This window comes from Caretta caretta, chromosome 5, assembly GCF_965140235.1.
Source record: "Caretta caretta isolate rCarCar2 chromosome 5, rCarCar1.hap1, whole genome shotgun sequence".
Lineage (NCBI taxonomy): Eukaryota > Metazoa > Chordata > Testudines > Cheloniidae > Caretta > Caretta caretta.
In genome coordinates, this window is record NC_134210.1 from 29,565,890 (window position 1) to 29,818,779 (window position 252,890).

General features: G+C 42.5%; 1 protein-coding gene across 1 annotated transcript; it reads right to left on the bottom strand.

The window, feature by feature from the left end:
* Positions 1–320: 320 nt before the first annotated feature.
* PLCXD3 (phosphatidylinositol specific phospholipase C X domain containing 3) lies at positions 321–164,424 on the bottom strand. Its single transcript, XM_048850660.2, has 3 exons — positions 164,046–164,424; positions 68,569–69,277; positions 321–7,790 (listed from the first exon to the last, which is right to left on the bottom strand). Exons 1-3 carry the CDS (start codon positions 164,146–164,148, stop codon positions 7,634–7,636), a joined length of 969 nt encoding a protein of 322 aa, XP_048706617.2. The 5' UTR covers positions 164,149–164,424; the 3' UTR covers positions 321–7,633.
* Between the last annotated feature and the right edge of the window lie 88,466 nt (positions 164,425–252,890).

The following is a 252,890-nucleotide window of genomic DNA, read 5'->3' on the forward strand; positions in this document are numbered from 1 at the left end:
GCCAGGCAATGCACAATGGGGCAGAGAGCGGTGCAGAGCCTCAAGTTGGGGGCTGGGGGCCTCTAGTGGCTCCCCCTGCTCCCAGTGCTTTTACTCAGGAAGTGCAATGAATTCCAGCAACCCACCTTCTCCATACAGGTGTATATGAGGGAGGACAAGTCTCATCCGCTCTTGGGAGCCAGAATTGGCTCTAATCCATTTCACAGAAGTGCCCTGAAGAAGGTTCCATTGTATAATGTCTTTGGTCAGTTCTTTTTGGAAGTTCTTTGTTGCATCTAGACATAGAACTTGTGAACTGCAATGAAACCACAGCATAAGAGTACAGGTACCAGGGCTTTATTAGACATTTCACTGAATACAAAGAAACTGGGTTTTATGCTTTTCACATTCAATGCACATTCTTGTCATAAAAAAAATCACATTTGCCATACAGAACTATAGGCGATTTTTTTTTTACACAACATTTATTAAAGTACCATTGACTAGATCCTAAAAAGAGAAGGGACAGCCCTGTGAACCGCTGGTGCACAATGCACAAGGAGCTATAGGTCACCAATGTGACACACCCACATCTCACAAAATGAAATAATATCATTCCAATGCATTAGAATGCAATGCAATCATTTGGAATAGTAAGGCTTCTAGAAAGAGAATTTTAATAGGGTTAGAGGCAGTATGGCAATATTGTCAGAATAACTACCTTGCACGCTTCTAAAACTACTCATCACCGAGTCAGGCAATAACCCAACACCTGCCATGGATTTATCTTCAAGTACATTTCCCCCCAGTTTTTATAATGACACTTAAAACTAGTGCATTCTGCTTTATGTATCCCAGCTTCCCAGGTGGTGTAACACTAATCAAAACAGATTTGTTAATGTAAATACAAGTCCCAGAATCTAGGTATCTTTGCAGATCCAATTGACTTTGGTGGGACTCTGCATGTGTGAAAAAAGTTTGCCCATGTGGCTCCAACTGCAGGATTGAGGCCTATGGGCTCTAGTCCATCTCGCTGCTAGTACAGGATTACTCCCACAGATACATTTACTAGTTAGTTATTCGAGTTTTAAATGTGGAGTTACAAAGTTTAGGGCTAAATTATCTCCAACCAAGGAAGGGTGTATCTAACAGGTCAAGTATGTGGGTATGCATGGGGACTGGGTGGTGGAGGTGTGGGAAACCTGCCTGTGACAGGAGACATTAAGTCTCTCTCTGCCTTCTCCTAGCCCTGTGTCCCTTCACGGAAGTTCTTGACCAAAGCTGGAAGTTGTGCATTGAAACCAGCAACCCATATCCAGCATGGATGTGGGTTTGTTCACCTCTGCTAGTGATGTTGGGAGGGAGCTGAGGTTGAGAGTAGGATAAGGCATATTAGTGCACATGGAAGGTAAGGAGGGATGATGGACAGAGGGTAGAGAGATTGCAGAAGGGTGCTGAAATTAGATAACCAGCACTTCTGCTCAGTGCTTAATTTGTAATGAAAGATGTGCCAGGACTCAAGCAATGATTTACTTTCATAACTGATGTGGCAAGCCTAGAGGTGCTAGGGCTTAGCTCTGGCACAAATTAAGTACTACAGCTGCTTCTCCCCAACCAGCGGGGTGGGTTCTCACTGGCTTTCACCTCAGCACCCCAAACCTATTATCTGCTACTTAAGCAGGTTTGACTCTGAAGCTGTCCCCCCCCCCCCCCCATACGATATCAATTGACTGAGCAGGCCAGCACGCAGCTGTCTGGCTGGGCAGATCTGGAGTTGGACCTGTCTTGTGTCACATATTGGGTGTTGAGGACACAATCACCCTTAACATCAAGTAGAGGTGCTGCATGCAGAAACGGGAAGGGGGAACTGTATTTGATTGTGAGACATGGTTGGCTGATTCATCATATTTCTGTGTAGTGGAAAGTACTGACGCTCCCCTTCTTTCTTAGAGCATAAAGCCTTTCAACTCTGGCCTGTTGGACCTTACATCACTTTCTTAGTGAAAGCTGTACACTCAAGACAGCAGAATGCTGTCAGTGGGCAGGACTGGCCTGGGTACCTCCTTGTCCCTAACCCTCCCTCTTCAACATGTGGAATGAACCTGGATCCTGGGGCAGGTTTCGAACTGTGAACTCACAGTCATATTCCACCAGAGGACATTCTCAGTATTATCCAGCACCCAGGTATTTTCCCACCCACAGCTGAATTACCTTGGAAAATTTTGCCCTTAGTGTCATAGCTACACTAAAATCCAGAGCAAATTACATGCTCTCCATTAGATGTGCCCAATTCCCATTGACATAAATAGGAGTTGTGAGTGTATATCTGAGGGAATGATCTGGCTGATATGATATATCATACTAGGTCTTGATATTTGTGTACAGTTAATTTGATCTTAAAAATGTGCTAATCCTTATCAGTTTTTAAATGAGCTCCAAATAAGTTCAAGTTTAACTCCTTCTAAAAAGTAAAACAACCCAGTCCTGGAAAAAGCATTCAGCCACCACACAACTTGTTTTGAAATCTGAACTCATAACTACAGGGCTTAACAAAATAATGCAGCTACATTAAGGCAGGTACCATGACTGCCCTTTTCCTTTAGGATAAGTTATTTCTCACATTTTGAACACAACCCCCACCCCCACACACGCATACACACACACATACACACACAAACATGTAACCAGTACCTATAAAACAGCAGCACAGTAATAAACATAATAAATAATAATAGAGAAAAATCACTGAACTCCAAGAAACTGGTCATCAATACATTTTACATACTCTACAGCATATTTTATCCTTGTCAGTGGGTAAATGAACAATTCAGAACAATGTTGACAACTGTATATAACACAGAAGCTACCAGTGAAATATGGCAAACACATCATATAAACTATTAACTTTTGCTTCACTGAAAAGGGGTTTAGCTGTCTAAAATGGTGTTAGCTGAACTCTTGAAATCCGCATATAACCCATTCAGATGGCACTGCTCATCGCTCCATGCATTGTATTCAGAATGAAAACCATTAGAGGTATGTTCTCAGTAGACTTCTCTTTTTTGATATTTCTCAGCTAGTCTTCAGAATTTTTTATTTCCTTTCATACCATATACCACACCCTGGTCAATTTCTGCTCTTGATTAAACCAGTGTAAATCTGCAGTAACTCCTCTGAAGCCAATAGAGTTGTTTTGACAGCAGGATTTGACTCTGCATTCAGGAGGTACACACACATTGTACATACTTTTACAGAAATGAACACTATGATAATTTTAATGGAAGAATGTATGTGTAAATTACATCTATAAAAATACTGGGGCAAATTCTGCCTGCAGTTACACCAGTTGTAATATCATTGATTTCATTACTATTGATACTTCAGTGGGCTTCCATGAGGGTTCATTGGTGAAAACTGAGCAGATCCCACATACACTGGTGTAAGTCAGAAATAACTTCACTGAAGCCAATGAGTATACTGGTATGAAATAAGTGGGCCAAATTCTCACAAGGTGTAAATCAAGATAGCCTCAAGGAAATGATTGGCGCTGTGCTGATTTACACCAGCTGAGCATCTGACCCGTTGCCTTTAAGCTCTTTAATGTATGTGGTGCTCTGTTGTGATTGGTAATTTTTGCAGATCTGACTGAAAGAAAACATTAAGTAGCCATGTCATAGCATCCGAAAGATTCATATTACTTGACATGTACACACTAGACTATAGACACGAGTGGTTAAATGTGTACAAGAGGAGAAAAAAGACAATGTGATGGCAGTCGACGAATTAACATTACTAGCTCCAAAAGACAGTGAAGGATGCAAAATACAACACATGGAAAAATTATGATGCCCAGTATCTTAGGTGGGGTTTTTGCTCTTATGAGTAGATTACAGTCATTATTTCCCTTATAGGATTCCATGTGGTATGTGTGCAGAAAAACCAAAGCAGGCTATGTCAAACAACGGAACGCAGTAGGACCCAATTCTGCAGTTCTTAAGCAGACACATTTAATGTTCAAGTCAATTTTGCCTACATACAGATGGCGAGATTGGGCTCTAAGGGCTTGTTTACACATAAAAATTAATGCAGAATAAGTGAAGGTGAGAATTTAAAGCAGATTAACTATTCCTGATTAATTCCACGAGTACTTGCTCTTATTCTGGAATAAGAGTGCTGTATGGATTAAGCTAATGTGGAATAAGACACTCATGCTGGAATATAAGCATCCACACATGCAGTTAATTGGGAATAGCTATTCTGAAATAACTCCCTATGTAGACAAGCCCCAAAAGGGTCCAGTTGTATTGCACACTTCCTTTCTGGTGCGTTTGGTTTCTTGGCAAGCATCCCACAAGTACAACAATGGAAACTTTCCCCGTTAGGATGGCAGGATTAAGATGTTTGTCCACAACAGACTAGCGAACTGCACGTTACTCTATTCCCTCCCCGACAACAGTTAAAGCTAGTTTGTTTATTCACAGCCCTTGCCATTAAATTCTGTTCTTCTCCATTGGGAAGGAGATTAACAGCTGAATGAAAATGTCATTTAGCTGACAAAGTTTTTTTGTGCATTTAGCTAACAGTATAAAGATCCCTTCCCTCCCCCAGCCCAATGGAGAAACTACATAATTTGTTTATTACCCTATCTTTGCAGAGGACTTTTTTTGCTTTGCTTTTATTTTCCAGCACCCAAACAACAAATAGGACACAACTGATGCTAAGCAAACATTTTAACAATGCCAATAAGCTCAAGATACAACATAGTTATATTTATATATACTTTTTTCTTAAATACATCGAAACACCTGTTTTCAGTACATATTTATATAAATGAAACCCTTGTGGCATTTTATGTGTGCTTGACTCAGGGTTTCCAGGAGGAAATCAACATTGTGCCTCTCAGTTGTTTATAATAGAAACCCAATCACAAAATAAAAGCAAATTAGTCTTTTTTCTTTGCTCACCCTAAAGATGTTTGCACTGCTCAGATTTTTTATTTTTTTTAACATATAATATTTTTATGCAGTTAAAATGCTTTGGCCACATTTAAATAACTGAAAAATGACAAAAAGAAAAGGAGTACTTGTGGCACCTTAGAGATTAACAAATTTATTTGAGCATAAGCTTTCGTGAGCTACAGCTCACTTCTGCATGCATCCGATGAAGTGAGCTGTAGCTCACGAAAGCTTATGCTCAAATAAATTTGTTAGTCTCTAAGGTTCCACAAGTACGCCTTTTCTTTTTGCGAATACAGACTAACACGGCTGCTACTCTGAAACCTGAAAAATGACAGAAGACATTGAAAAAAAAGCAATCTGGCTCACTGAAATAATTATGAAAATAGTTTCTTAAACCATATCTCCAATAAGTAAGGAAACAAGTTCTAAATGTATATCACCAGACGCCCTGTTCAAAGGAAAGGCACTGCCTTGAGAACTGTGCAAAATGTGGCCGTTTCAGTTTGCACGGGATTCAGCAAAACTTACTTGTGCATTTCAACTCATGTAGCTCTCATCTGTTGAATTTTCCTTTGAGAGAATCTGGAAACTACTTTCATCAGAACCTACTGAGTTTCGTCTCGCTTTGTGTGAAAACCATAGCTTCCTCCATCTCCCATGGGAAGAGACAGTGTTTGTGAACCTCAGCAAATGTTTTGGTCAAGTTTTGGGTTAGTAAAGAAACCAAACTGTCCTGGTTTTGCGGTCCCATTGTGATTGGTTCTCATAGCCCTAATTGACACACAGGGATGGTTAATGAAGAAGGAGTTGTAAATTTACTTTCTACATTCTTTAACCTGTATATATACCTATAGCTAAAAATGAGGGCACAGTTCTGTGTGTGCATGTCTCTGTATTATGTACATAGAGACAATATATATATATGTGCCTTTAATGCACACATACATGCATAGACACACACTGGCACATCATCTAAATACAAAATACCAGTGAATATACCTTTTATTCCACTACTTTGGAAATGAAAAAATATCCATTCCTGGTGACGCCATTTTCATTTTCGTAACCTCAGAACATTGCATTTGCAGTTTCTATTCCTCATGTTTTATCACTTAATGGAAATTAGTAAGGGCCAAATAAAACCATCCTTAGGCCTTACTCAAGCAACTTCCATTGCTATCAAGGGGACTTCAACTGAATAAGGATGCCACCTTAACCCTCACCCTCTCAAATTTAAACTATGATATTTCAATAAGCAATTTCTCATTGTACTACTTTGGAGTCCGTATGATTTGTAGAAATTTTACTAAATGCTCTACTTTCCTCCATTGTCCACATGCACATCAGTATATATGATTAACTCTATTAATATCCAATTGTGAGTTGTTGAAACCATACAATGACTCTGCTCTCATTTTATTTTATATCTCACCAACTTTTTTACCCATTAGAGTGATATATGTTTCATTTAGAGTAGGGGGACTGGAGGGTCTGCTGTTGTAATAGCAGGTATTCTAAACCTCTTGTCATGATTTATTATTTCACAGGAATGAAAGGACCATAGATTAATGTTATTTGCTACCCACTGAACTGTTCCACTCTTTAGTAGAGCAATTTTTCACTGTTGAATTGGCACCAATTTTTTCATCAGCAGAAAACTGTTGCTCTGTGTTTATAGCTGCCTTAAAGAGAAATTGATACTGCAACTTCGTATTAAACAAGTCAACGTTTCGTCTGTATAGATTTATTCCTGCAGAAAGTAAATTTCTATAGATGAGGTCAAATCCTGCTCATCCTACTCAGATGAGTAATTCTACTGAATTAGGGCTTAATCCAAAGCCGATGAATGAAAAGCCTCCCGTTGACTTCAATGGGCTTTGCATCACATCTGTAAATGGGACTTCTCATGGGAGGGATTTTTAAAAGTGCTCAGCATTGCCGTAACTCTGCTCCTACTGAAGTCCATGGTAAAACTCCCATGGGCTTTCATGGGATTCGAGTTAGGCCAATGCTGCATACTTTTTTGACTTCAGCAAGTGCACAGCACTTCTGACAATCCTACTCCAGGTGAGCAAGGTGATCAGGATTTGGCCCATATTCTGCACAGGCTACAGAATATGGTTCTCAATATTTGCCGTCTGCTGATGATACAAGAATTGCAAGCATGACTTTATATTGAATTTATTCCCCAAATGCCAATAAACTGATGGCTGCCAATGAATGCAATCAGTTATGCCACCTAACAGATGAAGTGCGTTGAATTGAAACATTAGGGTCATATAGTGCCCTCAGTCTGCAGCAAAACATTCATGTCAGTAGGAATTCCCTGTGCAGACAGAGGGCATTATATGTCCCTCCAATCTACATAAAGCAAATTGCTTGGCACTATTCATAACCTTAGAAGTAAGACACAAATATTATATTTGGTACTTTGTGGAAAATGTGCAGTGGCTTTCTCTAGTCGACCACTAAAGAAATCCTGTTTTGCTCTTCAAATGAAAAACATGAGGGTTTATTAACGTAGAAAATTATTATAACCAATGAAAACATTTCCCTTTGCCCACCCACTACAGCCCTAAACACCTCAGAGATTCAGTGTTATAGGAAGATCTGTGTGTTACAAGATATTTTTTTCTAATACAATTGGGTTTTCCTTTCAAATCTACTCAATGAACAACAAATATATTGCAGTAGTATCAAGTAGTATCAGCTTCGCCTTCATCCAGGATATAGTTGAGTTTTATGACAGTGCTGATAAAGTCACCAAGTTCTACAAAATCAGCAGTGATAATATTGATACCACTTTCTCCTGGTTTCTGAGTTCGGACCCAATGCATCATTGCGGGAAGAGCCCTGAGGAGGAAAAGGAAGAAGAATTATTAATAAAGAAGCAAGACAAGTATTTTGGGTGGAGTTTTATAAAGCACTTAGCATTGACTTCACTTTGCTCCCCAGGGTAAAATGCCCATTGACTTCAATTAGGCCACGGCTGAGCACATTTGAAATTTTCACCCTTTCCTCCTTTAATTCCCTGTGTAGACTATGTCTTGATTATATTTCAGTTTCTTAAGGATTAATGCAAACATTTAATAGAAACATGCCATGCAATCCCACAGCAATTGGTTAGGAAGGAGAAATAACAGAGAAAACAAGTCATCGTTCATGCTAGGTTGACACATCATACAAAGCTTTGCAAAACATTCTGCTTACATAGTGGATGTTGTCTATTGTTCTCACACTTATTTCTTCATTGTTTCACTTCACAAAAACAAGACCTTTGTTTCTCTAAAGTTCCATTGCTCCTGATAGTTATTTCCCATCAGGATTTAGACTTATATTAAATCTTAGTTTGGGACACCAGAACAATGTGCTGAATATCCCTTTCTTTACAAAACTGTATATCACACGTCCAATAGTCAAGTCATGGGCTATGTTCCATCATGAGTTTGTGTCTTTATGATTAGTTAGTGGAAGAAAATAAGACTTATGGTTGTTTTTGAGACAGGGTGGAGTTATTAGGTCAGGAACCCAGAAGTGGGATATTGGACTGCAAAATGTATTTCTGTGTGTCTCTTTATAACCTAGAGCTCTCTGTGATGCCATGAAGGCTATATTATGATCTCTAATAAGCTATATATGGAGAAGATGTTTGATAGTTGATGACTCTTTAATCCTGCAGATAAAGGCATAACAAGATCCAATAGCTGGAAGCTGAAGTTAGCAAAGTTCAAATGAAATAAACGTGCACATTTTTAACAGTGAGGGTAATCAATCATTGTAGCAAATTACCAAATTGTCCAGTATTTGGAGTCTTAAAATCAAGATTAAATGTCTTTCTAAAAATATGCTCTAGTTCAACCACACATTACTGGGCTAAAAGGAGGAATGCACTGAGTAAAATCTATGACTTATGTTATGCAGGAGCTCAGACTAGATGAATGTAATAGACCCCTCTGGCCTTAAAATCTACAAATCTCTGATTCCCTCCTGGATTGCACCTGAGGTAGTAATTTTCCCTTATACAAAGCAAGTGTAAAATTCTGATCTGGTAGCAATACCAATCAGGTCTAATGTTTTGAATGTAAATTAATCTATTCCTGACCAATGGCCTTAGGCAAAATAGTAAGAAAGCATGCATAATGGGTGAAGGATACAGATTTTACTTATAAGTGACTTAACTACTTTAATTATAAAAGTATTCACTGTTGACACAAAGGTTAACCTGGATCCTATAAAATATTACAAAGAGAAAAGCACAGCACTCCCAGGCCTTGGTTCAGATCAGAAAAGCACTTAAACACATGCAAAGTCTATTCATGAAAGCATAAAATTTGATTTGATTGATTCCAGTGGGACTTAAGCAGGTGCTTAGCATGTGTTCAAGTGCTTTGCTGAATCCAGACTTAATGGAGTATCTTTGTAATTTTATTATGTATAAATCTGAAGAATTGTACTTGGTATTGTTGCATGAAGAACCACGAGAGAGACTATGAAACTGGAGAGAGACCATGTCATGATTCCAGGAACCAACATTTGAAAGGAATTGACACTAATCATTGGTGCCGACTCCATGTGTGCTCCAGGGCTGGAGCACCCATGGAAAAAAATTAGTGGGTGCTTAACACCCACTGGAAGCCAGCTCCCTCCTCACCTCCACAGCGCCTCCCACCCACTACAATCAACGGTTTCGCGGTGGTGCAGGAGGCTCTGGGAGGAAGGGGGAGGAACGGGAATGGGGCATGCTCATGGGAGAGGGAGGAAGTGGATGGGAAGAGGCGGGGCAGAGGGCGGGGCTTGGGGGAAGGGGTCTGGTGGGGGCGGGACCTGGGGCGGAGCAGCGGGTTGAGCACTCCCAGGGTCTGGAGGAAGGCGGCGCCTATGACACCAACCAGCTTTTGAGGAACTGGACAAATCATAACCAGAATGACACAGATGAACCAGAGCATGAGGAAACTGATTAAGGATGGCTCAAAAGGGGTTGAAAGCACTCAAAATGCAGTGTCATATTGAAATGTCAATATTTTGCTGAACACTGGAGGACTACATTGGGCAGAATTCCCAGGGAGGGCTTTAAACGGACTTTCCTTTTAATTCTAGCTTCCTATTTGAGCTCAGAAAGTCTTTTAGACTTAAAAGTGAGGGACCTGATTCTGTCTCTAACTAGTTTGATATAGGTTCTTTATTTCTTAAGTGCTCATCTGCCTTTGATATTTATTTCTTCTTGAGGCGTAACATCTTCTCTTTGTGGCATCCCATTTGTTTGCTGTGAAACTGATGATAATTTTGTAATTCTGTTCCCAACCCAAGAGTTTTCTGATCATCTAATCCAGTGGTTTTCAAATTTATTTGATCATGCCCCCACTTTGTTTTATCTGTAGTAGTTTATGCCCTGGCCAGACAGGTACATATACCGATAAAAAAAAAAAATCAACAAGCTACTGTCTCTAAATATTACAAACAGAAATGCATTGATTCAAAACAGAGCCAACAATCCACTGTAATATGAGCAAAAACAAAACTGCGATTGTGGTTGAGCTTACAATTAAATATGCATACCGTGACTTAGCAAACAGATTAATGTACAGATGGCAATGGCTTTGTATAATACTGTGCAAGGGTAATAGAAATCTGTCAAAATGCACAGTACCATCTAGAGTCAAATGCACAGCACTATTTGAGGACCTGATATATCAGGAGGAATCAGATTTGCTAGTTATTTATTGCTGTGGGTAAAATGTGTGCCATACGTTTTTTTTCTAAAGCTTCTCCCCCTCTCCCCCCGTGAATACAGTCAGCGCCCCCCACAGGGGGGCCTGTGCGTCAGTTTGAGAACCTCTGATGTAACCTATGTAATAAGGTGCCTATCACCTTGATATTTATAATCAGTGTTCTTTTTCTCTTGCCAGGTTCAAATCAATCTAACATTTACTAGACAGGTTTACTTTAGGCTAGTATTCCATTTCAGGCTCACCTGAGCTGGTGTGCCTTGACATGAGACTCTTTCAGGTTCAGTGCTGGTAGCTAGCGGATTTCATTTAATATTTCAGACTGAACTTCATTGCACCATCCCCAGTCACATACTGTCAGATAAACTGATAAGGATCTTTGGTTGATGGATCTAGAGCAGTGGTTCTCAACTTATTTATGCAGCCCATAATGTGTTACCTGGGCTGCAGGGGCCAGGTGGCAGAGTAGTGGCAGCCCAGAACTTGCCATGCGGGGCTGTCTGACTGCCTGCCCCAGACCCAGGACCCCCATTGTGGGGCTGCCTTGGACCCCACAGGGCTGGCCGTGAGCCCCAGACCTTGCAGGGTGGGCCAGCAGCCCCAGACCCCTGACCCCACGGGTCAGGTGCCCCAGACCCCATGGGGCCACAGGCAGCCCCAGACTCCAGACCCCCCAACTCCGCAGGGCCAGCTGGCAGCCTTGACCCCTGGACACCCGCCACATGGGGTGGGCCGGCAGCCCTGACCCTGGCACTCTGAGCGGTGGGCAGCTGGGATCCCAGACCCTGCCACGTGGGCGGCCTTTAGCACACGGCTGAGCTGGGCCACAGCTGTGTGCTAATTGGGCCGTGGGTTGAGAACTGCTGATCTAGAGATCTTGCAAACATAAATCATATATAGATTAGATTAGACAGCAAATAAAATAAAATAAAATAAAATAAATCTTTGCCTAGCAAAGCACAAGATTTCTCCATATTAATGCACAGAAAAAATAAAAGCAGCAAAATACATGGGGCCCAAATTCTGTGCTGGTGTAACTCCACTGACCTCAAGAATTAGGCTTAGGGTATTTTACAAAAGTCTCTTTCGTTAACACTGCATATGATGAGAAGTTCACATAAAGGGCAGTACATTTCCCTCTTCCCATAATGCCACCTTGAAAACGGCTCTACATCCGGGGTTGCAAGAAACTGTGTGCATTGTTTTGCTTTAGTACAAACACTCACACATGTTAACAGCAATTATGGGAATAATCCTGGTTTAATATTCCTCTGGGTCTCTTTCTAATGGCAATACAAAACTTGTTTACCCTTCACTGTAATTTCCAGCATGCCTCAAACTAGTACTGTAATTGTCCTCATTAAGGGTTTTAGTCAGGAAAATGCAGACCATGCTGTGTGGCAGCCACCCACAAGTTTTTACACTCACAGAAACCCAGTAGATAGCATGGCATTAGTGTATATTCTCTTAGGCTATGTCTACACTTCGCACCTTTTAGTGACACAGCTGTGCCGCTACAGCTGTGCGGCTAAAAGGTGCACAGTGTAGCCGTTCTTTGTCAGCAGGAAAGACCTCTTGCGCCGACAAAAAACTTCCATCCCCAACGAGAGCTCTCCTGCCGACAAAGCGCTGTTCACACTGGTGCTTTTCGTCGGTAAAACTTTTGTCGTTCAGGGTGTGTTTTTTTCACACCCCTGAATGACAAGTTTTACTGACGAAAATCCAGTGTAAACAAAGCCTTAATCTCTCTAACAAAGTGGATTTTGTTCATGGGCATAAACAATTCTCTCCCCCTATAAATGCACTGTAGCCAACCATGGACCCCACCCCCCTGCAGTTGCATCTATGTAAGCAGACCCCTTTGGCCACTGGGAGTCTGCCTCAAGGATTTTACTGTCCATGCACCTGCAGTATCAGGGCCAAAGCTTCCTAACCTTACACTGGAAAGAGTGACAGAATGGTCTGAGAACAGGTCTCCGCCCCAAAAATTCACAAGTACTGATCTCAGCTCTCACACAGGCCTTGTTGACACACAAAAGTTATACTGCTTAAGCTCTATTGGCACAGTTAAGGTGGTACAATCATTATGGAGGCAGCTATATCAGTACCACACAGGAAGTGGAATCAGATATACTGGTACAAGTAAAACTGTGTCTACACTAGAAGTTGTACTGGTATTACTATTTAGGTAAAAAAGAACCATACCCCTACTTAAAATAGTTATATTGGTACCAAAACTACGTAGACCAGAACAGTGCTACCTCTCCATAGCCTTGGAAAAACCTTAAATCTCTTAAACTCACTTCTCCTCAGTTTCCCTATTTCCCTATCTGTCAAATGCTGCCGTGACAACCAATAATATTACTTGATGAGTAAATCAGACTGCTTGCTTGCCTGACAGGGCTGTTGTGCGATTTAATTACTGGCAGTAAATGTTCCAAAGTGCTTAGAAGATGAAAAGCCCCATGTGAGTTTGATTGCTGCTGTAAATTAATGGCCAAGTAGTTGGAAGTTCTGACACATGCAAATTAGTTATCTGCACATTTCAAAAAGTTTGGTGGTGCATTTCTATTTGGATAAGCCTTGAAAAGTTAGCACAAATTTCTGCAAATTATCTGTATATCATGATGCCTCCCTTTTAAAATGATCTATTAAGAATAATTAGCTAAGCCTTGCTGACTCACTGGCTGAGGAATTTGCTATGGAATCCACTCCTTGCAATGGAGTTATGCTGCAGAATTTCAGTTTCTTTTTTTTTTTTCAAAGAATCTTCCGGTCCTTATGGTTGTAAAAATAACCTTGATAACATGGACCACATGAACAAACTGATGCAGTGTTGCCTGCCTTAGGCTACATACAGCCAGCTGAAATAATAGCTCTGAGAGACTGTGCTGCACGATCCAGTAATAGGGTTGCCAACATTCCGAATGCAGAAAACTGAACACCCTTGCCCAGCCCCTGCCCTGCCCCTTCCCAAGGCCACGCCCCTACCCTACCCCTTTTCAGAAGCCGCACCCCCTGCTCACTCCATCCCCACTTCTTCCATTGCTCGCTCTCCCTCACCCTCACTCGCTCATTTTCACCAGGCTGGGCAGGGGGTTGGGGTGTGGGTGGGGATGAGGGCTCTGGCTGGGGCTGCATGCTCTGGGCTGGGGCCCGAGGGATAGGATGTGGGAGGGGGTATGGGCTCAAGGCTGGGGCCAGAAATGAGGGGCTCAGGGTGCGGGGGGACTCTGGGTGGGGGGCTGGGGTGCGGAGGGGGTTAGGTCTTTGGCTGGGGGTGCGGGCTCTGGGTTGGGGCTGGGGATGAGGTGTGCGGGGGGTGGGCTCTGGCTAGGAATGAGGGGTTCAGAGTGCGGGAGGGGGTGCGGGCTCTGGGAGGGAGTTTGGGTGCAGGAGGAGGCTCAGGGCAGGGGCAGGGGGTTGGGGTGTGGATGGAGTTCAGGTTGCAGGTTCTGGACCACGCTTACCTCAGGAGGCTCCTGGAAGTGGCCGGAATTTCCCTCTGGCTCCTAGGCTGAGGTGCGGCCAGGCAGCTCCGCGTGCTGCCCTCATCCGCAAGTGCCACCCCTGCAGCTCCCATTGGCCGTGGTTCCCAGCCAATGGGAGCTGCAGAGCTGGCCCTTGGGATGGGAGCAGTGCACAGAGCCCGTGTGGCTGCACCTCTGCCCTGGAGCCGGAGGGAAATGCCAGCATCTGTGTGGAACCAGGGCAGGCAGGGAGACTGCCTCAGCCCTGCTGCACAGCCGACTGGACTTTTAACAGCCTGGTCAGCAGTCCTGACCGGAGCCGGCAGGTTCCCTCTTCGACCAGGAGTTCCAGTTGAAAACCGGACACCTGGCAACCCTATCCAGTAAGTGAACAGAAAAGAGAAATACCTTCCTTCAGTCCCATAAACCTTATGCACTAGGCCTCACTCTGACCTGACTCACCCCTCTTTTGCACTGGTGTAACTCCATTGAGTTCAGTGGGATTATGCCTGAGTTGCACCACTGTGAGGTCAAAATCAGTTCCTGTGGCAGGGTGCCATGTTGTTTGGTGAACAAAGGATGAAATACAACTCAGCTTCCCCAGTGCAGGTCTGTATTGGTGTTCTAGGAAAAAGAAAGAAGAATGCCTACAGGAAGGAAGAGGTCCAGGCTGACAGGCTACCCTACTGTGTTGAACACGTGACTGATAGAGTGTCTATTACTTTGGGTGGTCTGTTCCCTTGTTTTGATTTCAGATTATGAAATTATCCTTAGAGAAAAACCCTTGCTGAATGTTCCACTGTATTATTTCTGCTGAGTCATTCCACCGGCTCAAAAGTGTGCTGTAAATAAACACACGCTGCTGCACGTCTGTGGTCACTCACTTCTCTCCTGAAAGAGGAAAAACCATTTCTTCAACTCCAATGCTTCCTGTGAAACAATGCTCCGATTTGCCTCTTGCTTTCACCCAGGTAAATCAGGAGTAGCTGGTTTGAAGACAATGGAGATAAGACTGGTATGAAAGCAAGAGGAGAATCGGGTCCAAACAAATCATTCATAGGCCGTTTCAAAGCCGAAGAACATTGTGTAACTTAAACAAAAACCAGAATGGACTAGCACAGGGGTTCCCAAACTTGGTTCACGTCTTGTTCAGGGTAAGCCCCTGGCGGGCCGTGAGACGCTTTGTTTACCTGACTGTCCGCAGGTACAGCCACTCGCAGCTCCCAGACCCAGTGGCTGCAGTTCGCCATTCCCCGGCCATTGGGAGCTGGGGAAGCCGTGAACCAAGTTTGGGAACCCCTGGACTAGCATCATGTCAAATCTTATTAAAAAGAACTTCACATAACTTCAGTTAAGGGAGCAAAACTGAAATCCCCTTGTGCTGCCTTTCAGACACTGAACTAAAATACGACAGAAGAAGAACTAAAATACGACAAAGCTAACTGCATTACAATTTGGTAAAAAGAAAATCTGCTTTTGGCCTGTTTTAGCTCAGAGGGAATTTTTATGTCTGAGTCATAAAACTCTGACGATGTGACAGAACGTTAATGATTGCAGTGTTCGATCATGGGGCCTCCTGTGGCGAAACATCCATTCCTCTCAGCAGAGCCTTTAAGGGAGGAGAGGGAAAAAAAGCAGCACTGTAAACGCAAAACAAAAGAGCTTTTATTGCTACTAATGAGAGTTTCATTGCTAAAGAGAAGACAGTAGGTTTTCTTTCAGATTGTAAGGAACCACTACAATGACTAATCCAGAAAGGGAGAAGTGGTTTCATGTGCAGATTGCAAAACCGTCTATCAGTAAGTGCCCCAGTTATCAACAGTCACTCTGAACCGTGAAGCTATTCCATTTGCTCAGGACAAAAATGAGATTTACATGTTGCGATAGAATTTTCAGTGTCTTTCTTCCCTCTCCAATCTCCCTTTCCTACAAGAAATGCTCATTTGCAAGACAATAATTGATCCTTTGCATCACTGCCTAGTGATAAGAGCACAGGAGCTGCTGTTAAGAACTCCTTAGTTCAAATAATTGAACTGCCTGGACTGATTTGCCAGTTTTAGGCCAGTTTGTAAAAATATCCACTAGTTTTGGGTGCCCAAATTGACACATGCTGGGTCTAATTTTCAGTGGTGCCAAGCACATGCAATTCAGTTGACTTCAGTGGGATCTGGGGTGCTCTGTGTATCTCCATCCTATGAATCTCAAATTGGGCACCCAAAATTGGACACACACAGAATTAGCAGAATAGTTAGGTCTTAAACTCTCTGGGTGGGATTTTCAAGAATGCTCAAGTGTTAGACAAACGTGGCTTCCTTGATGTCAATGCTGGGGCCACCGATTAGTGTTGCCAACCCTCCAGGATTGTCCTGGAGTCTCTAGGAATTAAAGATTAATCTTTAATTAAAGTTTGTTATGTGAGGAAACCTCCAGGAATATGTCCAACCAAAATTGGCAACCCTACTACAGATGAGGCTCTGCATTGGTCATGCTCTACCTGGTAAAAAGATACACCACCAGCAATACTGTGCAGTACTGCAGGAAGTTCTCTTTCAATGCTCCCATTTGGGCAATACCCCTCCACAGTTACCCACCCCTACTGCAGGCTTTGGCTTAAAGCTACATTTAAACCCTTCCTGTCTATACAGTACTTTGAAGTACTATCTATAAAGGCCAATTATCATTGCTACATATATTTGACTTGTTGTTCCTTCTCTTCTACTGATCTCAATGTGCAGGGCTAACAGTGGAAGATCAGTTTAATAAAATAATAACTATTACCACAGTCTGCCTGATCTGCGCAGTGCTATGTAATTTATTTGCTAATATAATTTTCCTGACCAGTACTACTTTGATATGTCTGGAAATCCCTCTGTGAACCTTTTGGAGCTGCAACCACATATATCCTCAGAATCATTCCCTGGGGTGGTAATCATGAAAATGTCAGAATGCAAACGGTTAATCTCAGTTCCCCAGCAGCTCAGATTCCATAGTTTTTCCTTTGTCATTTGGTAGTATCATACAAGTCTGCCTAGGTCTCCATGAGAAGGGGCTGAAAGTGTTACAAAGCTATCTGAAACATTTTAATGGGCTATGCCAATCCTTCTGGGCATTGAGGTGCATTGTATTTTTAGAACACTGGCTGAAATGAATTTGGTACATTATTCATTCAATCTCACAGGACCCTGCTGGGAGTCAGTTTTTCAGGATCTTGAATGAAAGTGTTACACTGTTCATGAGTTGGCAAGATGCAAGCGCTGGCTGCACTAGCATCCAATAGCCTGTGCATTTATTCCACTGAAATGCTTATCTATAATTCAGTGGTTTTCCAATTGCTGTATAAAGTTTGGAAACACATTTAACTAGAGTGTGCAGACTAAAATTTTGGGGCCAGATGAATATTTTAGTATGATTGATCACAGCGCTATAGTCTTTCCAGAATCAATGGGGCCAGTTTTCTTTGTACTTCAGGCCAGTTTTTGGTTTTGAAACGAACACCGTGAACTTAAAAGTCAGCTTTCTGTCTCCACCTGCAAAGGCAGGGAATGGTAACATTTTAGTAGTATTTACTGAACCAATATCCTTACTCTTGCAAAAAGTGCAATGGGATATTTAATAGCAACAAATGTTGACCCTCTAGGCTAGTGGCTTGTTCTCAGTATCTTGCTTTTATTCCTGATTCTGTTTTTGGAATGTTAGGCTTTTAGAGCAACAGGGAGGCAAGCTGTGTATCTAAGGGTGTGAGCAATTTCACAGCTAGGAAAGGTTTCAGCAAGCCTGGGGCTATGATTATAGAAACACTCATTAAAGTAACAACACTAGCCTGGAAAAATAAACTCAATTTTTAGTGAACGATCAAGCATTAATCCTTAGGCCACAGAGCTTGTGTCAGGGGTTCTGTGTTCCAAACCTGGCTCTTCCAATGACTGTATCATTATGGACAAGTTGCTTAACTGCTCTGTGTCTTAATTTTCCAATCTTTTCCTCAACTGAGGACAGTTCATCCCTCCGAATGGTGTAATGAGGCTTAATTCATTAACTTGTTTCCAATTATTTCATAATTAGCCATTCAGTTAAGAGAGCTGACTGTGAATCAGCTTGGATTCCTCCCATCCCACTCATGGCTCTTTAAACATTACCTGCAGAGGTATCACTGCACACGTTTGCTCAGGTAGAGGTACCTCGTAATTGTTGAGGTGCTTGAGAAGGCAATGTGCTCTGGATCTAGTACCTGCCTAGCTGCTGAAGGAATGTTGTTGTTTGTTTATTAGCAGTAATAATTCATAGAATAGTGAAGTTATTTTTGGAATCAGGACTCGTTCGGTCATATTTTACATGGATTTTCACACTCTTTGCTGAGGAAATCTCTATCAGCAGTAAAGAAAATATTCAACTTTTGTTTAGTCTCAGTTTTACATTTTCTCTTTCTACTATTTGAAAAAAGTTATTAAGGTTCAGTTAAAAACTCAGGCTTTGGAGTTTACTGCAATATGGGAAGTGCTTTGTTGAAGGTATACAGTTGATTTATTAAATGCAGACATAAGAATGGCCCTACTGGGTCAGACCAAAGGTCCATCTAGCCTGGTATCCTGTCTTCTGACAGTGGCCAATGACAGGTGCCCCAAAGGGAATGAACAGAACAGGTAATCATCAAGTGATCCATTCCCAGCTTCTGGCAAACAGAGGCTAAGGACGCCATCCCTGCCCATCCTGGCTAATAGCCATCGATGTACCTGTCCTTCATGAACTTATCTAGTTCTTTTTTTAACCCTGTTATAGCCTTGGCCTTCACAACATCCTCTGGCAAAGGCTGACTGTGCGTTGTGTGAAGAAATTTCCTTTTATTTGTTTTAAACCTGGTGCCAATTAATTTCATTTGGTGGCCCCTAGTTCTTGTGTTAAGAGAAGGAGTAAATAACACTTCCTTATTTATTTTCTTCACGCCAGTCATGATTTTATAGACCTCTATCATATCCCCCCTTAGTCGTCTTTTTTCCAAGCTGAAAAGTCCCAGTCTTATTAATCTCTCCTCATAAAAGATGATTCATGTTATCTTTACTGGACCTTTCACAGACCTGCATTCACCACCATCAGTCATATTTCTGGGAGTTGTCAGGCAGGGCTTTGGCTCAGCAGGTTGTATCCTATTTAACTTGTAGGCTGCTGACTGTGGGTTGGTTTATCTTTACTCAACTTTTCTTGGCTGTGTTCTACCTCAGAGACTTGTGTTGGCACGAGAGAGAGTATCCACCTGCAGAATTCACACCTAGATTTAAAAATCCCTGTAGTTTAGTGGTGTTTGGATTCTGGGTTTTGGTTTGGGTCCATCTATTAATAAGTACCTTTCTTTTCCTACAGATTCATGGTAGTATTTGCACAAGGTTTGGAAATAGATTTATCTAATTGTTCCATCAAACCGTTAAGATGCAATTTCCAGCTCTACTGTTATGCAGCACTAGTCAGAGATCCTGTAGGGCACCCCCTGCTGGTTGCCAATGAGACTGCTGTGAGGAAAAACCAGCCTCTGGGTTCCTGGGTGTTTTAAGCTTCCCTGGTCTCAGCAGGCTGCAGCACTGTTTCCCCTCATGGCCTCTCTGGCACATTTCCTGGGCACTGACCATGAGTCTGCTACCCCATCAGAGAAATGGAGCCCCTCAGCCCATCTGTCTTGTCCCCAGGACCAGTGCTGATTCCCAAGACACCCCAGTTGCATAAATACACCCTGCTCCTAGAACCCTACCAAAGGAGTGAGCCTTCTGGTTTACCGTTTAACTCTCTCAGGAGGGAAGTGGCAGTTGGGAAGCATATAACACACGCAGAGACAGATTTCATAGCTTCTAACACCGCCTCTCTTTTATATTTAAGAGATAAAGCACAAGAGAGTACAGATCACATAGAATGCACCAAACATCCCAACCACAATGTCCCTCAGTAGCTCACCATTTCCTTGGAAGACCATCTGTGTCAGGAAGATGAATGGTACCCAGAAGAGCAGCTCCAGGCCTTTTTACAACTTTTAGCCCCCTTTCTCAGGTCACATCCTGCTCAGCCTCAACAAGTGACCACAGAATCCCACAAGTTGACTTCCTTCCAAAGGCAACTTCTCCCTTGCTAAACCAGCTTTCTTGGGTGGGAGTCAGTCTATTATTCCAAACTATTCCATATTCCACTGCTTTAACCCAATGGAGCAGATACTCATTTTGGAGCTGGCCTTTCAGCGTGAGATGGAGCCAGATGCAAACCCACAACCTTCAGGAGAGTAGTTGAGGGCCATTCAACAGCCACACCCCAGATTAGTGGGAGTTCTTTATGTTATTATGTCTAGAGTTCCTCTTACACACTGCCCAGTGGCTCATAGCTTTACTTATTTGCATTTTAAAATCTTGCATGTATAAACAACCCAGAAACAATATCTGTAAAGCACAAGAAAATGGTAATAGAAATATAGCATGTCATGTAGACAGACAGTTAGGTTGTGATAGTGAGCCACTGGTCTGAGTTAGGGGCAGCATGGAGCTCCTTAGGTACATCTACACAGAGATTAAAAAAACATGGCTGGCCTGGATCAGCCAACTCGGGCTTGCGGGGCTCGGGCTGCAGGGCTTAGAATTGCTGTGTAGACTGTTCAGGCTCACTGGAACCTGAGCTCTGGGACCACAATTTTTAGACAGCTATAGTCATGCTGTGGGTCTTTTATCCATGTGTAGATTCTTACTCCTGGGGGAATTCTGTGTTACTGTGCACATGCAGAATTAAAGAGCCCCACAGATTTTTATTTTTTTGCACAGAAAAAAGCTTCTGCCAAAATGTTGCTGCAGTTCCGCCTTTTGCCCATCAGAGGGTGCTGTGGCACAAGAACAGCAGCACCTCCCAGAAGAAAATAACTTCTGCAGTTCTGCCTTTTGTCCACCAGAGGGTGCTGTGGGGATAGAACAAAGCAGCAACTCTGGGCCAGCTAAGGAAGAGAAAGCCTGCCTTCTTCACGGTGCCTGTCAGGCCAGGTCAGGAGACAGGGTTTATGGGGAGTCAGACAGTGTGGGGTGCTAAGGGGTCAGACAGGGGCTCGTAAGGGCTAGTGGGGGAAGACAGGCTGAATGGAAGTGGAGGCACACGGCCACAGGGGGAGGGAGGTGCGGGGCCACATGCTGATGGGGGAGGGGGTGCAGAGCTACAGAGGAACAGGGGAGTGGCTGGATGGGGTTACAGACAAGGGGACAAGGGGAGGGGCACAGGGACACATAGGGACAGGGGAGTAGCTGAGTAGGGGCACAAAGACACATGGGGATGGGGGAGGGATACAGGGACATGTAGGAACAGGGGAGTGGCTGGGTGGGAACACAGAAACACATGGGAACAGGGGAGGGGGTACAGAGCCACATAGGGACAGGGGGAAGGGGTACAGGCCCACATGGAGATGTGGGGAGTGGGTGTCTGAGTGGGGGTGGAGGGACACATGTGGACAGGAGATGCAAGGACACATGGGGGTGCAAGAACACATGGGGACAGGGGAAAATGTGCCTGACTGAATGGGAGAGGCTAGGGGGAAGTTCCTTAACAATCCCCCAAAAAACCTGTTCCATACTTTTCCCACCCATACCCAATAACCCTCCAAGTTCACACCCAGGTTCCTTCCCAGCAATTTACTTCCCTCCATTACCCCTGACTCCCCCAAGCCTTTGCACTGCTTCTGAGAGGTGTGGGAAATACAGCTCTGTATTGTAGTTTAAATACAGAATTATTACTCAGAGTTCTGTATTAATATGCCTAGTAAGGAATCTATTTGTCAAAAAACATTTCCTGAATCTTTTGTTGTTGTCGTATTGTTACAGACATACTTGCTGACAGGTATTTTGAAATAAATTACCAAAATAATTGAAACAGGTGTGATTATATTGTGTTATTTTGGCAAACAAAATATGCAGAATTTTGCAAAATTTTAAAATATTGTGTGCAGAATTTTTAATTTTTTGTGCCAGAATTCCATCAGGAGTAGTAGATGTAGCCCTTGAAGTACACTTTCTCCCAAAGGAGCTTGGTGCACAGGGGTATTATGCAGAGTACATCAGCCTGTAGACTGATGTAGCCTGTGCCCTTTGGTGTGTGATGGGGAAAGAGCCAGACACTTTCCTCCCCTCCAATCCCTTTTGGGATGCTGTGCACCCCTAGGAGCCCATGGAGGGAACACTGCTTGAGTGCATGGGTGGCCCTTACACATGTGTTATGCAAGGGGGGTGGGGAAGGTTTCTTGCACTCTTCTTCCACACTACCACCCTAGCAGCATAAGGGTCATGCACAATCTGGCTGGCCCAAAAAATGGACAGTACATGATTGACATTGACAGATCTAGGAAACAAGATAAAGTGGCCTCACTAAGAGGTCTACATTTTCATTCTGAATGGAAACTTTGTTTAGTTTTTCCAAAAACCCTGGGAAGATTTGAATTGTCCACTCCCCTCCTCCCCCGCTACTTGTCCTTTTTGTTTTTTCATAGAGTGCCAAAGTTATAGTATTTTTCGTCTCCTTTTGCTATGGTGTAACTTTTCCAAAGGTGGAGAAGTTTGGAAAAGTTAGTGCAGAAATAAAAAAAAGAGGAAACAAAGAAAGGAAAAAGGAAAACGTGAAAGAAAAACCTCTAGTCATCACTGATTCTATTGTGTTCAGTGAGGTGTGGGGGGGAAATAGGATGGGGGAGAAAAAAACCGTGAAAATCCTGAGAGTGAGAGTCCTGCACTTAGGACGGAAGAATCCAATGCACCGCTACAGACTAGGGACCAAATGGCTCGGCAGCAGTTCTGCAGAAAAGGACCTAGGCGTTACAGTGGCCGAGAAGCTGGATATGAGTCAACAGTGTGCCCTTGTTGCCAAGAAGGCCAATGGCATTTTGGGATGTATAAGTAGGGGCACTGCCAGCAGATCGAAGGACGTGATCGTTCCCCTCTATTCAACATTGGTGAGGCCTCATCTGGAGTACTGTGTCCAGTTTTGGGCCCCACACTACAAGAAGGATGTGGAAAAATTGGAGAGAGTCCAGCGGAGGGCAACAAAAATGATTAGGGGACTGGAACACATGACTTATGAGGAGAGGCTGAGGGAACTGGGATTGTTTAGTCTACAGAAGAGAAGAATGAGGGGGGATTTGATAGCTGCTTTCAACTACCTGAAAGGGGGTTCCAAAGAGGATGGTTCTAGACTATTCTCAGTGGTGGAAGAGGACAGGACAAGGAGTAATGGTCTCAAGTTGCAGTGGGGGAGGTTTAGGTTGGATATTAGGAAAAACTTTTTCACTAGGAGGATGGTGAAGCACTGGAATGCGTTACCTAGGGAGGTGGTGGAATCTCCTTCCTTAGAAGTTTTTAAGGTCAGGCTTGACAAAGCCCTGGATGGGATGATTTAATTGGGGATCGGTCCTGCTTTGAGCAGAGGGTTGGACTAGATGACCTCCTGAGATCCCTTCCAACCCTGATATTCTATGATTCTATGATTCCTGACACAAATATTCATTTTTGACAAATTGCATTTTCTGATAGGAAAATTTCTCAGTCGAAAAATTTCAACTGTGGAGCTAGTTGCACTGATGCATTGTGGCAAGACGGCTATATATAAGGAGAAAGGAGTGACCCTTGGTGCCCAGCATCTGTCACAGAGAGGTCTCTTCAAGCAAACCCTTGGAAAGGTAAAGAGGGTGCCCAAAATAGAGCTAGGTGAATAAGTCATTTTTCAGTTCAGTTGCAATTTCAAACAACTGGGGAAAAAAATTGTTCAGGTCAAACCAAATTTGAAATGTTTCAAATTTTTTGGTGAAACGGAAGTGTCCATTTCACATGTGTTCCACAGGGAGGTTTCAATCCTGGTTCTGCCACATCCCATATAGGTGCTCTAACCTCTCGGCTGAAAGTTATGGCAGAGGCGATAGTGGCATTGGCACCAGCACCTCTTCCTTCTCCAGCCATTTTGTGAATGGCTGAAACTATTCAAGTCAAATTTGCAACTAGTTTTTGGGTCAATTGAAACCACATTTTTCATCATATAAACTATTTGTCTGCAAAAATGTGCCTACCTCTAGTCCATACTAGGAGAAAAGGTGGATTTTTACTATGTGTCAGCTAACGTATAGAAGAATCCTAGTGAAGACAAGGCCGTTAGTAGTCTTCACATGTGGTGGCAAGCCAAGGTAAACAATGGCATGAAAGCTAGAAACAGCCTTGTCTTCACTAGGATTTTAGCATGTGTTAGCTAGCATGTGGTAAAAGACACACCTTTTCCCCAAATTAACAGAAGGTCTCAGTGTGGGGAGAAAGCTAAGGCTGAGTTTTATGCTGTTGTGACTACCAATAAAGAAAGCCAAAGGCCAGACAGAGATTAAGCTTGAACTGTGCACTGACTGCATTGTGTTCAGGGCAGGGTGGGAACCTCAGCTGTTCACAGCGCACATTCCTTAGTACCCAATTCCCAACCTCCATGCCTGCCGCTGCTGGGTATCTGCTGGAGTTTTCCCAACAAATTACTGACCGGGCTCAACGCTGCTTAGTTTATGAGAACTGACAACAGTGCTGCCTGAGGTGGTACAGCTGCAGGCAGTGATAGATCTGAGTGCCTCTGTGTCTCTGTTATTTTCTTCCCCCTCCTCTGCCCCTTTCCCTCCAAAAACCCCCACAACCACCGCACACACAGAATATGAAGGTTCTCCGGCTTCTCCCTTGCAGTGAGAATTAAAAATGCATTGATATCCTCCTGCTCTGAGGTATGTGCATTTGCCTTTGGCTTGATGGACTAGTCAGTGGAAAATTGAGAGCAGGAACAAACTGACAGTTAACCAGGTGGATGCAAAACAGAGCACTGATGTGAGAATTAATAAAACTGAAACTAGCTAGCCCTGGGATCAGAATGCACATATGTCACTGAGCAGTCAAGAGACACTCAAAAAAAACAGCACAGGTGTTTGACATTAGTATACAGAATGACAATGTAAATGATATGCAAGACGAGAACAGAGTGACAGTGATAGTAGATAGAATGGATTATATCACATGACCATGGTCTGACACTGACCTGAAAAGGACAAGTCATTATCATCATTTTGAAAACACTTATTTTCTCACTGTTTAAAATAATTCTCTGGAACTTAAAACTAAAAAGCTTCCTTATGAAAGTGCTTAGCCGTTTTGTAACCACAGCCTTGCAAAATCTTACTTCTCTGGGTGAAACACCTCCTCTTTGATAGGCAAATAAAAAACCTCATCATCACGGTAAGAGAGAGGGGGATTGAAGTTTGTACATTTTGGTCTGGGCTGGAAAATCATCATGACAGCTTTGCACAGACTTCATTGCAGTATTCCCAGCTCCTGAAATTGTATTGAGAGTCTCCTGATTTTTGGTGCTTTTCTTAAAGCGTCTCAGTTTTCATTAAAAGGAGAAGGTGGTTGTTAGCCCTTTTGGTCCTGGAGAAAAGCAGGAAAAGGTGAAGCCTCAAAGTCTCAAGACCCAAGGAGGCAAATAAAAGACACTCAAATCATTATTTTTTTAAAAAAAATCTTATTATTTTTGGGGCCTAATTCATGATTTTTGAATATTTGAAGTTGGCAACACCACTACTGTGAATTATTTGTTTTGTTTAATATAGAAAAAATTACAAGGATGTTACAAACACCTATAAAAGGAAAACATAAAAAGATACTTTTGGGTGACATCTAGGTCTCTCCGTGCTCCTTTCACTTTAACATAATAAAAAGACACAACGATGGAAGAGCACAGAAGCATGTGTTAGATGTAATGTGGCTGCTCTTTAAACTGCATTTCAAGCAGCACAAGTGCTTCCCTGGCAGGCATTTAAAGAACCGTAAAGGGAATCAAACAATTGTTTAATTCCTCTTCTGATCCCTCATGAAGAGGGAAGAGAGTCTTGCACCTGTATACACATCTATGCTCACAATCCCACAACATACACTCATTGATTTTTTTGGGAGGGGGCAAAATCCTTGCTAGCTGCTTTGGCAAGCTACCTAATTAGTATCTACACAACAGATTCCAGGAATGTCACTCTCTGGGTCACACCAAAGCCTAAAATTTCTGATGAATCAGTGTGAAGTGATAGCAACAGCGAATAGCATGGTTGGGAGCTCTTTGTGTTTAGAATATCACCAGATTTCATCCCTAGGTCTTGCAGTCTGTCACCATCCTGTTTTAAAGTTCTCAGCCATTTTGACTGTAACAATCTTGGGGTTCATTAAATAACAAACCAGTGAACGAGAAAGGAATAAAGCTTCAATAAAACAAACTTAAGAGTATCTCTGTCGAATTGCTGCACAAAGCCATGCAGTGTTCCCAACCCCCGCGTTCAGGGCACATCTCCAAATTCCTATGTTCATAATACTGTGCCTTATGCAGGAGCATCTTGAAATTATAATCTTCTACAAACATCTCTCTATATTGACTTTATGAATTACACCTTTGTGGTGTACAGCTACAGCAAAGCATGTATTTATGCCATGCCAAGAATTCTAGACCATTGTGATATCAGAAGTAACTCAACCAGTCACCATTTTTACTGTACAGCTAATTTGTATGCAACAATTTCAATGGCTGTATGAGGGAGACTGAACAAATGATGGATTATTTGGCCCAACTACCACACCCATGCACCCAACACCCACCCACCCAAATCAACACAGATCTCCCTGCACAAGCTGCCAGACACAAATCAACACAACCACTCACACAACAACACAATCAGTAGACACAATAACCCCCAAATCTCATTAGCTGAGAGGGTAGTTAAAAAGTACCGAAGGAAGTGTAAGGAAGAGGCTAGCAGAATTCAGGGGAAGTATGATCTCTCCCTGTCCCTGGAGGAATGGCTGAGGACAAAGGAAAACTGTAGATAGAGTTATGGAAAGGGGATTGGGATGGTGGTTTGGTGGAGGTAATATAAATAAAACTCATGGAGGAGCCAGCAAACAGAGGTGTCCAATGCTGTTTGTATGGGATCTCAAGACAGGAGTGGAGCTTGCCCTGCTACAGTCTCCTACAGTGCAAGAGAGCGTCCTAGCCAGTGGGCTATGGGATATTGTGGTATGGGCTTTCTCAATCTCCCCTGTTGAAACTGTTCTATTGTGTATAAATAATTAAAGCATCATTGGAACAGGGTCTTGAACCTGGGTGAGTGTCCTAATCACTGGCCTATAGAGTCACTCTCTTTTCTTGTCCCAGTGAATGACTGTGGTGGAAGGAGGGGTCCTTGGAGATCACAAGGAAGGAATTATTTATCTGCACTAGTCCCATCCACAGTCTTGGAACGTAACTCAGCTAACAGTGAAATGTTGACTGAACTCCTCATTAGTACTATTTTTTCCTTTTTATTGTTATGTACCACCACCAGTAAAGTGCAGCAGCTAATGGGGAGGCAGACTTTATTTGGGAAACTTCTGGCTGTCTGGAATATCATTAAACTGCACTGGCTATAACAGTATTTCACATGCAGCTGTGCAGTTTCCCCTAAAAGAGATATTACAATAATGCTAAGTGACTTAATTAGATAAACTATGGTTTTGTCAATCTCATACAGTGTGCAGACTGCAAAATAAATTAGTTTCACCAGCTACCTGCAGATCAGTTGAAAATGCTTCAGTCTCACCCATATCTGATTCCTTTCCATAGCAAAATGGAGCAAAGCAACCTTTTACCCCCACCAAATAAAATTGCTTGAAGTGGTTTTAATTCCACAAAATGAAGTCGGTTGAATTTGTGTTTGCAGCATTACAAGATGGGAGACAAAGAAAGAATGAAACATGCCAAGCTAGGTTGAAATGTTCAGTACTTAAGGCCCTTGGTTATTGCTATTGACTGATTTTACACAAAAAAACTCCATTTTTTGTAAAGGTAGTATTTAGGTTTTACCTATTTTAACCCAAATTTTGGCTTTTGTAGGACCGAGACATTTTTCAAAGGGGAAACAGACAGGGCTGTGCTGAAGGGCTGGCAGGCTCCGCAGCAGAAGGCCCAGTATTTATTCAGGGGAAGTATGTGTTGCAGCCTTCTGCTCCTCACCTGCTCCAGGCCCTTCAGCATTGCTTTGTTTGTTTCTTCTGTGCAATGGGGAAGCAAGACAGTCTGGGAGCTGAGTCCTGGCAGCTGAGACTGCCCTACTGATGCTGCGACAGGCCCGCAGGGAGTGGAAGGGTGCCATCCATGAAAACTGGCCCCTGCTGGGTGGAGCCTGCCCCTGCCCCTTCAGCATAGCCTCATCTCCTGTGTGTGTGGTGGTGGGGCAGGGGGAGCTCCTGTAAGTTGAAACTGTCTAGAAGGCTTCCTCATTTGCTTTGTGGTAGATAGCCCCCTGGGGGCACACCAGGCAACACTCCACCCAGTGCCCTTCATTTTTGGTTTTTACCGATTCTCGCCCCTGCCCATGCATTTTTAAAATTTTTAAATAAAACTCCCAATAAATTCCAGGGAAATTAAAGCAAACAACTGAAACAAAGGGCGTTACCAATGCTGCATACAGCCACTTACTATGGCAGCATGCCTAGGTTTTTAATATATTTTTTTAAACCAATATAAAGCAACCATGCGATTCCCAGAGGCTCACAACAATTTAAACAATTAAAAACAGATACAACTGTAACAATCCACATTGGCAAATTGATACTAAAAAGCACTCCTACCTCCTCAAAGGGGAAACAAACAAACCCAAACCCTTCCAGCTCAACCATCTCTTCAGAGAAAGTGTCAGTAAATAGATGGGTCTTGCAATGTTCCCCGAAGGCCAACAAACACTAGCTCTGTTAGATTAAAGGAGAAAAGCAAATTCCAGAAATGAGAGAATTCCTAGCCTCCAAGGTAGGGCCTGTCAGCCCTAACTTTCCAGCGGATTTCAACTGTCAGGGCAAAGGACTGGGGCAACCTCCGAGAGCCTCAGAACCCAACCACAATGGGCTTTTTAGATGAAGAATCAGCACTTTGAATGAAACTGGGAGCAAGTGCAGATTTTGGAGTACAGATGAAATGTGCTCCATATGTAAAACACCACTAAGTAGAAGACAACGAAGTAAACCAACTTGGAGGTGAAGTTGGTCTGGAAAGCTATGGCAAGAATCATCAGCCAAAAGAAAAAAGTAGATGGAAAAAACTACCCTTGATAACTGCTGCTATCCGGACATCCAGAAGAAGTAGAGAATGTAAAAGCCCCTCATGTTACACACTTGAGTAACAAAAGGTGGGCATAACCCCTCAGCTGAGGGTCTAGATATCCACCTCTGCCATTTCCACTTGCTGTTTTCTGCCATTTCACCAATACCAGCTCTTTCTTATGTGGATTGAATGCCCTCCACTTCCTTCTCATCCAAGCCCCTACATCTCAGCTAGACACTGGAGAAACTAGCTGAGTGCTAGGTCAAGGTCTGATGACACATATTAGAGATATGAGGACCATCATTATACTGTCATAGAATCATAGAATATCAGTGTTGGAAGGGACCTCCGGAGGTTATCTAGTCCAACCCCCTGCTCAAAGCAGGACCAATCCCCAACTAAATCATCCCAGCCAGGGCTTTGTCAAGCCTGACCTTAAAATCCTCTAAGAAAGGAGATTCCATCTCCTCCCTAGGTAACGCATTCCAGTGCTTCACCACCCTCCTAGTGAAATAATTTTTCCAACTATCCAACCTAAACCTCCCCCACTGCAACTTGAGACCATTGCTCCTTGTTCTGTCATCTGCTACCACTGAGGACAGTGTAAATCCATCCTCTTTGGAACCTCCTTTCAGGTAGTTGAAAGCAGCTATCAAATCCCCCCTCATTCTTCTCTTCTGCAGACTAAATAATCCCAGTCCCCTCAGTCTCTCCTCATATTCATGTGCTCCAGCACCCTAATCATTTTTGTTGCCCTCCTCTGGACTTTTTTCCAATTTTTCCATATCCTTCTTGTAGTGTGGGGCCCAAAACTGGACACAGTACTCCAGATGAGGCCTCACCAATGCCAAATAGAGGGGAATGATCACGTCCCTCCATCTGCTGGCAATGCTCCTACCAATACAGCCCAAAATGCCGTTAGCCTTCTTGGCAACAAGGGCACACTGTTGACTCAAGGGCACACTGTTGACTCACTGTCACCCATAGCATCTCTTTAGTCTCCCTTTAGGCCTAATGTACAACCTGAACAATAGGGAGGATCTGCCATTCAGCACCAATAGTGAGCCCATTGTGTCGCCACACATTTTACTAAGCAAGGGGTGTATTTGCAGGTCACAGGCCAAAGCTCTCAAGCACTCCTGACAAGAATTTGACATCACTGAGGTGGCTAATCTGAGCCATTTCTCTAAATAGAAAACTACTCACAGTGAAGGGTCATGGTTGCAGGGCTAGCACCTCTGTCCCCTTCCTGGTGTCACTGAGGCTCTCCTCCAGTGTCCTCTCCTTTGGTTGAGTCCCACAATTTGCCCACTCTCAGACCAGGCGCTGGCCTACAGTATTCTATGGATCAAAGGTGCTTTCATAGCAAATCTGACTGGCTTTGGGTACCTGCAGTTCTTTCCTTTGGAAGCTTGTGACCAGTGATGAATACAGTGACCAGACAACCTTCTTAACCCAAAGTATTGTTTAATCTTAACTGTAGGAACAAAGCATATAGGGAAAAGGATTTTAAAACAACAAACTGTCCATGTGCATGTCTACCTTCCCTAAAACTGTACCACCCCATGAACTATTTCAGCTCTTGATAGAGGGAGACATTTTAACTGATTGTAGTTCATTTAATCTGCTGGCTCCCAGCACTGACTTTGTGTGGCCAAACAGTTTGGTAATTTCACTAGATCCTGCAGGTCAAGCCTTAAATTCAGCTGGAGCTGTCTGGAGTGGAGCTCCAGTAAATATTTTCACACCCCCTGGAGTTTTGTTGAGGGATAGGGGTAGGGGCAGGGCATGGGGGGCTCCAGGGCAATACACTATGAGAATTTAAGCCCTCCTGGAGGTAGAATCTTCATAGCTAATCGCCCGAGCACTGTCTCAATCATCTGAAGTCTTTACCGGGGAGATGGTTTATGTTAAGCAATTCTCTATTCTTCTTACTTTTTTTCTTTTAGCCCGCTATTAAATTAAACCAACATATACATACCATAAATATTGTGATAACTAGGTCATATTCCCAAATTATTACAAAGCAGCCACACATCTGTCACAGAGGAAAACCCTTGATTCTGTATCCAAGTGGGGAACCCTGGACTCACTAGGCTGCCTACCTCCCAGAATAGTCCAGCTAATCAGGACTTACTGGGAAAAAGTCTCCTAGTACTGGAAAGATCAACAGAGTGTGTCAAATTGTAATAATAGCAAGAATTCTTTTACTAGCTGATGCAGAATCAAATTTGATGGAAACATGTTAATGTTAATTCCAGATCTTGCTTTGTCTCAATTTCACGTTAGTGGCTAAAGCAAGTTTTCTGTTCAACTGCCTTATGAAATGCTTATATCCTTCTGCCCAAGTTCTTGGTTTAACTTGCACCCACATAGCACCTATGATCTCACATTGGTGGGTCCTCTAATCCTGCAAACATATTGGGCACATGACTCAGTTGCTAACAATATAAGCAAAAATGAGGTGGGATGTAAGGTGATTAAAAAATACCCTACATAATTTAAAGAGTAAACGCTACATAATTCTACAAATTATGCTCAGTTCTGAGAATGAGAGAGCAGATTTATAGAAATACATGGGCAAGTAGAGAACATTAAGGAATGTCTGTGGTTGCCCCTAGAAACTCTAGAGGGACATATGTAAACGTCATCGTTGTTGCTAAAGAAGTTTTGATTATGCTTTTGCAGTGCCTGTATTCCAGCAGGCAAATCAACCTGAAATGGCAATCTTCCTGTGCTCCCAACATCTCCCTCTTCCTTTCCTTCTTAAATGCAACTATTTATAAAGCAAAAGGTTCTCCTTCCTCAACTATTGCTTAACACTTTCCATTTTCGAAGTATTTCACAATCATTAAGAAATTAACCCTCACAAAATACCTGAGAAGTATTCCCACCTGTTTTACAGATGAAAAACAGAAACAGAGAGGTTAAGGGCCTAATCTTGCAGATATTCTGCTTGCTTAACTCCCGACGAAGGCATTGAGAGTTCTGCATGTGGATCAGAACTAAAGTGACTTGCTCAAGGCGAACGAGAGACAGTCAGTGTAGGAACTAGGGATAGAGATCAGAAGTCCTGTACTCAGACAACAAAACATTCGTTCCCCTTTTGTATTCCTTGATAAGGTGTTTCCTGGAAAGACCTCTTGGGGCATATCAACACTGCAGCTGGGAGTGTGCCTCCCAGCCCAAGTCGACAGACGTGCACTAGCTCTGCCCTAGCTAGTGCACTAAAAGTAAGTGTGGACTCTGTGGCACAGGTAGCACCACAGCCTAGTTGCCCAACTACAAGCCCACCTGAACTCCTGGATCTGTTCTCTAGTGGCTGGTCTGAGCTGCCATCCATCCCACAACATCTGCACTGCTATTTTTAGTGCACTACCTGGAACAGAGCTAACATGTGTCTGTTTGCCTGGGCTGGGAGGCTCGCTCCCATGCAGTGTGGACATAGCCTTGGTCAAATCATTCTGCAGCCCTCTTGGCCACATTAATCTGGCCACATTCTTTCATTTTAAAAAACAAATAAGTACATATGCATGGCCATTCTGGGTCAGATCAATAGTCCATTTAGCCCAGTATTCTGTCTCTGACAGTAGCCAGTGCCAGATGCTTCACAGGGAATGAACGGGGCAACTTCAAGTGATCCATCCCCTGTCATCCAGTCCCATCTTCTGGAAGTTGGAGGTTTAGGGACACCCATAGCATGCAGTTGCGTCATTGACAATCTTGCCTAGTAGCCATTGATGGAACTGTCCTCCACGAATGTAACTAATTCTTTTTTAAATCCAGTTATACTTCTGAGCTTCACAACATCGCCCGGCAACAAGTTCCACAAGTTGACTGTGCGCTGTGTTTAGGAGTACTTTGTTTGTTTTAAATCTGCTGTCTATTAATTTCATTTGGTGACCCCTACTTCTTGTGGTAGGTGAAAGGGTAAACAACATTTCCCTATTCACTTTCTCCATTCATGATTTTATAGACCACTCCGATATCTCCCTTAATTGTCTCTTCCCTAAGATGAACAGTCCCAGTGTTTTTAATCTCTGCTCATACAGAAGCTGTTTCATCCCTTAATAATTTTTGTTGCCCTTCTTTGTACCTTTTCCATTCTAATGTATCTTTTTTCAGATGGGTCAACCAAAACTGCACACTGTATTGAAGGTTTGGGCATACCATGGATTTATATAATGACATTATGATATTTTCTGTTTTATTAGGAACCATTAGGAAAGGGTCTGCTAGCCTTTTTTTGACTGCTGCTGCACACTGAGCTGATGTTTTCAAAGAATTATCCATGATGACTCCAATATCTCTTTTTTGAGTGGTAACAGCTAATTTAGAACTCATCATTTTGTATGTATAGTTGGGACTATTTTTCCAATGTGCATTATTTTGAACTTATCAACATTGAATTTCATCAGCCATTTTGTTACCCAGTCACCCACTTTAGTGAAATCCCTTTGTAACTTGTTGCAGTCAGTTTTGGATTTAACTATCTTTAGTGATTTTGAATTGTCTGCAAATTTTGCCACCTCACTGTTCGCCCCCTTTTCCAGATCATTTATGAATATGTTAAACAGCTCAGATCCCAGTACAGATCCTTGGGGCATCCTGCTATTTGCCTCTTCCCATTGTGAAAACTGACCATTTATTCCTACCCTTTATGCCCTATCTTTTAGCCAGTTACTGATCCATGAGAGGACCTTGTCTCTTATCCCATGACTGCTTAGTTTGCTTAAAAGCTTTGGTGAGGGTGTGACATTCTATAGTTCAGGGGAGCACCCTGTATCCCCCATATTCCTCATTTATCTATAATTGTGATATTGCATATAAAGCATGCCTTGTGACGTATCAGGAGAAAGAACAATGTCTTTCAGCAGGTCATAACCTATCTAAATATGCATATCAAATTATAAGAACTGTGTTGTATGGTTTTCACTAAAATATGCTGTGAGCCTGGGAAGTGTTCAGATACTAGCTCTCCAGAGACAATGAAAAGGGAAGAGGTAACCAACACCTAGGTGAGTGCTGAACAGACACCACCAGCCATTGTCCACCAGAGGAGTTTCAATTCAATGACTCACTCACAAGAGACACACCGGGATATTGCTTCACCTGGTGACTCAGCAAGGCCCACCAGACATGCCTGGACTTGTGTTCTCCAAGCACATGGACTCAGGGTATAAAAACAGAACACAAGGGCCCACTGCTTGGCCTTTCTCCTCCCCGCCCCTACACTGCAAGCAACAAGGAACCTAGGAAGACTGAATACTCCATTAGAGGGGACTGGTCCAGGTTTCAAGGGTGAAACCTGTGTACTATGAACTGCAATATCCAGTGGGATGAGAAAAACTGCTTAATCTAGTTGTTGACCAGTCTGATAGGGTTAAGAGTTTAGACTGCACGCTTATATTTTATTTTATTTTGGTAACCACTCTGACTTTTTGCCTGTCACTTACAATCACTTAAAATCTATCTTTTGTAGTCAATAAGCCTGTTTTATTGCTTATCTTTACCAGTGAGTTTGCCTGAAGTGTTTGGTAAATCTGCTCAGGCTGGTGTATATCCACTTTCCTTTGATGAAGTGGTGAACCAATAAATAAACTTGCACTGCTTATCTTGAGCAGTGCAAGATGGTATATTCCTGAGATACAAGGCTGGGAGCTGGGGGGATTTGGCAGTTGCCTTTCTGTGTGTGATCCAAGAGTGGCTCTGGGAGCATTCATGCAATCTAGCTGGGTGTGGGGATTCACATGCTGGTGTGCTGAGTGATAACAGCGCCTGGAGGGATTTGTTTCTTGTCACTAGCAAATCATTGTGAGAGACAGCCCAGGCTGGAGAGTTAAGGGGGCACAGAGGTCCCACAATCCTAGTCTGCACCCAGGGGATCCTGTTACAGGGGGACCTTGTCAAAGTTTTTCTGAAAGTCCAAGTGTACTATAGCCACTGGATTACCCTTATCCATATGCTTGTTGACTCCCCCAAGGAATTCTAATAGATTGGTGATGCATGATTTCCCCTCACAAAAGCTGTGTTGACTCTTCCCCAACATATAGTGTTTATCTATGTGTTTGATAATTTTGTTCTTTACTATAGTTTCAACCAATTTGCCAGGTACTGAAGTTAGGCTTACTGGCCTGTAACTGCCAGGATCCCCTCTGGAGCCTTTTAAAAAGATTGACATTCATTAGCTATCCTCCAGTCATCTGGTACAGAGGCTGACTGAAGTGATAGTTACATACCAAAGTTAGTAGTTCTGCAATTTCATATCTGAGTTATTTCAGAACTCTTGGGTGAACACCATCTGGTCCTGATGACTTATTACTGTATAATTTATCAATTTGTTCCAAAACCTCCTCTGCTGACATTTAGATTTGGTTCATCTTCCTTTTGCCTTTTACCCTGTGGGGTGGGGAGTGAGGTATGTTCTGTCAATGGTGCATTAATGTCTCAAAGATTTTGCAAGTGCTTCTTTCCCTTCTTGGTTTTGCAAATCATAAGCAATTGCCTCAGTTTGCCCTTTTACCCTCAGTTCAGAGCCTCTTTTGTCTCACATTAAAGGTTTACTGGTCTTTTCCCAGCTCATTTATTTCCAGACTTGAGTCTTGGGTTATTTTCATATATATTAATATGAGAGCCAGATTGATTGGATGCTGTGCAGGTGTGCCTCTCCCGTCTTTTGCCCCTGGGCTGGCTGCATTGTGGCTGGACAGCAAGGCTCTGTTCTCTCTGCATGCTCCTTCAAACTGCCTGAAAGGAGACAATGAAGAATGGGGCTGGTTTGTGGCCTTGCTCACTTGTTTACCGGCAGCAGCAGAGCTAGTTGGGTGGGAGAGAAAGCACAGGGAAGCATTCTCAAAGGTAGGGTAGCTGCTATACCAATCTTTCTAGCCAAGCTTTTATACTGTGCCTGTCACCATAATATCTGGGCTCCCAGGGTTCTCTGCATGGAAGCCCCCAGGAGGAATTGTGGCCAATTCAGACTGTGGGGAGTACTCACACCCTTCCAAAATGCCTAAATGCCCACTCTTACCTTCAGGGAGCTAGGGTTCATTCAGTCCAACAGAGATAATCATCTGAAGAGCTTGAATAAGAATAGATAGATTACTCAGAGAGGAGAAGTTTCAGAGTAACAGCCGAGTTAGTCTGTATTCACAAAAAGAAAAGGAGTACTTGTGGCACCTTAGAGACTAACCAATTTATTTGAGTATAAGCTTTCGTGAGCTACAGCTCACTTCATCGGATGCATACCGTGGAAAGTGTAGAAGATCTTTTTATAAACACAAAGCATGAAAAAATACCTCCCCCCACCCCACTCTCCTGCTGGTAATAGCTTATCTAAAGTGATCACTCTCCTTACAACGTGTATGATAATCAAGTTGGGCCATTTCCAGCACAAATCCAGGTTTTCTCACACACCCCCACCCCCACACAAACCCACTCTCCTGATGGTAATAGCTTATCTAAAGTGACCACTCTCCTTACAATGTGTATGATAATCAAGGTGGGCCATTTCCAGCACAAATCCAGGGTTTAACAAGAATGTCTGGGGGCGGGGGGGAGTAGGAAAAAACAAGGGGAAATAGGTTACCTTGCATAATGACTTAGCCACTTCCAGTCTCTATTCAAGCCTAAGTTAATTGTATCAAATTTGCAAATGAATTCCAATTCAACAGTTTCTCGCTGGAGTCTGGATTTGAAGTTTTTTTGTTGTAATATCGCAACTTTCATGTCTGTAATCGCGTGACCAGAGAGATTGAAGTGTTCTCCGACTGGTTTATGAATGTTATAATTCTTGACATCTGATCTGTGTCCATTTGTGCCCCATCATCTCAGGCATTGGCATCCTGACAGCAGGATTGTCTGGCAATGTAGACTCCCTCCTCAGGCCCTACGCTACCAGCACTCCCAGCTACCTTCGAGACACCACTGACTTCCTGAGGAAACTACAATCCATTGGTGATCTTCCTGATAACACCATCCTGACCACTATGGATGTAGAAGCCCTCTACACCAACATTCCACACAAAGATGGACTACAAGCCGTCAAGAACACTATCCCCGATAATGTCACGGCTAACCTGGTGGCTGAACTTTGTGACTTTGTCCTTACCCATAACTATTTTACATTTGGGGACAATGTATACCTTCAGATCAGCGTCACTGCTATGGGTACCCGCATGGCCCCACAGTATGCCAACATTTTTATGGCTGACTTAGAACAACGCTTCCTCAGCTCTTGTCCTCTAACGCCCCTACTCTACTTGCGCTATATAAATGACATCTTCATCATCTGGACCCATGGAAAAGAAGCCCTTGAGGAATTCCAACATGATTTTAACAATTTCCATCCCACCATCAACCTCAGCCTGGTCCAGTCCACACAAGAGATCCACTTCCTGGACACTACAGTGCTAATAAACGATGGTCACATAAACACCACCCTATACCGGAAACCTACTGACCGCTATTCCTACCTACATGCCTCCAGCTTTCACCCTGACTACACCACACGATCCATCGTCTACAGCCAAGCTCTGCGATACAACCACATTTGCTCCAACCCCTCAGACAGAGACAAACACCTACAAGATCTCTATCAAGCATTCTTACAACTACAATATCCACCTGCAGAAGTGAAGAAACAGATTGATAGAGCCAGAAGAGTTCCCAGAAGTCACCTACTACAGGACAGTCCTAACAAAGAAAATAACAGAACTCCACTAGCCGTCACCTTCAGCCCCCAACTAAAACCCCTCCAACGCATTATTAAGGATCTACAACCTATCCTGAAGGATGACCCAACACTCTCACAAATCTTGAGAGACAGGCCAGTCCTTGCCTACAGACAGCCCCCCAACCTGAAGCAAATACTCACCAGCAACCACATACCACACAACAGAACCACTAACCCAGGAACCTATCCTTGCAACAAAGCCCGTTGCCAACTGTGCCCATGTATCTATTCAGGGGACACCATCACAGGGCCTAATAACATCAGCCACACTATCAGAGGCTCGTTCACCTGCACATCCACCAATGTGATAATGCCATCATGTGCCAGCAATGCCCCTCTGCCAAGTACACTGGTCAGACTGGACAGTCTCCACGTAAAAGAATAAATGGACACAAATCAGATGTCAAGAATTATAACATTCATAAACCAGTTGGAGAACACTTCAATCTCTCTGGTCACGTGATTACAGACATGAAAGTTGCGATATTACAACAAAAAAACTTCAAATCCAGACTCCAGCGAGAAACTGTTGAATTGGAATTCATTTGCAAATTTGATACAATTAACTTAGGCTTGAATAGACACTGGGAGTGGCTAAGTCACTATGCAAGGTAACCTATTTCCCCTTGTTTTTTCCTACCCCTCCCCCCCCCCCAGACGTTCATGTTAAACCCTGGATTTGTGCTGGAAATGGCCCACCTTGATTATCATACACATTGTAAGGAGAGTGGTCACTTTAGATCAGCTATTACCAGCAGGAGAGTGGGGTGAGGGGAGGTATTTTTTCATGCTTTGTGTGTATAAAAAGATCTTCTACACTTTCCACAGTATGCATCCGATGAATTGAGCTGTAGCTCACGAAAGCTTATGCTCAAATAAATTGGTTAGTCTCTAAGGTGCCACAAGTACTCCTTTTCTTTTTTCAGAGAGGAGAGTTAATGAAATGGTGGCCTCTATGATTTGATTTAATAAATGTTTACATGTAATTTTACACCCCATTATGGATGAAAAATGAGCCTTGGAGAATCAGACTAGGAAAAAATAAAATACTTCTCCCAATATAAAGATGACCTAAGTTAATAATAATCCTTTCAGAACAGGGGTATTCATCGAATAGTACCACGTATTATTCACTGCAACCACCTGAAGCCACAAGATCTCATTGACAGATATGAGATCAGCTCGTGTCACCCATGATATCATTGTTGATCTTCTTATCTGTCCTGTTAAAAGATTAATTAACAGCAGACTAAGAGCCATCATTCCTAGCTTTTCATTCATCCCTACAGTCAGCAATAATGAAATGTTTAGATGACATCTGAATTGAAGACAGTATAGTATGATTGACTAGCAATTTTTAGATCTCTTATAAAGCCAAGTAATCTCCACCAGGCTCTTTCATGTTGCATATCTCTAAAATTATTGCATCTAAATTACATCTACCATCATATTGACTTCCTTGATTTCAAATAATTGTAAATTTTAACAGGGCATTTGGGTTGAATTCACTTTCAATGACGAAGATGGGTTGAACTGGAATTAATAAAAAAATTACAAGAATTGGTATTAAGTTTTGACTTATTTTTCCTGGTTTAAAGAGCCTGGAAAATGTGCTTCTGTGTGAAACTTATATTAAAGTCGCTCACCCTCAGACCTCATTTGTTATTTCTCTGCTGCTTACTATGTGTTCACAAGATGAAGTACCTTTGTTAATAATCGGGTTTAGTTGCTGAAGATGGTCATATTTTCCCTGTTTCAACTAGACAGTCACTTTGGTATTAAATAGAGATAGCTGAAAACCAGAATTTCAGTTTTGAAATTCTAACATTTCAAAGTTTTTCTGAACTGAAACAAAAATCCAAAATCTTGAAATTTCCAGCAAAATAAAAATTCTGAAATACTTCACTTAAGATCTACCAAAAGGTTCTTTTGGTAATGTTGAAGTAGTAATATTAAGGGGAATACACACACTCACAAGGATTACCCCAGGAACTATACATTGGAAACCTCTCAGAGATAGCATGTATACAATGGAGGCTGTTTGACTCATATCACAGCAAAAGATCTTTCCAGCAAGCTGGAAGAAGCTATAAAAGAGGGAAGTGACATCATCACTTGGCCTCACTCCCTCCACAACTCAACACCTGGAAGCACTTCCGGAGGGAAACTACTTTGCATGAGGGAGGGTTGTCCCAGGCTGGAAAGGAGTTCCACCTGTGTATGGAGGATCTGTAAGCTGCTTGTACTATCAGGGTGAGACATTGCTTAATTCAAATCCTGTCTAGTTAATAGAACTCAGGTAACCAACTTTGATCTGTATGCTATTACTTATCACTTAAAATCTATCTTTCTGGGGTTAATAAATCTGTTTTATCTAAAACAGTGTGTTGTTTGAAGTGCAAAGGGAAATCTGCTCAGGAACAGGGGCTGGTGCAGGTCCTCTACACATTGTGGGAGGGGCAGACTGGGTAATAAACTTACACTAGTTAGGCTTCTGACTAGGGCAGGATGGCACAGATCTGAGGTGCTAGGCTGGGGAGCTGGGGGAAATTGGTTGGAGCCTCTCTATCATTGGTTCATGAGTGGCTGGCGAAAGCGTTCATGTAACTGAGCTAGGTATGTCCCTGCCTGTGAATGGCTGTGTGAGTGCAGGACCTGGCGGGGTCTGCAGCTTGTCACAATATCACAGTGTGAGAGAGAGCCCACATTGGTCAGACAGAGGGCTTAGCAGTACCCCAGTTCCAGGTTGCACTCCGGTGAACCCATCACAGTCATCCAGTCCCAGCTTCTGGAAGTTGGAGGCTTAGGGACACCCACAGCATAGGACTGCATCCTTGATGATCTTGTCTAATAGGTCATTGATGATAGGTTATCGATGGACCTATCCTCCATGAACATATTTAATTTGTTATTGAAACCACTTATACTTTTGGCCGTCAGAACATCCCATGGCAACCTGTTTCACTGGTTGATTGTGCATTGTGTGTAGGAGTACTTCCTTTTGTTTGTTTTAAACCTGCTGCCTATTAATAATATATTATACCCCCAAATAATGAAGCAGGAGTGGGGTTGAGCGAGAACACGATATTACACAGGAGACAACCAAAATTACAACTGAAATCTGATTAGAACAAAACAGAGGTGGGTGTCTGCGAGCTTCGACAGCAAAGGTGTCATCACCTGTTCTTTCAAAGTGTGCTGGCAGTGATGGCAAGTGTGGTCACAGCATAGATATCCATCAGCACAAAGCTCAGGGAGGAGGTCTCAGCCATAGCCAGTGCCTGAGCCATTCAGGACTTGAAATGCCAGCCAGGCCAACTTAAAAAAAATCAAACTGTTACTTTATATGAAATCAATGGAAGAAAAGTGGGGTGGACATAATATGATTACAGCTGCTCAGTCCTGTGAACAGGCACTCTGCGATCTACACTAGCTGCAAGCAGCAGAGAAGTCCTGCTGAGAGCTTTATTCAGAGGGAATTACAATAGCTGAGCTTGGTGATCAGGAGGGCATGTGCTGCTTTTCAAGGTCATTGCAGGATAAGGAAAAGTGATGCCTGCGCTGGAAAATTCAGATTCACGTAATAGCAACATTTAGCTCTCATTTGAAATAGCATGGAAAAAATAATGCAAAAGGTACATCAATTGTCTTGCTACTTCCCGGAGTGTTCCCTCCATCCGTGGGGACACAATAAAGAGAATCTCCTTGTCCTGACAGATCCCTCTCAACAGCTGGAGGTAATGTCTTTCAGATCTAATGCAGGCAGAGATCTGTATCATTCAGGCACTTTGCCAGTGTAGAAAAAGGTCATGGAGCAAGAGGTGTACAATTAAGTATCATTAGCCTATTAATATAGTCTATCCGTGGTTAGAAATGACCTCACCAAGACACTTAGTGTATACATTGAAAATGGGAGATAAGATAGAAGCTTTAAGGTCACCACATTTCAAATTCTTCAGTGATGGCCCATAATCATCCATTGCCACCAACTCATTTCAGTTTTTTTTTACCTCTAGATCAGGGAGTCAAACATGCAGGCTGAAAATGGCTCACATGATATATTTATTATGCCTGCATGACTGTGATGCTCCCCAAGGATACTCCAGGTGTGAAGCACCTCATCACCCCCTGCCTTTCGCAAGAAGCAGTCATGTCTGTGCCAGCTGTGAATCAGATCCCTGAAACTACCAGCCTCTGGCAGCACATATCCTGCCTTCAAGACCTCCACAGACCTCGTTCACTCTATGTAGGTAGCGATAGACTCACACCAACCCCCAATCCTCAGAACATTCCCTGCAGCATTCAGCCCCTTGTCCACGAACACTCATAGAATTATATTACAGCATATACCAGCTTGCAAGATTCAGCTAAGGACCATCACTTTGCTTAACAACACAGCACTTAGACATATTTATAGTGAAAATAAGGATAAGTCTATTATGAAAGTCTATTATGCATCCGATGAAGTGAGCTGTAGCTCACGAAAGCTTATGCTCAAATGAATTGGTTAGTCTCTAAGGTGCCACAACTACTCCTTTTCTTTTTGCGAATACAGACTAACACAGCTGTTACTCTGAAACCTATGAAAGAACAGAGATTCAAGTGACAGTGAGTAAGAATATTGGAAACACAGTTCCATATAAAACAAAATTGCATTACAGTTTCCAGAGACTAAACTTAACTGACAGGTTAACATCCTGTCTAGATCAAAGTTAGCTCAAGTAACAGCAGCGAAGCTGGGGCAGCATACGCAGCGGCTGCTTGAATATGCACCTAGGGTGGTACAGAGTATCAGGTGGACATGGGTGGGCAGAGCTAGCTTTTGCAGCTACCCTTGCATTGTTACTCAAGCTAGCTTTAGCTAGCTCCAGTATGTCTACACATGTTGCAATCACACCTCTCAATTGCAGTGTAGAGCCGGTAGGAAACAGTGGTCACGTGACTTGCCCAAGGTCACAGAGCAATCAGTAACACAGCTTGAAATCCACAGCTCCTAAATGCTAGTCCAGTGCCTGATCTGCTGGATAACCATATCTCAACATAAGCATGAACACTAAATAGCAGAGCTATTGTACTATTTAGAAGTACGTCTGAAACACAAATGGCATCAGAGCTTAATGCCTTACAGCACGTATTACAATATCAGTCATCTTAAGCTTCCCAGAGTATAACATTCCTTCTGATGAGGCTCTATAAACATTATTTTTGGTGGGATAGTGCTTGCATCTCACCATGGCTTGCAACTGCTTCTGACCAATCAGTTTGCTTCATTTCATATTGCCATTTTATGATATGATATATTCTAAATGACAGTTGCTTGGTTACTAAAACTCTTATGTCAACAGCTACAATATTAAAATCCTGCCAAAGGTCAAATCTCACTGAATGATCAGAAAGTGTCTTAATATATATATATATTATACTTTCTGTCTTAAGTGTGTGTATATATATTATCTATATTTATTATTTGTCTTAACATCTGATATAAACATTGAAAGACATTTCACGGTAATTGCTTGTACATCTGTTACAGCCACAGTGTAATATTGTATCATAAGTGAAATACTGTCATTGTAATTGTGGAAGCATTTCCATTAACAACTTTTAATGCAGTTTATATCTTGGCTATAAAATTCATTCCTAGCAGATAACTGAATAACAAAGCTTTTGGCTAGGAGGAAATTTGTTGAGTAAATAAAATCAGGTTAGCTATTTCTGAGCTCTAAGCGGGAAGGAAATCACCGTAAGCTTTATGTTCATATAAAGAATGATACTTAATGAATTCAATCGTACAAAGGTAAATATTATTGTCTCTGACCTAATGGAAGAAAATATTGCACAAATGATGGCATTCTGCTGGCTGCTGTGTTTGTAAGATTCATGTATAATAATGCAACATCATGCTCTCCTGCATGACTCATCTGCATGGTTGCCTGTGCTATTTACCAGTTCATTTATTGCTGGGGTGACCAGACGTCCTGTTTTTAAAGGGACAGTCTTGTATTTAAGCCTTCCTGCAGGTGTCCCGACTTTTTCTTAAAAATGGGCAAATTGTCCCGTATTTTCTGTCTCCCTGCCATCAGTACTGGTGGGTCCTATTGCTGGCCAGATCCCTGGTTGCCAGCCCACCAGTGGTGAACGGGGGAGGGGGGTACAGTGGCCAACCCTAGGGGCGGGTGTGCAAGGCTGGTGGCGAGGCCAAGCTGCAGTGCGTGGGGGTGGCCGCTCCCCTTGCTGGTCTGTCAGCGGAGGTCCTGTTGTGTGTCTTGGCCAGCAGGACCTTGTTCTGTTTCTGGCCGGCACTGGCTACATACTGCAGCAGCCAGTGAGTGCAGGTACGCGCCAGATGGTGGCTAGTTATGTGTCACCTGTGCTGCCCACCCACCGAACCTTTACATGCTCCCTCTCTTGCTTTGCCTCTTCCTGCTTTGCCCATTCACCCCTCCCCACAGCCATGCTGCTCCTCCATACCTCCTGCTGTTCCCGGCAAGGCACGTCCCGCTCCCAGCGCTGTACAGAGAACCAGCCCCTGGTCAGAGACCTCAGCTCACCAACAGCCTGGCCAGCAGGCTCCTTCCTTCTCCCACTGCCTCTGGCTGGGCCAGTGCCTGGGGAAAGCCCAAGACCCTCCAGCCCAGGGCGCTGGCCAGGAGGAGCTGAGCCCTGCGTGTGCCAAAGCCCCGCTCAGCCCTGGCACGGGACAGCCTCTCCACCCCTCAGCTAAGTTCTGGAGTGTGTGGGGGGGGTGTGGGGGGTGGAGTGATTTCCAGCCTGTTTGCACCCCGATCCTGCAGGCTCCACAGCAACTCCCAGGCAGGGGCTTAGCACCCTCTTCATCCACCCGCCCTGTCCTTGGTCTTGCCCTCAGGAAGCATGGGGCTGCTCTGTCCCCTAGGCACCCTCCCCTGCTGAGCTACCTCTCTGGGCAGGTTTACCGAAGCCCCTGCAGTCAGGTTCCCTGGGCCTTGGTGCATAGTGCATCCTTAGGGCTTAACCCCTTCCTGCCCATGCTGTAGCTGTAGACAGCTGGGTTATGTCGGTGGCCAGCAGCAGCCTGGAGGTGTTAGCTGCCATTAGAGACTGTGTGGGCAGGAAGGGACAAGCTGCTTCCAGCCACAGCGGCGTGGGGGGTGGGGTAGGAATGAACTCTGCAAAGACATGGGCCAGGACATCCCTCCCCAACCCCCGACTGGAAGTAGCTCCCATCCCTTCCCTCTCACACAGTGCTGAAAGGCTGCTGCTGACCACACTGTGGTGTGAACCCTGGCAGAAATCTGGGGTGGAGGGCATGTGACCCTGCATGCCTCCATCCACGTGTTGCCTCAGGAAGACATGGCACCAGGTAACAGAAGAGAGGGGTCTGTCCCGGGGACGCAGCCAGGTATGGAAGGCGAAGAACACCAGGCAGGGAGGGTTGGGTCAGTCGGTCGGTCACCTTCCCCCTCTCCCCCCATAAGAGAGGGGTGTACGGGAGTGAGTGTGTGTGTGTGTGTGTGACCTCTCCCCAATGTGAACCCTAAAGCCTTAAAGATAAAAAGGTAAATAAAAATAATCCATCTATGCAGTATTTCTTTTTAACAGGGGCTCAGTCAAGTTGATGTTAATTTGAACATTTGTACTGCATAGTTCTGATTGATTGCCATTGAACTCACTTGAATATGAGTCATTTTACCAGGTGTCCCGTATTCAGCATAGGGAAATATGGTCACCCTATTCATTGCACCAAATACTGGCTTGCCTTTCTTCCATTAAATAACAGGGATCTGCCAATGTCCCTGTGTCACTTCCTGTGTACATCATTCACCTGCCTAGCTCCAAGTATATTCTGAGTAATTAAGAGCTTACTCAGGATATGTACATAGGCTGTTTGAAAGGATGTGGGAGCCTTTCATAGGCAAAACTGGTTTCAGGTTTGGATATGGCCCCAAACTTCAGAGAAGACTTAAGCTAGCTTGAAGCATATTACTAGTGGCCTCAGAGCCTACTTCATACAATCCTCCTCACCTTTAGCTGTCTTCTGATCAGACAGTCTAGCAGCTATTTAGCTCCATTCTCCCCCCAACTTCAGAGATGGTTTCAGCACTTAGAATCATAGAATCTCAGGGTTGGAAGGAAGCTCAGGAGGTCATCTAGTCCAACCCTCTGCTCAAACCAGGACCAATCCCCAACTAAATCATCCCAGCCAGGACTTTGTCAAGCCTGACCTTAAAAACCTCAAAGAAAGGAGATTCCACCACCTCCCTAGGTAATGCATTCCAGTGCTTCACCACTCTCCTAGTGAAAAAGTTTTTCCTAATATCCAACCTAAACCTTCCCCGCTGCAACTTGAGACCATTACTCCTTGTTCTGTCATCTGCCACTGCTGAGAACAATCTAGATCCATCCTCTTTGGAACCCTCCTTCAGGTAGTTGAAAGTAGCTATCAAATCCCACCTCATTCTTCTCTTCTGTAGACTAAACAATCCCAGTTCCCTCAGCCTCTCCTCATAACTCATGTGTTCCAGTCCCCTAATCATTTTTGTTGCCCTCCGCTCTTTCCAGTTTTTCCACATCCTTCTGGTAGTGTGGGGGCCCAAAACTGGACACAGTACTCCAGATGAGGCCTCACCAATGTCAAACAGAGGGGAACGATCACGTTCCTCGATCTGCTGGCAATGCCCCTACTTATACAGCCCAAAATGCCATTGGCCTTCTTGGCAACAAGGGCACACTGTTGACTCATATCCAGTTTCTCATCCACTGTAACCCCTTGGTTGTTTTCTGCAGAACTGCTGCCTAGCCATTCGGTCCCTAGTCTGTAGTGGTGCATGGGATTCTTCCATCCTAAGTGCAAGACTCTGCACGTGTCCTTGTTGCAACTCATCAGATTTCTTTTGGCCCAGTCCTCTAATTTGTCTAGGTCCTTCTGTATCCTATCCCTACCCTCCAGCGTATCTACCACTCCTCCCAATTTAGTGTCATCTGCAAACTTGCTGAGGGTGCAGTCCACACCATCCTCCAGATCATTAATGTGAGACATCAAGTGAGACAATGCTGATCAATAAGATGTACCAACTGTTTTTCGTAACCTACCATATCGCCACATAGCAGTGCCCCAGCATCCCTTGTAGATCAGCATTTCTCTTTCTCTCCACACCCCGCCACCCACCCATTCTCCTTTGGGCTCTGTTCAGCATGCATTATCATGCATGTGCTTAGCCAGCAGTGGTGAAACTCAAGGGTTTGTGTGAAAAAGAGGTTGTCTCTCTCCCCAGCTCAGATTGGCTGCATCCTAACATCCAGTGGCTTATTTACTAGGCTGAATCTACAGCCTGCTCTGTTCCCTGGAGAAAGAAAAGAGGAAAGCAAAACTCAGACAAGCCACCTTCCCCTGGCACAGTCAAAGAGGGTGAGAAGAAATTCCAGTCCTTCTGTGTGAACTGTGCATAAGGTCCTGGTTTCCACAATGTTGACCTGTGGAGAGTCTATAAACAACCCTGGTTCCTCCATGGGCAGTGAAGGAAGAAATCTTGGCTCCTGCTCCTTTGGCATGGAAGAGAGAGAGAGAACCCCCCTTAGTTCCACTGCAGAGGAGGCAAGAATCTGTGGATAAATAGCTATGTTTCGTGGACTGAAAAGGGGAAGAGACTCCTACAGCATGCCTTTCTCAATCTCCAAAAAGCACCGGGTCTTGGTGGCTGCTGTGAGTCTCCCAATTCCATTGAGAAGAAGAGAGCATAGATAATGGGCTTATAGGAGTCAAAAAGAAAGGAAAGAATGGCTGATTTCACTGGTGATGCAAAAGAAGCAAACTTGTGATTGAGAGATGAACAGGGAAGACAAGAGCAGATAATGCTGGGGGGAGAAATAGCTCTGCCAGCTTTATGGCACCAAAGGAATTCTCTGCTTGCCATTTCTAGCCAGTTTCCATCCATTTCATACCACTCAAGCAGCACAGAGGGCATGTAGGAAACCAGCAAATCCAGTCCACTGCATTTTTTTTGAGTGGGTGCCAGTAAGTCTAGAAGTAAACAAGCCCACTGGTCAGAAAATGGCAATAACACTTATGTATCTAGTTAATTACATGGCCCTGTAGCATCTGTGTCACCTCTTGTGGGCCTGTACTAATGTAACATTGTGGCTACATGGCATCCTCAAAGTCATATGATCCCTTGTTATTACAGTGGTATGGCATCACAACTTCTTTTTAAAGGTCAACATTTTAAAGTTTAAAATCAATATGCCGAGCTGAATTACTTGAAATTTGGTGTGCCTCAGCAGGGTACAAGGTAGGGTTAGTGAGCCAAATTTGGGGTCATTTGAACTGAGGGTTGTGGAGATATAAGCCCTGAAAAAATAGCCATTTTTCTAAGAGTTTATAGGATTGTGAGGGTTTTTTGTTGTTGTTGTTTTTTGTGGAGCTAGAGCTTAAACTTGATGTGATGAGGGTCAAAATGGCCTCACTCTGTTGAGTTTTACCCAAGGCAGTGCATGGCCCCCACTAAGTCTTTGAGAGGACCCAAACTGAGAATGGTATTGAAGAAAATGTACATTTTTTTATAGAGCACATTCACCAATACAGAAAAACAGCTGGAGGGTTTTCATTCTCGCCATTTTATATGCTTTAAAGCTCAACTCTTTTAAGTGCTCTAAAATGCAATGGTTAATCGGATTGCTTTGAAATTTGGTGCACTTTATGGGGGCATGCAGGAAATTAGCAATTCAAATTTGGGGTCAAATGACCAAGGGGTTCCCAAGTTACAGGCGCCACAAAACCAGTTTTCTTCTACTGCCTTGTACTATTAAACTGAGAGGTACCATGACTGGATGAATGATAATCACAGACCTCACTGAGACAGATGGCTGTGAACTCGCTCTGCAGTTAATATAATTAAGGATACAACAACAAGTCCCCATCTTAGATAAAAAGAGTTTTGGACTGAGCAGCTGGAGGTTGCTACAATTCCAGGAGGAATGCAATCAAAGTCTTTGGGGGGAAAATAGACATGTGAAGGCTTCTGAGGAGGGGAGGAGTATTAGGGGGTGGAGAAGTGGGGGAATACAGGGAGAAGGGTTTGAGGCTGCAGTGAGGGGAGGGATTTATAAGGAAGGGGATAAATGGAATTGGATGATAGGCATAAAATTAGAAAGGCCAAGGCAAAAAAATGAAATTAAACTAGCTAGAGACATAAAGGGTAACAAGAAAACATTCTACAAATACATTAGAAGTAAGAGGAAGACCAAGGATAGGGTAGGCTCATTACTCAATAAGAGGGGAAAAACAATAACAGAAAATGTGGAAGTGGCAGAAATGCTAAGTGACACTTTTGTTTCAGTTTTAACCAAAAAGGTTAGTAGTGATTGGATGTCTAACATAGTAAATGCCAGTGAAAATGAGGTAGGATCAGAGGCTAAAATAGGGAAAAAACAAGTTAAAAATTATTTAGATAAGTTAGATGTCTTCAAGTCACCAGCACCTGATGAAATACATCCTCAAATACTCAAGGAGCTGATTGAGGCCATATCTGAGCCATTAGCGACTATCTTTGAGAAGTTTCAGAGTAGCAGCCGTGTTAATCTGTATTCTCAAAAAGAAAAGGAGTACTTGTGGCACCTTAGAGACTAACAAATTTATTTAAGCATAAGCTTTCGTGAGCATCGGATGCATCCGATGAAGTGAGCTGTAGCTCACGAAAGCTTATGCTTAAATAAATTTGTTAGTCTCTAAGGTGCCACAAGTACTTCTTATCTTTGAGAAGTCATGGAAGATGGGAGAGATTGTAGAGGACTGGAAAAGGGCAAATATAGTGCCCATATATAAAAAGAGAAATAAGAACAACGCAGGGAATTATAGACCAGTCATCTTAACTTCAGTACCCAGAAAGATAATGGAGCAAATAATTATGCAATCAATTTGCAAACACCTAGAAAATAGTAATGTGACAAGTAACAGTCAGTATGGATTAGTCAAGAACAAATCATGTCAAACCAACCTAATAGCTTTCTTTGACAGGGTAACAAGAGTTGTGGATAGGGGGGAACTGGTAGATGTGGTATATCTTGACTTTATTAAGGCTTTTGATACTGTCTCGCATGACCCTCTCATAAACGAACTAGGGAATTACACCCTACATGGAGCTACTATAAGGTGGGTGCATAACAGATTGGAAAACCATTCCCAGAAAGTAGTTATCAATGGTTTACAGTCAAGCTGGAAGGACATATTGAGTGGGGGCCTAAAAGGGTCAGTTCTGCATCTGGTTCTGTTCCATAAATTCAACAATAATTTAGATAATGGCACAGAGTACACTGATAAAGTTTTCAGATGATACCAAGCTGGGAGGGGTTGCAAGTGATTTGGAAGATAGGATTAAAATTCAAAATGATCTGGACAAACTGGAGAAATGGTCTGAAGTAAATAGGATGAAATTCAATATGGACAAATGCAAAGTACTCCACTTAGGAAGGAACAATCAGCTCCACACATACAAAAACTGCCTATGAAGGAGTACTGCTGAAAGGGATCTGGGCGTCATAGTGGATCATAACCTAAATATCAGTGAACAGTGGAGCACTGTTGCAAAAAACGCAAACATCATTCTGGGATGTATTAGCAAAAGTGTTGTAAGCAAGATAGGAGAAGTAAGTCTTCCATTCTACTCTGTGCTGATTAGGCCTTAGCTACAGTATTGTGTCCAGTTCTGGGTGCCACATTTCAGGAAAGAGTTGGACAAATTGGAGAAAGTCCAGAGGAGAACAAAAATGATTAAAGGTCTAGAAAATGACCTATGAGGGAAGAGTGAAAAAATTTGTTTAGGCTTGAGAAGAGAAGACTGACAGGGGACATGGTAACAGTTTTCAAGTACATAAAAGGTTGTTACAAGGAGGAGGGAGGTAAATTGTTCTCCTTACCTCTGAAGATAGGACAAGAAGCAATGGGCTTAAATTGCAGCAAGGGAGGTTTAGGTTGGACATTAGGAAAAACTTCCTGTCAGGGTAGTTAAGCACTGGAATAAATTGCCTAGGGAGGTTGTGGAATCTCCATCATTGGAGAATTTTAAGAGCAGGTTAGACAAACCCCTGTCAGGGATGGTCTAGATAAGTGGTTCTCAAAGCCTGTCCGCCGCTTGTTCAGGGAAAGCCCCTGGCATGCAGGACCGGTTTGTTTACTTGCTGCGTCCGCAGGTTTGGCTGATCGCGGCTCCCACTGGCCGCGGTTCGCCGCTCCAGGCCAATGGGGGCCGCGGGAAGGGCGGCCAGCATGTCCCTTGGCCCGCGCCACTTCCCACAGCCCCCATTGGCCTGGAGCGGTGAACCGCGGCCAGTGGGAGCTGCGATCAACCGAACCTGCTCACGTGGCAGGTAAACAAACCAGTCCGGCGTGGCAGGGGCTTTCCCTGAATAGGCGGCAGACCAGCTTTGAGAACCGCTGTCTAGATAATACTTAATCCTGCCATGAATGCAGGGGACTGAACTAGAGGACCTCTTGAGGTCCCTTCCTGTCCTACAATTCTGTGATTCTATGACAGCGGAGAAGAAAGAGGTTGGGAACTCAGGTGAGGGAGGCATGGCATCTCCCCAACCTTCCTGCAGCCTCAGCTCTGCCATTGTACCTCAACCTCTCTGCAACCCACAGGTCTGCCAATGCACTACAACTACTCGGCCAGCGTGCCCCAACATCTATTCACCCCACAGATCTGCCAATGTGCCCCAACTCAGGCACAAATCCTGCACCCATCAACCATTTCACTTGTGAGCTCTTTGGGGCAGGGACTGTCTCTGTTATTACAGTGATGCAGCGGTGCCATCTTAATTAAGGTTGTGTCACAATTTCTGTTTAAAAGGTTAACCTTTCTAAGTTCTCTAAAATCAACATACTTAGACTGATTCCTTTGAAATTTGATGTGTTTCAGGAGAGAGGAGGATAAGGTTAATGACCCAAATTTGGGGTCATTTACCCACGTGACCTTTCTTCTCTTCCGCTGGAGCTGGCAGTAGCCAATGGGAATTATTTACATATGCTCTAGGTGCAGTTAGGATGTTAGGTGTATCTACACTATGTCGTGGAGGCAATAGTGGGACCTGCTTGGTAAAAGTGTGTTTGTGATATGAGGACATTTGTGGATTACTTTGAGGTGTGGGACAGAGCTGTGATTCTGAGATGAGGAGATCTCTGTTTTCTACTCTCTCATCTGTGAGCAAAGAGAAGAGCTGCATGTCTACCTTCAGGATTCAGTCTGCATCATTTCAGTGCAGAACTGTGTATGTTACACAATTAGAATGGCACAGAGGTTTATTACAAAGGGTATGGACAGCAGCTAACTGGGATATGAGAGCTGTCTAAGCATTTGTTATCTGCACGCACACCAATAACATGAATGTGGTCAGTGTCAGGTGCAGCTGTATTGAATGTTGGAGGCAGCAGTTAGCTCCGCTTGGTTGAGGTGTGTTGGTGAGATCTGTGAATCACTTTGGGGTGTGTGATAGAGTGTGGCTGTGATACGAGGAGATCTCGGTTTTCCATCTTCTCATGTGTGTGAGGAAAGCCATAAGATACGTGTGTGCCTTTGGGATGCATATGCATCATTTCTATGCAGAACTCTGCAGGGTTGTGCTGGTAGCAGGGCCTAGGGCTTCTATTATAAAGGACAGTGTCGGCAGTCACTGAGGTGGAATCGGAGAGGATTCTACTGCTTTAATGGGGGTTAAGTGAAAGTGTAGGTTAAGATGGTATCCTGGGAAGAAGCGTAAGGGAGTTGTAAAAGGCTTTGAAGTTGTTCTTAAAGTGTACGTGTGGTATACTTTCTGGGGAGTTGGCTAGGTGTGGGAATGTATGCTGGGATCTGGAACCTCCTGAATTTTAAAGTGCCTATGGCCACTGTATCTACTCTGTGCATATTGAGGCATTGCTGAAAGAGGGTACTGGACAGGTGGCATGGGCCACTTTATCCTTTAAGAGTGTTAGATGGAATCTTGTGGGTGAGAGTGAATGGGCTGTAAAAGGAGGTGAAGACCTTGTACCATTTTTCAATGCTGGGGTTGGTATGTGGGTTAACGGGGCATATTCGTGTATTGCTGAAAGAGGACAGAGTTAAGGTTACATGGGCAATGTGAAATGTGCGTTTCCTGATTTATAGAAGTTTGAGTTTTGCTCAACTAAATGTTCTGCAAGGGGATAAACTGCCATCAAGCAACCCGAACTTTGCATTAACAGTTTTTGTCATTGATTTAATGGTTTGCCTAAGCCAGTGTTGGATTTCTTTCATACTGGAGGAAGCCATTATCAACCATAAATGAAATCCATCTTGAGACTAAATCTGAAAAGGTTTTTTCTGTTAATCTTAGCGTTCATCTTGTAACTCACAATTGAAAAAGGGTAAGACTAAGCAGGCAATGACTTGTCTCTTTCACAGGATGTACAAACAGCTAGATGAGCCCAGACTGGTATACAGATAAATGCACTTATCCTTGAGGTCAGCACTTGTCAGCATTTATTAGCTGTAGAATTATCAGAGTTATCTAAGGGTATGTCTACAGTACGAAATTACGTCGAATTTATAGAAGTCAGTTTTTTAGAAATCATTTTTATATAGTCGATTGTGTCCCTCCCCCACACAAAATGCTCTAAGTGCATTAATTCAGCGGAGTGCTTCCACAGTACCAAGGCTAGTGTCGACTTCTGGAGCGTTGCACTGTGGGTGGCTATCCCATAGTTCCTGCAGTCCCTGCCGCCCACTGGAATTCTGGATTGCAATCCCAATGCCTAATGGGGCAAAAACATTGTCGCGGGTGGTTCTGGGTACATGTCGTCAGGCCCTCCCTCCGTGAAAGCAACGGCAGAAAATTGTTTTGCGCCTTTTTTCCTGAGTTACCTGTGCAGATACCATACCACGGTGAGCATGGAGCCCGCTCAGCTCACTGTCACCGTGTGTCTCCTGGGTGCTGGCAGACGCGGTACTGCATTGCTACCTAGCAGCAGCTCATTGCCTTGTGGCAGCAGACAGTGCAATAGGCCTGATAACCACCGTCACCAGGTCCGAGGTTCTCTTGGCCTCCTCAGTAAGGTCGGTTAGGAGTGCCTGGGCAGACATGGGCGCAGGGACTAAAACAGAGTGACTCGACCAGGTCATTCTCTTTAGTCCTGCTGGCAGCCGTATTGCACCGTCTTCTGGCGAGGAGCCAGGTGATGAGGATGGCTAGTAGTCCTATTGCACCATCTTCTGCCAAGCAGCCAGGAGATGAGAATGGCTAGCAGTCCTACTGCACCATCTGCTGCCAGCCAAAGATGTAGAAGATAGATGGAGTGGATCAAAACAAGAAATAGACCAGATTTGTTGTGTATTCATTTGCTCCCCCTTCCTTCCTCCCTCCGTGAAATCAACAGCCAACAATTGTTTCAGTAAGGTCTGTCAGGGGCACATTGAAAACTTTAATGGAGACTCAGTACTGCCTGGAATACTGTGGGGAGACTGGGTTGAGCATTGGCCTGCTAAACCCAGGATTTTGAGTTCAATCCTTGAGGGGGCCATTCTGTGTGACAGTTGTTTTTGCTTCTCCTTGATGTAAAGCCACCCCCTTTGTTGATTTTAATTCCCTATAAGCCAACCCTGTAAGCCATGTCGTCAGTCGCCCCTCCCTCCATCAGAGCAACGGCAGACAATTTTTCCGCGCTTTTTTTCTGTGCAGATGCCATACCATGGCAAGCATGGAGCCCGCTCAGATCACTTTGGCAATTAGGAACACATTAAACACCCCGCACATTATCCAGCAGTATATGCAGCACCAGAACCTGCCAAAGCAACACTGGGAAAGTAGGCGACGTCAGCGTGGTGACGAGAGTGATGAGGACATAGACACAGACTTCTCTCAAAGTATGGGCTCTAGCAATGTGGGCATCATGGTGCTAATGGGGCAGTTTCATGCTGTGGAACGCCGATTCTGGGTCTGGGAAACAAGCACAGACTAGTGGGACCGCATAGTGTTGCAGGTCTGGGATGATTCCCAGTGGCTGCAAAATTTTTGTTTAAGGGCACTTTCATGGAACTTTGTGACTTGCTTTCCCCTGCCCTGAAGTGCCAGAATACCAAGATGAGAGCAGCCCTCACAGTTCACAAGCAAGTGGCAATAGCCCTGTGGAAGCTTGCAACGCCAGACAGCTACCGGTCAGTTGGGAATCAATTTGGAGTGGGCAAATCTACTGTGGGGGCTGCTGTGATGCGAGTAGCCAACGCAACCAAAGATCTGCTGATATCAAGGGCAGTGACCCTGGGAAATGTGCAGGTCATAGTGCATGGCTTTGCTGCAATGGGATTCCCTAACTGTAGTGGGGCCATAGACGGAACCCATATCCCTATCTTGGCATCGGAGCACCAAGCCGGCAAGTACATAAACCGCAAGGGGTACTTTTCAATAGTGCTGCAAGCACTGGTGGCTCACAAGGGATGTTTCACCAACATCAACATGGGATGGTTGGGAAAGGTACATGATGCTCGCATCTTCAGGAACTCTGGTCTGTTTCAAAAGCTGCAGGAAGGGACTTTCTTCCCAGACCAGAAAATAACCATTGGGGATGTTGAAATGCCTATAGTTATCCTTGGGGACCCAGCCTACCCCTTAATGTCATGGCTCATGAAGCCAGACACAGGCAGCTTAGACAGTAGTCAGGACCTGTTCAACTACAGGCTGAGCAAGTGCAGAATGGTGGTAGAATGTGCATTTGGACATTTAAAAGCACGCTGGCGCAGTTTACTGACTCGCTTAGACCTCAGCAAAACCAATATTCCCATTTTTATTACTGCTTGCTGTGGGCTCCACAATATGTGTGAGAGTAAGGGGGAGATGTTTATGGTGGGGTGGGAGGTTGAGGCAAATCGCCTGGCCACTGGTTACGTGCAGCCAGACACCAGGGTGGTTAGAAGAGCACAGGAGGGCGCAGTGCGCATCAGAGAAGCTTTGAAAACCAGTTTCATGACTGGCCAGGCTACAGTGTGAAAGTTCTGTTTGTTTCTCTTTGATGAACCCCGCCCCCCCTTGCCCTTGGCTCACTCTACTTCCCTGTAAGCCAACCACCCTCCCCTCCCCCCTTCGATCAGCGCTTGCAGAGGCAATAAAGTCATTGTTGCTTCACATTCATGCATTCTTTATTAATTCATCACACAAATAGGGGGATAACTGCCAAGGTAGCCCAGGAGGGGTGGTGGAGGAGGGAAGGACAAGGCCACACAGCACTTTAAAACTTATTGAATGCCAGCCTTCTGTTGCTTGGGCAATCCTCTGGGGTGGAGTGATGGGAGGCCCCCCTACCGCGTTCTTGGGCATCTGGGTGAGGAGGCTATGGAAGTTGGGGAGGAAGGTGGTTGGTTATACAGGGGCTGTAGCGGCGGTCTGTGCTCCTGCTGCCTTTCCTGCAGCTCAACCATACGCTGGAGCATATTAGTTTGATCCTCCAGCAGCCTCAGCATTGAATCCTGCCTCCTCTCATCATGCTGCCACCACCTATCAGCTTCAGCCCTCTCTTCAGCCCGCCACCTCTCCTCCTGGTCATTTTGTGCTTTCCTGCACTCTGACATTGTCTGCCTCCATGCATTCGTCTGTGCTCGGTCAGTGTGGGAGGACAGCATGAGGTTAGAGAATATTTCATCGTGAGTGCGTTTTTTTTGCCTTCTAATTTTCGCTAGCCTCTGGGAAGGAGAAGATCCTGTGATCCTTGAAACACATGCAGCTGGTGGAGAAAATAAAAGTGACAGTGGTATTTAAAAAGATACATTTTATAGAACAATGGGTACAGTCTTTCACGGTAAACCTTGCTGTTAATGTTACATACATAGCACATGTGCTTTCGTTACAAGGTCGCATTTTGCCTCCCCCCACCATGTGGCTAACCCCTCACCCCTCCCCGTGGCTAACAGCGGGGAACATTTCTGTTCAGCCACAGGCAAACAGCCCAGCAGGAACAGGCACCTCTGAACGTCCCCTTAAGAAAAGCACCCTATTTCAAGCAGGTGACCATGAATGATATCACTCTCCTGAGGATAACACAGAGAGATAAAGAACGGATCTTGTTTGAACGCCAGCAAACATACACTGCAATGCTTTGTTCTGCAATGATTCCCAGCTACGTGCTACTGGCCTGGCATGGTAAAGTGTCCTATCATAGTGGATGGAATAAGGCTGCCCTCCCTAGAAACCTTCTGCAAAGGCTTTGGGAGTACATCCAGGAGAGCTTTATGGAGATGTCCCTGGAGGATTTCTGCTCCATCCCCAGACACGTTAACAGACTTTTCCAGTGCCTGTACTGGCCGCGAATGCCAGGGCAAATTAATCATTAAACACGCTTGCTTTTAAACCATGTATAGTATTTTAAAAGGTACACTCACCAGAGGTCCCTTCTCCACCTGGCGGGTCCGGGAGGCAGCCTTGGGTGGGTTCGGGGGGTACTGGCTCCAGGTCCAGGATGAGAAACCATTCCTGGCTGTTGGGAAAACCAGTCTCTCCGCTTGCTTGCTGTGAGCTATCTACAACCTCATCATCATCATCTTCCTCGTTCCGCAAACCTGCTTCCGTGTTGCCTCCCTCTCCACTGAAGGAGTCAAAGCACAGGGTTGGGGTAGTGGTGGCTGAACCCCCTAAAATGGCATGCAGCTCATCATAGAAGTGGCATGTTTGGGGCTCTGACCCAGAGCGGCCGTTTGCCTCTCTGTTTTTCTGGTAGGCTTGCCTCAGTTCCTTAAGTTTCACGTGGCACTGCTTCGGGTCCCTGTTATGGCCTCTGTCCTTCATGCCCTGGGAGATTTTGACAAAAGTTTTGGCATTTCAAAAACTGGAACGGAGTTCTGATAGCACGGATTCCTCTCCCCATACAGTGATCAGATCCCGTACCTCCCGTTCAGTCCATGCTGGAGCTCTTTTGCGATTCTGGGACTCCATCATGGTCACCTCTGCTGATAAGCTCTGCACTCACCTGCAGCTTGCCACGCTGGCCCAACAGGAAATGAGATTCAAAAGTTCACGGGCCTTTTCCTGTCTACCTGGCCAGTGCATCTGAGTTGAGAGCGCTGTCCAGAGTGGTCACAATGGAGCACTCTTGGATAGCTCCCGGAGGCCAAAACCATCTAATTGCATTCACACTACCCCCAATTTCGACCCAGCAAGGCCAATTTCAGCACTAATCCCCTTGTCGGGGGTGGAGTAAAGAAATAGATTTTAAGAGCCCTTTAAGTCGAAAAAAAGTGCTTCGTAGTGTGGACGTGTGCAGGGTTAAATCGATTTAATGCTGCTAAATTTGACCTCAACTCCTAGTGTAGACCAGGGCTAAGTAATATTGAAGAGAGTAAAGAAAGCACAACTGCTTTAAAATGCCCATTTGCAGTTTCACTGCCTCAGCCATGTGTATTGAGGTATGCATGACCTCATCTTTGAGACAAGCATATGCTTGGGACAAGATAAACCCGAGTGAAAGAAAAGTTATTTTTGATAACGAAAAATATTTACCCCTATCCCTATACTCAGGGATAACAAGTGCTTAGATATTACTGTGATGGGGTCATATAAAAACCTATATAAGTACATAAGATCTAACAAAAGTGTTGCAAAACAAGTGTTTCTATGTCTAATGTTCTTATAAATCACACACATACCACAAAAGGTATATGTGTGTGTGTGGGGGGGGGGGATGGAATCCTATGATACTAACACTTTGACTGTTGAGCTCTAAAACAATTTCCCCTTGGTTGTAAAACTGATTGGTTATTAGTATGTGTTCAGATGCCTAACAAAGCTTTCCACATATAAGGCTTTTAAAAAAATCATTGTGTTTTTGTATTCTGCTGCATTCATTTATACTGTTCCAGATGCATTGAACATGAGAACAAAACACTGAAGAGGGAAAACTGTGTTGATCCACTTATACACAGAAGCTATGGTGATGAGCACGAGAGAAATACCCTGAACTACAATAAAATGAACATTGGGACATATCCCAGAAAGTGCCGTGCAACTGCCACTATTCGTGTTTGTGTTCCAGTAGTGCCCACCAAGCGCACTTGCTCTCTCTCTTTCCCCCTCACTCACTCTCTCTAAGAGCCAGTCCCTGCTGGAAGAATTTACAGTCTAAATAGTCAGAACAGCCACAAGGAGAAAGGAATATTAAGAATTTGGCTCTTTGCGTAGTTTTAGAAAATATATTCAGATGCCAGGGACTTGAACTTCTGCTTTGGCTTCATAAAAATGGCTAAGGACCACCAATCTTGGTCAACAAAAATGAGGGTAGAGAGGTAGTGCGTGTGTAGAAGCCTCAGGTCCCAAGCAGGCAGGTTGATATGCAAGACACCAATGTAATCAGTAAATCAGGTCAAAAATGGTAACTTTTTTTTTTTTATACAGAAAATTAAAAAAATATATTTTTTTTCTTGCTTCAAGGTTTGGGTTACAAACAGCAAAAGCCTGCACCTCCAGCAGCATAGAAAGCTATGCTAGGATGAGAAATGACTTGGAGGTATGGCAGTGCCACCTACTGACTGGTGAACACCACTTCTTGCAGCACATGGGATTTTTCTTTGAATGACTCCCACCTACATGCCAACTAGGTCTGACCCTACTTAGCTTGTGACAGCAGTCAGAGATGGTCCCTCTGCAGGCAGCCTCTCTTGGCCCAGTTACCCTCTTTCTCCTTTCTTAGGCTTTGGTTTTATCGAAGGTTCTTATGTGTTTTTGTTTTGCTTTGCCTTGGTTGCTAAGGAGGAATGGTACATTTTTAGTGTGGTAGGCAAGGATTTAGTCACGTGTCTGCTGAGGGATGCATTATCCTTAGAGATTAATTTGGAAATAAAGTATTACTTTTACAGAGATGGATGGATTTGTGTCTTATTTTCTGTTCTCCAGTCCAGGAACATTAAAAGTACCTCAACATTCCTGCATTCTCTAAGGGAGCTATGTTATTCCACCCTACATTCTTCAACTTCAGAGACAGCAAGGGTAAGAACAGCTCCAATGTCATTTACCAGGCTCAGATAAAATTGGCAATTTCACCAAAAGTCAGAAAACAAAATAGATACACATAAAGCTGTACTTTACATGAATAAAAAAGACGGTTTCACAACTGTCTTTCAGATGTGCTAAAGGCAGCTGTTTCACTGTCAAGTTAATTCAATAAGCAAAGGGAACGTAATTCATTTGGTGTGTTCTGTTTGCTAACCAAAGAATATTTCTTGGCATGTAAACTGTGCATGACAGAATGTTAAGCCTGAAAACATATTGTTAGTTCTCAAAGTTTTTATCAGCTCCAAGGAACAATGTATAATCATGTGAACAATTCTTTTAATTAAACCACTGAAGGCCAATGCTGCTGTATAAAATTCCAAGCTGCACTGAGTGTGTGGTCATATGAGGGAGCTCATAAGAAAAGACTCCCCCCGCCACCCCATCTCTGTGTAGGGGAACAGGGACAGGTGATATTATAAATTTCTCCTTCTTTCAAATTATTGTCCCACTGAGAGTCATATGCAATATCAACAGCAAAGCCTCTAAGCAAATAGCGTATCTGTTATAGATAAACTTCTTTTACCTAGGCTACCATAATCCTCCCATATTGTACATCTGCTACAATGCCAAAGGGAGTGGTGGGGGAACAAAACCATTTTCCATTCTGAGAAGGATTGATCAGCATCTCTCTATAGCTTCATCTGCACTAGGGGGCTTGTTCTGTTGCATCTTGAACAAGTGGGGCTGCTCCAGGGCAAGCTACAATGGTGAAGGGCATCTATACCAGCCGTCTTGTCTTGGCTGCAAAGAGCTGCACTGTATCTACATGCAGCACTCACCTATGGTTGCCACCTTTCCAATTCCTGGTAACCTGACCCCCAAGGCCCTGCCCCTGCCCTGTCTCTTCTTCCCAAGACACCACCCCCTGCTCCATCTCTTCCCCAGAGGCCCCACCTTCTGCTCCGCTTCTTCCCCCAAGGCCCTGCCCCCATCACTTACTCCTCTCCCTCTCACCCCCCCCCCCCGTCACTCACTGGATCATCTCAAGGAGCCTGCCTGCAGATAGGAGGTGGCCCTGGCTGAGCAGGGGCTGGCATGGGTTAATGACCTGGCACCTCCTCCCACGCCATGGCAGCTGGGCTTTTGGTTGGGTGCCATTTAGGGTTACTAGGTCCCTGAAAACTGGGCACCTGGCAACCCTAAATGGCACCTGGATACAGAAGCCAAAAACTGGACTGGCTAGGTAAAAATTAGATGGGTGGCAACCTTATACGCACTGCAAGCACTGGAAGTCTCTATGGTTTGCTGCCCCTATCCCACTATTCGCAGCACACTCCATGGAGTAGGTGCACACAGGAAATGGTATACACCATCTGTTCTGTTCACAGTGCAGATGCCAAGGCAAAAGGGCAACAGACTCACCTTCTGAGTAGGCCATCGCTGAACCGACTCCAGGCCTAGATGCTTGAGGACTATTGGAGGAGCACTGCTATTCTTGTGTAGGGGCGATGCACCAGTAAATAGGAGCTGGATTTAATTATTGTCATTCACTTATTCCAATTTTTTTAAGTTCAATATTTTTTCCTATTCTTGTTTTAATACTCATTGTTTTGCTTTGTTTTGTAGTTAAATGACTGCTCCCTTTTCTCTTGTGGTCCCCTGTGGGAGACGGAGATTAAAATGGTCTGGGTGTGCAATGGCAGGGAGGCTATCCCTGCCAGCTCCTCAGTGGTGCCCAGTTGGCAACCTCTGCCCCAATCCTTCACTTCATGCAGTGGGGGCCCAGAGGACGGACTGGTTGTTGGTGGGATGAGTGGTGTCTGGTGTAGTGGGGAGCTAAATGAATCTACTAGGGGATAGTGGGGAAAGGATTGTGTGCTGTGTATCCTTTAACTCATGACCCTTTCTTTGTTTTCCAGATCTCAGGAGGATGGGAGACGCTGTGATGCAGCGTCTAAGCCCAGTAAATAAGTACTTGTGCATATGCACCCTAGGTTAGCTGCTATCCTTTGATGTTTGTGCTTTGCAGATAAATCCCCATAGGACCAAACAAAGTTTACAGTTTTACCTGCCCTAAATAATAACAAAGTTGTATTTTCCAGCCTGTCTTTACTGCTTTGGAAAATTGGGGTGGGGATGGAGAGAAAGAAGTGGGCAACTGTGGAGGAGGGACAGAACCAAGCAGATACCAGACATGTTTGTCTCCGGTTGTTGCAGACCTGTCCTGAATGGGGGACGTGCACTGCTAAGACTAGCTGAGTAGTCAATGGCTCTTGGGTCTACAAGCAGCCAATAGGTAAGTGGCAGAACGGTCTGAGCTACCAAAGCAGTCACTGAAACATGGGCAGGAGCACTGTGGGATTACACTAGGATGACAAACTGCATGGTTGTTGCTGCTAAGCCAGTGTTTGCTCTCTGCACTGGCAGTGCAACAGTAGAGTCATATGGTGGTGGATAAATGCCAGGCTTAGCCTTGTCCGGAGCAAGCACAAGCACAGTGGTGGTGTAAATAATTATGTGCAGATGCAAGCTCTTTTGTGGGTGCTACATGATGGGATACAAGCGTGCTGGGTGTTGTGTTACTGTTGGCGATGTCAGAATGCTCCAGCATCAACAAGGAGATGCTTCAGTGCTTAACTACCGAGCATGCATATTACAGCTTCCATCAACTTCATGAAAAAACTCGTACAGATACAGACAGACATCATCTTCCTTTCCAAATGCAAACAGATGGACATCATACCAAAAGAACTAAGGGTAAAAAATCCATTACAATCTACATATTACATAGACTATGCTGAGAGATTGTGCCACACACTCTCAAAGAAACTGTGAAACCACCTGATCAACATCCTATACAGCAAACAGGGAAAGATTAAGAATCAGCTCTCAAAACTGGATACTCTCATAAAAAACCAACCTTCCACACAAACTTCCTCATGGATAGATTTTACAAAAACTAGACAAGCCATTTACAACACAAACTTTGCTTCTCTACAAAGGAAAAAGGACACTAAACTATCTAAAATACTACATGCCACAAGGAGCCACAACAGTGGTTCCCTTAACCCACCCAACAATATTGTTAATCTTTCAAGATATACTCTTAGCCCGGCAGAAGAGTCTGTCCTATCTCCTTTTGTCCCTCCAGGCCCATGAACATGATACAGTTCTGTGGTGACCTAGAATCCTACTTTCGACGTCTCCAACTCAAAGAATATTTCCAACACACCTCTGAACAACATACTAACCCACAGAATCCTTCCTACCAACACTACAAAAAGAAGGATTCTGGGTGGACTCCTCCTGGTCGAAACAACAGACTGGACTACTACACAGATTTCTTCCGTCAACGTGCATGGGCTGAAATTGTGGAAAAGCAGCATCACTTGCCCCATAACCTCAGCCATGCTGTACACAATGTCATCAACAGCCTCAGGAACAACTCTGACATCATAATCAAAAAGGCTGACAAAGGAGGTGCTGTCGTCATCATGAATAAGTTGGAATATGAACAAGAGGCTGCTAGGCAGCTCTCTAACTCCACATTCTACAGGCCATTATCCTCTGATCCCACTGAGGATTACCAAAAGAAACTACAGAATCTGCTCAAGAAACTCCCTGAAAAAGCACAGGAACAGATCTGTGCAGACACATGCCTAGAACCCCGACCAGGGGTATTCTATCTGCTTCCCAAGATCCATAAACCTGGGACCCCTGGACGCCCCATCATCTCAGGCATTGGCACCTTGACAGCAGGATTGTCTGGCTATACGGACTCTCTCCTCAGGCCCTACACTCCCAGCACTCCCAGCTATCTTCAAGACACCACTGACTTCCTGAGGAAATACAATCCATTGGTGATCTTCCAGAAAACGCCCTCTTGGACACTATGGATGTAGAAGCCCTCTACACCAACATTCCACACAAAGGTGGACTACAAGCCGTCAGGAACAGTATCTCCGATAATGTCACGGCAAACCTGGTGGCTGAACTCTGTGACTTTGTCCTCACCCACAACTATTTCACATTTGGGGAGAATGTATACCTTCAAATCAGCGGCACTGCTATGGGTACCCGCATGGCCCCACAGTATGCCAATGTTTTTATGGCTGACTTAGAACAACACTGCCTTAGCTCTCGTCCCCTAACACCCCTACTCTACTTGCGCTACATTGATGACATCTTCATCATCTGGACCCATGGAAAAGAAGCCCTTGAGGAATTCCACCATGATTTCAACAATTTCCATCCCACCATCTACCTCAGCCTAGACCAATCCACACAAACGGTCCATTTCCTGGACACTACTGTGCTAATAAGTGATGGTCACATAAACACCACCCTATACCGGAAACCTACTGACCGCTATACTTACCTACATGCCTCCAGCTTCCATCCAGGACACACCACACAATCCATTGTCTACAGCCAAGCTCTAAGATACAACTGCATTTGCTCCAATCCCTCAGACAGAGACAAACACCTACAAGATTTCTATCAAGCATTCTTACAACTACAATACCCACCTGCTGAAGTGAAAAAACAGATTGACAGAGCCAGAAGAGTACCCAGAAGTCACCTACTACAGGACAGGCTCAACAAAGAAAATAACAGAATGCCACAAGCCATCACCTTCAGCCCCCAACTAAAACCTCTCCAGCGCATCATCAAAGATTTACAACCTATCCTGAAGGACAACCCATCACTCTCACAGATCTTGGGAGACAGACCAGTCCTCGCTTACAGACAGCCACCCAACCTGAAGCAAATACTCATCAGCAACCACACACCACACAACAAAAACACTAACCCAAGAACCTATCCTTGCAACAAAGCCCGATGCCAACTCTGTCCACATATTTATTCAAGTGACACCATCATAGGACCTAATTACATTAGCCACGCCATCAGGGGCTCCTTCACCTGCACATCTACCAATGTGACATATGCCATCATGTGCCAGCAATGCCCCTCTGCCATGTACATTGGCCAAACTGGACAGTCTCTATGCAAAAGAATAAATGGACACAAATCTGACATCAGGAATCAAAACATTCAAAAACCGGTAGGAGAACACTTCAACCGCTCTGGCCACTCAGTAAAAGATTTAAGGGTGGCAATTTTGCAACAGAAAAGCTTCAAAAACAGACTCCAACGAGAAACAGCTGAGCTTGAATTAATATGCAAACAAGATACTATTAACTTGTGTTTGAATAGAGACTGGGAGTGGGTGGGTCATTACACATATTGACTCTATTTCCTTAAGTTAAGTATCCTCACACTTTCTTGTCAACTGTATAAATGGGCCATCTTGATTATCACTACAAAAGTTTTTTTCTCCTCCTGATAATAACTCATCTTAACTAATTAGCCTCTTATAACTTGTATGGTAACTTATCCAACTTCTATCTCTCTCTCTCTCTCTCTTACTATATGTTCCATTTTATGCATCCGATGAAGTGGGCTGTAGCCCACGAAAGCTTACGCTCTAATAAATTTGTTAGTCTCTAAGGTGCCACAAGTACTCCTGTCCTTTTTGAGGAAAGAGAGTGTGTGTGTGTGTGTGTGTGTGTGCACATGCATGCTGTTTTTACTATATAAATTAACCAGTACTGAGAACACATAGTTGCTGTCTACATACCACACCATAATCTGAACTACGCAGCCACTCAGAAAAGGGCAGAGTAAAGTTTTTGCAATTAATTAGAATGTGCCTTACTGCATTGGGGTAATGAGCCTTGCATACATGCATCACATGCAGTACGGATTGCATGCTTATAAATAGTAAAATTCGAATGCAGAGATCGTGAGAAGAGTTCTATACTTAGTTGTATTGTTTTGCTTCCTTGGATTGCTCATCTATCTATTTTTGAACAGGATCACAGTCACATGGGCTACAGCTTTGGAATATTTGATCTTCATTTTCAAAGCAGTTATCACAGTGAGTTCAGTGCTATTAACTGTGTAGATCTCACATACACTCCCATCGGCTGTATCCTGCTACACAGTATTTTTGCATAACTAATGACATTTCCTGGCAGGCAATATGTAATAGTTCTAAAACATCTTGAAAGTTTGTTTCTCTTGCAGTTGTTACAAGAGGGATTGGGGGAATAAATCTTTCAGAACAGTTTGGATCCACACCTACGGCTCGTGGGAAAATCTCAATTATGGTTTTGAAAGCCATGATCGCCAGATATTCCTGCCCAATTACTTTTTGACATTTCAAATAGGTTAATTAGTGATAGATTCAAATTCCATGCATAAATGAGATGCTGAGAACATAGAGATTCAGATTATACAAATCTCAACCAATCATTAAAATCTGGACTCCATTCATTCCCTATTTTCTTTCAAACAACTACAAAAAAGACCATTCTGAGCAGGAGGAAACAAAAACAGATTCTTGCACGTCCCCCGCATTGCACTTCAATTTTAAAAAAACATTATTCCAGTAATGAGTGAGAGACTGGTGGTTTGTCGCTTGTGCTACTGAAAGTTCAACAGTAAAAGCCTCTGACAAAGCAAAGGAAAGAAACATGGTACAACTAGACACACAGTAAAGGTACATCTACACTATGATAAATGACTCGCTGCACAGCCACAGCTGGCTGGGTCCACTGACTTGGCTTACGCGGCTCAGGCTGTGCGGCTATAAAGTTGCAGTGTAGAAGTGCGGGCTCAAGCTGGAGCCTAGGCTCTGAGATCCAGCCAGTGGGGAGGGGCTCAGAGCCTGGGCTCCAGCCTGAGCCCAAATGTCTACACAGCAAGACTTTTAGCTCCACAAGACCAAGCCCTGTGAGCTCATATCACCTGACCCAGGCTCTGAGACTCAGTGCCACCGTTTTTTTTTAATCGCAGTATAGATGTACCCTCAGAGACATTCCCTTCCCCAAGGAGCTGACAGATTTTATATAGGTGAAGCATGTAGCAGTATCTGTGGGTCAGGTTGCACAAGCATTTCTGTTCTGAAGTCATTTTCATTTACAGTACTTATATCATTTTTTTGCTGTCTCATCATTTTGGCTGAAGTTTAACCTTGTTTTTCCCTGCCTGAATTTGTTTTGGAAAGCTGTCATAAAAACAGTTCATCCTCTTTCAACAAGGAGGGAGGGTTTGGGGGTGTGCACCACAATTATTTGGGAAAAGCGGGTTCATCCATTCATTCAGCCATTCATCATATGGAAGGAGACAGTATTCCCTCTGGACCTTCCCAAGATATGCACATCTTTGCAAAGAGAACAAAACATTAACATAGATTCATAGATATTTAGGTCAGAAGGGACCATTATGATCATCTAGTCTGACGTCCTGCACAACGCAGGCCACAGAATTTCACCCACCACTCCAATAGCACAGATATAGGTGTGAGGTTTTTTTGTAGGAGTCCACAAATCGTAGTTTAAGGACTTCAAGGAGCAGAGAATCCTCCAGCAAGTGACCCGTGCCCCATGCTACAGAGGAAGGCGAAAAACCTCCAGGGCCTCTTCCAATCTGCCCTGGAGGAAAATTCCTCCTCCAGGAACAGACCATTGTTCCTCATTACAACTGTTTTGTTTTGCAATGTGCCTTAGGGTAGGCCTGCACTGCAACTGAAAGCACCTAGGGATCAAAGCTAGCCTAGGTACCAAGAGCCAGGAAGCCACAACAGCGTGGATTTCACGATGGGCTAAGTACTCAGGGTCCCGGGCAGGTACATACTCAAGTGGTGAGCCCTTCCTGAAGTCTGTGCTGCCACAGCTTCATCACTATTGGTACATGAGCTAGTTAGATTACAGCTAGCTCCAGTAGGTTGACACATGATGCAATCACTTCTGATTCCAGTGTAGACATGCCACAATGGTAGTGTGGTGGCCACCTGAAATTTGGCAGGCACATAGCCACAGAGAGGTGCCTTGGTGAAAATTGGTTGTGATTTGTCCAGTCAGAAATTTCTTATATGCGCACAGATTTTTATAATGTAACAGCTAATAACCTGTCAACCTTCTGTTCACTTTGTGCATGCATTAGATCCACAGGGAATCTTACCCCTTTCTATATGATGAATGCCTGAGTGTTTGGGAAGGAAATAGACTCTAAAAAGAGTCCAGCCACATTTGATATGATGTGTGAAGTTAAACAAAGAAGGATGTGTGGCTCCGTCCTATGTCAGTCCATTGGATGTGTGAAGGTTTGTAAAGAAGAAAATTTTACACTGCCTGGCTTTGTTAAGAAACAGAAATTGATCCCTCTTTCTCCTGTACCTGGAACCAGTGCCCAGAGCCAATAACTAAACCCAGGCTGAGTTCAGTTATTGCATAGATTTGCCCATATCTAAAAAGCACATTTTCTGAATAAATGTTTGCAGTGTTAAATGGTAAGAAACAAAATGTGGGGGAAAAAAAGTATCCAGAAACAATCAGGACTTTGTTTACGCTTTAGTGCAAATTCTCTTTCCAGGTAAAAGCACTCATCTTTCATTATTGTTTCCTTTAAATGCTTTAGGATACCTTTGAACTTTGACTCTAATTCATCATAGCAGAGAAAAAAGAAATGCTAAACCTTCCATAACAGGAGCGATAAAAGCAGAGTTAATGAGCACAATCAGTCTGAACACACAGTGCTTTCGAGAAACTTACCTTTCTGTGATTGTTTCTCTGAGTCCACTAGTAACACCCTTAACCACAGTACTAGCTTTGGGGGTCAGCACCACTTGAGATATAAAAAAGGAGCCCTTCTTTCTTCTCTCAATGATTGATGCCTGAAGAAACTGAATCAGTTTTTCTGGGTCTGTTGTGTTTGCCCAAGGAGCTGGCATCATCTGCCCTGGCCAAAGAAATGGTACCTCAAGAGCCACTGGACTATGATAAAATACCAACACTTGGTAATCCTTCTCCCACAGGTACTGGAGACTTACTTCTTGGGCAAATATAGCCGGGCACATTTTATTCCCAAACGTGCCTTTGAGCATTTGGACCAGGTTCTCATGATGATATTTCTGCATCCCATAGAAATGATTGAAGTCCAAGAAGACCACTTCTTTATGGTGGTCAGTCAGAAATGCATTGATCTCTTCAAGGCCCTCATTGACTTTGGCACTAAATAACCCATGAGCAAAGTAAAGTTCATTGTCAGGGTCTCTGGGTTTAGTGGAAATTCTGAGATCAAAATATCGTACACCTGCACCCAGCTGGCTAGTAAAGTTCATCGTCTGTGTTGCCAACCACTTTCTCATCAACTTTTTAGCCACAGTCCCAAATACGGAGACAAAATTCTGGACAGTTTCTGGTTGTTCAGGTCCAACTGGAGAGGCTTCGTCGATGTAGAAGCTAAAGGAGTCATGAGACCCTACAAATATAACAAAGCAAAATCAATGTTGCATTCATACACTTAAAGTTATAAATACTCCTCCCTTTCAGGATAATCTAATTTTCTGGTTAGCACACAGATACTCTAAAATTGGCCTTTTCCTCCCAACCCCTTCCCCCCGTACATTATTTTCATTGAATCAATATTCACGTGTGTTGAAAGTAAATGAATTTAGGAGGGCTAAATGAAATGTGTATTAGTTTAATGAGTACCTCTTACTTTTATGCCCTTAGTACTACTGAAGTCAATGGGCCTGATTCTTAGTGTAAGTCAGGAGTAGCTCCACAAGTCAGTCAACTTGTAGAAGTGTGTAATACCTATGTAAATGAGAAGAGAATTAGGCCCAATCAGTGTGTTCACTTGACTAATGGTTAGCTGGATCAGGACCTTTGTGATGAGCAAAAATACATATCCTTGACATTTTACAAAAGCTAAAGTTTTCAATAGCCCTGAAGTGACTTAGGAGCATAGGTCACATTTTCAAAAACACCTAAGTCCCACTGACTTTCAGTCAGGAGCCTAAACCAGTTACTTCTCAAAATTATATCCCAAACCTTTGCACTCATGGGAGAAACAGTGTAAGAATGATAGTTTAATAGTTATAGCTGATGCAGACACTGTATTCCATTGCTTAGAATGAGGAGGTTCATTGTGTACTTTGAACAATGATGAATTGTATTGTACCTTTTTGTGTGCCGAAGTTAATTGCATTGCACATTTTTTAAAATTTGTACTATCAAAAAAGGTCAACGACACCCTCACTTTGCACTGCACTGTTTCCTTAGTTTCAAGGATTTGTCTTTATTTTGCAATATTCACTTATTTTGTCTAGTTTGCAGCCACTTTGTATGAAAATTGAAACTAAAGTTAAGGGTGTTAGCATTGAATAAGTTTTCTATAAGGGAACTATATCTTGCATTGCAAGGAGAAGCACGTGATCTAGTAGGTCTTTTTCATTCTTAAGTACTGTGATGCAGTCTAACGGGGTAGGTGACAGTCTACACTAATATGGTCAACACTGTTACAAAATTGTGAAATGTTGTATAAATATGCCTTGTGAAGCATCACTGGAAAAGTTCTAATCTGCTAAATATTATTATCTTGTTAGAATGTGTATATCGATGCTGTGTGTGGAGTTATGAAAATTTGCTCTGAGTTTGTAACTCAAACATGTTGTGGGTCTGAGAAACACCCACAGGCTAGCTCTTTAGAAATAACAAAGAGGTGTAAACAAGGACGTCTGCATGTCATCCCTTAAGACCCCTCAGACAGCATGTAGGCAAAGGTGCAAGCTAGAATCCACAATTCAGATGAAGGACTGATGGCAGAGCACATATACCATGGAACTGCCTGACCTGTAACACAGCCAGGATTTTTTTCCAGAAAAAGGGTCAAGATATAAAAAGGGGAAATAAAGGCCTCTGGCCACCTCCTTCCTACCCCATCTCTGAACTGTTAATTCTGACAAGGGAAGTTTTGAACAAAAGGACTGAGGTCCCCAAAGCTACTTGGACAACCCAGAGAGACTTACAGAAAACTAGCAGATTTAACATTCCTGCTAACATTTTGGACTACATACTCTGATACAACTGTAATGTGTTTCATCTGCCTTAACCTTTTCATAACGCTCATTTCTTTTCTTAGTTAAGTCTTTAGTTAGTTTACTAAAGGATTGGCTACAACGTTGTTTTTGGTGTAAGGTCCTTAGCATCCATTGACTTGGGGCTGGAAGAACCTAATGTGTGGTGATTTTCATCACAGAAGTCCAGTTTGTCCGAGTGGTAATATGGGCTGCTGGAGGGTCTGAAGGGACTGCTTGTGGCTCCATATTAAGCTAGTATAGTGATCCAGGAGCACACATTTGTTGCTGGTTTGTTAAATCTGATTATAGGACAAACACCAGTGTGCGAGTGTCTGCCCAGTTTTTGTTAGTCTGACCTGAAATTGGTTCTCTCAGCTGTGATCCACAACAAGTACAGTAATAAGGTTGACAGGTGTCCCGTTTTCAACCCTGCTCCCCACACCCCCTCTCACACCCCAATCCCTGCCCCATTCTTGAGCCCTCTCCCACACCCAAACTTCCTCCTGGAGCCTGCACCCTCTCCCACACCCAAACTCCCTGCCCCAGCCCTAAGCCCCCGCCAGCACCCAAACTCTTTCCTGGAGCCCGCTCCCCGGACCCTCTCCCACACTGAACCCCCCCGACCAAGCCTGGAGCCCCCTCCTGCACCCTGAACCCCTCATTTCTGGCCCCTAGCTCAGAGCCCATACCCCCTCCCACACTCCGAACCTGTTGGCTCCACCCCCCAGCCTGAAACCCCCTCCTGCACTCCAAATCCCTCATCCCCAGCCCCACCCCAGAACCCACACCCCAATCCCCTGCCCTAGCCCAGAGCCCGCACCCCCAGCTGGAACCCTCACCCCCTCCTGCACCGCAACCCCGTCCCAGCCCCGTGAAAATGAGTGAGGGAGGGAGGGCAGGAAGAATGGACTGAGCAGGGGGAAGGGCCTCAGAGAAGGGGTGGGGCCGGGGTGAGGCAAGGGTATTTGGTTTCGTGAGATTAGAAAGTTGGCAACCCTATACAGTGACAGCTACCAATAGCTTTTGGTTCTTCATCACAAAATGCACAAAAATTTACCCCTCTTTCCTACTGTCATACTGCATCCTATCACCTTGCCTGGGATGGGTTTATGGAGCCCAAGCACAGCAGGCAACACTGTGGGTGAAATTCATCAGAGCACAAAGGGCCTGCATCCAGACCTATCCTGCATTTTGTGCAAATCTTTTTGAAGTCAATGGGACTTTTGTGCCTGGAATGAGCTGCAGCACTGGAATCATAAAATTTCAGGCCAAAAGGGGCCACCAGATCAACTAGCCTGTACTCTGACCTCCTTATATCACAGGCCACCAACTCCACCCAGCAACTGCACACTGGACCCAACTGAAATTAGACCAAAGTATTACAGCCCACAGGAGACTAGAGTTATGTGCCACATACAGAGAATGAGAGGGACCAAGGTGCACAAGTGCCTAAGGCCCCCAAAATGGCAGGGAAAAGATTCAGTGAGATATACCCAAATAATCCCGGCAAGTGACCAGCAGCCATGCACTGGAGATGAAACTGAAAAAACCCCAAGGTCACTGCCAATCTGATCTAGGGGCAAATTCCTTCCTGATTTAGCACATGGTGATCAGTTAAACCCTGGACATGTGGGCAAAAATGAGCCAGCCAACCCCCTGAGAGAGAGAGAATGCTCAATGCCACTTCTGGACCTCCCCATCCAATGTCCCATCTCCAGCTGTGGCCATCTTTCATGTTTAAGAGGAAAGAGATACAAAACAAAAAAACCAGACGGTATTGGGGAAGGGGGTGGCCAGATGTAACCCTCAGGAGCTTTTAGGAATATAAAACTAGGCTCCAAGTAGTTCAAATTCCTAGCATCAAGGGTGGGATTTTCATCAACGCCTAAGTGTCAACGACTTTGAAAGCATGAAAGCTGTGGCAAACAACGTATCAAGGTTAAAGAAGTCCCCCAATCTGCTCATTTCTGGATACCATACTAGCTAAACCATGATGAACCTTACACATTGCAATGACAGATGAAAGGTTTTCTTCTTTACATGGAAAAAAGAAAATTATTATTGCCCATCTCAAGCTTTGGCTGAATCCATCTGTGTGCCAAAGAATACTTTCATCCAATATTAAAACCACCTCAACTAAACAACTCCCTGAAAGTCCCATTGTTTTCCCTTATTGTCTTAACTGCCTCTATCAACTGCATTTTATTTTAAATAAATTGCGAGTTGTGATTAAACTTTTTTCTGATAAGTGTTCCTTTGAAACCATATTCCTTGCACAGCATGGTTAGATCATAGAGATGTATGTGATTACACAGAAATACCCTAAAAGACTAGATCTGCATACAGCATTTTAATGCTAAATCAAATGGATACCACCAGATTAGAGCAGCGATTCGTGTTTCAACATATTACAGGAAAAATAAATGGAGTACATTAAAGGTTCCGCTCAGGCTAGCATGTATTAATCTTAATAAACTTATAAGAGATTAAAACAAACTTCTTATTTAAGACTAGATTTAGGTTATTGATACTATCCTGGAATGGATCATGTGAACATTGACTACCATGTATATCCTTAAACCAAAAAAAAGTCCCTTTGATTTCAGTAGGATTCTGTATGGAAGTAAGGAGATCTACAGTAGCAGCTGATTGCAGGATTAAGCCCCAAATTTGTGGGAAGATAGGAACAGACCAATGGTCTAGTTCAGTGGTTTTCAAACTTTTTTTCTGGTGACCCAGTTGAAGAAAATTGTTGATGCTCGTGACGCAACAGAGCTGAGGATGAGGGGTTTGGGAGGGGTTCAGGGATGGGGCAGAGGTAGGGGTGCGGGGGTGAAGGCTGAGGGGTGGGGCCATGAATGAGGGGTTCAGGGTATGACCCACAGTTTGAAAACCACTGGACTTGTTAGTCTGCTAGGTTGCCTCTGGTATCCTGATGTTCCAGAGGAAGGCATACAACTCCCAAAATATACCTGGTCAGTATAAAACAGTCATTATTTAAATTGCTAGAGCCAAGAGGAACAGCACAAAAGTCTCATTGCAGAAGACTACACTTGTCAATATACACTATTTAACTTTTGTAAAGCAATCACAAACAATACAGAGGACGAGGGGGACATTCATTTCACAGCTGGCAAGCTTCTGAATATTTTCAGCCAGGGAAATTTAGAAAAGTAATTTTTGTACTTTTAATATCTTTATGCACAGGCTGGAGTCCAGAGAGCTGGGACTTTTGGGGGCAGGGACAACAGGAGAGGAGAGTGCCATAAGTTTAGAGACACTGTGTCATGTTGTGCAGATTGGACAGGAGGAAGTTATTAAAAGGTATCAAAAGACAAATGAAATCAATCTGTACTGTTTGGTTTGCTGATTGACACTATGCTTTGAGCAGATGTGATCATATCTGGAGCTGACCATGATGATATAAATATTATTCCTAGTTTGAGAGTATAACTGACTCATAACATCCATAGGTATAAGTGATTTGAACATTTCCTTCCAATCTGATTTATCATGCACTTGTCAACATCAACATTTCTCTGTCTTCATCTTGGACTTTTACCTTTACAAATCTACTCATATGATTTTGAGATTCCAACATCTTTGCACCTGGTAGAAAAGTTATCTTATGGTCCTCGTTGCCATCACATCTAATTGTCGATATTCCTGATGATGAGAGGATCTCTTACAACCATCACCTTTATTATACAGCAAACTGGGTTCCATTCTATTGTAAAGATTACCTCGGTGGGTGAGGAATCCGCCTCCCCCTTCTTCCACTAGGAAGTGGGTCTTTAGGGACAACTGTATGTCAGTGTTCTTTCTGTCAACCATGACAGTGGCTTCCATAACTGAAGGAAGGATGCTGCCATTTCTGAGGTAAGGTTTCTCTGGGGTACATTAGATGAAACAATGGTAGATTGTATTTTTAAATCTTTCTCTGTCTTGCTCATCCTCCCCTTTAGTGTCCCATGCTTCAAGGAAGTGTATTTGCACTCCTGGAGGCAGAAAGTGGAAGCACAGTTCAACTGACAGAGCACAGGACTGGAAACCTGCCACTCCCTGAGTTCTAATCCTTGTTCTACCACTGACTTGCTGTGTGGTCTTGGACTAGTCACCTATTCTTCAACTGCACTCTAAGGACCAAAAATCCCCAGCCTTGCTACAAGTTCTCTGTGACGCTCCAGTTTCTTTTCAAGACCTTTGGGGTGCATTATGTTAGTAACTGCTAGGGCCTTGAAGACAACTTCCTGCACATGGAAGGCTGCTGATCTGCACCCTTATAATTTGTGTCACAGTCATGCCTACAGGCCTCAACCAATATTGGGCTCCATTCTATAGGTAAACAACAGGAAGCAAGAGAATCTCTGCTCCAAAGAGTTTACAATTTAAACAGACAAGATTGACAACTGGGGGCGGGAGGCACAGAGAAGCAAAGTGACTTGCCCCAAGTCACACAGCAGGAGACCCAGGAACGAAAACCACATCTTATTGCTAGCCTACTATCATATCCATTCGACCATATCACAAGGACCAATTTTCCTGCAACATATATTCTGCCATAGGCTGCCTCCAAGAAGGGTTAGGTAATGGAGTGGCAGCAGGTCAGTATAGTGCTCACTGGCAGGCTTTTTAAGTTGCAAAGGAGAAGATCTGACACTCGCTCTTTATCTTTCACTCAGAACAAATTCTTTTTTTATATTGACTCACTCTATTTCCATCTCAACCTTTTCTCTCATGCACATACATCTTCTCACTGCTCTGCCAACTTTTTATACCTTTTTTCACTACAATCACTCAGTTCCCTCACAATCAGTCTCATCAAGGATTGGCTTCTGTTCCTACATTTACAGCTCTTAATCAGTCACTCCAATTTTACTCAGCAGTGGTAACGTTTTCATAATTCTCATTTCAAAATAGCTAGTCAGAAAGAAACTTGAAAAATAAAATGCTTACTCACTGATTCCCACTCAGCCAAACTCCTTTTTAGCAGGGAGTCACCCTGTGTATGTTTTTGATGCTGGCCTCTCAGCTTTAGAAGTAATTGCAAATGATGGCCCAAGTGTTTGCAGCATGCACAGTTAAAAAAATAAAGCGGTCAATTTCAACCACTAAGACATTAAGCTTTGATGTACTTACAGGTAGTCAAGCATTATTTAGATATTCAAGAGTAAAGTGCACAGTGACATCTAGCTTGCAGGCAAAAAGCTTCTGGTACTTTCATTAAGGAAATGGTCTTAGTTTTCTATAGTGAATTCTTTTTACAGGACAACTGGGACTATGCAGCCTCATTAACATATTTATAGAATCCCTAGAGGATTATACTCCCCCATTTAAAAAATAATTGGACTCAATGGTGGGAAAAGGACCCTAAGGGAGAATGTATTTCAGTTTAGAAGTTGTTTCTTTAGCTCCCTAGAGATTTACTGAAATACTGCTAGCCTACTGAAAAGGAGTACTTGTGGCACCTTAGAGACTAACCAATTTATTTGAGCATGAGCTTTCATGAGCTACAGCTCACTTCATCGGATGCATACCGTGGAAACTACAGCAGACTATATATACACAGAGAATATGAAACAATACCTCCTCCCACCCCACTGTCCTGCTGGTAATAGCTTATCTAAAGTGATCATCAGGTTGGGCCATTTCCAGCACAAATCCAGGTTTTCTCACCCTCCACCCCCCCCACACAAATTCACTCTCCTGCTGGTGATAGCCCATCCAAAGTGACAACTCTTTACACAATGTGCATGATAATCAAGTTGGGCCATTTCCTGCACAAATCCAGGTTCTCTCACCCCCTCACCCCCTTCCCCAAAACCACACACACAAACTCACTATCCTGCTGGTAATAGCTCATCCAAAATAGCCTACTGTTTCCTGGCTCCCAGCATTGTCCCGTCATTCATAAAAAGGGCAAGCATAAATGGACTTTGGTATGTCTCTCTCCCTTCACCACCCCTCGGCAAATGCTTAGATCCTCTTGCTTAATGGGGGTCTGGTGACTCCCAACTAGAATAGTTGTCCTGAAATGAAATACTTCTTCAAAGCAGTGCCAGACTCCATCATATCCTCAGTAGTGTTCTCAAGACTCACAGGTCATAGCAAGGCACAAGTAGGATACACAGCTTTCACGCATTTTCTGACACCATAATCCTCAAATTTTTTTCAGAGTCACTGCTTCCCAGGATACGGTCTCCCCATGGGTGACGCGTGAACACCCCATTCGGGGAAGCTCACCCTGGGCCTCAGCCCTGCTCCTTCCACCCAAGGCCCCGACCCTCCCCTGCTGGAGCCCTGAGCTCCCCACCGCGGCTGGAGGAGCCCTGCCCCAGCCAGCCCAAGTCCCAGCTGGACAGGCACCCCAGGCCCAGAGCGCTCGGTGTGACTGGGGCAAGTGTTGGGGCCACCAAGTCCTGGGCAGGTGGCAGGCTCACCCTAGCCCCAGCCCCCACCCACTTGAGGCAAGAGGCTGAGTAAGGATGGCAAGAAGAACAGGGACACCATGGGGGAAGAGCAGGATGCAGAAGAGGGCCTTGGGGCGGAGCATGGGCAGGGTCACGCCTGGCTACTCTCTGCCCATGAGTTTCCTATCCTGTAAATTTGGCCTACATACTTTATTCCTATATGTTAAAGTTAAAAATTACTTAGATAAATAGATATCTTCAGGTCAGCAGGGCCTGATGAAATACATCCTAAAATACTCTAACTGAGGAGATACCTGAATCATTAGTGATTATCTTCAAATACTCATGGGAGATGGGAGAGATTCCAGAGGACTGAAGAGGGAAAATATAGTGCCAATCTAGAAAAAAGGAATAAGGACAATCCAGGGAATTACAGACCAGTCATCTTAACTTCAGTACTCAGAAAGATAATGGAGCAAATAATCAAGCAATCAATTTGCAAATACCTAGAAGATAATAAGGTGGTAAGTAACAGTCTGCATGGATTTGTCAAAAACAAATCATGTCAAACCAACCTAATAGCTTTCTTGGACAGGATAACACACCTTGTCGATAAGGGGGAAGTGGTAGATGTGATATACCTTGACTTTAGTAAGGCTTTTGATACTGTCTTGCATGACTTTCTCATACACAATTTAGGGAAAAATAGACTAGATGGAGCTCCTGCAGGGTGCGAGTATAAATGGTTGGAAAACTGTTCCCAGAGAGAAGTAATCTAGAATTGAGTGGGGGCCTGCAGGGACCAGATCTGGGTCTAGTTCTGTTGAATATCTTCATCAATGATTTAGATAAATGGCACAGATTTAGATAAATGGCACACTGATAAAGTTTGCAGATGATGCCAAGCTGGGAGGTGTTACTAGTGCTTTGGAGGATAGGACTAAAATTCAAAATGATCTGGACAAACTGGAGAAATGATCTGAAGTAAATAGGATGAAATTCAATAAGGAAAAATGCAAAGTACTCCATTTAGGAAGGAACAGTCAGTTGCACACATACAAAATGGAAAATGACTGTCTAGGAAGGAGTACTGGGGAAATGGATCTAGGGGTTATAGTGTATCACAAGCTAAATATAAGTCATCAGTATAACACTGTTGCAAAAAAGCGAACATCATTCTGGGACGTATCAGCAGGAGTATTGTAAGTACTGTAATTATTTCGTTCTACTCTCCACTGATAAGGCTTCAAGTGGAGTATCGTGTCCAATTCTCAGTGCCACATTTCAGGAAAGATGCAGATAAACTGGAGAAAGTCCAGAGAAGAGCAACAAAAATGATTAAAGGTCTAGAAAACATGACCTATGAGGGAAGATTGAAAAATTGGGTTTGTTTAGCCTGGAGAACAGAAGACTGAGGGGGGAAATGGTAACAGTTTTCAAGTACATAAAAGACTGTTACAGGGAGGATGGTGAAACATTGTTCTCATTAACCTCTGAGGAAACGACAAGAAGAAATGGGCTTAAATTGCAGCAAGGGAAGTTTAGGTTGGACATTAGGAAAATCTCCTTAACTGTAAGGGCAGTTAAGCACTGGAACAAATTGCTTAGAGAGGCTGTGAATCTCCATCACTGGAGGTTTTTGAGAACAGGTTAGACAAACTCCTGTCAGGAATGGTCTAGTTATTACTCAGTCCTGCCTTGAGTGCAGGAAACTGGACTACATGACCCATTGCGGTCCCTTCCAGTCCTGCCCCTCTCTGATTCTATGCACACATTTACATTTATCCATATTAAAATGTGTATTGTTTCCTTGCACTCGGTTTACCAAGCAATCCAGCTCACTCCGAATCAGTGACCTATCCTCTTGATTATTTACCACTCCCTTAATTTTTACATCATCTTCAGACTTCATCAGAGATGATTTTATATTTTCTTCCAGGTCCTTGATAAAGATATTAAACAGTATAGGGCCAAGAAGTGATCCCTGTGGGACCCCGTTGGAAACAGACCCACTTGATGATTCCCACTTCAGAATTACAGTTTGAGACCTAGCAGTTAGCCAGCTTCTAATCTATTTAATGTATGCCATGTTAATTTCATATTGTTCTAGCTTTTTAACCAAAATATCATGCGAGACCAAGTCAGATGCCTCACAAAATTGAGAATCAAGTTAGTTTGACAGGATCTGTTTTCCATAAACCCATGTTGATTAATTACATTACCTTCCTTTCATTAATCAAGTCCCAAATCAGCCATTCCATTATCTTGCCTGGGATCGAAGTCAGACTGCCAGGACTATAAATTACCCTGGTCATCCTATTATCCTTTTTAAATACTGGCATAACATGGACTTTCTTCCAGTTTTCTGGAACTTCCCCAGTATTCCAAGACTTACTGAATAATCAACACTAACGGCCCAGTAAGCTCATCAGCGAGGTCTTTTAAAACTCTGGGATGCAAGTTATCTGGACCTGCTGATTTTAAAATGTCTAACTTTAGTAGCTTCTGCTGAACAACCTCCTCAGATACTAACGAAATGGTAAGAGTGTTATCATCATCATTAGCTATGACTACCTCATCTGTTATCCCCCCAAATTCAGAATATTTATGCATCACTGCAAGCTTTTCTACATTATTATTTATAAACTTACCATTTCCATCTAGTAGTGGACCAATACAATTGTTAGGATTCTTCTTGCTCTTAATATACTTAAAAAAAAATCTCCTTATTGTCCTTAAATCTACAGGCTATAGATTTTTCCTGCTGTCACTTTCTTCCATTATCATTTTTCTTCAATGCCTTTCTTCTGATTTATATTTATTACCATCAACTTCCGTTTTCTTCTATTTATTATACATATATTTTAATTTTTTTATAACTATTTTCACTTCCCCTCTAAACCAGGTCATTTTTTTTAACAATATGGCTGTCTTCCTTGATTGTGGCTTTTTGAGCATCTAGTAAAGTGTTCTTAAACAATTCCCAATTATCATTCATATTTTTCTGATTACATTCTTTCTCCCAGTTGACTTGGCTCATAATTGTTTTCAGCTTTGTGAAATTCACTCCTTTAAGGCACCTAATATATGGACTTTATTCACCTAAGCTACTGTTAATTTTTAGTTCTGTGATCAATTCTCCTCTTTATTAGTCTAAGTTACAGCTGCCTCCAAGAGCTGCCCTGTGGCTGCATGCAGTACTGCCAGGAATCTCCCTATCCGTGCCTGCTGCAAACCTGCCCCCCAACTCCCCTACAGGGGATGGTTAATGAAATGTGTATTTGAGATACACCCCCACACTTAATTTACCTAAAAAGTGTGTGGATCCATGCGTGCAAGAGAGACAGATTGGGGGGAAGGTCTTTAGGTCTGTCCCAATTCCTACTGCAGAAGCAAAGCTCAGTTACTTGTTTCCTTGAACCGTAAATCAGCTTATATCACAGTTCACATTTTCAAGGTTACCTTTGCAAGGAAGAGGGCCAGAAACTTCCTTTGTAAACAAGTTAATAAATAAAAGAAAGCAAGCTGAGATTCTCCTTTGTATTTATAGCTCTCCAAGTAGGGTGCACATGCCACAACTACGGGTTTCATGAGACCAACTGCTGAGGCAATTTAAAAAAAAAGGCAATATAAACTCATACAGCCCTCCTGACAGCAGGTTTCCCTGCCTCCTTTGATAATTCCTTAGTCATTGGTCTCTTGTAATTATTTGTATAGGAGGAAGTGTTGAAATGTTTTCTATGAAATTTCACAAAGTTAAAAAGATATCCCTGCGTGTAGATACCCTCCCACCTCTTCCCAGTCAACCCACCACCCACAGACAGATTTCAGTTTAGAACTTGTACAGATAAATGAAAGCATGATGGAAGATTATTTCAAAGGCAAGCCCTTTTTGGGTGCTTCAGCATAGAATGGTTAATTTCACCAAATGTGGGCTACACATTAAGAACCCTATTCTACATTCTTTACTCAGGCGAATGTCCTTTAACTTCAGTTAACAGACCAAGGATAGCAGGATTAGGCCTTAACACAGAATCAATGTAGAACTGACTAATCGGCATGTTGAATCAGCTCATTAGAGACTGCATGCTGTCCTAGTACATGAACAAAGCAGGTGCTCCTTATGAGGGAACAAGATAAACTCCTATGGGAATGAGGCTTCTAACTCCTACTTATGCCACTGAAAAGTGCCCCACTGTAAAAGACAAGTAGATTTTCCATGAAAATTTTCATAGCATTTCTCAGTTTCTTAATTAGATGAAAGATTTAATTTCAGTTTTCAAAACCAAAATAAAATTGTTTTTTAGTTTCTCCTCCCCCACCCCCCTTTGCAGTGGACAAAAGGAAGAGTAAGGAAAAGAAATCTTTGTCTTTATTTTTTAAAGTTTTTTTCCTACTTTTCATTTCCTTTTCCATTCCCCCCAGTCCCCCCAATTTTCCAGGGGAATAATTTCTGATGCTTTAAATAAAGACCCCCGTCCCAAGTGTATAAATAAATAATAATAAAACAATTTTAAAAATGAAAATGTAGCTAACATTTACTGCAGACAGAGTTGAGCAAAAATATTGTCATAGATTCCTGTTTGGAAACATTACTTTCTGACTGAAGGTAAGAAAACAGCAAGAACTGAGCCTACATGGTTACCACCAGCTCAGGGCTTGTTGGTGTAAGTTTGCTGATGGACGCTGCACAGACAGACAGTCAGAAAGGTAGAGAGCAAGCAAGAGGAGAAAGCAGATGCCTATGGGTTTCATGGAGTCTGTGTGAGGGGGAAAGAAGTGCTTGAGAGGGGATTGAGGAGTAAGCGATGCCCCACTGCTCCCTGCGTTGGAGAGTGGAGCAGTTAGCTAGGGAGATGCAGATTAGTGACTTGGAATTTTAGCAAACATTAAAACTACAGGCATTTAATAACACTGTTACGATATACATTTAAAGCACTTTATACATCAGCTAAAAGAGTGAACAAACAAACAGAAAATTATTTCCTGCAGCATGAAGTGTGTCCTATGACTCGGAAGAGGAGAAATGAGCATGTAGTGTAGGAGGTTGATTGAGATCACCTGTAGGAGTAGAGAGTAACATCCCTCTAAGGGAAGGAAAGTAAGTTAAGAGGTGAGAGGACTGAAAACAACAGTATGGTTTTCATCTCTCCTATTCAAGTGTAAAAGGCCATCTCCCTCAGAGGAAGTTCCCGCATCCAAGGCCCAATTTCCCCCTTTTCAACAAGACTAGAAGTAGAGTTATGGTTCTGGAGGTCTTCACCCAAGGAGAGAAGTGGGTGCTATTCTGCATATAGGTCATCCTGTGTGCGGAGTCCTGCAGCTTGTGTGCTCTTCTGCCACTGCTCCCTCAGGGAGGGCTCTGTGCGTGCTGATGGTGAGACGGAGCAAGGTCTCCAGTTCATCCCACAGGTGTTTCAGAGTGCTGGGATGACCACCCTGCTCTCATCAGCACCTCAACTAGCATACCTTCCCCACAGGTAATCAGGTGTAAAGGTCCGGGCCCTTGCAACCTCAGTGCAGTGGGCTCACCCACATAATGAGTGGGACCTCTTCCCTCTTCATCTCTCTCTCTCTCTCTGCACTGTTCCCTAAGAAATTAAAATCTGCCTACTACACATTTCCAACCTCAACAAAACTTTCTAATAACATCCACGGACAAACCAACTGACCTGTGTGTATATAAAATCTCCTCACTGTACTTTCCACTTTATGCATCTGATGAAGTGAGCTGTAGCTCATGAAAGCTAATGCTCAAATAAATTGGTTAGTCTCTAAGGTGCCACAAGTACTCCTTTTCTTTTTGCGAATACAGACTAACACGGCTGCTACTCTGCAACCGACCTTGTTTCATATGAGCATGAATGAATACAGAGCAAGTTGCAAACAAGTGAATCCATGTTCAGGTTCCAATTCACCAAATACTTTTCCCCAGGACTCACCCAGCTATGGACCTGAATATAGCAGAGCACAAAAGAAACCGTGCTCTCTCATCGCCCTAGAACATGGTGGGGCTGAACAGGGAACACATTGTCAAGTTTATAGGAAGGGACTCAGAAAATAATTTAGAATTCATGGAAACTGACACTTAAGTTATCTACCAGTACAACATTGCGGCTAAAGGGATTAACACAGTCCTTTGATACATGAACAGGAGAATCTTGAGTAGGTGAGTAGGGGTAGGAGAGGTTGTTTTAGAGACCATTACTGGATACTGTCCAGTTCTGTTGTTCACACATAGAAAAGGATGTTAAAAATTGGGAAAGGTTCAGAAAAGAGACACAAGAATAATCTGGAGAAATGGAAAACCAACCACACAGTGGACAAATTTAAGAAGCTTATTTACCTTATCTAAGATAAAGTTAAGAGGTGACTTGATCATGGTCTATAAGTATATACATATTGCAAGAAATCATATAGTAGATGGCTCTTTAATCTAGTAGACAAAGGTACAATGAGATCCAAGGACTGCAAGCTGAAGCGAAGGAAATTCAGATTAGAAACAATGCTCAAATTTCTACCACAGAGTAGTTAACCATTGGAATAATTTACAGTAGAACCTCAATTACAAACACCTCGGGAATGGAGGTTGTTCGCGACTCTGAACAAAACATTATGGTTGTTCTTTCAAAAGTCTACAACTGAACATTGACTTAATACTGCTTTGAATCTTTGTGTGTGTGTGTGTGTGTGTGTGTGCGCGCGTGTGCGCGTGCGCGGCCTGAGTAGATACTTCTGATTCCAAATGAGGTATGTGGTTGACTGGTCAGTTTGTAACTCTGATGTTCACAACTCTGAGGTTCTATTGTACCAATGGATGTGGTGGATTCTCCTTCACCAGAAGTCTTTAAATTAAGATCGGCTATCTTTCTAAAAGATGATGTAGTGTCAACCAAAAGTTATGGGCTTGATGCAGGAAATTACTGGGTGAAATTCCATCGCTTGTGTTATGAAGGTCAGATAGGAGATCATAATGGGCCCTTCTGGCCTAAAATATCAAAATTTCAGCACACCATATGAAGATTTAACTGTATGTTTGATACGAAAATTAAAGTGCATCACATTCCTCACTACTTTTTTCAGTGTATTACAGCTCACCCAGATCTGAATTTAGGGGCCCAAATACAACTCCCCTTTGAAGTTAACCACAAGGGGCCAGATCCTCAGCAGGCACAAATCAGCATAGCTCCTTTAATGAGGAACTTTCCCAAATCTTTGCAAGCCTTGCGGCATACATCCTTTTTCAGAAGAGCAAACAAACCTGAGTTTGTTATTATTCCTTTCTCTGTTAAAACTCAATGCTGTTTGTTCAGATGTACCAGGGGGGGAAAAAACATTTACCAGATCTGAAAGTCTGGTTAAGTAGTAGTCTCATACAGCAAAGTACCATATTAGCTATTTTTTCTTTTAGTTCAAGGAATAGCATATAAAATGTGAATGGTCTGTGGCAGGGAAAAATAGCAAGGGGGATATCCACCGCTAAGCATAAAATTCATGAGCAAGCAACCATTTAGGGTACGTTTTACTCTAGTATCAGTGATCCAGGCTAAAAATATCATCACCATCCATGTCATAGAATCATAGAATCACAGAATATCAGGGTTGGAAGGGACCTCAGGAGGTCATCTAGTCCAACCCCCTGCTCAAAGCAGGACCCATCCCCAACTAAATCATCCCAGCCAAGGCTTTGTCAAACCTGACCTTAAAAACTTCTAGGGAAGGAGATTCCACCACCTCCCTAGGTAACGCATTCCAGTGTTTCACCACCCTCCTAGTGAAAAAGTTTTTCCTAATATCCAACCTAAATCTCCCCCACTGCAACTTGAGACCATTACTCCTTGTTCTGTCATCAGCTACCACTGAGAACAGTCTAGAGCCATCCTCTTTGGAACCCCTTTTCAGGTAGTTGAAAGCAGCTATCAAATCCCCCCTCATTCTTCTCTTCTGCAGACTAAACAATCCCAGTTCCCTCAGCCTCTCCTCATAACTCATGTGTTCCAGTCCCCTAATCATTTTTGTTGCCCTCCGCTGGACTCTTTCCAATTTTTCCACATCCTTCTTGTAGTGTGGGGCCCAAAACTGGACACAGTACTCCAGATGAGGCCTCACCAATGTCGAATAGAGGGGAACGATCACGTCCCTCGATCTGCTGGCAGTGCCCCTACTTATACATCCCAAAATGCCATTGGCCTTCTTGGCAACAAGGGCACACTGCTGACTCATATCCAACTTCTCATCCACTGTAACCCCTAGGTCCTTTTCTGCAGAACTGCTGCCTAGCCATTCGGTCCCTAGTCTGTAGTGTTGCATTGGATTCTTCCGTCCTAAGTGCAGGACACTGCACTTATCCTTATTGAACCTCATCAGATTTCTTTTGGCCCAATCCTCCAATTTGTTTAGGTCCCTCGGTATCCTATCCCTGCCCTCCAGCGTGTCTACCACTCCTCCCAATTTAGTATCATCCGCAAATTTGCTGAGAGTGCAATCCACACCATCCTCCAGATCATTTAGGAAGATATTGAACAAAACCGGCCCCAGGACCGACCCCTGGGGCACTCCACTTGATACCAGCTGCCAACTAGACATGGAGCCATTGATCACTACCCGTTGAGCCCGACAATCTAGCCAGCTTTCTACCCACCTTATAGTGCATTCATCCAGCCCATACTTCTTTAACTTGCTGGCAAGAATACTGTGGGAGACCATGTCAAAAGCTTTGCTAAAGTCAAGGAACAACACGTCCACTGCTTTCCCTTCATCCACAGAGCCAGTTATCTTGTCATAGAAGGCAATTAGAGTAGTCAGGCATGACTTGCCCTTGGTGAATCCATGCTGACTGTTCCTGATCACTTTCATCTCCTCTAAGTGCTTCAGGATTGATTCCTTGAGGACCTGCTCCATGATTTTTCCAGGGACTGAGATGAGGCTGACTGGCCTGTAGTTCCCAGGATCCTCCTTCTTCCCTTTTTTAAAGATGGGCACTACATTAGCCTTTTCCCAGTCATCTGGGACCTCCCCCGATCGCCATGAGTTTTCAAAGATAATGGTCATACTTCTTGGGGCAAACAGCAGTGCTTGAGTTTTGAGCTTATACCTTCGAGAGTAGCATTAAGCGATGATGACCCAAAGTGGCTTTGTTCTGCTAAGCATGAGAAATGGCATCACTCCGCAATCCTAGTGCCTTCCTATTATAATTCTTGCTCAGAACCCTGATGCTACCCACTGACAAGACAGCCTTGAAGGGCAGTATGTCATGTGAGAGGCTTTAAAAACAAAATTCTATATTGATCTGTTACTATCCTCCCTTCTTCACACAGATACACATAAAACCCTATTTATGATATGACCCAGGATGACTTAGCCTTTGTACTCTTAAAAATATCAAATCAAAGACATCCCCTTAGCCCTGAGCTGCTATTTGTTTGATTTCCTTTCATGAATAGCAACAGTCCTTACTAGTGTTTGTACTAGTACTACTTGTACCACTATGGAGAGAAATTTCCCATTAAATACATTGCTTCTGATTATATGGTTTCCTCACAAAACCTCCTTTCTTGCCAATTACTGGATCTATTGTTGTAAAGGGATATTTTGCAACCATGGATTATGCATCCCATTTCACCTCTATTACAGACAGTACAGTCCTTTCCTAATCCAAGGCTGTCTTGGATGTATATTTTTAGCTTCACTATGGACTTTATTTAATTAGGCCTCTTTCCTTTTCTATCACTGTAACATATTCTATTAAATCTTTAAGTGACCCTAAAGTATATAACTCATGTTGCTCCCTACTACAATGCAATACCGATATTATGCTGTGGACTACAGTACCGTGGGCACTTTTAAGAGCTAGATATTTGATTGCCACAGTAACTTTAAACAAACATATTTTGCATTCTGAATAAAGGGAATATGGGAAATACTCTTATAAACTGACCTCTACTTTTTTTTTTTAAGCACAATGCACAATTTCAAATAGATAAATGATTTTTTAAATAAAAATAGATAAAATATGTAAGCAGTGTCAGGATGAGCTCCACCCTGACATCTGGTGGTGAGGTGTGGCAAGTTGTGGAAAAGAACTTCAGGGGCTGATCTCATTTGCATAGGCACACCCACCCCACCTAGAATGAGGCCATAGCTGCCGAAATGGTCACTTTGGCTGCTGTGGGATCCCCAGTGTCTCTGTTATTGGGGCAGGAAGAATAAATTGTTATTACCCTGATTATGGGAACTGTGCTTGGAACTGTACTTGGCCTTTTGTTATGATGAAGGGACTCACCATCAACTAAGTGACACTCGCTAGGCAAGGGTCATGGGTTCCAAAACTCTGTGAATTGAGAGAGGCTGGGGACAAGTATTAATACTTGGTGGTATGGGCCCCTTGGTGAGGGCCTTACATGCTAATTGCACTTCTTCCTCTCTCCACTGTGGAATATCAGAGCTAATTTTGATTTCATTAGGAGTCTAGTTACAGGCTGCTGAGCTCACTTTGGGCTAACAGTGCACCAGCACTGAGGCTCCCCTACTACAAGCTGAATTCACCAAAGAGCTGAACTGACTAAGAGCTGAAATCACTGAGCGTTGTGTTAAGTAGTGGGGGAGCCTGAAGATATATTGTGGAGCAGTTTGCGGGATGGCTGGAGTGCCTTGTGCACAGGCTGGTGGAGCAGTTCGTGGGACGGCGGGAGCTGCTGGTGGGACGCGGAGCAGAGCTGAGCGAAGGAGTTTGTGGGGCGGCTGGCGGAGCGGAGCAATGCGAAGGCCTATGGAGCTGTGGGGTGGTCAGCTTCAGATCACGTAAGGTGCCTCTTACCCCTGCCCCATCTCCACCCAGGTTGGGAGGTAAAGCTCCGCAGATAAACTTTCAAACTCTGGGGCTGCCCTGACCAGGGACAGAGACTTTTGGGTCACTGGACTTTTGGGACTTTGGGTGATTTGGAGTTGCTGGACTCAAGAACCAAAGGGAAAGGGGCATGCCCCAATTTGCTTGGGGTGGGGTTTTTTTGCTCATGGGTTGTGTTATGAATCTTGTTGGTGGTGTTTCCCCAACATAATGCCACATTGTTTCTCTCTGTTATTAAAAGGCTTTTTGCTACACTCAGACTACGTGCTTGCGAGAGGGGAAGTATTGCCTCTTGGAGGCGCCCAGCGGGGGTGGTATATATTTGTCCCAGGTCAATGGTTGGGGGCTCGAGCCGGTTTGCATTTTGTTATTGGAATGGATCCCCTAGATATTGAACCCGGCCCTTGTTGCTGCCAACTCTGACGGGCAGAAGGGTTACAAATATATTCTCATTTTTGGTAGAATCACATGTTCTCTGATTGACTTCCAGTGGAGCTGCAGGTGCTTAGAACCTCTGAAAATTATGCTTGGTATTTTGGTGGGCTTAAGTTAAATTTGAGATTTACACACCCTCTTAACATGGATAATAGTTTTATTTTTTTGATGCTAGTTCAAATCCCTTGTAAAAAAATGAGGTTTGCAGAGTTAAGGATGACAACTGGCCAATAACGAACCCAAGTAGAAGCTAACAAGTTTTCACATTTTTATCCGTTAGATTGCAACCTAGATAAAAAGAAAAGATGGTAGGCATGGCTGGATTAAATGAGATTGTATGTAAAGCCAGTGAAAGAGGGATTCGATGCATTAAAAGTGGATTTTCTATGACTCTTAGTGTATCTCCACACTGCAATTGAGGCAGGTGATTGTAGCATGTGTAGACGTAGCCAAGACAGCTTTAATCTAGTTAACTCCTGTGCAGTGAAGCCCCAACAGCATGAGCTTCCTAAAGGTGCAAGCCCACCAGGGACCCTGAGTGATTACTTGGGTGGGTACCTCACTGCTATTGGTACATGAGCTAGCTAGATTAACACTACCTTGGGTATGTCTCCATGTGCTGACATCACACACCCCAACTGCAGTGAAAACATACCATCTATGTCTCTGTAAGAAAGCCACTGCAGTCTGAAATTCATCTCCAGGAAATTTTTAAAGGCAAGATTTTTAGATTGTTTGTATAAGCTTCAAACTCTTCTGCAAGGAAGCCTTCCATGCAAAGAATAAGGATTCCTGCAGCACCTTAATGCATGTACTGAGTCTGACCACTGGTGTAACAGTGCCTGGGGATAGGTTGGCCTCGGGATGCCGTTGACAGAGTTCTCTATTACCAGGAAGAGACGTAGGCTAGATTTCTATGTGCATTTTCTCAGTCACTGAGCCAGTAAGGGCAAAACCAAGTAGTTCACTTGATCCTTGTGGAAGGAAATTGGGAGACCAAGTAGGGAACATGCTAATGTAGTGCCAATCTTTAAAAAAGGGAAGAAGGAGGATCCTGGGAACGACAGGCCAGTCAGCCTCACCTCAGTCCCTGGAAAAATCATGGAGCAGGTCCTCAAGGAATCAATCCTGAAGCACTTGCATGAGAGGAAAGTGATCAGGAACAGCCACCATGGATTCACCAAGGGAAGGTCATGCCTGACTAATCTAATCGCCTTTTATGATGAGATTACTGGCTCTGTGGATGAAGGGAAAGCAGTGGATGTATTGTTTCTTGACTTTAGCAAAGCTTTCGACACGGTCTCCCACAGTATTCTTGTCAGCAAGTTAAGGAAGTATGGGCTGGATGAATGCCCTATAAGGTGGGTAGAAAGCTGGCTAGATTGTCGGGCTCAACGGGTAGTGATCAATGGCTCCATGTCTAGTTGGCAGCCGGTGTCAAGTGGAGTGCCCCAGGGGTCGGTCCTGGGGCCGGTTTTGTTCAATATCTTCATAAATGATCTGGAGGATGGTGTAGATTGCACTCTGAGCAAATTTGCGGATGATACGAAACTGGGAGGAGTGGTAGATACGCTGGAGGGGAGGGATAGGATACAGAAGGACCTAGACAAATTGGAGGACTGGGCCAAAAGAAATCTGATGAGGTTCAATAAGGATAAGTGCAGGGTCCTGCACTTAGGACGGAAGAATCCAATGCACCGCTACAGACTAGGGGCTGAATGGCTAGGCAGCAGTTCTGCGGAAAAGGACCTAGGGGTGACAGTGGACGAGAAGTTGGATATGAGTCAGCAGTGTGCCCTTGTTGCCAAGAAGGCCAATGGCATTTTGGGATGTATAAGTAGGGGCACTGCCAGCAGATCGAGAGACGTGATCGTTCCCCTCTATTCGACATTGGTGAGGCCTCATCTGGAGTACTGCGTCCAGTTTTGGGCCCCACACTACAAGAAGGATGTGGATAAATTGGAGAGAGTCCAGGGAAGGGCAACAAAAATGATTAGGGGGTCTAGAACACATGACTTATGAGGAGAGGCTGAGGGAGCTGGGATTGTTTAGCCTGCAGAAGAGAAGAATGAGGGGGGATTTGATAGCTGCTTTCAACTACCTGAAAGGGGGTTCCAAAGAGGATGGCTCTAGACTGTTCTCAATGGTAGCAGATGACAGAACGAGGAGTAATGGTCTCAAGCTGCAGTGGGGGAGGTTTAGATTGGATATTAGGAAAAACTTTTTCACTAAGAGGGTGGTGAAACACTGGAATGCGTTACCTAGGGAGGTGGTAGAATCTCCTTCCTTAGAGGTTTTTAAGGTCAGGTTGACAAAGCCCTGGCTGGGATGATTTAACTGGGAATTGGTCCTGCTTCGAGCAGGGGGTTGGACTAGATGACCTCCTGAGGTCCCTTCCAACTCTGATATTCTATGATTCTATAGATAGGGTCCTACCAAATTCACGTCTATTTTGGTAAATTTCACTCTCATAGGATTTAAAAATGTTTCCATTTCATGATTTCAGATATTTAAATCTGAAATTTCACAGTGTTGTAACCGTGGGGGTCCCGATCCAAAAGTAGGTCCCATCCCTCCCCAGCCCAGCTGGGACTAGTAGCTGGAGCCTGGCACAAGGTAGGATCCCCTGGCTGGGACATCCCGACCCTCGCCCCTCCTCAGGCGCTAAAGGGGCCTAGGGCTGGCTGTGACCATGGTGCCCCCCCCCAACCACATCACCCACCCATAAAGCCAACCCTGGCCCCTACAAAAAGCGATACCCCCCCTCCCCCGCACCATGCAATCCTTACTTCTGGCACTGCCTTCAGAGCTGGGTGCACAGCCAGCAGCCGCCATACTATATTCTCCAGCCGCGCAACTCTGAAGGCAGTTCCAAAGGAAGGGTGGAAACACCTCCGCCCCCTACAACAGCCAGATTTCAAGGTGGAGAACAGATTTCATGGTCCTTGATGCGTTCTTCATGGCCGTGAATTTGGTAGGGCCCTGGCTACAGAGCAAGTCTTCCAGTGATTCCACATTTCCTGTACAGTTTTGAGGCAGACTTTGGTTCACTATGACACACTTCCTGCTGGGGCAAAAATAAAGAAGTGCAGGTCTGGGCATTTGCAGGCTGCAGCTACACAGAATAGTAGAAGGTTTTGTTACCCCATTATTGTATGTGGCTACTGTTCATAATAAAGGGTTTATCTTGACAGCACTCTGCTCATCAGTAAGATACTACAGGGAAGAATTCTCCTTTCTGAAGTTGGTTCACAAAAGTTCCATGAACAAATCCTTCCTATCGATCCATTTCTACCATGATGCCTACACAAAACTAGCTGACAGACAATGGCAAGGTTGATAGGACACTGAGGTTAATTCATCGGGGGGTGGAAAGGGGTGGGGAAGAGAACTACAATTAATATAGTTTATTGTGAAGACATGGCCAATCATCACCTTCACCACTTCACACGTATGTTGTACCCTTTATTTGCCTGGTGTTTTTACACTGGAAGCTCTTCTGCCAGGGACTATGTCTTATTTTAAGGTTTGCCCTCTGCCTAGCACATTTTAGGTGTTATCAGAAACAAAATAGCCGCTTTAGCCATGATACGTATATTAGAAACATCTCTAGTAGAAACTGTAAAACCAGGACCCTATATGTATGTTGCAGGAGGAAAAGGATTAAGACGGAGTAGTCAATAGGCAGACTGCTGGCCAAATCCGGACCAGTAGATGCTTTTGAACAGACCTACCCCCAATTTTTTATTTACTTATCTTTATTATTTTCTCTGGAGTCTGGACCTTGATTATACCTTGACCAAGAAATCTAGACCTTGACAAAAATTGGACTACCCCTGGGTTAAGACAACCATGGAACATCACATGAAATGATCTTTGCCACAAAATAATCACCTGCAACCTGCTGTTACCAGGACTAGAAGACAATAGGCAAAAAGTCCATTGCAAGTGGCATGAAAGTGGCATGGATTTGTGTAGGACAGAAGTTGAGTAATGCATACAATATGAAAAAGAAACCTTGAGTACAAATAAAAAACAAAAACACAATCATTTGATGACTACTCAATGGGAACAAGTGACAGGTGACTTGTGCTACTTAATTTTCCATAACTGAGGTGTGGGTAGCGGTGAAAGTAGATTAAAACAGAAAGGGGAATGCTCACTGCACATCGAAAGTGGGAGACATGGGGAGCACTACTTAGCCAAGCCAGGGAGGAGTGAGTGAGCTCCTCTCAGCCTTTATTTCAGCCTCTGGACATGGAGAAATCATGGCACCGGACCACAGGAATTGTCAAACTGGATCCGACCCTCTAGCCCAGTGTCCAATCTCTGACAAGATGCAGGAACAACAGGCAGATGAGGGATAATCTGCCTCCATATTAGGTCTCATCCAGATCTCTAATAGTTAGAGATTGGCTTAAACCCTGAAGCATGCGGTTTAATATCCCTTCCAAAATTTTCATCATCATTAATTATAACTCTGGATATTCTTGATAGCCATATAAATATCCAGAATCAGAGGGGTAGCCCTGTTAGTCTGAATCTGTAAAAGCGGCAAAGAGTCCTGTGGCACCTTATAGTGTAACAGACGTATTGGAGCATAAGCTTTCGTGGGTGAATACCCTCTTCGTCAGATGCATGTAGTGGAAATTCCCAGAGGCCGGCATAAATATGCAAGCAAGAATCAGGCTATGGATAACGAGGTCAGTTCAATCAGGGAGGATGAGGCCCTCTTCTAGCAGTTGAGGTGTGAACACCAAGGGAGGAGAAACTGCTTTTGTAGTTGGCTAGTGTCATAAATATAAAGGGAAGGGTAAACCCCTTTGAAATCCCTCCTGGCCAGGGGAAAGCTCCTCTCACCTGTAAAGGGTTAAGAAGCTAAAGGTAACCTCGCTGGCACCTGACCAAAATGACCAATGAGGAGACAAGATACTTAAAAAAGCTGGGAGGAGGGAGAGAAACAGAGGGTCTGTGTCTGTCTGTAGTCGTCTTGGCCAGGGACAGAACAGGAATGGAGGCTTAGAACTTTTAGTAAGTAATCTAGCTAGGTATGTGTTAGATTATGATTTCTTTAAATGGCTGAGAAAAGAATTGTGCTGAATAGAATAACTATTTCTGTCTGTGTATCTTTTTTGTAACTTAAGGTTTTGCCTAGAGGGGTTCTCTATGTTTTGGAATCTAATTACCCTGTAAGATATCTACCATCCTGATTTTACAGGGGGGATTTCTTTATTTCTATTTACTTCTATTTTTTATTAAAAGTCTTCTTGTAAAAAACTGAATGCTTTTTCATTGTTCTCAGATCCAAGGGTTTGGGTCTGTGGTCACCTATGCAAATTGGTGAGGCTTTTTATCCAACATTTCCCAGGAGAGGGGGGGTGCAAGTGTTGGGAGGATTGTTCATTGTTCTTAAGATCCAAGGGTCTGGGTCTGTAGTCACCTAGGCAAATTGGTGAGGCTTTTTACCAAACCTTGTCCAGGAAGTGGGGTGCAAGGTTCTGGGGAAGTATTTTGGGGGGAAAGACGCGTCCAAACAGCTCTTCCCCAGTAACCAGTATTAGTTTGGTGGTGGTAGCGGCCATTCCAAGGATAACGGGTGTAATATTTTGTACCTTGGGGAAGTTTTGACCTAAGCTGGTAAAGATAAGCTTAGGAGGTTTTTCATGCAGGTCCCCACATCTGTACCCTAGAGTTCAGAGTGGGGGAGGAACCTTGACAGCTAGCCATTCACAGTCTGTGTTTAATCCTGAGCTGATAGTGTCAAATTTGCAAATGAACTGAAGCTCAGCAGTTTCTCCTTGAAGTATGGTTCTGAAGTATTTTGCTACCTTTAAGTCTGCTATTGTGTGTCCAGCGAGGTTGAAGTGTTCTCCCATAGGTTTTTGTATATTGCCATTCCTAATATCTGATTTGTGTCCATTTATCCTTTTACGCATGGACTGTCCAGTTTGGCCGATGTACATAGCAGAAGGGCATTGCTGGCCCATGATGGTGTATATTACACTGGTGGACGTGCAGGTGAATGAGCCAGTGGTGGTGTGACTGATCTGGTTAAGTCCTGTAATGGTGTCGCTGGTGTAGATATGTGGGCAGAGTTGGCACTGAGATTTGTTGCATGGATTGGTTCCTGAGTTAGAGTTACTGTGGTGCGGTGTGTAGTTGCTGGTGAGAATATGCTTCAGGTTGGTAGGTTGTCTGTGGGTGAGGACTGGCCTGCCTCCCAAGGCCTGTGAAAGTGAGGGATCATTGTCCGGGATGGGTTGTAGATCACTGACGATGCGTTGGAGAGGTTTTAGCTGAGGACCATATGTGATGGCCAGTGGAGTTCTGTTGGTTTCTTTCTTGGGCTTGTCTTGCAGCTTCTGGGTACACATTTGGCTGCACATCCACCAATGTAATATACGCCATCATGTGCCAGCAATGCCCTCTGCTATGTACATCGGCCAAACTGGACAGTCTCTACGTAAAAGGATAAATTGACACAAATCAGATATTAGGAATGACAATATACAAAAACCTGTAGGAGAACACTTCAGTCTCCCTGGACACACAATAGCAGATTTAAAGGTAGCCATCCTGCAGCAAAAAAACTTCAGGACCAGATTTCAAGGAGAAACTGCTGAGCTTCAGTTCATTTGCAAATTTGACACCATCATTTCAGGATTAAACAAAGACTCTGAATGGCTCGCCAACTACAAAAGCAGTTTCTCCTCCCTTTGTGTTCACACCTCAGCTGCTAGAAGAGGGCCTCATCCTCCCTGATTGAACTAACCTCGTTATCCCTAGCCTGATTCTTGCTTGCATATTTATACCTGCCTCTGGGAATTTCCACTACATGCATCCAACGAAGTGGGTATTAACCCACGAAAGCTCATGCTCCAATACGTCTGTTAGTCTATAAGGTGCCACAGGACTCTTTGCCGCTTATATAAATATCCAATTACTTTTGAGCCTGAAGGCCCAGGATTTGACAAAGAATGGAAGGGATTTTTTTTTATTTATCAAACTACAAAAGATCTCGAGAGGTTTCTCAAACAATATTCTGTGAACATAAGAGTAGCTTTGATGCTATTTCAACTAGCAGATTAAAATAAAAACCACCTTGTAAAATAGTTAAAATATTGAGAAAGCTAGTGACAGAGGAATAATAGACAGGATTGTAAAACAAGTCAAGCAGCGACTTGCATCGCTTGGTGTACATTCTCTATGCCCCAAGGAATATGAGGAAAACAATTATTATTTCATTTTGAAAAACATCAGTGCAACAAGAAAACATTCACAAAATGTAAAGGGATTGACTTCAACTGAGTAATGCCAATTTATACTAGCTGAAGATCTGGTCAATAACATTTAATAAGCAGTCAAGTACAGAAAGCACTTAAGATTAATTGAATGAGCACTCAGCTGACCGAGTTTGCTCAGGTTTCTGAAAACATGTAGTTCACATTGGGCATGTTCATGGCTTAATACAAACATTAGCTCAGTTGCTTCCTGCTAAAATTACATCAACATATCATTTGCATAATCAGAAATATACACTTACAGGGGTGCTGGAACAATTTGTACAGCGTGTGTGGGGGGAGGTTGCTGAGAGCCATTGGAACCAAACTCTAAACCCTGTACATGATGGAAACCACTTCAAGCCAGGGGGTGCTAATGCACCCCTGGCATGTACATGCAATTTGATGCCTATCCTTATCCTCCCATCACATTGATTTTAGCTACTTAATTCTGGTCTCAACTGTTAACATATAGACTTGTAAATATATTTTCAAGACTTTTCAAAGCAACTGAGTCACTTACATTCAAGACTGAAATAAACTATACCCCACAGGTTCTCTCTGGTCACACCTGCTAACATGTCTCTCTCCAGCATGAGTATGTTGTGGCTGTAGTATGATGCTGCCTGGGGTTGGAAACTTTGACAATGCTGGTGTCCGCAGTAATCCTGAAACTGGCAACTTTGGGGGATGCTGATATTTGGTAGGATTCTGCTGACACCAATACAAGTTCTTTTGTTGTTCCTTGCTAATTGAACTGTCACTTTTCCCTTTAGCATAATAAAGCATAGATCACCAGCAGAATTATTACAGCCAAAACTAGCATGGGGTCTTCTTTCCTCTACAGCTCACCAAGGCAAGCTCAGGTATTTCAGGTCAAGTCACTGGCAGGGATCTGCCCACACCCCAGACTGTCAGTTTGCTACCCTGTTGCAATAGTAAAGACTATGGCTGTTTTTTAATTGTTGTGCTGCTCTTATTAAGGCGAGGTGACCTTGTACTTAACAATTAAGTTATTTTTATTAACGTCATATTGTGCTGTAAGCTGCAGCCTGCCACTTACTCTGTTCTATCCCTTGCAGTCCAGAAACCTGCCTTGCAAAATGGTGGATGACCTTTGGTCTCTGCAGCCACTCTCCCAATCTTTACAGAACAAGAGCAGCTGCTCTACAGAGTTCTATTCTGAGCTGGTTCACGCTGAAAAGTTACATCAGCATAGCTACGTCTCTCAGGGGTGTGAAAAATCCACACCCGAGAGATAAAGCCAACCTAACCCCTGGTGTAGACAGCACTAGGTTGACAGAAGAATTCTTCCATTGATGTAGCTGCCACCTCTTGGGGAGGTGGATTACCTATACTGAGGGGAGCACCCCTCCCGGTGCTGTAGTGTCTATGCTGAAGTGTTACAACTGTGCCACTGTAGCATTTTAAATATAGACATAGCATCAGGTGCCAGACTGGAGAATGTCTGTCATAGTCAAAAAAATTTCCTGTTTGCCTTTCTTCCAGTTGCTGTACAGTAAGTCACAAATTTGCTTCATTTTGAGTAACTTTTAGGTTTTGTGAAAAATAAAGCCCTTGTTGGTCTGCCCATAAACATTTGTGCTGTAGAAGCCAATCATATTACTTGTAAACTTCTAAAATCCAACACTGCCAGATACAAATCTGTATTGTCAAGTTTAGCTTTCTCTGCAAAGATTTTACACTGCTAGAATAACTCCAAGACATTCCATTGTGTTCCGTGCATAGACAAGATTGGTAGCAGGCCTCTGGTCTTGCCTTTGCATGAAGGGCCTCTTTCTGAAAACCTTTACTCATCCAACTACCGTATTCTTGTCAGAGTAGTCTCACTGGTTTCAAGAATGAGAGCTTCATGCATAGCTCTTGTGCTTATCATATGGTTAACATCTGTACTTAACACTGGTCTCTTTTACAGAGTTGCCAGGAACAAAGCTTATTAAAATAGGAACTAAATTTGTAATACTGCACAGCAACAGTCAAATCATACTGAAATCCCATCATGTGTTAGTTAAAGTGACTTTGAGATGCTCTCAGATTTCCTCTGGTTTTACAAAACTGAGTTTGAGAGGGAAGCATTGGAGAGATCCTTCTGACCCTAATAAGCCTGATTAATGAAAATGAGCTTGCTGAACAAACTATAGGGAAATCAGTGGGATTGCTTGTGTGAGTAAGGATTTACAGTATCAGTTATATACACAGGTTTCAGAGTAGCAGCCGTGTTAGTCTGTATTCGCAAAAAGAAAAGGAGTATTTGTGGCACCTTAGAGACTAACAAATTTATTTGAGCATATATCCACAGTAACTGTTTCCTCAACATCCTCAAATAGCTGTATGTATTAAGCATTACAGCTGTGAATATTTCCACAGCAGCAAGATAGCGGATGCCTGTTTCTGAGAATTTCAGTGGTGAATCCATTTTAAGTTAGGGTTTGTTTTGCAAATAAGTTTCTCTACTATCTAATGAGGACACTTTAAAGTGTTAAACTACAGTGCCAGCTTTTGATCTCATGTTGGTTTAAATCCAGAGTAGCTCCGTGGAGTTACCCTCCTTCAGACTTAATAGCATAAGTGAGATAAGAATTTGCTCCCCTGGGCTATAAGAGAAATTGTTTGTTTATTAAGTGGTATGGAAATGAACATTTGGTTTAAGGCACATTGGGTAAAATTTTCAAAAGCATCGAGGGTCCAGATCCACAGCAGTACTTTTGTATTGCTCCATTCACCACTGCAATGCCTCACCCCTAGGTGTCCTGCTGCCTAGTGGAGCCCTCAGCCCTGGGGTAGGTGCCCAGGCTCCTCTGACAATGCATGGGGACAGCTGGGCGCCTACGAAAGGCATCCTTAGAGGCCTGCATGATGAGTGGGGAAGCTGCCTAAACCAGCCAGGAGTGAAATGCAGAGGAAAGAGGAGGGGCTTTGGGGCAGGAAACTTAGGCACCAAAGTGGCTGACTGGTGCCTGAGAGAGACACCTTCCTCCACTTAGGATCCTCAGGTGTGAACCCCTTCCTGGAGTTAGGGGCCTAAGCCAGGTCAGCCACTCAGGTAGCACGTGCCCAGTTTTCCCATCCCATTTATAAAAAAAAACAGAGGCAAAGACACTCCACAATATCCCAGGGCACTAACCTGGGATGAGAGATTCAAATCTCTACTCTGCATGGCCTGGAGCAGGGAGCTGAACTCTCCCTGAAGTCTCTCAGAGGCCAGGTGAGACTCATCCACACTCTCTCTCCCCGTTCAAAAAAAGTTTTGAAAAATTCCCCACCTGCTCATATTGGCCGCCGTCCTCCCCCACCCCCCTTAACAGCTGTCTTGTGTGCAGGTGTACTGCCTCCCCTCACGCCCCCTCCTCCATCCAGCCCTTATGATGCAGAATGAAATGGGTATCAAGCCCTAGGCACACAGAGCATGCCCACACAACCTGGGCCCACTGGTGAAACAGGCATTCCACCACCTGGTTTGAGAATCCCGCTTCTGGGCCATCAGGACTTCAACTTGAGCTAGGGCTCCGAGCAATTTGTTAGCTGAGGGGTGACATCAGAACTTAGGTGGCTTTGCAAATGGTGACCAGCAGGGACTTAGGCAGCAGCCGAATGTCACTTTTGAGAATGTCGGTGGTGCCCAACGGTGAGACAAATGTATGTAAAAGGGAATTTAGGCATCTAAGTACCTTTATGAATCTGGACCTAAATGACTTAGGAACACTCAAAGGTGACAAGCACTTCAGCACCTAAAGCTCATGGACTTCAATAAGACAGTTTCCCAAAAGCCAGATTTTCAAAGATACTTAGAAGCCTGAAGATGTAAATGGACACAAAAATGCAAATAAATTACCTAATGATTTTCTAAATCACCAAAGCAGGCTAGGTGCCTAACTCCCATTGAAATTATCATTATGTTTAAGGAATGATATACATTTTTGCCTTAATGTTTTCTTCTTTAAAACTGGTATTCAGTGCAAATAGATGTAAATGGATACTGCATTCTTTCTGCTTATAAAGTGCAGACAAGAAGAGAGCACTTTGTCAGAGTACAAAAAGTAAGTCATAAATAATGTGATTTTACACTATATGGAAAGCTTCTGTTGCATTAATGACTTTTGTATCATACAAACACACACAAAGATGCAAGTCTGCTTCATAACAAGCACATCACAAATTTTCTAAACTGTGATTATAAAATATGAATTACAGCTTATCAAAAGTATGTCACTAACTCAATGTCCATAATGGCTGATTGCTAACCGAGATGCAGAATTAGTGTCTTCCTGTACATTTTGTTTTTTCATTAATATGCTGGGAGTCTTCAAAATATTCTTTATGGTAAAACACATGTTCCTGCTGGTTTATATTTCAGTGCTGTTGCTATTAACAAAAGATTACAGGTTAGCTGATTCTAAAGGCAGGAACTGCCTTACCACAGAATGTTGATCTTGTCTTTCTAAAATGTTCAAATGCCCCCACTGCCAGTAAGCCTCTATATTCTAGTCACATTAGCACAGCACAGGCTCCTAGACCAACATCCTACAACAAGGCCATCTCGCAGTGTTTGTGGCAATGCTTCATTCTGGGCAAACTGAATATTACCCAGCAACATTAATGGAGGGAGGGGAGGAGGAGGTATTTTTTCATGCTTTGTGTGTATATAATAAGATCTTCTAAACTTTCCACAGTATGCATCCGATGAAGTGAGCTGTAGCTCACGAAAGCTTATGCTCAAATAAATTGTTAGTCTCTAAGGTGCCACAAGTACTCCTTTTCCTTCAGCTTTATGCAAATAGTAATAAAAAAATACATCACAATGTGCAAATATAATCAGTGCTTGTTAGTTACAGCTGTGCAGCTTTTCAGCTGTGTAATAGGTGTTGGGGTCTTTGGAGCCAGGGATGGCAGTTGCCTCACCCTCTCAGATTTCCCATGTTCCCTAAACATCCCTTCGCTTAGCTGCAACCCCTACCCATGGTTCAGAGAAATTTAGCTTGTAACCCATAGCCCTCAATTGCCAAAGTGCTGCCTTTCTGCAAGGGAATTTTCACTTGGGCAATGGGATTGCTCACAGTGCAGAAGTTCAGGGCTAGTCTGCAGAAACTCAGAAGGATCCTGTTAAACGCAGAAGACAGCATCATAGGAACAAGCATCGGAAAACCACTGAAGCACAGGATTCCTCTTGCCCGAGAGGTATAGCACAATATGCAGACCAGAAAGACGCTGGCAAAATAACAGCTGGGTGAGCTGAAGATGGCAGCAAAATGGCCACTTTTGTGGATAAAATCAACATAAATAGTTTTTATTTTTTAAAAGTATGCTATAGAGCCTCTTGAGTGAGCACGTTTGTGCATTATACACATTATCTTGACTGTACCATGAATTTCAGCACCACTACAGGCTCGCTCTTACCTAGCACTTTTCATCTGTAGATCTCAAAGCACTTTACAAAAGGAAAAAAATGGAGATACAGAGAGGTGAAGTGATCTGCCCAAAGTCCCCCAGCAGACAAGTGGCAGAGGTGGGAGTAAACTCCGGTCTCAGGTCCAGTCTAATGCACTAGTCACTGGCCAAACTGCCTCCCAACCTAGAACTACTGTAGTCAGTTCCCATAAAAGTAAGAATCCCAACTAAACAAAAACCTCAGACTCTGGCGAAGTTCAGAGGTGGATATGAATTGTGAGGCTTGCACCCGTTTTTCAACATTGAGTCAGATAAGCTTCCATATATTGAGATGTTTACAGGAATATTAGAACTGCAACTCTGGAAATGTTCCCAAGAAAGCTCAAAAATAAGTAAGCAAAAGTCAACTGGTTTCATGTTATGCTGCAACTTCAACAAAACTCAGACCATGTTCACTGAAAGATTTGTTGAGATTTGACACTCTTTCAAGTGCTTCGGAGTCTAAATGAGAACATCTCTGGGTTGATTTCTGGTTTTGGAGTAAAATCAGGCAAAAGATAGATTTGCATTGTTTTATCATAAAACTATGTGAAACTCAATGGATTTGACTGAGTAGTTTCTCTTTAAGATTTTGCATTCATCTGAACCCAAGCCGAAAGTGAAACTTTGGAGGTGCATGAAACCCTGTGAATAGAAAAAAAAGCTAATGTACTCAATGCTTTTTTTGCCTCTGTCTTCACGAACAAGGTCAGCTCCCAGACTGCTGCGCTCGGCATCACAACATGGGGAATAGAAGGCCAGCCCTCTGTGGAGAAACAGATGGTTAGGGACTATTTAGAAAAGCTGGACGTGCACAAGTCCATGGGGCCGGACGAGTTGCATCCGAGAGTGCTAAAGGAATTGGCGGCTGTGATTGCAGAGCCATTGGCCATTATCTTTGAAAACTCGTGGCGAACGGGGTAAGTCCCAGATGACTGGAAAAAGGCTAATGTAGTGCCAATCTTTAAAAAAGGGAAGAAGGAGGATCCTGGGAACTACCTCACCTCAGTCCCCGGAAAAATCATGGAGCAGGTCCTCAAAGAATCAATCCTGAAGCACTTATATGAGAGGAAAGTAATCAGGAACAGTCAGCATGGATTCACCAAGGGAAGGTCATGCCTGACTAATCTAATTGCCTTCTGTGATGAGATTACTGGTTCTGTGGATGAAGGGAAAGCAGTGGATGTATTGTTTCTTGACTTTAGCAAAGCTTTTGACACGGTCTCCCACAGTATTCTTGTCAGCAAGTTAAGGAAGTATGGGCTGGATGAATGCACTATAAGGTGGGTAGAAAGTTGGCTAGATTGTCGGGCTCAACGGGTAGTCATCAATGGCTCCATGTCTAGTTGGCAGCCGGTGCCAAGTGGAGTGCCCCAGGGGTTGGTCCTGGGGCCGGTTTTGTTCAATATCTTCATAAATGATCTGGAGGATGGTGTGGATTGCACTCTCAGCAAATTTGCGGATGATACTAAACTGGGAGGAGTGGTAGATACGCTGGAGGGGAGGGATAGGATACAGAGGGACCTAGACAAATTGGAGGATTGGGCCAAAAGAAATCTGATGAGGTTCAATAAGGATAAGTGCAGTGTCCTGCACTTAGGACAGAAGAACCCAATGCACAGCTACAGACTAGGGACCGAATGGCTAGGCAGCAGTTCTGCGGAAAAGGACGTAGGGGTGACAGTGGACGAGAAGCTGGATACGAGTCAGCAGTGTGCCCTTGTTGCCAAGCAGGCCAATGGCATTTTGGGATGTATAAGTAGGGGCATAGCGAGCAGTTTGAGGGACGTGATCGTCCCCCTCTACTCGACATTGGTGAGGCCTCATCTGGAGTACTGTGTCCAGTTTTGGGCCCCACACTACAAGAAGGATGTGGATAAATTGGAGAGAGTCCAGCGAAGGGCAACAAAAATGATTAGAGGTCTGGAACACATGACTTATGAGGAGAGGCTGAGGGAACTGGGATTGTTTAGTCTGCAGAAGAGAAGAATGAGGGGGGATTTGATAGCTGCTTTCAACTACCTGAGAGGTGGTTGCAGAGAGGATGGTTCTAGACTATTCTCAGTGGTAGAAGAGGACAGGACAAGGAGTAATGGTCTCAAGTTGCAGTGGGGGAGGTTTAGGTTGGATATTAGGAAAAACTTTTTCACTAGGAGGGTGCTGAAACACTGGAATGCGTTACCTAGGGAGGTGGTAGAATCTCCTTCCTTAGAAGTTTTTAAGGTCAGGCTTGACAAAGCCCTGGCTGGGATGATTTAATTGGGGATTGGTCCTGCTTTGAGCAGGGGGTTGGACTAGATGACCTCCTGAGGTCCCTTCCAACCCTGATATTCTATGATTCTATGAAACCACTGAATTTTGCAAGCTCTCAGTCTAAACACATGATGAAAATACAGTGCTGTCCTCAGTCTATTTAAAGTACTGCCAATTGAGCTGTCCAAAGTATATAAATAAATTCCAGCTCCTTCCCAAAGCGAAGATGCAGGCTGGTTCTTGTCTTACTTGAACTACGTAGTTCACTCTATCCCAAATCAGAGAGAGAGAGAGTTTCCTTACTAAAACATACACCGAAACAGTGTCTCACAAAAGGATCTCTCAGAGGCACTCTGATATAGTAATATATTGCAATAATCTTACTGGGTGCTTGCATATACAATAAACTAAGGAGAGCATTGATCATTTTTTACTACCATCTCTCGCACATGCACAAGGTAGTAAATGATGCGCTCCAAGAACAAATTAGATTGAGTGAGATATTCACACTACCCAACTAAGGCCAATTTAATAAGCACACATTCATAGTAATAAATAATGGGTGAAACTCTGCAGTTCCCCTTAGGGCTTTATGCTCCCATTTCTGCCATGAGGTAACAGGGTAAGAAGGCCCTGAAACCCTAAAAAAAAGCCCATCTCCTGCTTCACAGGAATTTCTGGAAGCCCCTCCATAGCAGTTCCACGAGTTTTCAGTATCCCACCCTCGAACTGGTTGGCCAAAACTTAAGCACACAGGACATATCTTCTGAACCTGATCCTCAGATGACACACTGGCAAATAGGAAAGTAGAACCCTTCAAACTTCTTTCCCACTCTGTTGAAGCTACTACAGCCCAGTGACTACAGTAGACTCTGCAGCTCCTTATGAGCCCACATGAGAGCAAGTGGGAATAAGATGATCCATGCAGCAGCAGATCACTTGTTCCTGCCCCTCCTGAAATTCATTCCCACCTGTTCCCCCTCCCGCCCCACACTCCCACTGGCATGCTGCTGTGGTGGAGCCCTCTGGCAAGTTGTGCGCCATAGTTAGGGAGGGAGTCCCCATTGCACGGTGCCCTGGAGGCCTGCGTGCCCGCCATTGTGCAGCAAAACAGCACTGGTTCTCTGCCAAGGGAGCCTCTAGAGGTGGCAGGGGCAGATTTTGCCCCTCAGCGCAGGCAGAAGAAGAAGAAAAAGAAGAGTGAACAAAACAGCCATAACACCTACACCCACCACGGAACAGCTTCGCCAGTAAGTGAACTTGGTTTCTTATCAAATCCTCACTCTGTCAAATCATCTGTTCCAGCCATTCATCAGCTCATTCCAATCATCTGTTCACATAAGCAAAGGCTGTTTTGAACCTTTCTGCCCTCTACTGTGGCAGTCCAATGCCCAGTAAAGGTAGCTCCCCTCTGGAAAGGGGACAACTGCACAGTACAGTGCTGGAGGGAGAAAATTAGAGTCTAGAAGCCTCAATGTAATGTCCTCCCCTTTCTGTGCGTCATAAAGAATAATGTTCAGAATAATTACTACACTAGGGATGTTAAAATGTTAACTTGTACAGTAGTCTAGGGCGCATGTAGTTTTGATTGACATTTTGGCTAGAAAGTGAATCTTACTTAGCAATCTCCGTTTGCTGAATTAAAGTACTAATAAAGGCAGTTTGATAAAGTGATGTCTCCCTATTTGAAAATGAGCCAAAGGAAACAAATGTTCTTATGACTTTGCTCCTGCAACTACAAAATGATATTTAGATAGATAAGATTTCATGGTTCTCAGTGTGGGTGGATTTCAATCCTTAGCATTAAAAGCTAAATATAATGATTAGGAAGTCTTCATAGAATGTAAGCTGTGTAACAGTCCTCAGTGAGAAACACATGCTGCCTTCAAGATCTGCAATGTACTGGATGCTCCATCTCCTTATGTTGATCTGCACTTCTATCACCACTGTCACTGAAGTATATGAGTACCTCGGACATGAATGAATATATCCAGATGGGGAAGGGAAGTATTATCACCATTACACAGATGGGGAACTCAGGTACAGAGAGGCTAAGTGACTTGCCCAAAGTCAGAGAGGAAATGTGTCGATGAGCCAGGAACTGAACCCAAGATTTCAGAGTCTTAGTCTTGTTCTTTAAACCACAAGTTACGGTTGCTAGTCACTTTAACCAAAATTTTCACAGGTGGCCACTAATTCTGCATTCCTAGTTTTTGGGCTGTTCAACTTGAATCACCTGGAGCATGAATTTTAGAAGTGCTGAACGCTCAACTGCAAATGAAGTCAAAAGGTTCTGAGAATGCTCAGTAGCTCTGGAAATAAGGCTATGTAGTGTAGAAGGAGCATATGGCTAGGAGTCAGCAAGTCCTGTGTCCTAATCCCAGCCCTGCCAAGAATTAGCTGTGTGGCCTTGACCAGGTCACTTTGCCTTTCTTCTCAGTTTCCACATCTATAGAATGAGAATAAATATCACAAATTTACCTACCTCTCAGAAACATTGACACCATTAAGTAATGTCTATCCAGCACTGCATTAAAAAAAAATCCCAAACCTAATCTGAAAATTCAGGCCCAGGAAGTCTCTAATTGTGCACCCAAAATTGGTAGAGACTTTTTGAAAATATTGTCCTAAATTTCTCTGTGCCTCAGTTCCACTGCCTGTAAAAATCTTACAGGGTTGTTGTTATAACAAAAATGATAAATGCATTTGTTAAGGTTTGTTATTTTTTCTATTGTGATAGTGCCAAGAAGTCCCAAACAAATGGACAGGATGCTAAGTACTGTACAGACATGTAATGTAAAGCCCATACTTTTGTGACAGGGTGCAACCTGGACTGTGGGACTGCTGAGCCCTCTCTCCCACCAACCTGGGCTCTCTCTCACACTGTGATGCTGTTGGCAAGCTACAAATCGCTGGCAGGCATGCATTTACAAAGAGATCCACAGGAAGGGACACACCCAACTGAGTTACATGAATGCTCCTCCCAACCACTCATGGGAATCATCAACTGAGAGGTTAATGTTCAACAGATTAAGACTTTCAAAATGATACCTAACAAAGCTTACTTTGTACAAAACATACAATTATATGAGAGTGGGAAAATGGTGGTCGAGGAGGCTACAACTTTCCTCTAAGATCTTGCAATCCAAATATAAAATGAAAGACAACAGGTGAAAGTAAATAGATGAGGGAACCCCAACAGAACAGTAAGACAAATTACCAACAGTACAACAAACAGTGCTCATCAGCTGCTTAACCATTGTTGAGTTGCGTAGCTCCACTTCATGGCATAGGCAAGTTTGAAGAAAGAGAATGTTGTGGCTTTGCTGATTTGAAGGTGCTCCTCTCACACAAAAAAGAGAGCAGCATGAGAGAAAGGGTGACAGCACTTGTGGGAAAATTTGCATAATACACAATGGAGGCAGCCATTGATGATGGAAAGGAGGCAAGGATCGATGGCTCAATAGCACATTAGAGATAATAAGTAGACCAAGGCTAAACCATGAAGGGTCCTAAAGTGAATACAAGCAGTTTGTGTTTGATGTGGGGGTAAAAAGAGAAGAGTGCAAAGATGTGGGTGGTGCATGGATGGTAAAGCTCAGATACCACAGTGATGAGCACCACAGAAAAGCCTTAGGAAATTAATTCCTTATTGAGTGTAGGGTTTGTATGGCATATGGCCACATGTTGAATGGAAGATAAAAAGAAACACTGAAGAACTGACTTATTTCTTAAGCATTGTCCTTTTTGTGCGCTGAATAAGGTAGGGGTACTGTGAGAGAAAGATAATAAAGATAATATGTGATCATGTAATTAAAGGCTGTATCATAATGCACAAGGGGGCAATTAAATTTTCACAGGCAACCTCTCGCAAGCATCCCCTGACCAAGTGCATGTGCCTGCACTCACACCCATAGTTTGTGGTGGGTCTTCAGTGACTCAGTCCTCCGGTCAAGTTACTCACAGTCTGTGCAAAATACAAGTCAAACCCCTTCTGGGGTAAACAGTCCAGCAGGGGCCTATCCCAGTATCCCTTGGCTGGAAAGTCTTTGTAGCCCTCCCTAGGCTCAGCTCACAATCAGTTTAATAGTCCCCCAATCCTGGTATGGGGCCATGCCCCCAGGACCTCCTCCCTGCAGACTCTTTGCCCTCTCTGGGCCTTTCTGACCCCAGCTCTCCAGCCAGGACACTAAACAGTTCAGTTCCCATCCGGAGGGGTGTGGGGGAGAGAGGCAGGATGGATCAAAGTCCAATATAATCCAATGTCACTGACCCCCTTTGGAGGATCTTCAATCCCCTCTCCTGGGCCTGGTCCAGGGCTTAAGTCACTTCCCCAGTGGCTGGCTGTCACTTCCCCATACCTGCCCCCTATTCCAGGTCCCAACCCAGGGACTCTACGAATAGTAGTCACTCACTGTGTCCCTTTGACCACTCATGATGCTACAACATTTCCCTGGGCCCCTTCCTTGCAGCCCCTTCACCATCTTCGCTCTTACCTTAGTGCTTACAGTTGCTAAGTCCCAGCAGCCAGCCAAGAACTCTTTCTCTACTCTCTCAATCCCTGCCAGAAACTGCTCTATCCAGGGTCCTGTAGCTTCTTCAACCAGCCAGGAACCCTAAGCACACTCCTCCAGCTCCAGGCACCAACTGCCCTCTGAGCTGCACTGCAGCTCCTCTTATATGGGCCTGCTGGGCCTGGAATGGCTGCCCCCTGCTCTGTTTGGCTGCATGAGGGATTCAATTCCACTGCTCCTTTCTGGGACAGGGTGTGGTAAGACCATGAAGCCTCCCATAAGGGGTCACACTGGCATTTTCAAATTTCTGAGTGCTTGCTTTGCAATCTTAACATTCTTTTAATGAAGTTTTCTCCATGCAATAATATCCTGTTATCAGGAGATTAAAATACCAGGATATTGATCACTCTACTTCTCCTAGATCCTTGCTAGGCTGACGGGGGAGGGGTTGAGAGAGAATTGGTCAGCAGAAAAGCAGATGTTGGCGCTGATCATTATCTTGTCGTGTGGTCCTCCATTACAACAAACTCAAAAAGATTACAAAAAATGGACAAAGTGTTATAGCAATAGAAAAGTTCAAGGACAAAGAAATGCAGCTCAGACTGCACTTAGCAACTATTTCAGTGTTTTACAGAGTAAGGCTGATGAAAGTCTGGAAGACAGATGGTGAAACTGGAAGAAGACAGTAGTCAAGACATCAGAGGAGATAGTGGGCGTCCAAAGAGGATGGAAGAAAGATGCATGGATTATATCTGGAACATGGACAGCAACTGAGAAGCTGAAAATTATGAAGAAAAAAAAGGAATAGTGCAAGACACTGACAGAACTCAGAGGCAGATGCTAAATATAGCAAAAAAGACAAAGAAATGAAGAGAGGCAGGCAAGATAGAAATGCCTGGGTTCAGAAGGTGGCTGCGGAAGCAGGCGCATAGAGGGGCGACATCAAGCAGCTGTATAGAATAGTGAAAGATCTCTCACAAATAACCAGACTGCCACATGGACAGATATTGAAAACACATGAACAACAAGACAGATGATGGACAGAACATTTCCATTCCATATTAAACTGTCCAGAACTGACAATCATGCACAGGTCTAAGAGAAATGCCAATGCTAATTTAAAAAAGAAGAGGAACCAACATCACCTGATGAAATTAAAGAGTTACCAAAGGTCTCAAATAGGGGAAAGCTCCTGGGGTTGACAGTACTCAACTAAAAGGCGGGAGGTGGGTTAATTCTGATTGAGCAGCTAACCGATAAAGTTTAAGTGCCACAAGACTGGAAAGTCTATCATCATGCCATTGTCAAAAAAGGGTGACTTTGCTCAGAATTGGTAGCAGTACAATACCTCTCCAGTTCATGCACTGAGTAAAGTATCTGCTACTCTTATGCTGAATAGAATAAAGGTGACAGTGGACAAAATACTGTGGACAAGAAGAACAGGCTGGATTCCATCAAGGCAGATCACTTTGTGAACCCATTCACTGTTTGGCAGATCATCAAAAAGTTATTGCTTGGCAAAAACTATCTTAATAAATTTTGACTTTAAGAAAGTGTTCCTTAGTGTCCACAGAGATACCCAATGGAATATGGCCAGGAGCTATAGGATACCAGACAAGCTGATCAGCATAATAGAGAGATTATAATATGAAAGATCAGATACAGGCCTGGGTGAGTGGTTCGATACTATGACTGGTGTTAGACAAAGGTGTGCGTTGTACCAATCCTCTTTGCATTATCAGTAGGCTGGTTGATGAAGTGGACAACAAAGGCATTGTGGAGAGTGTAAAATGGTTAGTGGAGATGAGTTACATGACCTTGACTTTTACTAAATAGGACGTGGAATAGAAAGATTGCCCTTACATCTAAAGGTAGAACTAGAAACAGCAAAAATTGGATTGAAAGTAAATGTAGAGAAATCCAACATTATAAAGGTAGGAAATTAGAGAACAGATGCAAAGGTGTATGTCGATGGAAAAGAAATCGAAAGGGTAGAAAAGTTCTGCTGTTTAAACTACATGATGACATTTGAAGGTGGCTGCAATAAAGGATATTCTTACAAGATTAGCAAAAAAACTTTTGGAAGGATGAACAGCATCTGGTCAAACAGAGGTCTCCACACCAAATTAAAAGGTCAGATTATGTCATGTGACTGTAGCAAGCATGTTACTATATGGAGCAGAGATTTTGCTAATGATAGTGGCTTAAAAAAAAAAGATTGGAGGCTGCCCATCACAGATGGCTGAGGAAGACATTACACGGCATAACAACAAACATGAGAGTAAGGGAGCTGACAGAGCAGGACGTTAGCAAATATCAAAGAAAGAAGGCTCAGGTGGTTTGGATATATATGCCATACAGAAGATTGGAGACATGCTAAGCACTGATTTGGTTGCATGAAGGAAGGAGAAGGCAAGGAAGGCCAAGAAAAAAACTGGCAGAAGATAGTGACAGAGGAGGATACTGAATGCATCCTGGCATCACCTGTGAAGAAATATCACAACTAAACAGGCAATCAGTGGACAAACTGGACTGCCCAATGGGTCAACAGCACAGGAGAAACTCAGGTCCAGGATAAGGACAACATGAGTTGAGAGGTAGAGGCTTCCTGTAGCTCTTAAAGCTTGTGAAAAATACATCATAAATACAACGGTCATTGTCAAGTGGATATAATACTATTATTACAACTCACTGCCTGCTCTCATCTCTTGGGAAGAACTGCTGTATAATGACAAACAGCTGTCACATTCCACCTCACAGGTGGCTACATTTCAGTGAAGAGGGTAGCAACTCTTGTATGAACAGTTTAAAAAACAAACCTCACTCTGCATATGTCCTTTTCAGTGTTAATCACGTGTTAACAACCAAACTTTTAATTCAATCAGAAAGATGTGGAGTTGGTTTCATTCTGGAGTTGAAATTACATCCCGTGGGTCATCATTATGTGGCCAAGCTGTGTAAGGAGATGTTTGGCCAGGAGTATGGAAACCTAGGAGCAAAAGGATAAGGTATTTCTACAGATGTCTTCGGAATTGTTGGTCCCATTCTGTTGCCACACAGCTTGCTTGGTAGAAAATCGAAACCCATTATATAGAATCTTGCCCTATTTTTTCCCCTATATGGGAGAGGAAGTGTAAGCTTGTAGTTAAGGCACTGGATTTGGACACAGGAGATTTAGATCCCCATCTCTGCACAAACATCTTGTGTGATCTTGGGAAAGTCACTAAATCTCTCTGCACTTCTGCTCCTCATCTAATGGAGAGAATAAATTATAATACATTTCTCTTCTCCAACCCTTTGTCTGTCTTATTGATTTAAATGGTGAACTCTTCAGAGCAGGGAGTGTCATTCGATAAGTATTTGTACAGTGCTAGCACTGTATGATAGGTAGGTGCTACTGTAATACAAAATAACTAACAATAATATCTGCAATTAGAAAAGGTGAATCAGGAAATAAGTCAAAATTTCTGAGCCCCCACTCCATTTCTTTCGAATTCAATGAATATATTTTTTAAAAAAAAGCAAACCTGCATGCAATTTGGGCCTGATCCAAACCCCACTGAAATGAATGGAAAGACTCCCATTAACTCCACTTGTCTTTGGATCGGGCCTTCTAAGTGTTTTAATTTCTTTCTTGTACAGTTGGAGGTTAATAAAAAAAGCAAACTTCTTACACCTCTAATATTTCCTGAATTGGGAGAAGCCTTTTCATTAAGGTGTTCCCATTAACTCTTTATCAACAGGAGACAAATCCAGCAGCCAGACCCCTACTGGGTTAGAAATACCACTTGGCAATCTGCTGTTTATTACTCTTCCCATCTACCAACTACACACCCATTAATCTCAGACTACACTCTGTATGTAGCCCTAAATATTAGATGAAAGCCTTTTCTCCTGGTATAAGAAGCAAAGAATCTCTCTCCATAGCGTTCCAAAGAACACCAGGAGGAATGCTGAGGCTCGAGCTCCGGTTCACATACAATGGCGAGCAAGGGGCATGCCCTCCTAGTTGCCTCACACATGTGCTGCTGGAGGCACATGCAGCTTGTGATCAAAGAAGAAGCAAATCACAGTCAGCAGCCCTCTGAGCCATCTTGTTCTGCATCTGCAAGATGGCTCTTGTTTGGAGCCCAAGGCCAGCAGCGTTCTGTTCTTACTCACCCTCCCTCCTGCTCTATACTTTTCCTTGACATGAGTGAAAAATTCTTCCCTTTGAATTTTTGTGAGTCTTTTGTTGTAATGACACCATGTGTTAGTGGACTGGCTTTTTGTTATTTAAAAAAAAAAAAATTAACACACACCAAACAAGGGGGAGGGAATAACTTTTTACTAGGAAAACAGTGTGTGCATACATACAAAGGTTATTATTTTCTCTCGCTCTCATGTGTGCGCACGCGCGCATGCACAAATATCCAGACTTTGCTTGAATGGACTCCTTGTTTTCTCCCAGTACGGTGCTGCAGACACACTGAGTCTCAATTCTAAGAAATTCAAGGAAGGTCAGTTGTGACTTGTGCCTTCTGTAGGCTGAATTAACAACAAGCCTAGCTTATTGCCTTGTAAAGAATAATTCTTGGTGACAGAGTATTTTCAAATAGAAGTTTATTTCTATCTAGTTTGCAGTCTCTTTCATTAAAGGGCTGCACACAAATCTGCTCATCCTAGTTCCCAACATAAAGATATTTACTGGTACATTCCAAACACACCTAGGGGTAGGGAGTGTAAATGGGGAGAAAGGGAGCAGACTCCTTAAATCAAGGACATTCTGAGTAGAACTAGTTGAAAATTTTCAGATGGACACTTCAGAAAAATGCTGACTTGGTAGAATTGAAGCCTTCTGTGGAAATGTGTCAATTCTGTCAAAACTTTCAATAGTTTCTAGGCAGCCAGCCAACCAACCTGGACTCCCCCACTAGCTGCCTCATAGAAATGTAGGCCTAGAATGGACCTTGGTAGGTCCATCTAGTCCAGTCCCCTGCACTGAGGCAGGGCTAAATATTATCTCCAGACCATCCCTGACAGGTGTTTGTCTAACCTGTTCTTAAAAACCTACGATGCCGATTCCACAACTTCCCTAGGCAATTTGTTCCAGTGCTTAACTACCCTGATAGTTAAGTTTTTCCTAATGTCTAACCTAAATCTCCTTTGCTGCAATTTAAACCCATTATTTCTTATCCTGTCCTCAGTGGTTAAGGAGAACAATTTATCGCCTTTCTCTTTACAAAGACTACCTGACTCCCTGAGAAGTCAGCTCCTTGGAAAAATTGGACTACGTGGGGAGGCAGCTTCTCAGGGAGCCCCTTCCCCAACTCCACAGGGAGCGGGAAAGCCCATGAAGGCAGCTGCCCATGCAGTCAGGCAGCCATGAGCAAGCCCAAAAGTTTTGTTTTCATTCTCCTGAAACAAAATTTTTCAGAAATTTCCCCCGCCCCCACAAAAAGTTTCTAGTTTTTGACTTTTCATCCTGATTTGGGACAAAGTCTTTAAGATGACTAATTCTCCATCAGAAATAATGCACAAAACTGATGGGGAAGACATGTTCCATCGCTGTGCAAACACTGATATAAGGCTGCTAAATACACTGGAGTGAGGGGGAATAGTTCTAACATACCTTGCTTTCCGTAGGATTGTCTGAGTGTATGCATGTAGCTATTAGGACTTCATAATGCAAGCCTTTAAAGTGAGGGGTCAATCCGAGACAGAGTGAAACACCTTTGCGTTAAGGGGGTTTGATAGCCTGAAGCTTGAGCATTACAAAAGGTGTTTAAAGTCAATCTCAGACTGACCTCTTCCATTAACCACTAAACAAACACACACTTGTCTATATACAGATGTTGCACTCACTGTACTTAAAATGTGATTAAGCGGATTTAAACTGGTGCAAATAACCAGTTTACTTTACATTGGTTTAAACTTGGTTTATATTGGTATAGCTTGAACATGCAATGCAAGCTAAACTGATACAAGCCAGGTTTAAATTGATGGAAGAGTGTCCACAGACAAATTTGTACCTGTTTAATTAAATCGGTTTTAAAAACTCATCTTTTAGTTAAAGCAGTGCTACTTTCCATGTAAACCAGGCCTAGGAGTCAAGTGTCCTTCGGTGTTCCCCCTCCCCCACTCCTAAAGTATGGAAGGTGTGGCTATAACAAGTGGTGGTGTTTAACAATATTCTGTAATGTTGGCTGAATGAGCCTATTGACAGCCTTTAGTGTCTGTTGTGATGAGACATAGTTCCAGGTTAAGATGCACTGTAATGCACCTAAATTTGTGTTAATGAAAAGACAGCAAGTTTCTTAAGGATATACTAACAAGTTGCTGGGAAGGAACTCGCCACTGTTAAAAACCTGAGTAGTAAATTAAGTCAACCACACCAACTCTGACAACTATCTGCAATGGAAACATAGCCACTGGAGTTTGAAAATCAAGTGAGGCCAAATGTTCTTTAGGATTTTTCAGCCACCTCTAGGGAAGATTGAGACTGACATTTCCTGTCCTAGGATGGTAGCATTTTTCTGCATAAAAACCCCAAATGCAAGCATCAGTGAAAAGAAGGATATGGGGTTTATTTTATAAGACAGAGAGAAATGCAGGTCTAAAAATACAGGGAAATTTTAAGTCAAGCAACACTTGTGAATCAGAACTCTGACAGATACATATTGTTAACTTCAGAGATTACAGAAAAAAAATTGATTTATATTCAAAAATAGGAAAAGCTACTATTTAATTACTTTACTGACTTGTCTTCAGGCAAAAGCATTTACTAAGTAAATAAAATATTTCAGTGTAGAGCTATGATTTCTTATGGCTCTCGCTTTGGTCATGTTGACAAATAAAACTGGCACAAACCTCAAAACCTGGGAGGCAAACAAAGTTATCTCATTAAAGCACACCATATTAACTTGCAGCCATCAACCCTGCTGCATGCTGCGCTATGAATAAATTAAATTTGAATTCAGAAGCATTCTGGCTGGCTGTGTCTGACAAGCAATAGAACTGTACAAACTTCACCAATCATTTCAGCTTGTGTAACAGAGAGTCACAGGGAAGACAGAAAGGAGGCAAAAGGAACAGAGTTGATTTCTCTCCTCGGGCATTGGTACAGCTGTAACTCAAAACACATGAAACAGCTTTGTATTAATATGATGTTGAACATACAAAGCTGAACTTATCTCTGGTACAATAACCAACAATAAAACAGATATTTCAGAGAATGACCATGATCAGTGTCTTTTTCTGGTTGAACAAAACAGCAACTAACAATGCCCACTTTAGAGGAAATGTGATTTGGACATGAAATGTACTAAAACTGGCCCTGTAACAGCTCAGACAGGCAGCAGAATCAGATCACACACTGTGCCAGCCACTGGATAATGGATTTCCCCATCATCTTAAATTCATTGGGTTGGATTCTTATCTTCACCAAGCCCCTTTACTCCACCCTGATGTTAAGGAGGCTTTAAAGTGGGCATAAATTATATTTTGCCTGCTTCAATGAAAATTACTTTCCAACAAGTATAAGGCCCATCCGTGGTGTACAGCAGATACACTATCTGAGTGGAGTAAAGGGCTTAGTGCAGGGGTTGGCAACCTACGGCACGCGAGCCAATTTTTAATGGCACGCTGCTGTCTGCCAGACCCGGGCAGACAGCAGCATGCACTAAAAATCCTGCCCGGCCTGGCCCGGCCCACTCTTTTCCGCCCCCCGTCCACCACTCTCTCCTTGCAGGGCAGACAAGCTTCCCCCAGCGTGCTGGGTTCCTACCCCTCCTTCTCTCCCTCCCGGTGGCTGATCAGGTGACGGCCCTTGCTATGAAGGGGGAGAGGGAAAGGCAGAGCCGCAGCACACTCTCTGCTCCGGGGACCTTGGGGAAGGGGGTGGAACCAGGGCATATCCCCTCCAGCCCCCTGCTGTGAGCACCCCCATGACCCCAGCCCACACCCCCAGCCCTCTGCCCTGACCCCTGCACCCCTCTCCACACCCCAGCCCTCCCCTCACACACACCCAGCCCTCTGCCCTCACCCCTGCACCCCTCACACACCCTAGCTCCATGCCCTGACCCCCCCCCAACCCCAGCCCTGACTCTGGCACCCCCCACACATACCCAGCCCCCCCACAGCCCATGCCCTGACTCTTGCACCCTCCGCATCCCCACTCCCACCCTGAGCACCAAACTGGAGCTCCTACACACAACCCATTCCCACCTGCACCCCTCGCACCAAAAGGGAGCTGCCCAGGTAAGCGCTCCACACCCAAACCTCCTGCCCCAACCCTGAGCCTCCTCCCTCATTCTAGCTCCTGGCCAGACCCCGCACCCCAACCTGCTCCTTCACCCCCAGCCCTGTTCTCAGCACACTCCCACCCTCATCTCAGTGCAGAGAGAGGAAGAGAATGGCTAGAACCAGGGAGAAGGTAGGTACCCACTCTATGTGGACAGGGCCAGGACTCCAGACCAGCAGCAGGCTGAGCAGGGCCAGCAGCCGGGACAGTGGCAGACAGGAGCCGGCAGACAGAACCCCAGACCGACAGCGGGCTGAGCAGCAGTGGGCTGAGCTGCTCAGCCCGCTGCTGGTCTGCGGTCCCGGCCACTGGTCCCACTCAGCCTGCTGCCAGTCTGGGGTTCTGGCTGCTGGCCCCTTGCCAGCTGGGGTCCTGGCTGCAGGCCCTGCTCAGCCCACTGCCGGTGTAGGTGAACGGAACCCCAGACCAGCAACGGGCTGAGCGGGCCAGCGGTGTAAGATCAGCATTTTAAATTTAATTTTAAATGAAGCTTCTTAAACATTTTGAAAACCTTGTTTACATACGACAATAGTTTAGTTATATAGTATATAGACTTATAGAGAGAGACCTTCTAAAAAACATTAAAATGTATTATTGGCATGTGAAACCTTAAATTAAAGTGAATAAAAGAAGACTTGGCACACCATTTCTAAAAGGTTGCTGACCCCTGGCTTAGTGTAAATGACAGTCAGGTTTTGGGTCCAGTTCTATCATCTGATACACAGGCATAACTCTTACTGAGGTCAACAGGAGTGAATAGCACCCACTTATGTCAACAGAGGTTGCACCTGGGGGCAGAACTGGTCCCTTAGTGTTATATATGAACACATTTCTGAATACATACATATACTCTTGAATTTGTGAATTTCAGTTGGGTTAAACCCAATTTAACAAGCTAGCTTCGCTTTCCTTCATCATAATAAAAACAAGAATGAGCAGACAAGTGTGACAGCCACTATCTTGGTGAACACCAGGGGTTGAACTGGAAACCTCGAAAGCTAAAAACACAAGTCAGCTTGAACGAAAGTGGGTTACACAAGGATAATATTGTTGCAATCCACTCATGATAAATATAAGAAATATAATATCAATGGAGTAATGCCAAGACTGACAATTCACAGGAAACAGATCTTGCTGGCCTCCTGGCCAGTTTGGTACAACAGCAGCAGCATTATGGAAAGAATAAATAAGAATCAAAATTTAAAAAGAGAAGACCGTTTAAAAAGAGGTGTAATTATGCCTAGAACTACACAAAACCCTTTTCTTTTAATAAATCTAGTGTGTTGGCCTCTGGCAAAATAAGATTCCATGGTATTATATTTATTTCAATGTGCAGGCACATTAAGTCACATGCTGTCAGACGGTTTCAGGGATAAAAGCATGCTAAATTCTAATTAGCAAGTTTAAATTGACGGGAAATTAAAAATTGACCCCTTTTATTCATCAATATTTTAAAGCCATATTAGGCTCCATTCAGTAGAGAATGCCCTAAGGAGGCACGCAAGGCTGTCTTATAGAACAATTGAAGGGAAACCGGGATGGATAAGATGCATCAACTTTAATGTGAAGGAAGTACTGTAGCCTAAACTCAGGCCCACTGTGTAAATGGTTCCAAAATTAGAGCTATTCTGCACCTGTATTCCACAGCTAGAGAACTCCATTTACCTAATTGCCATGGGAAGTATTCCCAGGCAAGTAAGGAGCCCATTCATATCTCCAGAATGAAAGCTTTATTTCAAAAGCAATTAAGAGATTTCCAAAGCAGTATCAGAGGGAAATTAACAAAACTCTCATGCTGTGGACAGTTGTGAAACTATCCAGACCATGTACATTTTACAATGATCTCACAAGGGGAAAGAAAAGTATCAAGCTATCACTCTGGCTCTCTGCTATCTGCACTGGCTCCTAATTAGATGAGATTCTGGGTAAAGATTTCTGTCCTGATACACAAACCTCTCCAGGGGATTGTCCCTTCTGAGATCACCTTTCCTTACAAACTAGAGCCTTCCAGAAGTCCTTCCATTCCACCAGAACAATAGAAAGGAGGTTTATAGATTCAAAAGACAGATTTTTCACAGGAGCTGGACATAGACTATGAAGTTTATGACTATATGAACTTATGAATTCCAGTTTGATTTCATGAACTCTGTATGGTATAGCCTTACTGAGATATTTCACTATAGATTGACATCCTCCCTCTTGTGGTAAGAGGAAGGGGTATGGTACATGGTGTCTGTCCTTGAATGGAAGAGACCTTAATGACCTTAACTCACATGACTGGAGTACTGTCATGGGATAGATATAAACTGTTCAGGAAGGACAGGCAGGGCAGAAAAGGTGGGGGAGTTGCACTGTATGTAAGGGAGCAGTATGACTGCTCAGAGCTCAAGTATGAAACTGCAGAAAAACCTGAGTGTCTCTGGATTAAGTTTAGAAGTGTGAGCAACAAGGGTGATGTCGTGGTGGGAGTCTGCTATTGACCACCAGACCAGGGGGATGAGGTGGACAAGGCTTTCTTCTGGCAACTCACGGAAGTTACTAGATCGCAGGCCCTGGTTCTCATGGGAGACTTCAATCACCCTGATATCTGCTGGGAGAGCAACATAGCAGTGCACAGACAATCCAGGAAGTTTTTGGAAAGTGTAGGGGACAATTTCCTGGTGCAAGTACTGGAGGAACCAACTAGGGGCAGAGCTCTTCTTGACCTGCTGCTCACAAACTGGGAAGAATTAGTAGGGGAAGCAAAAGTGGATGGGAACCTGGGAGGCAGTGACCATGAGATGGTCGAGTTCAGGATCCTGACACAGGAAAGAAAGGAGAGCAGCGGAATATGGACCCTGGACTTCAGGAAAGCAGACTTCGACTCCCTCAGGGAACTGTTGGGCAGGATCCCCTGGGAGAATAACATGAGGGGGAAAGGAGTCCAGGAGAGCTGGCTGTATTTTAAAGAATCCTTATTGAGGTTAAGGGACAAACCATCCCGATGTGTAGAAAGAATAGTAAATATGGCAGGCGACCAGCTTGGCTTAACAGTCAAATCCTTGCTGATCTTAAACACAAAAAAGAAGCTTACAAGAAGTGGAAGATTGGACAAATGACCAGGGAAGAGTATAAAAATATTGCTCGGGTATGCAGGAGTGAAATCAGGAAGGCCAAATCACACCTGGAGTTGCAGCTAGCAAGAGATGTTAAGAGTAACAAGAAGGGTTTCTTCAGGTATGTTGGCAACAAGAAGAAAGTCAAGGAAAGTGTGGGGCCCTTACTGAATGAGGGAGGCAACCTAGTGAGAGAGGATGTGGAAAAAGCTAATGTACTCAATGCTTTTTTTGCCTCTGTCTTCATGAACAAGGTCAGCTCCCAGACTACTGCACTGGGCAGCACAGCATGGGGAGGAGGTGACCAACCCTCTGTGGAGAAAGAAGTGGTTTAGAAAAGCTGGACGTGCACAAGTCCATGAGGCCAGATGAGCTGCATCCAAGAGTGCTAAAGGAGTTGGCGGATGTTATTGCAGAGCCATTGGCCATTATCTTTGAAAACTCATGGCAATCCGGGGAAGTCCCAGACGACTGGAAAAAGGCTAATGTAGTGCCCATCTTTAAAAAAGGGAAGAAGGAGGATCCTGGGAACTACAGGCCAGTCAGCCTCACCTCAGTCCCTGGAAAAATCATGGAGCAGGTCCTCAAGGAATCAATTCTGAAGCACTTACATGAGAGGAAAGTGATCAGGAACAGTCAGCATGGATTCACCAAGGGCAAGTCATGCCTGACTAATCTAATTGCCTTCTGTGACGAGATAACTGGCTCTGAAGATGAGGGGAAAGCAGTGGACGTGTTGTTCCTTGACTTCAGCAAAGCTTTTGACATGGTCTCCTGCAGTATTCTTGCCAGCAAGTTAAAGAAGTATGGGCTGGATGAATGGACTATAAGGTGGATAGAAAGTTGGCTAGATTGTCGGGCTCAACGGGTAGTGATCAATGGCTCCATGTCTAGTTGGCAGCTGGTATCAAGTGGAGTGCCCCAAGGGTCGGTCCTCGGGCTGGTTTTGTTCAATATCTTCATAAATAATCTGGAGGATGGTGTGGATTGCACCCTCAGCAAGTTTGCAGATGACACGAAACTGGGAGGAGAGGTAGATACGCAGGAGGGTAGAGATAGGATACAGAGGGCCCTAGACAAATTGGAGGATTGGGCCAAAAGAAATCTGATGAGGTTCAACAAGGACAAGTGCAGAGTCCTGCACTTAGGACGGAAGAATCCCATGCACCACTACAGACTTAGGACCGGGTGGCTCGGCAGCAGTTCAGAAAAGGACCTAGGGGTTACAGTGGACGAGAAGCTGGATAGGAGTCAACAGTGTGCCCTTGTTGCCAAGAAGGCCAATGGCATTTTGGGATGTATAAGTAGGGGCACTGCCAGCAGATCGAGGGACGTGATTGTTCCCCTCTATTCGACATTGGTGAGGCCTCATCTGGAGTACTGTGTCCAGTTTTGGGCCCCACGCTACAAGAAGGATGTGGAAAAATTGGAAAGAGTCCAGCAGAGGGCAACAAAAATGATTAGGGGACTGGAACACATGACTTATGAGGAGAGGCTGAGGGAACTGGGATTGTTTATCTGCAGAAGAGAAGAATGAGGGGGTATTTGATAGCTGCTTTTAACTACCTGAAAGGGGGTTCCAAAGAGGATGGATCAAGACTGTTCTCAGTGGTAGCTGATGACAGAACAAGGAGTAATGGTCTCAAGTTGCAGTGGGGGAGGTTTAGGTTGGATATTAGGAAAAACTTTTTCACTAGGAGGGTGGTGAAGCACTGGAATGGGTTACCTAGAGAGGTGGTGGAATCTCCTTCCTTAGAGATTTTCAAGATCAGGTTTGACAAAGCCCTGGCTGGGATGATTTAATTGGGGATTGGTCCTGATTTGAGCAGGGGGGTGGGCTAGATAACCTCCTGAGGTCCCTTCCAACCCTGATAGTCTATGATTCTATGACCATCAACAATTTACTAATATTGCCCTAGCAGGACAATGGAACCACCTGTTAATGACTCATAACTATTGTAACAAACACAGGAGGAGGCTTTCAGCTCCTTTTACAACAAATAGAGGATCAGAGAATGGAAAAACCCCAGAGGAAGGACAGAAAGAGAATGTGTTTGAATCTACCGTTAAAAGGAGAATCTAATACAGTGGCCTAAAGTGCCCATCCACAAGTGGGAGCTCAGCCAGAGCTGTCATGGAGCTAACTCCTGCCCAAAATGCAAATGGTCATGGCACAAATCTTATTTCTTCAATTTTGCTTTACCTCATTAATTCCTTCAGACATAGCTTGATTTGTTTACAGGTTTGTCTGGAAAGCAAAAAAGAAAATAATTAAAATTTCTCTCTATTTTTAAATACTTGGGAGGTGTCTAGATATTACAGTAATGGAGTTATACAAGTAACAGATATGGATGTCAGACTTCAATGCATATTTCAGAGTGAAAACAATGGGTTTGATTATGATACTGAGTGCAGAGAGCCCTTAACACACGGTTTAAATGGTGTGTAGGGCCTTGCATAGACCCTCTACTACAATGGAATTGCACTTAGTAAGAGGAAGGGCTGTGTGTGACATTTGACCAACTAAGAAGGGTGGATATGTTTACACACCAGGTCAAAATCACGCATTTCTGGCCACAGAAGGATGAGCTCTCTTCTCTACGCTGTTTGCAATTCATTAAGTTACTTTTCCAGAAGTTAGCTCTACCCCCTGAGCAGCATGAGCACCAAGAACACAAAAGTAGCAGCTGCTCACCCATCACACAAATGTAACCCTCAGCCTTTGCTACCTTTGCCCTTGCAACTAAAAACTTAATTTTTGACAAAAGAAAGAGACACAAAAAATCTGAGAGACCAATTGCTTGGGAAGAGGAGGTTACTCACCTTGTTCAGTAACTGTGGTTCTTCATAGATATGCCTCCCTATAGGTCCACCACTTCAGTTAGTTCAGGTGCACATGCACCTCTCAAGCCCTTGATCCGAGGTTTTCCATTAGCAGTGCATGAGCACCAAGCTCCATTTGGCCTGTACGTGAGCGCTATACAACCTTGTGCCACACACACCTCAGTGCCTTCTCTATCCAAATGTCCAACGAAGTACAGTCCAAAGCAGCGGGGAAGGAGAGTGGGTAGTGGAGCACCCAGAGAGGGGCATATCTCAAAGACCCACAGTTACAGCACAAAATGAGTAACCTCTTCTTCGAGTAGTGTCCCTGTGGGTGCTCCACTTTAGGTGATTCCTGAGCAGTATCCCTGCAGGGAGGAGAGATCTTCGCAACTGAGTCTAAGACTGATGACAACATAGCAGAACCAAGCACCACATCAGATCTGCCAGTGTGGACCACAGTATAGTGTTTAGAAAAAGTATGCCCTGAGGCCCATGTAGCAGCTCTGCATATCTCAGACACTGGAATGTCCTTGATGAAAGCTGTAGAAGTTGCCTGTGCTCTGGTAGAGAGTGTGCTATCATCCTTTGGGGAGGTACTGCACCAGCTGCATTGTAGCAAGCAATGATACACTCAGATTGTGGTCCCCTTGGACCTTTCTGCGATGGAGACAACAGCGTAGGTGATTTATCGAGATAGGACAAAAATTTTGGGAAAGGCCAATGCCCATCTCACATCTAAAGTATGAAAGGAGGTCTCATGTTGAGATTTATGTGGTTTAGGAAAGATACCGATAGGTGAATGACCTGGTTAAAATGAAAATCTGACAGCACTTCAGGTAGGAATTTAGGGTGAGGCCATAAAAAGATTTGTTCTTGAAAAATACTATAAATGGAGGGTCTGCCATCAAGGGCCCAATCTCCCCAGCCCTGCAAGCTGACATGATAGCTACTAGAAAGGCTACCTTCATAGATAAGTGAAGCAAGGAGCACATTGCCATAGGTTCAAATGGAGGTCCTATGGAGGCATCTAAGTACAAAGCTGAGATCCCAAGAAGTAGGAGGATCCTTAACCAGGGGGTACAGGTTCCCTATACCCTTAATAAATCTTGAGGACATAAGGTGAGCAAAGATAGAAAACCCTTCTAGTGCAGGATGAAAGGCTGCTACTGTGGCCAGATAAACCTTAATAGAGCTAGAGCTTGATTTCTTCAAGTCCAGCAGGTAATCAAAGATGGCTGAAAGAAAAGAGGATTCTGCCACTCAACAGTGACGGTGACACCAGTGATTGAACCTTTTCTATTTCAGACGGTAAATAGTTCAAGTAAACTCCCTTCTACTGTTTAGTAATACTTTTTGAGCAGGTGGATTCTAATACTAGGAACCATATAAAATCATACTTGGAAGTGGAGGACCCCTAGGCTGGGGTGAAGCATGCAACTTGTGTTCTGGGAGAGGAGATGAGGGATGGTCAGAAGCTTAACTGCCAGGTGGACATACAGGTGAAGCAGGTAAGGATACGAAGTCTGTCTCAGTCAGGGAAATACTATAAGGATAACCCTGGTCTTGTCCTGTCTGATCTTGTTTATCAGAGTTAGTATTAGTGGTGTTGGAGGGAATGCATAGAAGGGACCCTTAGTCCAGGAAAGGGGAAAACCATTCCCTAAAAAGAGTGGTGACCTAGCCTCCTCTTGAGCAGAGTAGGGGGGCACTTCTTGTTGCAGAATATGGCGCATAGGTTCATCTGTGGAAGTCCCCACCTTTGCAATATCCCATGGAGAGTTTGAGAGTTCAACTCCCATTCGTAGTCCTGGAAGAAATATTGGCTAATCATATCAGCTGTGTCATTCTGGACTCTAGAAAAGTAAGTGATGGAGTGGTGTATAGCCCAACTCTAGTGGGCTATACACCAGTTCCATAACTTTATAGCTTTGGCACCAAGGGAGCGGAATCTTCCTTCTCCCTGTTTGTTGATATAGAACATGAAAGCAACATTATCCATCATGATCCTGAATGGGCTTGCCCTTGATGAGGGGTAGGAACTGAAATCAGACATTCCTGACTGCCTTGAGTTCCAACGGGTTGATATGGAGACCGGTTTCCTGAGGTGCCTATCTGTCCTGAGTTGTGAGGGCATTGATATATGCTCCCCACCATAACAGTGATGCATCTGTTGTCACACAGTCATTGTTTGAGCTGGACCATTAAAAGGGACACACAAGCAGACATTGACGGAAAAATCAACTCAAACTAGGGAGTTTTTATCCACTTATCTGTTGCCCCCACCACTCTGATAACCCTTTAGACTGCTGTAAAAAGCTGCAGGATGGGTCTTCAGTTCCCAAGCCTTATGCCAAAGGTCCCCAAATTGTGGGGTGCACCCCCCTAAGGGGGCACAGAGAAACATTCAGGGAGGCATGGCAGAGCCTGAGCCAGCCCCCCTGTGGGGTGGGGAGGAAGCACCACCCAGTCCCACTCTACTCCAACTCTGCCCACAACCTCAGCCCCAGCCCCAACCTGCAGTTCCACGCACAGCTCTCGTCCCAGCCCTGCCCCCAGCCTCGGCCTCCTTAGCCCGTCTGCCTTCCCTTTCTCCTGATCCCTGCCTCAGCAGGGGAGGGGCACAGACAGGGGTTCGGCGACAATCCTGAAAAGTTTAGGGGTCACTACCTTATGCAGAGTATTCTTCCACCCTTGCCTCTGGGGAGACCCCCAGTGTTCTAGCCAGCTATTGGGGCTGAGTTTTGGAAAGAGGATTTGATCTACAGTGGCCTGCCTAAATTACTAGGTCCCTAACAAAATGCAATCTGACTTTTCCCCCCCTCTGATCAGAGCTCATCACTGGTTATCATGAACATGTAATCATGGAAATAAGTGCAGATGGTAAGTAAGCCTGATATAGATGGTGCCATTCTAGAGGAGTTGTATGTCTTGGGCATCCCAGTCCTTCATAGGTGGCACTGGGGGCCTGCTGGAGCCATGCGTCTCCAAAATGCTCCAGGATCTCCTGGCCCCGCTGTATCAGAGAAAGAGTCCTTTGCTTCCACAGTACCAAGTTGAGCAGTTGAAGCCTCCAACACTGTAGACTCAGTGGGAGATTGGGCCTTTTGGGAGCTGGCTTCTTGTGGTGGGAGACAGAGCTCCACTTCTTCGCAGCTTTCCCTGAGTCCTCCCACTCTTAGGCAAGACACTGGGTGCCTAATCTGCCCAGAGACAGATGTATGCGGGGGAGGGGTGTCCTGACTGACTCTGAAGAAGGTTGAAGAGAGTGCTCCATCATCAAAACCCTCAATTTGGTCTCTCAACTCTTCTGTGCTCTAGATTTGAGAGCTAGGCAAAAAAAAAAAAAGTTCCACTTTGGGGAGATATGAGACTCTCACAAGAAACAAATACACTTACAGTGGCTGTCGCTGACTGGGATAGCCTCCAGACAAGAGAGAGAATGTTTGAAGTCTGGTGAGCCAGGCATGCCCAGAAAGGCCAAATAAGTGCCCCAGCAAAAAAAAAAAAAAAGAAGAAGAAGAAGAGGGAAGTGGGGGAGGAGAAAGGAGAGGGAAAAAACAAGCCTCTCACTACTAACTAATTCTATACTAACAAACAAAACAAAAAATACCCTTAGAACACGCTGAGGCAGGCACAAGGTGGACATGCTAGAGCTCCGTCTCAGGCCAAGGCAGTAGAGAAGGAATGGAGGACAGTTTGCCTGCACAGCTCTATGTACCCTCGTGTGCAGCACAAGGTTGTATAGAACACACACACAGGCAAAACGGACACTGCTAATGAAAAATCTCCTATCACGGGCTTGAAAGGCCCATGCCCACCTGAAATAATTGAAGTGGAGAACCCACAGGGACACTACTAAAAGAAGAATATAAAGAGTTTGGTATATTGCTACATTAGGCATATTTCCTCTGAGAAAAAAGGTGTGTGGTGGTGTGGAAATATTTCCTTTAAAAGAATAAAACTATTTATTACATATTAGTGTGCTTCTTACCTGCGCCTGGATCTCAGAGGTGCTAAATTTACAACAGGGTTCATAGATTGCGATGGTAAATATTCTTTTTATTGAACAGCAAAGTAACCACCACCATAAAGTTCCTGAGCAGATATCACTTGTGCACACTCTTTTTAAAAAAAGTTCCCAAATGAGGCTATTTATCAGAGCAAGACACATCTGCCTAATGGCCTACACACCACTTGATGGCACTATGGAGAATGAAACCTGTGTTGGTAGAATAAGGGAATAGAGACTAAAGGAGAGGGAAAAAAAGGAGGCAATGACAACTAGTTTTGAATAGGATCATTCATTCTGAGTAAATGCTACAGAAGAGCCATGTAACCAGATCACATCTTTCTAGCAATTAAACCTCTCTCTTTTATTGTCTGTCTCTTCTGGCACTTGACTTGTCATACAGAAAATATATTCATTACGATCAGAATTACTGTATCACACCCATAGCTTGTGCAAATTATAAATTGCGTTCACTCCAGCTTCATCCATCACCATCTTTCAGTATAACAGTTAACTGTAAGGGCAAAGCCAAGGGAAAGAACATTTGACAGCCATAAAGTGAGGCCATAAAACAATTGTAATATCCCTACTGTATTAGGCCATCAATAGAGTGACAGCACAGTGTCCTTCCCTATTGTCATTGGCAAGCAAACTTTTTTCATCATCCTCCAACGGTGATCCATGGTCCTGATAGGAAAGAGTTGACTTGACCTCAAAAGGAAATAATGGTTGGCAAGGAAAACCTCTATTCCTCCTACTGCTAATGCTGGTCCAAGAACGGTCTCAGAGTACGGCCAGCTTCTTGCTGAAGGAGATCATTCATCCTGCCCTTGTTCTAAGGAATTTATTCTCTCATTGAGAGTGCTTGCAGGGGAAATGTACACTGATAACTCATGTTCCTGTTTATGTGGGTTTCATCCATTCATTTCTGGTACATAGTTATTAGAAGTATCATTAGGTGCCCACTGCTATGTAATTTAGATGCCCTCAAATGGGGGATTCAATCCCCAAAGTAACATTATATTGCACGGTTACTTTTTCAAGCAGTTGCTAAAAAATAATGAAACTGTCAAAATTCAGAGAGTTTAAAATAACTTGACTAACATGCACTGCAGTGCATGCTACTTATGTCTGGGAATTGCAAGGATAGCTATAGTGCAGTACAAGAGGCAAGTTCCCTTTCATCCCTTTGTCACTTGAGAATTGACAGCAGGAGGATGTACAAGTTTGACCTGCTCGCCACAAGGAGTCTTTTTTGAACAAGAGATTTCAAAGAGTTTTTAATATTGGTTGGGTTTTTTTTTTTAATCCAAGTTGCTGGCAGACAGAACATTTTGGGGGCCAGAAAAGGACCCACAGACGTGTCCTGACCATAAAATGCTAATAATACTTGCACTCACAGTTGAGAAGATATTATAAGGCTCTATTTTCAGGTGGATAAACAAATTTTTGGGAGTGGAAAAGGAAGTTAGCCTTTCAGTTGATATTTTTCCATGCTTATTCTCAGCTCAAAAAGGTGAAAGCTCCTACTGTATGAGCTAGTGTATAAATCAGAGCTAAGCACATTGAATCCGTCTGTGCTTATTTCCATGATTACATATTCAAATTAACCAGTGATAAACGGCAATAAAAAAAAAAGTTAGAACGCATTTTGTTAGGGACCTATGCATAGGACAAAAGTAATTTAGGCAGGCCACTGTGGATCAAAATCGTCTTTCCAAAACACAACCCCCGTAGCTGGACAGGACTTTGGGAGGTCTCTCCAGGGGCAAAGGTGGAAGAATATTCTACATGAGGTCTTAGAACAGAAGATCCATCCTGCAGCTTCTACAGCAGTGTAAAGGGTTATCACCGTGGTGGTGGTCGTCAGGGGTGGGGACGGACAGATAAGTGGATCCACCTAGAGGGGATTCATTCCCTTCGGTCCCCACCCCCAACTTTCCCCCAAAGGGTGATGGTGTGTGGCTGTGCTGGGAGACCTCGCTGAACTAGGCTGTGGCCAGAAAAGGATACAGGATTCTGGCCTGAGTTAGATCAGTGGTAATTATCACACATAGGATCCTATCATAAGCTGCACGCAAAATGCCTTACAAACCTGAAACTAAGATCTGCCCAGATAAGCATGTACACGACGAATTTAAGGTCCCCAATTCAGCAGATCACTTAAGCACATACTTAACTTTGAAGTCATTGGATGTTAAGCACATGCTTAAGTGCTCAGCTGAATCAAGGTCTAAATCAATGGGACTTGTACTTGCTTATCGGAGACCAAACCCCGACTCAAATTTCTACCCAGATTGAGAGAAATATCAATTCAGAGTTTTCAGGTTTCAGAGTAACAGCTCAACACAACCAGCACCAGCAACACAGAGCCCTAGTGTAGACAGGGCTTAAATATCTGGGCTAAAAAAAATCTAATAATCAACCACTAATAACAAGTCATTACACAAGAGGGGCCTCCACATTATGCAAAGCCAGTGTCCTCAGAAGAGATCACCACAAGAGATACAAATAACTGCAGGGCCAGATGTCTCTTCTGAGTGCACAAGGTTTCCTCACGTAACTCCTAGCTGCATTAATGAGAATTACAGACATAGGGTGTGATTCTCAAAAATGCTCAGCACTGCTCTAACTCTGCTCCCATTGAAGTCAAAGATTAAATTCCCACTGAGAGCTGAATTGTGTGAATGCTGAGTGCTTTTGAAAATCCCACCTATGATATCTACACGCTCATATGAAAATAGACCCTCATGGCTCTAAAACCTGAACAAGAACCAGCAGAAACCCAGCATGGGGGTTCTACATTTACCATTTTAAATTACTACAGGAGAATCTTGCACTAGAATGTTTGACCATCTGGAGGTAAGCACCTGACAAGCTTGAAGAATAAGTGCAGATTATGTCACTCATTTTCTTCCTGGGCATGTATTTCCATTATTGCATGTAGTAAACAGGGAATTAAAGGCATTCTCTCTCTCTCACACACACACAATCTTGTGCTGATTACCGTTAAGTAGCAGAAAGGTTCAATGCTTTAATGATGGCATTTATTTATTTACATTTGCATTACAAGAAAGTGTAATTGTTTATATTTTCAGTCAGTATACCTAATATATTTCAAAAACTTTAAGTGGTATAAATTCAACATTTTGGAATTAACAACATTCATCCTCATGAATTTTTTAGGTGCTTAAGTCATCCCTGAGTGTTTTGCCTGATGCTTAAAAACTTGATAAAACTGATTGAAGCATTTACTGTTGGCTTCAAGGCTTCTGTATCTGATACAAGCTTGATCGATCAAGCTGGCAAAGCGAGTTTAGTGAAATAGCCCTAACCACACAGGTTGGTTTTTCCATTTGACGTCGTTTCAGTACGTATTTTAGCCTGAATGGAGGATGTTGTGTCTGCTTGGCTCACACAATTGTTTGGTGAATAGGATCTGATTGATATACAGGGCCTGTTGATATACTGCTGCCTGTTCTCCAGTGAGCAGGGACGACTCTGCCAATTTTGCTGCCCCAGGCAGTTGCCGCCAAATTGCCACCGCCGCCAAAGCGGCAGAGCTGCCACCAAATTGCCGCAGCGCCCGGGAGAGTGGCAGGGCTGCTGCCCAAAAGCTGCCACGGCGGGAAGAGTGGTGGAGCTGCCACTGAATTGCCACCATGGGACACAGACTGCTGCCCCATTCTGAATGCCGCCCCAGGCACTTGCTTGGAAAGCTGCCAGTGAGTAATCCTTACAGCAAGTATCTCCAAGTAGGCCCACGGGGACTATTTACATTAGCTCACATATTACTCATGGAAGGAAAGGTTGTTAATATCATGTCCTTGAATGGAACAATTATGTCATTACATCCAATAAACCTTTTCTTCTCCTCTTATATTTTTAAATTAACACTTTTCTGTTTCAAGTCATTCCCACTCACTGAACTAGGATCATGGACTTACCTCTTTTCATCCTTTCCTTGCTTCTATTTTCAATATAAAATAAAAAAAAAAAAGTGTCCAGGCATTGAAATTTGAGCCACGTAGCATACCTTAAGCACATAGCCAGTCTGATCAGTCATGGTACCAGAAGGGTCAATCCTTGACATCAGTTTTCCTTGCCAGCTTATATTTCTTTACACTGAATAGAAGCTATTGCTAAATACATTCTTTAATGTTACAACCAATTTAAAAAAAAAAAAACTTCTTAGTACATATATGGGCTCACTCTAAATTGTCCACATTAGGTTAGCTGATGAGGATACCTAAGCAGACATGTTTCTCAGCCCTCTCCCTCGCGCCCCACCCCCCAAAAAGAGGAAAGCAAGGGAGGCTGCCTAACTCTAAGCTACAAATAATTTTATTTAGTTTTTAAAGGCTGTAGATGAAGTTTCAGTAAATAGACAGCAAGAGTATGTAGAAAAGAAAAGGGCTAAAAGTTGTGGGAAATTGACTATTTGATTAATATAAAGGAAAAATGAATAAAAGCTGGGGAAAAAAGAAAAGAATAAAGAAAAGCAGGTTATAAGAAAACAAGTGCAGAGATGGATAAAAAAAAGCTTGTTTTATTAAGTCCTTAAAAAAAAATCTCATCTTGATAAGTCTAGAAGTAACTAGGTCTACCTAGAAATTCTTCACTTCTCAATTAAGGCCACTATTTTCACAAATGGGCACGTAAATGTAGACTCCTAAATCCATTCTTGCACACCCAAATAAGTCATTTAAGGACCAGGAAATGTTAGAGAAGAAAATTCTCACTTTCCTGGGAGCATCTATGAAGAGATCAATTAGCCCACACAGGTTTAAATCTTTATTGAAGGGAGCAGCAAAAAATTGTTTCAGGATGCATATAGCCATCTCTTCTTTTACATCCCTGTTGCCAGTTCCTTCTTCTTTAGATTTACAAGACATTACAGGATACTGGTTTGAATTCTGACTGACTTATCTTGGAAGCCTACAAAGTGGCAGATGGCTGCCATACTACCAAGGTCTCAAGGACAGTGGAGAACAACATCTGCTTCTTTTTGATGGACCACTGAGTCGGAGCTAACAGATTTTATAGTCTGTTCTATGAAGCATTTGCCGTTACGGAAGGCAGTAGATGGCAGAATCCATTTCTACATGTGATCACGCATCATTCTAAGCACACACATTTTCTGGTGAAATAGCACCTGAAAAGTAGTGAGGTCTGGAGGGGAGAGAGTGGGGGAGGGAATGGGATTGCATGGGGGAAATTACCAGATCACAGTTTTTTGGTTGCAGATCCACAATAAGGATCCACCATTGCACCACAGTCTTAGCAGGTTGATCTGGCAGTTACTGCCTAAAACATCCTGACACAAAAACTCTATTTAAAAATAATCTAAAAGCAGTAATATTGATTTTTATGCTATCCAGTAGCTAGTAAAGATGGCAGGTAGCCCTCCCTTCTGGCACTTTGTAAGTGGTTGGTGCCACCCTTCCAGAAGCCACACTTTCTGATTTTAAATCCATAGTTACATAAAGCAGGGATATGCCCCCGAGAGTGATTTGATACATTCCAAGTGCCTTGCAAAAGGGGCCTACCCCAAATCTAGTCATTTTGAAATAAAAAAAGTTAAACTTTGTTTTAAAAGAGCTGTGGTTGAAAAAAAAAGTGTTACAGTGGAGTCCAGTAACCCACTCTTCCCAGTCCTCCAAAGGGTTACCCTTCCTTTACCAAAATTCTACAACTTCTAGGTTTGCCAGTCTTTGGATTGTTCTAGAAGACACGGTCCCCTTCCTGGAGGAGTCTCATGTAGCTGGAGGAGGATAAAGCTACTTCAAGCTTTAAACCTGGAGACTTATGAAACATAGTGGCTTGCCTGGGATTTAAACAGAATGGAATGTTGCCTTTATGATCCTAGTATAGGCTTCATTCAAAGCTCAATTAAGGCAATGGGACTCTTTCCAGTGGACTTTGGATCAGCCCCTATTCATAGGAGTTTAAGGCCAGAAATCAAACACATGCCATAGAATAATTTCACCCAGTAATTCCTGCACCAGACCTATAACGTCTGGTTGTGCTAAAGTATATCTTTTACAAAGATGTCTAATCTTGATTTAAAGACTTCAAGTGATGGAGAATTCATCTCTTCCCATAGTAAATTATTCTAATGGTTAATGAGCCTTGCTGTTAAAAGCTTATACTTTATTTCCACTTTCACTATATATGTGACTGAAGTGACATTTATATTTCACTGCTCTTGCTTCCTCCACAGCATGCTGTGTTAGTTATTATCTTACTGGAACACCATCCTGATAAATATTGTTTATATTCTTTAATTAGATTCAGTAACACTTTTGTATTTTGTGAGGGGGAAAACAGTTTTCCAGCAATTCTAGTAGTATTCTGAACCTACAGTACCTCTGTGATAATGAGTCTCTCACTTTTTGGTTTTGCTGTGCCAACTGACTGTGTTCGAATTTCAAAGGTAAAGATTAAAAAGGCAACAACTTAATACACATGGAATAAGTTAGTATATGAAGTTAGAAAACTTCGTGCACTACAGCAAAGCAACTTTCAAAGAGTAATATTTGGTAGAAACAGTGCTAGAGCAAGCTTGTGGATATATTCAGACAATCAGTGTTGCAGATGGATTACGATACACTGGTCAGCCCCAAAGCCAAGGAATCATGGTCAAACACTTGACGAATACTGGACCTTAAAAAACAAATGAAAAATGGAAAGAGAAAGAACAGTATGCTGGCTCTGTCATTGCCAAGACAGCCCATGCCAACATTCTGTACTCAAGAACTGACGAGGGGGGCAAAAAGTTATATGATTCGAAAACACACACAGAACAGGGAACTACATGATGAACGTGAAGGATAAGACATGTATTGGAACATGGAATGTAAGAACGTACCATGCTTGGAGTTTCAAGACTGCAAAAAATAAGAAAATGACTAAGGCAAGAAAAGAAAAGGAGTACTTGTGGCACCTTCGAGACTAACCAATTTATTTGAGCATAAGCTTTCGTGAGCTACAGCTCACTTCATAGAATGCATACTGTGGAAAATACAGAAGATGTTTTTATACACACAAATCATGAAAAAATGGGTGTTTTATCACTACAAAAGATTTTCTCTCCCCCCACCCCACTCTCCTGCTGGTAATAGCTTATGTAAAGTGATCACTCTCCTTACAATGTGTAGGATAATCAAGGTGGGCCATTTCCAGCATAAACAGAGACTGGGAGTGGCTAAGTCATTATGCAAGGTAACCTATTTCCCCTTGTTTTCCTAACCAACCACCCCCCTCCCCCCGTTCCTCAGATGTTCTTGTTAAACCCTGGATTTGTGCTGGAAATGGCCCACCTTGATTATCATACACATTGTAAGGAGAGTGATCACTTTACATAAGCTATTACCAGCAGGAGAGTGGGGTGGGGGGAGAGAAAATCTTTTGTAGTGATAAAACACCCATTTTTTCATGATTTGTGTGTATAAAAACATCTTTTGTATTTTCCACAGTACGCATTCTATGAAGTGAGCTGTAGCTCACGAAAGCTTATGCTCAAATAAATTGGTTAATCTCTAAGGTGCCACAAGTACTCCTTTTCTTTTTGCAAATACAGACTAACACGGCTGTTACTCTGAAATAAGGCAAGAAATAATGCTGTTACAGAAGATTCAAGCAAAATCATTGTGATGGTTTGGACACATGTTAAGAATGACCATGGACAAGATATTCTACATGGCAATACATACCAATCTGCAAGGAACTAGAAACAGAGGATGCGTTGGTGAAGAATGACAGAGAGAAAATGTTTAAAGACGAAGCTGAGAAACTGGTATGAGATAGAAAGTGGTGAAAAAAACACTTCATTCGGCCCCATTTGTTGCTATTGAGCTGACAGACAGGGACCAAAGAGAAAAATTTAGTATACATCATCCTGAACTAAGTCGTGAACCTGGGAACATGTCACATGATAAACAATGTGCCATCACACGGTGCACAGGGGTTAAAGTATAGGAAAGCAGTAGGGAATGCAGCTTCCCCTGCTCTCCTAAAAGCAGGAGGAAGCTCTCCCTTCTTTGCCTGAATTAACTAAGCAGTTCCTCACCACAGCTCCCCCATTCTGGCTGGTGCAATGGGAACTCCTTGTTTCTATCTACTTTAACCATGGATGACACAAAGAGCATGATAACAATCTCCACTTGACCCAGAAGCACAGCAGCTACAAGAATAATAAAGGTCATATGTTCCACCATTGGTGTTTCTCTTGCAAAAGTGGCAACCAGCCATGTCAGAACTGCCAGCACAGATTACCTGGTAGATCAATCAGGAAATGTATCTAACACAAGATTACCGGTCCTTTTACTTTGTTGTTGCTTTAATAGACTGATTTCTAGTGTGACACATTATACAGTTATGCACTATTCTTATGCAGAGAGATTATTATAGTTGTGGAGTGCAGAATAGTAAGAATGATCCATTTTAGACGGAGAGTGCAATTGCCATGTATAGAAGTGTCAAATTTCCAACAAAAGGCATAATGTACTTTAACAACTGTAGGGTGTGGAATATATTAGGAATTATATGTCTGTGTAGGCAGTATGAATAGTATGAAAATAGTAAAATACACTGGTAATAGTTGGAGTTTTTTTACTTTCTTTACAGATTTCTCAAAAGCTCACGAAACTACTATCACTGCATCAGAGACCTCTAAAGGAGAAGAGGGTAATGGGATACTGTACAGTAATAACTTCCTGCCATGCCTCATAGCATTTTCATGTACACTTTCAGGAATGAGTGTATGCAAAAATACACTGCTAAAGAAAAAATCCTATTTTAATTTAATCTGTATTAAAAAGATAGATGGTCTCACTGTTCCTCCCTCCCCAACACCCAAATCTCTGGTTTCTCCTTATGTTAGGGAGATTTTTATATTACATTAAGGGACAGAACACATTTCCTAGATCCATACATGGTGATTTCTCTGTTGAATCATCTTTTCTCTCGACCCTCTGGAGATCTCTCCATGTGGTCCAGGCTTGGAGACAGGACAGACAGAAAAGCTATCTTTCCCCTCCCCACCCCTTCCAATTCAGCTTGCATAGACAAAAGTGATATTGCAGTCTGCATAATCTCAGGATCTCTAGGGAAAGGAGCCTCAAGCAACCTGGTTCTGATGAAACTGCACTGCCAGGGTAGATTCTCTACCAAGAGGCAGAGCCAGTGCAAAGGCACAGGGTCAACATTCAGATGACCCTGGAATCTTACAATGCCTATTAAAAATGCTAAAATACATACAGGTGGCATTGTATTTCTAAATAGACAGCATACAGTGTCTTTATTTATTTTTTTTAAACAATGACACCACACTATTAATGCATTTCCCCCAAAACCACTGCATACACACAGAGAAGTTAGATAAAAACAAATATTCTTGCTGGAAGGTTGCAATATAACATGACTTTGTTTCTTAGAATTCAGAACAATCACACACAAGAGCCCCCAAACAGAGAGAAACAAAGCAGGCTGCTCCCTAAAACACAGAGGCACAACTCAATCCACCTTACTCTAGGCTGGCTGCACATTCACCAATGCTATGCCCAGTTTGTTCACTTCTCAACAGAGCTCTGTAGCCTGCAAGCAGGACCTCTGAAATTTAAAGTGACAAGCTACAATGTCAGCACAGTTTTTAAAATATACCACAATGGCTGTTTTAGCTTACAAACTAAAGCCCTGATTCAGCAAAATATTAGAGTGCTTTGCTCAATTAGAGCATTAATCATTTGGGGCCAGATTGTAAATGATCAACTCCTATTTGTGGGTAGTTATTTGCCACATGAGTATTACCACCAACGGGATTACTCGGGTCAGTAACTGCTCCCCAGTGGCAGTCATAGGTTCACAATCTGGCCCTTAACGAGTAAGGACAGCTGCATAATTATTGGCCTCTTATTCAATTAAGGCTCAACTCAGCACAGAATAGTCAGGTTTGGGCCATGTAGAAAAACTCCAAGGTCACTAATCTCGGCTCTCAACCAGACCGAGTTACTCAGCACAAAACTTGACCTGGGAGCAGAATCACTTTCTGGCAGAAAGTAAGATGCCTCCTGCAGACAGCAGGTCTGTGCTGGACAAGTCAGATTAAAGCATTCTCTCCCACTCTCACCTCAGACTTTTTATACTGAGTCAGCAAGACAAAAATTCCCTTGCCTTCTGCACTATCAGGATTAGGTTTTTTTAAAGGGAATAGTTGCTGTAGTTCAATGATTTGCATTATCTATCTTCCACTGATGCAGATTTCTCTTTCTTAGTCAGAGACAGGCACAGAGTGGTCAATCTCTAAATTAATTCCTTAAAAGAATTTTTGCCAGCAGGTGACCTCATTCTGACTGAAGGTAATAGAATGCTGAGCAACATTCCTTTTTTTAAACATTGTCTAAGAACATTCCAAGAAAAGTTTTCTTACTAATAAACCATCATTTTCCTGTCAGTCACATTTAAATAGTCAACTTCCTGGAGGCAAACGGATGCTCAGTGGAGACTGACACTGTCACAGAGAATTATACTCCAGATTCAGGATAGCTAAACAGATCCATATGATCCAGAGAAGAGAAAGTCAGCTGGAGAAAACTGAAAGTGCATTGGAAGACTGAAGGGGATGAGGTTGATGTCAGAGAACAACCTCTAAAAGGCTGGAGATCTTTAGTTGGGCTTCAGATAAGCATCCCAATGGAATACTTTGAATATATAGTTACTCTGAATGAGGTATATTGAAGAATCACTAGGTATCAGCTTGGATTTCTTAGAGTCAGAGATGAGAATTGGAAAAAAAAAAATCTGTTATGTCGTCTAGTGCAGTGTTTCCCAAACTTGGGACGCCGCTTATTCAGGGAAAGCCCCCGGCGGGCCGGGCCGGTTTGTTTACCTACTGCGTCCACCGGTTTGGCTGATCGCGGCTCCCACTGGCCACAGTTCGCTGCTGCAGGCCAATGGAGGCTGTGGGAAGCGGAGCAGTCCGAGGGACGTACCAGCCGCCGCTTCCCGCAGCCCCCACTGGCCTGGGGCGGCGAACTGCAGCCAGTGGGAGCCGCGATCGGCCAAACCTACAGATGCGGCAGGTAAACAAACCGGCCCGGCGCACCAGGGGCTTTCCCTGAACAAGGGGCGTCCCAAGATTGGGAAACACTGATCTAGTGCATATACCTACCAAATGCAATAAATCCTTATTTTGTTTTTACCAGTGTTTTGTGCTATCCAGTTTTACAGGAACTAAGCAATACTGCTTCCACCACTTCCCCGAGAGAGAGACTATTAAACCTAATACATCTCCTTGTCAGCATATTTTCCTGATCAGAGTAGACTTTAACTGTCATTACTGAATAGACTTCTATTAAAAAGAAGTTTAAATGAAAAGTATGGTTGAAAGAATGGGCAGCTCTCAGAAGTTCTTTTTAAATGTGATGTGATCTCACACTCCAGAATATTGTAATGGTTTTATACCCATATTAGTGACAGGTTTCAGAGTAACAGCCGTGTTAGTCTGTATTCGCAAAAAGAAAAGGAGTACTTGTGGCACCTTAGAGACTAACCAATTTATTTGAGCATAAGCTTTCGTGAGCTACATCCGATGAAGTGAGCTGTAGCTCACGAAAGCTCATGCTCAAATAAATTGGTTAGTCTCTAAGGTGCCACAAGTACTCCTTTTCTTTTTCCACATTAGTGAGGGGCAGTACACAGGAGAAGAAGAAAGCGGGTTGTCTGTGCCATACAATAGAAAAAGCATAATGGAAAACAAACTAAAATGCATTCCAATTAGTTATTCCTTTCCTTAACTTGCAGCATTCTTAAAACACGAAACTATGACATTTTTATTCATATAAGAACAATCGGAAGAAAAAGGCATGTCCCTCATCTGACGCATGAAAAAAGTTTATTTTCCAATTTATTAAACTCCCCTATTGACACTTCCAGGGGCATGGTCAAAATATAAAAACCAGATACAATTAAATCTTCAAATGACAGTGTCAAACAAACACTCTTCCTATCAGACAAAAACCTATAGATGACCTTCATGCTGCACTGCTAGGCTAACACACTGGAGCAGCTGGGGAAGCAAATTCCAAAGGAGAGGTAAAATCAGCAGAACAAGTGCTAACATTGGCAGCTGCCTAGCATCCAAAGAGTCCTGGAAAAGGACAAAATGGCCTGGGAAGAGTCCAAAAAAGAAGTTCCTCCGGGCTGTGGCAGTGCTACATAAGGCTGAGAAAATTACATTCTCCCTTTGAAGCAATGAGAGGATGACTGATATGAACAGGAGGTGGCTGTTGATGGAGCTGGGTTCGCACTACTTGACCAGGATGTCATGCATGTGGGAGAAACTAGGGTTTCAGTCTAGATAATTCTCATATGTCCTCTCCAAATATGTAGGTCCGGCTGTGGATGTCTGAATTAGACAGGCACACTATTGCCAGCTGCCAACCTCAAGTATTCAAAAGTCCTGAGCTAGGCCCCTCAATCATAAGATTTAATAAAAAATAATACATATTGGCTTCTTTTTATTTACTTTCTGGATTTTGAGTCTTTGAGGTTTATATTTTCAGGTTGTCCTCTGCAACCAGGAAGGACAGAAAAAAAAAGGGGGGGGGAGCCAAAATTATCACATGATTCCAGGAACTGGAGCTTTTTTAATTTATTTAAAAAAAACCCAAATATCAAGATGAAAATCACAAGGGTTGGCAACACTGTCAGGAGCCAGCGATAGGCAAGCCGAGGTTCATGCAGGAGTCTATACAGGAAGAAAAAATGAAAACACCCAAAGCTCTTCCCCAGGGCCTGTATGTTGATGGTGCTGTTTTTTTTCTGCCACAGGGAGTAGGTAAGGAAGATAGCAAATGACCAGCTTCTCCTGATCACAAGATAAAAAAAAAAAATGAAGTGTTGCATTTGGTCTGGGAATTACACCTTCTCCATTCTCTATTAGGAACCAAACAGGCAGCTGTCAGTTCAACCTAGTACTGGCTGTAACTAGATTAGAACAGCCTGTTAGCTCCCTCCAAGATGGCTTGACTCAGGGTGAGGGGAAGCAGAAGAACAGGACAAGAAATTAGCTCTCAACTCTTACCTCTCTCCCTCTTAGCAATTCTAACTCATCTTAACCCTTTGTTAAATCTATGCCAACTGTGCATAGCAATACTGCACAACTTGAAAACAGCCTAAGAAGAACCAATTGCTCACGATTTGTGAGATGCATGATTACAGATTTCATATGCTGCAGAAGCTGCACTACTAAGCAGACAAACTGACACCTTCAAAATTGACCAGCCATGCCAATCCTCCCTTTTGTTCAGTGACTCGCGCCACTGGCACTGCAGGGAACTAGGCCCACATTAGCCATTCCTTCCCACTAGAGGGGGTCCCCAGTATACATCTCCCCTTTATCGGTCATTTCACGTATCCATTCCTCATCAATAGGGAAACGTGTTCCAATTCATGTCAGTCCCGATCCGCATATCCGTTGCTTCACCTTTTGTGTGGCTTTTCTTTGTGTGCTTCCCCATCGCATTCAGGAGGTGCTGGGAGGAGGGAGGAGCAGGGATGGGGCACACTCAGAGAAGGGGCTGGAACTGGGAGAGAAGAGGTGGGGCGCAGATGGATGGGGGGCAGGAAGAGGTGGGGCAATCCATTATTTCTTAGGGGGGGAAATTCCCCAGTATCTGTCATTTCAGTATCCGTCGCCCATTTCAAGAACGCAACCCCAGTGCATACCAGGGACCCCAGTACCACATACCTCACTGACCCCAGGTTCGCAGCCCACCAATTTAGCATCCATTTACACCAGTTAACATTCCCATCATGTCCGATGAAGACTGCCCCATCAGCAACTGGCTCATTGATAGGGGCTGTGGAACTCCCTACTTTAGCTGAAGAACTTTGACATTTTGAGAAAAAAGAAATGAAAAGACTGTGTGGCCTTTGGCCATCACTTGACTCCATAGGCACTTTTTGTACTTGTAATACAGAATCTGAATATTTTCTGCCACTATTTAACTATAAGAGATTATACTGAATTAAGGTTTACAGAGCCATTTTGTATGACTGCCAGAACACCAGTTACATGCTAGAGGTATAATAAAAAAAAAAAAAATATATTGTCTTCTACTGAACATTAATTGGTTGCAGATAAAAGCGAGCCAGCAATTTAAAACCAGAAAGTGCATAACTTAAAGCTACACCTGGATTTTGCACAGAACAGGAATTATTTAAAGGTGAGAGTAGTTCAGTTGCCTCTATACCGCTCCTTTTAAAAATCACGAGTAATTTTCATAATCCAATAAACCTACAGCCTCCCTAGCAACATCTCAGCTAATCTGCAGTGTCCTGTCTGACTATGATGTGCAGTGTGGAGTTAAATTTGGAACCTGTGCAGTGGAAAGTATTCAACTTTCTGAAAAGATTTTATCTGATGGTTTACTCATTCAGGGAGTATGTAAGCCAGTCAGATTTTAAATTAGATGAGGAAAAGGTTAAACATCTTTTATCACAAGTGAGGATATTAAATCAGGTGGGTAGGCCACTGAACACTGTTCCGTTAATTGGCTTTAGGTTGCATTACCAGAAAACCATCATGTGATTTAAAGCCAAAAATTTAAAGATGACAGAATTTGTACTTTTAAAAAGATTTAAAATATATTTAGTTTCATATTGAAATAATGTCAGCTCTTAAATGGATTTATCATTCTACTCCACTTCAGGAGGAGGGACATTTAAGCAATAGTGACGCATTTAGGAAACTTTGGACCTGATCTTATGACATGCTGAGCACTCTCAATTCCCATAGGAGCTGAGAGCACAGAGTACCTATCAGGAATGAGGCCTGTCATCTGTTGAACAATGATCAATTAGGGGAGAAATAGCCTTAACTTTTCCTCAAGCCCTAGAAGACAATCATTTGACAGGTAGAGAATATCTGAGAAAGGGATGATTATTGCTATTATAAATGTAAAAGTTAGAGTTTGATTTAAATATCCTTTCATGTAACTAAACAAACAGAAATTGTTTCCTCTCTTCATACAACCCACTGCCTTTTAGAGCACAACATGCATTCTGCTACCTAGCTATATCCAATTAGGAAATCGCATTCTTGCTATAAAAAATCCTGAACATGATCTTAGTGATTTGGCCTAAAGAGATGTACAGCACCATTACAAAATTATGCCACCAGCACATACGCATTTGTACATGAAAATATATGCACAAGCTGTTCCTCACCAAAACCCCTAGAGCAGCTGTTCTCAAACTGTGGTTTGGGACCCCAAAGTGGGTTGTGACCCTGTTTTAATGGGATTGCCAGAGCTGGCGTTTAGACTTTCTGGGGTTCAGGACCAAAGCTTGGGCCCCACTGCCCAGAGCCAAAGCTGAAGCCCAAGCCCCACTGCCTGGGACTGAAATCCCCAGCTTCAGCTCTGGGTGGCAGGGATCAGGTTACAGGCCCCCCACATAGGGCTGAAGCTCTTGGGCTTCAACTTTGGCCCCCTCCCAGGGCAGTGGGGCTCAGGCTTTGGCTTTGGCTCCCCCACCCAGGTTGGAGAGGCTCAGGCTTCGGTCCCCCTGCTAGGGTCATGTAGTAATTTTCATTGTCAGAAGGAGTTCACAGTGCAATGAAGTTTGAGAACTGCTGCGAGTAGAGGAAACTACCAAGGATTCCAATTACTGACTTGCTACATGAGGAGAGGGGGGGGAAAATGTTACATTGCATTTGTTTCCACTGATTTATTGCTGTCATGACAATATTACTATATAACTGATTGCTGAGTTCTTTGACACTATAGATGTATTCCAGCTAAAGATAGGCCCAAACCAAAATCCCTAATCATAGGTCAACTGAAAATCCTGCTTCCAAACATGTCCTACATACTAGGAAAGTTGAGACTGAAATCCAATCTTTACAATTTAGATTCATCTCTCTTTCAAAATATATTCTTGTGAATTTCAATGGGGCTCCAAGCTGGAATTAAGGACTGTACATGAGGATCTGTTTGCAGGACAGGACTCTAAAATTATAACTCTTTTGAGCACAGAATGAGCTAGGATAGAGGTTATTCTCACTGGAACAGATGGCCTATTAAATCTAAGCAGTATATAATCAAAAGTGTCTTAAAAGCAGAAACCAAATTATATTTAATTAAAAGCAGGAAGAAACCCCTCCTCCCCCCTCCCCCGCCCCGCCATTAGAGCATTGAACATGATGAATAAGACTTTTAAATAGAAAAAGCTCTCTGCAAACCCACGGTTGTAGTTCCCATAACCTTAACTTGTTTGCTTTCTATAAAGTAGGATTTTATCATCATTATATGGCACACTTATTTTGAGCACTTAAATTATGCATGTGTGGCAATACAAATACAATGTAGCAAAACAAATATTTTGTATGAAAGGTGTGATACAACTTTAAAAAGTTACAATACACAATTACAATTGCAGAGTTACATCGTAGCAGAGGAAAAGAGGAGTTTGGATGCACAGACAAAGGAGTAAAGATGTTTTCAGCCATGATTTGAAAGGAGATGGGAAGTCAATGAGGTAGGAAGACAGGAATAATACTGGCTAACATTATGAGATTTTATGGAGGGTCAGAGAAGAAGCCAATTCTACCGGAACTAAGTCAGCGAATACGGAGTGGACAGAGACAGAGATGCATTAAATAGGCAGCTCTTATTTAAGAGAAGTAAGGTAGTTCTGAATCAGAGCGGACAGTAGATGGGGAGCTAATGAAGGAGGCTGAGGTGATTCTGCTTTTTTAGGAGATCTGAGGAGGCAGGCTTCATCATTCAGAGCATGCTGGAGTCTGGAGAGCTGGGACTCAGAGAGACGATTGAGAACGGAGATTAATGTCGAAGGCAACAGAAAAATAAGCCCTGGCTCAGGATTTCAGCAGAGGTGGAAATTGCGGTAATGGCAGAAGGAGAGGTGTTGACAGACTGTTTACAAACAGGGCAGACGTGAGAAGAGTACAAGAACAGAGGAGCGAGAACAAGGTTACAATTAGTAGAAACAAAGGGGGGGGAAGGGTCAAGGAAGAAGAGAGAGTTATTTTTGAAGATGATCATTCATTTATTGTCTTGAAACAAGAAAGCACTTCCCCGGGACAAGAGTAAATTGAGACAAAGCCATAGCATAGACTGAAAAGGAAGGAATGATTGTAATATAACAGAAATATATGTATCACTTGATCACCTCAGTGCAAGAATGGTAGTTAACATTAAAGGTAAGAATAAATGGGGAAACTATGTATGTGTCAAGTTTCTAAAAAAGTATGAATTATCTGCTATTCAAGCTCAAAGCAAAACATCTGAACAATATTTAGTAGCCGATTCCCCCCCCCCCTTCCATTCTTTGGAAATCTCAAAAATGGCTCAACAATTTGTCTTAAAACTTTCCAAGAAGTTTCCTCACTTGGCTGACAATATGTATGAGAAATGTCCACTCAAGAGGTAATATTTTTCAACAGTTATAAGACAAGTAATATAAAGGACTGAAATTAAAGTGTCATCTGAAACAGAGCTACAGTGCGGTTCATGCAATGCTACATAATGCATAAAAACCAGGTAAAATACAGCTACAGTAATACAGGCGGCCTATTCAATGAAGAACCAAATTAGGCATAACAGCAGCCATACTGCGTCAGACCAAAGGTCCATCTAGCCCAGTATCCTGTCTTCCAACAATGGCCAATGCCAGGTGCCCCAGAGGGAATTAACAGAACAGGTAATCATCAAGTGATTCATCCCGTCGCCCATTCCTAACTTCTGGCAAACAGAGGATAGGGACACCATCCCTGCCCATCCTGGCTAATAGCTATTGATGGACCTGTCCTCCATGCACTTATCTAGTTCTTTTTTGAACCCTGTTATAATCTTGGCCTTCACAACATCCTCTGGCAAGGAGTTCCACAGATTGACAGTGCATTGTGTGAAAAAATAATTCCTTTTGTTCATTTTAAACCTGCTGCCTATCAATTTCATTTGGTGACCCCTAGTTCTTGTGTTATGAGGAGGAGCAAATAACACTTCCTTATTTACTTTCTCCACACCAGTTATGATTTTACATATATTTTATATTCAATCAAATCCCCACTTAGTCATCTCTTTTCCAAGCTGAAAAGTCCCAGTCTTATTAATTTCTCCTCATATGGAAGCCATTCCCTACCCCAATAATTTTTGTTGCCCTTTTCTGAACCTTTTCCAATTTCAATATATCTTTTTTGAGATGGGGCAACCACATCAGCACCCAATATTCAAGATTTGGGAGTACAATGCATTTATATAGAGGCAATATGATATTTTTCATCTTATCATTAGTCCCTTTCTTAATGATTCCCAACATTCTGTTCGCTTTTGTGACTGCCCCTGCACATTGAGTGGATATTTTCAGAGAACTATCCACAATGACTCCAAGATCTCTTTCTTGAGTGGTAACAGCTAATTTAGACCCCATCATTTTATATGTATAGTTGGGATGTTTTCCAATGTGCATTACTTTGCATTTATCGACACTGAATTTCATATGCCATTTTGTTGCCCAGTCACCCAAGTTTTGAGAGCTCCTTTTGTAGCTCTTTGCAGTCTCCTGGGACTTAACTATCTTGAATAGTTTTATATCATCTGCAAATTTTGCCACCTCACTGTTTACCCCTTTTTCTAGATCATTTATGAATATGTTGACTAGGACTAGCCCCAGTACAGATCCCTGGAGGACACCACTATCCACCTCTCTCCATTCTGAAAATGGATCATTTATTCCTACCCTTTGTTTCCTATCTTTTAAGCAGTTACCGATCCCTGAGAGGACCTTCCCTCTCATCCCAAGAGAGCTTACTTTGCTTAAGAGCTTTTGGCGAGGGAACCTTGTCAAAGGCTTTCTGAAAATCTGAGTACACTATGTTCACTGGATCCCCCTTGTCCACAGGCCTGCAGACCCCCTCAAAGAATTCTAGTAGATTGGTGAGGCATGATTTTCCTTTACAAAAAACACGTTGACTCTTCCCCAACAAATTATGTTAATCTATGGGTCTGACAATTTTGTTCTTTACTATAGTTTCAACCAGTTTGCCCAGTACTGAAGTCAGGCTTACCAGCCTGTAACTGCCAGGATCACCACTGGAACCATTTTTAAAAATTAGCATCACATCAGCTTCTATATCAAAGGACTGGAGGATACCTAATTTAAATGATAGGTTACAGACTACAGTTAGTAGTTCTGCAATTTCACATTTGAGTTCCTTCAGAACTCTCGGGTAAATACCATCTGGTCCCGGTGATTTATTACCGTTTAATTTAGCAATTTGCTCTAAAACCTCCTCTAATGGCATCTCAATCTGGGACAGTTCCTCAGATTTGTCACCTAAAAAGAATAGCTCCAATATGGGAATCTCCCTCACATTCTCAGCCATGAAGACTGATTCAAAGAATTCATTTAGTTTCTCTGCAATGGCTTGATCGTCCTTGAGTGCTCCTTCAGCATCTCAATCATCCAGTGGCCCCATTGGTTGTTTAGCAGGCTTGCTGCTTCTGATGTACTTAAAAAAAAAGTTTGCTATTACTTAAGAGTCTTTGGCTAGCTGTTCTTTAAACTCTTTTTTGGCCTTCCTAATTATATTTTGACACTTCAATTGCCAGAGTTTATGCTCCTTCTATTTTCCTCACTAGAATTTAACTTCCACTTTTTAAAAGGATGCCTTTTTGCCTCTCACTGCTTCTTTTACTTAGGTTCCCCTTCCTATGTTATTTAATTTGGGGTATACATTTAAGCTGAGCCTCTATTATGGTGTCTTAAGTTTCCATGCAGCTTGCAGGGATTTCACTTTCAGCACTGTACCTTTTAATTTCTGTTTAACTAACTTCCTCATTTTTGTGTTGTCCCCCTTTCTGAAATTAAAAGCTATAGTGTTGGGCCACTGTGGTGTTTTCCCTGCCCACCAGAGTGATGTTAAATTTAATTATATTATGGTCACTATTACCAAGCGGTCCAGCTATGTTCACCTCTCGGACCAGATCCCATGCTCCACTTAGGACTAAATCAAGAATTGCCTCTCTTCTTGTGGGTTCCAGGTCTAGCTGCTCCAAGAAACAATCATTTAAGCACCTCGAGTTCCCAGTCTTGTGTCTGTCATTATCCAAGCATGTGACGGCTGGCATAATATAAGAAACAAATAATGCTGCAAATTATGATGTGTACAGGAGGCCCCTCCCCCGAAACTGTTTGAAATTTACTTAGAACACATGGAACAAAGGATGAAGGAATGGCTTCTAAAGAAGTATATCATTACTAGATGTTCAAAATGTAGGGTATTCCTCAGTAAAAAGAATATGAACTTCAAGCATCCCTATTATTCTTGAGCTCCCATTCATTTCCCACAATGCATAAATATTCTTTCCAAAACACACAAAATACCAGAAACAAATTAAATCAGTAAAATAAGAGAAAGATTATTAGTATGAGCTTGAAATGGCTACACAGCTCAAGGAATGAAGGAGATGTGAGTTATGCCAATCATACCAAACCAGTCCAGTAGAACTTTTATATCTCACTCTTCTATATGTTTTTCTATGCCATGCTCATCTGACTGCCTTCCAGTAGTGCATTAGACAACATGACTACACATCTGTCACATTTGTTCTCTCATCCTCTCTCCAGAGGGAGCAGCAGGTGTAGTGGAGTATGGTTTTGTTTTGTTTGTTTATTATTACATAAATAGACCTGTTCCTCTGTGTTTATCTTAGAGAAAGCAATTTGCACTTTTTGAAACAGAAAGTGGCGAGATTTGTGATGGTCATTAGTTTCTAGGGGCGTTCAGTCCAGTGTCCTGGACTACCCTCCAAAGGTTCTGTATCCTTCACAGACAAGCTTTACTCATATTGCTGAGAGTTCCATTGTGCCAAAGGAGTGAAGTTGGTGACCACAGTCTTCGTCCCAGAGCTTTAGACAGTCTTTTAGGTAACTGGGCCTCGGCCATGGAGCACTTTGAAGATAAGGACCAATACCTAGAACTTGATTCAAAGTTCTATGGGAAGCCAAGGTACAGCACAGAAGACAGATGTGATATGTTCATGGTAGCTTGTGTTGCAAGAGAAGTGCTGCAGCATTTTGTATTAGTTGGAGTTAGTTCCAAGTGCTGAATGTTTCACGCCCAGATATATCACATTGCTGTAGTCCACCAGAGATGCCAGCTATTTGTCAGTCAGAATGGGACATTCTCCTAGCCACCTAGAGATAGTAGAAAGCATTACTCCCAACTGTTACAATATGAGAGCTCAGCATCAGCAAAGAATGTGTACTCCTAGACTACTGACTGAATTGACCAACTGTAGATGTAAACTTTCAATCAGAGGAGATTGCACTGTGGCTATAAACTCCTCAGAATATTGTCCTCTGCACATCAGCATCACCTCTGTTTTGTTGGATTCAGCTTCAAGCAGCTCTTTTTCATCTTCCATGAGCAGATCTTGTTCAAGCACTGAACCATCTTGGTGCTAGTTGTGGTGAAGGATAGGTAGTGTCAGGGGCAAAGCTGACTCCCAGCCTGGTCAGAACCCAGCAAGTTCAGTTGGACCCAATGAGCCCCCTCCAAGTGGCCGTGCTTCCTGATTGTGCATGGGAGCCATCAGTTTGCTACTTGAGTCTTGCAGCAGCAACTCAATGTCAGCCACACCTACAGCTGCACTTGCCCTGCTCTCAGTTCTGCTTCCTGTCATTGCTCCAAGCCCTGCTCCTGCTCCAGCTCCAGACTACATGCTCCATTCCAGTTTCTGATTCCTGGCTACACCCAGACATTGACTCTGGCTTACCTTTAGGCTTTGATTCTAACTCTGGTTCTAACCTTCAGCTTGGCACCTTGAGCCTGACTCTGGCTTCACCCTTGAATCAGTGCCTGATTTCTGGATCTACACTTGCCATTACCCAAATTGCCATCACAACCACCTGGCAAGCTTCTGGTCCATCCATTAGGTAGGCTGCCCATGCCCCGTCAGCTTACAGGTAGAGCTGTGTCTCATCTGCATATTGCTGGCATTTGAGTCCATGGAATCTGACCAGTTCACCTAGTAGTCACATACAGATGTTGATGAGGACCAAAGAGAATTGATCTTTGTGGAACCCCAAAAGTGAGGGGTTTAGTAGTGGAGGTGTAGTTTCACATCACATCATTGGTGTTAGGATATAGATATTCAGGCCTGTCTGCAAAGGCCTGTACTTTAAGAATTTAGGTGTATTCTTATCACTTGGCTAATTATAGAGGTATAAAAGAAAGAATCAAAATCACTATCTGCTGGTGTAAGGGCCTTCTCTTACTGTGACAGTCTGAGGCCCTGTTCTTAGGCTAAGGCCTTTGGCTAAGCAGCAGAGGCAGCCATAAGCTGGGAAGCGAACGGTCACATCCTCACATTCCAAACTAGTCACATTGAAATAAGGTGCTATTGGGCTGTTAGGCACTATCAGGACAGGATTGTATTCCTATCACCTCCAGAGAAAGGGAAGTGCCTAGAAAATGTAAAAGGAAACTTAGTTTGATAGCATCCTGTCTGGCAAGAACTCACTTATCAATAGCTGGGATGTGAAACCCTCACTTCTGTATTGTCTTGTCATTATAGTTTCCACTTTGCTATTGTTTGTCTGTATAATCTCTGTCTGGTTCTGTGATTGTTCCTGTCTGCTGTATAATTAATTTTGCTGGGTGTAAACTAATTAAGGTGGTGGGATATAATTGGGTACATAATCATGTTACAATATGTTAGGATTGGTTAGTTAAATTTCAGGAACATGGTTGGTTAAGGTATAGCAAAGCAGAAGTCAAGTTTTACTATATAGTCTGCAGTCAATCAGGAAGTGAGTGAGTGGGCGTGGGTGGGAGGGGATGGGTGTGTGGGTGGGGGAGGGAGATGAGAACAGGGAATGGGGGTGTGGAAATTGGAATCATGTTTTGCTAAAGGGGGAAATAGGACCAGAGAATGGGGGTAAGGAAATTGGAATAATGTTTGGCTAAGGGCAGGAATGGGAACAGGGACACAGGTGTAAGGCTCTGTGGTGTCAGAGCTGGGAAGGAGGATACTAAGGAAGGAAACTGGAATCATGCTTGCTGGAAGTTCACCCTAATAAACATCGAATTGTTTGCACCTTTGGACTTCGGGTATTGTTGCTCTCTGTTCATGCGAGAAGGACCAGGGAAGTAAGTGGGTGAAGGAATAAGCCCCTTAACAATTGGGTGCATCCCTCCAAGAAGAACTCAAACCATTTTATTACCTTACCCTGGACCCTGCCACCCCTCTCAGGAAGACAGCAATATCTCATGCTTAACAGTGTTGAACACAGCAGAGAGGTCCAGAAGCTGAGACTAGATGCCTGCTGTGTTCCCTCTAAGCTGCGCAGTCGGGCGGCCACCCAGGAGTGATGCAAGTGCTAATTGAATGGAGAGTAAGCTTATTAAATCTGTGAATGACATCAAGCTGGGAGGGGTTGCTAGCAGACTGGAGAATAGAATTAGAATCTGAAAGGACTTTAACAAGTAAGAAAACTGGTCTGAAATCAACAAGATGAAATTCAATAAAGACAAGTGTGAAGTACTATACTTGGGAAAGGGGTGGGGGGAAATCAAATGCAGAAATACAAAATGGAGAATAACTGTCTGGGCGTAATACTGGTGAAAAGTATCTGAGAGTGACAGTAGATCACATACTGAATATGATTCAACATGATACAGTTCAAAAACGGTTAATATACTCCAGAATTATGTTAGTAGGGGTGTTGTAAGATAGATACATGAGGTAATTGTCCCACTCTACCTCTTGCTGGTGAAGACTCAGCTGGAGTACTGTGTCCAGTTTCCATTTTAGGAAAGATGTAGACAAACTGGAGAGAGTCCAGAGGAGAGCAACAAAAGTGATAAAAGGTTTAGAAAACCTGATCTATAAAGGAAAGGGTAAAAAGAACTTGGCATATTTAATCTTGAGAAAAGATGACTTGAGGGCGGACCTGATAATAGTCTTCAAATATGTTAAGGACTGTAATAAAGAGGATGGAGAACAACTGATCTCCTTGTGCACTGAAGGTAGGACAAGTAGTAATCAGTTTAACCTGCAGCAAGAGATTTAGGTTGGATATTAGGAAAAATCTTTTAACTATAAAGATAGTTAACCAGTGGAACAGGTTTCCAGGGGAGATTGTCTAACCTGTTCTTAAAAACCTCTGATGACAGGGATTCCACAAACACCTGTCAGGGATGATCTTAGGTATATGTGGTCTTGGACTGAATCAGTGGATCTCAACCAGGGTACATGAACTTATCTAGAGATGTGTCTAGTTTTACAATGGCTACATAAAATGCACTAGCAATGTCAGTACAAACTAAAATTTCATACAGACAATGACTTGTTTATTCTGCTCTCTGTAGTATACACTGAAATGTAAGTATAATATTTATACTCCAATTGATTTTATAATTATATGGTGAACATTAGAAAATATGCAATTTTTCAGTAATAGTGTGCTGTGATACTTTTGTATTTTTATGTCCGATTTTGTAAGCAAGTAGTTTTTAAATGAGGTGAAACTTGGAGTACACAAGACAGGTCAGACTCCTGAAAGGGGTACGGTAGTCTGGCAAGGTTGAGAGCCATTGGACTAGATGACCTCTCAAGGTCCCTTCCAGCCCTACATTCTTATGATTCTATAAATTCTGACAATGACACACGTTATTAAATCATAAGATTTTTTATAAAGACTGTTTCTTATCTCTTTCTTTACTTGTGAAGCCACAAGTCTAACTGTGCAAGACTTGTAGTGGCAAATGTAGCTCTGAAACTGAGGAGCCTTTGCTTTTCCGTGTACTGCACCTTTATTTTCTCTCAGCTCTTTCCTCCCGTGCCCTTATACTCTAAATCCCGTAGTTGCTGCCACATTTCTCACGTTTCTCCTTTAATAATGAGAAAGTGGATCTTTTCTGAATAAAAAGTAAGTCTCATTCAGAGAGCACACAGTGCATGTCTCATCCAAAAGTGCACTGAGTTCTCAGAACAAAATGGCTACTAAACGAGGTACCGAATATTTGTACGCAGAAGTTTAAAAAGAGAGGGTCACAAAACAAGAAGAATAAAATTTCTCACACATACAATTAAATACAGATACGTTTAACCCTACTCTAAAATAGCCTATTAAAAAAACCACATAATAGTGTCACAGCATTAAAGAGAAAGACTTGAAGACTAGAAAAGGAAGCATTGTAAGTATCTTGTCTGACCTCCAGCGCAACACAGGCCAGAAGCCTTCCCTGAATTAACTGCTGCTTCAAGTTCGACGGCTGTGCTTGAACTAGAGCATCTCTCTTAGAAATAGATCCAATCATAATGTAAAAATTTTCAATGATAGAGAATCTACTACAACCGTCATTAAGTTTTTCCAGTGTTTAATTACCCTTACTATTAGACATTTACCCCTTATTTCTAATTTCAATTTGTCTAGCTTCAGCTTCCAGCATTGCATCTTGTTACGCTTTTGTCTGCTACATTGAAGAGCCCTTAATTATCAAATTTCAGTTCCCCATGTAGTTCTAGACAGAAGATTAAAAGGCATCTTGATCACTTTGATAAGCTATATAGGTTGACCTCCTGGAGTCTCACTATAATACACATTTTGCAATCTTCTGCTCATTTTTGTGGCTCTTCTCTGAACTCGCTCCAATTTGTCAAAATCCTTCTTGAAGTGTGGACTCTTGAATCATCAACCTCCCCTCTTTACCACCTGTTTTTTATTTATTTATACACACACACACCACAGCTACTTTTACTTCCCTTCTAAGTCAAGCTGGTCTTTTCAAGGTGGAAGCATGTATTCTGTGTGTCCCTCTCACTGGAAAGCTACAAATTTCCATTTTCCAGTGGCGCAAAAACAGTGCCAAAGTATCCACCCCTGGCCTCATGTAGCCATCAACATATTATTAATACAAGTTTAGCAGCACAATTCTAACCCCCCCCCACCACCACCAAAAGCTTCATTAGTCAGTGTTAAAGATATAGTACCCTACCTTCTTTTAAAATAAACAACCTTAATCCCTCAAAAAAATTATGCAACTTTTCTTAAGATCAACTGATTCGGGTATTTTTTTAAAATAAAGAGAGATTGCAGAAGGGGTAGGAGAAGTATAAATTTCAAAGCTCAGAACATCTCTAGCGTAGTGTAGTCTTCAGAAATAGGTCACCTTTAAAAAACATCAAAGCCTAAACATGGCCACAGAGAACATCTTACCAGCAGTTCCTCCTTATCCAAACTGAGGACATTCCAGCTCTGCCTCCTCTAGTAATTGCAACTGTAACAGTATGGCATAGAAATGAGATGTGTCCTTTAGGTGGGTGGTTTCCACAGAATTTAGGGCTTTTCAGGTCAAACCAATTACTTGGAAACCAAAAGGCAGCCAGAGAAGATCACAGTGTGCTGGTCTCATGTGTTCCCAGTGAGAAGCCATGGTGACATATTCAGCACTATCCACACAGATTTAAGGTGTGAACTGCATTGCAGCTGACTAATCTCAAAAAGTGAGATGGATGAGGGTAGCAAGATCTGCACCTGCTAAAAAATGGTTCAACCTCCAACAGTCCCAGCTACCCACGAGCCTGTATCATTCAAGGGCAGCTGAAGACCTTACACTGTGTACTTGAGTTACCAACATCAGGCACACACACTCAGTCAGAAGGGAGGTATATAGACACCACGTATAAACCTTAAACATGTCACTAATGCAGGACCAAATATTGCTCATGCCAGGTCTTAGTCCAGACTAATTTTGGTGGGACAATTACACAAACTGGGGGGTAAGGCAGAACAGAAAAGATCTTGTGATATGTTATATTTAAGGCAGCTCAGAGATTCAGAATATTAGAAGTAGCTCAAGAGAGATAGATTAATAAGCAGAGTGCAGGTGAGGTGGTAAAAGCTACACGGCAAATTAATTTATCCCATGACTAGCACCTCTGCACTGCATGTGTACATGCAATACCTCAAGTCACATTAAAACTAGCTACACATTCACTGATATGTGTATATAATTAGTGGGCGATTTCTTAAGGGCATGCTTTCTATTGCTGAGTGCTTACTTTGTTGCAGAACATTTGTATCCAGAACCCAGATAACAAGCTTTGGGCACATTTATATTGTTGAATAAATAAGTACAATATTTAATCTAGTTCTACTGGTTTGCAGACACAAAGATTCAAACCACCACCTAGACTGGTTATCTAACAGTATTCTTTACACTGGCATTATCAAAGGCAGAGAAAGTGACCTAGACTACTTTTTTTAAAACCAGGTACAAAGTCCATTTTACTTTACCTTTACTACCAAACAAGACAGAGTTGTTTTGGAAACAGACTTATAACTTCAGTTGGGTGGATCTTCTAATATGAATGGTAAATTAACAGTATCAGAGGAGGTATAAACTAGGACAGACTCAGAGGAATATATCCATTCCGAGGGCTCCATGCAGTTACCAACAGGAGATGAAATGTGCGTATTTTGCTTTCCAGTAGTTTGAGATTATTTTCAACTTATTACAAGTTGCAAGTTCCCTCTCCTGAGTATGATACTAGTGGAAAATTATAATTAGGTATGTTAGCATAGAGTCTTTCAGAACAAAATAGATATAGACTTCACCACAAAATGCTGGAGGAAACGCCATGGTATAGGGGATCGTCTTAATATTTGCTGGGATCATCCCAAATTGAAAGGTTTCTGGTTGTTAGAAAGTTGACCCACCAGTTATTTCAGGGATATATCTCCTAGTTTACCATTACTGTGGTGTAAGAGAAGTGTCCTGATTTTAGGAAATCAAACAGATACCCAGTTAGAATTATTGAGACCGCAGCCAGCTAATCTATTTAAAACAAGGTAGTGGCAAAATCTAATACCGACTCTAGGAATGTGATTGACAAGAATTTAAGTAGTGAAAAATTGAATGAATCACTCCATGTATTAGATTAATAAGTGACAGAGCAAATGTGATAATCTTGTAAAAGATAACTAAAACAATTACTGTAACTCAAACTATACTGCGGATTGAATACATCTGTAAAATAGATTGTTGAAGGGAAACAATAACAGTTATATACATGCCTATGCAATTAAAACACTGTATCTAATTCCAAGCAACAAGAAATTGTACTGATACTTGCTAATAAATCAACAGGTTTCCTATTACACTGGAGCATCTTTTGTATTGGATAAGTTATTATAAATCTATTAGGGAAGTGAAGGTAATGTTAATATTTTGCTTCTTGTGACAACAGCGTAGGAATAAATATTCAGGCTCTGAATTAAACTCTAATCTACTCTGCTGTTTAAAATCAATACTTCACCAGTTGCCAAAGAAGTTTAGTTCCAATCCGAAAGAATAAAACTGCCTCTATTTACCAGAAAATGAAGACAGGAGGGAAATAAATTGAGTTGCAAGAGATTTTACCCATTAGTGACTACATTTTGATTTCCTAAGACTTAAGAATTCACAAGTTTAAAAACCAAGAAGATTTGTAGTTTTTGCATCTGCACATTTCCTTACATAGCGGAAGTACACCTGTCCAAATATTTAACAGTTATGTGCACTCAGATTTAAGTGTTAAAATGTGTATGTACTGGGAAGAATTTGCAAGACGGCAATATGAGCTCCTGGAAGTTAATTTCTTCTCAATGAAGTCCTATGTTTGACTTTCAAGTAAAGCCTATGCAGTGTCGTAGTAGCCATGTTGGTCCCAGGATATTCAAGAGACTAGGTGAGAAAAGTAATAGTTTTGATTGGAGCAACTTCTGTTGGTGAGAGAAAGCTTGTCTCTCTCACCAACAGATGTTGCGCCAATAAAATATATTACCTCTCCCCCCTTGGCTCTTTGAAGTCTGTCAGTTATGGAAATAATTCCATGGAAATAAATGTTGGATACAATATCAACAGCAGACTTTATGATTACAATTTTGGAAGTGCTTAAGTGTGCTAAGCTCTTTCCAAACACTAAGGAAGACACACACTGATCCACAAATGTACTTAGGCACCTAAGCCCGAGACATAGATGCCTAAATCCCAGTTTTAAGAAGGGTTGCCAATTTTGGTTGGATGTATTCCTGAAGGTTTCATCACATGACAATCTTTAATTAAAGATTAATCTTTAAATCCTGGAGTGCTTACAACCTTGTTTTATGCTGCACTGAAAACCACAAAACTGCCACTCAGCTACCCTCTAACCCTGTAGGTGCCTAAATTTTCAGGATGAAAATTCCCTTGGTACCTACATTTCTGGCTCTGGGCATGCACACTACTGCCTCCCTGTAGCATCCAGATGCTTATCTTCCACCTAAGCCCCAGAGAGGGCCATGAACCAAGAGAAGATAGGAAGTTGCAGGCCTGTCTTGTCCATGGGGCCCCAATCTGGCAGGCATACAGAGATTGCCTATTATATTACATTGCATTCAAAATTAGGGTAGTGCCCACATTATTACTTTCAGCCTAGTGGTTAGAGCACTCACCTGTGATTTGGGAGACCCAAGTTCAATTCTCCCCTCTCCGCCTGAGGGAGAGAAAGGAGGTGATCCCTGTTCAAAGCCTATGTCTCTCAGGAGAGTGTTCTAGTCATTGATGGACATGGGATATTCTGAGGTCATGTTCCCTGAATCTCTCCTGTTGCAGCTGTTTCACTATGGATCAGTAATTAGTTACTTGAGGAGGGAGACTGAATCCTGGGTCTCCAACCTACTATGCTACAGAGTCATTCTCTCTATGGCCCAATGACTAAGTCTTTATATCAAGTTGAACAACTTCAACAGGAGAGACCGTGAGAGGCTCACATCAGAACATGCCACAGCTCAGTGGCTAGTACAGTCTACTGAGATGTGGGAGACCTGGATTCAAATCCTGTCTCCTCATCAAAGGAGGGAACTGAACCCAAATCCCAGTTGACTTCTCTAGCCACTGGCCTAAAAGATGTAAAAAGAGCAGCAGTGGCCCCACCTCCAGCTGCTTTGCGTGGTGTGAAGTAAGTATGAACTTGTTCTCACAAGAAATTACTTAAGTACCTAAGCTACCTGACTTCAAAAGAGGAGTTCCCAGGTGGGGATTGCAAGCAGAAATTGGTGACTCCCAGCAGCCTGGACTTCCAAGATAAATTCTGTCAGAGGGTGCTCCATCAGCAATCCGATGTGTCACACTGCCTAGCCAGTTTCCATTATCTCAAAAACACACCCAAGCTGTTTGCCTTTCATAATATGTACCTTTTACCAAACATTTCTTCTGCAAACCAGACATTATACAGACATCTTGCAGCAGAAGCTCTCCACACACCTTCGCCTCTTCATACAGCTTACCTTGTGAGCTCCTCCCTCTAGCTTCCTGTTTCTTCTACTTACATCCTCCCAATTCTATCATTAGCTCAGTAATTACCACCCTGGCACTCATAATCCCCCAATAGAAAGTGACTAACAGCCTCCAGCTGGACTTACAACCTTCTTCATGCCATAGCTAGAACTATCACATACCTCCCTGCCTCCTTCAACTGAGAACCTCTCTTGCCTCCTAGGGGTCTTCTTCACTGTTTAAGCCCTACCCTCTTTATGAGGTTGGAGTTCTAATGGGGCTTCTTCTGCCCTTTCAGATCAGCCTTCCATAGGCCACCGGTGACGGTTTCCTGCCTTCCACCCACAAAAAGTACACCTGAAGATAGATGTTTCCACCACACATTTGTCTCAGCCTGTAGGTCATAGCTAGTTACACCCCACTGACCTTAACTCTGCTTTCTTTTACCCCTGACTTGTAAACAGCCAAGTAAGTTGCCCCTCTAGAGATGCAATACCTTGGTCTCGGTCCTCCTCTCTCTTATCTTGTCCCTGACTCAGAACTATCATAGTAAGTTTGCCCATGGAGGCCTCATTATTAGGACCCTTCTCCCTCTCTGTAGCATGCCCCCTCTCTCAGGCCTTGCTCACAGTTTGTTCCTCCTGGGAATCAGCCAAGCCTCTGCCCTCCTTCTTCTCTAGGTGTCCCTGCTCTAGTACTTCCTGATCCACTGCCCCCTTCTCAAATTTATCTCCACCCCACCCAAGTCCTTGTTAATATACATCTAAGGTGCTTTTGTATTATCCCTGGAGGGCTATATCATAGAATCATAGAATATCAGGGTTGGAAGGTCAGGAGGTCATCTAGTCCAACCCCCTGCTCAAAGCAGGACCAATCCCCAACTAAATCATCCCAGCCAGGGCTTTGTCAAGCCTGATCTTAAAAACTTCTAAGGAAGAAGATTCCACCACCTCCCTAGGTAACGCATTCCAGTGTTTCACCACGCTCCTAGTGAAAAAGTTTTTCCTAATATCCAACCTAAACCTCCCCCACTGTAACTATATGGAGGGTCTTCATTCAGAATTACGCATTCAGGCCCATTTATTGGGGTCTCCCCCTCCATCTTTTATCCTTCTTACTCAAGAAGTCTAGTCTATCCCTATCATGACCACACTGGGTAATGACTTTATTACACCTACTCTCTGCAACTTAAGTCTTCCTTCCACCTCTACAGGGAGGACAGCCAGAGGGTAAGTTTTCTTTTCCCCCATGCACACAGTGGATGGTTATTGTCACCTCTCTCTGTTGCCAGTGCGGTTTAACTTACAACTAGGGAACATGCAGTTGCTGAGTCTACCACTCCCTTTGTGGCTCTCCAGGTTACTCAGATGGGAACAGTCTTTATCCCAGACCCACCTTGTACCACTTGCCTATCCACAGAGCTCCATGAACCCACAGTCCATGTATAGGCAGTTTCTGTGTCCTTTCCCCCTGTCCACTGGTAACAGACTACTGTACGGGCAATTGCGGCACCCTTGTTCACCCCTTACATCTTCTTGCCAGGTTTTCATGAAGGAGGTTTCTCAACCTTCTTTCCCCTTCCCTGGTTGTGGGGGGAAAGGAGGGGATAGAGTTTTCTACATGGGAAGTCTGCTTCCACATACTCCTCTATTAGTTTCACCACAGCCTCTAATGATTCTAATGATTCTGGCTGATGCCTCTGAACCTAGATTTGCATGGCCTCGAGGAAACTTTGCAAAAAACTGTTTGTTCTAGGCCAATAAAGTCCATTAGAGCCTCTTTGTCTTTCCTCTGCCTGCCTGCCTACCCAGGAGTGCTATTCTCTCCATCTGCTGGGTCTTCTGCATCTCCATCTGTTACTTGGCTAGCCAGAGTAGCATTTCCTCCCTCGCATCCAGAACCCACTACCCTCACGTGGGTCACGTTCCCTCAAACCAAGAGTGTTAAGGACCCTAGACTAACCCCCACTTGTCACAGGGTGCTCCCTCAGCTACCTGGTGTGTCACGCTGTCTAGCCAGTTTCTATCCTCTCACAGTCCTGAACTCACCCAACCTGCTTGCCTTTCACCTCTTATACCTTTTATTGCACAGTTCTTTTGCAAACAGAACATGACACTAGCCTATTGCAGCAGGGGCTTTCCACACAGCTTCTTTCCTTCATACAGCTAACTTTCTGAGCTCCTCCTCCTTGCTTCCTGTTCCTGCTACTTATATCCTTTCAATTACTTCATTAGCCTAGTAACTACCACCCAGGTGCTCATACCCGCCCCCCAGTGATCAGGGTGCTGCTGCTAGCAGTCTGTCACAGAGGGGTGGGGCTTAGGACACAGTCCTTTCATCAGCATCTCCCATTGACTAGTTCAGGTGGCTCACTGTCTAGCATGCTGGCTTTTGTGGCTCTCTCTCCCCATTCATTGCACAGGAAGCCTAATCCAGACTTTGTGGATCCCATTGTTGTTCCAGTGATTTCCAAAGTACCTAAAAGTTAGGCATTGTGACGCTGAGCATCACAATGCTTATGTCCCTTTGTGGATCTGGGCCACAGTCGTGTCCCAGGCTTCCTAAAGATGATACTCTTTGAAAAAATAAGTATCATTAGCTAACACCAGCATTTCAAAATTAGAGATTTGGATAACCAGATGTGCTTTGGGATTGTTAATGCTTTATAGGAGCAAAGGGCCAAATTTCAGAGGGTTTGATCTTGTGCCAATGAAGTCCATGGGAGTTTTGCATTAACTTTAATGAGAGCAGGATCAAGTACATAGTTCTTAAATGAGCAAGAGCTCCTTTTGAAATCAATGGGAATTTTGTTCAATTAAAGACCACAGAATTTGCTCCATAGTTGTTAATAATATTGGTGCTGTCTGGCACGGTTAGCAGATTCAGCAAAGCAGTCATAGATCAAACATACATGGAGACTGAATCACCCTCGCATTCCTAGAAATAGCTGTTCCTAAAGAGTGTTGACGCATGTTAGCAGGGAGGAAACTTGCATTGTTACTGACTGTGCTGCACCTGATCTCTGGACAAAGCTACATGAGGAAAATTAGTACCAATTTTACTGCGACATTTCAGCTGCAGTTGCTGGAAAATGGCATGAAATTTCTTAGCACAGATGCCCCATTAAAATCTTAAGGCTCTTGTGATGTCAGCCAAGTAACCACTACCCTTCATGAGTATCAAATGTAATTTAATATGTATGGAAATAAATAAATTTGATGATCTGCTCAAAACTGACACAAATATCTCTTTAAAAAAAAACAAGCCCTGTATTTTGAAGGGAAACTTGGTCTGTAAATGTCCCTATACATTTAAAGTTAACTTATTTATCATTATATGCAACACACTGTGACAACAACAACAACCAAAAGCTATTAACAAAAAATAATAAGCAAGTTTTTTATAACACAAGCACAATCTGACCTAGTGATTGGTACTTCATAGATTTCCATAGCTGGATATTAACGCCAATACCAAAAATGCTGCAGAAGGTAAGCCATTTAGGCATTTTGTATTGTGAAGACAGTGGGAGACCCAGGCAAACACACCACAAAAATAGAGGCACAAACTGTAAAGAAGAAGAAACTACTATGATGTGTAAAAACAGAAGCAAAAGACAGAGGGACACTAGTAAACAACAGTTGCAATTACATTGACGAAGTACCTTTGACTGGTGATACAAATGTCATAGCACTGGCAGCTAGTGTTTAGGGCTTGCAGGAAATGAGGTAAGAAATGTTGACATTTATCATAAGTGTTTACTGGGACACCTAAAAGCCATTATAATTTACATTAGATTGTTAGAGCCCTAGTACAGTACCAAAGGACATATCAGAAAATTTCCCACAAATCAGGCTTCCTGTTAATCCCAGAACCATCAGGTTGATCTAGGTTTACCACCTTGATTAGCATTTCAGACTGCGACACCAATTTGGGCATCATTTTAGTGTATTGTTAAATAGAATCTTTTGATGAAAAAAAGAGAAGGAGGTGGGGAACAATTGCTCTAATAATCATGGCAAATCACGCATTGTGAGCTGTCATTCTTTACCTTATTCGGTTCAGGGACCAGACTGACATTTTACATGAGATGTTTTTGAAATGCTACAGAAAATGAAGTCACATACTGAAACACAGTATTTACTCTCTCTCTCTCTCTCTCTCACACACACACACACACACACACACACCATAACTCACAGTCAAAACTGGGATTTTCAGATATGCCCAGGGAAATTAATTGCCATCCATTGAAATTCAATGTGAATTGGGCACCTAACTCTCTTAAAGTCCTTTGAAATTCCTAGAATACAAGATTACTTTACACCAGTAGTTTATCATGATTTTAAGTGATAGTGCATTTTACTCTTGTATTGCCCCTTTTACTCTGGTAAAGTAACACAAAGAAACAGTATTTCTCAAGGAAACGGTGTGTGTGTGTGTGTGTGTGTGGAGTAAGAGAACTACCTCCACATACCCACAGAATATGTATTTGTTTGGAAACAGCCATATACAGCAGTAAATAAATATTATGCAGCCAGTGTTCCTGTCTGTACAGGGGCAATGCGATGGAATAAGGTACCATAATTTAAGAGAGAGACGTAACAGTAGCATGGACTACGCTAGTTTACCTCCTCAGTAGTTCACCACCATTCATGTGCCATATAGAGAGAAGCGCTATTTTCAGAGAGCTTTACTATTTTCACAATTTCATCTCCTTAGCTGTGTTTAAAATCAGTGGATTTATGCCAGTCCTTTTACAACGTAATTGTGGCATCCGAATGACTCATTTAGAGAAGACTAACCCCTGTTCTACACAACAGGGTTAGGTTGACTTAGCTGTGGATGTGTCTTCACTTAAATTTGGCTCCCGCTGGCATAAGTGCCTCTCTACACCAATTTAGTAACACCACCTCCCCAAGTGGCATACAGTCACAGTTGATCTCATTTGTCAACACAGTGCCAGTGTAAACATTGTATTGCTTATGTCAACTGTTACTGGCCTCTAGGAGCCATCCCACAATGTCCCCACACTGACAATACAATTGATACAAGCACTCCTGGTGAGGATGTACACTGCCGACACAAGGAGCCAAGCATGCACGCACACAAGCAATGTAACAGTTATGGTGGCTGTAAGCTGACGTAAGTTAGTTGACATAATTTTGTAGTGTAGACATGGCCTAGCAGAAGAAGACATTTAGAACTAGTCAGTCCAACATATCCATACCTCCCCCGCACCACCATTTTTAATGGCAGTGGGTTTAAGTTTGTCCATTGGGGATACTAGCTGGAATGGGTGGGAGGAGAGGGATTCTTTCATGATCTTTTAAAGAACGGAAGCAAAAATTGTAATCAGACTGACAAGATCATTTTGAACATTTGTGTATAGCAAACTAATTGCATGACATATAAAGAAAGAGGGATACATCCTAAGTTACACTGAAATGCCTGACAAAGCCAGGCTATACCTATATATGTAATATCACTTTAATAATAAAAATGCATGTCACTAATGCCCATTAGATGCTTAATCTCATTTGGTTTTCAAGCATCCAAGTCAATACAAAATCATGTACTCATGTAACCACAAGGCACTCATTTCTGGTGTTATCCCTAAAGAGTTCATTTCTTTAGAAATCTTATAAGCATGAGTAGCACAGTGTTAAGTGACACACCCTGCAGACTATCATCTTCTGCTGCAGCAAATTTAGTTTGTCAGATATTCCACATGTGCAGCCCTTTAATACGACAAGTAGCTACAGGGATTCAAAGGCTGTGGGTTGAACCGTTGGTCAGGTACTTGAGGAACAGCTTCAAAAAGAGAGAAAAGGGGTGAGGGAGATTATTGGGTTTTTTAAAAATTCAGACTAATGCAACTGGCAAATAAACATGTTGCAGCCCAGTGAGCTGTTAACACTCTGATAGGGCAATTAATTTATTAGCATTTAATAGTCACCAGTTAGCATTTGCTGAATACGAATGCTTTTTATTTTTTGGTAATTGTTTTGGTGGTATTGCTTCTCCCCCCTGCCGAACATTCTGCCACACCAATCCATTTCAGTCACGTAATTATTGAGAGAACACATTAGCATTTCCAAAGATCTGTCTGGTTTTTACCTTTGCTCTGTCTGGCTGCAAACCCTCACTGAACAATGAGAGTTCAGAAGCAGGCAAATGTGGCATATTCCTACTACAGCTCCTATAAAATGACAGCCCAGTACTTCTCACCAGCTCTTGTGGATTTTGAACAACAGCGTCCAATATACTATAAAGCCCTTATATGCTCTCACAAAACTGGTACCCTGCATTTGACACTGCCTTGGCAGTCGAGAGGGTGTAATAATGATACTGCTTTAATAGTCCTAAATAAGTTCTCTTTCAATTTCCAAAGCTGAAGATGCTTTGCTAATTACAGCTCATTGATCTGTTGGAGATGGAGGCGCGGGGGGGGGGGGGCTGAGCATTAAGGATAGTCAAACAGTTTAGCACTCCAGATTGTGCCGGTCATTTAAAAAGTTAAGACAAAGTAATGTTTCCTGTGTCCTGGGCTGTATGAGCTTCCAACCCATAGTGAGTCTTTTACAGAAGGATGTGGTAAGCATGCAGTGTCTTTCTTTCCCTCAGTCAAACTGACCTGAAGAAAGTAAGGCTTGTCTCTCTCACCAAACCCAAGTTGGTCCAATAAAAGACCCACCTTGTCGCTCTAACATCCTAGGACCAGCATAGCTACAAGACGACTGCATACAGGAACCTTTACACATACTTCATGCAAGCATCAAGCACAGAACAGGAGTTCACAGCAATTGCTGGCTCGCTCTCCCACAGCCACACAAACACACGCGCTTCTGCATTTCATTGAATAGCTGGTTCCCGTGCACATCTGCACCAGATCACCCCAGGGCCAACATGTCAAGCAGCCCTGCCGGGGAGAGCAGCTTTGCTGCGGCTGGGGGGCTACCCCGAACTTTCCTCGCCTCTTCTCGCCGGGAGGGGCTGAGTCTCTTTAAGGGAGACTCGAGGAGAATATTAATGGCTCTGGGAGGGTCTGGCAAAGAAATCGCCAGATCCATCCAATTCAGTGTCAACAAGGAGGAGGTGAATGGCCGTGGTGGAGGGAGGATAGGGACCTGAGCTGCAAAACCATGGCGGGGGGGGGGGGACATAAGGGCACGGAGAAGGGAAATGAGGGGGGGACAGACCCGGCTCCACAGGCACAAAGGCTGCTCAGAAAAGCAGTCACCTTGCAAGCAGCGCTCCGGGAGAGATTTCACCCCTCAACCCACCGAGGCAAGAAGTGGAAATGCAAGAGCTCGCCCCATTTCTCAGCGAAGGAGGCTTTTCTTGGCACATGCTAGTTCATATCGCCATGTAATAAACATGACGGGGATGGGGGGGGGGGGGGACAAACCGCCCCGCGTAGCTGCGGTCTCCTACCTGGGATGGCTAGGTTGGTGAGGGGGAGGCTGTGGATGCTTTCTGGCAAAGTTGCCATCCAGTCTGCGGATGGCAGCTCACTCTTCCCTTGGGATGAAGCCATGCTGCGGCTGCGGCTGCTGCTGCTGCTGCTGCCTTGGCCACCGGAGCCCTCCTCACTCCTCTGCCGGGCAGCCTGACTGCCTGTAATCCCCGGCTCGCTCCTCCCGCCCTGCCGGCGTTGACACTCCGCTCTGCGCCACACCCACGGGATGGCGCAGACACATGCTCGGGAGTCCACACGCTCCCGCCACGCAGCCCCCGGGCTCGGCTGGAGCTTGTGCGCTTGGTCACCGCGCCGGCTTGAACGCCTGCCCTTCCACCAGCCACTTTGCCTTGCATGTTAACTGGGTCCACGCTGCTCCCATATGCCTCTCGCTGCCCCCCCCCCCACTTTGTTTGCTGTTTCGGCCTGACTCGCTGGAACCAATTTGCCCTGCTTCTGATTGGGATTTTTGCTCATTCATGTTTCATCAATGGCGCATAATACTTCCTCCCTCAGGGGCTTGTTTATTTTTCTCGTCTGTTTCCCCCTGTTCCTCACAGAGGCTTCTGCTTCTGGGGCTGGCCCTCTCCAGAAGCATGATTTTCATCTCCCTCAATCTGTCTCCTCACAGTGGGCTTCTTCCTTTATTTAAAAATAAGAAGCTGACATCATCCTCTTTTGTTCTTTGATCTTTAGGGCACAACTCAGGGTTGCCTCTTCTGCACTTCATTCTGCGATTAAAAGGATGATCTAAGTGTCTGTTTTACATCGAGAGGGGTGGTGTATGTTCATGAATGAACTCAAATACCCCTTTCAATATATGGATGTGTATAGCAGTTTAGGTGGGGGATGGAGACATAACTAGGACACCCCCCTCTACACTTGGGCATGGACACTAGTGGGGAGTGTTTAAACAGGAGCAGGCATGAAGCCATCAGCCCTTAAAAACCTCCATCTAGCACACATAGAAGGTTTCAGCAACACAGGCTATCCACAAGTGCATAGAAACATAGAAATGCAGGGCTGGAAAGGACCTTAAGAGGTCACCTAACCCCAGTGAAGGGGGCTGGCAGGACCATACATAGACCATCCCTGACAGGTGTTTGTCTAACCTGTCCTCAAACACCTCCAATGATGGAATTTCCACAACTTCCCTTAAAAGCCTCTTCTAGAGCTTAACTACCCTTAAAAAGTTTTGTCTAGTATCTAACCAAATCTATCTTGCTGCAGCTTAAGGATGTTACTTCTTGTCCTACCTTCAGTACACATGGAGAACAATTGATCACCATCCTCTTTGTAATATATGTGAAGACTGTTATCAGGTCTCCCTTCAAGTCTTCTTTTCTCAAAACTAAACATGCCCCGGTTTTTAACCTTTCTTCACGTATAAGGTTTTCTGAACCTTTTGTCACTTTTGTTGCTCTCCTCTGGATTCTCTCCAAGTTGTCCACATCTTTCTTAAAAGTGTGGTGCCCAGAGCTGGACACAATACTCCAGCTGAGACCTCAGTAGAGACCAAGTAGAGCACAACAATTACCTCCTGTGTCTTACATACAACACTCTTGTTAGCACACTCCAAAATGATATTAGCTTTGTTTGCAGCTACATCACATTGTTGACTCATATTCAATTTGTCATCCACTATTATCACCAGATTCTGTTCACTAGTTCAGCCACTTAACCAGTTATTCCCCATTTTGCAATTGTGTAGTGTTTTGTTATGGAAGGGCTGTCCTCTGCTCCCTACACTGGCCCCCCGACAGTACAGAGTTAAATTCAAGGTCTTGGTCCTTATTTTCAAGTGCTCTTTGGCCTGGACCCAGCACATCTAAAATATCACACAAAGCTTTGGGATGAACTGGGATCAATGACTTGGCTTTTCAGACACAATGGAACTTTCTAGTTTCTATCCTAAAGGTCAAGCTCAACTGTGCCGGGGACAGAGCATTCTCAGGGGCCAGCCTGAAATTTTGTAACAAACTCCCCCACAAAGTGAGAGGGAACCAACCAAACAAACCTCATCAATTTCCATGCTAAGTGGAATGTGCACGTCTCTGACACAAACACAGAGCAGCATGTACATCAAAACTAGCAGCAAGTCACAACCCTACCAAAAACAAAATACTACAACACATACACAATTCTCCCCCTTGGGAGTGAATGAACCAAACATGATTGTGGTCAGTCACACTACTTAATGCACTACTGGAAGACGCTCAGATATTGCAGTGATAGTTTAAGAACCTATATAAACTAGACTAGTAGTGAGGTGACCTAACTCAGGTCTCTGGTCCCCTATGACACAGATGGAACATGTTTTGTCTTGGCCATTTGCAACAACTGCCTGATGGGGAGCAGTAATGTAACAAGGGACTGATAAATACTACTAGCAGGAAATTGAACTTCCTGTCCTGGCTTCAGTGACATGCCCTGTGCCAGAGTTACAAATTCCCTGTCACATGAGAAATTTTAGTGTTCACTGACTCCAGTAATTACTGGAGTCTTGTTTTAAAAAATTCACATGAAAATAAAACAAACTCAGCTAAAAGTAACAGTCACAGTCTAGTCTGTTAACAGTTTCTGTCTTAGATCCTGTCAGTGGCTTTCTGATCCCATGGCCACTTGTTCTCAAAATAGCTCTTTCTGCAGCACGCTCTTCAGTGCTCAGGTAGATCAGCCACATGGACTTCATCTTTTCTATTCCTGGTGTTTTTCTTAGTAACTGGGGGTGCATGTGTTAGTTCTACCAATACAAGAGCAAAGTCAGTAGGCCTCTGTGTCCTTGTTTCAATGTCTTCTCCTCCTCTAGGACACACTGTCAGGGATAGTTATGACAGGTGGCTTGGGCATGCATGGTATATCTATTCTCTTGGTAAACTGCCAGCTTCTTTTTGTTTGGATTTTAACTTTCTCTCCTACTTGCAATGGGAGTAATTGTTGAGCATTTTTGTCATAGTATTTCTTCTGGTTCTAAATTCCTTTTGTAGCTACTTCCAAGTTAAGTGCCTTCACTTCAGGAAGATTATTAAACTTAGGCTGAATGACAAATGTTTGAATAGTGCCACTCAACTGGTACGCCTACTAAAGCATCTGAGGATGTTGCAAATTTTTTCTGACAATTCTAAATATTGAATGCATTATCTCTTTTTATTTTTATCTAGTTCTTGATATTTGTTTTGACTTCTCTGCTAGCTCATTTGACTGTAATAATAATAGTAAAGGCTTGATGTGATGTGTTTTGAACTGATAGGTGAAAGGAAATTATTGAAATGAACCACTTGGACCATTATAGGTTATCAACTTCTCTGGAATCTAATGGTGAGGAAACTGATGTATAATGTGGCATTGCATTGTTACTCAATGTGGCAGGCAACAACTCAGTTTCAAAAAACAAAAACAACCCTGAGAAGTAGTTACTCGTTTAAGTCAAATTCACACTACAGATAAGACAAGCATCTCTCTAGGCCCAAGAACAGTGGAGCAACTTCTTGGCATATGGAGCATTTAAAAAACATTTAAATAAAAAAAATGGATGCTTTTGTTTTAACACCCACAAGAAGGTATTCAATAGAAGTAGATCTCAAGGAGGGATTTGAATAAAGAGAAGGTATTGAACTGATGCTCCACCCCAGGAAAGATGTTTGATCTGTAGTGAGCAGTATAGAAAAGAAGTGTAGAGACATTTGTGGGATGAGTGGGCAAACAGGCATCCAGGCTACCATGTTTCTCTCCAATATAAGCAATTCTTTACTCTTTGCTGGTTAATGTGCAAATCCATTCCTTCCAAAGTAACTGGCCTTATTATACGCCATAAATGAACACAAAAGTCCATATGGTCCATGCTGTGACACAAAACAACAAACTGCACTCTATAGCTAAAGACAAGGTATCATTTTGCATCATCTTAGAGTGACATGAAAGAAGATACAATATAATACTACACATTTTCAAACTGGTGCTTTAAGTTTTGTAATCAATACAATCCATGACAGGAGGGGTGAAGGGTAAAGTTTTTATCAAACACAGGCTTGGTCACATTACTCAAAAGTTACAAATGAATTGTGCTGGGCAACTCAAAAAGTACTGATAAATCTTTATATCACTCCAGCGTATATTCTGTAGATGACATTTTCTTACAGAAAAATGATTTTATAAAGAGTTTAGAAAAGTTAAACATACAATTGGTACTAGTGCTTGTATCTTTCCACCTGTAAAACCCAGGAGACCATGAGTTGAACTGTATAGAACTCCTGGCAAGAAAAAAACAAAACAAAACACCTTCAGAAGCTTTTTTCTATATCTAAAGATGACAGGGTTTGTCTGTTATTTTGGACTTTCCAGGGCTGGAAGTCATTGTTTTCTGTCTCATTGGAGAGGCATGAATCTCCCCCTTTGCAGTGGTATAAAATCGCTGGCTAAAGCTTTCACAAGCCATTAGTGATTTGAGTGCCTCAATTTTTGGCTGCCCAACTTGAGACATCTTAAAGGGGCCTGATTTTCAGACCATCAGTACTTGGCACTTTTTAAAAATCAGGTCCCTTTAAGGGGTCTCAAATTAAACATCCTTGAAAATCTTTGTCCCTGTTTCTAGTCCACTGCAATTCTTAAATCTGTCACTGTCTCAGGACTGACTATTTCCTGACCTGCACCGTGGATCAGTGTAATTTGGAGGGAGAGGGGAAGGAGAGGAATTCCGCAAGTAGTAATCATTTGCCTGGTAGCTTGAAGAAATATTTCTGTGGAAGGTTGATTAGAAGTAAAATGATGGCTGTTTGAAGCTGCTCAGAAGTTTGGAATGTCAGAATAAGGACTTGTCTACACATTAACTTGCACCAGCGTGGTAACACCAAAACACACTCCTGGGCAGACATTATTTCAATTTAAGAGTGACTTATTCTGGTTTAGCTTAAACCTGTACCTAACTAATTTAATATAAACTGAAATAAGCCTGGTTTGCATGTGACAGAGTGCTAGCTAGCATCCAGGTCACTTAGGTAATTGTATAACAGAGAAGATTACAGACTTATTTCAAAGCAATTAACGTGTTATGGTGGCAGTCCGGGGAGATCCCAGATGACTGGAAAAAGGCTAATGTAGTGCCCATTTTAAAAAGGGAAGGAGGAGGATGCAGGGAACTATAGGCCAATCAGCCTCACCTCAGTCCCTGGAAAAAATCATGGAGCAGGTCCTCAAGGAATCAATTTTGAAGCACTTCAAGGAGAGGAAGTGATCAGGAACAGACAACATGGATTTACCAAGCGCAAGTCATGCCTGACTAACCTAATTGCCTTCTATGATGAGATAACTGGTTCTGTGGATGAGGGGAAAGTAGTGGACGTGTTATTCCTTGACTTCAGCAAAGCATATGATACGGTCTCCCATAGTATTCTTGCCAGCAAGTTAAAGAAGTATGGGCTGGATGAATGGACTATAAGGTGGATAGAAAGCTGGCTAGATCATCAGGCTCAATGGGTAGTGATCAATGGCTCCATGTCTAGTTGGCAGCTGGTGTCAAGCGGAGTGCCCCAAGGGTCAGTCCTGGCGCCGGTTTTGTTCAATATCTTCATTAATGATCTGGAGAATGGCATGGACTGCACCCTCAGCAAGTTTGCAGATGACACTAAACTGGGAGGAGTGGTAGATACGCTGGAGGGTAGGGATAGGATACAGAGGGATGTAGACAAATTAGAGGATTGGGCCAAAAGAAATCTGAGGAGGTTCAACAAGGACAAGTTCAGAGACCTCGGAAGAATTCCATACACTGCTACAGACTAGGGACTGAGTGGCTAGGCAGCAGTTCTGCAGAAAAGGACCTAGGAGTTACAGTGGACAAGAAGCTGGATGTGAGTCAACAGTGTGCCCTTGTTGCCAAGAAGGCAAATGGCATTTTGGGCTGTATAAGTAGGAACATTGCCACATGTGATCATTCCCCTCTATTTGGCACTGGTGAGGCCTCATCTGGAGTACTGTGTCCAGTTTTGGACCCCACACTACAAGAAGGATGTGGAAAAATTGGAAAGAGTCCAGCAGAGGGCAACAAAAATGATTAGGGGGCTGGAGCACATGATTTATGAGGAGAAGATGAGGGAACTGGGATTATTTAGCCCTCAGAAGAGAAGAATGAGGGAGGATTTGATAGCTGCTTTCAGCTACCTGAAAGGGGGTTCCAAAGAGGATGGATCTAGGCTATTCTCAGTGGTAGCAGATGACAGAACAAGGAGTAATGGTCTCACGTTGCAGTGGGGGAGGTTTAGGTTGGATATTAGGAAAAACTTTTTTTACTAGGAGGGTGGTGAAGCACTGGAATGGGTTACCTAGAAAGGTGGTGGAATCTCCTTCCTTAGAGGTTTTCAAGATCAGGTTTGACAAAACCTTAGCTGGGATGATTTAGTTGGGGATGGGTCCTGCTTTGAGCAGGCTGTTAGACTAGATGACCTCCTGAGGTCCCTTCCAACCCTGATATGCTATGAGATTATTGACACTTGGGGGCAATGGTTGGGCTAATGAGGCAATAAGCTCAATAAGGGGAATATGTATAGTGGAAGGTACAAGAAAAGGGTGGGGGGGAAGCTCAGAGAGTGAGCTGAGTGCAATATAAAAAGCTGGGTGGGATGCTCCTCCTAACACATGCCTGCACTATGTTTTATAATGATTGGAATCTAAAGATTAAAGGTACACATGGGAAAAAGAAGTGGAGTGTGTGTGTATGTGGTGAATGAATGAGAGACCATGCAAATGGGCCAGGCAGCATGGCACACCATATAGTGAAGGGAGCACCCTGTGATATTGCATCTGTTCAACTAAATAGGTTTTAAAAAGCAATCAAAAAACTTTCAGTTAAACAGATGTCTACATGCAAACAAGCTTTGAGTCTCAAAGGAGGTGGATTCAGGGAGAGAGCCATATTAAAATAGTGTGAGTGATTGTGAAAAAAAAGTAAGTTAAGGGAATCTCCACATATCTAGAAATACAATTCCTGGTCAGTTTAATACCAACTATGTTAGACTCAGATATGCCAAGGAATGAATGACCATGAAGACTGAACTACCCTTTCACTACTAGTAGTATTCCCTCCGAAACAGGGCTGTAAGCATGCTGGTTAGTAGTAAGTGCCCCTGCCTATTCTGGAGCAGTTGTGTAGAAAAATGGAATATTTCAGGCAGTAAAAATGTCAGTTTAGCACTTTCTAGCAGTAATACATGCATTTAATGAAAATGGTTCCTGTAGTTTTAGTTCTAGTAAAAGTAGCATTTTATGATAAAACTTCACTGATAAACTTTGTTATTTTAGCTACCAGAGATGGTCTTTTCACATGTCCTTGGGTTTAGGAAATGGCTTCTATTTTAGTCACGTGAAAAACAGAAGTAACAAGATCCTTTGCTTTAATCACCTTAAAGTACACTTCTACTCTGAAAAGTGACTCTGGAAAAATGGCCTTGGGGGGCACTGGCTCTCATTTGAGAAATTAAATGTGCTCAGTTTACAAATAAAAATAGTTATCTAAATACCAATTTTACAGACTCAAAACTGTTTTATGAGCACCACCGATCAGAAAAAAAATTGGCGTTTTTCCTACTTTTCACTGGAATTTCAGTGTTTGGATTTTTCTGGCTCAAATTCTGGAACTCAGGTTGTTTTCTCTCCTTCTCATATCTCATGTCTATTAATAAAAGTCCTCTGCAGAACAAACTTTACACCAGTGTACTCCACGGTCTTCAAATTATTCCCTCAGTGACACCCAGGCAATACCATTGCCTATAACTAATTGGAACTTAATTATCAATTATGTTGTTGCCACACACACAAATCCAAATAATTGTCTCTCAGTTTCACTGCTCTGTACAGCAAACAGGAGTAAAATGCTATTTTCATCCCCCAAGTGAGAAAATATAACTCTGAATACAGTCACAGGAAGCAGACCTGCTGAGTATGAAGGTGCCATTTTGACAGTCACAATAACGATGTGTAGGAGGGGCCACACAGTCTTTTTACAGATCTCTTTATAGCCTTACTTTGCATTCGTTAAGAATGCAGCATTAACTAACATTACTTTTTTCCAAATAATATGCAGCAGTTCTGAAGGAACAAAAAAACGCCCAAAGCAATTAATCCGGTCTTCCTTCTATAAGGAAGATTTGTATACAGCTTATATGTGTCTCTTGCATTGTGATCTGAATGCGTAAACTTTTAAGTTAGCAGCTGAGTTATTCACTATACTACCATGAAAAGGTGTCCACCTAGTTCCTGTTGAATTTGAAAAGATGCCACATCTGTCCTATGCAGTGCTGTTGTAGCTGGGTTGATCCCAGGATGTTAAAGAGACAAGGTGGGTGAGGTAATACAGTATCTTTTTATTGGTCCAACTTCAGCTGGTGAGAGACAAGCTTTTGAGTTTGCACAACTCTGTGCAAACTTAAAAGATGAAGGAGCTTCAGTTATCACCTAAAATGTATTATTTGAATTGATGACTGGGAATGTGACACTGCTGCAAAATGGATTATATTTTTTTGGTTTTCCATGGGGAAAAAAGAAATCAGTAATGCTGGTACTTCTGCAAATAATGTAACTGAATTATTGACTGCAAAGAGGGAAAAAATCACTCAGAGCCCTATTCTCCAATTAATGTGACCATGTAAAGAATTTAAGTATAGATTTGGGTGGGAAGGATTTAGCAAAGGAGAGAAGTTTTGGAAGTTTGCCATGTGACCCATCAACCTGAAATTTAGTGTAATGCCAACAAATACATTTTCTCATAAATAAAAGCATGTGTGGCTTAGTTAAAGAACTTGTTTAACACCTTGTTTTCAAACATGTTGATTTCAGCAAGTTCTCAAAAAATTAAGGATGTCAAACAAAAATGAGATCCAGACCAGAAAATAGTACAGCAGCTGAACTAGCCATGGGCAGCTCAGACACAGATTCCATAGCCATCATCAAGGCAGCCAGCCTAAAAACTAGAGCTCTCCCCCCGCCCCACCGTAGAAAATGTCTATCCTTTGTCCAAGAAACCTCCCCCCTCAAAGCAATGCCCCCAATTTTTCAGTTTTGAAAAAAAAATATTAAACCTTTTCAAGAACATACATTTTCTTTTTGGCAAAATCACTTTTTGATTAAATGGAAAATGTACCTAAGACACCAAAAACCATTCACAAAATACCGGACATGATCATAGGAAGTGTAGTCCAGCGAAGGAATCTAAATTCTCTAGCACCTATTCCCACCTGCTGGGATCCTACCATTGTGGATTTTATCTAGCAGCAGATGAAATGGAAAAGATAAGAACAATTTAAAAAGTGTTGAAAATGTGAGAAGACAGCGTCAGTCAAAAACCAAGTGACAATATTTACTTTGTTATTGCATTATGGTTAGAAAAAAAAATCAATGAGAAGAGTAGGGCTCAGATGCAGAAGGTTTTTAGACATGGATAGCATAGATTGCTCATAATTCATTTGTACTATCAGTTTAAGATATAGCTCAGTCATTTTGGATACCTACACAATGTTAGACAATTGTGAAAAAGTGTCTACACAGACTTCTTAATAGAGAAATTATTTTCTGCATAAACCAATTTAGTTAAATGGGAAAATTATACAAAACATTCTGAACAATTATAAAAATGCAAGTCTTTGATATGACAGCTGGTGTATATTTCTTTTACCATCAAGACATTCTGCATAACACCTTGTAATTAATCTTAATTATGATTGAATGTCATATATGCTATATTGTGATTATTTATGCAGTTCTGATTGTTTTAGTGTAGGATCATTGCAAAAATATCAAATAGCAAAAATATTCATGGGTTTCATAGATATGAATCAGGAGGTAGGATTAGCTAGACCTATAATGTGTAATAAGGCTTTTCTTAGGACTTAATTAAATATGCATTGGACTCAAAGTCCCTTTAATTTAAGGTTGTTTTTACCTCATTGCCAGTTGATCAGAGAAAACCAAATGTGGTGTGTTATTACAACTTTTATTCAAGAGCACTACCAACAAAATTTAAAAAAATTCTTATATTTCCCTAAATTATTAAACAATATGATCATTAATACTGATTTACAATATAAACTGAGTTAGTCCAATCAAGGAGTTAACAATAATACAACTTAAAACTGGGTAATTATAAAGAGAACAACTTAAGACCAACAAATGATGAAGTTATTGTATGAACACAACCAGTAATCAAATCACAAAATTAACCTAACACAAATGATTAAATGACTTAATCTTCCTATCTCTATGCAGTTTATACTTTCCCTTGTGGAAAGGAAGGTTAAGTTTTAAATCTTTATGTATCCCAGATGACTCTTAGAAACCTATGATAAGATTTGCTTCAAACCTATGCTTGTGAATACCCAATGGTAGGTTACACTATGGGCTTATATGCACATGCAATTACTATTAATGGCCACCTGTTTCCCCCCTCCCACCCCCCAAAGGCTAGGACAGGTGTCTCCTGGCAGGTGTCACTGCATAGGTGTGTCCTATTAAGGAGACAAAAAGAATAAAAAGTTATTTAGAAAAAGTATCTGGACTTTAGCTTGCTTGTCTTGTGGAATGTCAAAGTCAGTCAGTAACTGGTTTGGAGAACTAGGCAAAGTCTTCGAGCTCAGGTACCATCATGCTAGCGGGCATCATTCTCGGGTCAGCTGGCCGATATGTAATATCTTTGTCTCTACTCTCCTTGGCAGAGAAAGGAGTATCAGCCAAGTTGTCATTGTGGTGACACTTCTTCCCCATTTACCTGGTCTTGTATGGGTGAAACACAGGCTGGGATCATCCCACAAGACCTCCCTGTAATCTTCTGATTGAATCAGGAGATCACAAGTTTCTCACTCCAACTGCTTTGTCCAGTCCTGCTGATGTCATTGTGACTCTTGGTCCACTTTTGGGGCTCTCCTTTTAGGGTACCACTTCTTAGTCACTTCCACCACTCTGCGTTTATTTGGGACAAACAACACTGAGGGAATAATAGAAGGTGATGATTGCATCAATATGGTCTGTATCCCTTGTTTTAAAGGTGAAAAACAGACTCTTCAATGGCCTCTTGACTATCGAACCTGTTGTCTTCCTGGTCATAACTTATGAGCCATTGCCCTTTGACTTACCAAACAAAAAGAATACAAAAGTAGTTCCTTACTACTCACATCTCATGCTTTACTTCCTCAAGATGGAGAAAGGCTCATACATAAAATAAGAACTGGCAAAACTGTCACCACATTTGGGAAACTTGGTGAAAGGTCACCTCACTCTGTCAAGGCTCAAAGTCAGTCTGCTTCAAAGCTACTTATTAAATCCATTAAAATATAACAAATTAAAGTTTATACTAGTTTCTACATGACTATAGGCTATATATATCCTGCAAATGGCTAAAAGAAGGGATCTCTAAGGGGGACTTGAACAGAAAGTACAAAAGATATTGAAAGCAAAGAGATACTTAATGACTACTTAAACAATTAATGGGATAATTCATTATCACTTCTTTGTTTTTTGAGGCATGATCCAAAGTCAGTTGAGGTCAATGAAAATATTTCTATTGACTTCAGTGGGATTTGGGTCAGTCCCTTAGTGAAAAGCATGTATCAGTTCCTAAGAGAAGATAGAGGAGATTTGAGAGCAATTAAACTATCTCCTAAGCTTTCAAGGGATGGATTTGACAATGATACAACTTTTCTAGCTCTAATGTCATTGATCCTAATTAAGAAATATAATGGATTCCTGGCATATCAGATATGGGCTGTATTAATATTGGTCAATTTCATTCTTTGTGTCCTAGAGTTATGCTTCATGACAGATGTATTTCTGTATCCTGGATTAAGATCCCCAGAGTCTAAAGAGCAGGTATCAGTTTAATAGCAGATATATCTCTAATCTATAATGTAAGATTTCAAGGGACAGATTTGACAATCTGATATGTCTTTTTGAGAGGGCCAGGCAGAGGCTCCAACAGTTCTTTCCAGCCTGTTTATTGTAAAGGAGGCTCTGACTGGATCATATGCAGCAGGACTCAATCCATCCTTTAGCTTTTTTCATATGTCCCCATGAATGCACTGAAGAAATAGGGTAACTGAAGGCACTCCCTTGACACTTGCCACGTATTCTCTGACCATCATCTAACTACACAATGAGGCTATAAGCCTTGGACCCTGACCCCATTAACCTATACTGAAACCATCAACTTTTCCAGGCCCTTCTTGTGGGCTCTGGATTCTGCTACCCAGACCTGACCTTCATTGGAGTCCATGTATGGGCAATCCCATCAGAAGTGGCCCAGTTGCCTGCAAGGGAAGCAGTTGCCAGATAGTGGAGAGGCTTCAGCTGTTTGTACTCTCATGTTTGATGTGGGGAACCACCTTCCTGTCCCAGCTCTCTGTGGGGGCAAACTCCTGAGGTCAGTCTGTGCTTGATAGGCCACTTTGGATTGGGCAGCCCGGTTCCTTTAGCCCCTTCCATTCTTGCTCTTCCTTCAGTTGTCTGAGTTGGGCTGGGTTCCCTCTTGGTGTTTATCAAAACACTTGTGGTCAGCATGTAGTTGTAGGTCGGTATCACTGCTTCTGATGGAGTTCCTAGTTGATATCATACCACCAACTCCCAAACTTCAGGCAGGAGAATCTGGAGGAATTATTTCAACACTACCTTCTCTGCCAGCTGTATTCCTGTCCTTTCCTCAGTCTGGAATCACTGCAATCAATATTCCTTTCGGACCTGGTCTGCCACTGTAGTTGGAGCTTTGGTTGAAAAGCTCTCTCCCTGGAACCTGTGGCAGGTGAGTCTTGTCAGAGATGCCAAAAGCACCCAAGATGGCCACCTTTAGTAGGGAATAGTCCTGTGAGGCTGTCACATCAAGGCTTTGGTATATAGCCAGTCACATGGGGGACGATTAGGATCACCTAGCTTTCCATCCACCAGCCAACAGGCCACTGTGGTGACCCTCTCAAATGTCACCAGGTGTGCTTCAGGCTCATCTTCCAGTCCCACTTTTGTCAGTTTTAGGGAGGAGGTTTGGAACCACGTTGGGTGGCATGTTTTGGGGTTGCAGCAGTGTTACCACCTGTTGCACCAGCTGTTGCTGCTGCTCTGTGTTATGTGGTCAGCTCCCTAATAAGCTGTTGTTGCTACAGAGCCTGTTGTTGCTGTTGTGTCATCAGTTGCTGCAGTAACTGGTTCTTTTATTGTTGCTGTTAATTCTCCATGAACCATTCTAACAACCTGTCGAGATCCATCTCTATGATCCTCATTTTTTTTTTAAATACCTGCAGTTTCCTTTATGCCCGAGTGCCTGCTGCCCCCATTCTCCTCCAATTTTTGTAGTGAGTCAGTCTGATAGCCAGCTAGCCTAGTGGTCAGGCAGTGCCTCCACTGTTCTTTCCAAACTGGTTATTTTTGAGGGGGCCCTGGATGGGCCTCAATCCTTCCAGAATACCTTTTGCAGGAGAGCAACGTAGGGGGACATGAGCCAACCCATGTCACTAGGTCCCAACCCAGGGCCTTAGAGGAGTGTTAGTATCCAGACCACTCATTAGTCCAGCACAAGTTATGCTGCCCCTTTGGTTGCTTCCTACCAGGCTGTGGCTTCTCTGTTGTGTGCATGGTAATAGACCTAGGAGTCTCCACTTAGTCTGCCAGTGGGACCACGTCCCATTCTTTGCAATCTCTTTGGAGTTTCCAACTCTCAAGGCCGTGGAGGGAGGGAAATCTGGGTCACTGCTTCCAGAGGATCCTTAATAGTGCTGTAGCTACTTCTCTCACAGCTCTAGGCAACAGCATCACTTCCTGGTACAGACTATAGCTTCTTGTCCCCTTCCCCAGGGCAACCAGTGTCTTTTTAAACTATCCCTCCATCTGGAGCACACCCTGCAGCTGCTGAGGGATAGGGCCGCTCTAGCCCAGTACTGCTCTATGATTTGCCCTGGTTTAGCATGGGGTCTTTGGTTCTAATTAAGGAGCGTGGTGGATAATATCTAGCCCATCAGATATGAATTGTACACTACCTTAGGTAATGATATTGGTCAGTTTCATTCTTACTATCCTAGCTTCATGACAGATGTATTTTGATATCCTGCATTAGGATACCCAAAGGATCTCTATTTGCATGGTAATGAAGCAATGACAAAAGATGCTGAAAACAGTCAATGGGACTGATGAGATTTTATGCAAACCACCTAAATCAATATGCTGCTCACAATCCACAAGTGAAAGTGCATATTGGGAGTGACAATACCCTTTATATTAAATACACACTATAATCAATATGACCAGCTTCATTAGTCTAGTTTGCCCCCACTCAGTTGCAGAATGGATATAACAGAATGCAGGAGCACTGTCTGGTCCTTGGTGTAATAGATGACTCCAGCTTCACTTCCCCACTCCTTTTGCAGGTGCTTTGAAGAAGGTGTGAGCCAGGGAGAAAGGGCACAGGGGTGCATAAGGGTTACAGGGACACTTGTTCAAAGAGTGTCATGTAAGGTCTCTCCTGAAAGTCTGTCACACTGGTTCTTGTAATCACTGAAATGTATGCAAGGAGCTATGTATATATACACACTGAAAATTATATTCTGAAGGTCTGTTACTTGGGGCTGGTCACCAATGGGTGAGAAGCTTTTTTTTTTTTAAAAAAAGGAGAGCAATGTTTATCGGTCTGGCTACAGATAAATTGAATATTCGTTCACAACAAACACCCATTGACAGTGAGCTGAATGCTAATGAAGGGATTGTGAGAACGTCCAGAGAGGGAAGGGAATTTACAAGAAGAAATACACCAGCAGGAGGGAGTTCTGTTTACAAGGGAAGACAATGGTCCTTTGGACAACAACTGTCAATACAGAGCTACACTTGAGAACCTTTATGGAAGAAAAAAGCAGAGAGCCTGGCTTGTTTCATGAAAAAGGGGCCACTGCCTACCTTGCTGAAAAAACACAGGTGAGCAATACTAGGTGCTAGAAGGAATGATTTTTTTATGTAACTGTTTTCAGTACGTCCATCTGCTTGCTTCTTCTTGAGTCTGTTCTTTGTTAAATAAACTTCTTCTTGTGTTGACTACCAACATATCTAAGTGTCATGTGTTGAGTGGCACAGTGATTCTGAGGTGTAATTGGTAAGCAGGGCTGTACTATTCCTCTGGAAGGCGAGACTCTGAATTCTGAGAGTGTCCAATGGAACAGGGCCTGGAAACTCCAAGAGGACGCTTGGAATGTGCTTATTGCCAACTGGTAGAGAGAATGGGGCCTGCGGAGGCCTGGAGGGGTGTGTTGTTGGGCAGCTGACCCATGGCAGGTGCAGACAAGGCTTCCTCACACCAAGGGTAAGTGGTAGCAAGGTGCCTCACAAGCCCAAGTAGCCCCAGGATGCCTCACAGAAGGGCTATAAATGTGGCTGCCTGGGAGGCAGAGGCGAGAATACCTTTGAAAAGACAGTTTGAAGGAGTTGCCTCACTGCCAGTGCCTCCTTGTGGCTGGGCATGGTGTGGCAGCTCTCTCTCCACTGGGGTCTGCCGCCTCTGGCTGCGCCGCCTCTGGCTGCTCCACCTCTGTAGTGGCCTCACTGTTCCTGTGACTTGGTTCACCATCCAGGTCACTTCAAAGCCTCTCCCCTTCCAGGGTAGTCTGTCAACAAAAAGCAAAGGGAGTTAACACAAACAAACTGAGTTAGTATGAGAGAGAAGGGAACACCTCCCTCTCAGGGAGTATCAGGATCAGGTCATCCCTTCCCTATGGGAGTTTCAGGCAGCTGTCATCAGGGAAGTTCCTGCCTTCCCTTGGCCTGTCCTCAGGAGCAGAGGGTTTCAGGTCTTCTCTTCCCTGCTCTGCTCACAGGTGAGCTGTTCTGCTTCCCTCTTTACTCCTTCTCCAGCCTATGGATGTCTTGCAGGTGTGACAGAGGAGCTGGCTGAGCTCAGAGCAGCTCCTTAACCCCTGGTTGTCCAGTGAGAGTTGTGTACCCTATCACAACAGGGGGCACAGGAATGACCTGAACTTCAAGCTGGGTTGTTTCTCTGGTTAGTTTTATGGTCTCCCAGCTACCCCAGCCTTGTGCTGCATCCCTTGCCTATGAGAAGGATTGCAAAGGTTGGGCTAAGCAGTGAAGCCCTCTGTACCCGTGTGTTAATTGGAACTGGAAATATTTGCTGTTATAATCAAAGAGAACTGAGTGGGAAAGCGACCAAGCCAGAACAAAGAAAGGAAGAACACAGCAGAATGGATTCTGGGAAGGAACAGAGGAAGAAGATCCCTTATAGCAATGGAGAAAGCTGGTGGCCATGCAGATTCCTTTAGATCTGCCTGCTAGTGTTCTTAACATGCCTGCAGCCTGTTAAAAGGACTTGATGGAGTTGCCTGAATGACTGTTCCCTCCTCTCTGAAAGGTCTTAAAGGGCAGTACTGAGCAATTGCTTTTCTGCACTGAGATGTGTCCCATGCAGGATTTCCCGTGTGTACAGGAGACCAGTAGGAATTTAGGGAGGGGGCAGGAGCTGGTGAGGGATGTGCATTGTCCTACAACTCATGGCAAATCTGATGAAGAGTTCATATAGCCTCAAGGTGTAATAACTTAAAATTATGAGTCCTCTTTGTGCTGGGGAATTCTCCTACAAGAAGGATTGCAGGGGCAACTGTGGGGAAAGGATTCCCTGGCAATGTGAGTTTGAGCAATGCTGCCCAGAAACCAGAAGGGATTCAGAGGAACTCTGATCCAATGGGGAAGCTCAGGTCCTACACACACAGGCAGCTTTAGTCTTCTGCAGATCCCTTGGCATTGGCACAAATTAGCAGTGATTTGTGGGTTTTGGGGAAGAACCCATGTTGGTTGGTCTTGGGAAAAACTCTACAATGGGAATCTGTTTTCCTCTTTATCCAGGGCTCTTTCCCCATGGTTTTTCCTGCAGGAAGGTGTAATCTGGGCCTCTGCAACCTAAGAAAGCATAATTAAGTTTGCTCCCTCAGTGGAGCACCTTAAGGAGGCTAGGAGGGAAGTATGTCCAGGACAGTTATAAAGGAAGGTGCAGATTGCCTAGTCTCACTCTGTACTGCAATGTTCCAGTAAGGGCATGGAAGCCCTTCCCCATTCCATATGTCAGCAGTAGTGCTGGGAAGGTCAGCCCTGCTCCTTGACCCCCAATTGCTTAGGGCATGGGCACAGAGGAGGAGCTTGACTTGCCACTCCCTCACAGGGGTTGTGCTTTACTGAGACACACCTCCCTTTCCAAGTTTCCCATAGTAGACTACAGCTGTGCTTCACCTCTGATGTGAGCCACTGGCTAAACATTGGCCCATACAATAGATTAAGGTATGTTTACCAGTCTAATTCAGGGGTTCTCAAACTGGCGGTTGGGACCCCTCAGGGGGTTGTGAGGTTATTACATAGAGGTCACAAGCTGTCAGCCTCTACCATTTATAATGGTGTCTAATTAGTAACCAGCATTACTTCTCTGGTTCATAGTGACCTGGGTGCATGCTCCCAAAGTTCATAACCATTTTATTTAAAATTCAGCAGCCCTAATGCAAACCAAACATTTCTGCTTATGGAATGCCTGAAATGCTGCATCTCATACCAGTTTTTTGCTCAAGTAAAACATTTTCATTTAAATGCAGAGTAGTTTTGGATTTTAAAGATAATTAAATGTTGAAAATGTAATCATTCATCTGACAGATAATAAAAGAGATGAAGAATTTCTAATACAATCCTTATAGTATTTGAATTCATTATTTTGGCAATATAAGCTATACACTTCAGCCATTGTGCTGCCCAGGACTTGCCTACCACCCAATAGAAAGACAGGCATTAAATAGGCCATAGGAGACTTCTCCTAATGTTTCCTGCAACCATTAGAAACCAGTTCAGAATAAAAAACTCAAACTATGAAAACTACTGAGTTGAAACAAAGGAACTGCCTATTCTGCTCTTGAGGAGAAAGCCCAAAGCCTGTTCCCAGTTCATGTCATGTAAGAAATGCTGAAGGCATATAGACCAAGTTACAGTAGAGTTAATTTGCTAATTTTTGCTGGAAGTCCTTGACAATAGAGTATAAAATGGCCTGATTTTCAGCTGCAGCTGACTAAGCACCTGCAGTTTTCATTGAAGCCATGAGCCTTGTGAATTTCACTCTCAGAGCCCAATCCTGACAGTATTCCTTGCATGGAACTACCATTGGGCTCCTGAATCAAAAATAAGTAAAACTTTAACTAGGAATGCAAACCAATTTGAGTGTCTGCAAATTATCTTGAACTTTTTTTTAGTTTTAGTTGTATTTAAACCCACCCTCATTAGATGCACTAGTTTTTAGGCAGGATAAAGGCCCAAGTGCAGCAAAGTACATCTATATGGTCTTGCATCCAGCAATGGGACTTAAGCCTGTGTTTAACGTTAATCACATGCATGAAAACTTTGCTGCATCAGAGCTTAACAGCACAAAAAGATTGAACTGCTAAAGCTACTTTTAAATAGTACAGGTATTTTTGATACTTATTTTCTTATGTGTTTAGTTGGTTGAACCAGGATAGTACTATACTGTGCAACACTAACTGTATCATGTCAACTCCAGGTACTGCAAAGGTCAAGAGTATAGCTAGGCTGGGCAGAATTAAATATTTTTAAAATCAACATGGATATTATCTGTCAATTTTAAGCACTTTATTTGTATCAGTTTAAATTTTCAGTTTCAGGAAACTATTAGTGGGCCAGACAATTTAATGAAAATGGATATTGAGATGCAAAAAGCTTTTTAACCATGAAAAAACAAATTGTCAACATCCCATGTCAAAATATACAAGTAACGGTCCTTAATTCAAACTAATAACTTCTCAAGCAGCATTTTACTTACTGTGCCTATCTGTAAGTTTTGATTTTTATCAGTGGAAATATTTTTCATTGCTTTGTGTGTGTGCGGTGAAATTTACCAGGAAATGTTGGTTAATGTCAAAGTTTAATCCTTCCAAGCCTGCTTCTAGAGGAAACAGACAAAGATGCCTAAAGTACATTGAATGCAGCCACTAAAAGGCACTTCCATTGTCAATGGTAGCAATTTACATAACAAAAAACAAAAGCCATAATTAAAACATGGTCTTGTTTGTGGAAAGCCATAGAATGTCAGTTCCGATTGTTACAGAAAGCTCAAGTTTGGTCAGGATAGCTGTGCCGTTACCAAGAAACAGTTATCAGTCTGAAGTGTATTTCCTGTTTAGTTAGGCAGGCTTAACTTCAAGTATATCTGTAAATTTGAGTTAGCTGAGGATGGAATGGAAACTTGTTAGATAGTAAATCTGCAGGCATATTGCTGGGTGATTTAGAAGTTAGCACATAGCCTGCAAACTAAGACTGTAGAGTCCTATTCCTGATTCTTACCCCCCAATTCTGGAGCAGTTACTCATGCAGAATAGTGGTAGCTCCAGCATATATTTCTATTTTAGTTAATTGCGGATGGTCATTTGCACTAAATGTTTCACTTCCACATCACACTTGTGCATGCTGTCTTTTTTAGGTTCTGCAAAAGGGTATTTACCAGTAAGAGCTACAACAAATCTGTATCTGAAGAGACAGGAGGCAGATATGAACACAGAAAAGAAGATGAATGGGAGAAAGATATGGCCTGAACCATATTATTATTGCTTTTTAACCAGCCTTTATAAACTAACCATGGCCCCAGAAAAAAGTACATGTATTTAAAAATATTTCAGGATATACTAAACAAACAGTCCTGTCAGATAAGTTTAAGTTAGTCAGTTTAAAAAAAAAAAAATCAAGTTGACAATGTCTCTAAGTTCCAAGACAATATATACTATTTCATGGCTTTTATCTGCTTTAGCACTCTAGGTATCTTATAACAGGAGAGTTAAAATCCATTAGAATTAGGGCTGTTGATTAATCAGTTAACTCAGATGATTAACTAAAAAAACACAATCACAATTGCAGTTTTAATCACACTCAAATAGAATACCAATTGAAATTTATTAAATTTTGGGGGTTTTCCCACATTTTCATATATACTGTATTCTGTGTTGTAATTGAAATCAGTATTTTTTTTACAAATATTTGCACTGTAAACAAAATAGTATTTTTCAATTCAGCTAAGACAAGTACTGTAGTTCACTCTTTATCATGAAAGTGCAGCTTACAAATGTATTATGTACAAAAACTGCACTAAAAATAGAAGTAAAATTCTAGTCCACAAGTCCACTCAGTCCTACTTCTTGTTCAGACAATCGTTCTGTCATAAATATAAAGGGACCAGTAACCACCTTTCTGTATACAGTGCTATAAAATCCCTCCTGGGCAGAGGCAAAATCCTTTCACCTGTAAAGGGTTAAGAAGTTATCACCTCACTGGCACCTGACCCAAAATGACCAATGAGGGGACAAGATACTTTCAAATCTAGGGGGTGGAAAAAGGGTTGTCTGATGCTTTTACTGGGAACAGATCAGGAATGCAAGCCTTATAATGCCTGTAAAGTGAGTAAGTAATCTAGCTAGAAAATATGTCAGATTTTCTTTTGTTTAATGGCTTGTAAAATAAGGTGTGCTGGAGGGAATGTATATTCCTGTTTGTGTCTTTTTGTAACTTAAGGTTTTGCCTAGAGGGACTCTGTTTTGAATCTGATTACCCTGTAAAGTATTTACCATCCTGATTTTACAGAGGTGATTCTTTTACCTTTTCTTTAAATAAAATTCTTCTTTTAAGAACCTGGTTGCTTTTTCATTGTTCTTAAGATCCAAGGGTTTGGGTCTGTGTTCACCTGTTCCAATTGGCGAGGATATTATCAAGCCTTCCCCAGGAAAGGGCGTGTAGGGCTTGGGAGGGATGGGGGGAGAAAGAAGTCTCCAAGTGGGCTCTTTCCCTGTTCTTTGTGAACATGCTTGGTGGTGGCAGTGTACGGTTCAAGGACAAGGCAAAGTTTGTACCTTGGGGGGGGTTAACTTAAGCTGGTAAGAATAAGCTTAGGGGTTTTCATGCAGGTCCCCACATCTGTACCCTAGAGTTCAGAGTGGGGAAGGAACCTTGATACGCTCAGACAAACAAGTTTACATTTGCAGGAGATAATGCTGCCCACTTCTTATTCACAATGTCACCTAAAAGTGAGAGCAAGCTGTTGTAGCTGGCATTGCAAGATATTTACTTGCCGGATGGGACATATGAAGGTTTAGCATATCTGGCAAGTAAATATCTTTCCATGCCGACTACAACAGCTTGCTCTCACTTTTAGGGGACATTGTAAATCAGAAGTGGGCAGCATATCTCCTGCAAATGTAAACTTGATTGTCTGAGTGATTGGCTGAACAAGAAGTAGGACTGTGTGGACTTGCAGACTAAAATTGTACTTTAATTTCAGTGCAGTGTTTGTACATAATACTACATTTGTAAGTTGTACTTTCATGATAAAGAGATTGAACTACAGTATTTGTCTTAGGTGAATTGAAAATTATTATTTCTTTTGTTTTACAGTGCAAATATGTCATAAAAATATAAAGTGACCACTGTACACTTCATATTCTGTTCTAATAGAAATATATTTGAAAATTTAAATAAATGGTATTCTATTGTTTAATAGTGCAATTAATAATTAATTTTTAATTGCTTGACAGCTCTAATTAGAACATATAACAAAATACGTACACCTTACCTAAACACTGGTAATGCTTCTGAAAGATCTCTCATTCCGAGATAGCTGTTTTCTACTGTACATACAATTGGTGTCTTCCAGATACATAGCATGATGTTGATTTTAATGTTGCTGGTATAGAATTAGAATTGTACAGTTCAATCAGTTTTACACTTTATCATGCCATCAGTGTTCAGACAAAACCTGCTATTGATTTTTTGCTTAAAAATAGAAGGCACAATTGATTGGGACCTCTAGGCAGTCCTGAAATACAAATTAATAATAATAAATCCCTTTGTAAATAAGCAATCAGGTTTTATCACTAGGTTGAGGTCTCCCCTTTTACCCATTATTTAAAACAGACAACGGAATGAAGTATATTTTCCATAGTGCAGAAGATGTATTTTCAGAGCTCTTTATTAATAAAAATAGCATGTACCAGCCTCCCCCTTAAGATTCAGCAAAATGGAAGTCTCAAAATAATATTTCCATTGCCCTGCCTGGATGCAGTGTTAGATCAACACTAGTAACATAGTAGCATACCCAATTTGGTTTTATTCATGGACATACTTACACTGTAACAGTTTGTTGGGCATGATTCCCTATGCACTTTTCTTTGCTGTGATAAAATCACAACTGGATTTCCTTTACATAAGAAGATCCATCTTTCCTTATCTCCAGGCATTGCTCGGCCTTAATAAATAGCCAGGACAAGTTTACTCAAATGAGTGGCTCTGACCTGAACACATTAGTTTTAGAAATCACAGTCCCATAGTCCCATTTCCCTTTGTTCTCATTCTGAGCACAGAGATGGGGTACTGCTTACAGCTGCTATCTGGGAGATTTTGGGTGATAGCATGAGCTACAATGTAGTGTTGCTGAAATAGTTCATAAGAGAAAATGAAACTCATAGCTACTGTTGGGGGGTTGAAGTCCAAACCTGGCAGCACTGCCTAATGGTGGTGATCTGGGCCACATTGTTCCATGGCAAGAGCCAGTGGTAGGGGAACCCAGCTCTCTATTCTACTGGGTTCCAGTTGAGGACCCTGTGAATAGCAGCTCAGATATGTGGCACACTCTTGCAACCCTTTCCTGTGAGAAGTTCACACCTCCATCATTTGCAGCAGGCCTTTGACACGTGGCACTCCCCGCAAATTAGAAGAGGGCCTTTGTCTCATGAAACTCCATTCAGATTTAGCTGAGCTGTAAATTGGGAAAAATTGTAGTTTCCGTTCTCACTTGGCTCCTTCAGGGAAATTTTGGCAATCTGAAAGAGTCATTAATTTGGGGGTCCAGTCCCTCAGGATACAGCATGATGAAGAGGGATTCCCTGGCTTTCCATGGCTTCAGTTAATTTGCCTAGTAAATTTGTTGTTCCCCCCACCCCCAGTTGTCTGATTAACTAGTCCACGGTTCCTACCTTCACTACCTCATAAGGGCCTTGCCACTTGGCCATCAGCTTTGATTCAGAGCTTGGAAGAAACAGCAGAACACTGACACCCAGCTGGAAGGCATGCAGTTGTGCCCTTTTATTATAATGTTGCTGTTATTGTTCCTGTGTTTCTTTGAGGTTCTCTAATGTAGGCCTCCATAGCCCTCTCTCTCACGTAACTTCAAAACATATTGTACAAGGTTTTAGCTCTTGGAGCCTGACTTTCTCATGTCTCCTGCACCAGGCCAAGCATGCCTCTTGGCTGTCACCTGTATACAAGTTTAAACGGTGAAAACCTTGTTGAAGCTTGCAGTACTTCCCTAATGGCAAAATGTAGGGTAAGGAGTAGTTGGTCCCAATGTTGAGGGTCCTGGGTACTGACTTTAAAGAGAATGCTCAAGAGAGTCTGATTTTTTCACGAGGCCATCTGTCTGCAGGTGGTACATGGATGTACATAATGCTTTGACTTTCAGTAGGCCACAGATCTCTCTGATCAGCCAGGATGTGAAATGTGTTCCCTGGTCTGTCAGGATCTCTTTGGGTATCCCTACCTGCCCAAAGATCTTCAGTTGGTCACTAGCAATAGTCTTGGCATTTGTTGACCAAAATGGGATGGCTTCCAGGTATTGAGTGGCATAATTCACAAGTATATGCTGCTCTCTGGAAGCACTGTTCTCTAGAGGGCCTATAAGGTCAATTCCTATTCATTCAAAGGGGGTCTCCACCCAGGGAACGGGTACTAGTGGAGTCTGCGGGACTCCCTTACAGGCCACTAATGGGTATTCAGGAATATGATGCACAGAAATTTTCAACTTCTTTAAGGACCCCCAGCCAAAAGTATCAGGCCAGGATCCTAGACTGTCTTATCCTTCCCAAGGTGTCCCACAGCTGGGATTGCGTGTGCTAGATGTAGGAGCTTGTGACAATATACCTGGGACACAAGTAATTACATCCATATCTCCTGTGTTGGCTTACACAGTAGAACAAAGACAAATGAAGGGTACTGCAATGCCCTCAGGGGATCCACCTCCTTGTTGTCTGTCACTGCTACTTGCTTGAAGGCCTGGCTCAAAGTGCCATAGTTTCTGTGCTCTGTGAGGAAACCTAAGAAGCCTGTTAGCCTCTCTGGGTCCAGTTGCAGAGGGGGCATCACATTTGGGCCTGTGGAAGCCGCTCCCCCCCCCCCAAAAATCTTCTGCATTGCCTGAATCTACTACAGAGTCAGTGGTTTCAATTATGCCTATGGCAAGGGTTGCCTCTCTCACCACTCTTTTTCCTTTCTATTCACTTCTCTCTGCAGGACTTTTCCTTCTAGGCCAGGAGGACCCCTAACAGGACCCATAACATTTCTTCTGGAGTGTCTTCCTCAGGCTCTAGCACTAAGGGAAGTTTCTGTAAAGCTTTAGTGAAATATATCCAGTCTTGGCTTAATATCCCTGGATAGGAGAGATCCAGAGACATGCATACCTTCATCTGTCCTGGGTTCCCATCAACTGTCAATGTCACGATCATGTTGGGATACTGTACAATATCTCAATGGATGCATTTAATGCAGATTTACCCCTTTGCCAGCTTCCCTACTGGTCCCACTACCCCCATCCAGACAAATGTCTGGACAGACTCTGAATCTACAAGGGCCAGTGTTCCTTGGTCATTCACCTCTACTGGAGTCATGAGTTTCCGTGGGGCTTTTTTTCTGGGCCCTATTTTCTCCTGTCCACACCTGCCCAAAATTACACTCCATGTATGGGAGTCGCTAAACCTGTGTCCCTGTTGTCCACAGGAGGAACAGACTATCAAGTCTGTGCCTTGTCATCTTTTCTGAACTTCACTGGGTCCTCATTCCTGTGTTGGCATGGGGTGTGGGGCCGGTGGGGTATTTAAAGTCATGGACCTGCTATCTAGGGGAAAATCTTGACCTGTCACCTATCCTGCCCAAAAACCAGTCAGGTGTTTGGGTTTTCTTGGGGCTTACCAAATATGGGCCACCCCCACCCTTGGATACTTGGTCAGTTTCCTTTTCCAGTGTACATGGAGTGGGTACTTCTGCAGCAGAGGGCCCCCAGATGGCTTGAGGAGCCATGTAGTCCTCTAAGGCAAGAGACATCTGCTAGGGTTACCAGTTGGTGTCTGGAAACCCAGTCTTGGCCTTGTCAGAATGAAAGAATCTGTACAAACTATTCTAAAAGAATGGGTCCTGCTATCTGGGGTCCTGTTTGAGACACTGGCTTTAACCAGCACCTGCAGAAGTCCTTTAGCCTTTGGATGATGGCTTGTGGCGGTGTTTTGGGGTAGAACTTGTGGTGGAAATGCTGATGGTGGGTTTTGTCATGTGTACCGAGCCAGTCCAATATGACAGCCGTCACCTGTTTATAGTATTTGGCTGTGGCATTGTCAAGCCCCTGGCATGCTGCATGGGCTTTTCCAGTGAGGAGTGGAGTGAACTCGATTGCCCACTGGGCTGGGGGGACACTGAGAGGCTGACAACCCTTTCAAAAATTACCAGTAATTACTCTGGGTCATCTGTCATTATCTTGGGACAGCAAGTTGGAGTGGTTCCGTGAAGTGTTGGGGACCCATTTCCTGTAGTGTTGGGCTCCAGAAAAGTAGCAGCCAGTACCAGGGCCAGCATCTATTGTAACAACTGTTGCTTGTGCAATGCCATCTGTTCAAACAGTTGCTGCTGTGCTTGCAAGTCAGCCAGTCATTGCAGGTGCTGATTCACCTCTCTAGGTCTTTTGCCATATATATACACACACCAGAAGAAAAAAGTGTGTAGGGGTGGTGGGGCTTGTTTGTTTTCTGAGCTTCCCTTTTTTTGCAGGGACAGTTAAAGTCAACCACACTTCTGGTACTGCTCTTGGAGCAGTCTTGAGGTGGTCTCAGCTTTCTCCTATATGGTCTCCCTCTAGTCATCTCAAATTAGCCCAGTCCATAGGCCCTTAAACTCCAGGGCTTGCAGTCTTCAGTCTTCCATTGTCTCCCTGTCACTTTCTTGGAGGGGCAACAGCTTCACATCAGGCCACCTCTACTATTCCAGGCCATTCTGCATCCCCATCTCTCTCTGTTCCCCTTCCTTTATAGCTGGGCTTGTTTTCCTTATTGGTGCTAACTGTGGGTACTTGCTTCCATGATTAGTGGTCCTGGCAGCTGTGCTGGGGTGTGGTCAGCCTGGTTGCCTGGAAGTCAGGGAAGAATCTCCTTTCCCTTCTGCCTATGCTCAATATGGGATTTGTAAAGGCCATTATAAGGTAACTTTCTCAGTGAGCTACTTCTGAGTCCTCACTTCAGCAAGGTTCTTAAGCACATACCTAACTGTAAGCATGTGAGTAGTTCCCTTGAGTGGAACTACTCATACATGAAGATAGGCATGCGCTTAAGAATCTTGCTGAACTGGGCCATTCGTCCTCTTATTATCCCACCCTAAAATTAAGAAGTCCAGCTTTCTGGAACGTTACCTTCTCTCTCTCAAGACCCTACACAGCAAAACAATTGCAGGGCAAACAAAAAAATAAGTAGAAAAATGTGAAAGCAGTGGCTTTCTAAAGTTGCCCAGTGTGCTACTAATGGACAGCTGTTTCACAGACTAAGAAGTGATTACCAGGCCTTTAAAAAAAAAAAAAAAAAAAAGAGAAGAGAAGAAGAAGGTCAAATCCTTGGTTAAATATGGTGGGATAAACCAGACTATTCCTTTCATTGAGGATCTGCTATTTGGTAAAATGGAAGTCCTGCTAGCAGTAGAAGGAATTTCTCATGCCCCTTATATATTCAGTGCATTAAAGAAATGTTTAAAAAAGTAAAAGTAAAAAGATAAAGTAGAACTGCATTCTTTGCTAAAACCTCATGTATGAATCAGGGAGCAAGAGAAAGACAACAATGGAAGAACCTCCTTTTAAATCTGTTCTTTTAATCTACCTATGCCATGATGCCTACAAGACACATGACAATGGTTAGGTAGCTGATGTGCTGTACGCACTAGCAATCATGTAATGTCTCACTGTTACCTTATGCTCTCCCTCTCTCTCATATTTACCAGTTGTCTCCTGTCCTATACTAATGCCTGTAAACTCTTTGGAGTTGGGACTTTACATTATATATACATTCAATGCATAGCACAACAGAGTCCTGATCAGAAACTTCTAAGTGCTACTGTAATACAAATAAATAATTGTAACAGGGTCCACTCACCACTGTGGCACTTCCTGCTGGTCATCTTGGGAATTAGCTCTGCATGTTAGTGTGCCCTCTTCAGGTGGTGGCTTGTCACCATCACTCCTGCTTTAGGACCCATGTCTCTCCAAGGAGCACAGCCACACTCTGTGCTCCCCCTTTCCAGGGGACCTGCAGTCTGCTCTTCAGCCATTTCCCTTAATAGCTAGTGTAGCAAATTGCCTGGCCATTTCCTCATGGCCCTAGCATCCTCTTTGCCCTTGCCTCAGGGCCTAAGTCTGCAAACCCCAGCAGCCAGCCAGGAGCTGTCTCTCACTCCCCCAGATCCTGCTCATAGCACTGCTCTGGCCAGGGTGCTGGCATTTCTCTCAGCCCTCCAGAGACACAGTCCTTCCTCCCTGATCTCCCAGAAGAGACCTGCCCTCCTGTGCCTAGCAGCTCCCTTTTTATATGGGCCTGATTGGTTGCTCCCTTCAGCCCTTCTCTGATTGGCTGCCTGCGGCACAGCTCCTTCTAACCCTTTTTCTGCCAGTGAGGGGCAGCCACCCAATCAGAAGAATTAATAATTTTGCCTATTTTTTTCTAGGTGGTAATATCTAGGGGTGAAGTCTTGGCCCTATTGAAGTTAATGGGAGTTTTGCCATTGACTTAACGAGATTTCACCCTAATTAATACATTCTAAATAGCCTGGGACCTACCTATCTGAGAGACCATACTTCTCCCCGTGCAATAATACTGCTACAGCAGCACTTGAGCTGGAATTCCCTCAGTATAATAGAAAGAGAACCACCAGCAGAACATTGTCCACAAGGTTCCCTTTGTTCATCCCACAACATCCCCAATCTGTTGACCTTCCAGTCATACTGCAGAAGCTATCTCTTCTCCCTGGGGTTTGAGAAGGTGAAGCCTCATGAGGGGGGGTAGCCGTAATGGTAGGAATTTGGAAGTGGTTTTTAAAAATATGCATGATTTCTTTTTTGTTGCCAGAGCTATTGTAGGCTATTAAGGATAAAAGTTAGTCATTTTAGGACTGTATATTTAAAAATGTATCAGGAGTGCCTAGGGCCCTGGGATAGGAGCTCCTTTTTATTGGTTGTATAAATCAACCAAAATAATAAGTGAGGAAATTATGAGATCTGTAAATCAGCAATTGTATTGGATAAAATGTTAATGGACTCTGAAATTTAGGACACACCAAACTTGTGAAGAAAGCATTTTTTCCATTTCCCTGTTGTGGAGAACATAAGAACAGTCATACTGGATCAGACCAAAGATCCATCTTGCCCAGTACCCTGTCTTCTGACAGTGGCCAATGCCAGGTGCCTCAGAGGTAATAAACAGAACAGGTAATCATCAAGCGATCCATTCCATCATCCATTCCCAGCTTCTGGCAAACAGAGGCTAGGGACACCATCCTTGCCCATCCTGGCTAATAGCTATTGATGGACCTATCCTCCATGAATTTATCTAGTTCTTTTTTGAACCCTGTTATAGTCTTGGCCTTTGCAATGTCCTCTGGCAAAGAGTTCCACAGCTTGACTGTGCGTTGTTTGAAGAAACACTTCCTTTTGTTTTAAACTTACTGATGATTAATTTCATTTGGTGACCCCTAGTTCTTTTGTTATGAGAAGGAGTAAATTCTTTACATTGTCCACACCAGTCATGGCTGTATAGACCTCTATCATATCCCCCTTTGGTAGTCTCCTTTCCAAGCTGAAAAGTCCTAATCTTATTAATCTCTCCTCATATGGAAACTGTTCCATATCCCTAATAATTTTTGTTGCCCTTTTCTGAACCTTTTCCAATTCCAATATATCTTTTTTGAGATGAGGCGACCACATCTGCACACAGTATTCAAGACGTGGGCATACCATGGATTTATACAGAGGCAATATGATATTTTCTGTCTTGTTATCTATCCCTTTCTTAATGATTCCCAACATTCTGTTCACTTTTTTGACTGCCACTGAGTGGATGTTTTCAGAGAACTATGAACCACAATGACTCCAAGATCTCTTTCTTGAGTGGTAACAGATAATTTAGACCCCATCATTTTATATGTATAGCTGGGCTTATGTTTACCAATGTGCATTACCCTGCATTTATCAACATTGAATTTCATCTGCCATTTGGTTGCCCAGTCACCCAGTTTTGTGAGATCCTTTTGTAGCTCTTTGCAGTCTGCCTGGATCTTAACTATCTTAAGTAGTTTTGTATCACCTGCAAATTTTCCCACTTCACTGTTTACCCCCTTTTCCAGATCATTTATGAATATGTTGAATAGTACTGGTCCCAGTACAGACCCCTGGGGACACCACTATTTACCTCTCTCCATTCTGAAAACTGAACATTTTTTCCTATTGTTTGTTTCATACCTTTTGACCAGCTATTAATCCATGAGAGGACCTTCCCTCTTACCTCATGACAGCTTACTTTGTTAAGCGCCTTTGGTGAGGGACCTTGTCAAAGGCTTTCTGAAAATCTAAGTACAGTATATCCACTGGATCACTGTTGTCCACAGGCCTGCAGACTCCTTCAAAGAATTCTAGTAGATTGGTGAGGCATGATTTCCCTTTACAAAAACCATGTTGACTCTTCCCCAACAAATTATGTTCATCTATGTGTCTGACCATTCTGTTCTTTACTATAGTTTCAACCAGTTTGCCCAGTACTGAAGTTAAGCTTACCGGCCTATAATTGCTGGGATCACCTCTGGAGCCCTTTCTAAAAATTGGTGTCACATTAGCTATCCTCCAGTCATTTGGTACAGAAGCTGATTTAAATGATAGGTTACAAACCACTGTTAGTAGTTCTGCAATTTCACATTTGAGTTCCTTCAGAACTCTAGGATGAATATCATCTGGTCCTGGTGATTTATTACTGTTTAATTTATTAATTTGTTCCAAAATCTCCTCTAATGACACCTCAATCTGGGACAGTTCCTCAGATTTGTCACCTAAAAAGAATGGCTCCAATTTGGGAATCTCCCTCACATCTTCAGCCATGAAGACTGATGCAAAGAATTAATTTAGTTTCTCTGCAGTGGCTTTATCGTGCTTGAGTGCTCCTTTAGTACCTCAATCGTCCAGTGGTCCCACTGGTTGTTTAGCAGGCTTCCTGTTTCCGACGTAATTAAAAAAATTTTTTTGCTATTACTTTTTGAATCTTTGGCTAGCTGTTCTTCAAATTCTTTTTTGGCCTTCCTAATTATATTTTTACATGTCAATTACCAGAGTTTATGCTCCTTTCTATTTTCCTCACTAGGATTTAACTTCTACTTTTTTAAAGGATGCCTTTTTGCCTCTCACTGCTTCTTTTATTTCTTTTACACGGTGGCACTTTTGTGGTTCCCTTACCGTTTTGTTTTTAAATTTGGGATATACATTTAAGTTGAGCCTCTATTATGGTGCCTTTAAAAAGTTTCCATGCAACTTGCAGGGATTTCAGTTTTGGCGCTGTACCCTTTAATTTCTGTTTAACTAACTTCCTCATTTTTGTGTAGTTCCCCTTTCTGAAATTAAATGCTGCCATGTTGGGCTGCTGTGATATTTTCCCCGTCACAGGGATGTTAAATTTTATTATATTATGGTCACTATAACCACAGGGTCCAGCTATATTCACCTTTCAGACCAGATCCTGTGATCCACTTAGGACTAAATCAAGAATTGCCTCTCCTCTTGTGCGTTCCAGGACTAGCTGCTCCAAGAAGCAGTCATTTAAGGTGTCAAGAAACTTTATCTCGGCATCCTGACAGAGAGACTCAGCAAGCTACACCAGCTGTTGGGCCTGCATGGAGTTCTACAAGGACAGAAACTATGAGAAAACTGCTGGAAGGAAATACTGAAAGTCAACTAAGTGTAAAAAGAAAAGGAGTACTTGTGGCACCTTAGAGACTAACCAATTGGTTAGTCTCTAAGGTGCCACAAGTACTCCTTTTCTTTTTGCGAATACGGACTAACACGGCTGTTACTCTGAAACCTGTCAACTAAGTGTGTGCTCTGTGATTCTACGCATCACACTGAAGCATAAATTCATTCAAGAAATTAAACACTTTCATGTTTCTTACTGAAGATCCAGTTTAAATGAGACTGAAAAAGTCTCTTCTCCTCAAGTCCAATTCTTATTTTTATAGAAGAGCTTTTGGTAGCAAAAATACTTGTTTCATAAAGCATTCTTCGTAAAGCTCCACAAACATTGCGGGTGAGCTCTAGGCACTGCCCCAATGTTCTGTTAAAAAAAACAGAGTTGTTATGCCCTAAATCCAGACTTTGCCTAATTGTTCTCTTCTGTCTTACAACATGCAGTAAAATTGTGCTTACAATAATCACGCTTAGAAGGAAGGGTCTTTGTTCCCCAGAAAAGCTCTAGCAGATATACATAATGTAACTTCATTTCCGTTTTTGTTAAATTACATCAATATTTTAAATATCCTGAGTACAAAACACTTTGTTTCTCTGTTATTACAAAGCCTAAAGGAAAATGCTGGAAGCTGTCCTTATTTCCTTAGCAACAGAATCAGGTGTGATTTATAATACCATGCCTCCCAACAGCTGTCTCTAGGCAACAAACTAAACTGTAAAGCTAACTGTTGTATGCACAGTATGTAAATGTAGTTGAGGAAAGGCAATGGAACAAAAATACAGGTGGCATCAAACTGGAAACAAAAAATCTAAATAAGCAAGAAAGAGATGAAAATAAACTAATTCAGATAGTGTAAGCACCTCAGTTTAGTCTGCCAAATGCTCTATATATGAAGAAAAAAGCATTCAAAATCAACCAGTCAGCATTTAGTTTACTCCCAGAAATCTGAGTTCCTACTTTCCTAGCCTCTGTCCTGGCTCACCATGTGATAACATGGTGTTTTCTGAACAGTAATTTAGAACATTCATGTGAAAAAGGGGAATAGTGTCACATCAGAGAATAATTTCCATAATGGGTCACCATTAAAAAGTCAGCATTTGCCAACAGTTGCCATACTGCATACTTGAGATATCACAGTTATTTCCAGTTCTAAGTGTAAAGTGTTACTTTTGCATCTCATATATCACAGTGTTGCAAGTGTTGGTAAATGTTGGGTTTCTAACAGCAACTGTAACATTAGTGAGGGTTGCCAGATGGTGCTATTCCAGGTAGTACTAGAAGTTTGTGTAAAGGACAGCACAGACAACTAGTACTTGGAGAAATGTTCACTGTTAGTTGTGGTGCAATTCACTTTAGAAGTGGAGCATATCAATGCTTAAATCTATTCTTTCTGCTTTAGTTTCTCTAAGAGCTTGGCTAAATGGACATTTAGTTCATGGCAAGCTGGGGTGTAAATCTATGCACACTAGCATGCCACACATTAAGTATCCATGTGGACTCTGCTACTGCATTTAGTGCACTTTGATCTACCCCACTTTGAAATGTGAATAAAGTGCATGAGGGAACTTTAAGTGTGCACCAGAAGGGTCAACATGTACACTTCATGTTCAGCATGCTAGTGTGGGTTAGATTTACACCCCAGCTTTCCCTGAACTAAGCATTCATTTAGATATGTCCTAATGGAATCATTTTTGAGTGCAGAGCTGCTGCCTACAGATTATACCCACACAAGCGAACAAAACATTACATGGTGTCAAAATATTACAGCCAACACTAACTTACCCCAGATTCACATCAGGAATTTAGGTGTTGCAACACTGAGTGTTGCAATGTGTAACTTTCGGGCACCCAGAAAAATCAGTAGAACAATGATGAGATCCACAAAGCCTGAGTTTGGCACCTAGGCTCCCTGTACAATGAATGGAACTTCATTGTCTCTGCCTGAGGGCTGGGCTGGTCCAAGAAGCAAATATGCATTCCTTTGTCTATGGCAGACCTGTTTACCAACTCCTCCTGATATGCCTGGTTTAAACACACTTTAGTTATAATTCCAGCATACATCCATAACTCTTAATACACTCCATGTGTATACATCATGCAATAATATTAATGATCAGTGAGATATTCATTTTCAAGTGATACCTCCTCACAAAGCATATTTTGAGTTGTAAGATGTGGGGACACAAGGACCCTTGCTCCACTTGGTCCCTCCCTCCCAAGATGTTGGGAGAATATAGTGATTGCTCCCTCCTTTCACCTGTACAGACAGAAATAACCCAGTGGGGTGCAAGAGAGTGAGGAGGCAGGATCCCGTGCTGTCCACATTCCCCAGCCCATGGAGCAGGCCAAGTCCTCTGCAAGAAGCAGGCAGCTAGGGAGCTCCAGGGGGAAACTCCATGCCAGTGTCTACATGGTTCTGTCTGGTTCTGAATGAACTTGCACACCATGAAATGAGTAGTTTGGGGAAGTGTTCTCTCAGCATCACCACACCAAACATATCAATTATTAAGGCAGAATGACTTAACAAAGCAATTTACCTCAATAATGGGAATTATATTAGTCCAATATATTCTCTCCCTGTCCTACTGGGATCTTTGCTACTGCAGTGTCATTTTTAATTTGCAGAATATTTTTCTTTAAGTTCATTGTACTTCAAAGCCAGTAATTTTGAACATTAAAGAGTTGACTGCAAGAGGCTTTGACTTTCCTTCTGAAGTGCTTCTGCTCTAACAATGCTTCACATTCGGAGGAAACTTAGCAGCAGCCAGTAGTCACGACAAAACCATTTTATTAGAACACATAAAAAAGACAGGGTTCAGTCTATTGTTTAAAGTCAAAGATTCTTTGTCAGAATCTTTATTCAAAATGTGCAAGTCAGAATACATCATTTATCTTTGCTGTCAAATCATTCTTTCCTTCATTAGAATATTCTTTCCTTTAGGTGGGGATTGGTCTGTGATTTTACTGCAATGCCAGCTTAGGTTTTTTGGAGGTCTGCAAAAAGCCAGGTAATTAGAATTACATTTATATCACTGACCCATCTGGCAGCATCTGTCATGGCTTTATTCCAACCCAGCTAACCACTGCACATTTTTGTTAGTACAACTGTGTTTACCATCACTTTCAAGCTTTCAATTTTTCACTACTATGGGTTCTATTTAAACAGCTTAACTATGCAGTGGAGCCTTCTTTGTGGGATATCTCTTTAAATAAATTTGCACAACAGCAGGGCTGTCTCCTCCCACTTCCTTGTAAATATGTTCACATCACTTGGATCTTGTTCTCTTGTTGAGTGGTTGTCCACCTCCCCACCCACTGAAACTTCAGTGCAGGGTTAGTCCTTGGAAAAATGTATTACTGGGTGCTGATTGTGGAAAAACATCTTATTTTATTGTGTATTCACCCTTAAAACATTTATCACTGTGGGTTTTACCCTAATGAATTTCTCTCATTGTTTCCTTTCTGAGTGAGCGTTCTCATTACAAAATTCGTAACCTCTGAGTATGTTACGATCTAAGGCCCTGATACAGTGAAGTATCAGTTTCAGTGGGCTTTAAGTATATGATCAGTTTCAGTGGGCTTTGGATCAGGCCCTATCTGTGTAACTTTAAGCATGTGAACAGTTCCCTTAAGGTCAGTGGGGCTGTTGATTTGCTTAAACTTTCATCCTTGCTTATGTACCTTGCTAATTCTGATCTGCACTTCGTGACTTGGGCCAGTCTCCAAATACCTGTAGCAATGTACATTACTTACTGAAGACGGTGTCACAAAGAATTATAATAAAGGCGATAATCAAGGATCACCAGTGCCTTCCCCTACAAGTGAAGGAAATTTTGCATGTGCCCACCTGATACTAATTGATGATTGCTGCTTAGCACTTCATGGGAAGTGTCACAGGGCAGGTACACCTGTCAGCTGCAGGGCTATGATGCCCTTCCGAAAGGGTGAGTCCAAATGATTGCCCTTAGCCTCAGGGTTGCATAGCCTAGTGGCCAGAGTCAATATAGCTGCCATCCCTTGCAGGGCTGCATGGTCAATATGGCTGCCTTCCCTTGTAGGACTGTATTGCCTAGTGGCCAGGTGGAAACTTTCCCTCCCTACCTCACTGGGTCCCAGCCCAGGGCCTGTCAGCAGTGAATGGATTCACCAATAGGTCAGCGGGGATCTGTCCAAAACATGCTGCCTTTGTCCCAGTTCCACAACCAGATCAATGTCTAGTCTCCTTGGACAAATGTTTTCCAGAGCTGCCGTCCACAGGTCTCCTGGGTCTCTGGGGTCATTTGTGGGCGAAACTCCCAATGGTTCCATCTCCTCTTGGGCTTCTGTGGGCAGCTAGGTATCAGCCTGGGTCTCGGCACACCTGCCCTCTGGGGTTCCAGCAGCTCCCAGGAGGGACCCTGCAGTGTGTGTCCTCCTTCCTCAGCAATCAGGGAAGACTGACCAGGGCTGCTCCCTTTTATACTGAGGCTCCAGTTGGAGCATGCCCAGCAGTGGTGAGGGGGTGTGGCTTCCTCAGTCCACAATATGAGATTAACCCCTTCTTGCCCAGTGCAAGGCAGGTATACCCCATCACAGGAATATAAAAAAAAACCAGACCCTTACACCAATGTAAATCAGGAAAACTCCATTGAACCAATGAGATAAGAGGGATGATCCTCTCATGGATTAGTAAGTAGTTAAAACAGTGGTTCTCAACCAGGCGTACATGTACCCCTGAGTGTATGCAGTGGTCTTCCATGGAGTACCTCAACTCATCTAGCTATTTGCCTAGTTTTACAACAGGCTACATAAAAAGCACTAGTGAAGTCAGTACAAACTAAAATTTCATACAAAGATGTGTTTATACTGCTCTATATACCATACACTGAAATGTAAGTACAACATTTATATTCCAGTTGATTTGTTTTATAATTATATGGTAAAAATGAGAAAGTCAGTAATTTGTCAGTAATCGTGTGCTGTGACACTTTTGTATTTTTATGTCTGATTTTGTAAGCAAGTAGTTTTTAAGTGAGGTGAAACTTGGAGGTACGCAAGACAAATCAGACTCCTGAAAGGGGTAAAGTAGTCTGTAAAGATTAAGAGCCACTGGGTTAAAAGATAGGAAAGAAGGGTAGGAATAAAAGGTCACTTTTCACAAAGGAGAGAGGTCCACCAAAGATCTGTGCTGGGATCAGTGCTGTTCAACATATTCATAAATGATCTGGAAAAAGGGGTAAATAGTGAGGTGCTGAAGTTTGCAGATGATACAAAATTACTCAAGATAGGTTAAATCCAAAACAGACTGCACGGCGTTACAAAAGGATCTTGCAAAACTGGGTGACTTGGCAACAAAATGGCAGATGAAATTCAACGTTGATAAATGCAAAATAGTGCACATTGGAAAACATAATCCCAACCATACATACAAAATGATGGGGTCTAAACTAGCTCTTACCACTCAAGAAAGAGATCTTGATCTTGGAGTCATTGCGGATAGTTCTCTGAAGACATCTGCTCAATGTGCAGCACCAGTCAAAAAAGCTAATGGAATGTCAGACACCATTAGGAAAGGACAGATAATAAGACAGAAAATATCATAATGCCACTGTATACATCCATGGTATGCGCACAGTTTGAATATTGCATGAAGTTCTGCTCACCAAATCTCAAAAGAGGGATATTAGAATTGGAAAAGATATAGAGAAGGGCAACAAACATGATTAAGGGTTTGGAACAGCTTCCACATGAGGAGAGACTAGAAAGACTGGGACTGTTCAGCTTGGAAAAGAGACGACTAAGGGGGGCGGGGTATGATAATGGTCTATAAAATCATGAATGGTGTGGAGAAAAAGTGTTATTTACCCTTTCACATAACACAAGGGCCAAAAGTCACCCAGTGAAATTAATAGGCGGCAGGTTTAAAACAAACATAAGGAAGTTCTTTACACAACACACAATCAAGCTGTGGAACTCATTACCAGGGAATGCTGTGAAGGCCAAAAGTATAACTGGATTAAAAAAATTAGGTAATTTAATGGAGGATCAGTCCATCAATGGCTGTGAGCCAGGATGGTTGGGGACACAACCCCATTCTCTGGATGTCTTTTAGCCTCTGACTGTGAGATGTTAGGACTGGGTGACAGGGGATGGATCACTCAATAATTGCCCTGTTCTGTTCATTCCCTCTGAAGCACCTGGCATTTGCCACTGTCAGAAGACAGGATACTGGGCTAGATGGACCACTGGTCTGATCCAGTATGGTTCCTATGAGTTGCACTGGTGTAAAACCAATTTAAGAGGAAAATCTGACCCTAGTCACAACTAACAGAAGTAAAGAGTTAATTATTTCATTGTTTCCTTCAATATTCAGCTCTCCCTGTGAGCCCATTAGTTTTGTTTTGTCTTAGAGAGAAACATGAGCAGACTTTCACATCTCAAGAGCTATCATCTAAAAGTGCCTCTCTTTTTCTCAATAAGGACTTTTAATAGCATCTAAAGAACTGCCATGCAGAATAAGAGAAAATGTTAAAATGAAGCTTTACTTATAAAGTTTCAAATGCTTTACCAGTTACCTTCTTTAAATATGTTTATTTATGAAAAGGTTTTCATAGTGGTCATTGACAATGGGAATAAATCAGTGTAATTTATGGAACCCCTGAACCACATTGTTTAGGTTTGGAATGGTAAAAAAAGACTTCTAAAACATCTTAACTCTCTCTGGGCCAAACCCCCTTCATTATGATGCTACCTTCCTTTTAGGCTACTTTGAAATGCTTTTATAAAGGTGTTATAAAAAGTTTAAAGTGTCATTATATTATTTGGCACCAGTCCCCCTTTTGTTACCAGTATTTATGCCTGTTATGCATTTGCTTGCCCTTGGCAAGCTCCGACTTTTGAATGTCATGATTTTATTTAGCTTTAGTATTTTAATCAAAGAGAACAGCCTGTGATTGGTAAATGTAAGCTTTTATTTTAATCTTTCGACTCTTATTCATAAATATGCAGCTTTTCACTGCTTAAGTTTTTCCAGTGTTTGTTAAAAAAGAACACAACAACAGGTAGATTATTGTAATAACTCAAGAACACAACTGATTCACTACTGGATTATTCCAGATTTAATCCATTTGGAGAAATTCAGTGGTGAATCAGGCCATTAGTGGATATGCTTGTTTACCAGTTGTTATTGGCCAATGGGTGGAAGAAGCCATTTTCTTTACACCACTATTTTGCATTAACTCTCTCATACCAACTTATAAACAAACATACCATAGTGCAACATGTAACCCACATATGAAAAAGTTCATCATCTCATAACACTAAGTGAATGTGATTTTTTCTAAAATAATCACCCACCCAATAAACATTTATGGAAATTTTCTTTGCTAAAATGTGATAAATAGAATTGATGGTGCCAGATAACCTTCATCTTTACAAATTGGAGGCCTCACACAAAACATGACCAGCTCATGGAAGAAATTACGTATAAATTAAATTGCTCCTCCCAAACACATGTAAGGCCACTTGAAGAGTTAAAATCCCATGCAAATAACTGGTGACCTATGATGGAAAGGTCAGATTTCTATGTATTTTTAAGTAGCCCACAATGCATGAGTGTAACAAACCTCTATATTCCAGCTCAATGGGTACATGTAAATTAATGTTAGGCAAGTGGCCTGTTACACCCTGAATAAAACAGCAATGACATATCACGTTGCTTTAACCTTTGAAGAACCTCCTCTTTTGTTTCTGGTGGCCTTGAATCCTACATTCTCCTCTTTCCTCCTCTTACTCTTGATCTAGAAATGGAATGTTGACTGTAAAATAGCTGAGCATGGCATTTCTGAGACTGAATTCTTAAACCCTAAAACATCTGTTCCAGGAGCAGTTAGGAACACAGCTGGCTTCATTCATCTTTTTTGTGGCTTTTTTCTTGGCTGTCTATGAACTGTCTCTCTCTTTTCTGCCATTGCCCCTGGATGCCATGCATATTCGTTTTCTTTTTATGAGAATTTTTCTCCATTTTATGTGACTGAAAAATAGTGCCTTAAAAATAATCCCACAGAGTCTTCGGTAAGACTACTAATAAGATAGTTATTCATATCCATATTTTAAGCGTAAATGTACGTTAGCCCTAGAGCGCCAACTATCCAATCCATATGAAAAATCCTTCTGTGAGAAGAATCTGCCTTTCCATTATGAAGCCAACTAAGCCATTGCTTTAAGACGACTAATAAGATAGTTATTCATATCCATATTTTAAGCATAAATGTACGTTAGCCCTAGAGCTCTAACTATCCAATCCATATGAAAAACACTTCTGTGAGACGAGTGCCTTCTCATTATGGAGCCAACTAAGCCATTGCTTTAAGAATAAGGGTCCCAAGTAGGGGCATTAACCCGTAAAGAATTACTGTGGTTCTATTTAAAATTTCCTCAAGCAGCACTAAAGTATTATTAATAGCTATGTGCTCTGTGATTCCACAAAACTGATTAACAGTCATTGTAAGCACACCAAACTAGCCTATTTGTCTCTTCTTTAACACATGCAGACATAATTTTCATTTGATTCTTTAGTTGAAGAATTGTACTCAGCTGCCACTTTTATTCTCCACCCACATAGTCAATATAATTGCCATCTTTTAAAAGCAAATATTGTACCTTTCCAGTTACATCATTTTTCATTTAGCAAATTAAATCAATTGAAACTTGTAACTGATTAAACAGATTACAGTTACTTTACCATTTTCTAATGTCTTCCCCATAAGATACTCTCACATGTATTTATTAAGAGCAAAATGGCTTGTGCAGCACTTAAGTGGAGTTTTAAAAAGGAAATAAGAAGGATTTGAGACATGAAAAAGAGTCTGGCTACATATACCCTCCCCATAGATTTCAATTCCTTGTGATTTCATAATCCCACTGGTTCTCCAGTCGTCTATAGAATTTTTAAAAAAGATTCAGGATCTGATATTTCTCATTTTAAAAAATCTGAATGCTTTTGGGCCTCTTTTACAAACTGTTTTTCTTTGCAGAACTCATTAAAGATATGTTTTTTGTCATCTTGTTCATTCCAAATACTGCAAATAAATAAATAGATCCAAACCTCACCTCCTCAAACACATGAACGTCGATTGTTTCTTTACAGAACATTTTCGGACACGCTGAAGCGTGACCAAAGGTAAAGGCAAAGAGCCTGGCTAAATACATATATCAAGTAGTGTCTTAGCTTGCGCAGCATGGTTTATTTTTACAACGCAGAGAAAATGTTACTTTTCGCTGTGGGGTTTGTACTAAAAAGGGAATGATTTGTCCTTTTTCCCCCTGGGAAATATTGCATGTTATTGTGCTCCATGTAAAGGACAATAATGACTTTCCAAGCATCTCTAGGATTGTGATTTGCATTTTAAGCTACTCTACAATTAATTATGTAAATGAAATAAAATAAAATATAAATGACAATGTTCTGTGTCAGGAAAATATACAGTCAGCTTGTGACTGCTTGGGGGTATCATACATGGGAACAACATGTACAAGTTCCTTTTGGAAATGCAGCATGATCTTCCTCACCCCACCAACACCAGGCTTAGATGGCCAGCCAGTATATGGTAGCAGTGGTGTGGGGTGAAGGAAATAGCCCTGGACTGGATGGGAGACTCCCACTTTTTGTGCCACTCTCAACCAGGAGCTTTGGTCTCCTGATTTGGGGCCAAATGGAAAGGCTCCCATTGACTTCAGTGGGTTTTGGGTAAGGTCCTGAGGGAGCTGTGGAGTGATGGCTAAGTGCTCTAGGTGTCTGTGGTTCAGGTTTGCTATAGGTAGGCTCTCTGAGATTGGAATCCTCCAGGAGCATAGAGCAGAGTATATGGCCATATAATTGTAGCTAGAGCAGCACTGGGCAATATGACATAGGACAATATAATAACTAGATTTCTATGGCCATGGGCTGGTTGGGAACTACACTGTAAATGCGGTTTTAGCACCTCCAGGTGCTCATTATAGATTATGTGGCATAGAGAGGGACTCTTGCACAAAGTTTCTGAGTTCCAACAGATCTCTAAGGTGAAGGAGATGCTCTCCATTGTCACTGGGTGGCAGGGCACTTCCCCTGTCACAGTTCACGGCCAATAGGAGCTGCGAAGTTGGCGCTCGGGGCAGGGGCAGCACGCGGAGACACACCCACCCCCAGGGACCGCAGGGATGTGCCGGCCGCTTCTGGGAGCGGCACAGGGTAGAGGGAGAGAGGCAAAGCGGGCAGGGAGCCACCTTAGCCCTGCTGCTGGCACGTCTCTGCACACCCCTTCAGGGGATGGGGGCAGCAGGTCACCATGCGCTGTCCAGAGTGGGGGCTTCCTGGGAGTTTCCGGGAGCCGGCCTGCCTGAACCCTGCTGCGCCGCTGGTTGAGACTCGGGGCAGGTTGTCAGATGAGATTTGTCCTGCATTTTGGGGGCCGCCCCGTCCTTGCGGCCCCCGGGCCACTGCATGGTTTGTTTCATGGTAAATCTGCTCCTGGTATTGAGCTAACGCTTATTAACTCTTTATTTTAAGGGACATTTTAGGGAAACACCATTTCCCTTAGCATATCATGTATTTTTCTCTCAAGTGTACATTTTTACTGCCCTCAGATATACAATGCAATTAACATAAGCTTCAATTTAATGTTTAAAATGGTACGTATGATCAGTTTTAATACATTTCAATACATCTGAAAATAAGGGGTAAATCAATGAAATAAGGGGCAGTTCCTTAAAACAAGGGATGGGTGGTCATCCTACGATAAACATGATAAACTCTTCAGATAGGAGAAAGGATTTCTTTGCCAGCGCTGCCAGAAACAGTGCAAATAGCCTAGGCATAATTTTTGTAAGTTATCAAGGTCAATACAGCAGTCCCCCGAAGGGCAGGCCAGTACAGGGGTATGACAGTAAGAATCCCCCTCCATGCCCATGCTCCTGCCTGGTGCTCTGAATCCTCTGCTGCTGATCTCTGCCAGCAATGGCATGTGAGTCAATGCTTGCCAAAAACAGCCATAAGAAAATAGCACAACTCCATGTCCAAACTTTCCATTCTCCTCTACAGGATGCGACTATATTGGAGGAGGAAGAGGAGAGAAACAGGAGCTATGGATGGGACTGCAACTGCCAGCAGGAGAGGCCAATTGCTGTTGAAGAGAAAGCTCCAGGTGAGCAGAAAAGAAGGGAATTGGGGGGCAGCAGGGGGACTAGCCACTAGCCAGCATTTCCCGGGGAAAAGAACAGATGAGAAACAAGCTGCCCAGGAGCAAGTGCAGGGACCAAGTGGTAAGGAAATATGCAGTGGAAAGGAAGAAGCAGCATCAGGGGGAGAGGAGGAACAGGAGAGATGGGATGGGGAGATGAAAGGAAGAGCTAGATGAGACAGCATGGTTGGCTTTTTCCCCCCCAAAGTAGAAAACACTCCACTGAAGACAGCTTAAAATACAAATAGTGGATTCATTTCCCTGCTCAAAACCCATAATACTCCTACAACGAGAATGAACTGTTTAAGGGCAGTCACTGTATTTTTCATGTAAGCAGCAACTGCAGTTGTCATGGGGATGATGTGCTATCAGAAAGGGGATAATACTTGGGAGGAAAGCTCCCTCATGGGAAAGACCCACAGAATGTAAAAAAAAAGTGAGAATCTTTAAGTAATTTTAAAACTATCTTATAGAATTTAATACAGGATCATAATTTAATCTAGAATTCTAGAGGATAGTTTAAAAAACTCATAGAAAGAATGGATTGCAGAGTACTTTCCATAGAACCTGTTGCTTTCACTTGTACTAAGTTCTATTTGTCTTTTCTGTAAGGGGCAGATACATGACATGGTCCCTCTATTAAGAGGTGATCCATGCTATGACAAAGTTTGAGATTCACAGTTTAAAGCAATGCAATGGAAATACACGAATGAATGAGTCAGCTTGACTCTATCTCTTTTAGGGTTATGTACATGGCCCATGTGTGCCTGTTTTGTCCTATGTAGACTTTGCTAGTTTCATTGATGACATGGTTTTCTTTAGATTGTGAGTTCATTCAACCTGAAGATAAACATAACTTCTTGGAGAGAAACATAGACAATACATAGATGTGACATCTCCTCCCTCGCTTCTTTAACCTTTTTGAATCTGAGGGATGGGGCAATACCTGATAGAATACATTCTGTAATACACAACATGACTCAGGATGGAATGGATCTTGAATGCCAAGGTGGCAGTTTGTGTGCAAAAGCATCTCATGAAGGAAACAAGAAATGGATAGCTAAGCAGAAAAATTGCAGAAATCAGTTAAAGTGTAATATTTTACATGCTAAAATATAGATCAAGATGCTGTTATATTTGTAACAACCTGCTGCTATAATCTGCCCCCTGAAGCACACCACACATCACTGCATAATTTAGAATTAGCAATACTGCACTTGTGTCGTGCATCATGGATTAGCATTTGGTTCTAGAAATCAAAAGACCATATAGACTGTTTAATGTAAGAAATGCCAGGAAATGCAAAAGATATCTGAACCCATGAGTCATAGCTCTTATTTACTAACCTGATCTTTAGCCATTTTCACTTCAAGGCACTCTAATATCCCTGGAGGATATTCTGCTTGCAGCTACACCAGTGTGAATTGAGAACCACTGCAGTGAATTCAATAGAGTTATTCCAGGCAGACATCAGTGAAACTGAGCAGAACCTGGCCCACCATGCTAATTCATAGAGTCACAGATTTTGTAGGGCCATAAGACAGCATTAGTAAATCTTCTAGTCAGCCCTGTACAAAACAGGCTATGGCCTGTTATTTTTATTCCTGTACTGAGCCCAGCAACTTGTGTCTGACTGGAAGCCAGGGTTGATTTGAAGACGTCAGGAGATGGAAAATCCACCACTTCCTTTGGCAGCTTCTTTAGTGTTTAGAAACCCTCCTCAACTTTGTCTGCATCCGAGTGATTCTCTTGACTGTTACAGTTTTTCTTTTTCTGTGGAGAGAGGGATTCATTTATACCATGAAGATTATGTGGAACCCTCCAAGTGAAATATTTTGTCTGATTTTTTTTGTCAGTTTTCCCAAGTTTTGATCCATATCCCTGGTTCTGGTTTGGTTTTTTGACTTGCATACATTTTTTTAAAATGCAGGTCAGTGGGAACAAAGGGGGGCCCCAGCATTAGGAGAAAGTCATTCTGATTTGTATATAGTATTTCACAGCATCCAGAAGCATGCTGGTTGTGTCACAGAAGACAAAGAAAGACACAGTCTCTTCCCCGAAGAGCATACAGTATAAATACTAGCTGTAGCATGATGTGTGAGGGTGAAGAACACTAGAGAGATGGAGGGAGACAGGATAAGGTTTACAACAGATCAGAGAATTTAAGCTTTATCATTTGGAAATCATCAATGTGATTACTTGGCTCGGTAGCCTCTTAATTCTCCATACTCGGTTCAACTGTGGCCCCCTTTATGCACCATTCAGGAGTCTGTAAAGCAGCTGGCATATAGCTCTATGCTACCCCACCCTCATGGACCACCGAGAAGGGTGTGTGTTGGGGTGGGGCCAAGGGAGGGCATAGCTGGGCGCTAAGCTCCAGTTATTATTGGGTTCAAGAATAGCACCATGTGGCCCTTGCAGTCACTCATTGCTCAAGCTTACATCAGGGGCCCTGCAGGTCCCATGCAGGGCCAAGAAAACATAAAGATGGCCTGTGTTCCTCTGCTGAATGAATCTGGCCCTAACAATTCAACATGCTCACGGTCTAAGATATGATGGTCAGGTATGATGTCTAGGTCTAACATATGGTGATCAGGACTACACACAGTAGGAGGTCTAACCATCTTCTTATTTCATAGGATTTAAGTCTTTGCATATATAAAGACTCCAGGCCAAATGTTGAATCCTTACCCACTTTTTAACTTAGTCCTTACTTAATCAGCCTGTACTTCCCAGTTTCTATGGGAGTTTTGACAGAAATGTGGCGATAAATGAATAAGGGCTTCACATTTTGGCAAAGCAATCTGAGAACCCCAGCTTCCTTGAGTGTGATGAAAAGCATTTAGATCTTATAACTCCCGAATGTCCCTACAGCACCTCTCTATTTAAAAGTTCATTCCTCTTTTTTTTATCCTTCTCTCCAGGATTTACTTTATACATGCATGCTGCTTTTCTTAAATTAATTGTACATTTTATTTATTTGAAGAGCCCCATCTCTTGCTGCCAGTCACTGTCGGTGGTTTAATACGTCTTGCTAGTGCCTTAAGTCCTAGTATTAACCTCATTGCTAAGTAGTAGCTAATCTTTTTGCAACAAAAGAGTTAGCAGAACTTGTCATACAGTAAATCATAGTCTACATGACACACTTCTATCTGAAATTTGCATCTTAAAGAAGGAGTTACTCAAACTATTGTATATTTGATTTTCTTGGTCCCCAGCTCTAAGTGATCAGACAAAATGGTACTGAATTAACAGTAAGCAACCTCAAAATGGAAAGGATGTTTTTTAAAATCTTGGTGTATATGGGTGACGTGGGAGCTTGTCCACCAGATAGCTGATATCCTCTGGGTCCTCCATGGATGGCTCCTGTCCAGATCCTGGGGTGGGGCAGCAGGGGCTTTGTATCCTCAAAGTCTGGACTGTACAGTTCAAGAGCGAGGCAGAAGGGAAAATCAGCTAGTCCTCTTCTTTCTGGTGCTGCTTGTAGCCACTGCATAGGCCCCCACCTTCTCTTTAATTTCCTTTATGAGTATTTGCTTAAATCAGCTGTTACACTGGATTTACATCATTGTAACTGAGAGCAGAATTTGGCCCTTTGTCTTCTCAAGATTCTACACTGACAATGTGGCTCAAGATATCTGTCAGGACACAACATCTGTCTGTCTTAAGTACCTATAAAATGTCAATCACTCTGCAGGCATCCCTTTTTAGATGTACTTGAGGCCCTAACCTTACTATCCAGTTTTGCAGGCACCCAGATATCATGATGATGAGTGCGGTAAGAAGATCTAGATAACAGTAACATAGAAATGTATTGCAAAGCTTTTCATGTGTGATCTTCCAGTACACATACAATAGCTCATCTGCCTGGGACATGTCTGCTTACCAGAGTGATATGCGGCTTTAATAGGATTTTTTGTTTTGAAGAGTTAAGACAATATTATAACCTCAAATTCATCCTCCTTTGTACTTTAATGCCAAATGAATTGATTTGAAAATGCAAGTAGCGACCTTCCATTTGTGCTTGATACTTGCAAGAGATTCTCAGTGCCGACGCACAAATTAAAAAGCTGGATATTCTTAATCACACAGAGAGGGAGTTAAAGACTTTCCCGCAATTCTGTCCATTGACAGTGAAAAATGAAAGAGGACGCCACATTTGAATAGAATGTATTACAACAACTGAGCTGGAGAGCAGTTAGCATTAAGGAAGGAAGTGGAGTGTTCTTGTTATCTAGTGTTACTTCGTATTACAAGCCACAGCCTTTTAAATTCCTGCAAATAGGAAAAAATACAGTTCAGTTAAAACGTGTGTAGCATGCTGTTTTCCATTTGTTTATTTTTTCCTTCTTTTCTTATATTTTTGTTCTGGTTCTGTGAGCATAAATTATATGTAACTATTTTCTTCATTTCTGTTTGTTCAACTCATACTATTCTAATCCACATGGCTGGTAACTGCTTCTAAGGGTCACTATGGCAGCTGGGGTTCAGGGGTCATGGCTGGCACATGCTACAACCCCTTTGCACAGCTCCACTGCCACACAAAGGGCATAAAGGTGCCGTAACTAGGCTGAGGGTTTCCCTAGAGTAAGAGAATAGATTGACGGTGTAAAAGCAGCATTAATCATAGAAATGTAAGGCTGAAAGGGACTTGGAGAGTGTGACAGGTTGGACCCCCCATTCTGGGATGCCACCTGATGTACTGGGATTTCACTGAGCCTCTCCTGCTCAACAAGCCTGAGTTCCCTCTCCCTGCTTTGCTGAATTAGGTTCTCTGGCCTCTTGCAGCATGCACACACAGCTAGGATCACACCCCACTGCAGACACAGACTGAAGTCAGCTATGTGTAAAAGGACTCCCTCAGCACTCATGTGCACTCCCCTTTTGGGAGATAAACCCAAAATAATATTGTCTTGCACGTTACAGAAAAATCTGCACAGCGCAAGCTCATAAAAATCCACCCTCTTCCTCAATGGGAAGAGAGATGTGCACGACTTCTTGTCCCCTCTCCCCAGTTAGAAATTACATAAACTGGGTTTCATAATAAACAAGAAATAAGTTTATTAACTACAAAAGGTAGATTTTAAGTGGTTAAAGGGATAGCAAACAGAACAAAGCAGATTACCTTAGTAAATAAACAAAAGCCGTAAACTGAGTTTAACACACTAGATAGATAGGATACAAATTAGCAAATTCTCACCCTGAGTGATAAACAGGCTGGCAGATTCTTAAGGCACAAGTTGCCTTGGCTTTCCCAGGTTTTCTTACACAGGCTAAAAGTCCTTCCAGCCTGGGACCATCACTTCCCACAGTTCAGTCTTTGTTCTGCAGATAATTTCAGGTGTGGTGTTGTAGAAAGAGTGAAGTCCCCTCCTGTTGTCATTGTCCCTCATTTATATCTCTCCCCCCCCCTCCAACTTGCTGGAAAGCATTTTTGCTATGACCTGGGTCAAACAGTTCCCATTGTATAGAGCTATCTGAACCTGGGTCAAACAGTTCCCATTGTGTAGTGCTATCTCTGAGAGGTTTCTATTGCACACAGTTCCTGGGGTAATCCTTATGCTTGTGTGCATTTCTTCAATAAGCCATTAATATTGTTTGGCCTCATCCAATATAGCACATTTGAAATACATAGACATGGTCAATATTCCCAGCTTCAGATACAAAAATGATACATTCATACAAACTGGATAAACACATTCAGTAAATCCTAAACTTTCCAGTGATACCTCACGTGAGCCATCTTGCATAAAGTATATTTTAGTTATACCATATTCATGTCATAACCATATTTCCATGAAGAATATGGAGGGTAACATCACAGAGCGGTCATCAAGTCCAGCCCCCAGCGTAGAGGCAGGACCAAGTAAGCCTTGACCATTCCTGACAAGTGTTTGTCAAACTTGTTCTTAAGAAGCTCTGACGGCAGGGATTCCACTATCTATTCCAAAGCTTATAGTTAGAATTTTTTTCCTAATATCCACCCTAATTCTCCCTTTCTGCAGATTAAGCCAATTACTTCTTGTCTTACCTTACTGGCCATGGAGAACAATTGATCACTGACTTCTTTATCTGAAGACATATCAGGGTCCCCCTCAGTCTTCTTTTCACAACAATAAACATACCCAGGTTTTGGTTTTTTAAAGTCAGTTTTTCTAAACCTTTAATCATTTTTGTTGCTCTCCTTGGGACTCTTTCCAATTTGTCTACATCTTTCTTAGAGTGTGGCACCCAGAATTTGACACAGTATTCCATCTGAGGCCTCACCAGTGCTCAATAGTGTGGGCCAATTACTTCCCATGTCTCACACACAACACCCCTCTTAATACACCCCAGAGTATTGGTTCTACACCACCCACTTCTTGCCCTCCAGGTATAGGAGGATGGTCAGTGCATGCCCCGTGCTAGGAAACCCCAGCTGCCAATGACGCTTAGCACACCCATTATAAGTCCTGTGGTTTAGAGTATCGCTAGTTGAATAAACTGAAATGAAGAAAATATTTTTTCTGCCCCGGCAGAAGAGGCTATTTCTGTTAAAAGCTGGTTTATCCCATCAGCAAACTCTGGTACCAGGTGCTTAATCAGTGGCTACTAACAGGTCAGTGGTTTGACTTCCTTTAAAACCTGGGCAGCAAACATAGGCTGCTTGGATATTATTTTATTTATTTAAATGATATAACAGATTATTGTATGTTTAGGCCTTAAGCTAGTTGTCAATTTCAAATTAAATGGGTTTATTTTTAAAAAAAGAAAATGGATTTAAAAAAATTAAAAAACAAATCAGATTTAGATATTAAAAAAAGCATTGATCTTTATCCACACTGGTTTTTGCACTATTTCAGCAAATTTATGGAAATAAGCTATACTGATATAAGCATATTTATACTGGTATAACTGTCCACCCTAGAAGGTTTCACTGATTTCATTATATCTGTTTCTAAAGAGATTTAGTCAAATCAATACAAAAAGGGTGCAGGCAAGACTGAAGTCAGAACTGGACCCAGTGACTTGACAGAGAAAACACTGTAAGCCAGAAATGGTCAGTTTTAGGATTGTAGCTATACACTGATTTCTGTATTATTAACAAGGAACTTATCTCAGCAAGAGAATGTTGGGGAAAAGGAGTTCTTTCTGCTAAAGGCAAGAATGGGCTTGGAGTCTATCCTAGTCAATGCTAGTGTCAGAAATTCTGCTCTCACGCTGCTATCAATCAAATTACATTAGTGTAAAACCAGCATAGCTGAGATCAGAATCACACCCACAGCTTGTTAATGAATTGCAAGTCACATATTTAGTTCCTAAATGCACACACTTCTTGGTGACATTTCAGGGTTCTCTCGCTCTAGTCTTTGGATCAAATTCTGACTCCAGCAGGCACCAGCCATCCCAGCCAGAAGGGGATGGCCCTACCCATCAAGATCTGGGTGCATGTGCAGGTGGGAGCATGATGCATGCTCGTGGGTGAGGGGGAGGGGTAACAGGTATTACCCTCCATGATCTGCTGTGATTACTGAGAAGGATTGTGCCAATCAAGGTTTCTATACCACCACACCCCAGCTCAGTACTTATGCAGAACAATCTGTCCCTAGGTGCAGTGAATCAATACAGCTGTAGGGTCAGAAATGTGCTGATGATACTGATATATTCCCAACCTTCTGTCCAAGCCATTAGGAGTCTTCACTTTTCTTAATAAGCAGTTTTTGCACTGAAGGAGCACTAGCCCCTGGATACACAAGTCCTATTGAAACCCCATTTTGATTCTGTTCAATTAATTTCCTTGCTGTCAGTTTAAAATTCTCAGAGCTGTTGTTATAAGATTACTATATTGGTGTATTGCATTTCTCAAATGAAAACTACCTAAGTGCGAGTCATCAACATAGTGCACATCCCCTTGATTTACTAGCCAGACACCACTCCTGCCACTGCTAACTGCGTTTGGATTGCAACGTTGACCTGGTTTCATCCAGAAGTCCCTGCTACTTCATTCACTGTAATTATTAGTCTGCCTTTTCCTTAGTTGTATCTTAGCCATTTTCACTCCTGTGTATTAGTTTTTCACCTTAAAATTAATTCTGTTGGCAATGAGTGAGATACTTCATCTCAGATGGTGAAGAGAGCTGACTGCAGACCAACTGGACATAAAATTCTGACTGAAGAAGCCCCACTGCAGCACACAGGTTAAAATCAGAAACCTGCCCTTTTTAGTCCAAATGTGCCTAGCGCATTCTCTTGATCCCTCCCTTCCCTGATTTGCTTACATTTCGAATCCCTTTATGACATCACATTATGAAGCCATGGCACATTCCCTCCAGTCCCCTGTTCATGGTGTATCACATACAATAAACATTAAACACAATGGCCAGATTCTTTATTGCCTTGCACCTGTGTAGTCATTTTACACTTTTTTGCACAGGTAAAGCGTAAGGCATAAAGTACAAGGCAGTGAGGAAGCAGACCCTCCATTGCTATTACAGACAATGGGCCAATGTTGTAAACTGGCAGAGCGTTGCAGAATCTGGACAAATACACTCAAGCCTTGAATTTTCATAAGGTGCACAAGGTGGTTATGCTCTAGCACATGTTAGCAGAGGATACACATGGTCCCAAGTAAGATTAAGCCCTTAGCATTATCCTCCCTGCTAAGGAGAAACAAGTCTCAAGCTCCTTAAGTTTCCCTTTCTTGACTCAGGGATGCAGGTTTAAAAATGGAGGTTAGGCACAGAATATCTGAAAATGAAGGAACTTAGCTTGCAAGTTAGAGTCTTACTTCCCTGTCTGACCTCATTCCTGCTACTAGGCAGGACTACTTTGGTAGTCTTGCAGTACTGTGCACACTAATGCAGATTTGGATTCCCCTTCTCTCCCTTTTCTTCCCCTCACTGTAAGCTGCCACTTGCCTATGCAATACTCTGTACCTGTGCTGTTCAGGACCATTCCTTATGTACTGGAACAACATTATTGTTTATATCCATAATCTTGATGAGCCCAAATCTGCTCTCATTTACCGGTATGCAGCTCAGAATCAATGAGAGCTGCACCAAGGTGACTGAAAGCAAAATTTGGCTAGTCTTGCTTAACAGTATCAGTGAGCAAACCTCCATCATCCAAGTTAAGTCACCTTTATTATCTCAGTTCTATTTATATCAGCTATTTTACAGAGAATGATTGCAAAAAGCAACACCAACCCTCTCCTCTGCCCCGGGTAGTACCAGTATGTTAACTGGTGGAACCATTCACACAACAGATTACTGTTTAGTCTCACACGTATTGCATTTTAATCTAGCCTGCATCTTTGTGTTTGCCAATAGATAGCAGAGACATGTTCTACAGTTATATGAGCAACAGCCCGAGGGGCGTTTTATGTTCCACAAACTATAGGAAGAAAAACAGTTAGGAGAAAGTGGCTTTTTTATTTGCATCCAAACCAGTGGAGAAACTTCAACTGGGATCTTAAAGGGTTTAAAATAACCTTTTACTATGTTAAGTTTAAGTGGAGGCCAGGCTTGGTCCTTGGTTAAACACACAAAACCCCTTAAACAGAAGGTTTTTAAATGGACTCCTCCCAAAATAAAGTCTCTTAGAATCAAGAATTGTGTTCAGGACCCAACTGAAGTTATGACAAAGGATATCATTTCTCTTATATAGCCCAGTACTCAGTAGTGTTGAAATGTCCAGAAAACTTTCAAAATACTTTCTCCTAATCACACAGTGAAATAATTAATCTGATTCTCATCTGACTTGCATCAGTTTTATACCAGTGTAATGCTAGTGACTTCAGTGTAGTTACTTATGATTTACACTGATGTCACCAGATGAGAATCTGGCCCAATGCTCCCAGAGTAATAGGAGTTTAGAGCAAATCCTCAGGTTGTAAATCACCATAGCTCCATTTGTTTCAATGAAGCTATGCTGATTTACACCAATGACAGATCTAGTCCTTAAAGCATATTGCTGCTTTTATAAAATTGATTTAGGAATAATCTACTGTTGCATCATGTTTCATATGTTTTAAATATACAGTGTTGTAACATATGCTTTAGTCTGTAAACAGTTGCTTCAGAATCATAAGTTTAGGACATCAACAATACATGTGTAGGCATGATCTGTAGCAGCTGTCACTACCTCATTCAAAGAGTTTAGGGGCAGAACGGACGATTAAATCAGCTAGTTTATCTTCCCGTATATCACTGGCCATTAAATGTCACCCAGTTACCCGTCTTGAGCCCAGTAACCTGCATCTGGCTAATGCATATCTTCCAGAAAGGTATACAGTCTTGATTAGAAGACATCAGGAGATGGAGAACCCACCACTGTCAGTGGCAGTTTGTTCCAAAGGTTAATCCCCTCACAATTAATGTGTGCCTTATTTCCTATTTGAATTTGGCTGGCTTCAGCTTCCAGCCATTGGTTCTTTTTCATCCTTTCTCCACTAGATTAAAAAGCCCTTTAGTACCCAGTAATTTCTCCCCATGAAGGTACTTGCGCATTATAATCAAGTATCCTCCTAATCTTCTTTTTGTTAAAATAGAGATTGAGCTCTTTTAGTGTCTCACCGTGAGGCATTTTCTCCAGCCCTTAATTTCTGTGGTTCTTTTCTGCACCCCTCTCCAATTTTTCCAACATTATTTTAAAAATGTAGACACCAGAACTAGATGCAACATTCCACTAGCAGTCTCACGCAATGCCAGATACAGAGGTAAAATCCACTTCCCTACCTCTACTCCCACATTTATACATCCAAGCATTGCATTAGCCCTTTTAGCCACAGCATCACACTGGGAAGTCATGTTGAGTTGATTGTCCACTATGACCTCTACCTACATCTTTTTCAGAGTCCCTGCTTGCCTAGATACAATCCCCCATTCTGTAGGTCTGGCCTGCATTCCTCCTTCCTAGATGTATAACTTTGCATTTGTTATATTAAAAATACATTTTGTTTGAAAGGGCCCAGTTTACCAAGGAATCCAGATTGCTGTGTGTGACTGTCCTGGCCTCCTCATTATTTACCACTCCGTGTGATATTTGTACGTTTTATCCACAGTGATTTTATAATTACTTTCTGATCACTGATGAAAATGTTGAATAGCACTGGGCCTTATACCAATCCCTGCAGAACCCCTCTAGAAACACCCCTGTTAGATGATGAGTCCCCCTTCTGTTTAGGGGGGCTCTATATCTGGTATCAGATATGGAGGACAAGGGAAGAAGTGTTGTGATGTCCCTTGGATTTGCCATGTTTCCTTTTTGCTTGAAGAGAGAGGAGATTTCTAGTATATGAAATAAACTGTTCTATAGTTCTTGATAACTCAACCATGAGATCGTGAATATATATGTAACAGAGAACAGGATGAGTTAGTTATGCCCTAAGCACCTATCTCAGTAGTGTGTAGAAAGAAAAATTGTGTAGTTATGGGGCACTTCAGTTTAGGAGACATATGCTGGAAGTCTCATGGAGTCAATAGTAGAACATCATTACAGTTTTAAAAATTATAGATCATGCTAACACAAAAAGGTATTGCACCCAACACAAAATAGTTGCCTAGGCATCAGTAATCATGATCTAATTCCATTCAATACAGAGAAACAGGACAGTCCTCGCCAATAATATATATACGCACTTGGTGCTCCAAAAAGGCTAGTTTCCCAAAACTGAGGAAAATTATGAGAGAAATTGATTGGGAGGAAAAATTTAGACAGAAAAATGTGGACAGTTTATTAGATTGACAAAAAGCCATGATCCCACACTCAATAAAGTGGACAACCTAGGCTAAAAGCCCATTCTGGTTCAGTGGCGATGTGAAGGCAGCAATTAGAAATAAAAAAGCAAATATATAACAAATGAAAAAAAGACAAATAGACAGTAATTAGTATAAATTAGAAGTTGTGAAGCATAGAAAATTGATAAGGGATGCCAAATCCATCTGAGGAAAGTCTATAGCTGACATGACTTAAGACAATGAGCTTTTAAAGTATTAGGAACAAAAGACATCCTAGCAATGATATAGGCCCATTACTAGATAGTGATGATAAAATTGTTGATACAGAAAAAGTGGAAGAATCAGTATTTCCATTCTATCCTATATTTGGAAAGAAGCAGGATGATGTATTTGTATCAAATGAGGATGATGCAGGAGTACTTTTCATTCCATTAGTATTAAGGAGGATGTAAAAACATCATCTATTGGGGATAAACATTTTTGAATCAGTAGACCTGGATAACTTGTATGCAAGAGGTTCTAAAAGAATTGACTAAGATCTCTGGCCCTGATCTTAACTGTAGTTAGTTTAATAAAATCTTGGAATTCCATGGAAATTCCAGAAGACTGGAAGAGTGTTAATATTGTGCAAATATTCAAAAAGGGCAAGTGAAATTATATGGATAACTATAGGCCTGACATCAGTCGTGGGCAAAATAATGGAAAAACTGGTATGGGATTCAGTTGATAAAGAGTAGGAATATAAATTATATTCAACACAGTTTTATGGAAAATAAATCTTGTAAAACAAACCTGATTTCATTCTTTCAGGATGTTACAAATTTAGTAGACATAATGTAAAAGGAAGACAAGGTAGGTGAGGTAGTATCTTCTATTGGACCAACTTCTTCTGATGGAAGGGATAAGCTTTTGAGCTTCCCAGAGCTCTCTTCAGGTCTGGAAAAGTTACCCAGAGTACCTGAGTATATTACAAGCATAAGCACAGGCTGTAGGAGACCACTTTGAATGAAGTGGGCAATTAAGGGTTGGCAAGCAGTGGCTTGTGCTACAAATTGTTGAAATGAGCCATAAAACCAGTGTCTCTGTTGAGTCCATGGTTTTTGGTGTCGAGCAGAGTTACGAATTTAAGTTCCTAGGCTTGGTTTTTGAAGGTGTTATGCAGGTTTCCCTTGAGGACAAGGACTGAGAGGGCAAATATGAGTGATCACTTTGTGAAAAGTGATATGGTGGTATTGTCTTCTTTTTCTATCAGAGTTCATTTGAGAGCATAGTGATTGTATGGTTTCATCCACATAATAGTTGTTGGGGCATTTGATGCACTGGATGAGGTACACAACATGTTGTGGTAGACGTGTAGAACCCATTAATCTTGAAAGGGATGCTGTGGGGGGTATTGATGGTTATAAAAATTGAGATATGTCGGCTGATTTTGCACCTGTTGCTATGGCAGGGTCAGGTGCAACTTAGAGTTGGTGTCTCCTAATTTGTGGGGAGCTTGCTTCTGATTATGAGCTTGGCAAGATGGATGGGGGGAGGTTGTTTGAAGGCCAGGAAAGGGTGCTGGGAAAAGATTTCCTTCAGGATGTAGTCCCCATCAAATATGGCTTGTAACTGTTTGATGATACCCCTGTATGGGTTCCACTGTGGGGTGGTAAGTGCAAACAGCTGTAGAAGTAATATACTTAGTACTGTAGGACACGGATTTTTTTTAAAATGACCACTATACAATATCAATAAAGCACATGTTAAATGGATTAAGAGCTGGCTCACTGAGTGATCTCAAAAAATCAGCTGGAATGATTATAGAATGGGGGGGGGGCGTGTTTCTAGTGGAGGTGCTTCAGGGATCAGTATTAAGCCTGATGCTTGATTCTAGCTGGAGATACAGCCACGGGGGTCAGTTTATAGTGGGAGAAAGTGGTGGTATTTTCCTGCATTTCACCCACAATACCAAACTCCATCACAATACCTGGGCAGCAGAACGTTTCTGCTCAGATAATAAGTAGTGAAATAGTTCCCCTAAGCATTACAAAAGCAACATCAGCTGTAGCTCCCAGAGAGCCTATGCACATCAGATTGCTCAAAAGTTCAACAAATCAGCTCAGATGTGAAAAGAATTCCAGTGTGCATAGCACAGAGGTAGTGGCAGCTGATGACATCAGTAGAAGCAGCTATAGAGACAGACATGATGCATGTGGAAGATTAGCAGATAGCAGAAATGCATTGCAGAGTTCTCAGAGAGATAACTAAAAATATTTGAGTTGATTCTGTCATATGAGAAAAAATGCTCACCTGACAGCTGCAAACATGAATATACATGGTTTAAGTGTACCTGTTCTGCATATCCAGTATCAATTCTGTTGTACCTATGCATGCCAATCAACTCTCTAATATTACTCAAGTTGAAACACCTGGATACAAGAAAGAGACTTGTTTCATAAACACAACTTTATAAGAAAACAGCAATTATATATATATATATTTTAAAAAGAGACTGACTAGCTATAAACAAGACGAAAAGCTTCATACCTCTTAAATTATAGGAGAAATCTAATTTTTACACTTGAGTGAGAACAGATGACAACTTGCCACTATTTTAGATGTACATAATGAGGAAAATGAGCCTGAATCCACACCTCTCAATGGGAGTCTTGCCATTGAGAGCAAGACCAAGTTGCAAAACCCAGCCCTCAGAGAAAAACATTTTTATTATACTTAGTCTATGATATTGCTGATCAGATAGCTTGTTTAATGCATTCAATTACCATATTGACAGGCTTGAGTGATTGCATTCCTAGATTGTGGTCTCTAAAAGAGAGAAAGCAATGTTAATATTACAAAGTAGCCTTGGATTGAATGATTCTTTTAAAATCTTACATTTACACTTGATGCTACAGTCCTGTTCACATTCAAATTGATATTCTGAACAAGGAATATTGAAATTGTGAGTAAGTCTCAAAATGGTGTCTTCCCTGATAAAAAACAGTAAAGAGCCCGCACTCTGATCTGATTGCAGGGCTTCCATACACTTGCTATATGACTTGTTTCAGTTAAAATAGCTGGGAAAGTTTAAAGCTGCTGGCTGAAATCTTGGTGCCAGTGAAATAATAGGATTTTTACCATTGACTGCAAAGGGCCAGGATTTACTATTTAAAATATTTTAAAATACAATCATTTAATGTTGATTTTTTACAATATTTATTTATTTATTTTTTTGTAAAAAAGCTAGACTCTAGTTCGAACAGGAATTAATTCAGGGAAGTTATATGGCCTGTGTTATACAGGAGATCAGACTAGATGATCACAATGGTAACTTCTGGCCTTAGAATTTATGCAGCTACCTCATTGATTAACTGCTTTATTACTAAGCCTAAAACTTAATTTTAAAGCCTCCATTGGCAGCTGGCAAAGCGTGATGCTGAGGTGTAATTTAGCCCTGAGACTAGTGTAAATTGTGCTTTGGGGCTGGCCTGATAGCCAGTGAGCCCAGGATTAGGGAGCTGCAAAGGAGTCCCAAACCCAACTTTGTGCCCACTTCCCGGCTCTATCTTCCCACAAAGCCATGCTGGGCTGGTATCAAAGATCAAATTTTAGGCAGATTAAGAGATTAGGAGAAAAACCTATGGCCTGATACCACTCATAACACACTATTACAAAGTGTGGTAAAAGAACCATATCAACTCTGTATTAAGGTGGAAATCGCTGGAAACCAGGATACCTGGAAGAAATCACTAGAATATACAAGTAATTTATAGGCCAATTTTGCACTGCAGTGAGTGCCCGTGACTACCATAGAGCTCAGTATCAGCACCCAAAACTAAACTCATCCCTGTAGAAGGGTGAAGGTACAAGAGGTCTGTTGGATAGCTTGGCTGATGAGGTTATAGTTTTTACACAGAGCTTAATTCTCTTTACTGTATCAGATTGCTTGGGTATAATCCCTGAATATTCCATTCATTTGATAACCACAGCTGGTTTACTCCTCGTGATGTGACTCTTATTTTGATTTCATAGTCACACCTGCTATTTGTGATGATTTGTAAACATTTGCCTGGAGTTGTACATTAATATCCAAAACAGTGAAACTTTTGACCAAATTGACTTCAAAACAAATCACAAAAGTTACAATGAATCTGAATTTGAGAAGGAATTGGTTTTATTCCCTTCCTCTGACCAAAAGGGTTTGTTCTCACATAGGCTATGTATACACTGCAAGGGAAGGTGTGATTGTAGCATAGGTAGGTATTCCAGTGCTAAATTTAATCTAGCTAGCATGGGTAACAACAGTGGGGTAGACGTGGCAACAAGGACTTTAGCACCGGTTGCCATCACGTCTATACTACTATTGTTACTAGGGCTGTCAAGTGGTTAAAAAATTAATTGTGCAATTAAAATGATTAATCACGCGATTAAAACAATTAATCGCAATTCATTGGACTGTTAAAGAATAATAGAATACCATTTATTTAAATATTTTTGGATGTTTTCTACATTTTCAAATATATTCATTTCATTTACCACACAGAATACAACGTGTACAGTGCTAACTTTATATTATTATTTTTATTATATTTGCACAGTAAAAAGAAATAGTATTTTTCAATTCACCTAAGACAAATAATGTAGTGCAATCTCTTTATCATGAAAGTTGAACTTACAAATGTAGAATTATGTACAAAAAAAACTGCACTCAAAAATAAAACAATATAAAACTTTAGAGCCTACAAGTCCACTCAGTCTTACTTCTTGTTCAGTCAATCAAACAAGTTTGTTTACATTTGCAGGAGATAATCCTGCCCACTTCTTGTTTACAGTATCACCTGAAAGTGAGAACAGGTGTTCGCATGGCACTGTTGTAGCCAGTGTCGCAAGATATTTATGTGACAGATGCACTAAAGATTCATATGTTCCTTCATACTTTGGCCACCATGTATTCTGCAGACTGAGCAAGAGCTGGGATCAGGCCTGCCAGCATCAGAATAGACATACCCAATATGTTCATGTTTTAGCAGCATTTTGTCAGTCGTATCATTTTCCGGGACATAGGAAAGTATATGAGAGATGCACCATTAAAATTACCGCTGTGATAAATAATTTCTTCTGGCATGGGTTGGATAGGAGGGGGAAGAGTTAAACATTCCCTGTGTTCAAGTGACACTGCCAAGGGTGGTAGGCATAAAATTAGACCTAGCAGCTTTGTTTTGGTTCACAGTTATCTGATGTGCAGCCTGATGCATCCGCCTTTGGCTCGGTTTCCTCCCAGAGTAGTATCCTTGCACATTATTTCAAATACAGAAATACAGTCACAGTTTAAGGCTAGAAGGGACCACCAGATAATCTCTTCGGATTGTCACAGGCCATCAACACCATTCAGCACCCACACATTAAACCCACAAGCAAAATTAGACCAAAGTATTATAGCCCACAAGAGATTAGACTATTATATGCCACTGACAAATGTTCCACAAATGCTGCTTGCTCTGAAGAACTGAGCAGTGGAGGATGGATACAGCAAGCGTAAGTGTCCCTCTGGTTCAGTCTTATAGTCCTCTCCTCTAAGACACTGGTTTTGCGGCTCCTCAGCTTCTTTGCACACACAAGGCTAGACTCGAAACTGTCCTTATGGTTCCTCTCCTAAGCTGGGAGTTTCCCCTAGCCCGCTTCCTGGAGCTCAGGTTACGGTTTGGACCACTAATAACCTTCTCTTTTGGGCACATGTTCCCCTAGTCCTCCTTCACAGAGCTGGGGATGAGGTTCAAGCTGGCAGTGTTGCCTTCCTTTGACTAGGAGTCTCCCTAGCTCTCCTCCATGGAGGTGGGGTTATGGTTCAAGCCAGCTGAAGGGCTTTAGCCAGCTTTGCCATCAGCTAGGCACCTTTTCCCAATTAGTCCTCCAGCTTAGGGGGTGCAGCAGGCAAGCCTTCTCCTGCTGATGTCTATCTTGCTATGAGGGAGGAAAAGCATATATGCTGGTCCCCTTCCCAAAGGTCATTCCAATTGGTTGGGAGACAGGAGCCTTGCCTCACCCACCCTGCAAGGCTCCAGGGCTCCTGAAAGCTACAATAACATTTTTTTTCCCCAAGCACTATTTATTCCTGAGACCATTTCCTCATTCCCCATATCTCCTTGGACTTTGTACATCAGACCAACCCAACTTTTTCTCCGCATCCTGTCCTGAGGTGACGTGTACTCAGTCAATATGGGGATAGTTGAAATCCCCCAGTATTACTGAGTTTTTTATTTTTATAGCCTATCTAATCTCCCTGAGCATTTCACAGTCACTATCACCATCCTGGTCAGGTGGTCAGTAATATATCCTTACTGCTATATTCTTATTATTCAAGCATGGAATTACTATCCATAGAGATTCTGTGGTAGTTTGGTTCATTTCAGAATTAGGGTCAGATTAGCTACAGCAGTGCAGGCCTAGTGCTAATAATCTCCCCCAACCCCCAAGAAACTTTCATCTTTCCTTCTCAGGATCACTTTTTTCCCCTCAAGACACAGCAGACAGAAGTTTTATTCTTACATTCTTTTGTAGTTAAGGATTTCATGCTCCATGACTGAAAATTAAATGCAGCATGAAATGTACTTTTCACCCTGACGTTGAACTTGATCAGATAGAATCAGCATAGAAATTACTTTTATTGAGAGCAGGACTCCATTTGGTTAAAAAAAAATCACAGCTGTACTTTGCTCTGAAGGATTTTATTTCCATCTGATTTAATACAGATATAATATTACCAAAGGATTGCCATTTCAGAAATATACATTATGGAAAAAAAATGTATTCCATTAATGTATTGCTTAAACCCTGCCTCAGGTGACTCAATAAAAAGAAACCGTGTCTGTGCAGCAGCTCTTTGACTAAGACATTGACTATATTTACAAGAAGTGAGACATAGGTTTTATTATGTTTTCAGGAATAGTGTTCAGAGACTCACTCAGATAAGAGGCCTTAAACAAAATAGGTCGTTAATTTTGTTTTCCTTCAAAAAAAAAATCCATCCCTAGAATATGCCAGGAGGGGATGAGAAAAGACTGGGAGGAAACCGGAAGAGAGAGATTGATTCTGATCTCACAGTAGTGTAAATCAAGGTAACTCCATTGAAGTCAGTGGGTTACAGAGATGTAAAATTAGTGTGTGAACAGAATCTAGCTCAGTAGGTTCAAAGGCAGACATTTCTGGGAGGCAGAGGCGTTAGGGTGTGGCCATGCTCAGAAGAACTTTCCTCTTGGGCCTAGAGGTTCTCAAACTGTGGTCCATGAGCTCCATTCAGGTGGTCCAGATAGTTCCCTCTAAGGTGCGCGCCTGGGAGGCCACAGATGAAAGGATGAAGGACCACCCACTTTATTAGTGGAGCCGTGCAGGCGTGGCTCCACTAATTAGATGCCTGGACCTGGAGAAGACACACATGTAAGGTGAGGTGGTGGCCTTGAGGGGGAATAAGGGGTAGGTGCGAGAGGGCAGTGGGGTGAGAAGAGAGTGTGGGGAGAATTTGGGGCCTGCAGGGCTGTGGAGGCCAGAGAAAGAGGAGACTTTTCCTAGCTCCACGGTTGCGGCTGCCTGGGAGAGACCCTCCTCCTTCCCAGCCCCAGCTCTGTGGCTTCTGTGGCGGTGGAGAGACCCTCCTCCTTCCCAGCCCCAGCTCTGTGGCTGCTGTGGCGGTGGAGAGACCCTCCTCCTTCCCAGCCCCAGCTCTGTGGCTGCTGTGGCGGTGGAGAGATCCTCCTCCTTCCCAGCCCCAGCTCTGTGGCTGCTGTGGCGGTGGAGAGATCCTCCTCCTTCCCAGCCCCAGCTGGGAAAAAGGTTGAGAACCACTGCTCTAGGCCATATACAGCATCAGGCAGCGCTGAGACAACCAAAACCAGAGCAATAGGCAAGCTGAAAGGAAGCACAGAGTGCTGAAACAAGGCCAAGAGGAGATTGGGTCACAAAGTTGTTTAACATGTTTGTTTGTAAGGAAACCAGTTGCCATACTACCTCAAGACACAATCTCGTCACATCCAAAAAACTCTGAACACAGCAGCAGAGGAGTAGAGAGGTGAAGGGTCAGAGTGGTACCCAGATCTCACCAAAGTTACTCATCACACCTGGTGTCCTGGGTGAAATGAGCTCCCATGTCAGCATGGCTAACTGGTGTCCATGGGCCATAAGACCATCCTCGTAGTAGACAATAATTGGCACTAACTGACATACTCGTGGCAATCTGAGCAGAGATTACTGTCCCGTTACAAACCAGTGGTCCTTGCTTGATAAGATACATTGCCTGATGGATAAGTGGGGAAGCTTGCACTACTCCTGCCTACATTGTACCAGCAGAAGCACTTGGGTTTCTAATGCTATCATCTGGTGCATCTTAAAAACTATTCACGTACAGTAAAACGAACTGCCATGACATACTGTCAGACTGTCACAATTGTAGTAAATAAATGACTGATTTGTAATGAACATAAAGCAGAATGATAAAAGAATGAAAAGTGAGGCCTTCTGTAAAGTATAATGAATCACTTCTGATGAGGTACTATAGAGCATATGAAAATTTGGCTGCATGCCAGAATAACGCAAAGCTGACTTGAACAGCAAGTGGCAAGAGCATCTTTAAAAATCTTTAATATTATCATCATAATTTAAAAGTGATCCCCGTAGAAAATGATAGAAAATAACTAGAAATAGAATTTAGGCTGAGAAAGTGTTGTTTATTCTCCAACCATCTCTTCTGAAACCATAACAGTTGAAGGACCAATCCTGGAAACATTTTTACATTTGTGCACTTCACTTTTCACATGTGAGCAGTCCTGTTGAAGTCAATGGGATGATTCACATGTATAAAGTTACACATGTGGGTGATTCTTTGGAGAATCAGAGCCTGCATGAGTAATGCTGCTATTATTCGGATGAAAGCTGAATAAAATTGTCACTGGAATATTGTTGCAGAAATCATAACCTAAAGAATACTACTGCTTGCTTTGTGACATCTATGCAAAAAACAAAACAAAAAACCAGCTGTTCAGTGTTATGTGCCAACAAGCCGATCTGTTTGTTACTATGAAATATTGTAGCGTGTCCTTAGCAAGATCAGTAAATATGACAATATCCTCATGGGAGATCTAGATGCCCAGGCTGGTGATAATACTGGATATGAAAACACTGAAGGCACATGTGGTATCCCAGGACAGACTGATAATGGAGAATGTTCTGCATAGGCTTCAGAGTTCAGCAATCTTCGCATTGGGGGGTACACTATTTCCATACAAGGAAGGACATAAACTGAAATGGAGATCAAATGATGGCTTCACCCAGAAACGGCTAGACTTTATTCACATTAATAGGTGCTGGAGAAGATTGCTGGTGGATGCCAGGGAGTATACCACTGCTGGTGGACATGGCCACCATTTTGTTATTGGGACAATCAAATCAAACAAAAGAATGCAAGGCAGAGGATATGTATGACACTAGAAAGTTAATAGATCCAGCAGTGAAGGCACATTTTAAGCTTCAACTTACCAATAGAGTTGAAAAGTTAAAGACACTGTTGGATATCAGAGGAACAATGCCCAGTTTTTCCAAAGAAGCAAGTGTGAATGCAGCCAAGACTACAGTGGGGGCGAGAGGACATTAGAAGGAAGAATGGCCCCAACCAAAAACATGGAGGCTTGCTGAGGAGAAGAAAGAATTGAAGAAGAGAATTCAGCAACAAGAAAGCACTAGAAGAGCTATTCTGCAGCAAGAATGTGGACAAAGGCACGGAAGTTAATAGATCAGCAAGAACGGATGGAAAGCAAAGCAAAAGAAGCTGAGGAGGCATATAAGAAGGGATTCTAAAAAGCTTTTTCTAGTAACTAAACAAATGACATCACGATTCTTTAGCCATTGTGAAGGGCTGAGATGGTATAGTTTTAACAGATAAAGGACAGAGAGGCTGTTAAATGGAAAATTGCCAGGCTGTGCTTAACCAGCCAGAACCACTAGCACATTGAGAGGTGTGAAGAAATAGTGAAAATATCACTAGAATTAATCAACTTTGAGGAAGTAACTAAGGCTATAAACCAGCTGAAGAATGGTAAAGCACCAGGTAATGATAAGTTAGATGGTGAAATGTTAAAAGCTGGGGAGGAAGTGATGTTGAATCACACATGTGCAGGTTGTAGAGAATGGTTTGAGAAAAGGAGATCTGTCTTACAGATTGGCGAAGAGGTGTTGCCTGCAAAATCCCTAGAGAGGAGGGCCAGCTTATTTGTGATAATCGAAGCAGGGTGACACTTCTATGTATACCCGGAAAAGTGCTTTGCATTACCATTTGGAATAGGATGAAAACTGCTCTTGAAAAAGTACTCAGGGAAGAATAGGCTGGATTTCAGTGTACTCAGTCATGTTGAGACCAGATTTTCAGCTTGAGAAGACTTATTCAGAAAGCCTTAGAATGCCAGCAGAAGATGATTTTTAAACTTGATTTTACGAAAGTAGTTTCTACAGAGAAGCCTTGTGATCCTGAAACACTACGGAATTCCGGAAGACAATGTTAATAATTTGATAAACGTGAACTGCGGCCACTAGGAGCTGCAGGCGGCTGCCTGCGGATGGTCAATGTAAACAAACTGTTTAATGGCCGGCCAGCAGATTACCCTGACAGGCCACGTGCAGACCACGGGCTGCAGGTTGCCCACCACTCATATAGACTGTAAGAGGGAATAGTTATTAAATATGGGTAATAAGCAAATGCATCTGCATTCTCCCACTATGAAAGTCCCTCTTTAAAGGATATGGACATTATTCGCAAAAAGAAAAGGAGTACTTGTGGCACCTTAGAGACTAACAAATTTATTTGAGCATAAGCTTTTGTGAGCTTTTCGGATGCACGATGAAGTGAGCTTTAGCTCACGAAAGCTTATGCTCAAATAAATTTGTTAGTCTCTAAGGTGCCACAAGTACTCCTTTTCTTTTTGCAAATACAGACTAACACGGCTGCTACTCTGAAACATGGAAATTATTATCTTCTTAAGACATAAATGTGTAAGATTCCTATGTGCTGGGAATGCTAAGAAATCATATATGTCTGTCTATTCAGAACTGATGTTTATGGTGTAAAGAAGAACAGCCAGTAGGCTCTCATATTAAGCACATGATAATGACACTTAACTAAATATTGGTTTGGCTGTTTATAAATTGACAAATTCAGTCTTTATGGACAACCAACATTACTGAAATATCTGTGTCATAAATATAAAGGGAAGGGTAAACACCTTTAAATCCCTCCTGGCCAGAGGATAAACCCTTTCACCTGTAAAGAGTTAAGAAGCTAAGACAACCTCACTGGCACCTGACCAAAATGACCAATGAGGAGACAAGATACTTTCAAAGCTGGAGGGGGGAGGGAACAAAGGGTTCTCTCTGTCTGTGTTGTTTTTGCCGGGACCAGAGCAGGAATGCAGGTAAGAACTCCTGTAAAAAGTCAGTAAGCAATCTGGTTAGATATGCATTAGATTCTGTTTTGTTTGAATGGCTGATAAAATAAGTTGTGCTGAATGGAATGTATATTCCTGTTTTTGTGTCTTTTTGTAATTTAAGGTTTAGCCTAGAGGGATTCTCTATGTTTTGGATCTGATTACCCTGTAAGGTATTTACCATCCTGGTTTTACAGAGGTGATTCTTTTACTTTTTCTTTAATTAAAATTCTTCTTTTAAGAACATGATTGCTTTTTCATTGTTCTTAAGAGCCAAGGGTTTGGGTCTGTGTTCACCTATGCAAATTGGTGAGGATTTTATTCAAGCCTTCCCCAGGAAAGGGGGTGTAGGGCTTGGGGGGATTTAGGGGGGAAAGATGTTTCCAAGTGGGCTCTTTCCCTGTTATATTTGTTAGACGCTTGGTGGTGGCAGCAAAAAAGTCCAGGGACAAAAGGTAAAATAGTTTGTACCTTGGGGAACTTTTATCTTAAGCTGGTAAAAATAAGCTTAGGGGGTTTTTCATGCAGGTCCCCACATCTGTATCCTAGAGTTCAGAGTAGAGAAGGAACCTTGACAATCTGATTGGAAAAAGTAACTAGAAGAGCCAAGTTCCGCTCTTCTTTACATCAGTGCAACGACACTGAAGTTAGTGGGGATGCACTGCTACATGATAAAACTGAATGTGATGTATTTGGCATGCCATGTGTCATAAATATAAAGGGAAGGGTAAACCCCTTTGAAATCCCTCCTGGCCAGGGGAAAGCTCCTCTCACCTGTAAAGGGTTAAGAAGCTAAAGGTAACCTCGCTGGCACCTGACCAAAATGACCAATGAGGAGACAAGATACTTTCAAAAGCTGGGAGGAGGGAGAGAAACAAAGGGTCTGTGTGTCTGGCTATATTCTGTCTTTGTCGGGGATAGACCAGGAATGGAGTCTTAGAACTTTTAGTAAGTAATCTAGCTAGGTACGTGTTAGATTATGATTTCTTTAATTGGCTGAGAAAAGAACTGTGCTGAATAGAATAACTATTTCTGTCTGTGTATCTTTTTTGTAACTTAAGGTTTTGCCTAGAGGGGTTCTCTATGTTTTTGAATCTAATTACCCTGTAAGGTATCTACCATCCTGATTTTACAGGGGGGATTTCTTTATTTCTATTTACTTCTATTTTTATTAAAAGTCTTCTTGTAAGAAAACTGAATGCTTTTTCATTGTTCTCAGATCCAAGGGTTTGGGTCTGTGGTCACCTATGCAAATTGGTGAGGCTTTTTATCCAACATTTCCCAGGAAAGGGGGGGTGCAAGTGTTGGGAGGATTGTTCATTGTTCTTAAGATCCAAGGGTTTGGGTCTGTGGTCACCTATGCAAATTGGTGAGGCTTTTTATCCAACATTTCCCAGGAAAAGGGGGGTGCAAGTGTTGGGAGGATTGTTCATTGTTCTTAAGATCCAAGGGTCTGGGTCTGTAGTCACCTAGGCAAATTAGTGAGGCTTTTTACCAAACCTTGTCCAGGAAGTGGGGTGCAAGGTTTTGGGAAGTATTTTGGGGGGAAAGACGTGTCCAAACAGCTCTTCCCCAGTAACCAGTATTAGTTTGGTGGTGGTAGCGGCCAATCCAAGGACAAAGGGTGGAATATTTTGTACCTTGGGGAAGTTTTGACCTAAGCTGGTAAAGATAAGCTTAGGAGGTTTTTCATGCAGGTCCCCACATCTGTACCCTAGAGTTCAGAGTGGGGGAGGAACCTTGACACCATGCCAAGCCAAAAGTGGTTTCACAAGCCAATATATTAAACATACACACACACAAATCCCCAAAGATGTGTGTCTTTGATATTTTGAAGATGCAAACATTTCCAAAACAATTTGCACATAAAATGTTGCCAGGGTCTAGTTTTTAGGCATGAAGTCATGAACACATGAACACATGAAGTGCATGTATTTAAAAGCATTCATCAAGTTTTTTTAAAAAATAATTATAAAAATTTACATTTCTCATGAGAAAAATATTCTAAATTATAATCTAAACAGGGTGAACTTTTAAAATCTTTGGATACTTTATATTACGGTTTGATTTGTAAAAAGTTTAAAAAGGGTCACTAAACGATAAATAGATGATTTAATAGCGTGTTACACATATGAATAGTTTGTGTTATAGACTGTTATAACTACATCTAGAGAAGGTTATTGATCATTAGAAGCCATGGTTGTAGACAATATATTGACCTGTGGACTAACAATTTATAACAATTAACCCCTTATTAAAACATCTACTAATCATTAACCTTATAAACGGCTTATAAATAGAACCTTAATATAAAGTGTCACCAACTCATTTTAAGCTGTACTTTCCCTGCAGAAAGATTAAGGCACCAGTAGAAATCAGTATTCCAAACAAGTTGCCACTATTACTCTCCACACACACATTTTATAATGTGTTTCAGGTTTTAGAATAATGGAGCTGCCCAAAGGCTGTAGTTCATGGGTTTGTTTCCTTGATGTAATAGTTATGGCTCCCTTCAACTCTGGCCCAGCTGGCATTTCCCAAAAGGTTTTGCTGGCAGCTGGACAAATTTGATCTTTCATCATCTATTAAAAAACATAGATCACTAGTGTTTAATCCTTCCAATTTATCTTTTTTAAATAGAAGTTGAAAGATCTAAGTGTCCAAGCTGCCAGAGAAGCCATGGCAACCATGAGCACTCACAATGACGAGTTTGCTCACAGCCTGGGCATTTTTGATCTTTCGGCTTTTGTTAAAAAGAGATGGATTGATTGGGAGTACCCAGAATACCTAATATATGATGAAAGACCGAAATGGGCTGTGTGCCAAAGAAGCCATGTTGGAAGGAAGCTTCACATCTTTCTACATGTGGAAGAGGAGGGTCCCAATTGGAATTCACTGAGCACATGAAATGGCAGGGTAAGAAGTAAGAAAAAGGATATGCCACTAGATTTATGTTTCTTCACGGTCTTCAAGATGGTTTTTGCAAATGGGGCAAGATCTGTTACACCAGCGTAAATCTGGAGTAACTTCACTAACACCATTAAGATGAAATTTTGAAACCAAAAGTAAAATAAAAATCAATGCTATTTTTTTCTTGACATGATACAAGGCAGAATAACATGGCTTTTTACAATAGGTCTCACTATTGGATCATCTTGCATTAGTGCTCTTTCAGGGCCTGATCCTCCACCAATTTGCACCTTGTGTAGTCATTTACACCTATGTAAAATAAGGATAAAATGCTACTTCAATCAGATTTCTCCACTCACAACAGCCGTAGCACTTTATATCTACTTTACACTCTATGCACACTTTAAAAATGCTTGCAATCTCTTACATTAGGCTCCAATATTTAATACCACATGGGGCCTGACTCAGCTGACAATGGGTCCTATGATTTGCAATGAGAGAAGGAACAGTCCCATGATGACTTCTTTTCCAAGTAAGATGGGCACATTTTTTATGTTCAGAAAATGATACAATAAGTCATTTATTTTCAAGCACATGTCACAATTCCCTCCTGATGAGAAGTGCTTCTTATCTTTCATGTTTTTAGAGAACTGAGCTGAGAAAAAAGTGTGTGCCATTTTCTTTAAGGGGGACAAAAAAATTTCCTCATTTTAATACAATGGTCTTGTGATTTCATATATTAGTACTTCAGAATAAATATATACAAACCCCTGAGGGTGTATTTAGTCTTGAACCCACTTCACCTAGGACAAGCTGATCCAATTTTTACTTTGTGACCTGAACTAGAATTTTGCATTCCAGGAGAGAGAGAGAGAGAGTACCTTCAGCGCAGAGCATAATATACATGGTACATATGGGAGTGGGGTTTATCTTTAAATAAAGGCAACTACCAGATGTGCTAAGGAGAGGAAATATAGTGCCAGAAGAACTTCAGCAATAACAATTAATACATGAAGGTACCTGATCTGAAGCTTTTAGCGGGAGAAAATAATTATTTTCATTAATTTATTGTGTCCTACTCCTCTACTCCTGTCCCCCCCAGGGAAGGGTTAACGAATAATAATCCAAAATACATTTTAAAAATCCCAACAAAAATTGTGTTGTGAACAGAACACATGCACAACAAGATCAAGCCCCAAATAGACAAGGAAAGAGTGGTAGGAAACAACGAAAATAAGTGGTGCTAAGCTTGGGCTCTGTTCACAACATGACTTTTGCTGGGATATTTTTCATTTCATGCTCTTTCCTTTCCATTTTGTTCTGTTCCATGTTTATGGTTTTTAGGCTGTTGTTAATCAACTCTTCTCTACGGGGAATGGGCGTCAGGGGTAAAAGGCTTTTTGGAAGAGGTACCCAGAAAGCACAGTACACAGATTTTGTCCAAGTAGCATCATGAAAACAGGACATGAAGTATCCACCTTATTAGTACAAATGTATTCATTGTAGAATGATTACATTCCACAGGGACATACAAATTCAGAAAAATAGTTACTTTCTCCAGCTAAAAGCTCCAGGTCAGGTACCTTACATAAGAACATAAGAATGGTCCATCCAGCCCAGTATCCTGTCTACCAATAGTGGCCAATGCCAGGTGCCCCAGAGGGAGTGAACCTGGGATGTTAGATGGGGTGGGATCTGAGTTACCCAGGAAAGAATTTTCTGCAGTATCTGGCTGGTGAATCTTGCACATATGCTCAGGGTTTAGCTGATTGCCATATTTGGGGTCGGGAAGGAATTTTCCTCCAGGGCATATTGGAAGAGGCCCTGGAGGTTTTTCGCCTTCCTCTGTAGCATGGGGCACTGATCACTTGCTGGAAGATTCTTTGCTCCTTGAAGTCTTTAAGCCACGATTTGAGGACTTCAATAGCTCAGACATAGGTGAGGTTTTTCGCAGGAGTGGGTGGGTGAGATTCTGTGGCCTGCGTTGTGCAGGAGGTCAGACTAGATGATCATAATGGTCCCTTCTGACCTTAGTATCTATGAATCTAACAGGTGATGATCAAGTGATCTCTCTCCTGCCATCCATCTCCACCCTCTGACAAACAGAGGCTAGGGACACCATTCCTTACCTATCCTGGCTAATAGCCATTAATGGACTTCACCTCCATGAATTTATCCAGTTCTCTTTGAAACCCTGTTATAGTCCTAGCCTTCACAACCTCCTCAGGCAAGGAGTTCCACAGGCTGACTGTGCACTTAGTGAAGAAGAACTTCCTTTTATTTGTTTTAAACCTGCTACCCATTAATTTCATTTGGTGGCCCCTAGTTCTTATATTATGGGAACAAGTAAATAACTTTTCCTTATTCACTTTCTCCACACCACTCATGATTTTATATACCTCTATCATATCCCCCCTTCGTCTCCTCTTTTCCAAGCTGAAAGTCCTAGCCTCTTTAATCTCTCCTCATATGGGACCCGTTCCAAACCCCTAATCATTTTAGTTGCCCTTTTCTGAACCTTTTCTAATGCCAGTATATCTTTTTTGAGATGAAGGGAACTGATCTGTATGCAGTATTCAAGATGAGGGCATACCATGGATTTATATAAGTGCAATAAGATACTCTGTCTTATTCTCTCTCCCTTTTTTTAACGATTCCTAACATCCCGTTTGCTTTTTTGGCTGCCGCTGCACACTGCATGGACGTCTTCAGAGAACTATCCACACTGACTCCAGGATCTTTCTCCTGATTAGTTGTAGCCAAATTAACTCCCATCATATTGTATGTATAATTGGGGTTATTTTTTCCAATGTGCATTACTTTACATTTATCCACATTAAATTTCATTTGCCATTTTGTTGCCCAATCACTTAGTTTTGTGAGATCTTTTTGAAGTTCTTCACAGTCTGTTTTGGTCCTAACTATCTTGAGCAGTTTAGTATCATCTGCAAATTTTGCAGCCTTGCTGTTTACCCCTTTCTCCAGATCATTTACCAATAGGTTGAATAAGATTGGTCCTAGGACTGACCCTTGGGGAACACCATTAGTTACCCCTCTCCATTCTGAAAATTTACCATATATTCCCACCCTTTGTTCCCTGTCTTTTAACCAGTTCTCAATCCATGAAAGGATCTTCCCTCTTATCCCATGACAACTTAATTTACGTAAGAGCCTTTGGTGAGGGACCTTGTCAAAGGCTTTCTGGAAATCTAAGTACACTACGTCCACTGGATTCCCCCTTGTCCACATGTTTGTTGACCCCCTCAAAGAACTCTAATAGATTAGTAAGATATGATCTCCCTTTACAGAAACCATGTTGACTTTTGCGCAACAATTTATGTTCTTCTACATGTCTGACAATTTTATTCTTTACTACTGTTTCAACTAATTTGCCCGGTACCGACGTTAGATTTACCGGTCTGTAATTGCCAAGATCACCTCTAGAGCCCTTCTTAAATATTGGCCTTACATTAGCTATCTTCCAGTCACTGGGTACAGTAGCTGATTTAAAGGACAGGTTACAAACCATAGTTAATAGTTCCACAATTTCACATTTGAGTTCTTTCAGAACTCTTGGGTGAATGCCATCTGGTCCCAGTGACTTGTTATGTTAAGTTTCTCAATTAATTCCAAAACCTCCTGTAGTGACACTTCAATCTGTGACGATTCCTCAGATTTGTCACCTACAAAAAATGGCTCAGGTTTGGGAATCTCCCTAACATCCTCAGCCGTGAAGACTGAAGCAAAGAATTCATTTCGTTTCTTTGCGATGACTTTATCATCTTACGTGCTACTTTTGTATCTCGTTCATCCAGGGACCCCACTGGTTGTTTAGCAGGCTTCCTGCTTCTGATGTACTTAAAAAACATTTTGTTATTACCTTGACTTCTACTTTTTAAAAGATGCCTTTTTATCTCTCACTGCTTCTTTTACATGGTTGTTAAGCCACGGTGGCTCTTTTTTAGTTCTTCTACTGTGTTTTTTAATTTGGGGTACACATTTAAGTTGAGCCTCTATTATGGTGTCTTTGAAAAGTGTCCATGCAGCTTGCAGGGATTTCACTCTAGTCACTGTACCTTTCAATTTCTGTTTAACTAACCTCCTCATTTTTGCATAGTTCCCCTTTCTGAAATTAAATGCCACAGTGTTGGGCTGTTGAGGTGTTCTTCCCACCTCAGGAATGTTAAATGTTATTATATTATGGTCCTGTTATAGTTACCTCTTGGACCAGATCCTGCGCTCCACTCAGGACTAGATCGAGAGTTGCCTCTCCCCTTGTAGGTTCCTGTACCAGCTGCTCGAAGAAGCAGTCATTTAAAGTATCGAGAAATTTTGTCTCTGCATTTCGTCCTGAGGTGACATGTACCTAGTCAATATGGGGATAATTGAAATCCCCCACTATTACTGAGTTTTTTTATTTTGATAGCCTCTCTAATCTTCCTTAGCATTTCATTGTCACTATCACTGTCCTGGTCAGGTGGTCGATAATAGATCCCTACTATTATATTCTTATTAGAGCATGGAATTACTATCCATAGAGATTCTATGGAAATGTGGATTCATTTAAGATTTTTATTTCATTTGATTCACCATCATCTCATCCAAGCACTGAGACTCTGAAGCTCTGCCTGCCTACCTGGCCCTGCCCGTGGAATTGGAAGCATTTCTGAGAATGCCACCATAGAGGTCCTGGATTTCAGTCTCTTGCCTAGCAGCCTAAATTTGGCCTCCAGGACTTCTCTCCTACCCTTCCCTATGTCATTGGTACCTACATGTACCATGACCAATGGCTCCTCCCCAGCACTACACATAAGTCTATCTAGATGCCTCGAGAGATCGCAACTTTTGCACCAGGCAGGCAAGTCACCATACGGTTCTCCCGGTCTTCACAAACCCAGCTATCTATGTTTCTAATGATCAAATCTCCCATTACGAACACCTGCCTTTTCCTAATGACTGGAGTTCCGTCCCCCGGAGAGGTAACCTCAGTGCAAGAGGATACCCCAACATCATCTGGAAGGAGGGTCCCAACAGTGGGAAGGTTTCCCTCTGTTGCCGTTGACTGCTCTCCTTCTCTGGGCCTTTAATTCGATTTCACCAAGCCAGTAACAAATGTGAACTCCTGGATCATTATAACAGTCTTACCATGGAGTCACAGACAGTCCCCTTAGACACGCCAGTCTATCTTGCCATCCAGACAAGCTGAACTTTTTGATAAAAGGTTACTTAAACCTAAAATCACATCACATCAGGTTTCTCCCAGTCCCAAGAGACCAGTTATTTACCCTAGATCAATTGATACTCCAGATCTTACACCAAAGACAATGCTGGCAGCCAATTTTATAGTAAACTGACTTAGGTTTATTAGCTAAGAAAAGGAAATGAGACTTATTGAGAGGCTAAAGCAAGTAAAATATATGAACAGTTTGTAAGTCCAAATGGTGGCAGTGATGTAATAAACTACCAGTCTCCCAACAGTCTTTTCCTGGTACCCAGAATAACTTTGCTTTGCATTTGGTACACACTCTAAGAGTCCAAACAGCCAGAGATAAACGATCTTGGAATCCATATGTAGAGTATCTTCACACAGAAAGCAAACTGACAATCTGTCTACCCAGTAGTGAAGTGACCTGAATACACTCTAGCATGACCTGGCCAGCCAGTGTCACAAATACGTTATAAGGAGACCCAGCAGTGACACCTATAATTAATTTTACCTAACACTTTGCATTATGAAGCCCTGTTTGCAGTTGCTTATAACTTGTCAAACTTTAACCATTGGGGCTGAAATTTTCCATGCTGGATATCTGCTTTAGGCTTAAATGTTTGGGGGCAAATTTCCATTTTTGAGGTTGTGTAAAAATACATTTTTTGCCCATGTAAACTTTTTTTTTACAACAGTTTCATTGAGAAACCTGCATGTTTTGGCACAAGTATTTGAAATTTGGCATGGGATTTCCCTGGTATTGGGAATGTGCTGTTTGCTCTTCCCATGAAAGAATGCTCCAATTTGGCCAAATTATAAGCTTCTGATAAATCACAGACTGCACAGTAGAAGTTTGATGGGGTGATGGGACACCGATTCCTGGTGCCTTTGCTCTTTACTGAACAGAGAGCACACAGGAGAATACAGATCATGCAAAACAACAGACATCTGAAACTGCAAATATCCCTAATTTTCTAGCGCACCCTTCCTACGTGAATCCTTGGGGAACCATCTGGGTCTTAAGGCAGACAGGCACATGGTGAGTGATCTCTCCCTCATGAACCAGAGAAAATGGGCCTCTGAGCTGACCAACTTCTGCCCTTTAAAAACCTTCAGCCCCATGTTAGGTGACACCTTTGCCAATTTCCCTATAGGAGCACAAACCTCTGCCTGGTTAGTTGAGTTGCAAAGGCAATATTCCTCCTGCTAAATCAGTTCTTCTTGGCAGGGACCAGCCTTTTGTCTAGAGTGAACAGACTGTCAATGATTGTGCACTTAAAAGTCAACTACCCTCTCTTGTTATTGTTTTGCCACCAGGCTTTGAAATTTTCAATCCAACATGGAAGCAATCAGACCACAGAGAAGGCAAAAGGCCGCAGGTTCACACTGGAGTTTGCAGCCTGTCACAAGCACAGACACATCTCACACAGAATTCATAACTTGTACAGGCATACTCCCAATTCATCACATTGGTGCTGTACAAACATAGACTCAAGAGAGAGCCCCCAAAAGCTGACTCTCCCGCTACCCACTTCTGCTTCGTGGATACACAGGCATCTGAGTGGCTGGAACACAACACAAGGGCCAAATGCTGCTTGCCTTATGTACAAGATGTGCCATTGACTTTGTTCTGTATGAATCAATATTGTAACAATTTTGGACCTTTATGGTTCTCACTCCACTGTACACAGTGATCACTTGGAACTGCACATGAGCAATGGGGAGAGAACCTAGATTTCCTTGTTCCCAAAGTACAGGCCTCTCCCAATAGAACTGAAAGATAATGCCCTTTACTCTTATAAGGCCTATGACACTGAATTGAGAGGTTTGATTCTGCCCAGTAGAGAGCAGTGGTAAACATACATAGCAGCTCACTCAGAATATTGCTAAAGAGCAATGTCCACTCACCTGCACAAGAACTCTTTACACAGATGGTAACATTTGCACCCACACCAATCATTTGGTATAATTAAAATATCATTGTCACCTGAACGCTTATTTTCTATGAACGTCTTAGCATTTATATACTGCCAAGAGACATTATCTTATATCAAAATTCTGTTCCTATGACATTATCTGTTCTAATTAAATCTGTGCCTACCTTCAACCACGTACTAATGGAACAATGAGCTCATTTAATTCCTGAGTGATGAGAACATAAGAACTGCCCTACTGGGTCAGATCAATGGTCCACGTAGCCCAGTATCCTGTCTCTGACAGTGGCGCTTCTGGGGGAGTGTACAGAACAGAACAATTTTGGAGAGATCCACCCTGTCTTTCTCTCCTGTCTTCTTAAAAGTTCCTTTTAAATTGTAACAATTAAGGATGCAAGAACAGCCATACCAGAATAGACCAGTGGTCCCAGTAGTCCAGTATCCTGTCTCAAACAGAGGCCAATGCCAGATGCTTCAGAGGATGGTGAAAAGCGCTCATAGCTTGTGTAACACTTCAAAGAGCTGGGAATGAGTTAGCATGGAGAACTGCTTTAATTTGTAATTTAGCTGCTCTATGTCTGCTTTGTGGACTAGCTACCATACTGAAGTCCCTTCCAGCCCTATATTTATATGATTCTACTACAAACAAAAGATCCACATTCAAAGAACATTAATTCTGAAAAGTCAAGCACTCAAATGCTGGGAAATGCCAGAATTAAAGTTGTCTTTGCATTTTTAATTCAGCCCCCTTGCACAGGCAACCTCAATTGCCAGAAGCTGGGAATGGGTGACGGGATGGATCACTCAGTGATTACCTGTTCTGTTCTCTAGGGCACCTGGCATATGTTCTGGCATTTCCTAACATTTGACTGCTTGACTTCACCACCTTAACTTTTGTTTAACACAGGTTTTTTTATGTGATATCTTTAGCTGTCCAAAACTCTAACAGAAAATACAGAAATTGGCCCCCACATGGGTTATCTGCAGAGCTGGGACCTTTAGATCTACCTGTATATGTTAAGCATTTACAACTATCACACTTCACACCTTTGGGGTGGAGTTCTAGGAGAGGGGTGTGTTTAAGTGCCAGGGAGTCAGAAGGGCCAGTGCTGCACCTAAAGTGACGAAGTGACTGAACAGTTGGTTCCAATCTTCAGCGCGGGGATGCCAAATAGAAAGTGTGCAATCCGAGAATGTGCCTAGGGACACAGAGCTTGTAGCAGTGGCTCCAGGAGCTTGCAACACCCCACGGATCCAGAGCAATAGAGGATTGGATTCCTCTCACAGCAGTCCTAGTGAGTGGCCAGGAGGGGATGCTCGCTAAAATTTGTGACAACCTAGTACAATGGGGGCCTAGGCCATGACTGGGGCTCCCAGGCACTATGGTAATACAGATAATAAAACATTTTATGCATGCTGTAAATCCAATAAATCACATATTTAAAGGAATGGAGGGATACACATTTTCTTCAAACATGAAACTATCTTAATAGAGTTAAAATAAATTAATGAAATTTTGATGATGGCAACAGAAATGTTTAAATATACCTATAAGAAAACAAAGGCTCCACATTCCTCAGGCTCAGTTTATGTGAAAAGCAAACAATCCACAAAAGCATCCAGTTTAAGTGATAAATGAGTGATTAAAAACATGGTTTTCATTTGTGAAATGACAGATTAGACTGGAACACATCATGTTATTTAGAAGTATTAAAACAGACTATGAAAGATAGTCAACTGTTCTCTTTCCTTCTAGACATTAATGACATTCATTCCTCTATCAAATCAGTGTTTCCAGCAGTGCCTCACACTGTGTGGTAAGTGTACAGTACATGCATCTATTTTAACAAAGGGATTTAATCGAAGCATAAAGGCAAAACTTAGCTCAGTTGACAGGCATCTCTGCTCTCTAAGAGCGCCAAGGACAATTTTGTTGCACTGCCAAATTTTATTTTTTTGAAAAATATCTGATACGACACTCTTCAAATAGTACAGCCTGAATTATGGGTTTTACTACCTTAATGATAATTGAGTTTTTTTCTGTCCCTCTGCTGTGTTTATATGGGTCTTTTGGGCAAGCCAAAGGCAACAATGCCTTCCCTTTTATCCCCTCCCATGCCACTTTTTCTCTTGGTACAGACCTACCTCTGTAGGTTCAGCTTTGCTGGGTGTTGTAAACACCCTCTTGCAGTGCCTGAGAATGAGCAGGCCTGAGAGCTACCCCAGAGCTGTATGAGTGAGAAATGCAAATGACCATCAATGAAACAGTGAAACTGACTAACCATCAGCAGCTTTCCAATGGACAACTTAAATTGGCAAAACAGAGAGAAATATTTATTTGTTTCCTGTCTCTTTCAGTTCTAGTAACCAAGTTTTCAGAGGAAAATGTGATTTTTTTTCAACTTGACCATATCCTTTCAAGCTGATCACAGGAAGACATTCACATAACATTAAAGAATATGAAGGCCCATGATTTGATGATGTGGTCACCAGTCCACGTAGGAACTAGACAGACCATCCCAGGGACATATGAGGAATTGGCCAAGGGGACAATGGGTAAGTTAGCTACGTGGGAAAAGGCTTGTCTTTAGTAGTTATCTGTAGGAAGGGGATCAATTTGGTGGAAGTAAGAGATCAATTCATGGAAAATTTTATTTTCATGTAAGGGAAGAAGAGATACAGGAGGCAAAAAGAAACCTACAGATCTTGTAAGACCCCAGAGCTTTTCAGACCTAATAATTGTTGGTTTCCCTAACTTAAATATTTTGTACTTTCTTGTATGGCTACATACTAGAAAGTTTACCTCCATGTTTACATTTTAACATTGCATTTGGCATCTTGGTAGAAAAAGCTAGGTTTGCCAGCTTAATATGTTCTCAATCAAATATATTCCCCAGTAATTTGACTTGCAGGGAAGAGAAAACAAAGCATTAGAAATAAAGGATTTTTCATCACAGGCAATTCCTAATTTCTCCAACATGGAAATCCACTGTCTACAGTAGGCAGTTTGCACTCCTAACTAGTCATGTTGAAAATGTACCTTTCTGCCACATCTCAGTTTTCTCTGACATTTATATGTAGGTGCACAATAGTTTTGAGGTGCTTATCTTCCTTTGTAAAGTGCCTTGAGATCTGCTGATAAATAGTGTTATATAAGTACTACTATGCACTACCTAATGAAAATGTTCCAGCGGACTCAAGATTGTGCACACAAGGTCTTAGCTTGTACTAAGCACTCAGATGTGTCTTTTTGTAAATTTAACCCTGTGTGTTCAGCAGAACAACTCACAGAGACATAAAAAAATATTGATCAGGACATGCTAGTTGTTCCCTAACTCTTTTCAAAGAGTGCCATGGAAACTAACTCCCATCTATGCAGTTACCACAGACAGAAAGAAGAGAGCATATTTTAACGTCCTATCCAAAGGACATACGTTAGGCGGATGTCCATTGGCTGGCACTACAGTGAAATACTTAGAACACAATAACCTGAAATGCTGCTAACCAATGTCCAGGGGTCCAATTCTGCCAAATGGCATTTGATCCCAGGCAAATGAGGGAGAAATTTAGAACCTTAAGTTTGAAACTTAAAGCCATAAACTTTTGACTCTTTACCGAGATGAAGCTGCTGACTCAACCACACTGATATCTGAATGGGTGCCCTGTTAGCTAAGACCCTGATTCAGCAAACTACTTCAGTACGTGTGTAACTTTAAGAGTGAAGATGGATCAGTGGATGTTAGGGTGGGCTCCAGGTTTCTCCAGCCCAGTTTTCCCACCTCCCTTTGCAGTTGCTATGCAATATTCCCTGGCCTTGGTAACAGAACTTTTGTGTAACTAATGGTTTGATCAAAGCTTTATAGCTTCTCTTCAACTGATTTGGTGATCACAGATGCTGAACCGAAAGCCACGTCAATGGAAATTGCAGATCGAGAACTAGAGTAGTGAACGGCTGTCAAGGTTCCTCCCCCACTCTGAACTCTAGGGTACAGATGTGGGGACCTGCATGAAAAACCTCCTAAGCTTATCTTTACCAGCTTAGGTCAAAACTTCCCCAAGGGACAAAATATTCCACTCTTTGTTCTTGGATTGGCCGCTACCACCACCAAACTAATACTGGTTACTGGGGAAGAGCTGTTTGGACACGTCTTTCCCCCCAAAATACTTCCCAAAACCTTGCACCCCACTTCCTGGACAAGGTTTGGTAAAAAGCCTCACCAATTTGCCTAGGTGACTACAGACCCAGACCCTTGGATCTTAAGAACAATGAACAATCCTCCCAACACTTGCACCCCCCTTTTCCTGGGAAATGTTGGATAAAAAGCCTCACCAATTTGCATAGGTGACCACAGACCCAAACCCTTGGATCTGAGAACAATGAAAAAGCATTCAGTTTTCTTACAAGAAGACTTTTAATAAAAAATAGAAGTAAACAGAAATAAAGAAACCCCCCCTGTAAAATCAGGATGGTAGATACCTTACAGGGTAATTAGATTCAAAACACAGAGAACCCCTCTAGGCAAAACCTTAAGTTACAAAAAAGATACACAGACAGAAATAGTTACTCTATTCAGCACAGTTCTTTTCTCAGCCATTTAAAGAAATCATAATCTAACACATACCTAGCTAGATTACTTACTAAAAGTTCTAAGACTCCATTCCTGGTCTATCCCCGACAAAGACAGAATATAGACAGACACACAGACCCTTTGTTTCTCTCCCTCCTCTCAGCTTTTGAAAGTATCTTGTCTCCTCATTGGTCATTTTGGTCAGGTGCCAGCGAGGTTACCTTTAGCTTCTTAACCCTTTACAGGTGAGAGGAGCTTTCCCCTGGCCAGGAGAGATTTCAAAGGGGTTTACCCTTCCCTTTATATTTATGACAACGGTATTACTTTCTTACAGCAACTGCTGGTCAGGGATTTGATGCCTGCTTAATGGATGACAGGAGCTGTTACCACAGGACCCTCCCTGCCTGTGTTGTGGTGGCAGGTGAAAAACTGTCCCCACTATTTTGCTGCAATACAGACAGAAATGGACCCTGACTTCACCCTGAACTTTGAGAGACTTGGAATCTGGATCTGAACTTAATGGCTGGATGTTATCTTTGTACTGGGCTAAACTAAAACCCCATTTCCCAAACAACTCAGTTCTTTGGGATTTAGACCCATACCTAATCACACAATAAAAATTGAACAGTGGGCTGCTGGGTGCCACTAGATTTGGGCACTGCAGCATCTTTACTTCTCTTTTGCTAATTTCCTTATCTCACATGAAAAGCTCTGGAAAGAAGCGATTCACTTCAAAGTAAACAATTCCAACAAGCATGTTTTGCACCTATTACCCTTGTGAACTTACTTCTCAGCCCCTTGAGGGCTGTACTAACCATATTAGCTCAGTTGTATTGTACCAAATGAGCATGTTCTCATTATATGTATTCAGTCTAATGTGACTGATCATATTCCAATTTGTCTAGCATTGCCCTTTGGAGAAAATTTACTACCAATAGCACCGACGCTCTTTACAGAGCATGGTATATGCACTGATTAATTCTTTGATGGCTGCTGAGTCCAATGCCTAAGTGACAGTCCCCTCCAAAGGTAGGGCATACCCATGCACTAGCAATGCCCTGAATCTGAGCAGCAGATTCTTTTCTCCCCTGATGCCGCTCATCACAAAGCTTGATCCAGTCCGCCTCGCAACGCCTCACTCCATTTACAAGCCGACTCTGCCAACCAGAGCAGCATTGTGCACGCCTTTCCCAATCATTCACAGAGATTCCAAAGGATACTAAATCAGCTTTGCAAGCATCCTGAAATCTATGCAGTAGTCTGCCACTCTTTCTAGATCCTTTGTGCACTTCAGAGTACAATACACTCTTCAAGATCCTGTAATCCAGCGTTCACTTGACATGTCCAAGCCACCTGAGTCTTTTCTTACTAATCAACATTCCCATGAATGACGTACCAGCACGATTTAACACTTCCACATCTTAAATCTGTCTTGCCATCTTAATCGAAGAATTTTATGCAAGCATCTGAGATGAAAACTGTTTAGTCATTTGGTATGTTTGACGTAAGTCATCCATGTTTCTAAGCCATATAGAACAGTGGATAAAACACGTCTCATTAATATGGATTTTCACTTCAGTTGACAATTTGTCATTGTTCCAGGCTCTGTCTTGCAAAAGATCAAAGTTCCTGGCTGCTTTGCCAGTTCTACTAGTAAGCTCAGCGTCAAGATCTACATTGCTGGTAACAGTAGAGTCAAGGTAGCAAAATTGGTCTACAGCATCTAGATGAATACTATCTAAGGTGATATCTGGAACTGGTTCTGAAGAGTCTTGGTGCATGATAGCAGTCTTGGTCAAGCTTATTGCTAGCCTAAAGATTTTGCAGGAATCAGAAAACTTGATAATAAGATATTGTAGGGCATCAACTCTGTGAGCCAGAAGGGCTGCATCATCTGAAAACAATAGGTCCCTTATGATCATCTCCTTCGTCTTAGTTCTGAACCTTGCAATGCTAAACAAACTCCCATCATGTCTAGTGCTAAGACAGACACCTTCTCGAACATCACGGAACACATGTTGAAGAAGGAATGAGAAGTAAATTTTAAACAATGTAGGAGCCAGTACACAACCCTGCTTCATTCCATTGTTGATGTTAAACAAGTCAAACTCCCAGTTTTCATACATTACAGCTGCCTTCATGCCATCATGTAAGGATTTCACAAAGTTTAGCAATATAGGTGGACAACCAAGTTTCTTCAGAACAATGTATAGCCCTGACCAACTAACCATGTCAAAGACTTTTGTTAAATCTATAAAAGCCATGTACAGTGGAATATGCTTCTCTCTGCACTTTTTCTGCAGTTGTCTTATAGAGAAGACCATGTGGACCTTCCCAAGTGGAAGCCATGCTGGCTCTCGGGATGGATTCTCTCAGCTAAAGTTTGAAGTCAAGGTAAAAGAATATGGCTTAAGATTTTCCTCACAATCTTAAGAAGAGATACACCTCTGTGGTTATTACCTCTCCAGTTGTTTCCCTTTATATGTTACAATATGCCATCCAGATCTTTCAGTGGAGCTGTCTTTGCTCTTTATCAGCCCAATGGCCTTTCTAATACCCTCATACAACCATCTACTGTCACCTGCGTTAGCGGCCTGTTAGATGTTATCACAGAGACCCAGTCAAAATTCTTGAGCATACCTCCCGGAAACTATTTGAACAACATGACAAGCTTTTCTATGTTGTTGAGTGAATCAGTAGTAGGAGTGGACCTGAAGGTGATCAGGGGAGATCTTTTTCCTCTCAATGAGTGGCAGCAATATCTCTGAATGGTCTATGAACCAGTCAACATTTTTCTTAATACTCTTTCCAAAACTCTTGATTGCCACATTGTATGTACTTGTCTTCAGGACTTCCCATGCATCTGAAGCAGTTTCATTTCTTCCAGCTGCCTTTGCTACTTCTTCATTAAAAAGCCATTTCTTGACCAAATCATTGATTCAGCACAAGTCAATATAAGACTGTACAGCGGATCTTCTTAGCTTGAAATTTCACTTTGCAGCAGACAGGAGTGGTCTATGTCACAGACTGCTTTGGAAGGATCGTGTATGTATGATATCTTTCAAATATGAACGTCTTGTCAGAACCAAGTCCAGCTAGTGCTAATGCTTAGACCTCGGGTGTCTCCATGGTACTCTTTTTTTCTGATGTTACCAGCAAAGAAGATGTTGGTCACTGATAAGCCTTGACTGGCACAGAGCTCGAGAGCTCTCTGACCATTGTCATTCATACATCCAATGCCATGCCTACGTACAGTCCCAGACCAGATCACAGCATTGGACCCAACTCTTGCATTGAAGTCTCCAAGTACTAGGATGGGATAGGTTCCTTCCATTGAATCCTGCCAATCAATTCTTCTAACTGTTGGTAAAAGCTATCCTTCTCCTCACCACTAGCCTGCAGAGTTGGAGCATAAACACTGTTGATGAATCCCTCCTGTAAACTAACTCCAAGTGCCATGATATGTAAGGACGCTGCAATCTGAGCTTCACACGATGACATAAATTCATTTCTCTCCTTACTCCTTCAGGTTTGCCATGCCAATAAATGGCATAGTCCTTTGCCCTTCTAAAGCCTGTACCTGAAAGCCGAGCTTCTGAAAGAGCTGCAATATCAATTCTGAAACATGCAAGTTCATTACTCCACATCGCCGTTTTCCTTAAATCCGAATTCAGGTCAAAGTCATATCCAGGGGTCAAAGTCCAAATATTCCAAAAAGCAATTTTGTTTTTAAAAACAGTTGAGCCAGGATGTAAACAATGAGGCAGGGCTTGTTTGATCCACCTTTTCTAGGGCCACCCTCAGATAAAGCAAGCGGGCCATCCCTTAACCGGGGTGCTTGGAAATCCTGGAACCTTCCCCTGGGCCCTAATGCCTCTCTTGGATCTCTGCGACCATCTTGCCAAGACCTTCAGTGCATACACATAGGCAAAGTTACTATCTACAATTTTAAAACTGCCGGGTAGTTGGCTGTACACACCTACACTGAAGTTATAGCTTGAATATCACTGAGCAGACCCAAAAGGGTTTCTGACTTGATACCTCTGACCTTTCTCTCACCAGACCTAATGAACGTCCATGGATAGGTGACGGTCCATTTACAGAATTAGTTACTGGTTCATAGGTTTGAGCTAAGACCCTGACAGTTATGTGGGGGAAGTCTCAATGTCATGACTGTCAAAGAAAAGTCATTACATATATGGATTTCCCTTATACATTAGCTTTGTTTCTCACCATGGGTGGAGTTCAGCAGGGGTGATCGGAGCACAAAAATTCTGTTTTGATGCAACTTTTGAAATTTGTTTTCATTCCATATTTGGAGGGGATTTGACAAGTAGATAGCCAAAACAAATAGAACATCATACAATAAAATTATTTGATTATTTTAATAGCAGGAAACTTACAAGAGAATCTATGGATCCACTGGATTGCCAGATAATAAAGGGCACAATTAAGGAAGATAAGGACACCGCATAGATGCTTCAATAACGTCTTTGCATCAGTTTTCATCACAAACTATTACCCTGGACTTACTCTTTTCAGATAGTAAAGTTGAGGTACTGTCAGATAATGAGGTGCCAAAGAGGAAAAAGCTGAAACAAGCAGATACATTAAAGAGCAGTAAGTCACTAGTAGCGGATGGTATTGCAAATTACAGCCAAGTAAGCCTTACTTTAGTACCAGGTAAATGGGTTCAAATGATAACTAAAGAATTGCAAAATTAAATTAATCTGATATGAGCAAGACTTCAGTAAATGAAAATCATGCCTCTCTAATCTATTAGAATTCTTTGAGCATACAAACAAAACCATGGAAAAAGGGGACTAGGTTGTGATAATTTATTTGCTTTTACAAAAAGTCCTTTAAAAATTCCCTGAGACTCTATTTGAGCTAAATTGCCACCGGAATTTAGAAACTGGCAAAGAGAAAATAAGAAGCAGGACAGAATGGTGAATTATCAATATGATAAAACAGAAAGGTATCCCAAAGCTCTTTAGGACAAGTGTTTAATACAGTTATGAAAGATCCAGAGAAGGGGTGAATAGGGAGGTGGCAAAATTTGCAGATAACACAAAATCATTAATGTAGTCTAGATTGGAGAAGGCTGTGAGGAATATCAGACGTTGTTACAAAGATAGGTGAATGGGCAGCTGGGGAAGGCAGATAAAATTCACTGTTGACATATGCAAGATAATGCACATTGGAAAGCATAATTTAAAGTACTCATGCACATAACCATTCAGAAAAAAGCCCTGATCATCCACATGGGCAGCTCAATGAAAATCTTTGGTCCGTTTGTTAGACAGGATAATTTTTAGAAAGGTATATAAAACCTCATGCTTCAGCTTAGAAATCAAAACTGAACTGAGGGAATTAGAAAGTAATTTTCTCTCTAGAACAGGTTATTCTATAATTGTCCCCATGCAAAGTTGCACCAATTCAAATCAAATCATTTTAGTAACCAATTTTGTCTGGTGCAAAGTCCCTGGACTGCACACTTAAATTGATTTAAAGATGTCAAATTGATTTAGCTTAATTTGATTCCTTACCAAATAAGAAGTTATGGGCCTGATGCAGGAGTCACTGAATGAAATTCTATGCTCTCTGTTATGCAGGAGGTCAGACTAGATGACCATAATGGTCTCTTCTGGCATTGAAATCTGTGACTCTATTAAGCTGGTATAAGCCATTTTAAAAGGAGTGCTCACATGGGGTGTTGAACCTTTAAATAAACCTATTTAAAAACACAGTTAGTTAAATTTGTACAAGTTTGTATGTAGACAAGACTAAAGAATCTTGTGACTCCCTCAGAAGCCCCTGGCGATGGCCACTGTCAGAGACAGGACACTGAATTAGATGGACCTGGGTCTGAGCCAACCTGGCAATTCCTATTTTCCCATGACAAAAACAAATGAATGTTTTTAGTTCAATAAATATTTGTAAATAATGTTCTGTAGCACTCATCCATTCTAATACTAAGTCCAAATAATTTCAAAACAACAACATTGCAGCCATCTCCCAAGTATGAAATCTGGTGATTGCTTTGTCACTACAGAAGTGAATGCCACCATGCTATCTCATCAAAGCACACTCTTTCCTATTTTGGAGCTACTACCCTGTCATAAATATAAAGGGAAGGGTAACAACCTTCCTGTATACAGTACTATAAAATCCCTCCTGGCCAGAGGCACAAAGTCCTTTTACCTGTAAAGGGTTAAGAAGCTCAGGTAACCTGGCTGGCAACTGACCAAAAGGACCAATAAGGGGACAAGATACTTTCAAATCTGGAGGTGGGGGGAGAAAGGCTTTTGTTTTTCTGTTCTGGGTCTGTCTGTCCTGTGTGCTTGCCGGAGACAGATCAAAAGAAGCAGGCACTCCAACTCCATTAGAATTCGTAAGTACTAGCAAGGAAATGCGTTAGCTTATCTTTTTTTTGGCTTGTGTTTTTCTCTGTGCTGAGAGGGAAGGTGCAGTCCTGGTTTGCTTTTTTGTAACTTTAAAGTTTTGCCCAGAGGGAAATCCTCTGTGTTTTGAATCTGAATACCCTGAAAAGTGTTTTCCATCCTGATTTTACAGAGATGATTTTTACCTTTTTTTTAAAAATAAAATCCATCTTTTAAGAACCTGACTGATTTTTCCGATGTTTCAAGACCCAGGGGTTCGGGTCTTTGATCATTTTGTAACCAGTTGGTTAGGATATTATTCTGAAGCCTCCCCAGGAAAGGGGGTGGAAGGGCTTGGGGGGATTTTGGAGGGAAGAGGAACTCCAAGTAGTCCTTTTCTCTGATTCTTGTCTAAATCACTTGGTGGTGGCAGCATACTGTTCAAGGACAAGGTGAAATTTGTGCCTCAGGAAAGTTTTTAACCTAAGCTGGTAAAAATAAGCTTAGGGGGTCTTGCATGCAGGTCCCCACATCTGTACCCTAGAGTTCAGAGTGGGGAGGGAACCCTGACATGGTGGAAAAGGTGGGATTATTTTGAACCAGAGATCATTTTGAACCAAAAGCACAGCAGGATTTTAAAATGACAATTTTTTTTCCTTTTGGCTGCTTGGAAGCAGGTTTTTTAGCTGAGAGCAGCTGGAGTTTTTTTCTCTGCCTCAGGGCAGAGGGGTAAAGTTACAGCAGAAAGGAAATTCACAAGCAGGTTTTTTTTTTCTTTCTAGCTCTCGGGTAAGATAGGCAAGCAGGAGCTAGGATGGCAAAATGCAATGTCCAACAGAAACTAGAATTAGCTAAATTTGAAGCTGAAGAGAGACAAAAAGAACATGACAGACAGATAGCCTTAAAACGCTTGGAATTGGAGTTGGAGAGGAGAGGAAATAGGCAAAACGCTTGGAGGTGGAGATGGAGGCGAAACACTTCCAGGCGGAGGCGGAGAAGCACCGCTTGGAGGCGGAGAAGCACCACTTGGAGGCAGTGGCGAAATGCTTGGAGGTGGAGTTAGCGCTGAAGCGCTTAAATCTGGAAAGGGCTAAGATAGGTCCACCGGATAACCCTAACAATCCTTCCCCAAAAATCCACAAATGGGAGCGACTATGGCCACAGTATGATGAATCCAGTGATATTGCTGAATATTTCATCACCTTTGAGAGACTGTGCACCCTCCATGCAATTCCTGATGATCACAAGATGACCACATTGATAGCAAAATTGACTGGCAGAGCTCTGGACATATTCAATAAGATGCCCATTGATGATGCTTCAAACTATGGGAAATTTAAGGACTTGGTTTTGAAACAATTTCAGGTTACACCTGAAACGTACAGAGTAAAATTTAGAGCCCTTAACAGAGGGGCTGGACTAAGTAATGTGGCTTATGTAAACCAGATGAAGGATCTGTTCGATAAATGGGTCAAAGGAAGGGATATAACTAGCTTTGAAGGACTGGGTGATTTAATGATACAGGAGCAGCCCTGACTATGACCAATGATGATGTAAAACAGTGGTTATGGGATAAGAAAATGGACTCAGCAGAAAGTCTTGCTTCCTATGTTGATCAATATGAGCAGTCCCAGACTGCCAGGGAGGCAAGGAAAATTGGAATCCAATGGGTGGGGGTAGCCGAAAGGAACAACCCTGGTCGCAGTTTGGGTGGATACTAGAAGGGACACCCCGAGACCACACCACACCATCAGGGGCAGACCAAGGCCCCACCTGCAATCTAAGGAAAACCCCAGACCCCTTATCATCCCACTATACCATTCTCCAACAATCCACCTCGCCCCAGTGACCCATCAGCTGGGCGATGTTTTCAATGTAATGAGCTGGGGCATGTAAAGGCCAACTGCCTCAGGAACCCCAACAGATTACAGTTCATTGCACTGGGGTCACACCAAAGGTCCTCAGGCCCAGATGCCTCCCAGATACCCACAGAGTGAAGGGAAACTGAGTGTGTGCGGGAAGAAGGTTACAACATGGTGGGATACTGGAGCACAAGTGTCAGCTATCCACCAGTCCTGAGTGGACCCCAGCTTAATCAACCCAGAGGCAAAAGTGACAATTCAACCCTTCAAGTCCAACTCTTTTGATTTGCCTACAGCCAAGTTGCCTATCCAGTACAAGGGCTGGTCAGGAATGTGGACTTTTGCAGTCTATGATGATTATCTCATTCCCATGCTGCTGGGGGAAGACTTGGCCAACCATGTGAAGCTAGCCAAGAGGGTGGGAATGGTCACCCACAGCCAGGCTAAGCAAGCTTTCACACCTACCCCTGTTCCTGAGCCTTCCACCAGGGCCCTGTCTGTGTTACCAGAAACCCAGATGGAGGTGGTGGAACCGGATGCCCTGCC

Excerpts from the sequence above, each read along its gene's own strand:
- PLCXD3 (XM_048850660.2), bottom strand. The coding sequence starts at position 164,148 with ATGGCTTCATCCCAAGGGAAGAGTGAGCTGCCATCCGCAGACTGGATG. Across the intron at positions 69,278-164,045 it reads CACCAACCTAGCCATCCCAG|GGTCTCATGACTCCTTTAGC; the intron begins GTAGGAGACCGC and ends TTATATTTGTAG. Across the intron at positions 7,791-68,568 it reads AGAGAAACAATCACAGAAAG|GGCTCTTCCCGCAATGATGC; the intron begins GTAAGTTTCTCG and ends TTTCCTCCTCAG.